At 45.9% G+C, this 282021-nt stretch overlaps 6 protein-coding genes, 1 long non-coding RNA gene and 4 pseudogenes across 11 annotated transcripts; 2 read left to right on the top strand and 9 right to left on the bottom strand.

The window, feature by feature from the left end:
* The first annotated feature begins 6421 nt into the window (after positions 1-6421).
* Positions 6422-34396, top strand: LOC133381427 (antigen peptide transporter 2-like; annotated as a pseudogene).
* A 5021-nt stretch (positions 34397-39417) lies between these two features.
* Positions 39418-46470, bottom strand: LOC133381480 (uncharacterized). Its single transcript, XR_009761678.1, has 3 exons — positions 45417-46470; positions 40960-41153; positions 39418-39658 (listed from the first exon to the last, which is right to left on the bottom strand). It is a non-coding gene; the product is annotated as an uncharacterized LOC133381480 (long non-coding RNA).
* Positions 46471-50669: 4199 nt separating this feature from the next.
* Positions 50670-89443, bottom strand: LOC133381455 (major histocompatibility complex class I-related gene protein-like). Of its 4 annotated transcripts, none has more exons than XM_061620595.1 (9): positions 89294-89443; positions 70816-71091; positions 60356-60631; positions 57422-57706; positions 56857-56940; positions 56294-56326; positions 53958-53990; positions 53425-53458; positions 50670-52452 (listed from the first exon to the last, which is right to left on the bottom strand). In XM_061620595.1, the coding sequence occupies exons 1-8, from the start codon at positions 89361-89363 to the stop codon at positions 53439-53441; spliced, it is 1077 nt and encodes a 358-aa protein (XP_061476579.1). In that variant the 5' UTR covers positions 89364-89443; the 3' UTR covers positions 50670-52452; positions 53425-53438. The 4 variants fall into 4 exon arrangements, with proteins under 4 accessions (XP_061476579.1, XP_061476582.1, XP_061476581.1 ...); XM_061620598.1 differs by having other exon boundaries at positions 50670-51462; XM_061620597.1 differs by lacking the exon at positions 89294-89443 and adding an exon at positions 77599-77831.
* A 10540-nt stretch (positions 89444-99983) lies between these two features.
* Positions 99984-109188, bottom strand: LOC133381434 (zinc finger protein 883-like). Its single transcript, XM_061620541.1, has 5 exons — positions 109108-109188; positions 107068-107150; positions 106315-106441; positions 104303-104380; positions 99984-102355 (listed from the first exon to the last, which is right to left on the bottom strand). Exons 1-5 carry the CDS (start codon positions 109160-109162, stop codon positions 100809-100811), a joined length of 1890 nt encoding a protein of 629 aa, XP_061476525.1. The 5' UTR covers positions 109163-109188; the 3' UTR covers positions 99984-100808.
* Positions 109189-115301: 6113 nt separating this feature from the next.
* Positions 115302-151083, bottom strand: LOC133378937 (zinc finger protein OZF-like). The gene is made up of 5 exons (XM_061613550.1): positions 150942-151083; positions 131029-131111; positions 130248-130374; positions 118464-118538; positions 115302-117079 (listed from the first exon to the last, which is right to left on the bottom strand). The coding sequence occupies exons 1-5, from the start codon at positions 151081-151083 to the stop codon at positions 116034-116036; spliced, it is 1473 nt and encodes a 490-aa protein (XP_061469534.1). The 3' UTR covers positions 115302-116033.
* A 293-nt stretch (positions 151084-151376) lies between these two features.
* LOC133381472 (zinc finger protein 420-like) lies at positions 151377-180563 on the bottom strand (annotated as a pseudogene).
* A 6643-nt stretch (positions 180564-187206) lies between these two features.
* LOC133381417 (oocyte zinc finger protein XlCOF6-like) lies at positions 187207-199813 on the bottom strand. 2 transcript variants are annotated; one of them, XM_061620517.1, is made up of 5 exons: positions 199573-199813; positions 196090-196172; positions 195432-195558; positions 194121-194198; positions 187207-190709 (listed from the first exon to the last, which is right to left on the bottom strand). In XM_061620517.1, exons 1-5 carry the CDS (start codon positions 199640-199642, stop codon positions 188902-188904), a joined length of 2166 nt encoding a protein of 721 aa, XP_061476501.1. In that variant the 5' UTR covers positions 199643-199813; the 3' UTR covers positions 187207-188901. The 2 variants fall into 2 exon arrangements, with proteins under 2 accessions (XP_061476501.1, XP_061476502.1); XM_061620518.1 differs by lacking the exon at positions 199573-199813 and adding an exon at positions 196731-196782.
* Positions 199814-205175: 5362 nt separating this feature from the next.
* On the bottom strand, positions 205176-222295 carry LOC133381478 (zinc finger protein 420-like; annotated as a pseudogene).
* Positions 222296-223557: 1262 nt separating this feature from the next.
* LOC133381423 (oocyte zinc finger protein XlCOF6-like) lies at positions 223558-232792 on the bottom strand. Its single transcript, XM_061620523.1, has 5 exons — positions 232735-232792; positions 231884-231966; positions 231247-231373; positions 229848-229925; positions 223558-227533 (listed from the first exon to the last, which is right to left on the bottom strand). The coding sequence occupies exons 2-5, from the start codon at positions 231956-231958 to the stop codon at positions 225735-225737; spliced, it is 2079 nt and encodes a 692-aa protein (XP_061476507.1). The 5' UTR covers positions 231959-231966; positions 232735-232792; the 3' UTR covers positions 223558-225734.
* A 7200-nt stretch (positions 232793-239992) lies between these two features.
* On the bottom strand, positions 239993-259568 carry LOC133381421 (oocyte zinc finger protein XlCOF6-like; annotated as a pseudogene).
* Positions 259569-261720: 2152 nt separating this feature from the next.
* On the top strand, positions 261721-272256 carry LOC133381446 (zinc finger protein 501-like). The gene is made up of 2 exons (XM_061620573.1): positions 261721-262364; positions 271002-272256. The coding sequence occupies exons 1-2, from the start codon at positions 262103-262105 to the stop codon at positions 272174-272176; spliced, it is 1437 nt and encodes a 478-aa protein (XP_061476557.1). The 5' UTR covers positions 261721-262102; the 3' UTR covers positions 272177-272256.
* The last annotated feature ends 9765 nt before the right edge of the window (positions 272257-282021 follow it).

Below are 282021 nucleotides of genomic sequence, written 5' to 3'. Positions count from 1 at the left end.
TCCATCTGGCCCTTTGCATCACCTGCCTGCAGCAGAAGTGGCCCCCAGCCAGCCCTAGGACTCCTCAGGCTGTTGCTGAGCTTTGCTGTGGCCTGACAATTGCCTCCTTGACAGGCCCTGGCCCTGTCACTTCACTGCTGTGGCTTTGCTACCAAACCATTTCCTTAAAGCTTCCCTATAACTTCCCCCAAAGAGTTCTGGCACCTAATTGAGTGAGGTGCTGAGAAAACTCCTTTTGGGATCCCAGAACTACGTTTCCCATGAAGCTTCGGGGAAAGGTCTGCCAGTTAAAGTGGAACACATCCAGAATAACACTGTTGTGTGGATAGGCTGTATAATCTGTGAAGGAGGCATAGTGTGACTATTATGAAGGGACCCTGCACTTCTGATTTTGCCACTCCAATGCTGCCCCCCCAACCCTGCCATTTCAGCTGCCAGCCCACCACCCCAGAGAGAGTAAGAGAGGGGCAGGACTCATCTCAGGGTAAGAGCCCTTCTGAGCTCCTCCTGAAAGTGACTGGCCTGCCTTGCAGCTTGCTAGCCTTGCACAACTCTCGAGTGAGTGGGGCAGCAGCAACAGCAGGAAACTCGTGAACTTGCCATGCAGCTTAGTCTTCACTCTGCACCTGCTCCTGGGGGTTGCCAGACTACCCCCCCCAGGGACAGGAGCAGCAGAAGGAATCTCTTGGAGCGCCCAGAGCCCCAGGAATTAAGAGAAGTGCCAGGCAAGCCAGGTCCTGGCAAGTGGTGCTCTGAAGGGCCTCTCTAACTCTGAGCCTGACCTTGCCGTCTCAGCTGCTAGCCCTACACTCCCCTTCAGAGACGGTGAGAGTGGTCCCACCAGAGCTGCTTACATAGGTGCTGCTGCATGCAGCCCAGAAATTGCTTGTTGGGTAATGTGTGCGTGTGCACATCACATGAACTGAGTGAGCTCATGGCTTTCAGCAGTTCCACAGCATGCCTGTCTGCTTGCCCACTGTTCTCTGTGCACATCCAGCCTGAGGTCTAGAAGATCAAGGAAGCACATACAGCACTGCTGTAATAGGATATTAGCAGTCATGCGCAACAGGATCTTAGTAGGCATGCACATTAAGCAGTTTCAGTGGTGGGGACCTTTTATTCCCCTTTTATCTTTGCAGCATCCCTGAGAGGTAGAGGCTAGGCTGAGAGTTGGTTCAGTCAAGGTGCACAAATTTATTTAGCTGCTCTATGTTTTTAATGTTATTTTAATGTTTACATGTTATTTGATAGTTACATGATGATGGTTTTTGATCTATGTATAACCATTGTAAAATGCCTTGTGAGGACAGAAACTCTGAAAGGCAGGTTAAACATCTGTTAAGTAAATGCACCTTCAATCAAGACTGTGGACTCTAACTGTTCATATTGGTGAGCGGTAGTTCTTGTCAATAGATTGCTGGGAGGTGAGGGCGGTTGGGAATGTATATATATACAGAGCAGCGGGCCCAGGAAATCCTCTCCCCCGTCCCCCGAGTTGCTGCCGCCATCGTTCTTCACAGACATGCCACAGACCACCATCATGAAGCTCGCTGGGTACTGGTTGTCCACAGACTACAGGTTGGAGCCCCTGTTCTAGAAGATGAAAGAACTACCAATAAGATATTTGGGTCTGTTGAGTATAGCACCATGTCTCCTGCTGCAAAATGTATACTATTTAAATACTGACATTTTATTAACGATATCTCTGCATGTCAGGATCCTTTAGTTAAAGGCTTTTGCAGAGCAGCCACTATTAAAGATAAGGTAATCCATTCTGATTTAAGTAGTTACAGGAGTAGATCTACCACTAGGGGAATCTCTAAATGCGGGAAATGTTCAAGCTGCTGCTCCACAAGCATTACAAGTAAAACAGGAGATTCATCCTAAAGGTGGAAGGAAATTCAGTTTGAACAATTTCATCAGCTGTCAATCTATTACTTGTACCAACACAATAAAAGCCCCATTAAGTATGCATTTTGTAGATTGTAAACCTACTCCGGAAAAGCGAAAACATTTAGCTATAGAAAATTTCCATATGACTTGTTACAAAGGGCAAGATCTGCATCTACCATTACGTTTGGGTTTTCAGTTTATAATTGGCTATTATTTGTATGTTTGTAGCATAATGATGCCAGATGGTTAACAGGGTATTGTAGAACTAAGAAATTACCATCTAAAAGCATCTCCGTATAGTCTTATGTCTTATTGACCGTTCAACATTGCCTGGCTCAGTGGACTAAGTAAGCAGATGGAATTAGAGTTCATTCCCTTTTATTAATTCCCGTTCACAGGGCTGTCATTGCATCAAATTGAGATTTAAGGACAGGATCATCCCTCAATACAAGGCAGGTGGTTTTTCAGGTGGTCAGAGCATCTTTTCGGACTTCATAGCAAAGCCATATGCTGGGCCTGATTCTCTTGCCTTCCCACAGAGGGCTGGTTCTTTTTCTGTTCTGAATGAACTTAATTTTCTCCCAAGTGACAAAAGTAGCTGAACTGACTTGGCCTTCAGATAGAGTCATAGGGCAGGGTCATCCCTCAATACAAGGCAGCTGGTGTTTTAAGCTTTCAGAGTAGTTTTTCAGGAAGACGGTGATCAGGCATTCGAACAACATGGCTGGTCCAGCGGAGTTGATGTTGGAGGATCATTGTTTCAACACTGGTGGTCTTTGCTTCTTCCAGTATGCTAACATTAGTCCGTCTGTCTTCCAAAGTAATTTGCAGAATTTTTCGGAGGCAGCTTTAGTGGAATCTTTCAAGAAGTTGGGAGTGGCGTTTATAGATGGTCCATGTTTCTCAGGTCGGTTAATGGGGGGGGGGTTATAATAAAGGCGGAGAAAATAGAAGTGGGCTGCCTTCAAGTCGATCCCAACTTATGGCGGCCCTATGAAGAGGGTTTTCACGGTAAGCGGCATTCAGAGGGGGTTTCATGGCTGTGTGGGGATTCGAACCCTAGTCGCTAACCACTACGCCACAGTGGTGGAGACACACTTAGAAGAAGAGCTTTGGGTTCATTTAACCCAGCAGGTATCCTTTCTGCAAAGGCGCAAGAAAAAAAATGAGGGGGCATAGAAAGGGCAAAGTATATTTCCGAAATGTGCTAGGTGGAGCAGGTCCGAGCTCCTTCTGGGAGGGGGGCGGCGCATGCTCCCCTTTGGTGCCACTCCTGCTTTCTGCCCCCTCCCTTTTCGTATCCGCTAACCTGGCTTACCATGAAACCCCTATTCATAGGGTCTCCATAAGTCAGAATGGACTTGAAGGCACTCCATTTCATTTTCAACCTAGAGAGGGAGAGGGAGATCCTATTTGTATTTATTTAGGAGCAAGTCCTGCTGTGTTCAGTACAAGGATGCTCCCAGCAGGTGGAGGTGGTGGAAATGTGAAAGCCTGGATAAAAAAAAAAAAAAAAAAGGAAAATCCAGAAGAAAAAACTTTGGTTTTTCACATAATGTTTCTGGGTTTTTTCTGCCTTTTTTCCAGAAAAAAAACTGGAAAAATAGGAATTCCCCCCCCCCATTTTTCTGTTACCCCCACCTAGGGCTTTCACATCTCTTTTGTTGTTATGTGCCTTCAAGTCGGTTTTTACTTATGGCGACCCTATGAATCAGCGACCTGCAAAAGCATCTGTTGTGAACCACCCTGTTCAGATCTTGTAAGTTCAAGTCTGTGGCTTCCTTTATGAATCTCTAGCATGTGCATAATATTGGGGCCTAGCTCTTTCCATGGATATCTTTTCCTGGCTCTGGGAAAGGCACCAATGTGGTTATAGCTTGAAATAAAAAATACTGGAAGACAGAATCAAAGCCTGCAATGACTCCAAGGTTCAGACCCTGGCCTGGCTAACGTTGTCTTGTTACAGCAGGTGTTTTAAGGTTGTATTTGGGTTTTATTATAATTTTTAATTGTTTTATTGTTTCATTTTCTGTGTGGTTTTTATGTGCACCACTTAGAAATGCTAATGATTGAGCTGGTATATATATATCTTAAGTAAGTAAATAAATCTCATGGCATGGCTGGGGAAAATCACCTGCCTGGCACCCTGGAGGGCTGCTGCAGGTCAGTGTTGACAACTCTGAGCTAGGAGGAATAACAATTATAATAATTAATAATAATACTATTTATTGCCCTCCCTTCACCAGCAGGTCCCACGCGGGTTACAAGAGTTTAACATTTATTATTAGAAATAATTAAAACAAATTACAACCACAAGAATAGGGTGGGCCCTGAAAACATACATCTCAGGTGCCAAAGGCCAAGGAAAAGAGATGCGTCTTTAGCATTCGCCAGCATTGTATCCTTCTGGACCACCTTGCTGGGATGGGACTTGGGGGCACCGTGTTACGATGGCTCCATTCCTTTCTGGAGGGACGAACTCAGAAGGCGGTGCTGGGGGACTCCTGTTCGACTCCTTGGCCGTTGACCTATGGGGTCCCTCAGGGTTCAGTTTTGTCCCCCATGTTATTCAACATCTATATGAAACCGCTGCGAGAGGTTGTCCAGGGGTTTGGGGTTCGGTGCCATCAGTATGCGGATGATACCCAACTCTATTTCTCCTTTCCACCTAAAGCCAAGGAAGCTGTCCTGGTCCTGAACCAGTGCCTGGCATCAGTGATGAACTGGATGAGGGCGAACAAATTGAAACTAAATCCAGACAAGACAGAGGTGCTCCTGGTCAGTCGAGGGGCAGATCAGGGAATAGGGATTCAACCTGTGGTGGATGGGGTTACACTCCCCCTGAAGACACAGGTTCGCAGTTTGGGTGTGCTCCTGGACTCAGCTCTGAACTTGGAGGCCCAGGTCTCAGCCGTGGCCAGGAGTACCTTTGCCCATTTAAGACTAGTGCGCCAGCTGCGCCCTTTCCTGGAAATGCCTGATTTGACTATGGTGATGCATGCCTTAGTTACATCCCGTTTAGACTACTGTAACGCGCTCTATGTGGGGCTGCCTTTGAAAACTGTTCGGAAACTTAAACTGGTACAAAGAGCTGCAGCCAGAGTGTTAACAGGGGCTGGTTACAGGGACCATACAACTCCCTTGTTACAACAGCTCCACTGGCTGCCAGTTTCTTTCCGGTCACAATTCAAAGTGCTGGTTTTGACCTTTAAAGCCCTATACGGCCCAGGTCCAGACTATTTGTCAGACCGTATCTCCCTATACGAGCCTGCCCGGGCCCTGAGATCTTCAGGAGAGGCCCTTCTCTCAGTCCCAACACCCTCGCAAGTGCGATTGGTGGGGATGTGAGATAGGGCCTTTTCTGTGGCTGCTCCTAGGTTCTGGAACTCCCTTCCTAGGGAGGCACGAATGGCCCCCTCCTTGCCATCCTTCTGTCGGCAAGTAAAGACTTTTTTATTCCAACAGGCTTTTGGGATAGAAGGTGTTTAGGATTGGGCTTTACAAGGCTTGTTTTATTGTTTTGTTTTATTATTTGTATTATTTTAAATTGTTTTTAGATTTTTAAGTGCCTTTTAAGGTTTTAAGGTTGTGCATAGTTTAATTGTATTTTAATTGTATTTAATTTAATTTTCTATGTTTTTAACTACATGTAGTTTTATTTGTAAGCCGCCCTGAGTTCCAGTTTGGAAAAAGGGAGGGGTAAAAATAAAGTTTCATTCATTCATTCATTCACTTCTATGTGTGTGGGGGAATTCCACAACTTAGCGGCTGCCACCAAGACTGCCCTCACCTAGTCCACTGTCCCCGCAAATTTGAGGATGGTGGAATTACCAAAAAGCCCCTGATCTCAACAGCGAAGAGGGTCTGTAGGGAAGGAGGCGGACTCTCAGAGATTTGGGGCCTAAGCTGTTTAGGGCCTTAAACGTTAACGTGAGTACTTTCAATTGAGCCCAGAAATGAATTGGCAACCAATGATCTGACTGCGCGTGTTCCTGTTTAAACATCTGTTCATTGAGAAGCATGAGGGCTGGAATCTATCTTTAAGGGAAGGGGACCACACATCAGTGGTATAGCGCCTTGCTTTGCATGGAAGAGATCCCAGGCTCAGTCCCCAGTGGCATCTCCAGGTAGGGCTGGGAGAGACTCCCTGCTTGAAAACCCTAGAGAGCTGCTGCCAGCCAGTGTTGTGTGGATCGTACTGAGCCAGATGGACTAAAGCTCTTTCTCAGCCCCTGCCTGAACTTACAAGATCTGAACAGGGCGGTTCACGACAGATGCTCTTGGAGGTTGCTGATTCATAGGGTTGCCATAAGTCGAAATCGGCTTGAAGGCACATAACAACAAACCTTTCAGGCCCTTAGAGATGTGGAGTTGGACTCTGTCACTGATTCACAGGGTCGCCATAAGTCATAATCGACTTGAAGGCACGCAACAACAACAACAAAACCTTTAAGGAGCTTACCAAAAAAATGATTAAAGACTAGGAACCAAATTAACCACTAATCTCTCTGCTGACCAAGCCACCATGATGCTGCCCCCTGCCTTGCTGACAGCTGCCGTGCTGATCCTGTGTGATGTCACCCTGCTCTCCTTGCTCGACTTGAAGCTCTCTGCCTTGTCCCTCCTGGGGGTCCCTGCAGCTTGGCTGGAGGGGGCTCTGCGCCTGCTGGTTCTCTGCGGGGCCCACCAGCTCCTCTCTCTGGCTTGGCCCTCCCAGGTCCCCCTTGCAGCCCTGGCGACTGTGAGCTTGCTGCCCCCGTCTATCACACCGTGGGGCACTGGTTCAGAGACCCTCCCCTCCTGCTCGCATCGGCCCCTTGGCCCTGGCTTCTGCTGGGCTATGGGGCGGCAGGCCTGGCCTACCTCATCTGGGGGGTCCTGGGGCAGAGGGAGGAGGGGGCCAAAGGAGGAGAAGACAAGGCCACCCTCTGGAAGTTGATGAAGCTCTTTCGCCCGGATGCACCCTACCTCGCTGGGGCCTTTTTCTTCCTCACTACGGCTGTGATTGGTGAGTAGGACCCCTGAGAGTATCTTGTGAACTCTGAGGCCTTTCACTGCATGCCACCTCCAAGGGACATCTGGAGGATGGTGACAAGAGAACATGGCCTTCTTGGTAGTAGCCTCCCCTTTTATGGAATGCTCTCTTCAGGGAGGCCCGCCTGAAGCCAACTTTGGTCACATCATACATTTCAAGCACATGGCTTCCCCCAATGAATCCTGGGAACTGTAGTTTAACCCTCACAGAGCTACAACTCCCAGCACCCTTAACAAAGTAGAGTTCCCAGAATTCTTGGGGGGGGGGAAGCCATGTGCTTCAAATGAATGGGGTGGATGTGTGACCCTTGTCCTCATTTTGGCGCCAGGCAAAGACGCTTCCAACCCCACGTCTCCAGTGGGCCTAAAGAGCTTTTAGGCATGTGGGCAGCCCTGATGATATTACATCTGTTTTTGTAGTTCTTATTTTATTATTCATTTAATTTAAATAATTCCTGTGCCGCTTCACATTTCTAAAGGAGTCGCTAAGCGGTTTACAACCTGTTTTAAATAATAAAATAGATTGTTAACACAGTATCAAAATGAAACAGGCCAAATTAGAATCGGAGTCAAGTGTAGTAACGATCCACACTGAAAGCGGGGTAATTAACAGGAAAGCAAAATATTCTCTTAAGCATTATGCTTAAGAGAATATTTTGCTTTCCTGTTAATTACTATATTATATATATATATTATAGATATAGATATAGATAGATATATAGATATAGATATATAAAACTTGCTTGTAAATTGCTTTGTGGCTTTTCAGTGGGAAGCAATACATAACTCTCACTTCACCTAACTTGCATGAACCAGGGCTAACAGCTCTGCTGCTGTTGAAACCAGGTATAGGGAACCTGGTGCCCTCCTACCATTGCTAGACTCCAAACCTCACCCACCCCAGTCAGCAGGGCCAATGGTCAGGGATGATGGGATTTAGATGCCCACAACATCTGTAGGGCCATAGGTTGCCCACCTCTGCTTTAAATGGTCACATTCCCTGGGATGAAAAGAGACTTGACAAAATCCTCCATTTCCACTGCTCCCTTCTTACTCCCTTCCTCATCCAGCGTAACCTCCTTTGCTTTTTCTTTGCTACTGTTTGCAACTTACCTTCCCTGTCTTTCTCCTAGAAACGTAGCATTGAAAGGGGATTTGCTGCCCCAACGGTGGTTCCTTCCCCCCCCCCCTCAATTCAAATTGTGGTATAGTGCAAGGATCTTCATTCCCCTGGAGAGAGAGAAAAGTACAGTAGGGCCCCACTCATACGGCGGGTTATGTTCCAGACCCCGCCTAAAAGCAAAACTTGCTGAAAAGTGGAACTCCGTCAATAAAATGGTGCCTGACGCCCCAAAAATGCTGTAAAAGCGGAACAAGTGCCATATGAGTGGGGCCTTACTCTAATTGAAAGCCGCTGTATTAGTGGAACACTGAAAAGCGGGGCCCTACTGTACATACATTTGAATCCAATGCAGTGAGGAGATTTACTCTTCCACGAGTTACTTCTGTTTTGTCCACCCATGATCTCGCTGCAGGTGAAACATTCATCCCCTATTACATGGGGCGCTTGATCGACATCTTGAGCAGCAAATATGACTCGGAGGCCTTCGCCGCCGCTACCTTTTTCATGTGCCTGGCGTCTCTCGGAAGGTGAGCTGCCACAACCCGTCCCAGCCACCACCCGGCAATATTGCAAGAATGGGCTGCTTGTGATAAAATCTTCTTCTTGGAATCTGGCGACTTAATTGTTCCTTCTGCGGCTTCTCCACATGACCTATTTATTCATCCTGATCTGCTTGGACAAAGCATAGGCGGTGGTTAGATTATGCCTGGTCTTCACTGAGCGTTTGTTCTCTGAGTGAATGGGCGGAAAAATGGCAAATGCAATTCAATATAAACAAGTGTAAAATTATGCATATTGGAGCAAAAAATCTGAATTTCACATATACGCTCATGGGGTCTGAACTGGCGGTGACCGACCAGGAGAGAGACCTCGGGGTTGTAGTGGACAGCACGATGAAAATGTCGACCCAGTGTGCGGCAGCTGTGAAAAAGGCAAATTCCATGCTAGCGCCAATTAGGAAAGGTATTGAAAATAAAACAGCCGATATCATAATGCCGTTGTATAAATCTATGGTGCGGCCACATTTGGAATACTGTGTACAGTTCTGGTCGCCTCATCTCAAAAAGGATATTCTAGAGTTGGAAAAGGTTCAGAAGAGGGCAACCAGAATGATCAAGGGGATGGAGCAACTCCCTTACGAGGAAAGGTTGCAGCATTTGGGGCTTTTTAGTTTAGAGAAAAGGCGGGTCAGAGGAGACATGATAGAAGTTTATAAAATTATGCATGGCATTGAGAAAGTGGATAGAGAAAAGTTCTCCCTCTCTCATAATACTAGAACTCGTGGACATTCAAAGAAGCTGAATGTTGGAAGATTCAGGACAGACAAAAGGAAGTACTTCTTTACTCAGCACATAGTTAAACTATGGAATTTGCTCCCACAAGATTTATTTATTATTTATTTATTATTTCAATTTATATACCGCCCTTAGCATAATAGCTCTCAGGGCGGTGAACAAACAAGATGCAGTAATGGCCACCAGCTTGGATGGCTTTAAAAGAAGATTAGACAAATTCATGGAGGACAGGGCTATCAATGGCTACTAGCCATGATGGCTGTGCTGTGCCACCCTAGTCAGAGGCAGCATGCTTCTGAAAACCAGTTGCCGGAAGCCTCAGGAGGGGAGAGTGTTCTTGCACTCGGGTCCTGCTTGCGGGCTTCCCCCAGGCACCTGGTTGGCCACTGTGAGAACAGGATGCTGGACTAGATGGGCCACTGGCCTGATCCAGCAGGCTCTTCTTATGTTCTTACAAGTCCTAGGGTACTTTCAGGCAGCAGTTTAATCCATTTCGCTGATGGTTCCTTTCCTCATAATGTTTGCTTTTGGAGGGGGAGGGTCTTTCACATAACGTAGAAGCCAGTTCAAGAAATCTAAAAGAATGTAGTAGAAGTTTAGTGCTTGTTTCTGTGATAAGTGATTCCAGAAATATTCCATTCGCAAGCCCTAAATCCAATAAATCATTTTCCTGCCCTTTTTTTACCTCACGAAAATTGTGCCGGTATTCCAGTGCATTACAACACAGGTGTGGGTAGCAGTTCCCAGCCTCACTCTCACACACACCCCACAAAAATGTCAGAAGCAAAAGGTTCTGGAAGTGCCCCTAGTTAGACATTGAATTGCAGAAGAACATGGGAAACGGGGCTTGTGCCAAGCACTTCACAGAAAAAAGTGGGTTTTGAGGAAGGATTTGTAGGAAGGTAGATCACCCAGACAGAACCGTGACGAGATGCACTCACGCAGTGAATTATGGGGGAACTACCGTGTGCATGTGTATGATGGGTGAGCGATGGAAACAAGCCATTGTTCGTTGCAGCATTGTGAAAGACATTTAGCACAACGTGACAATATTTCGGTCAAAAAGCCACAATTCCTGGTACTGCAGTGTGAAAGGAATATTAGAAACAAGGACAAAAGCCCTGCGGTTACAATCCGTAAAGCTAGTGCGATCAGCCCCATGTCTGAATGCAGTCTTTGGGCCCTCCCACATTGGGGGGGGATGTTTGTTTCTTTGCAAGTGTCTTCTACAACATCCCAGGATGAAAACAGAACAAAAATTAAAGGTCCCTAGCAGACAAAATATAAGCAATAACAAGACTCAAAATATTAAAAAGGTTCTATATTGAACTCAGAATATATATGTATGTATTATGTGTTATTACAATTATATCCTACCAATGAGCTCAAGGTGGCGTGCAAACATGGCTCTCCCACTCCTCATTTTATCCTCACAACAATACTGTGAGGTAGATTAGAATGAGATACAGTGAATGGCCCAAGGTCACCCAGTGAGCTACAGGGCTGAGCCGGGATTTTGAACCCTGGTCCCCCAGTTCTCTGGGAAGAGGGATTGATTGTTAAACCGCTTTGGGAATTGTAGCTCAATGAAGGGAATAGGTCTCCTAAAACTCTCAGCGTGCTTAACAAACTATACTTCCCAGGATTCAGCTGCATCCAGGAATTATCCAGGGAACTTCCTGTGCAGAATTTTGAGTCAGAGAAGAAGTAACTTGGATTGACAGTGTGGTTTGGGTGGCCTTGCATGGGATCCCTGCATGGAACAGGAAACCGTGACCTTCCTTTCGCTCAAATTTCTGCTCCAGCTCTCTGTCTGCCCAGCTGCCACGGAGGCCTCTTCACTTTCTCCATCTCCCAGACAATCATCCGGATCCGCACCCTGCTCTTCTCCTCCGTGGTGCAGCAGGACCTGGCATTCTTCCAGGAGGTGAAAACAGGTGGCCCCCCTGAAATTTAGCTCTGTCTCTGTCTCTCTCCAGGTGCCAGTTCCCTGGTACATGTGCAAAGAGCTTGCCACAGCCCTGTTTGGGCAATTCATTTTCCCATTTTATGGGTGGGAAAAGGGAGGCTCGGCTTGGAATGTCTAGGAAAGCTCACAAGTGAGGGATTTGAACTCAGGACTTTGAGATCCCGCTTCAGAGCTTGATCCCCTCCAGCGCACTGGCGTGTGTGGAGCTGTGTCTATCTTTCATTCCAGCGCTGAGTGTTTCCTTCCCTTTGCTAATCTATCCATCTGTCAGGGAGTCTGTCTGCCTGGCTGCCCATCCCCCTCTCCTCTCCAGCCATCCTCCTGATGCTACATTTGAGAGCCTGTGTGGTCCTGCAGTGATCAGATCAGCCTTTGTCAACCTGGTGCCCCCCCACACCAGATGTTTTTAGATTGCAACTCCCGCTAACCCCAGCCAGCATGTGGGATGAGGAGAAATCATCTTTCCCAAAATGCCAGCACTGAAAGAAGTTACCGCGCCACCCTCTCGTTAGTCTGCCTGTCCCATCGGTACTTGTGGCTCTGACCCGTCTCTCCGTTTGCCCCGCAGGGGACCTGACCTCCCGGCTCTCCTGAGACACCACCATGATGAGCCGTTCAGTGCCGCTCAATGCCAACGTCTTCCTGCGCAGCCTGATCAAGGTCGCCGGGCTGTACGTGTTCATGATTGGCCTGTCGTGGCGCCTGACACTGCTGACACTCATCGAGGTGCCGGTCATTCTGGCTGCCCAAAAGGTCTACGACGCCCGTCAACAGGTATGGGATGATTTGGGACTTGGTAGCTCAGGGACAGTGCAGGGTCCCTTCATGTTAGTCACAGCTGTGCCCCCCCCTTTTTTTGCTGTTTGGTGAAGAATGAGATCCGTTTTAAACTTTCTCCCACAACAACAGATATCCCTAGGAGCCAATCGACATGAAAGGGGAGTGTGTTAGCTGCTGAGAAGAGCCTTCTCAATGGCTGACTCACCTGCTTTCACTCCGATTGGCTCCAATCAGCAGGAAAGGACAAGGAAGCACGTTAGAAGACTCATCTCAGTGGCTAAAACACTCCACTTTTATGCTGATTGGCTTGTAGGATGCTGGTGACAGAGGGACCCTGCTGGGACCCTGCTCCCGAAAAAGTAAGGGTTCTAAGACCCCCTGAGACCCTGGATGACTACACCCCTTCTCAGGGATTGGAGTCATTGGGCTCAAGCCCTCCAAGCCCCTCTAGCTGGCCCTGGGCACTCTCCACAGGCCCCACCCCCTCTCACCAGACCACACCCCTCACCCTCCTCAAGTGTTTCTACCTGGCTGGAATGCGTCCATGAACTCTGAGAAGGCCTCTCGCTTGCTTGAATGGATGGTGGTCAAGAGAGAGGAGGGTGAGCATGTATAGGAACAAGCAGACGGCACCCAAATAAAATCAGCATTTGTTGCTCCACCCACTTTTGCTTCCGGACCAACCCACCACTGGGGGGTTGCCCAGAACAGAATGTGACCCTTGGGCTGAAAACAGAAACTGGGAAAGCTGCCTTAGGCTGAGTCAGACCATTCACCCATCTAGCTCAGTATTGTCTACACTGACTGGCAGCAGCTGTCGAGGATTTCAGACAGACATTTTTCTTAGCCCTCCCTGGAGATGCCAGGGATTGAACGCGGATCCTTCACCTTCTACAGGCAAAGCAGATGTTCTACCACTGAGCTGCAACCCCTTCCCTAATGAACAATCATGATGGATTATTCTGGAATAGTTTGATGGAGGGCAACACGAAGTCCTTTCTGCTTTTCTTACATTTTGGGATCTTTCCTTCCTTTGTGTAACTCACAATGCACTTTTAGCATCATCTCAACAACCCTGTAAGGTAGGCCAGCTTGCTGAAGACCACCACCAGGAGACTTCACACTTGGGGTTTCTCCCAACCAGAGCCAGTAGTCTGGCCACTGCATTACACAGGTGCTCAGTGCAGGCTCTCAAAGCCATGTGTTTGCCTTATCCTTGGTCTCTCCAGGCGCTGCTGCAGGCCATCCAGGACTCCGTCGCACGCTCCGAGGAGGTGGTGCGTGAAACGGTCTCTTCCATCGAGACGGTGCGCAGCTTCGCCACTGAGGAGGAGGAGTCTCGGCACTTGGAGGTGGCCATGGCTGAGACCCAGCAGCTCAAGGACCAGAAAGGTCTGGAGAGGGCCACCTACTTGCTTATTGAACGGGTGAGATCTCAGGGGAGAGTTTGGCAGCAAAAGGAGGATTGGAATTAGAATTATGATAGACACTGACTTGTGTGTGTGTGTGTGTCTATATATACATAATTTATTTAAATATACATTTAATAAACAATACACAGGGAACTTGTGGCCTTCCAGCAGTAGTGCAGCGGCAAATTCAGAAGTACGGGGTCCCTACATGGTCATCACAGCCACACACCCTTCCCCCTTTTTCTGCTGCTGGATTGAGAATGAGATCCTTGTTAAAACCTTCTCCCACAACAACAGACAACCCTAGGAGCCAATCAGCATGAAATGGGAGACTGTTAACTACTGAGAAGAGTCTTCTCAGTGGCTGACTCACGTCCTTTCACTCTGATTGGCTCCGATCAGCAGGAAAGGAAGCATGTTTGAAGAATCTTCTTAGTGGCTAATATGCTCCCCTTTCATGCTGATTGTGTAGGATGCTGGAGACATAGGGACCCTGCTGGAACCCTGATGCCAGAAAAGTAAGAGATCTAAGTCCCCCTGAGTCCCTGGACGACTACACCCCTGCCTTCCAGGTGTTGTTCCTCCAGCTCCCTCCAGCTCCAGCAGCCAGTGTGGTCGTGGCTGGTGGTGGCTCCATGTCAGTGGGGCAGAGGAATCCGCTCCGGGTTTTAATCCAAACTTTCATAGTTCAGAGCAGATTCTACTGTCCCACTGACATGGAGTCACCAGCCGCAACTGGCATGGTTAATAGCCAGGGATGATGGGAGATGTAGTCCAGCAACATCAGGAGAGCCACAGGTTACCCATCTCTGATTTAAAAAATTGCTTTTGTTTCGTGTTCTTCCTTCTGCAAGAGTGAGAATCCAGGCTCAACAATCACCAAGATAGCGATCTTGGGTCCCAATTTGGCCATCGAGGCCTTCCCCAAAACCACGCCCCACATCTGATGTCGAATCAGCTGATTGGGGGGGTGACTTCAAGTCCTGGTTCAATCGCCTTGGATCTTCCTTTGCAGCACAACTTGAACTTAAGCCGCCCTACAAAGGAAAAAAATGGGTCACCCTGATATGACGACATCAGAGTGATTAACCAGTGGGCAGAGCTGGGGGGGTTGGGGGCAGCCAGGATCTGCTCCACCAACTACAAAAAGTTCCCAAACTTCCGTGTAAGATGAACTGAGTGAATGTGGTGAAAATCAGGAGGAATGTTTCAAGGGAAATGACAGGCTGCTCGTTTAAACTGGGGCCATCCATGACGGTTGAGGAACTGCAGGCATTCATACTCTCTCTGTCTTTTAAAAAATATTTTATTGGAATATGTATATATAGAATGTTACAAATATTTTAAACAGACGTTATATAAACCATAAACCTTAAGTGCAGTTTATTTCAGCTATGGAGATATAGAATAATAAATTAGAAATAACAACAACAATAATAATAATAATAATAATAATAATAGCCACGCCATGCATGAGTCTATAGTGAAAAAAATTAAATTGCTGGTTATAACAGGAGAAAGCAGTGATACCATCAAGCACATTTACCTATAAAAAATGTAAGTGTACTGCCTTCAAGTCGATTCCGACTGATGGCGACCCTATGAAGAGGGTTTTCATGAGGCTGAGAGGCAGTGACTGGCCCAAAGAAACAGCAGGACCATCTGTTTCAAGTATTGTTGTCTTTTCCAATCTCCCCTGTTCATTTTCTCAGCTGTCCTTGGGAGGAATGATAACAATTCTCTCTTGAAGAATTAAGTCCTTGTTGTGCTTCTCTAGTCGATAAGAATACTTTTCTATACAGAGATGCTTTTAGATGGTGATTTCATAGCTGTAAGTACAATACACTATTAACCATCTAGCATCCTTATGCTGCAAATGTATAACTAATTACAGCACGTACCACAATTAAATATTTCGCACATATATCTCCCTTGCACTCATCTCAGGGAACAACAATATAAACTCATCTTTCCGAAAGACCAAGATATATAATAAATAAGAGAATACTTTTACGGGTGATTATCATCATTATCATCATTAATTTCAAAAAGATGTTATACTGTATATGTGTGTAAGTAAGTGCACTGCCTTCAAGTCGATTCCGACTGATGGCGACCCTATGAAGAGGGTTTTCATGAGGCTGAGAGGCAGTGACTGGCCCAAAGACACTCAGTGAGCTTCATGGCTATGTGGGGATTCGAACCCTGGGCTCCCAGGTCATAGTCCAACACTTTAACCACTATACCACACTGGCTCTCATTTAACCTATGAAAAGAGAGATGAAAAATTAACAGAGTCCTTAAATCAGTCCCATTTGTAATAATCACAATACTTACAAACATATTCTTTCCAGGAGAACAGTTTCAAAAGAGAAAAAAACCCATATATATATCAGTCACTGTAGTGCTTATTACCTGCTTGTTCATTAAAACATAGTAAACTCATCAGTCATATTTGGTACTAAATATTTTTACCATAGTCAATGAAATTCTGCCACTTTACTAGAAAGTTGTCTTGTCTCTTGTCTTCCTTCTCAGTGTCTTAGAAAATTTGTCAACTTGGCCATCACTGCAAATTCTCACATTTTATCCAACCGTTCTTTGATTTTGGGGTGTTCTTTGTGATCTCCAGTATTTTGCACAGAGAATTCCAGCCGCAACAAGAATGCAAGAGACAAGTTCTTTGTGTTTGGGCCTAACAGATTTCCCTCCACATGATTTAATAGAAAGAATACTGGATGAAATGGGACAGCATATCCTCAGATATATGTGTTTGCGTGATTTTCCTTCCTTATACTGTGAAATCTAAAAAAATTCTCAGACAAAATTATGATGATAATAATAATCATAATGTTAAAAGTATAGATTTCATGGTGTGCCCCTAATAATGAATATGGATTGGTTGAATCGTTCCAATAGAAACTCTCTTTCTTTCTCTTTTTAGCTATTTCGTTTGGGCTTGAAGCTGATCATGCTTCACTGCGGGTACCAGCAGATCCGCGCCGGCCTCATGACCCGAGGGAACTTGTTTTCCTTCATCCTCTACCAGATGGACGTCGGAGTGCATGTACTCCACAGAGGGAGGTTGTGATGGAGCCGGCCCTTCTCTTCCCAGGGGGCAGACTTGGTCGCAGTGCAAAAATTTCATTGTACTGTTGCCCTTCCTGTTTATGTAGTAACAGTGTTTTGGTGGTGGTCAGGTTTTTTTTATCTCCGTTTTAGCAAATCTTATTGAATGTTGTATTCTTACTTGCTTATTTAATATATTTATACACCCCTTAATCAAATAATTGGGTGTTAAAACAAATTAAACCAGAACTATCACTAGAAGCTAAAATGGTGAAGCTGAGGTTATCATACTTTGGACACATCATGAGAAGACCTGATTCACTAGAAAAGACAATAATGCTGGGAAAAAGAGAAGGACGAAGAAAAAGAGGAAGGCCAAACAAGAGATGGATTGATCCCATAAATGAAGCCACAGACCTGAACTTACAAGATCTGAACAGGGTGGTTCACTACAGATGCTCTTGGAGGTCGCTGATTCATAGGGTCGCCATAAGTCAAAATCGACTTGAAGGCACAACAGCAGCAACAACCCCTTAATATTTGAGACAGTCTCTAAGCAGGGTTGCAAAGGAACAAACTCAATATTTTCATTCATTGGTTTGTTGGTTTTTGGCTTTTTGGCCAAGGCCCCAAAGCGGTGAACAGAAACATACACAAGAAAATATAATAAAAGTTGCAGTCAGTACAAATTCAGTCCAATGAGTCAATAAAAATATAAAACAGCAAAAAACCAGGCACACTGTAAATCACACTTTGTACATACTTTTCATTTGTGCTCTTGCCACGGATCCAGCTGCCACCCCGAAACCAGAGCCCCACACAATATACTCACTCCTGGAAGCAGCGACAGTGGTGGCAAAGTCTTTACAGTTGCTCTCCACCAGTGGAGCTAGCTGCATCAGACGTCTGGCTCCTCAGCCGGCTGCAGTTCTCCAGGTACAGGAGCAGGTACAGTCAAGAAGGGCTGGGGAGGCTAAAGTTTGCCTCCCAGCCAGCGATCATCCTATTACTGCTTTCTCCCCTCCCCTCCTACAATATAACATGGTTCGAAATTAAACAAAACTGCAATACAATGCAGTAAAACAAACGAATTCCACAAAAGCACAGGGGCACTTGTTGAAACATCTTTAGAGTCAGGCATTCCTTCCGCCTTCAGACTCCCTTTTTTCCAGACACTTCCTCTTACCCAGCCACACTGCTATGTAAATCATAAATCATATGTTGTGTAAAAATATAATAGAGATTCCTATTATATTGTACATTTTTTTCTAATATAAACTCGGCCCACATTCACACCAGACATTTATTCCACTATGATCCCAACTTAAACAGTCATGGCTTCCCCCCAAGAATCCTGGGAAGTGTAGTTTGTGAAGGGTACTGAGAGTTGTTAGGAGACTGCAATTGCCAGAGTTCTCTGGGAAGAAGAAATGACTGTTAAACCACTCTGGTAAATTGTAGCTAACAACGCTCACTACCCTCCACAGACTACACTTCCCAGGATTCTTTGGGGGAAGCCATGACTGTTTAAAGTGGAATAACAGCAGAATAAATGTATTGTGTGAATGTGGCCCTAAACAAATATAGGGAGCTGCCTTTATAGCACACTGCACCCTTGGCCGATCTTGCTCTGCATTGCCTACACTGATTGGCAGCTGCTTTCCAGGGTTTCAGACAGGGGAGATTTTCGGCCCTACTTGGAAATGCTACTGCGGATTGAACCTGGGGCCTTCTGCATGCAAAGCAGGTGCTCTGCCGTTGAGCTGGAAGTGTGCGACAGTCCCAGTCCTTGCCCATGTTAACTTTCTGCACCTGTTGCTGTTGTCAGTACCGCCCCTACGCACTGGGAAGCGGGGCAGTTGCCTTGGGCCCCACGCTTCGGGGGGCCCCCATACATGTGGGCGAGCGAGCAGGCCGGCGAGCACGGGAATCCTGTGAGGTGGTGCGAAAGCGGCGGCCGGGGAGGTGGTGTCGCGGTGCTTGGGCATCAAATCGTGAGTGGCACTTTCTGATTCTTGTCTCTATGAGCCTGAACTTCCCGTATTCAATTGGAAGGGCCATGGTTCTCTGTGGACACTGAAACTGACATCTGCCACTCTAGCCTTTTTCGCAGCTCTGTGCTGAACGCCTGCTTTGCATTAGAAAATGAAGGAGTGGGAAAACCTCACCTATCAAACTATACACTGCTCCCCTATATTTAGTGTTTTAAAATGAGCCCTTCTCATAAAAAACCTGGTAGAACTCAACTCACAAGCCTGAAGTCTATTTTATTTTTCTTGTTCATATACGGTATACCTCCTAGGAGGTAACAGCCACATGCATCTAGAGTTGCCATTCTGTTATGCAGGGAGTTGTTGAAAGTAGTTATTATCCACTGCATGCAATACAAATTTAGTATTTTTGATTAATTGCCACTTTTATTTTGGAAGCCTATGCACTTAGCAAGCTTTTAAAGATAATCTTGGTTCTCAGAATTTCTTGCTCATCCCCACTGACTTCAGTGTTTCATGTAAATACTCATAGCATTTCAAAATACTTAGATGTTTTGAGAATCTGGTAAGCAGCATTTATCAGTAATCTGGTAAGTAGTGTATCAGTTTTTAAAGTAAATTCAATGTTTGTTATGGTTTTAGAAAACGCAAGATTTCTTCACATGAATAAATGGAGCCCTAATACAGATGAACTTGGGTGGTGGTAGTTGGCTCAGTCATACATCAATTTTAAAATTATAGTGTAGCGTGAAAATAGTGTATCTAGATGACTAGACTAGTACTGTTCGCATTGAGAAAAAAAATAGTGCCAAGACAACAGAGGCATGAATTCGATTATAAATAATTGTGCCGCTAGTTCATTTGAGTGTCGACAACTAAAATGTAAGTACCACTGCATCTCCTTTTTTCTTAATTCATTTTTTGTTTACGTTGTGATAATTTCATTTTAATTTCGTAGATCTATCTATAATTTATTATTATTTTAGATATTTATAATGAATGCAAGTCGAGATCGAGATAAAAACAGAAAATACTAAAGTGGTGCTCATGGGGGGCCCCCAGCTATGCTTTTGCCCCAGGCCCCGCACATGCTAAGGGAGGTTCTGGCTGTTGTTCCTCTTTTGGAGAGCTTGAAGCTTAGAGCGTGAACTAACTGAGAGAACTTATTCAGGATAGGGGCAGCAGAGAACAAATCTGTACCCTCCTCTATTTGACAGCCCTTCAGGTACTTAAAGAGTGCAATCACGTCACCCCTCAGCCTTCTCTTCACCAGACTGAACATGCCAAGTTCCTTCAACCTTTCCTCATAAGACTTGTTCTCCATACCGGCTATCATCCTTGTCGCCCTCTTCTGAACCCGCTCTAACTTGTCTATATCTTTCTTAAAATCCCTGTTATCTTTTTGGTGCCTACTGAAGACCTTCCTCTTTCAACAAGCCTTTTAAATAGAGACCTCATCCTAGTCTGCTTCTGTGCTGAAATTTCTTTTTAAGATGTTTTTAAAGTTGCTTTTTGAAGATGCTTTGTTTTGATGTGTTTTTAAAGATGTTTTGCTTTAATATGTTTTAAAGTCTTTTGTTTTTAAGGTGTTTTACAGTGCTTGTAGTGTTTTTGTTTGCCACCCCAGGCTCCTTCTGGGAGTAAATTTAATTAAAAATTAAAATAATAAAAATTAATTGAGGGGTGCTGGTGAGTCTAAGGCTGCGTAAGCACTAACCTGTCTGTGGCACAAAAATATAGTTCTTCTGAATCCAAAATTGTTAATGCTTTTCCTTGACATGCTGCTTTCAATCTAGATTAATTCTAGATCTTGCTGTTCTCAAGGGTGGGTGTGGTTATCTGATACGCATTTGAAACCCCTCCCCTTGATTAGATTATCCACGCCTTTTCCTACCTGCACATGCCCCAGGTGGATGAAGAAGGAAGTGGCGATTGTGATCTTGGTGTGTGTATGTCTACCCATAACATCATTGGACAAGTGTGGACACATTGCCAGGACTACCAGTATCTGTTTTCAAATGGACACACTGCAGGGTAATGCAGAATCCATCTGCAAAGAGCATTTATTTTCTGAATGAACCCAGTTTCTCAAGAGCTGTTTCTCAGGGGACAAAAATATGCAAGAGTTCTAGACCATGTGTGGACTACGTAGAAAAAACAAGTACTCGGCTTTATATTATACTGCAGTCCCACTGTAGCGATGGCCACTAACTTGCATGGCTTTAAAAGAAGATACTAGACAAATTAACTGAGGAGGGGAAGGCTATCATTGGCTACTAGCCATGATGGCTATGCTCTTAGAAACCCAAGTGGAAAGAGCGCAGTTGCACTCAGGACCTGGTTGATCGCTTTAAGAGGATGCTAAACTAGATGGACCACTAGCCTGATCCCGCTTCGGGGCTGTTCTTACGTTCTTACGAACCCACAGGCTTACAACCGAGTGTAGGTGTACAGAATTGCATTATTAAATTTCACATCTGAAATGCAAACTTGCTTTGTTCAGAGGGTGGGTAGCGAAGTAAGAGAACGTAACAAATTTCAAATATTTGAAAAAAGATTGTCACCCCTATCAGACCTGCCCCCTTCATTCTTGTTCATCCCTCGCAGACCCTGATGTACATGTACGGAGATGTGCTCAGCAGTGTGGGGGCTGCGCATAAGGTGTTTGAGTACCTTCATCGGGAGCCATCGACATGCACAGAGGGGACGCTGGCTCCAGATTTCCTCAGAGGACATGTCCTGTTCCGAAACGTTTCCTTCACCTATCCTTCTCGCCCTGATATTCAGGTCTTAAAGGTACTATATATCTGTGGCTCTCAAACATTTCCCCCCCTGGCCCACTTCAAAAATGTTGAGGGTCTTGGTGGACCGCTTAATGATTTTTCTGCTGTTTGTTTAGTAATTGTAATGTGTTGTGCTACGTGCTAAAGTATTTTTTATAAAATTAGAGTTCTTACCACACACCACCTCAGTGAAACTCACAGACCACTGGTGGCCTGTGAACCACACTTTAGGAACCATATTAAGCTGGTCACGCTTAACCACAGTGCTATTCTTTTTGTTTGCCGTCCTGGGCTCCTGCTGGGAGGAAGAGTGGAATAATAATAATAATAATAATAATATTCTAAGATATTGGAATAGAGGATCAGAGTATGCTTGGCTCGAAACAAAATATATTAAAATTCTATGACAGGTTTGCCAAGCTTTTATTTACTGGAGTTATATCCCACTTTTCCTCCAAGGAGCTCAAGATGGCATACAAACGTGGTCCTCCCGCTCCTGATTTTATCTCCACAACAACCCTGTGAGGTAGATTAGGCTGAGAGACAGACACTGGCGTGCCCGAAGTCACCCAGTGAGCTTCATGGCAAACAGGGATTTGTCGCGCTGGGCTCCTACTGGGAGGAAGGGCAGGATATAAATCAAATAAATAAACAAACACACAAGCCCTGGTCCCAGTCCAACACTCTAACCACAGCATCACACTGGCTTTATTTGTCCCACAAGTATTAAATTTGGCACGGAGAATCTGCTTGGTGAGATGTGAAAGTTGTGCCAGTTGAGGGGGCAGGGATGGGTTTACAATGGCTGAGTTAAAGAGCTTGGAAAAGTTACCTTTTTGAACTACAACTCCCATCAGCCCAATCCAGTGGCCATGTTGGCTGGGGCTGATGGCAGTTGTAGTTCAAAAAAGTAACTTTTCCAAGCTCTGGGAAAAAATGTGACTCGAAAGAGGGAGGATCATCATGTACCTTACCATTTTCTTTCTTGAAGGTGAAATGGTTTCAAGCATTCTTCTGGGGCATCACCTTTTGTTGGTTTGGTGAAAATCCACTGTTCGGCTTTAGAACATCTGACGAGCCCTGCAGTAGATCAGGCCAGTGGCCCATCTAGTCCAGCCTCCTCACAGTGGCCAACCAGAATCCCCAACGGGAAGCCCCCAAGCAGGACCTTGTGACAAGGCTTCCTACTCCAAGTTAACAGATGACATCAGCTTTGGAATATAGGAACATCCTTCACACAGAGTCCAATAGTCCATCTAGCTCAGCATTGTTTACACTGACTGGCAGCAGCTCTCCAGCATTTCAGGCAAGGGTCTTTGTCAGACCCCTACGCTGGGCTTGGTCTCATAACGGATCTCTTCCACTGGCCCCAGCACAGGTCTCTCATGATCCCACTACTAGGCACCACCACCAGACACTCTGTAACGCAATGCTGCCCTGAGACTGTGCTCTGCCACTGAGCTTTGGCCCCGTCCCCTAAGAATGAAATAAGATCCTACTCCTCATGGATCTGAACAAAGGGCTGAATTAAACAGGAAACTGCCTTATACCAAGTCAGGCCATTGGTCTTTTCCACCTGGCTCAGCATTGTCAACACTGACTGGCAGCGGCTCTCCAGCCCTTCCTGGAGATGCCACTGGGGATTGAACCAGGGACCTTCTGCATGCAAGGCAGATGCTCTACCACTGAGCTACTCCCGTTATGCAAAGGAGAGTCTCTCTTTCAGTGCAGAGCCCTTTGGGGTATCGTTTGGTGGGAAGGCAGAGGACAAATCCCACCAGTAAATAAATGATGCACCCTCCCTCAACCACCAATGGTGTATCTCTAGGGTTTCTTTCCCCACCTCCACCCCTCTGCCCGGAAGGAATTGTGCTGTTGTTATGTGCCTTCAAGTCGACTACGACTTATGGCGACCCTATGAATCAGTGACCTCCAGTAGCATCTGTCGTGAACCACCCTGTTCAGATCTTGTACGTTCAGGTCTGTGGCTTCCTTTATGGGATCAATCCATCTCTTCTTTGCCCTTCCTCTTTTTCTACTCCTGTTTTTCCCAGCATTATTGTCTTTCTAGTGAATCGGGTCTTCTCATGATGTGTCCAAAGTATAATAACCTCAGTTTTGTCATTTTAGCTTCTAGTGATAGTTCTGGTTATCCAATAATAACAGTTCACCATTGCTTTCTCCTGTCCACGTTGCTTTCGCAGAACGTCTCCTTTGAGCTCCGCCTGGGGGAGGTGACGGCGCTGGTGGGCCTGAACGGCAGTGGGAAGAGCACCTGCGCGGCCCTCCTGGAGCGCTTCTATGAGCCCCAGTCCGGGGAGATCCTGCTGGATGGGGTCCCGATCCAGGAGTACGAGCACAAGTACCTCCACAGCAAGGTGAGGTGGAGGGTCACGGAGTATAGCCGAAATTATTTTTGTGTTGTTGTTTTGTCGTTGTTATTGAATTTATATCCCCGCTTTCCTCCAAGGAACACAAGGTGGCATACACGGTTCTCCTCCCTCTTCATTTTATCCTCACAACAACCCTGTGGTGTAGGTTAGGCTGAGAGGTAGTGACTGGTCCATGGCTACTCAGTGAGCTTCATGGCCGAACAGGGATTTGAACCCTGGTGCCCCAGGTCTTAGTCTGGCATTCTAACCACTTTGCCACATTGGGTCTCAAAGAAACGACCTGTCTCCTTTTCATCTTGTCCGCTTGGAGAGAGGGCAGCAGCCCAGCAAAGGCAATTTTGTGTTTTGAGTGTAATGTCTGGCCTGTTGGAGCAAGTGACCTGAGGACTGGGGTGGAGGGGTGCATGTTTGTGAGTGGCACACTCCTCATTTGGTTAGGACTTCATGCCCACAGTTTCTAGCGGGGCTTTCCAGTGATAGTCTCTTGCAGTAAAAACAATACCTTTAAAGCACGTGGCTTCCCCCAAAGGATGCTTGGAACTGTAGCTTGTTAAGGGTGCTGGGAATTTGTAGCTCTGTGGGGGCTAAACTACTTTTCCCAGGATTGTTTTTTTGGGGAAACCATGGGCGTTCATTGTGCTTTAAATGTACGGTCTGGATGTGACCAAAAAGAGTCTTGTGACACCTTAAAAGACAAAACAAATTTCTTGTGGGATATCCTGTAACATGTGTTAATATAGCAAACGTACACGTACATCAAACTGAGGATAATACTTTGTTATTTATGTGTGTATTTGCTATACTATCATTATTATTATTATTATTAATAATAATAATAATTTGTTTATATACTGCTTATATGCTAAAATTGCTTCTAAGTCGTTTATAAGCATAAAATCAGATGTATGTGTTTATTTGCTATATTACCACATGTAGAGGAGGAGGGATATTGTCAAGGACCAACTCCCAAAACTTGGGAACCAGTTTTCAGACGATTCAGCAGGCGCCAAATGTCCAGGATCTAAAATCAGCCCTGCAATGTAGTACACTGCTATGTCCAACCAGCCTGGGCCAGGAGACTCCCAGTCTTTACCAGATGCTCCAGATTCCAAAGAAGCAAAACCTAAATACCAGACTCTCTGCCTCCTGAGGCTTAGACTAACAGAACGATGCAGCAGCGAGCAAACAAGCAGTTAGGAACTAGATTTGGTACCGAGGCTTTGCCCAATGTAACCGAGTTAGATTTTTCTACCCGTATTCTCTTCTTTCCTGCCCCCCCACCTAAAAACACACCTGAGCACCCTCAAGTAAACAAAGCGTTTCAGTCTCAAAGTGTAGCTGTGCATGCAGTGGCACCCTTAAGTGGCTTGTAGAGTTTCTTCACCTGACTTGCAGTGAGCGGAAGTGGTTTTAAATGTTCCTATTTTTGTAGCTGCGGCTGGCTTTTTGTTTTGTGTTGGCTTTTCACTTCCTGCTGCTATTATCTTCTCAGTGTTGCTTTTTCCGTCCCCTTTGAACAGTTTTTATTGTATTTTATATCTGTCTTCTCTGTAGCCTTTTGGGGCTATCGTAAGGAAAGGAGAGGCGTCAGTGTTATTTAAATAAGCCCACTGCTTAGGACCCAGGTACGTGAAGGGCCCCCTCCTCCCACATGAGCTGACCCCAGTATTAGGATCTTACTTGGAGAGGGCCGTGGCTGAGCAGGAGATCGCCTGCTTTGCATGCAGAAGGGCCCCGGGTTCAGTTCAGGTAGGATTCAATTGCGCATCTTCAGAGAGACCCTCTGTCAGAAACCCTACCAAATTGAGAGAAGGCAGTGCCTTTGTTTCTGGGACACTTCTCCAAGTTCCGCTGCCTTTTGGAATTGAGACCTTGGTTGAGGAAAAGCCTTAGCTCGGTGGCAGAGCACCTTCTCTGCGTACAGAAGGCCCATGGTTCAATCCACGCATCTCCTGGTACAGCTGGGAGAGAGACTCTCTGTCTGCAACCCTGGAGAGCCGCTACCAGTCAGTGTGGACACTGCTGAGCTAGATGAGCCATGGTTCTTACTCGGTGTTTGGCAGCTTCCTGCTTAAATCAGCCCTTTCTTGAGGACTGGGCTCTTACTATTATATTTAAGGGTGCCTACTCCAAGGGAAGCTCGGAGGGTGGCAACAAGGGAGAGGACCTTCTCAGTGGTGGCCCCCAAATTATGGAATGATCTTCCTGACGAGGTGCGTCTGGCGCCAACGCTGTTCTCTTTTTGGCGCCAGGTCAAGACTTTCCTCTTCTCCCAGGCATTTTAGCATGCGTTTTTAAACTGCTTTTTAAAAATGTGTTTTTGAATTTGTATATGTGTTTTTAATGTTTTTCATTGTTGTAAACCGCCCAGAGAGCTTCGGCTATGGGGCGGTATATAAATGCAATAAATAAATAAATAAATAAAGTAAGTGGTGGAGCATGTGTTTTGCATGCAAAAGGTTCAATCCACGGCTTCTCCAGGTAGGACTGACAGAGCCTCCTGCCTGAAACCCTGGACAGCCACTCAGACGATGGGACAGGACTCACCAGTGGGCCTTGGGCCACTTTCAGATGGACTTCAGTGGCACAACCTGCCCAGTGCCCCCTCATTTGCCTATCCCACTCCCTAGCCAAGCCATACCCAATGCCAGCACCAGCAACTCCTTCTGTGATGAATAAATGTACCTGGGAGTCAGAAAAGCTCAGGATATGGGGGAAGAAGAGAAGAGGAGGATCTCCTTTCTCTTAGAGGAAAGGGCCAGAGGAGGTGATGAAGGAAATTAAAAGGGGCAATATAAGGTTAATAGTTATTTATATTAATAAACAAAGTGGGAATGGACAGGAAGGGAATGAGAGGGGAAAGGTGTTCTAGGAGGAAGAAGTGGACATGAAGGGACCAGGAAGGAGGGATGAAAGAAATTAGGGTGGCAGTGAGGTACAAGCTGAGTGGGAAAGCAGAACGGGAGAAGAAATGACAGGAGATGAGTAAAAATAGTTTGAGAGGCAGGTATGTGGGGGTGTGGAAGGGAAAAATATTAAAGAAAAAGCCTTCCCTACTTAAGATTCCCTGGATCAGGGAAGCTGAGTCACAATACCTCCAGAGCAATTGTACATACTGACCTTGAGGAAACTACAGAACTCCTTGCTGCAAGGTAAATGCCCCAGCAAAGAATTTTGCCATTTCCAAAGATGGATTTCATATCGGTAGAAAATGAGATCAGTAATTGCCAGCTGATTACAGCAAACTCTGCCTTCATCTTGTGACTGGCTTTGCTCTTGTAACGCCATTTTGTGCTTGGTGGGCCTCAGTAATTTCCTGCCATCTCAGGTGGGTCCCTGGGGCAGAAAACAGGAGAACCCTTGAGCTAGAAAGACCAGTGGTCTAGTATGAAGAAGCCACATTTGTCCCTGTATTATGTTAGAGCTTTCGGTGGGTATATATTGCAGCAGAGTGCAGAAAATAACTGGTCTGTTAAGACTGGTAGCTGAAAGAATAAATAAAGTTTAGGTTTATTACTACAAAGAACTAAAGTTATACATGCTGAAGCAGCCTGTACTCAGGAAGCCAGTACTAACTAACTGAAAATAAAAGGGAGGAAGCGAAGGAGCAAATCCTGCAAAAGCAACAAACAATCTAGAGGAAGAACCAGCAAAGGGAAGATCGCCTTTCTGTCAATGCCCCCCTCCCAGTTCAGGTCACTTATAACATGCGCTGGTGCTTTATTCCCAACATATTATAACATTCTAGCTCTCCCAAAGGAAGCTTGCCAAGCAGCAGCTCTGCTGTCCCTCTGGGACCAGGCAAGTGCCTCCTCCCCCCAAGTCTTTTAACGTTTAATTTTAGATTTTTTAATGAAAATGTAATAAAAACATGAATAGATCTGGTTTTAATGTTGAAGTTTTCCTTATTTCATTTTGAGATTGTACTAATGCTGGTGTTTTATGTTTTTAAAGGTTTATGGTTTTAAAACTATTTTAACTTTGATGGTGTGGTGGGTTTTTTTGTCTTTTTGTTGCTTTGATTTTATGGTTGTACATCTTTATTTGTGGTGTAGTGGTTAGCGTGTCAGACTGGGACCTGAGAGACCAGGGTTCAAGTTCCCACTTGGTCCTGAAGCTCACTGGATGACCTTGGGCCAGTCGCTCTTGCTCATCCTAACCTACTTCACAGGGTGAAATCAGAAGGGGGAGAACCATGTTTGTATGCCACCTTGAGCTCCCTGGAGGAAAGTGGGATATAAATGTAGCAGTTGTAATAATAACAATAATAATTTATATTCAAACTCTTTTTTTATTACTTTTTCTTGTGAGGCCCCCAAAGAACTGTTATGGGGCATCATATTAATGCCATTAATAAATAAATGAATAATATAAGGTGCTGTGAAAGATTTTAGAGCCCCTCCGAGCAACCTGCCTCTCCAGCATTCATCCTGATTTCCTTGCTTACACAGTGGTTCGACTATCTCTGGTCTCTACTGAGCACGCATTCTGATTGGTTAACAGGGCGGCTACACAACAATGAGCATTACTTGTGATTTGCTGGCATTTGTTCACCTGCCCATTCGTCGTTTGTTTATCCTGCACTTTCCAGTGCATTTCCCACTCTCTTCCTAAACTGCAAAAAGTATTTTTATTTTTTTAAGTGGATCTGTTCGTGCTAGGGCAACACAGTTCTTTAATCAACTTGAATGGCACAGACGTAAATTTCTCCTCATGTGCTTGAAACCCTCCCCCAAGTTACTGACTACCTGGAGGGACTCCTTTTTTTCAACTGAAGAGCGTGGCAAACACATGTGCAATAATTTTTATTTATCCCTGCAGGTGGCACTTGTGAGTCAGAATCCCATCCTCTTCTCTGGGTCCATTTGGGATAATATAACCCATGGTTTGCTAGACTGCACTGAGGAAGAAGTGGCTGCAGCAGCCAAGGAAGCCAAGGCCTTGGAATTCGTTGATAATCTGAAAGGGTGGTTCATTGCAGGTGAGTGAAATGAATCGTTCCTGCCTGACTCCGAATCGACATCTGCAAACCCGGGGGGGCGGGGGTTTCTAAATCATGTGCCTGATCCCCCCAACACGATGATGAGGGTTTTCATCATCATCGCTTTATTTGTATGCCGCCTTTGCATCAAACACAAAACAAAAAAATCACGCTCAGAGAGGCTTATCACAAGGAGAACAGCACTATATCACAAAAATCAACATACAAAATTCATGGGGCTGCGATTGGGGCATCTAGTTGGCAATTGTGAGAACAGGATGCCGGACTAGATGGGGCCTCCTTTGGCCTGATCCAACAGTGCTCTTCTTATGTTCTTATCAACACCACAAAATCAGGGATACATCACAATACATTTTATTTATTAAGTAATTCATTTATTTTATTTAAATATTTAGAAAACTGAGCTTTCATATAAAATATCATAAGGCAGTATGCAACCTAAAAAGAAACACACACAGGCAATTAAAACAACTTAAAAAGTCAAACATATCAGTAAAAGCTGGTTGGCAAAGAATCTTAGATTTGAAAGGCCTGTCTGAAAAACAGTTTTTAGAAGACATCTAAAAACAAGCAGTGATGTTTTCACTTGGGGCTCAAGTTGTTAAGGTAACACACATGGCCACCAGCACTTTGGGGGAAAGACTTGAGGACACTGGCTTTTCCCTTTCTCCACCTCTTTTTCTCTCTTTCCTGCCTCCCTGCAGACGTTGGGGAGAAGGGGGGGCAGCTCTCCGTCGGGCAGAAGCAGTGCCTGGCCATCGCCCGGGCCCTGATCCGCAACCCAAAGGTCTTGCTGCTGGATGAGGCCACGAGCGCCCTGGATGTGGAGAGCAAAGCTGCTGTGAGTGCAGAAGGCGGAGGTTAGGGATGGGTGAGAATTTCGATTCAGTTCGCGTTTCAAGCAGAATTTATCAAATTCGCACTTTCCGAAAAAATATGAGAACTGAAACAACAGCCATCCTTTGAAATTCGCTTTTGTTTGAATTTGGGGATGCAGTTCGCCAACTAAACAACATTTACAAAAATGCATATATTAGAGGAAAGTGTGCATTAACATGAATACATGAGTGAAAATATCATGCAAAAAGGTGAGAAATGGCTGGCAAAAATGTGCACCTTTGTCAAAGCTACACAAATTGTGTTTATTTGATGAGATTTGCACTAAAATGGAGAATTTTTATAAGGATTTAAAAAAAAAGAAATCACAGATCACTGTGGAAATGTAAAGAACTGAATTTAACATTGGAAAAATGAAAAACGGAGAGAACGGAAACAGAACAGATCTTTCCATCCCTAGTGAAGGTGGATCATCACTGTGCAGGACCAGATAGGAGCTGTGCTGGCTGTGGCTGTTGAGAATTGTATAGCTGTACATCCCAGGAGAGGGGAACCTTTTTGCAGGTCAAAGGCTGCATGCCCCTCTGGACAGCCTTCCGGGGTCCACATCCAAGCAAACCAGCAACGTGATCTAGAGTTCAAGGATGCGCCCAATAAAAACACTCAAAAAGGGTCAGTATGGGCCCTCTCCCCCAGGCTGCATCCACTCGCTGGCCTCGCTTTGAACCCCCCTTGAGTGTTTTTTGGGCTGGGTGGAATGTGTCCTTGATCTCTGAACATGCCCCTTGTTTGCCTGGATGGTGGCTAGAGAGGAGTGTGTGAATCTGTGAAGGAACTAGCCTGCTGTACAGAGGTAAAAGGTACATTTGTTGCTGCGCCTGCTTTTCCCTCTGGCCCCGCCCACTACTGACATGTGGCCCCCAGAAGGTTGCTCAGAAGGGACTGCGGCCCTCCAGCTAGAAAAGGTCCCCCTCTGTTACGACACGTGCTCTTGGCCTAAATAGTGTGTTTGTGTGTGTGTGTGTGTGTGTGTGTGTGTGTGTGTGTAACCCCAAAAATGCAAGTCGAAACCAGACTAAAGCAAAGCTTTCATTTATTGAGAGAAAAGAAAAGAATAGCATTGCAAAATTACTGGGTGCGGGCAGCATTAATCATTAATATCCTAACCCATTCATAACTTTGAACTAAAGAGCTCAAAGGACCCTATTACTATAAGGAGTGACAGGTAGGAGAGATTACCTGTCCTAGGCCCAGGATTGGGCAGCGGAATACAGCTGAAGTGATGTGAAGGAGGCTCTGGCCAGAAAGCAGGAAGGAATCTCTTTGCCTCAAGGTTTGCACCGAGACACAGACTCGCTTCCCATTCTGCAGTCCTGCGCTGCGTTCCTTGAGAGCATAGTTACATATGTTGGAGCTCAGATCGCCATCTTAGGTCTCAAAACCTGCTCTTAAATACCATTTCCCTCTTAAAAATCAATGTGAAACGGAGGGGGTCTTTGTCTCAGGTGATCTCATGTTGGGTGTGTATTTCTTGCTGACACTCAGAAAAATTAGTTCTGCTTGCTAACACTGTCTTTGAACAATGGGGTTGTTCTGCTGGGCATGAGGGAAGCCTGGCAAGGAAGAAAATAACAGTTACTTCAGTTTTCTCCTTTTTCTTTTAGCTGCCAACAGAACAGTCTTGATTCTGTCCTCTTTCACAGTACTTCAGGAATGCACAATGAGTCAGAAAACGGGGGGTGTGGGGTGCAAATTATAGTTCAGCTGACTCCAGAGCCTTGCACCCCTTTGATTCCACATGAACCAAAATGGGGATACCCTGAGCACTTGTAACACCTTCCCTGTCTTGAGAAGCAGTGCGTCTGCATTGCAGGGGCCGGGCCTGCCCTTCCAAGAGACTCAAAGAGCCACGTGACAGTCGTGGTTAACAGAAGCATTTGCAACAGTCGCCATGACTCAGTGCAACTGAAGGATTTCACTTCCAGAATGAGACCTTCAGAGTTGTTCTACTCTAAGCGCTCCTTTGGCTGACTATTTGCACTGGGGCCTTCTAATCCTAGTATATATGTCACACACACACACACCAATCTGCTGGCCCATTTTACATAGACCATGTTTGTAAAGCACTTTTGAAGAGTGCATAGGTGTGACATAAATGATATTATTGTTTATTTGTAAATAGGGGGTTGGAGGGGAGGGGCTTTGTGTGAGAAGTACAGGGGCCTATAGGAGGGCCACATTCTCACCATACATTTATTGAGCTGTTATTCCACTTTAAACTGTCATGGCTTCCCCCCTAAAGAATCCTGGGAAGTGTAGTTTGTGAAGGGTGCTGAGAGAAGACCCCAATTCCCTTCATAAAGCTACCATTCTCAGAGTGGTTTAATAGTCAGGCCCTCTTCCCAGGGAACTTTGGGAATTGTAGGTCTTTGAGGGGAATAGGGGCCTCCTAACAACGCTCAGCACCCTTCAGAAGCTACCCTTCCCAGGATTCTCTGGGGGAAGCCAGGACGGTTGTTAAGTGGGATTGTAGTGGAATCACAGGCTACTATGTGTTTAAAGCACCATTATACCTGTCATGGCTTCCCCCCCAAAGAGAATCCTGGGAACTGTAGTTTGCTAAGGGTGCCTGCTGAGAGTTGTTAGGAGAGCCCTAGTCCCCTCGCAGAGCTACAGTTCCCAGAGTTCCCTGGGAAGAGGAACTGATTGTCAAACCACTCTGGGAATTGTAGTTCTGTGAGGGGAATAAGGGGTCTCCTAACAAGTCTTGAAAAATGCTGTGTCTTCAAGTCGATCTCAACTTATGGCAACCCTATGAATAGGATTTTCATGGTAAGCAGTATTCGTAGGGGGTTTTACCATTGCCTTCCTCTGAAGCTGAGAGGCAGTGACTGGCCCATGGTCACCCAGTGAGCTTCATGGCTGTGTGGGGATTCAAACCCTGGTCTCCCAGGTTGTAATCCAACACAATAACCACTTAGCAGCCTTTTAAAATGACAGTTCCCAGGATTCTTTGGGAGAAGCCTTAATATTTAAGGTGGTATCAGAGTGCTTTAAATGTATGGTGCCGATATGACCCTAGAATGAGAAGGGACCTCAAAAGTTCATCTAGTCCAACCCCTGGCTGATGCGGGCAATTTACTGCTGCAGATTCGCTGATAGGTTGGGCCATATGGCCTCTGCTTAAAAACCACTTGACGTAGGGGAGCCCACCAGTCTCTCAGGCAACCTGCTCCACTGTCTTGTAATTTGAGCCTGTTGGGTTCAGGCTGAAGCTGTGAATTAGCGTAACACGGTGCACTGTTTCTCCCACTAGATCCAGAGGCCAGTGCTCAGCTGCGAAGCCCGGGCGGTGCTGGTGATCACTCACCAAATGCAGATGGTGGAGAACGCCGACAAGATTGTGGTGGTCGAAGGTGGAGAGGTTGTTGAAGAGGGGACTCACATCGAGCTGACAGGCCAGAGGGGCCCCTATTACAGATTGGTGCAAAGGAGCCGGACAGAATAACCTGTAGGTGAAAGAGAGAAAGCTGTTTGCACAACTAATTGGCTGGACTTTCGGCTGCCATATAATGGAATGCAGGCTTGGGAAGATTCCATCAGGCTGCATGGCTGTTTGAGAGATATCAGCTGTCCTTCACTTTCCCTCGGCTGTCATTTGGAAGGAACCGTTCTATCAGACTACATAGCAGAGGGAGAGAAGGGAAGCAGGGGAGATATGATAGCACTGTTCAAGTCCTTGAAAGGTTGTCACATAGAGGAGGGCCGGGATCTCTTCTCGATCGTCCCAGAGTGCAGGACAAGGAATAATGGGCTCAAGTTGCAGGAAGCCAGATTTCGACTGGACATCAGGAAAAACTTCCTAATTGTTAGAGCCATACGACAATGGAACCAATTACCTAGAGAGGTCGTGGGCTCTCCGACACTGGAGGCCTTCAAGAGGCAGCTGGACAGCCATCTGTCGGGAATGCTTTGATTTGGATTCCTGCATTGAGCGGGGGTTGGACTGGATGGCCCTATAGGCCCCTTCCAACTCTGCTATTCTATGATTCTAGGGCTATTCCATCGGCTTTGCTGAGAGACCAGCTCCCTCAACTGTCACCCAGAGCATAGCCATCATGGCTAGTTTATCCTCCATGAATTTGTCTAATCCTCTTTGAAAGCCATCCAAGTTGGTGGCCATCCCTGTCTCTTATGGGAGCAAATGCCATAGTTTAGCTGCACTGTGTGAATGACTTTCTTTTATGTGTCCTAAATGCTTCAAGTATGAGAGAGGGCAAAAAACGTTTCTCTATCCACTTTCTCCATGCCCTGCATAATTTTATACAAGTCTATCACTAGCCTTTTCTCTGAACTAAGAAGCCCCAAATGCAGCATCCTTTTTTCATAGAGGAGTTACTCTCTTTAGGAGGAGAGGATTTGATTCAGTTTGCATTAAAAGTTGAATCTACCAAATTTGCACTTTTGGAAATAATATGGAAACTAAACACAGCCATCCTTCAATATTTGCACTTTTCTGAATTTTGTAATACAGTTCCCCCGCCAAGTAAAGGTTACAGAAATGTGTATACTAAAATAAAGTGCGCATAAAAGGACTGTGTTGTAAGTCATTCTCTCTTGTTCTCTCCCCCTCTGATCCTATTTTTTAAAGCAATTCAGCAGGGCTTACTTAGGTGCCACTACTGTGGTTTGGCAGGAAATTGATAGACTTTAAAAATAATCAGCAATATAACAACTGGTTTTGACTAAAGTATTACATGGCATGTCTTATTTTTACATCTGCAGTGTGTTCATATGGAGGCTTTCCAACAACCCTGTGAGGTAGGTTAGGCTGAGAGTTGGTTCAGTCAAGCTGCACATAATTAGGCAGTCTGCATGTGCATGCACTTTTTCTTTGTAATTTGCAGTAAAATATCATTAAAATATAGTGTAAGAGAAATTCACACTGAAATGGTGATGAAACTTCATGAGGGTCTTAAAAAGAAAATCTGCAAAGTGATATGGAAATGTGAAGAACTAAATTTAGGATTGGAAAATGAGAAACTGAGAGCGAAAGAAATTGACAGATTCATCCATCACAACCTCTCTTACTTACACACACACACCCGCGCATGCACATGAGAGCCAGTATGGCATAGTGGTCAGAGCGTTGGACTGGGACCTGGGAAACCAGGGTTGAAATCCCCGCTCAGCAATGAAGTTCACTGGGTGACCTTGGGCCTGTCACTCTCTCTGCCTAAGCTACCTCGCAGAGGAGTGAGGATAAAATCAGAATGGGAAAAACCATTTTTGTATGCCACCTTGAGCTCCTTGGAGGAAAAGTGGGATATAAATGTATTAATAAATAAATATAAACACACACAGAGCCCAAAGTGGGTCAGGAGAGAGGGGCAAAACTCCAGATGATAAACTGTATACTTTTGACACCCAATAAGCAAGCAGGAGCAGAAGAAAGCCATCCATCTTTTATTAGCCAGACATATTGTACTCTTAGTAGTCTTCTTAGCATGTTACAGAAATTTAAAGAAAAGCGTAAAATATATTATCCAGCTCTGCCGCTAGCAGGAGAATCTTCAGCCCTCCAGATGTTGCTGAACTACAGCTCCCATGAGCACCAGCAAACACACCCAACGGCCAAGGGTGATGATTGTTGTGGTTATGTGCCTTCAAGTCAGTTACGACTTATGGCTACCCTATGAATCAGTGACCTCCAAGAGCATCTGTCATGAACCACCCTGTTCAGATCTTGTAAGGTCAGGGCTGTGGCTTCCTTTAGGGAATCAATCCATCTCTTATTCGGTCTCCTCTTTTTCTACTCCCTTCTGTTTTCCCCAGCATTATTGTCTTTTCTAGTGAATCATGCCTTCTCATTATGTGTCCAAAGTATGATAACCTCAGTTTCATCATTTTAGCTTCTAGTGACAGTTCTAGTTTAATTTGTTCTAACACCCAACTATTGGTCTTTATGCGCAAAGCTCTCCTCCAACACCACATTTCAAAGGAGTCGATCTTTCTCTTATCCGCTTTTTTCACTGTCCAACTTTCACATCCACACATAGAGATTGGGAATACCATGGTCTGAATGATCCTGACTTTGGTGTTCAGTGATACATCTTTGCATTTGAGGACCTTTTCTACTTCTCTCATAGCTGCCCTCCCCAGTCCTAACCGCCTCCTGATTTCTTGTCTCCATTTTGTTTAATGACTGTGCCGAGGTATTGATAATCCTTGACAAGTTCAGTGTCCTCATTGTCAACTGTAAAGTTACATAAATCTTCTGTTGTCATTAGTCTTTTTGACGTTCAGCTGTAGTCAGCATTCGTTTCAAATCGTTATTGGTTTCTGCTAGTATGGTATCGTCTGCATATCTTAAATTATTGATGTTTCTCCCTCCAATTTTCACACCTCCTTCATCTTGGTCCAATCCCGCTTTCCGTATGATATGTTCTGTGTATAGATTAAACAAATAGGGTGAAATAATACACCCGTCTCACACCCTTTCCAATGGGGAACCAATCGGTTTCTCCATATTCTGTCCTTACAGTAGCCTCTTGTGCAGAGTATAGGTTGCGCATCAGGACAATCAGATGCTGTGGCACCCCCATGTCTTTTAAAGCATTCCATAGTTTTTCATGATCTACACAGTCAAAGGCTTTGCTGTAATCTATAAAGCACAGGGTGATTTTCTTCTGAAATTCCTTGGTCCGTTCCATTATCCAACGTATGTCTGTGATATGATATCTGGTGCCTCTTCCTTTTCTAAATCCAGTTTGGACGTCTGGCATTTCTCGCTCCATATATGGTAAGAGCCTTTGTTGTAGAATCTTGAGCATTACTTTACTTGCATGGGATATTAGATAAGAAGGGATATATAAGACAGTTGGCCCAGGACATTTTGAGCAGTGCTGGTCACGCCTGGTCAGAAGAACAGAAGACTCCTGCTGTAGGTCCATGCACAACACGGGTGAGGGAACTCCATTACTGATTGCATTAAAGAACTGTAATGTGATGTTGTTTGGTATACATCTGGTGTTGATCTGGAACTCTGATTCCTTGGCTGTGGCCATGCATAGCATTATATGTATGTTTTATAAGTTAATAAATAGAACATTGGAAGATCCGCTGTTGGGCTCCTAACTAATTTTCTTGAGATACCCCTATACCGAGCCATATTCCTTGGTGGGGGTCTCCAACCAGTAGTCCACCTGTCTCAGACTAACCGCTGGCAGAAACTGTGGAAGCTCAGACCACAGCATTTGCCATTTAGGTACTCTGGATAGCTCAAGGACAAAGGCAAGTACAGGGACCCCTCAATCTTGTGTATTCATGAGAAACAAGCTGTTCGTTGCAGAACCAAGATGCATCTGATGTACAAAAGGCCAATTTTTGGACTCGTGCTCCATGATCCAGTGACTATCCTGCAGGTATTTATCAATTTAGCGATAGATGGGAATTGGCACTCAGGGCTGCCTTCACATGCCACCTCACCCTGAATGGCTTTTATCCAAGTCTACACGGCTCATGGATGATTTTGGTGATTCTTTTCACAAGCCACACAATCTCAAGGCTGAGCAAAGCTGTCCTAACAGTGGCGAAGCTCGTGTTTTGCATTCAGCCCCCAGCCCCAGATGTAATCCCTTGGACTGCTTGTAGCAGTCCAAGGAAAGCCCTCCTCCCCCCACCTTGGAGAGTCCTTGCCGGGTATAGTCTGGACTGACCTAAGTGGATCAGGGCTACAACTCACAAAGCACATGTCCAAGCAAGTCCTGGATGCTCTTTAATTTTATCTCGTTTCATGGTGCTCTTTGTTGATAAGGTCATTTAGTGATTTCTTTGACATTGACATGTTTGTCCATTGGGGCTCTAATTGCAATCACCTACTTGAATTATCACAAACCTTTGAACTTTCGCTTGTCAAAGCAAGCAATCTCTTGGGGGTGGCAGCTGGGAGATCTGAGGAGAGAAGGGTGTGCATGCATAAATCCCCTCCCCCCTGTAATTCTGTCCCTTATGCAAAAATTACAAACTGGAATATATAAGATTTGTAGCAATGGAGGGCTCCTCCAGACAAGCTGTTTAGTGAGCATCTGTTCCAATTTGTTTGTGGGGAGGTTATATACAACAGCGAGCATTCATCCCAAATTACTTCTGTGGTGGTTATACATCTTCCCATTAACCATCAGTTAATCCCACACTTTTCAGTGCATTTCCTAGTCGCTTTCTCAACTGCAGAGAGTCAGTGGTTTTCATTTTTTAAAGAGGATTTGTTGCATGAGTGCCATGTTCAACCTTGGGTCCCCACATGTTGGTGGACTACAATTCCCATAATCCCTGGCCATGGGCTAAACTGGCTGGGGATGATGGAGTTGCAGTCAACAACTTCTATGGACCCAAAGTTGAAGAACACTGCGCTAGGGTGACAGAGTCCTTTAATCTAATTACGCAAAACTAAATTTCTGTTGGTTGACATATTGTCAGTCTGGAGGCAACCAGCCACTAGTCCTTGCTGCTGTGTTCAAGCCCTCCCTCACCCTCTCTTCTACCACCACCCTCAGAATAAGAAAGTCTTTACTTGCCGACAGAAGGATGGCAAGGAGGGGGCCATTCGTGCCTCCCTAGGAAGGGAGTTCCAGAACCTAGGAGCAGCCACTGAGAAGGCCCTATCTCGCGTCCCCACCAATCGCACTTGCCAGGGTGTTGGAACTGAGAGAAGGGCCTCTCCTGAAGATCTCAGGGCCCGGGCAGGCTCATATAGGGAGATACGGTCTGACAAATAGCCTGGACCTGGGCCGTATAGGGCTTTAAACGTCAAAACCAGCACTTTGAATTGTGACCGGAAACAAACTGGCAGCCAGTGGAGCTGTTGTAACAAGGGAGTTGTATGGTCCCTGTAACCAGCCCCTGTTAATACTCTGGCTGCAGCTCTTTGTACCAGTTTAAGTTTCCGAACATTCTTCAAAGGCAGCCCCACGTAGAGCGCGTTACAGTAATCTAAACGGGATGTAACTAAGGCATGCATCACCATAGTCAAATCAGGCATTTCCAGAAAAGGGCGCAGCTGGCGCACTAGTCTTAAATGGGCAAAGGCACTCCTGGCCACGGCCAAGACCTGGGCCTCCAAGGCATATATTAGCTTGTTACATCACTAAAGAGAGGGATTTGATACCTGCAGAAATGAAGCCTAACCAGCAAACAGCTTTTTCAAAACCCAAGAGCAGCTCTGCTGGATCAGGCGAAAGGCCCACCTAGTCCAGCATTTTGCTCTACTGGAATCAAACTATGAACAATATGGGAACAAAATTCTCCAACAGAATGATCAGCTGGGGCTGATGGGAGTTGTAGTTTTAAAAAATAACTTTTCCAAGCTCTGAAATTAACTGACATCTCTAGAAGCATATTTTTGAATGTTTTATGGCTACCACGGTAAACGGATTAGTCCATTTAAATTTTTTTGGTTGACAAAAAATGTGGCCTAATTAAGTCAGCATTAAATTATATATCCATATTTAATATTAACTATTTTACTAGAAGTAGTTGCAAAAAACTCCAAAACACCCCTTCAAGTATATAGTCTGTTTTCTTAAGAGCTCTCTCTCTTACACATTGCTATGCACAGTTGATCAATTAATTCATTTCAATTCACAATATCAACAGTTAAGATTTCTTTCATCGGGTGAAAAGTCCTACAATTATGTCTTCAGGTGCAAGCGTGCTCTAGGGGGAGGCAGTCTTGCTAGAAAGCAAATCCCATCAAGCCAAGCTCTCTTGCAATCAGAAATGATCCAAACTATATGTTAGTTCCAGTTAAGCTGCACAGAACAGACAGAAGAAATTCCTGAAGGTTTCAGAATATTATTATTTATTTATTAGGCTTATATCCCGCCCGACTAGCGATAGCAAAAAAGTACAATAAATACAGTAAGAAAAACAATACAGTGCAAAAATCCAATTAAGTTATAATAAGTTAAAAAGTACAGTTAAAATGCTTTGGGAAAGAGGAAGAGGATCCATTCTTACTCTCTCGCCTCTCGCACTGGGAGCCCTGCTGTCTGCGTTGTGCTGACATTGTTGGTCATACTGCAGAGAGAGAGAAACGGAGATTGTTTTGCATGAAGCCAAGATGGTGAACCTGCAAGATTCCAGTTCCCAAAAGAGGCTGGGAAGGAGGGAGGGATGGCGTGGTCTCAGTACCTGTCAGCTCAGCTCACAAAACAAAGGATGCAGCCCCAGGAGAGGGAGCCGGCAGGGAGGGAATCACTGGGGGGAGATTTGCTGCAATTCATCCAATTGTGCAGCTTTTAGCTTTGCAGGGTGGGAGAAAGTCCTTGCAATTTTGTGAGCAGAACAGGCACTCCCCACACATACACCCGACCCCAATTACATTGTCACCAGAGTTAATTTGAGTGATGCATTACAGAGCACCCCACAGAATCTCGGTCCTGCTGAAGGATCAGGGGAGGGTGAGGATTTGAAAGAGTATACAAGGAAGTGAGGGAATGATTCCAGGGCTTGAGGCATAGGATGTTCATTTGCAGGGGGACGCAGTTTCAGCTCTGTTTTGTCCCAGTCTGCATCTGTGTTGGAATTGTTTTTTAAAATGACTTTAAATATTTTTTTAAAGGAGTTTAAGATGTTTTGTTTCTAAGATATTGTATAGATGTTTTTAGTGTTTTATCACCTGTTTGCCGCCCTGGGGAGGGCGAGATATAAATTTAGTAAATAACAAAATGTACTTGTGGCTGTAGCTGACCAGCTGTAGCTTCCTGTGGCTGATCCAGCACTTCCATCACCAGGAGATCCTTGAGAGGGGAAGGGGCAACACTGCTTTGGATGCAGGACAATGTCTCTCCCAGCAGGAGGAAGGAAGGGAGGGGGGCAGCTGAACAACCGCGAAAGGGAAGCCCCCTGCAGCCACGGGCTTCCTGTCCCCACCTGCCCCCTTCCTGCCCCCACTCCCTGCCTCCTTGTCTCGCTGGGAAAGGAGAGCGTCCTGCAGCTGAGGGCCTGAGGTGGAAGCAGAGCCACCTTCTTCTGCCCCAGGAACCTTCTCCTGTAGCAGGGGATGGAGGGGGCAAGGGCAGCAATATCTGTTTGCTGATATGCTGAAGGCGCAAAGCACTGAAAGTCGCTTTCGTCTACATACATCTTCCCCACAGCACCAACACGCCCCCACCCCAATTTATTTATTTATGTATTATACTTGTATAGCGCCCCATAGCCAAAGCTCTCTGGGCAGTTCACAGCAACCAAAAACAAATACAATTTAAAATACATCTTTTAAAAAACAATTTAAAACACAATTTAAAAATTTAAAACAATATAGAACACATGCTAAAATGCCTGGGAGAAGAGGAAAGTTTTGACCTCCTCAGGCGCACCTCATCAGGGAGATCATTCCATAAGGCGGCTGCTCCTCCTTCAGTTCCCAAAGTGGTCAGCATGAGGACGGACTGAGAAGGTTTCCTCAAGTGTAATGACTGGAGGCTGGGATCTCCCTCCTGAGGCCTTGCGCTCTCCCTGCCCTTCCCTGCCAGTCACCTGCTTTGGGGCTCCTAGATGGCCAGGTTGCTCCCTGTGAGGGGGAAAGAACATGGAGTGAGCCTTGCCCTTAACTGTGCAGGTGATTAACAGTTCAGGAGAGGGCTTTGGAGATACAGTGAAGTTGGGAAGATCTCCATTCTTGAGCCTCTTCAGTGAGAGGCAGAACTCCCCCTGCCCCGTGGGATGGGATTCCCGTACACTTACCCTTGGGACAAGCCGGGCTTGTACAAAAGGGACGGGCTCCACTTGAACCAGAATGGAACCAGACTGCTGGCACTTAAAATTAAAAAGGTAGCAGAGCAGCTTTTAAACTGACTGAGGGGGGAAACCCGACAGGAGCTGAGAAAGGTCCGGTTCGGAATAAACCTCCCCCCTGGGATAAAAACCAAAGAAATGATGAAATTTTAAAAGGGGTAGGCCTAGAAGTAGGCATTGTGAGAGCAGGGGCACAAGATATAAATTCAGAAGAGCAAAATTACCATAGGCCAAACCACAAGTGCCAAAGACACTTGAAGAGAGACACTGCTTACAAGTGCCTGTACGCTTATGCTAGGAGCCTCCGAACCAAGATGGGAGAACTGGAGTGCTTGGTCTTAGAGGAGAGCATTGATATAGTGAGCATAACGGAGACCTGGTGGAATGGAGAAAACCAGTGGGATACGGTTATCCCTGGATATAAACTATATCGGAAGGACAGGGAAGGACGTATTGGTGGCGGAGTCGCTCTATACGTGAAAGAAGGCATTGAATCTGGCAAGCTCGAAACCCCAAAAGAGGCAGACTCCTCCACAGAATCGTTGTGGGTGGTGATACCATGCCCCAGGAGGGACTTAATACTGGGAACGATCTATCGTCCCCCTGATCAAAATGCTCAGGGAGACCTGGAGATGACATATGAAATTGAGGAAGCATCCAAACTAGGAAATGTGGTAGTAATGGGTGACTTCAACTACCCGGACATAGACTGGCCACATATGTGTTCCAGTCATGACAAAGAAGCAAAGTTTCTAGATATTCTAAATGACTATTCCCTAGACCAGTTGGTCATGCAACCGACCAGAGGGACGGCAACCCTGGACTTAATCCTCAGTGGGGACCGGGACCTGGTGCGAGATGTAAGTGTTGTTGATCCGATTGGGAGCAGTGACCACAGTGCTATTAAATTAAACATACATGTAAATGGCCAATTGCCAAGAAAATCCAACACAGTCACATTTGACTTCAAAAGAGGAAACTTCACAAAAATGAGGAGATTGGTAAAAAGAAAGCTGAAAAACAAAGTCCAGAGGGTCACATCACTCAAAGATGCTTGGAAGTTGTTTAAAAACACTATATTAGAAGCTCAACTGGAGTGCATACCGCAGATCAGAAAAGGTACCGCCAGGGCCAAGAAGATGCCAGCATGGTTAACGAGCAAAGTCAAGGAAGCTCTTAGAGGCAAAAAGTCTTCCTTCAGAAAATGGAAGTCTTGTCCGAATGAAGAAAATAAAAAAGAACACAAACTCTGGCAAAAGAAATGCAAGAAGACAATAAGGGATGCTAAAAAAGAATTTGAGGAGCACATTGCTAAGAACATAAAAACCAACAACAAAAAATTCTATAAATACATTCAAAGCAGGAGACCATCTAGGGAGACGATTGGACCCTTGGATGATAAGGGAGTCAAAGGTGTACTAAAGAACGATAAGGAGATTGCAGAGAAGCTAAATGAATTCTTTGCATCTGTCTTCACAGTGGAAGATATAGGGCAGATCCCTGAACCTGAACTAACATTTGCAGGAAGGGATTCTGAGGAACTGAGACAAATAGTGGTAACGAGAGAGGAAGTTCTAAGCTTAATGGACAATATAAAAACTGACAAATCACTGTGCCCAGATGGCATCCACCCGAGAGTTCTCAAAGAACTCAAAGGTGAAATTGCTGATCTGCTAACTAAAATATGTAACTTGTCCCTCGGGTCCTCCTCCGTGCCTGAGGACTGGAAAGTGGCAAATGTAACGCCAATATTCAAAAAGGGATCCAGAGGGGATCCCGGAAATTACAGGCCAGTTAGCTTAACTTCTGTCCCTGGAAAACTGGTAGAAAGTATTATTAAAGCTAGATTAACTAAGCACATAGAAGAACAAGCCTTGCTGAAGCAGAGCCAGCATGGCTTCTGCAAGGGAAAGTCCTGTCTCAGTAACCTATTAGAATTCTTTGAGAGTGTCAACAAGCATATAGATAGAGGTGATCCAGTGGACATAGTGTACTTAGACTTTCAAAAAGCGTTTGACAAGGTACCTCACCAAAGGCTTCTGAGGAAGTTTAGCAGTCATGGAATAAGAGGAGAGGTCCTCTTGTGGATAAGGAATTGGTTAAGAAGCAGAAAGCAGAGAGTAGGAATCAACAGACAGTTCTCCCAATGGAGGGCTGTAGAAAGTGGAGTCCCTCAAGGATCGGTACTGGGACCTGTACTTTTCAACTTGTTCATTAATGACCTAGAATTAGGAGTGAGCAGTGAAGCGGCCAAGTTTGCTGACGACACTAAATTGTTCAGGGTTGTTAAAACAAAAAGGGATTGCGAAGAGCTCCAAAAAGACCTCTCCAAACTGAGTGAATGGGCGGAAAAATGGCAAATGCAATTCAATATAAACAAGTGTAAAATTATGCGTATTGGAGCAAAAAATCTGAATTTCACATATACGCTCATGGGGTCTGAACTGGCGGTGACCGACCAGGAGAGAGACCTCGGGGTTGTAGTGGACAGCACGATGAAAATGTCGACCCAGTGTGCGGCAGCTGTGAAAAAGGCAAATTCCATGCTAGCGATAATTAGGAAAGGTATTGAAAATAAAACAGCCGATATCATAATGCCATTGTATAAATCTATGGTGCGGCCGCATTTGTAATACTGTGTACAGTTCTGGTCGCCTCATCTCAAAAAGGATATTATAGAGTTGGAAAAGGTTCAGAAGAGGGCAACCAGAATGATCAAGGGGATGGAGCGACTCCCTTACGAGGAAAGGTTGCAGCATTTGGGGCTTTTTAGTTTAGAGAAAAGGCGGGTCAGAGGAGACATGATAGAAGTGTATAAAATTATGCATGGCATTGAGAAAGTGGATAGAGAAAAGTTCTTCTCCCTCTCTCATAATACTAGAACTCGTGGACATTCAAAGAAGCTGAATGTTGGAAGATTCAGGACAGACAAAAGGAAGTACTTCTTTACTCAGCGCATAGTTAAACTATGGAATTTGCTCCCACAAGATGCAGTAATGGCCACCAGCTCGGATGGCTTTAAAAGAAGATTAGACAAATTCATGGAGGACAGGGCTATCAATGGCTACTAGCCATGATGGCTGTGCTCTGCCCCCCTAGTCAGAGGCAGCATGCTTCTGAAAACCAGTTGCCGGAAGCCTCAGGAGGGGAGAGTGTTCTTGCACTCGGGTCCTGCTTGCGGGCTTCCCCCAGGCACCTGGTTGGCCACTGTGAGAACAGGATGCTGGACTAGATGGGCCACTGGCCTGATCCAGCAGGCTCTTCTTATGTTCTTATGGAGGGTGCTCAAGGGCCCCATGAAGGAGGCAGCCCGGCCCCTCTCTTTTTCCCCAAGAGCCAAGAGCTCTCTGCCTTCCCTTCGCTCTTCCTACCATTATTCAAGGTGCATCTTGGGGAGTGCCAGGTGTGCAGAAAGCAGCAAATAAAGGGTGGAACCAAAGCGACCCCCCCTCCCCATCCACGAAACCTGCTTTTCTAGGCGGCGTCAAAATCCTTTTTTTGTGCGGGAGGTATTAGATCAGGAGCAGGAAAAGGTGGCTTGGACCCACTTTTGGAAGGGAAAGGGAGGAGAAGAGAGGCGCCCTTATCCGAAGGGGCAACAGAATTCAGGGAAAGGGAGACACAACTTCTTCCCCCACCCCCTTTTATATAGCCTCACCCTTCGATCCCGGGCTCACTTTTGGGGGGCGGGGCACACCCGTATGCAAGGAAGCTGGGGGGCAGACCCCCCTTTTTACAAAAAATAAATAATTATGACAGTTTTTTTCACCACCACCCCGAACTTCTAGGCTGGCTACGAGCCTGGGGTAGAGACGGGAGCGCAGGGGGAACAGCGGGACTCCAGATCAATATAGACCATCTCCAGCCGATGGGGACAGCCAAAGAGACTGGGGCGGAAGCAGACCGGAAAGGGGACTGAATGCCGCCTCCCCCCCATTTGCCCCCAAATAAATGCGCTGCAAACAGGACCTCGCAATGGGCTGACTGCAAATTCTGCCCACCCCTCAAATGGGACAGTTTAGTCCCCGGAGGTTCTCACCAGAACAGTCCCCCAGCAGGAAAGCAGCAGGCCCCAGCAGGAGCAAAACGGGCCATTGAAGCAGCCCCATCGGCTTCGGCGGAGCCCCAAAACCTCGCGTCGTTCTCGTTGCATACGAAGCCCTTACTGCGAAGCGGAGGAAAGGCGCCCCACTCTGGATTCCGGAGCAAAAGCAGTAATTGGCCGAACGAGCAACATTCCACCAATCGGAAAACTGAGTGCCGATTCCAGCAGCGGTTGCTGGGTAAATGTCGTGCTACTAGCACGGTGCTAGCAGGAAAATGGAAAGTGAGCGTTGGCGGCGCCTTGTCGGGAATCGACGCTGGCCGCCCAGAGAGCGAGATTCTCGGGGGGGGGGCGGGGGAGTCAGGCGGAGCTTGGAGGGATCGGAGGGGACCAGCTGCATCGCGAAATAGAGACGGAATGTTTTTCTGTCGGCAGGCGGAGTCTCAGCCCTGCCAGCAAAGGGACAGCTTCTGTCCTGGGTGGAGCCCCAAACCCATTCACTTTCCGGCCATCAGCCACCTCCCCACATCATTTGCCCGGGGGAGGGGAGATACATGCCTCTCATGGTCTTCACCCAGCTGATTGTAACATTCCTTTGCTACTTCCAGGTTGACGATGATCATCGGCTCATAGTTCTGAAAGTTCTGAGTCGTCCTGTCCCAGCGCTGGGGATTGTCCTTAATCCCCACCTTCTTCATCCCGGACCATACAGGCCTCTTCCCCCTCGTGTTGCTGTCATAGCGAGTGATGGGCTGGCCGTCCACGTAGCCCACCTGAACAAACGGGCAGCTCCCGGCTGGGCGCTGAAAACGCCATGTAGAAATAGTTCAGGGAGTGAAAGGAGGCGTCTGAAAGGAAAAGAGAGGGGCAGAGTTTAATGGCCCTGCAGCTGAAGGTACTCCCTGCAGTCCTGTGGTCCAGTAGTGTAGTGGCAAATTCAGAAGTGCAGGGTCTCTTCGTGATAGTCACAGCCTCACCCCCTTTCACTCATATCCCTGGCATTCTCCACTACAATGGACATCCCCAGGAGCCAATCTTCATGAAAGGGGAGGCTGTGTGTTAGCTACTGAGTCTTCTCAGTGGCTTACACTTCCTTTCACTGATTGGCTGCAGTCAGCACAAAACAACAAGAACTCCTCTCAGTGGCTTACATGCTCCCCTTTCATGTTGATTGGCTCATGCATAGGGACTTGGCTGGGACCCTGCTCTCTGCAACCCCCCATGACCCTGGACCACTATACCCCTGCTGTTGTCGTACAGCAGCCCCCAGTTTAGAGTTCCAAGGCACACTGGGATGGGGGTAGAAAAGAGTCCATGTTGTGCATGCGAGGTGCGGAAGAGAATTTACAGTCCTGTCTATAAACATGGAAAACATACCAGGGAAGGGAAATGGGGGCAAGAGCCCCCCCCCAAATTCAAAGGGATGGTAAGAGTAGGGGAGTAAGACAACAGCATGGGTGTAGTGGTCCGGGGTCATGGGGGGTTGTAGAGAGTAAGGGAGGTGGGAATGGCAAATTACAGAAAACAGAAACTCATGCAGGAGAACTAAGAGGCTACTGTAAAAACAATCAGATCCCCAGAGGTCTTAAAGGAACCGGGCATGTTTCCACTAGATGAGGAATTTAAAAACAATTGGATAGTAATTCTAAACAAATGTCCCATGGGCTTCATGGAACTAGGCCTAACTGAAACCTCCAATTTGGAAATTGAAAAGAACAAGATAGTACTTAAGAAGATTCACTAATAGGGAAAAAACCTTGTGGTTTAAGAACATACCTATAGCCCAGAGATATTTCTATCAAACTTTAAAAAGCAGGGGTATTGGACAGCTATAGTGAATGCACCAGGGGAGCAGGAGACCTGACCTGACCTCCTCTCTGAGATATTGGACTGCCCTACAAATTTGTCAAAATGCAAACACAATTTGGATTGGTCTTTCACAGTCCAATCCACTTCCTGTGTAGCTTGGAAGAATTTGGTAACGTGGCTCTGAGCAAATACCCAAATATAATAAGTCTAGCTCCTTGATTAAGTATAGTGCACTTTTTAATTTACAAAAAGTGGTGGTATTCAGTGTGAGTCCTACTCAGAGTAGACCCATTGAAATAATAGACATGACTAGCTTTGGTTCATTAATTTTAATGGGTCTGCTCTGAGTAGACTTAAATACTGACCTAATTGCGGTTATCTTCAGCCCTGCGCATGCTTAACCTGACAGTAAGGCCCACTGAACACATTCAGACTTATTTCTGAGTAAACATGCATAGGATTGTGGGGCTAATTGGTGGGAGCCCCTGTTACACCCATTTTACAGATAGGGAATTGAGAAGGGGAGAGTGACCTGGCCAAGATCATTGCAGTGAGTCTGTGGCAGAAGCAGGGATGTAGTGGTCCAGGGTTGCGGGGGGTCATAGACCTGTTACTTTTTTGGGAGCAGGGTCGCAGCCAGGTCCCCAAGTATGAGCCAATCATCATGAAAGGGAATGTGTTAGCCACAGAGAAGTCCTTGTCCTTTCATTCTGATTGGAACCAATCAGAGTGAAAGGAGCTGAGTCAGCCACTGAGAAGACTCTTCTCAGTAGCTAACTCATAGGTTCCCCTTTCATGCTGATTAGCTCCTATGGATGTCTATTGTAGTGGAGTGTAGACTTGGGAGACCATATGGAGACCAAGGGAGATGGGAAAGTGGAAAAGGGTGTGTGGCTGTGAGGGGGCTTGGTGTGACTATCATGAAGGGACCCTGCACTTCTGAATTTGCCACTACTGGAGCTTGGCAATCACTCACGACCAAGTAAGATTGTCTTCCAAAATAAAGTCTTTCCATGGGACTTTTGTTATGGAAGATGCCTGTGCATGATTTTGTTTTACGTGGGGAGATCGGCACACCATGATCAACACACAATCTTGACAGAAAAAGGCTTTGATCCAATGGCATGGGTACCACGACGATGGGAAGTCCTTTATCTGCTGGAGCCATCCACCTTCACAGCCATTGTAACATACACATTGCTATCCTCCGCCTGTTCTGCCACTGAGGACATTCTTGGATCGTTCTTTGTCTGGTTCCTCTCCCTTGAGCTTACCGCCATGGGTGACCCTGCTGGGAGTACATGACTCCCGACAGCATCGCTCATAGGGTTCATTGGAACACGCAAGCCCACTCACCACTGCAAGGTGATGATCCAGCGAGGGGTTGCCACTACACTACCTTTCCATGCACAGAGAGCCAGTGTGGTGTAGTGGTTAAGGTGTTGGACCAGGATTTGAATCCCCACACAGCCACGAAGCTCACTGGGCCAGTCACTGCCTCTCAGCCTGAGGAAGGCAATGGTAAACCCCCTCTGAATACCACTTACCATGAAATACCCTATTCATAGGGTCGCCATAAGTTGGGATCGACTTGAAGGCAGTCCATTTCCATTTTTTCCATGCACTATTTCACCTTGGCTCTTGAGAATGTGCCCTTTCAGTCGGCATTGGGGGTGACTTGGAGGTCACTTGGTGCCTAGGGATCGCTTTAAGACATTCCTTATTTCTCTCTCGCGTGCCCCCCTTTACACCTGCTGCTTCTGCTTCATACAATAAGATAGGCAAGGGTGGCACAGCCAAGTTATTTATTGGCCCAGGGCAGCAAAATAAGTTGAGATCTGTTATCTTGGAGGTGCAGTGAATGTTGCCAGGACCAAATCACTGTGTTCCAACTGCTTGAAAGCATCTGTCACACACACAGACTCTCTCTCTAAATAAAGCCCAAGAGCCAAACGAGCTCACATTTATCTTGACCAAAGATGATCACATGGATCCAGGCCTACCATGGAAGCAGCACTTACTCACTGTGGCTTTTCTCAGAAGCTGCCCAAGAGCCCTATTCTGCCCCCAACACCAGCCCAGTCCTAATAGTCATGCCTCATTCTTCCTGTAGGGGGCTCTAGTGGGTCAGCAGCCCATCCTCTTCTCTGGGTCCGTTTGGGACATCGCCTACTACGGGATGCAGGATTGCAGCAAGAAAGAGGTGGTCGCTGTGGCAAGAGAAGCCAATGCCTTAAAGTTCATCAAGGAGCTGGAAAGAGGGTTTGCCGCAGGTGGGTGACATCTCTTTGGCACCCCCATCCTGCTCCATCTTGGCAAAACTCCACTCTCCTTCCCTCCCAAAAACAGCTGTCCTGATTCTCCACGCGTGTCCTCTGCCACCCCACATGCCATGAATGGCTGCAATCCATTGAATTCCTCCATCCAGGGAAGTTGTGGTGGGGAGACACAAAGTCTTATGCTCAGGATAGTACTAGCACTGTTCTGAAAGGTTGCCACACAGAGGAGGGCCAGGATCTCTTCTCAATCATCCCAGAGGGCAGGACATGGAATAATGGGCTCAAGTTGCAGGAAACCAGATTTCGGCTTAACATCAGGAAAAACTTAGCAATACAACAATGGAACTAATCACCTAGGGAGGTGGTGGACTCTCCAACACTGGGGCATTCAAGAGGTAGCTGGACAGGCACCTGTTGGGTATGCTTTAAGTTGGATTCCTGCCTTGAGCAGGGGGTTGGACTCAATGGCCTTCTAGGCCCCTTCCAACCCTATGATTCTATATAGAAGAGAATAAGGAACTAGAGCTGTGAACACAAAAACAAGCTTTGTGAGCCTCAAGGCAATGTAAGGGTAGTGGTTAGAGGTCCGGACTAGGACCTGGAAAACCAGGGTTCAAATCTCCACTCAGCCATGAAAACTCACTGGATGACCTCAGGCCTGTCACCATCTCTCAGCCTAACCTACCTCACAGGGTTGTTGTGGGGATGAAATGGGGAGGGGGAGGAAGGGGGCAAAAATGTGATTCAGTTGGGATTTAAAGTTGAATCTATCAAGTTTACCCTGTCCAAAATGAGAACCAAAACAAATGCACACTTCAAAGGATTTTGTAGCACAGTTGTCCAGCCAAGTAGTGTATAAAGATGCATACACTGGGGCAAAGGGTACATAGAAATAAATATGTATGTGAAAATAGCATACAAAATGCATTATATCAGGTGAAATTCATGAGGATTTTTTTTTTAAACACCCTCATACTGATGTGGAGAATGAGAAACTGAGAGATACCAAAACTGACAGGTTCACCAATTCTGAGGAGGAAGGAGACCCGTCCACACCACCTTGAGTTCCTTGGAGGAAAAAATGAAATGGACGGGATATAAATCTATTTTAAAATAAATGTTTTTTTCTAAAAAAAAAAATGCATATTCACACCTGATGTTATGATAAAACTGTATTTTATTCTTTGCTATTATTAAAATACGCCCAATTTTAAAAGACTTTGACATGGTTCATAGTTGGTGCAGAAGGATCATCAGTGGCCATTTTGGAAAATGGCTTCCACAGACTTAGGCCAACCTGACCATGATTTGAGCAAAACAGAATCCCCCCCCCCCCAATTTCAACATGGAAATTGCTGTTAGTAATGACTTTCCTCAGGAAGTCTGTGACAAGGACAGGACCACTAGGGGAACCTGTGGCCTGACCCACACAGGGTTTTTCTTGTTGCTCACAGGAGCTCTGTTTCCCTGACATTATTTACTCATAGTTGACATATATGCTTTCTTTCGGGGTGAAATTTTCCCAGGGCAACTCATATCAAAACCATAGTACGTCAGTTATTAATGAAACCATGACCTAAACCAAAAATATGATGACATTAGAACAGCTGCAGTTAAAACAATACAGAGCACTTGAAGCAGTTCTTTTTCTTTTAATGTCAGGGTCCATTTAAAAGCCAGTAGAGGAGGGAGCTGCATGTATCTCCCTAGAAATGGAATTCCTCAAGCATGGGGCCACTACTGAAAAGGTCTCATCATCTCTAGTGCTCTGGCAACAAGGCTGTAGGATGGTGGTTTTTCCTTCTCTCCACCTCTTTTTCTCTTTCCTGCCTCCCTGCAGACTTGGGGAGAAGAGGGGGGAGCTCTCCATCCGGCAGAAGCAGCGCCTGGCCATTGCCCGGGCCCTGATCCGCGACGCAAAGGTCTTGGTGCTGGATGAGGCCACGAGCGCCCTGGATGTGGAGAGCAAAGCTGCTGTGAGTGCGGGATGGGATGGGGTGGGTGGGCAGGTAGGAAAAGATCTCTTGTGCCCACCAGTGAGACTGATCTTGCAGGCATCTGAGGCTGATCTCAAGGTCCAGGTAGGTTTGTGATAATGGAGAAACCAGGCACAAAAGAGAGCAGGGTTTGAAATGCATCCTCCAGGGCTTCTGGCTGCTCTGCTTGTGACTCTTCCCCAGGAAGAGTCACAACTCTTCCCCAGGAGTCCTACTTTCAACTATTTTTCAACTCTTTTATGGCTACCACGGTAAACTGATTTGTCCATTTAAATTCTTTTAGTTGACAAAAATGTGGCCTGGCAACCAAGAGGTCTTTTGTATCTTTAAAAGTTGTGCAGGGGGAAGGGAGAATTCCACCTTGTGGTTTTTCCCATTACAGTGTTGCAAGAACACCTGCACTTGGCTGACTTTCTCTTCTCCTAAAGTTACAGGATCAGTCTCAGGCCATGAACCTGGCAACCCTACCGGGGGGAGACTTGCTATAATTCATCCAATTGTGCAGTTTTCAGCTTCGCAGGGTGGGAGAATGTCCTTGCAATTTTGCTAGAAGAACAGGCACCCTCCACACATACACCTGGCCCCAGTGTCGTCGTCACCAGAGTTAATTTGAGTGATGCATTACAGAGCACCCCACAGATTCTAGGTCCTGCTGAAGGATCAGGGGAGGGCAAGGATTTGAAACAGTATACAAGGAAGTGAGGGAATGATTCCAGGGCTTGAGGCGTAGGATGTTCATTTGCAGGGGGACGCAGTTTCAGCTCTGTTTTGTCCCAGTCTGCATCTGCGTTGGAATTGTTTTTTTTAATGGTTTTAAAGATTTTTTAAAAGGTGTTTTGTTTTTATGATATTGTGTAGAAGTGTATAGTGCTTTATCAACTCATTTGTCATTTATCAACTCATTTGAAATGTGGTGCTACAAGAGAGCTTTGAGCATATCATGGACTGCAAAAAAGACAAATAATTGGGTGTTAGAACAAATTAAACCAGAACTGTCACTAGAAGCTAAAAGGATGAAACTGAGGTTATCATACTTTGGACACATAATGAGAAGACATGATTCACTAGAAAAGACAATCATGCTGGGGAAAACAGAAGGGAGTAGAAAAAGAGGATAGATTGATTCCATAAAAGAAACCACAGACCTCAAGTTACAAGATCTGAACAGGGTGGTTCACAACAGATGCTCTTGGAGGTCGCTGATTCATAGGGTCGCCATAAGTCGTAATCGACTTGAAGGCACATAACAAAAACATCACCTGTTTGCCGCCCTGGGCCCTTTTTGGGAGGAAGGGCAAGACAGAAATTTAGTAAATAGGAAAATGTATTTGGGGCTGAACCAGCAAATCAAACCCTGGTAGAAGCTGCCGCTGCTGCCTGGCTGATCCAGCACTGCCAGCACCAGGAGATCCTTGAGAGGAGAAGGGGCAACACTGCTTTGGATGCGGGGCAATGTCTCTCCCAGCAGGAGGAGGGAGGGGGGGGCGGCTGAGCAACCGCGAAAGGGAAGCCACCTGCAGCCAAGGGCTTCCTGCCCCCCACCTGCCTCCTTCCTGCCCCCACTCCTGCCTCCTCGTCTCGCTGGGAAAGGGGAGCGACCTGCAGCTGAGGGCCTGAGGTGGAAGCAGAGCCCCCTCCTGCCCAGGCACCATCTCCCGTAGCAGGGGATGGACGGAGCAAGAACAGAGAAAACTATTTGCAAATATACTGAAGGCACAGAGCGCTGGAAGTCTCTCTTTTGTGTACATCCATCTTCCCCACAGCACCAACACTGTCCCACCCCACGGCTGCTCTTCCTTCAGTTCCCGAAGTGGTCAGCATGAGGAGGGGCTGAGGTTTCCTCAAGTGTAATGACTGGAGGCCAAGATCTCCCTCCTGAGGCCTTGCAGTCTCCCCCTCCCCTTCCCTGCCACTCACCTGCTTTGGGGCTCCTAGACGGCCGGGTTGCTCCCTGTGAGGGAGAGAAAGGACATGGAGTGAACCTTGCCCAAAACTGTACAGGTGATTAACAATTCAGGAGACAGGTTTTATTTTGAGGAGGCTAGACCTCACTGAGGCTTCAGGACTCCCTAGGAGAAGGCCAAGCACTGCAAGTAGAAATGCCTCCACCGGTTGGCTTCATGGGATCTGCAGATGACTGCAATGGATTCAGTGCTTCTGAACACAGAGCCCAGGTGCTCTTTAGCTAATGTGTGCCTGATGGGAGCAGACGGTGCTCTGCTGCTTTGAAAGTTGGCTCCTCGCAAGTGGGGTTGGGGGATTCAAACAAGGGTCAGGGAGTAGGACCTGCCTTTCTCCACTGGAACTCTGAACTGGGCAGGCACAGAATGTCTGAAGGGCATTAGAGAAGACTCTCTATAGGGCTTTGGAGATACAGTGAAATTGAGAAGATCTCCATTATTGAGAAGCAGAACTCCCCCTGCCCTGTGGGATGGGATTCCCGCACTTACCCTTGCTGGAGTTGTCGGACCCTCGGTCACTTGCTGGAAAGGGGGAAAGAAGAAGGAGGTCAGCAGAAGGGAGGGGGGTATACTGACTACCTCTTCTCTCACTCTCAGACACACCAGGCCCTTTGAGCACAACTGCTTTAGCTACAGCCTAAACACACCACAAAAACTTACATAGGCAAGAATGATAAATATTCAAATCAACACAGAGAAAGGGGCCAGGGGTCCCGGGGGCTGCTCCCTCTTTCCAGGACGACAGAGACAGATTCCCCTTCCAGCTGCCATGTAGTTCCACTGCCCACCTGCCCCAGGGATACAGGTGGCTCAAAAGCAGCTCTCTCTCTCTCTCCCCCCCCGAATGGTTTAACATGTGTTCAGGACATCAAAAAGTGTCTTGCTTGCAGCTTCTGTTGCTTGTATTGTTGACTGATTGACACGGCACCTTCACTGTACCTGGCACTTCACAGAGTTCGATGGGACAGGATTCTGCTCCACAGAGGACAGAAATAAGCCCCATCGAGTAATGGGAATTGCTCCCAGGTACGAGTGGGCAACAGAGGGGGGCAACCTGTGGCCCTCTAGATGTGGTTGGGCCCCATTTCCCACCAGTCTCAGTCAGCAAAGTCAAGAGTCTGGGATGATGGGAACTGGAGTCCAACAACACTTGGAGGGCCACAGGTTCCCCCCCCCCAGTAAACAGGGAAATACACTTGTAAGTCTTTCAGGCACTCCTGCTCAGGCTTAGCTACAGGGAATGGCACAGCAGAGCAGGAAATGGGGTGTGTGGCTTTTCCAGAGCAGGAGTGATGATGTCTCCTACCAGATAACAGACCTTATGCAGGGTCAGGCCATTGGTCCATCCAGCCCACTAGTGTCTATGGCAGGGTGGCCAACCTGCGGCCCTCCGGATGTTGCTGAACTACAAGGACCACCCCTCATTCCTGAGCACAGAACACACTGGCTTCTGGGGTGATGGGGGTTGGGAGTCCAGCCTCACTCTGAGGGCCACAGATGCCCCCAGCCCTGGAATATGGCAAGGGCTCTGCAGAGTCTCAGGCGGGCCTCTTTCCTCCCCCTGTGATGGACATGCTGGGGCTTGCTCTGACCACTTGAGACTTTCAAGTTTTACTATTGTGTTTGTGACAGATTAGCATAGAGGAAGTCGAGAATCAGGAAAATTGCCAAGCAGAGGCTAGGTCCTGCTTTCCTTTTCTCTGATGGGGGTCCTCCTTTATGCCAGCAGTTTCAATGGTAACATTTCTGTGCAAAGTTGTTTGCATTTCTAATTAAAAAGCTAAAGCTTGGAAAACAGCTGGCTGGGGATCTTTTCTTAAAGAGATGGGTGTGTTTTACAAGTTGAACCTCGTACAGTCAGAATTAAGCACCGTTCAGTTCAGTGCAGCTTATTCTCAGATAACCTATACAGAGGATTGCAGTCATATAATTAAAATGCAATACAAATACAAGTAAACCATCAACAGTCAATAAAAACAGATTAATTTCCCCACCCCTGGAAAACAAAAGGCTAATCTACAATTGGTTCCAGGCTGAGTTATAGCAGGGCAGCCTTCCCCACCCTGCTGCCCTCCAGATGTCTGAAGAGGCGGTTCCAGGCAAGTTGGGCAGCTGGAGTTCTGCTGTCATTGCTTCCAGTGAAGGACAGCTGCAGGATTCCTGTTAATTGCTTTTTAAATGACCTCTCCCTTAATTGCCGCTTAATGTCAGACACTGTTTCCCTGGATCATGGGAGGGTTTAAGTAATAAATAATAATAATAATAAAATAATAAAATTTAATTTGTGTGTCGCCTATCTGGCCAATGGCCACTCTAGGTGACGTACATATAGTAAATACAGCGAAATACAATACACTATAACAATATAAATTATAAATTATAATAACAACAGAATACAGAGTAGGAGGCATTTCAAACATAAGAACATTAGGCCTCCCCAAAAGTCCCAAAAGCCTGTTGAAAAAGCCAGGTCTTTATGGCCTTGCGGAACATATTCAGGGAAGAGACGTGCCTAAGATCTTGTGGGAGGGAGTTCCAGAGGGTGGGGGCCGCCACTGAAAAGGCCCTCTCTCTAGTTCCCACCAACTTAGCTGATTTGGTTGGCGGGACTGAGAGAAGGCCTTGCGTGGCCGATCTTGTTGGTACTCTCCTCCCTTTTAGATATCTATTTTTCTTTCCACTTTTATAGCAACAGAGTGTTTTTTCATCTCTGGCTTGGACACAGACACCACCCTCAATAAACTAATCCTCTTTTTTCCTTAGTTTCCACTCCAGACCTGCCCACACTGGGAGAAATAACATGCAGAGAAAAAGATCTCACTCACTTGGCACTTCTTTGAATCCTGACTGCCATTTTCCTAAAGACACAGAATCAGAGAGTTAGAACTGAAAGGGATACCACAGAGATCATCCAGACTTACCCGCTGTGGTCAGGAAGGACCCCTGGCAGATGCTTCTGTCCAGTTCCTAACAGCCTCCAGGGAAGGAAGCCCAACAGCCCTCCAGGAAACTGGCAGTCATGGAGGATAGGAAGGCTTTCCAAGGATCACCCCACCACCTGATTCCCTCCACTGTAATCCCTATTGCCTCTGATTCCTTCTTTTGGAATAGCGCTGGAATAGAACTCAGGTCAGCACCAGGAGAAGCATTCTGGGTGGGTCGGGGTGGCTTTATCTTTATTTTTAGATTTCAACGTACTTTGAAGGAATAGAACAGGATGCTACTCGCCAGCTAGAGAGGAGTCAGGCTGACTTTGGATGTAATTACATACTCATGATGAGGGCTGGCAGAAGGGGAACACCGGAGCAGTACAGCCCAGAAGGAAGAGCCCTTCCAACAGCCAAATGATCTCCATCCCCCCCCCCAAATCCACTCACAGTTCACTTACTGTACAACATGATCCCAGCAATTGCAGCTGCTCCCAGCAGGATGGCCCCCAGAACACACCCAATAATGGGTGCTATGTTGGAGGCTAAAGTTGAATTGGGAAAAAAGGAAAACAATTTAAGGAAAAACCAAAGCAGTATTTCCCCATTATGGGTCCACAGTGACAAAAGGACTTCAGAACTCATGAAATTCACATCACACTGTGCTGACACATTACACTTTGAGTAAGTAAAAGGTTTACGAACATTCCATGACAGTGCATCTATCCAGGCTTACAGGGGAAAAGATGGCAGCCAGTTTCTGCCCGTGACATATAATTTCAGTTTACTGCCTGCAAGAAGCAGGTATTTCACAAAAAAAGGCTGCACCTGTTAAACATGAGGAAATCAAAATCATTTGCTTTCCACCCAATCACACACACAAGAGAATCCACTGGGTTTGTCGATATAAGTGATGATGCTCGTGGGGGCGGGGGTGTGTGTCTCTGGTTTTGACCCTCCTTCTAGCCTCAGGGAAGGTTCACCTCCCAGCATCCATACTTTTCCCTTCCCCCCACTGTCTCTCACCAGGCTCCTCCCAGGCCACATCCAGAGGCTCCTTTAGGCCGTCATGCTCCACATGACACTGATAAAGGTCCCTGTCCTTTGGGTTGATCTGGATGCCAACCAAGGCATGGTAAGTCCCGTCTGAGTTGGGGGCGACGAGGCCACGGAAGGTGCCCTCCTCCCAGACCTCCCCGTCCTTCCTCCAGTTAGCATCGATCTCCTTGGGGTAGAAGCCGTGGGCTCGGCAGACGAGGGTCTCCATGCCATCTGAGTGCGCCTGGCGCGTCACCTTCACCACTGGTGGCTCTGCCACAAAAAAGCAATATTGAAGTTAACACAGAGACGTCCCCAGAGGCAGGCAAGGTGGATACTGTGCTTTGAAGAGCAGAAAAAATACCCCAGGTAGCCATCTAGGCCTTCCCAGTGATTCAACATCCTACACCTGCAGCATCCCTCAGAGATCTCTTGAAGAAAGCTCCAGTGAACGAGATTCCTCAGCCTCCCTTTCGATGGTTGACTAAGACTACGACTATGACAACTTGCAGTTCTAAGACTTTCCCAGACAGCTGCCTCTGGGCTGAGGGGCAAATGTTGGCAGGCCCCATGGCTGAACTTGTTGAGATCCCTCTAAGGGCTCCTCCATGTTGGAAGTGGGGCAAGAGCAACTCCTGTTCTGTTCTTTTGTTTATGCTCCAGAGGGAAGATAGAGCTAGAGTCCTCCAGATGGACAGGCTGGTTTACATTTTACCTGTGATGCTCTGAATGACTTCCTTCTGTCGCTAGACTGCGACGTCTTTAGGGAAGCTTACCTGCCCCTCCTCCTTCCACCCTTTCCCACTCCCTTTGTCCTCTGGCTGTCCGGGACAGAGGAGACATCCCTTTGTCTCTGCTCTCTCTCCAAGCATGGGGCTGACTCCTGCACCTGGGCGTTATGTCTCCAACTTAGCTTGTTAGTTAGAACTAGGTATGCCCTTTCTATCTACTATGTATTTCTCTAAATAATGTAGCTTTTCTTATTTTACCAAGTCTCCAGTCTCAGTGATGCTGATGCGGGGTAAAAGCCTGCTTTCTTAGGCAAACGCATGCACACACTGCCACACTCGCATTTCAACATCTGCTGTTACTCTCTGCTGCTGTGGTGCTGCTTTAAACGAAATTAAGCAACACAAATACACACAGCGCAACACTCCACACAGCTCTTTTTTTTATTGCAGGTGTCTTCTGCAACATATTCTTGACACAGCAATAGAGCATTAGGAGTAGATTTATACTGTTGTAGTTTGTTCTGCAATGCTTCCCCAATGCTACATTATTGCTGTCCACAGGGGCCAGCCTTGTAGTCCGGGTGGGGCAAATGGGTGCACCGCCCCCTAGAGCTGTGCTTTGCCCACTCCCCCAGATTTTTTTGGGGGGGGGGTAGGACTGTCTTTTTAATTTGTGACGTGACAGGACAATGACAGCCTCCATTTAAAGAATGACAGCTTGTTTTAAGAATGGGAGCAATGTAAGGATAGGATCCTCTGCGTTCAGGCAGGGTGAGGTGAGAGCACAACAAAACCTCATTTGGAAGAGGCCCCAAAATTCTGCTCACTCAAGACTTTCCCTGACTGAGAGGGGAGTTTTCATGATCACAATCGCCCTACAGTTCCTTAAGTGATACTAAAAAAAACACCCTGTGTAGTAACTGTCAAGAATAGCAAAGGTTGGGCCCAGGATGACCAAAGTAGAATGGCTCAGCCAAAGGGAATTATGGGGGTTTTGTTGCAAAGATCTTTGGGACACTCTGTGCTGGGAATGTTCAGGCATCTTAGTGCCGGCCAGCTGCAGACAGTTATTCCTAGGGGGAGGCAGCTGAGTCTTATCTGCTTCCTGATATCAGAAATGGAAATGGGCTGCCTTCAAGTCGATCCCAACTTACGGTGACTCTACAAATAGGGTTTTCATGGTAAGCGGTATTCAGAGGGGGTTTACCATTGCCTTCCTCTGAGGATGAGAGGCAGTGACTGGCCCAAGGTCACCCAGGGAGCTTCATGGCTATGTGGGGATTTGAACCCTGGTCTCCCAGGTCATAGTCCAACACTCTAACCACTGCACCTCAGAGTCATAAGGAAATCAGAGACTGCCCGGTCTGAACTTTCTCACTTGTGTTACCTTCAAAGAAGGTGTCTGGAGTAAATTGTTGAAGGGGTGCCTGAATTGGCTAATTGGCCCCCTCCCTGACGCCAGGGGAAACCCATAAGAAGAGGGGTAATTCTTCAGCTAGTTGTTCAGGTTCAGACTTCTCTTCCTGCTCTGCTCATCTTGACTTACCTAAGGAACCAGGATTTGATCCTTAGAGTGAGCATCAGCGAGGATAGTCAGCCTTTGTTATGTCATCTGTCTGTTTGAATCTCCCACTGTGTTCTGGGAATGTGTCTATGCCTAACCCTGCCTGGGGTGTGTGGCTTTGAAGTAATTTGCATGCTGTTTCTTTTTATATGCACTCCTATATCTTCTTAAATAAGCTACCTGATGTTAATTGGTGTGCATTGCATACCAATGTTAATTGGTGTGCAGGAATGGACTGAACCACTTCAGCCTGCGAGTTGAGGGGGAACCCTGTTTTTAAATACTCCTCAACACTTAAAAAAAACCCAGGCACCTTCAAGTAGAAAATGTGTAGGTAAGGATCTCTGTTGCTACTATCCTTGGCTTTTATTTTTTAATTTTCTAAAGAAAGCTGAGTGAGAATTCCAAAGAGAATCCTCCCCCCCCCCACACCTCCAAAGGTGTCCCATGAAGGGCCTGTCCCAGGCTCCCGTCAACTTCCCAGAGCCTGGACTAGCCGCTCAGTCTGGAGGCCAAGAGATGGTCTTTGCGTGTGAATGTGTGAGCCCGTGCAGGGTTGCAATGTGGGGGGTGGACAAGGCCCTCCCCTCTGCCCCCCAACAACCCCTCCCTCCCCCTCCCCCTCACCTGTCCTCTGCAGAACCTCCTTCCCGTAGTGCAGGTAACCCTCCAGCCACTCAATGCATTCCTCCTCCAGGGAGGCCTTCCAGTGCTGGGTAAAAGCCCTGTCTCTATCCCACGACCTCTTGGTCACTTGGGCCTCCGGCTGGGCCGCCGTCCAGGTGAGGGTCTCCTTGTCGAGGCTGAGGAAGTCCCTCCCGTTGTAGCTGTGCTGGATATACCCTCCTCTGCGCCCCTCTGGGCCCACCTCACAGCCGTACATGGTCTGCCAGGTGTGAATCCCTGAAGAAGAAACAAGAGAGAGAGACCAAAGGGGTCAATGGGGGCCTGGGGAGGGAGGATTGGAGCAAGTGGAGGCCACAGCTCCATCCAGCCCCCCAAATGAGGTCGGGGCAAAGACCTTTATTTACCTCAGGCTCAGGGAAGAGACAGTCGCAGAGCCCAAGAACATGGCAGTCATGGAAAGATTGAAGCAACATGACAGCATTGCTTGTTAAGAAAGAGCTAAAGACTCTGAAAACATGTTCAGCAATGACCAAACACCCAAATCCTGAGCCCCCAAAGCCCCTCTTTATGTGCCCCCCTTTTCTCTCTGCCCCCTTGATCTGGCTGACACCCCCTACCCCTCACTCACCCTGTTCACTGGTCTCTCCCCCCCATGAATAAATCCCAATGGACTCTCCCAACTGCTTGGGGGGGGAGGCTCCTGTCAATCAAAAGCAGCCCCTCCCAAAAGCTCTGAGAGGTGCCCCCCCATCCCTTCTTTGCCATATCAAATCTCCCCCACCCTCTTCTCTTGAAAATGAAATAGACTGTCTTCAAGTCGATTCCAACTTATGGCAACCCAATGAATAGGGTTTTCATGGCAAGCGGTATTCAGAGGGGGTTCACCACTGCCTTCCCGTTACCATTGCCCTCCAGGGAAGGAGCTTCTGCCTTCCTCTTCCTCCTCCTCCATCCATCCACCATCAAGGATCTGTTCCCTGGAAGGAGGAAAAGCACAGCAGGTTGCCCAGGAGGAAGAAGAGGGCAGCCACAAGTGGGATATGCCCCATTTCAAAATGGCCCCTGTGCTTTCATCAGCATTCAGGTTGCCCTCACCTAAGATGGCTCCCTGCCGCTCCCAGCACCTCCCTCACCTGAGGGTACAACCACCCAAAATCATATAACAGGCTCCCTCCCTCTTTCTCACAGCATCACTAGCATTGTTAACTGTGCAACCATCCAAATCATGTCACAGGCAAAAAAATCTTATTTTTGACAGTATATTTTGAGCATCACATAGAAGACAATTAAGGCTGCAGTCCTTTGCCTATTTACTTAAGAGTAAGCTCCAGCTAACTCAGTTGGACTTGCTTCTGAGTAAAGATGCAGAAGATCAGAGAGTCAAGTTGGTTAAAACTCTGTTCCTGATCTCAGTTTCTGGTCTGCAGCACCAACAGAAAACCATACCAGAAAAAAAGGGCCTTATCACAGGAAACAATCCATAATCCCTTCCCTCTGAATTTGCCTATCCCTTTCCTCAGGACTAGAGGCCTCTTCAGTGCCTTGCCTGACATTCTGTGGCAATCAGTTCCACTGGTTTACAGGGCATTATGTGAAGAATGTTTCATTTTCCATGAAGCCTGTCATCATTCAGCCTCAGCTGTACTACTTCCCATCTACTTCTAACTCATTCTGTTTCTGTCTCATTCTTTCAGCTTAAAGGAAAGCCAAAGCTGAGCTTGGAGCATGCATGCTGGAGGAAGCAGCCTCTCCCTCCCTCGGTGGACTCTGCTGTCCTTGGGAATGTGCATGGGGGGTTGATCTGCCCCCCCCCAAAAATGTGGCTTTAGTTCCATCTGGAAAGTCAAGACTTCCTCAAGGTGGCCCTCCTGTTGCAAGGATGGCACATTTTCCCAACCACTTAAACAATCATGCAGGAAAAATAATTTCCTGACTGATCCCAAATGTATATTCTGCCTCCTAAAAAAGGCATGGTATAGAACTCTAACAACATTCAGTAGGAAAAAAGAGTAATTTGTTGCTCTTCTGCTGTGTCAGTGGCCATCAGGGGCAGATGTGTGCATTTTTGCTGACATGAACATGACCGGCCTGATTCTCTCCTTCCTGCCCACAGCATTTTGAACCTTTTTATTTTTGAATGTAACTGTTTTCGAGCCCTTCTCTGGTTTCATTGTAAACATTTATTTTTTAAAGAAATGGAAGAGAAGATAGGCACTTGGCCATTTCTCTCTTCATCTCCAGTATGATCGGAGATTGCATTATTGACACCAAAACAGGAATTTGTGGGAGTGTCATCAAAAGATGCCTGTGTGGACTCTCCAGCTGATAATGTAGGAAGTTCCTCAGATACTCTTGTGGGGGATTAATAATCTGTTATGTTTAATGGCTAAATACAGTATAGTTCCTGTCTTGATTATCCTCACAGCAGCCCTGCAAGGCAGGTCATAATTGCTACCTTTCTACAGACTGAGGCAACCCAGATTCAAATCGATACAGGAATCTGAAGCCAGCCTCAGGAAGGCTGACTAAAATTCTTCAGGTAAGTGTGCTCAGTGAATGAAGGATGTCTAAATATACATAAACATATTAAATATGTGCCTAAATTTACTTTGAATGGTGAAAATTAAATGCTGACGTAAAGCCAACTTAGCTTTTGAAATGACTCTTCTTTTGTGCTATATGCAGCTAAGCTTTTTGTCACGTGATTTGCTCTTGGAAGGTCAAGCATGTTGTGCCAAGTGGATTGCTCTGAACCACATGCTAAGAAACACTCCTGGGAGATCCTAATTGTTTTGTAACAATCCTCTACAGTCAGGATGTGCAGAAACAGCGAAACAGGGCCAAGGTGGGCTGCAGATGCTCCTGCCTGCCTGGCTGCACCTGGCAGGTCAGTTGGGTCTGGGTGCTTGATGGGTAGTTAGACTCCCCTTGTGCTGACGCTATTTGGGGGTGCATCCTACAGTACATTTCAGAGCTGTTAAAAGTACCAGCGCATGGCTCTATACAAACGTTAGGGGTTTTCTTTTAATGTACTGTACTGAAACATGTTTCGGTGTGATGGCCCAAAGGCCCATTTACACTCCTACACTCCAGGAAGGGGGAGAGAACGTGGGCTGACTTTACGCTCTGGGTAACTTGTAAGAGGGATCTTGGCAGAGGTAAGCCAGTTCCTTACCCATGGGAAAGGCTAAGGGAATGGGTGGCTGCTTCACTATTTAATTGCGTAGTTTGAGCTCCAGCCTCCCCATCTGTCTGGGAGCTATAGAGACAAAGGAGAGTGGTGCCAGCAGTTAGCGGATAATTTGAGAAGCACAGCAGGCATACCTTAAAAGGTAGTCATGCAAGGAAGGGAGTAGTAAGGAGGCTATCTTGAGTCTCTCCTTCTGTCACATTCATCACTGGAAATGTCCTTGGAGTTAAATTAACTGAAGCCATTAAAGAACATAGGAATGAATGAATGAATGAATGAATGAATGAATGAATTTATTATTACAGTCAACAGACCATTCAAGACAACATACAAAATCGTTTGAAAGTACTAATACACTCGTAATTCATCGCCGTACAATAAAATAATTAAAATCAATTAAAATCATAAAACAATTTGTTTAACAGATGGTTGATTCATTATAATTTTCCTGTGTTGGATGGCCGCCATACTGGATTTGGCAACTGCAAAGGTCACCTCAGGTAAGTAGTCGCCTAATAAGTAATCTAAATAAAAGACTTGGTCCCTACCTGGAAGGGATCGTAGAATAGGTGAAATTAATTTGGTTCTTAGATCCTGATAGTATGTACAGCAAAAGAGAACATGTTCGTTGGATTCTGGTTCTTTCACGGCGCATGTACATAATCTCTCTGAGTAAGGAATTTTATTGTATCTGCCAAGAAGGATCGCAGATGGTAGGATATTTAAACGCATTAGAGTGAAGGCTCTACGATAATTAGGGAGCTCTAGGGTCGTCAAATATGTCATTAATGTGCAAAATTTGGGATTGTGTCTTTGCTTCTTGCAGCATTTGGGGCTTTTTAGTTTAGAGAAAAGGCGGGTCAGAGGAGACATGATAGAAGTGTATAAAATTATGCATGGCACTGAGAAAGTGGATAGAGAAAAGTTCTTCTCCCTCTCTCATAATACTAGAACTCGTGGACATTCAAAGAAGCTGAATGTTGGAAGATTCAGGACAGACAAAAGGAAGTACTTCTTTACTCAGCACATAGTTAAACTATGGAATTTGCTCCCACCAGACGCAGTAATGGCCACCAGCTTGGATAGCTTTAAAAGAAGATTAGACAAATTCATGGAGAACAGGGCTGTCAATGGCTACTAGCCATGATGGCTGTGCTCTGCCACCCTAGTCAGAGGCAGCGTGCTTCTGAAAACCAGTTGCCAGAAGCCTCAGGAGGGGAGAGTGTTCTTGCACTTGGGTCCTGCTTGCGGGCTTCCTCCAGGCACCTGGTTGGCCACTGTGAGAACAGGATGCTGGACTAGATGGGCCACTGGCCTGATCCAGCAGGCTCTTCTTATGTTCTTAATAAGAAGTAGGTGATTCTGGAAGTCAATGTCTTTGAGCCGTTGCTTAACTAGCTCTCGAGCAGCTTCAAAGCTCAATTGTAGTATATAAGACGGAGAGAGACCTAAAGTTGATAGTTTATCATGGATCATTGTCTCCCAGGAAGAATGGTGATTATCTAAAAGAACATGAGGGGCCAACCCTAGAGGGTTAAAGATCAGTTTTAACCAAAATAATATTCTCAGCTTCCAGACGGTTGCCTCTATAGATTGCAGACCACATTCTAGTCTCAGAATGTGGTTAGGTACACAGGTGGGAACTCCTAATATAGCTCTTAAAAAGGAGTTTTGAATAGTTTCCATCTTTGTAAAATTCGTAACTGTACTAATCTGGGCTCCATAAATAAGTTGAAGGATTATTTTAGCAACAAAAACCTTTCTAACTGGGGGGATAAGTCGACCTCTTTTAGTATGAAAAAAAGATATTAGAGACTTTGTCGTACATCTGGCATTCAGCAGACTAGAGGTAATATGCTGCTGTTGGGAACCTGATGATTGGAAAATGATTCCAAGATGTCTAATGTTTTTTACCTGTTCTATAAGCCAGTTATCTATCCTCCAAACATGTTTGATCTTTTTTTTAGTAAATACTACAACTTTAGTTTTATGGTGGTTAATTATTAGGTCTTCTTCGAGGCAAAAAGATGATAGAGTCGCCATTAATCTTTTAAGACCAGCTGGAGTTTGCGATAACAGAACTATGTCATCTGCATATAATAGACAGGGTCTGGGAATGTAGGCCAACATCGGGGGATGTGATGGAATAGGGGCGACGGTGGATACTAAAGCATTTATATATATGTTGAATAATAAGGGAGCAAGAATGCATCCCTGCTTCACGCCCTTAGAGGTAGGAATTTGTTTCGTTAGATGGCCTTTGTTATTACAGCGAATTTGAAAGGAAGTGTTTCGATACAAACCTTGTATCAAACCTAATAGGCGCCTGTCAATTCCCAAATTTTGTAATTTCAGCCAGAGTCTTGTTCTGGATATAGAATGAAAGGCCGCTTTTAGATCCACAAAGGCAGTGTATAAGGCTTTGCCCTTAGTATTACTATACTTGGAGATTATATGCTGCAAGACCAGGGCATGGTCGTAGGAAGAACGGCCAGCACAAAACCCTGCTTGCTCTGGTGCCAAGACGTCCATTTGATTAACCCAGTCTAAAAGTTTTCTATAAAGGTAAGTGGCATATAGCTTAGATATTATGTTAAGAAGACTTATAGGTCTATAGTTTGCTGGATCTGAATGGGAACCTTTTTTAAAGATGGGAACTATTATTGCAGCTCCCCAGCCCTCAGGGATAGTCATAGAGGAATTAATATTGGTAAACAGGGCAGCCAAAAAGGGCGCCCACCAGTTAGCATTCAATTAAAAAACCTCCGGGGGTATGTTGTCGGGCCCTGGAGCCTTGTTTGATTTAAGGGAGGTTATAAGATCCGAGGTTTCTGCTGTGGTAACAGCTGGCCATATGGGAATTTCTAAGGATGAACCCAGCGGGTCCTCTGATTCAGGCGTATTACTTTGAAACAAGGTAGCGTAGTACTTTCCCCACACAGATGGAGCAATGGCACAGTCCAATTTAAAATTGGATTTAGGCCATTGTTGGGCTATTATATGCCAAAATAGCGTAGAATTCTTTAGTTTGGAGGCCTGAATAAGGCTTTGCCAAGTTTGTCTCAAAGCAGAATTCTTTTTTGTTTTTATTAAATGCTTGAAGCTTTTCCTGGATTCTCTAAATTTTTCTAAATAGACATGAGTTCCATGCAATTTATATGCTTGATGAATGGATTTAAGTTGTTTCTTATTTTCGAAGCATTCACGATCAAACCAAATTTTATTTCTATATCTATCTCTGGATGGAACTGCATTTGAGAATGTCCTAAGTGTGTCTTGGATATTAGTTATCAATTGATAGAGAAGGTGGTAAGATGGAATTTCTCAAGGAGTTAAAAGGAATTGATTTTTAATGGTCTCCAATTCTAAGGAATTTAATCTATTGGAAATCTCCATCTGGAGTTTGGGGATCCACTTTATCCGAGCTGGACGTATTTCTACTTCCAAAACATCAAAGGTCTGTTGGACCAAAAATGGAGAGTCATTGATACCATGGATTGAGAGGACCATCGGGAAATGGTCGCTTTCGAGTCGAGGTATAACTCTACAGGAATCTATTAGACTAAAAATTTCCTGAGATACAAAGATCATATCTATGGCAGAGGCTCCATTAGCCATTAAATAGGTTAGCTCTCCCTCTAGATCCCCGTTTGTACGACCGTTTAGGAGTATCAAGTTTAGCTTCGTTGTCAGATGCATTAAATATATTCCAGCATGATTTATGCCCTTGTCCTTGGATTGTCTCATAGGAATATTTAATGGGCCATCCAGCTCGGGGGGTTCTAAAAGAAATTTAGAATACAGAGCCTTGTCTGAGGTGCCCATTCTAGCATTGAAATCCTCTGCTAAAATTATCATGGCTTCTGGAAAGGAGTCTGTCAGATTTAGCAGGTAGGTCTCCAAGTTCACAAGTTGTTTTCCGGTCAATTTTTTATCTTTGCTAGGTGGAATGTAGACATTTACAATTAGGTAAGTAAGTCGGGGTAATTTTAGTAATATTGCAGCTGCTAAGCCCAAAAGAGGATTCAGGGCAACCGCTTCTGCTTCTAACCTGGTGGTAACTAAGATACCTGCTCCACCTTTAGCCCTTCCTCCCTTATTACTTGGCAAGGCTTCCAGTGAAAAGGCTGTGAACCCATCTAGATAGATTTCAGTTAATGCCCAGGATTCCTGAATTAGTATGACATCATATTTTGATAGGAAATCCTTAACTGTTGGTAATTCAGATTTATTAAACCAACCCGCAATATTCCACGACACCAGTTTCAATTTCCAATTTGAGATGGGTATTCTTGGTCAATTTACAGAAGAGGAGTGCTGACTGAGATTAGATGAAAGTCTTGGAAATGATATATCAGCTGGATTGCTCTTTTGGGGATGGGTATTTGCATTATTTAAAATATCCGATCCCTCTTTGATTTGATTGGGTTGGTCTAAATGGATAGAGCCGTTGTTTATATTCCTATGAGATTTACTTGGAAATTGGGATTTTAAAGTCAATAGCAAGAATTCGAGTTTTGTAATTATCTCATTTTTCGAATCTTCTGACAAAGATGTATAAGAGTCAATTAATAATAGCTCTTCTGGGGTAAAATTGTCAGTGATAGAATTAGGTACCTCTCGTGGTTCGCCGAAAGTTGTTAGAGCCAAATAGGTTCGGTCCAAAGGCAGTGCAAGATTATTTTTATGTTGAACCTCGTGGGATTCACTGATGTCAGATTTGTTCATCGGAGGAAAACCAGATCTGATAGAACTAATCAGCAACAAAGGTTGAGGAGGAGCAGTATTTATAAAAACTCTAGAAATTACTACATTATGTTCTAGTAAGGTCTGTCTTTTACTATACAGTCGCTTCGTTATGATGTCATCACGAAATGTTATCATAGCTCTGGCAGATATATAATTATAGAAAAGATATTCTATAGAGGAAATCTGATTTAGATTTAAGATACCAGGAATTATGATTTCTAAAGTGTCACATAAATGTTGTTTTTGATTTTGTTGATTTAGCCAGCCCGAAGGTTTTAAGTAATTTGTTATGGCTAACATATTTCTTTTCAGGACTAAGTTCCATCTGTTGTGATTTAAAATCTGTGGAGCCTCGGGATTTTTAGAGATTTGGGACTTCGGAAGTTAGTCATGCTCGATCCCAGAGAGGTGAGATACCTTTGAAGGGAGAATGTTTGTATTGTCAGAATAAATAAGTTTTGTTGGACTTTTTTGAAGTGACGATAAAGTTTCTAAAGATGTTTTCTTAGATTTTTTAATTTTCTTCTTCTTCCTCTTTTGTTTCTTAGTTTTAGATTTCGGTGGGTCTAAAATTTTGTAAAGTTTGTTAAAGTTCAAAGTCCTAGTACGGTGTAATTTTGATATCTTTTGATTTTTTGGTTTCTTCGTTTGTTCATGTTTATAGGATTTTTTAGATCGTCTGGAATTTCCACTTAAAGTCGCTAGGTGGGGGTGTTGTACCACTATTGTTTGCATTGATTTAGAGGCTGTAATCAGAGTTGGTTCAGCGTTGTTTATTGTGTTTGTTGTGGCAGGATTTTTCCAAAGTAAATCTGTTAAGGTGGAAAGTAATAAATTCGATTCAGCCACAAAGTCCGCAATCTGAATTAGCATTTGGGTGGTTGTATGATACCAGTTATCATTTAATGGAGAGGAGTTCACAAGTGGAAGCTGAGAGTTTCTTGAGCCTTGATAGAAAGTAGACTCCGCTGCGTAAGATAAATTAAATGAGTCATCACGATGAGAGGATTCAAGGGAAGGCATAGAAAACGAATCATTGGAAACGGTGTCCTCCAGGGTGTTTCTTGGGCCCATAGATTTATCCTGAGAGGCAAACCCTGTGGCTTGAGCAAGTTCTTGTGCTAAACTCACGGAACCCTCTTTAGTATCCTCCATCAGCGGCAGACACGAAGAGTTGGAAATTGTCCAATCATGTTCATGGAGAGAGGTTTTCCGCTCAAGCCTTGTTAGCGTGGGAGGGCATGATTCTATCTTTGGACTGCAGAAGTTGGTTATTTTCGTCTGCCTTGTCCTCCGTCCTAAAGGTAAGGTTGAATTGACGTCGGTAACTGTAGTGAGTCCTAATTCTCTATAACTTTTCCTCGTAAGGACCATATTTAAGCTGTCTTTATATAGCTCCTAATTAAGTAGGCCTAATCAGTTCTTTATCATTCTAATGTACTAAGGAGCTAATTAAAGATTAGATACGACGGCAAATTAAGGAGCAAACTTACTGGAGTCAGCTTGCAGCGGCCATCTTTTCTGCCAACTCTAGCATATTCCCGAACATAGGAAGAGTTGGGCAACTGCATCAGGCCAAAGGCCCATCTAATCCAGTATCCTGTTTTCACGGTGGCCAACCAGATGCCTCTTCTGGGAAGCCCACAAGCAGGATCAAAGGTTCTGCCAAACTTTCTATAAACTCTTATTTATATAAATAACAGAGAACATGCCAGTATGGAAGCAAAGGATTCTGGGTATCTAAATATTCTTGGTTCTGTTTGTGAATGTGTATAAAAGGTCAGAATGTCTGTATCTAGGAACAAAGTAATAAACTGCAAACTAGGGAAAACAAGCAAAACAGCAATTAACTGTATGAGCATGTCCTTACCCCTAGAAGTACCAAGAGGTGCAAGCTCTGTCATCTAAGACCAACTTCTTAACAGTTGCCATAGTAACTTACTAATAAGAGAGTGAGGTTCAAAGCAATCCCTTTGTTCTTGCTAAAGCAGGAGGAACAGGTTGCTCCAGGACAAAACGCACTTTGAAAAAAGTTTGCTTGCCTGTCCAAAGAAGGGTGTAGACCCACAGCAGGATCACCTCTCAAGGCTTGCTTGTCATTTGCCTCAGGGCCTCCCCCCCCCCGTCCACTTTTCCTTCCAAAAAGAAAAGGAATTAGAAGACTGAGAAGACCTGAGACCAGCCTGGCATAGAGAGAATGATCTGCAATGGATACATTTCCTTGGCAGAGTTTGCATGCACAGAGTGTGGTCCTGGGTGGCTTCCCCCACCCTTGTCACATTCTCTCCCTTCTCCTAGACCCTTTTAGGATTCTGCTTTGGTAAGAAAGGGAGGTGTATCCAACCCACACTGCTCCTCTCACTGTATAATACTGGCTGGAGTGGTGGAGGAAGGAGCTTCTCTCCTAGGTGAATCCCCCTACCCCCTTTTCCTTTCCTCCCACAGCCCCCTCTCTCCATCTCCTGAACAGGGGAGGATGAATGTTGGGGGGATATCTGGGCCTGTCCCATCCTCCACTCACCTCTAGTCTGGTTGAAGCGATTCTGCAGAATTACCAAGTTCGCTCTGAACTCTGGCTCTTCATTTTGCAAGATCTGGGTCTGTCGCTTCCCATAATCGGCTCTCTCCTTCTCCATCTCCTTCATCCAAGAGACTGATGGCAGCACTTTCTTTGTGTAACTCTCATAGCGACCAATGGGCTGGTCATCCACATACCCCACAGCAGTGAACTGAGGAAGTCCCTGGCCAGGCTCTGATACAGTCGTTAAGAATACAAGAAAGGAGTGGGAGGAAGTGCCTGGAAAGGAAGAGAGAGAAAGCGGCAGAGTTAGGAAGGTCTGTAGCTGAAGGCAGTCAGCCTGACTTTGATCCCTGGAAAAATTCTGGAGCAGATTATAAAGCGGTCAATTTTGAAGCACCTTGAAAACAATGCAGTGATTACTAGAATCTAACATGGATTTGTCAAGAAAAAATCCTGCCAGTCTAATCTGCTTTTTTGATCAGGTAACCTCCCTGGTAGACTGTGGGAATGCTGTGGACATAATATATCTCAACTTCAGCAAAGCTTTTGACAAAGTGCCCCATGATATTCTGATTAGCAAGATAGCTAAATGTGGGCTGGATGGAACAACTACCAGGTGGATCCACAGTTGGCTACAGAATCATACTCAAAGAGTACTTATCAACAGTTCCTTCTCAAGCTGGGGGGAGGAAATGAGCAGAGTACTGCAGGGCTCAATCCTGGACCCAATGCTCTTCCACTTTTATTAATGACTTGGATGAGGAGGTGCAAGGAGAGCTTATCACTTCCCAGTCTCTCAAAAATACACAGTGATCCATCTGCAGGCTCCCTACGTCCCACTTCATGGGCAGATTAGGATAACACAAGACAGGATCCTCATTCCCACCAAGAACCACAGGCGCCTTCAACCTCCATTATCACAGCCCCACAGGAATAAGACAAATACTTGGGGAGAGATTCTGGGGAAGGGAGGGGGGCTTAGCAACTACTCTTTGTTTTGCATTGAACATCTTTAGGCTCCAGCCCCAAAAAGTTCAGGCCCTCAACAGCAGCTTTGAAAAGCCACAATAAGACTCATTCTGAAAGTACTAAAAAGCCAAGCTAAAAACGGTTGGAGTGGGAAGTCTTCAAACCCACGGGACAGCCTGCTTTGAACAGCACACACCTCCAAGTGAATAGTTCTCTCAGGAAGCCACAATTTCTCCCTCCAGCTTGGCTTCCTTTCAGTCAACATCAAAAAAGGGCAAGAGGGGGCTGAAAGCCACTCCCAAGACTCCAGCCCAGACCCTCCTAGAGGCTTCCTCCAGTTCAAAACATAAGAGCTCAAAGCCAAACTGCCCCTGGTTTTACCTGGGATAGAAACACAGAAGGCTCCTCTCCATAAGCCTGGGCCCAAAGACCCACAAAACAGGGACCCCTAAAGTGAAGGACCCGAGGCCAGTTTTCCTTGCCACTCTTTGTCCTCTGGAACCAAAATATCCAATTTACTTATTTTTTTAAAAAAAAATCCATGCTGCTTTCCATAAAATCATATGTCCAAACCATTTATTAATAAAAACAACAGAAAATTAAAGAGAGGAAACAGCCCAAAATGCAACTAGACAATATTCTCCCCATATCTCCATTCCCCCCTTCTTCTGTTGCTCCCCCATGTCTGTTTTAGATTGGAAGCCCCTTGGGACGAGGGACTGTCACACCTTTTCTTTGTAAATCATCAGGTACATAGATGGTGCTATAATAATAATTATTGTCTTCATCTAATTATCATCTAATTAAAACCAGCTGAATGCAAAGTGCATTCAGTCTCCTTCACCCGACAGAAAGGGAAAGGGGTTGCCAACCTCAGTGATGCTTCATGCCCCCCATACTTCAATCTAGCCCTGCTTGTGCCCCCAAATCCCAACCAAAAACGACACGGAGGGTGTCCTACAAACTGTAACAACACCCAGCAACACTTGTCAGTGGCCATCACCAGAGGCCGCGCAACTAAGAATGACTTCGCACCGTTCTTTGTGCCTTAAGTCCTTGTACATCATGGGGGGAAACCAGAGGGCGCTGCTGATTTTCTGCCCTATTTCAACCCTTAATGCTCTTCCAGCCAGATCTGGGGAAGTTTTCGGGGTAGAGATGCTTCTTTCTCTAAGGATAATGGATGCCCGGCAGCCCCACAAGCCCAGCCCAGAGTCCAATCCACTGATGAGGGGGATACAGGAAGAGAGCGAGGCAAGGGGGTGGAGGGGTGAGGTTCAAGGGGAATTGGGGGCACAGTGTGTGCCGAGGATATATCTCCAGGGGGTGGAGGGATCCTTGTAGTGGATGATTCGATCATTAGGAACATAGACAGTGGGGTGTGTGATGGGCGTGTAGACCGCAAGGTGTTTTGCCTGCCTGGTGCGAAGGTTGCGGATATCGCCCATCGTTTAGATAGTTTGGTAGACAGTGCTGGGGAGGAGTCAGTGGTCGTGGTGCATGTTGGCACCAACGACATGGGGAAATGCAGCCGTGAGGTCCTGGAAGCAAAATTTAGGTTGCTAGGTAGGATGCTGAAAGCCAGGACCTCCAAGGTGGCTTTCTCTGAAATGCTACCGGTTCCATGCGCAGAACCAGCCAGACAGGCACAGCTTCGCAGCCTCAATGCATGGATGAGACGATGGTGTCGGGTGGAAGGGTTTGGATTTGTTAGGCACTGGGGAACATTTTGGGACAAGCTGGGCTTGTACAAAAGGGACGGGCTCCACTTGAACCAGAATGGAACCAGACTGCTGGCACTTAAAATTAAAAAGGTAGCAGAGCAGCTTTTAAACTGACTGAGGGGGGAAACCCGACAGGAGCTGAGAAAGGTCCGGTTTGGAATAAACCTCCCCCTGGGATAAAAACCAAAGAAATGATGAAATTTTAAAAGGGGTAGGCCTAGAAGTAGGCATTGTGAGAGCAGGGGCACAAGATATAAATTCAGAAGAGCAAAATTACCATAGGCCAAACCACAAGTGCCAAAGACACTTGAAGAGAGACACTGCTTACAAGTGCCTGTACGCTAATGCTAGGAGCCTCCGAACCAAGATGGGAGAACTGGAGTGCTTGGTGTTAGAGGACAGCATTGATATAGTGAGCATAACCGAGACCTGGTGGAATGGAGAAAAACAGTGGGATACGGTTATCCCTGGATATAAACTATATCGGAAGGACAGGGAAGGACGTATTGGTGGCGGAGTCGCTCTATACGTGAAAGACGGCATTGAATCCAGCAAGCTCGAAACCCCAAAAGAGGCAGACTCCTCCACAGAATCGTTGTGGGTGGTGATACCATGCCCCAGGAGGGACTTAATACTGGGAACGATCTATCGTCCCCCTGATCAAAATGCTCAGGGAGACCTGGAGATGACATATGAAATTGAGGAAGCATCCAAACTAGGGAATGTGGTAGTAATGGGTGACTTCAACTACCCGGACATAGACTGGCTGCATATGTGTTCCAGTCATGACAAAGAAGCAAAGTTTCTAGATATTCTAAATGACTATTCCCTAGACCAGTTGGTCATGGAACCGACCAGAGGGACGGCAACCCTGGACTTAATCCTCAGTGGGGACCGGGACCTGGTGCGAGATGTAAGTGTTGTTGAACCGATTGGGAGCAGTGACCACAGTGCTATTAAATTAAACATACATGTAACTGGCCAATTGCCAAGAAAATCCAACACGGTCACATTTGACTTCAAAAGAGGAAACTTCACAAAAATGAGGGGATTGGTAAAAAGAAAGCTGAAAAACAAAGTCCAGAGGGTCACATCACTCGAAGATGCTTGGAAGTTGTTTAAAAACACTCTATTAGAAGCTCAACTGGAGTGCATACCGCAGATCAGAAAAGGTACCGCCAGGGCCAAGAAGATGCCAGCACGGTTAACGAGCGAAGTCAAGGAAGCTCTTAGAGGCAAAAAGTCTTCCTTCAGAAAATGGAAGTCTTGTCTGAATGAAGAAAATAAAAAAGAACACAAACTCTGGCAAAAGAAATGCAAGAAGACAATAAGGAATGCTAAAAAAGAATTTGAGGAGCACATTGCTAAGAACATAAAAACCAACAACAAAAAATTCTATAAATACATTCAAAGCAGGAGACCATCTAGGGAGACAATTGGACCCTTGGATGATAAGGGAGTCAAAGGTGTACTAAAGAACGATAAGGAGATTGCAGAGAAGCTAAATGAATTCTTTGCATCTGTCTTCACAGTGGAAGATATAGGGCAGATCCCTGAACCTGAACTAACATTTGCAGGAAGGGATTCTGAGGAACTGAGACAAATAGTGGTAACGAGAGAGGAAGTTCTAAGCTTAATGGACAATATAAAAACTGACAAATCACTGGGCCCGGATGGCATCCACCCGAGAGTTCTCAAAGAACTCAAAGGTGAAATTGCTGATCTGCTAACTAAAATATGTAACTTGTCCCTCGGGTCCTCCTCCGTGCCTGAGGACTGGAAAGTGGCAAATGTAACGCCAATCTTCAAAAAGGGATCCAGAGGGGATCCCGGAAATTACAGGCCAGTTAGCTTAACTTCTGTCCCTGGAAAACTGGTAGAAAGTATTATTAAAGCTAGATTAACTAAGCACATAGAAGAACAAGCCTTGCTGAAGCAGAGCCAGCATGGCTTCTGCAAGGGAAACTCCTGTCTCAGTAACCTATTAGAATTCTTTGAGAGTGTCAACAAGCATATAGATAGAGGTGATCCAGTGGACATAGTGTACTTAGACTTTCAAAAAGTGTTTGACAAGGTACCTCACCAAAGGCTTCTGAGGAAGCTTAGCAGTCATGGAATAAGAGGAGAGGTCCTCTTGTGGATAAGGAATTGGTTAAGAAGCAGAAAGCAGAGAGTAGGAATCAACAGACAGTTCTCCCAATGGAGGGCTGTAGAAAGTGGAGTCCCTCAAGGATCGGTATTGGGACCTGTACTTTTCAACTTGTTCATTAATGACCTAGAATTAGGAGTGAGCAGTGAAGCGGCCAAGTTTGCTGACGACACTAAATTGTTCAGGGTTGTTAAAACAAAAAGGGATTGCGAAGAGCTCCAAAAAGACCTCTCCAAACTGAGTGAATGGGCGGAAAAATGGCAAATGCAATTCAATATAAACAAGTGTAAAATTATGCATATTGGAGCAAAAAATCTGAATTTCACATATACGCTCATGGGGTCTGAACTGGCGGTGACCGACCAGGAGAGAGACCTCGGGGTTGTAGTGGACAGCACGATGAAAATGTCGACCCAGTGTGCGGCAGCTGTGAAAAAGGCAAATTCCATGCTAGCGATAATTAGGAAAGGTATTGAAAATAAAACAGCCGATATCATAATGCCATTGTATAAATCTATGGTGCGGCCGCATTTGGAATACTGTGTACAGTTCTGGTCGCCTCATCTCAAAAAGAGTATTATAGAGTTGGAAAAGGTTCAGAAGAGGGCAACCAGAATGATCAAGGGGATGGAGCGACTCCCTTACGAGGAAAGGTTGCAGCATTTGGGGCTTTTTAGTTTAGAGAAAAGGCGGGTCAGAGGAGACATGATAGAAGTGTATAAAATTATGCATGGCATTGAGAAAGTGGATAGAGAAAAGCTTCTCCCTCTCTCATAATACTAGAACTCGTGGACATTCAAAGAAGCTGAATGTTGGAAGATTCAGGACAGACAAAAGGAAGTACTTCTTTACTCAGCGCATAGTTAAACTATGGAATTTGCTCCCACAAGATGCAGTAATGGCCACCAGCTCGGATGGCTTTAAAAGAAGATTAGACAAATTCATGGAGGACAGGGCTATCAATGGCTACTAGCCATGATGGCTGTGCTCTGCCCCCCTAGTCAGAGGCAGCATGCTTCTGAAAACCAGTTGCCGGAAGCCTCAGGAGGGGAGAGTGTTCTTGCACTCGGGTCCTGCTTGCGGGCTTCCCCCAGGCACCTGGTTGGCCACTGTGAGAACAGGATGCTGGACTAGATGGGCCACTGGCCTGATCCAGCAGGCTCTTCTTATGTTCTTATGGAGGGTGCTCAAGGGCCCCATGAAGGAGGCAGCCCGGCCCCTCTCTTTTTCCCCAAGAGCCAAGAGCTCTCTGCCTTCCCTTCGCTCTTCCTACCATTATTCAAGGTGCATCTTGGGGAGTGCCAGGTGTGCAGAAAGCAGCAAATAAAGGGTGGAACCAAAGCGACCCCCCCTCCCCATCCACGAAACCTGCTTTTCTAGGCGGCGTCAAAATCCTTTTTTTGTGCGGGAGGTATTAGATCAGGAGCAGGAAAAGGTGGCTTGGACCCACTTTTGGAAGGGAAAGGGAGGAGAAGAGAGGCGCCCTTATCCGAAGGGGCAACAGAATTCAGGGAAAGGGAGACACAACTTCTTCCCCCACCCCCTTTTATATAGCCTCACCCTTCGATCCCGGGCTCACTTTTGGGGGGCGGGGCACACCCGTATGCAAGGAAGCTGGGGGGCAGCCCCCCCTTTTTACAAAAAATAAATAATTATTACAGTTTTTTTCACCACCACCCCGAACTTCTAGGCTGGCTACGAGCCTGGGGTAGAGACGGGAGCGCAGGGGGAACAGCGGGACTCCAGATCAATATAGACCATCTCCAGCCGATGGGGACAGCCAAAGAGACTGGGGCGGAAGCAGACCGGAAAGGGGACTGAATGCCGCCTCCCCCCCATTTGCCCCCAAATAAATGCGCTGCAAACAGGACCTCGCAATGGGCTGACTGCAAATTCTGCCCACCCCTCAAATGGGACAGTTTAGTCCCCGGAGGTTCTCACCAGAACAGTCCCCCAGCAGAAAAGCAGCAGGCCCCAGCAGGAGCAAAACGGGCCATTGAAGCAGCCCCATCGGCTTCGGCGGAGCCCCAAAACCTCGCGTCGTTCTCGTTGCATACGAAGCCCTTACTGCGAAGCGGAGGAAAGGCGCCCCACTCTGGATTCCGGAGCAAAAGTAGTAATTGGCCGAATGAGCAACATTCCACCAATCGGAAAACTGAGTGCCGATTCCAGCAGCGGTTGCTGGGTAAATGTCGTGCTACTAGCACGGTGCTAGCAGGAAAATGGAAAGTGAGCGTTGGCGGCGCCTTGTCGGGAATCGACGCTGGCCGCCCAGAGAGCGAGATTCTCGGGGGGGGGGCGGGGGAGTCAGGCGGAGCTTGGAGGGATCGGAGGGGACCAGCTGCATCGCGAAATAGAGACGGAATGTTTTTCTGTCGGCAGGCGGAGTCTCAGCCCTGCCAGCAAAGGGACAGCTTCTGTCCTGGGTGGAGCCCCAAACCCATTCACTTTCCGGCCATCAGCCACCTCCCCACATTATTTGCCCGGGGGAGGGGGGAGGGGAGATACATGCCTCTCATGGTCTTCACCCAGCTGGTTGTAACATTCCTTTGCTACTTCCAGGTTGACGATGATCGGCTCATAGTTCTGCAAGTTCTGAGTCGTCCTGTCCCAGCACTGGGGATTGTCCTTAATCCCCACCTTCTTCATCCCGGACCAACTTGTTAGTTGGGGCTAACAAGGGAGAAGACAACTGCTTGAGGGTGAGGAAGAGAGCTCTTATAAGAGCCACCTCTAGACAAGGGTCTCCCCCCCCATCAGTTTTCTTTTAACATGTGCCAGGGTAGGAGTAGTCGGGGTCCTGCCATTGAGGTAATATTGAGCAGGGGACGTAATAGCGGTGGGAGGCAGACTGGCCGTTACAGGGGAAGGGATATAAGACATCTTTGAGCTTGCATCCCTTCTGGTCTCCCTTCCAACCCTCGGGACACTGGTAGCTATGCTGGGAACGCCCTGGATCTTACTGCCCTGCTGATGAATGCAAGGTCAGTGACTAATAAAACCACTTTCATTCAGGACTTAATCGACTTCCCAGGAGGAATCGCTCTGCCTGTGCTGCCTCTGGGACGAGCTCCCGTCTCAGAGGAAGCTTTTTCAGTTTTAAAACCAGTCAGATTTTTTGACTGGGAAAAATGTTCTCCCAGGCAAGGGAGAAACGTAGAGATCATCCACAGAAGCTTCGTTGTGTTTGTTGGGGATTGGAATTCATTAGGATTGCCTATGAAAGAAGGAAGCCAGCAGCGTCGGACGGAGCCAGGGATTACAAACAAGCTCTAACTGATTAAGCGAGCCGTTTTTTTTCCTCCAAAGAAAAACGGAAATTAACAGGCAAGCATCCTCCTGTCTACTTCTTATCAGTTTATCGTTAAAGCAAAAAGAGATTTGTCAAAGAATTAGCAACAAAGAAATCCTGGGTGAGTTATAACTTTCTCTTTCATATACGGAATTAAGGAGGAAGAAAATCGAAATAGCCTATCTTTGTTTTTGATTGCAAAAAGCTGGCATAGAATTGGCATTATAAAAATATAAACGGATGAGAGGCATCTAATCTAAAGAGAAAAAATTTGATTTATTTGATATTTGAATATTATATGTTTGGGACTATTTTTTCTGGTCTACTTTTTTTTTTTGCGAATCTGCTTATTCTTCATGCCACTAATCATTTGGACGCTGTGAACTAAATTTGTTTTGGACATATAAGAGATAAGGCAGTTCGTGCTGTCTAGAGGGTGATGTCATCTGGCTTGGAAGATTAACTCATTTGTGACTGGAAAAAGAAATAAACTGTTCTTTGCTTGAGAATAGTGACTATATTGGAATTGAAGGGGTTTTGTTCTTTTGGTTTTAAGAATGACAATCAAGAAGGTGGCTGAGACCCTGGATGTTCAGGAAGGGGTTCTCTCTCTAAATATGTTTCAGAAAATAATGAATGAGATTAAGCTAACGAAACAAGAGCTGGGACAGAACAGACAAGAGATGAAAATTGGATTTGGCAAAATGAGACAGGAGCTGAAAGAAATTCAGGATTCTATAACTGGACAAGAAAAAGAAGATGAAAGAAAGATCAAAGGGAAGGTTCAAGCCCTGGAGATTGGAATAGATTTATCAAATATGGACCTGGAAAAAGATTTGGATTTTATGGTTGTGATGGATCCTAAAGACAAATATTACTGTTTGGAATTCAGCGCTGTCCCTGAAGGAATTGGTGAAGGGATTAGAGATAAAGATATCAACGGCTCGAAAAAATTCCTGGATTGGAAGGATTTGATGGAACTTGAAATAGAGAAAGTTTATAGAATTAATTCCAGATATGTGACAATGGAAAAACTCTCAAGAGATGTGCTAGTGCATTCTGTAAAAAAGAGGAACAGAGATACAACTTTACAACAACATTTCAGTAATACATTCAGAATTGATGGCAAGGAAATATTTGTGATGAAAGAAATTCCTATCAGACTCTTATTATATGACTATGGCAGCAAGATTATTGGGTGTGCAAAGATAGAAGATGGAATCAACACTGATAATGGGAGAATGGGAGAATGGAAGAAGAGCTATTGAAATTACTGGACCTAGTTGACCTGAAGAGATGGATTAATTGACATGTCTATTTGGAGAAAAATTGATGGATATATATCTCAAGGATTAGAAACTTCTCTTTGACTTTTTGTGGAAAGAATAAAATGATGTTAATGAGATTTGATACCAATTAAGATAACCACTGGAGGAAGGTGATTGTATAATTTTATTAAGAGACAGGTTTGTTATATATCATAGACCTATAGCTGATCTACGACAAATCGGACGTCAATAGTTTTTATTGTAATAGTTATTAATTTGTTCTTTTTGTTTTGTTTTTGAAAATTTGAATAAAAATTAATGGGGAAAAAAAAGGACTTAATCCTGGATGAATGCGCTGACCTTGCCTGTATTACCCAAACCTGGCTAAATGACCAAGGCAGAGTAGGTCTCTCCCAGCTCTGCCCACCAGGTTTTGTGGCACTCCAGCAGCCTAGATCCAGGGGACGGGGAGGTGGGGTCACAATTGTCTGCATGAAATCTATCTCCCCTGCTAGGTACCCTGTCCCCAACACCTCCAGCTTTGAGTGTGTGTGCCTGGCATTGGGTCAGGGAGAGAGAGCAGGGATTCTGTTGGTGTACCGTCCACCCTGCTGCCCAGCAGTCTCCCTCCCTGAGCTGGTGGAGCTGGTCTCGGCGTTGGTGTTGCAGTTCCCCAGGCTGATGGTCCTGGGTGACTTCAACATACATGCCGAGGTTAGACTCACTGGTCCAGCTCAGGACTTCATGGCTGCCATGACAACCGTGGGGCTGTCTCTAATATCATCTGGACCAACACATGTGGCAGGACGCACACTTGATCTTGTGTTCTGTTTGGGACAGGAAGAAGGTGATCTGAGGGTGGAGGGGTTCTTAGTGACTCCGTTGTCATGGACAGATCACCACCTGACAAAGTTTAGACTTTGTGCCCCCGGTAACCTGAAGGGCCGATTAGGATGGTCCGCCCCTGGAGACTCATGGATCCAGATGGTTTCCTGAATGCTCTGGAGGATATTCCCAGCATGGCTGGCGATACTGCCGAAGCCCTGGTCAATCTCTAGAATACGGAGGTGACCCGGGGGGTAGACACTATTGCTCCAAAGCGCCCTCTCCCACCAGGGAAGGCCCAGAATACACCTTGGTTTACTCAAACCTTGGGCCTGATGAAGCAGCAGGGACGACAGCTAGAGCGATGATGGAGAAAAACTCAGTCCGCTTCCGATCGAACACAGGCTAGAGCTCATTTTCAAGCCTATCATGTGGCAGTGATGGCAGTGAAGAAAGGGCACTTCTCTGCCACCATTGCATCTGCTCAGTGTTATCCGGTGATGCTTTTCTGGGTGGTCCAGGGTCTTTTAGGCTCTGACCCTATATTAGACTCTGAGCCCTCAGTCACTCACTGTGACATGTTTGTGAGGTAAAATTGCAGATAAAATTGCTTGCATTCGGACTGACTTGGACTCCTCCTTAACTACAGTTGTGCCAGATGTCCCCTAAGCTTCCTCTGGTCATTTTTCTATGGATACCTTTCAGCTTGTGAAGCCTGAGGATGTGGACAGGATTCTGGGAGAATCGAGGGCCACTACATGTTCCCTTGACCTTTGCCCATCCTGGTTAATCAAATCTGCCAGAGGGGGAGTGGCTGACTGGTTGGCATATTTAATTAACACCCCCCTAAGGGAAGGTTCTATGCCAACATTGCTGAAGGAGGCTGTGATTAAAAAAAAAGCCTTCGTTAGACCCTGCAGATCTTAACAACTTCTGCCCAGTCTCCAATCTCCCCTTTCTAGGCAAGGTGATTGAGAGGGTAGCGGCTGCTCAGCTCCAAGTTTTCCTGGATGAATCGGACTATCTAGACCCTTTTCAATCAGGCTTCAGGCAGAGACTGCCCTGGTCACCCTGCTTGATGACCTACGCCGGGCATCAGACGGGGGAATGCATCCCTGTTGGTGCTACTGGACCTCTCGGCGGCCTTCGATACGATCGACCATGGTATACTTCTGGGCCGTCTAGCTGGGATGGGATTGGTAGGCACTGTTTTACAGTGACTCTGGTCCTACCTGACAGACAGGACCCAGAAAGCGGTGCTGGGAGACTACTGCTCGACTCCTGGCCGTTGGCCTGTGGGGTACTGCAAGGTTCATTCTGTCTCCCATGCTCTTTAACATTTATATGAAACTGCTGGGAGAGGTCATCCGGAGATTTGGAGTACAATGTCATCAATATGCTGATGACACTCAGCTCTATCTCTCCCTACCACCTGACTGCAGGGAGGGAGTGCTCATCCTAAACTGGTGCCTGGAGGCTGTGAAGGGCTGGATGTGGGCCAACAAACTGAAACTTAATCCAGACAAGACGGAAGTACTGCTGGTCAAGGGAAAACTGCACCAGGGACGGGGTTGCAACCTGTTCTGGATGGGGTTGCACTCCCCTTGAAGGAGCAGGTCCGCAGTTTGGGAGTCCTCCTGGATCCTGCCCTGCTGCTTGAATATCAGGTGGCTGCGGTAGCCAGGAGTGCTTTTGGCCAACTCAAACTGGTCTACCAGCTGCATCCGTTGCTGGAGGCAGTTGACTTGGCCACAGTGACACATGCATTGGTGACATCGAGGCTTGATTACTGTAACACAGTGGTTCCCAACCTGGGGGCCGGGACCCCCAGGGGCGCGCGCGAAGTAATCCAGAGGGGGCCGTGAACAGTAAAGAAACGAATTATTTATTAATTTTTTAAAAAAGTCTTCACTCCCTCGACACTGTCTGCTTTCCACTGCCGCTGCAGATGACACCTCCCCCTTGCTCCAAACAAGAGGGGAGGCCTTTTCTGAAGCTCCAGAGCGTCTTTCAGGAGCACAAAGGGCAAGCATCTGCCTATAAAATACATGGCAGATGCCAAAGGAGGCTGAGGGTGGGCTACCAGGAAGAAGAGGGAATTGCTATCACTGATTCCTGTCTCCTTGCACTGCCGCTACTGGCAACGCCCTTACTTAGAATGAGAGGAGAGGGCTTTTTGTGAAGCAAAAGGAACAAGCCTGCAAAGAAAGGCTGCTTTCCCCCTTCCTTCCTGGCAGCCAACCTGCCTCCCTGGGGGGAGGGGGTCACAATTTTTTTCCAGCTTATAAAGGGGGTCCCGTGCTCATAAAGGTTGGGAACCACTGCTGTAACGCACTCTATGTGGGGCTCACTTTGAAAACGGTTTGGAAATTGCAGTTGGTTCAAATTGCAGCAGCCAGAATGCTAACTGGAGCACGGCACAGGGAGTATATCACCCTGTACTTTATCGACTCCACTGGCTCCCAATTTGTTTCCAGACCCAATTCAAAGTGCTGGTTCTGACCTTTAAAGCCCTAAACGGCCTTGGACCAATATACCTGAGGGACCGCTTATGCCTGTATGTACCTGCCCGGGATTTAAGATCATCTGTCTCGGGTCTCCTCTGCGTGCCTGGAATGAAAGACGTTAGACTGACAGGCACACGGGAGAGAGCTTTTTCAGCTGTGGCCCCCAAGCTTTGGAACACCCTACCCCAAGAAGTTTGCTCTGCTCTCTCCCTGATGGTTTTCGGAAGACTTCTGAAGACGATCTTGTTCCGGAGAGCCTTTGGGAGGGACTGACACTGATTTTATGCCTTCTACGTTAAATTTTACCTTTGTAGTCCCTTTAGTACCAATCCCTATATATATGTATATGTGTGTGTGTGTGTGTGTGTATATAATTTTATGTATTTTAATTGTATTTTATATATTTTAATTTTGTTTGTGATTTTTACTGCTTACAATTTTATTAGGTACATGTTTGATTTTATTTTTGTAAGCTGCCCTGAGTGCCCTATTACAGGGTAGAAGGGTGGGATAGAAATATTTTAAAGAAATAGATAAATAAAATAGTTCATGACAGAAGCTCTTGGAGGTCCCTGATTCATAGGGTCGCCATAAGTCGTAATCGACTTGAAGGCGCGTAACAACAAATAGTGGAATAACTCTATAGTGTGAATGCAGTCCACTGGCCCATCAAGCCCCCCCATTTGGCCCGCCAGGCTGTTTTCTGGAAACCCCACCCACATGCCCCACACCTGATGTCATATGGAACGTCAGGTGTGGAGTAGGAAGAGAAGTGGCTGCAGAAAGCAGGATTGAACCCCCTCTTCATCAGCTGCTGAGCAGGGAATTCAATCCCCACCCACCCTGGCAGGCCAACCTGGCAGGGAGGGAGATAAAGATCTGCCCTGCCTGGCCAAAAAAGGTTCCTCACCCTGGGTTGGAGTGTTAAACCAGAACTAGATGCTGAGGGGAAATCTTAGTTAGAGGGGATAGAACAGAGGACATTTGTAAGTCAAATCACAACGATATCCAAATGATCACTGTCAGTGATAAAAACTACAGTCTCGCTGCCATTAAACTCTCCCCTTATACATTTCTTCTTTTGTGTACCTGCCCCAACTAAGATTTCACTTTGTGCGTCTGACAAAGTGCCTTTGAGACCACAAAAGCTGATGGCACAATAAACTGCCTCTCAGCCTCAGAGGGAGGCAATGGGAAACCCCCTCTGAATACCGCTTACCATGAAAACCCTCTTCATAGGGTCACCCATTAAGTCGGAATCGACTTGAAGGCAGTCCATTTTCAAGGTGACACAAAGCTCTTAGATGGTCCCTGCTCCAAGAGACTAATATGGCTACACCTCTGGAAACTATTGTGAGTGTCACGTGACCTCACGGGAACATAGGACACTGACTGGCAACAGCATTCAGTGCATATGTTTTTAAATTGCTTTTTTTAAAAATGTGTTTTTAAATTTGTCTATTTGTTTTTAATGTTTTTAATTGCTGTCAACTGCCCAGAGAGCTTTGGCTATGGGGCGGTATACAACTGCAATAAAATAAATAAATAAATAAATAAATAAATAAATAAATTTCACGGTTTCAGACCAAGAGCCTCTGACCTTCTGCAGGCAAAGATTATGCTCTCCTCACTGAGCCACCACAACCCTGAGCTCGTAGGGGAAAGCGTGAGAAATCCATGTAATAACAAACATTTATTTATTTATTTATTTATTTATTTGATTTGTATCCCACCCTTCCTCCCAGCAGGAGCCCAGGGCGGCAAACAAAGCGCTAAAAACACTTTAAAACATCATAAAACAGGTCTTAAAATACATTAAAACACAACAGCATTAAAAACATTAAAAAAATAAACAACTTTTAAAAAGGGTTAAAAACATTATTTAAAAAAGTATTAAGCAATTCTAACACAGACACAGACTGGGATAGGTCTCAACCTAAAAGGCCTGTTGAAAGAGGAGTCTTCAAAAGGCGCCAAAAAGATAGCAGAGATGGTGCCTGCCTAATATTTAAGGGGAGGGAATTCCACAGGGTAGGTGCCGCCGCACTAAAGGTCCATTTCCTATATTGTGCAGAACGGACCTCCTGATAAGATGGTATCTGCAGGAGGCCCTCACCTGCAGAGCACAGTGATCGACTGGGTATATAAGGGGTACGACGGACTTTCAGGTATCCTGGTCCCAAGCTGTATAGGGCTTTGTACACCAAAACTAGAACCTTGAACTTGGCACGGTAATAATCCAGACACATGGGTCCACCAAGGAAAGCCAACAGCTCCCCAATTCCATGCTGCATTTTTCAGGGGGCCAGTGAAAGACACAGGATTGTCAGCTGATAAGAAGAGCAGGCGAGGTTAGAGGGACTGAGCTTGCATCAGGAGGGAAACATTGCAAAACTCCATCAAAACATTTCACCCATATTTTGTAATCCAAGTTTAGGGAACTACAACAACATCACGGGGAACTCTACCATTTCACTTTCATCACCCTAAAGCCTGCTACTCTCAATCCTTTAATTTGCAAACTACTTAGAGGGTTTTTTTATTTTTATATATATGAAGCAGTCTATAGATTGATTAAATAAGTAAAATAAATGAATCACCGTGGAAAGCAGGTCAGTATTATTAACCTCTCTGGTAGTGCAGAGGAAGAGAGCAGCTTACCTAAGGAGTTCACGACAGAGGAGAGATTCCAAGAGGGGATTTCTTTATTATTCATTCAAAAGATTGTTAACTCGCCTTGCAGAGCCCACTGCCCAGACAACTCGGCTTACAAGACTCTAAAGCACATGAACATACTATTATAAAACCAAACTAAACGGCGACTCCTAAAGATTTTTTATCCCCAAGTACAACACAGTTCAGCCAAATGCAATGTGTCTTCAAAGTTTTCTGTATAAAGACAAACAGTGATAAATTATTTATTTATTTATTTATTTAATTCAGTTTCTATACCGCCCATAGCAAGCTCTCTGGGCGGTGCACATCAAGCACATCAAGCCATCCATATCTATCTCCTTGGGGCAGGAAGTTCCAAAGGTGTGTGGCCACCACCAAGAAAGCCCTTCTAGTCTCCACCAGCCTAACCGGTCTCAGTGGTGTACTAGAATGCAGGACCTCAGACACTGGTGTCAATGCTTGAGCAGGCCTATACCCAGGGTAAGTGATCCTATATCCAGTCATAGGAAGCCCATTGGTCTATCTGCCTCAGTATTGTCCAGGATTTCAGACAGGGTCTGTCCCAGCCCTCCCTGGAGGTGCCAGGGATCAAACCTGGGACCTTCTGCATGCAAGGCAGGTGCTCTACCACTGAGCTACAGCCCTGTCCCTTCTACCAGCAGGTTTACAAGAGAGATCTGGTTAGGTTTATTATTATTATTATTATTATTATTATTATTAGACTTGTTTGATGACATGGTTAGAGTTTACGACGTGGGAGACCAGGGTTCGAATCCCCACCCAGCCATGAAGCTCACTGGGTGACCTTGGGCCACTCACTGCCTCTCAGCCTCAGAGGAAGGCAACGGTAAACCCCCTCTGAATACGGCTTACCATGAAAACCCTATTCGTAGGGTCGCCATAAGTCGGGATAGACTTGAAGGCAGTCCATTATTATTATTATTATTATTATTATTATTATTATTATTATTATTATTATTATTATTATTATTTGTTGCTTGTTATCCAAGGGTCCCCAAGTAACTTTCAACAGAATTAGAAACATAAGAAGAGCCCTGTGGCTGGATCAGGCCAGTGGCCCATCTAGTCCAGCATCCTGTTATCATGGTAGCCAACCAGATCTCGCAATGGGAAGCCCAAAAGCGGGACCCGAGCACAAGAGCATCTCTCCCCTCCTGCAGTTTCCAGCATTCGGTATTCAGAGGCATTTACCGATTTTGACAGTGGAGGCAGAACATAGCCACTGTGGCTAGTAGCCATTGATAACTTTGTTTTTGTAATATGCCTTCAAGTCGATTAGGACTTATGGCGACCCTACGAATCAGCAACCTTGTTGTCCATGAAAAAAGATAAATATATTAAAAGCCATACACCATAGCAACATAACATACAAGCCAAGCATGGCAATCCCCTCATGCAGCCACAGGAAGCTTCAGCAGCACAGTAACAACAGACAACATCATCTCAGCCTATCAAATGCCTGGGGGAAAAGGGTAAGCCTTTAGCAGGCACCAAAAAGACGTCAGCAAAGGTGCCAGGCAGACCTTGCTGGGGGAGCGCATTCCACAGAACAGGGAGCCACAATGGAAGAGGCCCTTGTCACCACCCTCCGAGAAGGGCTTCAGAAGAAGATCTCAGGGTCCAGCTAGGTTCATATTGGGAGAGGTGTTTCAGATTTTGGGGGTCCTGAGCCATAAAGAGCTTTATTGGTCAAAACCAGCACACTGAACTGGGCTCGGAAACATACAGGCAGTCACTGTAGTTGTAACAGAATCAGTGTCGCGTGACCTGTTTGCCTTGAACCTGACAACTATCAGGCAGCTGCATTCGCCACTAATTGAAGCTTCCTAACCGTCTTCAAAGGCAGCCCCACATAAAGCGCACTGCAGCAGTCCAGCATTGAGGTAACCACAGCATAGATCACTGTAGCCAACTTATCTCTATCCAGATAGGGTGGCAGTCGGGCCACCAGTGTCACTTCTCACTTTAAAAAAAGTCCCAAAGCAATTTGCAACCGAAGTAAAAAAAATACAGCGGAAACCACATAAACATTATTTGAAAACTGATTTAACAGTACAGTCATATTATTGGTGCTGCCCAAATGCCTAGGAGAAAGAAAGTGTTGTTGCCTGATGCAAAACAATGGCAAGGCTGGCACCAGATGGACCTTACTGAGAAGATCACTCCATAAATGGGGGGCTACTTCAGACAAGGCCCATTCTTTTGTTGCCACCCTCCAAGTCTCCCTTGGAGGCTGCATGTTGAGAAGGGCCTCAGATGAGGATTTTAGGGTCCAAGCAGGTTCATATGGGGAAAGGCAGTCCTTGGGGTATAGATGTTCCCAGCCCTATGAGACTTTCAAGATATTTATTTATTTATTGTATTTATATACCATAACTAAAAACATTAAAACAAATATATAGAAATTTAAAACACATCTTTTAAAAACAATTTAAAACACAATTCAGAAATTTAAAACAATTTAAAAAACACATGCTAAAATGCCTGGGGTCAGAAACAAGCTGCTAGCCAGTGCAGTCAGGCCAGAATTGATGTTATCAGTCCACACCTTCTTGTCTGCATTGACAGTTGGGCTGCTATATTCTGCCCTAGCTGTAGTTTCCAAACCGTCTTCAAAGGCAGCCCCATGCACAATGCATTGCAGCAGTCTAATCTGGAGGTTACCCGAGCACTCGTAGACAAGTAAACCCTGACTATCCCTGTAGATTCGCGAGGGTTTCTGACTCCTATACGTTCAACAGTGACAACAACGAAATGGCTCTCCTCTGACTCCTGCCCGAAACTCCTTCCCAACAAGGAAACGACTCTCCTCCCGAACTAAATCCAATCCTGAAGGAAACCAGGAGTGGGTTCCCATGCACAGCAGAAGCTCTACCAGCTTACCGTCCAGCCGTGGCCAGCCGCAGGAGAGTAGCTTTAGTCCAAAATATCTGGAGGGCACTAGGATGGCGAAAGCTGCTGTGTACACACCCCACGCGGTTAATCCGGATTCAAAAGCCGCCCCTGCTGCCAACATACGAGGCAGCCTAGCCCCCAAAGGTACTCACCTGACCAGCTTCCCACCAGAGAGACGAGGGCAACCCACGGAACCAAGAAGTGCCACCAAAATAGCCCCATCTGAGCCCGGACAGCGCTTGGGCGCGCTTATTTCCTCCGACCTGTTTCGAGCACTGCTGTAATGGGAATCGAAAGCTTACTGGAAGGCATAAATTGTTAGAGCTGTAATTGGCCGAGGGGAACACACTCAGCCAATAGGAAAAATCAGCAAGTAGTTGCTTGGCGGACGTCGCCGTCAGAGCGAGTTCTGACTGTGCGGGGAAACTCCTATCATTATGAACCAAGTTCTATTATAAACTGCGTAGAAGCCAAACGGTTTGATCTTGATTAAGAAATGATTGTTAACAGCAGCCCAGATGACTCTGTGCCACTCATGGAAAAAATGAGATCCACCAAACATGGAAAATTGACTAAGAAAGATTTGGGATGTGGCTCAGAGGATCAAACACGCAAATATTAAAAAGTGTTAGAGAAGGTCACAACACCAAGACGACAGAGTCATAGAAAAACGGAGCCTGTTCATAACATATTAGAACAAAGAATGCAGAAGGCAATAAATCCATATCAATTATTTGGGTAGATGTGGATTTAAACATATTTGAAGTCCAGCTGTATAAGAAATATTTTTATATGCTGCATATTATGATTTTTGTATGAATTAAAAGGATTGATCGGGTGATCTTATATTGAATAATGTGGAATGTTTTTGTACAGCATGTATTTAACATTTATCTAGCGTCTGTATATTGTTGTTGTTATGTGTCTTCAAGTCGATTATGACTTAGGCGACCCTATGAATCAGTGACCTCCAATAGCAATGGAGGTAATAATAAAATTGTTTATGAAAAGAAAAACAGGAGAGGTGTGTTCTGCCTCTTCCTCCTTCACCCCTGAGGCGGGATGATGTAGCCTTGTGAAGATTTATCTGCTAAGCAGAAAATGCGCTCAACATCCTTCTATCAGCCCTGCTGGATCCTGACCAGGGAGTTCTGCACAAGAAAGCGATGGAGGTGATTTGTGGGACTCTGGTCTGTCTTGGTAAGGTTCACTGTTGGATTGTAATACCGATTTTGAAATGCACTATGCCTTTGTGTAATGAACCCAAATATTCTGAGTACTACTTCACCTGGGATTCTTACCCCCTTCAGTTACCTTGAATGGACAGTTATTGACTGTTTTCTCTCTGAACGTGCATCCTGCAGTTATGCCCTTGGATAACAATGGTCCAACTGGTTTAAACTGGCCAAATCATTTGGGAGGTATATTTCAGAATTGTTAGGAATGTGGAGCTACTGACCGATGTGAGAGATGGAGCCAATTTTATTAATGGGTCATCTCTTGTTTCGAGTGCGGAGTGGAAGCATGTCCATCATAGGCTGCCACAAGAGAGATTTTTTGTTGGAAGAGATGACTCTGAGGTGATGTTGCATTGGTCACACTGCTGCAGGAGTCAGCTATGATGCTTCTGCAGATGAGCATTTGGGGAAGGATTTGGGGGCAGTTGTGAATGACGTAAGAACCCCAGAACAGACATACTATCCCTTGTGATCATAAATTGAGATTTGGATATGAGATATCCTTATTACAAGAGTGTATTAGTGTTATAGGTTTTTAAAAAGCTCTTGGTCATGTTCACGAAATCGCATATTCATATTTCTGTTTATTTTTTTGTGAACTGCTGTAGGTACTTATTGTAGAAGAGAGGCTATAAAAATAAAATAGCAAAATAGCAATATTATTCTGGCATGTAAGCAGTGTATTAATTAAATAATAAGAGGAGAAAAAAACTTCTCTATATCCATTTTCTCCCCACCATGAAATAATTTCATACACCTCTATCATGTCGTTCCACACACACACACACACACACACACACACACACACACACACACACACACACACACACACACACACACACACACACACACTTTTCTCGACCTTTTCTCTCTAAACTAAAATATCCCCAAACATTGCAACCTTTTCCTCACAGGGGAGTTTCTTTGACCCCTTGATTATTTTGGACCCCTTTCCAATATGCAGCCCTGTATGCCACTCTGCAAAGATAATAATGCTTGGAAAAACAGAAGGGAGTAGAAAAAGAGGAAGGCCAAACAAGAGATGGATTAAGAACATAAGAACATAAGAAGAGCCTGCTGGATCAGGCCAGTGGCCCATCTAGTCCAGCATCCTGTTCTCACAGTGGCCAACCAGGTGCCTGGTTGATTGATTCCATAAAGGAAGCCACAGACCTGAACTTACAAGATCTGAACAGGGTGGTTCATGACAGATGCTATTGGAGGTCACTGATTCATAGGGTCGCCATAAGTCGTAGTCGACTTGGAGGCACATAACAACAACAACAACAACAATGCCACTCTGAATTTTGCCACAACCATAGCTCTGCTTATCTTCATAACTAATGACGGTCCTGCAGCGCCCTCTTGTGTCCATGTTCCAAAGCTGAAAGAGGTTCTTTATTCTCAGCTGATTTCCCAGAAATGGTCCGTGCATAACTGACTCATAGACTTACAATACGGACTCATACATCTATTGTCTGAGGAAAGGACTTCCTGGTTACCTCTGAAACCTTTCTCCCCTCCCCTCTCTTGACAGCCGTGCATTGGATATATCCTGAAGAAATTGAGGACTTTGGTAAACTTATGATTATTTATTTATTTATTAGATTTATGTCCCACCCTTCCTCCCAGTAGGAGCCCAGGGCGGCAAACAAAAGCACTAAAAACACTCTAAGACATCATAAAAACAGACATTAAAATATCATTAAAACAAAACATAGTAAAACAAAGCATATTTTAAAACATTTTTTTTAAAAAGCTTTAAAAACACATTAAAAAGCAATTCCAACACAGATGCAGACTGGGATAAGGTCTCTACTTAAAAGGCTTCTTGAAAGAGGAAGGTCTTCAGTAGGCGCTGAAAAGATAACAGAGATGGCACCTGTCTAATATTTGAGGGGAGGGAATTCCAAAGGGTAGGTGCCACATCACTAAAGGTCTCTTCCCAGGTTGTGCGGAACAGACCACCAGATAAGATGGTATCTGCAGGAGACTCTCACCTGCAGAGTGCAGTGATTGACTGGGTATATAAGGGACTTTGGTAAACTTATGATTAGGCAGGAACCCTCTCATGCTCTTTCAATTCAGGTCTTACTTTCTGTGGACAAGCTGATGTTCAAATTTTTTGTCTGAAGTTCTGCTGTAAATAAAATCTCCTTTTATTATTCCATTATTTCAGGTTGTCAAGCTGTGGCTGAGAGAGAATGATTTACGACAGCCCTGCAAAGTAGTCTAGTGTTTGTTGTTGTTGTTATGTGCCTCTAAGTTGAACACGACTTATGGCGACCCTGTGAATCAGTCCATTTTGCAAGGGGTGGTATACAGAGACAGTAGCTGTTTGACAACCTTTGCAGTGTAATCCAGTGTTAATAGTCTCTGTGCTGGCGGGGCGCAAAATAAATTGCTGCAGCAGCGCTGGGAGGGAGTGATGAACATCTTGCCTACAGGTCATTTTTGTGATCAACAATGTGGTGTAGTGGTTAGGGTGTTGGACTAGGACCTTGGAAGACCAAGGTTCGAATCCCCACTCAGACATGAAGCTCACTGGGTGACCTTGGGGTAGTCACTGCCTCACTCAGCCTAACCTACCTCACAGGGTTGTTGTGGGGATTAAAGGAGGTGGGAGAGAACTATGTATGCCACCTTGAGCTCCTTGGAGAAAACGGTGGAATATAAATGCAATAAATAATAAATAACCCCTCCCTTTGCTTTCTCACAAGTGTGTGTGTGGGGGGGGAAATAGCAGGATTCCCATTAATGGGATTTGGGATGGATTTTTATCATCAAAATGTCCCACAACAATCAATTTTATGCTGTGTTCTCCATTTCTCTAAACACACAGAGAGGAAAGGCTGTAGCCGAGTGGCTGAGCATCTGTTTTGAAGGTCCCAGGTTCAATCCCTGGCAGTGGTGCAGCGACAAATTCAGACAGTCACCCCACACCCCCTCACAGCCATGCCCCCTTTCCCACTTTCCATCATCTCCCTTTCATCTCACGAGTCCACTACAAAAGATATCCCTTGGAGCCAATGAAAGGGGAGGCTGTGTGTTAGCTAGTGAGAAGAGTCTTCTCATTGGCTGACTCACCTTCTTTCACTCTGATTCGCAACAATCGGCAGGAAAGGACTTTTTTCAGTGGCTAACATGCTCCCTTTTCATGCCGATTGGCTCACACATAGGGACCTGGCTGGGACCTTGCTCCCAAAAAAGTCTATGACCCTCCATGACCCCGGACAGCTACACCCCTGGCATCTCCAGGTAGGCTGGGAGAGACCCCTGTTTGATATCCTAGACAGCCGCTGCCCATCAGTGTAGACAAACAGTACAGACCAATGGTCTGCCTCGTATACGTTCCTACAACCAAATGAACAGAGAATAGTTTGACCTCCCCTTGCCCATCCGGTCGCTTTCTGCCAGAGGCAGATATCTAGCCCCAAATCCCCCATACAAAACATTCTTCAAGTTGCAACCATCCGTTTGATGGGGAAAGTGCCCCCTCCCATCCCAAAAGCACCCCGTGTCTGCCACTTGCAAGCCAACGGGGCACAACGTTTTTGTAACCCCTCCTTTGTAACCCTTCCTTTTGTAAACCTCTTCTTTGCTTACGAAAACAACCTTGTGCCCTGTTGGCATGCAAGCAGAAGACACAGGGTGCTTTTGTCCGAAAACAAAGCCCCAAATGCAGTCCTGACCCCGTTCACCAGAGTGCGTAAACCCCACTGAGTTCAATAAGACCTCTTCCTGGGTAGACGTGATTAAGATAGCCCTGTATGGACTCAACCCAGAAGTTGCCGTGCGTGAGTCTATTTTAATACATTTACACGCACGGGCTTTAATAAACAACATGCCATTTGTCAGTTGGACCGTCCTGGCTCCTTTCCAGTCCTCTGCCGAGGAAAAATGGAAAGTTTCTCATAGGAAAACAGAACAAAACAGAGAAATGCTAAGTGCTATTCAGAGCAGAGATCCACCAAATTTAATAAACCAAACCTTGTCATGTCTATTAATTTAAGTGGGTTTCCTCTGAGTAGGACAACTATTCTATACAACCTGCAGGATCTCAGTGTAGCTATGTTTGGGCAACAGTGAACACACACACACTTTGCCCCCCCCCCTAAGATACAAGGAAAGGCTGGTCTTTTTCACTTTGTTTACAACAGCCCTGCAATGTATCCCAGAATAGTCAATCATTATTATCCTCACATTACAGGGTGGGCAGAGAGCCATGGCTGAGTTGCTTACAACAGCCCTGCAATGTAGTCCGTGGTAGTCTATAGTTATTAGCCTCACATTGCAGGTGGGTGGGCAGAGATGCTTACAGAAGCCCTGCAACGGGGTCCAGTGTAATTATCCTCACACTACACGTTAGAGGGGGCAGAGCTTGGCAAAGTTACTTTTTTGAACTACAACTCCCATCAGCCCAACCCAGTGGCCATGCTGGCTGGGGCTGATGGGAGTTGTAGTTCAAAAAAGTAACTTTTCCAAGCTCTGAAGGGGGGTTGGGAAGGTGGCAGGGGGAAGAGCTAAGAGAGTGTGTGTGTGGCTTCTGACAACTCTGTAATGCAGCCGCCCAGGGAGAGTAGTAACTCAGGAAGCTGCCTTATGGCAGCTTGGACACTTCATACCAGACTAGCCCAGTAGTGTTAGCTCTGACTGGCAGCACCCCTCTGCCAGGGTTCCCCAGGTAGGGAAAGGTCTTTTCCCATCAACTGCTACCTGGCCTTTTTCTAAGTGGGGGTTGAAAGTGGCACCTTCCGCATGCAAAGCAGGTGCTCCCCCACTGAGCTGTGGGCCCTTCCCCACAGTCATCGAAAGACAGCTCTGCCGTGCCACCAGGCTGCCTCATTGGGAGAAGCAGGAAGCAGGACTGATTCCGTCTGCTCTGCTGGAAGACCAGCTCCATCAGGCACCTCCTGCCCCTGAACTATTTCTAGGATGGCTAGTCATTACAACTACTGTTGAAGAATTGGTGCCTGGGTTTGCTTCTTTCCTCTTCCCTCCCTGCCCCCTTTCCCTTGTGTGCTGTGATTTTTAGACTGAGCCTGAGGGTAGGGGCGGTCTTGTATTGATTAATTGTATGTAAGTTATTCTGGGAGGGGGGTTAGCTAAAGAGTGGGGTGCAAATATAATAAATAAACGTATTACAGTGAATTGCACTGGCTGCCAATTAGCTACTGGTCTAGGTTCAAGATGCTGGTTTTGGTATGTAAAGCCCTCTACAGCTTGGGACCAGGATACCTGAAAGATCGTCTCACCCCTTATACACCCAACAGATCACTGTGCTCTGTGCATGCCATCTTCTCAGGAGGTCCGTCCTGTAAGATATAGGAACGGGCAGAGCTTGGAAAAGTTACTTTTTTGAACTACAACTCCCATCAGCCCAATCCAGTGGCCATGCTGGCTGGGGCTGATGGGAGTTGTAGTTCAAAAAAGTAACTTTTCCAAGCTCTGGGAACGGGGCCTTTAACGTTGTGGCAGCTTCCCTTTTGCTGCTGTCTCAGTCGTCTTTTCGGTCCCTATTGAAGACCTTTATTTTCCAACAAGCCATTTAAGTGAAGATCTTTATCCCAGTCTGTGTATGCATTGGATTTGAAATATATTTTATATAAGGAATTGTTTTTAACTGTTTGTACATGTGGAATTATTTTAATGTGTGGAATTGTTTTAATTGATGTCGATGTTTTTACTGTGAGATTTTACTGTTGAGATGTTTTATGGGAAGCAGTTCATAAATGGAATAAAATATATAAAAATAAGCTTTTGTTGACTCATGCTCTGTTTTTATTGTTGTTGTTTTACTGTGAAATCGCTTCAAGGTAATTTACGAGAAGCGATTAATAAATGGACTCAAATAAATAAGCAAATAATGTATTCCTCACTCTGTAATCCTCCTATTGCAGGTGTGGTCACAACCACCACAATGTACCATCATCTCTACAGGTAGCGGCAGAGACCAATAGGCTGCAATCCTATATAGGTGCTGATTTAACTTAGTGGTGCTTACTTCTGAGTAGACATGCATAGGATTGCTCTGGTAGCAACTTATAACTATGCAGGTTGTGGAAGGAGGATCTTTGTTGGAACACAGACAGGAAACAGCATTGCTCCACAGTCTTGAGTCACCAATTGTGTGCAATATAACCACTGCACAAGGCTGGTGCTCTTGGGATCAGGGCCTCTGTGTTTCAGACAGAAATATGTCTCTCTCCCCAGAATACTACTACTAATTTATTATAATTATTATATTAACAACAACAACAATAATCTTCCACCTTTCGTGCAAGGCGTTCAATACACATGGTTCTCACTCTCCCTGCAAGGTAGATTAGGCTCAGAGTGAGCTTGAAAAGGCATTGTGGAAGAAGGATACAACCTTTCCTTCCTTCCTCCCAACGTCACAAGAGCCTGGCTGCTGGGTCAGGCAAAAGACCCATCTAGTTGAGCATTCTTTTCTCACAATGGGCAACCAAATGCCCCAAGAGGAAGCCCACAGCAGGCCCTGACCGAAATAAGGCTTTGTTTCAGGGGGCAGAGAGAGTCTGCCCGTATATCACAGCTTTTTTTCCTTTTTTAAAAAAGCCACCTCCTTCTGCAACAGTTTCCAGTCATAGTGACAAGTGACGTTTCTTATTTCAACAGAACCTCCATTTAAAACATGCCGACATCAATACAAAATCCATGATGGGAAACCCTCAGGACTCAAACCAATTGGTTTTTTTACATAAATTGATGTCAGGGTGTGGAGTCCACAACCCCCACCCCAAGTAACCAAACAAATCTAACCCCATGCTAAGCCATGCTTTTCAATCAATGGTCTTTGAAGAAGCCTGCAAGGAGGACGTAAATGCAACAGCAACATCCTCCCTGCTTGTGATTCCCAGCATACTGCCTCAGACAGTGGAGGGACAACATAGCCATTGTGGCTAGTAGCCATGCTAGTCTTGTCTTCCATGAATGGGGAATAGTTGCTCAGGTCCTGCTTGTGGACTTCCATTTGGGACATCTGCTTGGCTACTGTTAAGAACATTGCTTTATCTCTGTGTCTCTTTTCACTCTTGGGTGCCAATCTGTGGAGTGCATCCAGGCCTTAGCTCAAAAATATCCCTAGAATTGAGTGTCCCGACTGTATGTGAATTGCAGGCCTGCATGCAAACTACACACTTCCTAACAGATTGGTGGAGAGATACGTGCAGACATAGTTGAAATAACCAATACATTGCCTAAGAGATGTGTGCAGACCCAGTTTGGTTCTGGTATTAAACTGTCAAGCCTGAATAGCTTGTAGAACATGCTTTGGACACATCATGAGAAGACATGATTCACTAGGAAAGACAATAATGCTGGGGAAAACAGAAGGGAGTAGAAAAAGAGGAAGGCCAAACAAGAGATGGATTGATTCCATAAAGGAAGCCACAGACCTGAACTTACAAGCTCTAAACAGGGTGGTTCATGACAGATGCTCTTGGAGGTCACTGATTCACAGGGTCGCCATAAGGTATAATTAACTTGAAGGCACATAACAACAAAACCCATCCTTAATTCCCTTGGCTTCTCTTTTCTCTTGCATGTTTCATGCGTGCGTACTTGATATTGGCCCTCGAGTCATGTCGGTCGTATTCTGTTCAGATAATGTTGTGAAAGGGCCAGGAAACTATGGAATGTTTGAAGTGACATCTTTTTAAAAAAACAAAAGTGATGCTGTTGCTCTTTGAATTGCATTTCTGTGTTAAGAAAGCTCCTAGTCTGCTTGCTACTTTGGAATCCTTTGCTTTTGAAAAAAACTGTGTGCCAGAGCATTGTTAATTGTTTTTTGCCAATTTGAAGGAATTGTACAGGCTGGAATCCCTAAAAGTATTCTGCCTTCCTCCCCACTTGTTACTCTGAATTCAGACGCATGCTGCCTCTGACAGAGACACTAGAAGGAAGCATCAGTAACAATCTCACAATACGGATTAGTTACTCCTAAAAATTCTGCATGTCTGAAGTTGCCTTCTAGTGAATCAGACCATTGACATATCTGGTCCAGAATAGTTTATTTCGACAAGCGGTTCTCACTCCCTTCCTGCTATAACAGGTGAAACTGAGGTCCTTTATTTGCCCCCTGGGCAAGTGGGCTGTGACCAAATCCAGCAGAAAGAGCGACATCGACTTAGAAAATGTACTTAATATACATCAGAAGTCCAAACAATGCATTTCAGTTTATGAAAAAAGTTCACGTCTGAAACAATGCACCTGGTTTGACCTGACTCTCTCTGGTTTATCTCAGTGGAGCAGAGCTAGTTTTGCTCACTGCAATGAATCCTGGGAAACCAACCTCTGACCCACATTGCTTGTGACCCTAGGAATCCCCCTTAAAAGCAGACTCCCTGGCTCCAGCTGACATACAAGTGATATTTAATCTGCCCCTTTGAGGTTGTACTATCTCCTTCAAACAAGCAGAGGTGCTAATTTAATTAAAATATGCTCCAAAATATGATAGGCTCCAAAAGAAAATGGAGAAAGTGCCTGTCTGATATGTAAAGTGAGGGAATTCCAAAGGGTAAGGTGCCACCACGTTAAAGACCGTGTTCCTATAACACACAGAAAGGACCTCCTGATGAGATGGTATATGCAAGAGGCCCTCTCCTGTAGAGTCCAGTGACTGGTGGTCCCAATGTGTATAGGGCTTTAATCTTTGAACCCCACAAGATTAAAATTAACTACAAACCTAACATTGCTAAATTCCACACTGGTCCACCTGAATTCCTCTAGTCCTCTAGTGTAACAGTTTAAAGTAAGGCTCACACTGAAGTTCTTTCCATATTCCTTTGAATGGAGTTCAGTGATTTCTAGTAAGGCCACTGCTCATACTAAGGGCACAATCCTAGAGGTATGTAATGTATGCTGGGCTGAAGGGAGTTAGGATACAGCAGATCTCCAGCTGAGCTGGCCAGGTTATGCTGGTATAAATTCCTAATCCCGGCTCAGCCATAGGCTCAACAGAGATAGTTGTAAATTAAGCTGATGTTAAGTCCCCCCAAAGGGGTGTTCCGGGGCTGGAATGAGGAGGGAACTTGCACTGTGTCCCACACATGTTCAGCTCACTCCTGCAGAACCCAATCCCAGTGTAATGAAACCAGGAAAAAAGGGTCATTATGTAAAAACACAAAACAGCTGTGTACTTTGCTCGTTTCCATTGGGCTCTTCCAGCTGAGCCGGCATTCTCTCCTCCAGAGGGCTCCTGAATGGAGTTAGGATCTGGCGTACTTTTAAGCTGGCATCACATCAGCCTAACTTCTCCTCAGCGTAGGACTGCTCTGCTCAGCTCTTTCCACACTCAATGCATTTAAATCGTTCTTCCACTGTATGGCTTCTTTGATGTAGAGTATGGCTACTGCTCTGGCTGAAGTGCTTTCCATGCACCATGCATTTAAATGGTTTATTTCCTGTGCACATACTGTGATATACAGTAAGGTGACTATTCTGACAGAAGCTTTTCCCACAAGTTATGCATTTAAATGGTTTCTCCCCTGAGCATTTGCTGATTTATAGTAAAGATTATTTTATTTATTTGTTTATTAGATTTATATCCTGCCCTTCCTCCCAGTAAGAGCCCAGGGCAGCAAACAAAAGCACTAAAACCACTCTAAAACATCATTAAAACAGATTTTAAAACATATTACAACAAAACATATTTTAAAACATTTTTCAAAAAAAGATTTAAAAACATCTTAGAAGCAATTCCAACACAGAGTATTTAAAAGGCTTTTTGAGGGGAGGGAATCTCCAAAGGGTAGGTGCCACTACATTCAAGGTCCACTTCCTATGTTGTGCGGAATGGATCTCCTGCTAAGACGGTATCTGCAGGAGGCCCTCATCTGCAGAGCGTACTGATTGACTGGGTATATAAAGGGTGAGACGATCTTTCAGTTATCCTGGTCCCCAGCTGTATAGGGCTTTGTACACCAAAACCAGAACCTTGAACTTAGCCTAGCAGCTAATAGGCAGGCAGTTCAATTCTGTCAGCAGCGGGGTGACAAGTTGGCGATACCCTCCCCAGTGAGCAGTCATGCCGCCACGTATTGCACCAGCTGCAGCTTCCAGACCAACCTCAAGGGCAGCCCCACATACAGCGCAATGATGCTCTCTCCACACTCAATGGATTTAAATTATTCCTCCATTGTATGGGTTCTTTGATGTAAAGTAAGACTACTGCTCTGGCTGAAGCTCTTTCCATACTCCAGGCATTTAAATGCTTTCTCCTATATGTGTTTGTTGATGTCTAGTAAGGGTTCCCCTATCTCTGAAGTGCTTTCCACACTCCATGCATTTACATGGTTTCTTCCTATGTGGATTCTTTTATGCTTAGTAAAGTTTTCCCCCTATATGGGTTTGCTGATGAAAAGTAAGGTCATCATTCCGACTGAAGCTCTTTCCACACTCCATACATTTAAATGCTTTCTCCTGTATGTGTTTGTTGATGTCTAGTAAGGGTTCCCCTATCTCTGAAGCTCTTTCCACACTCCATGCATTCAAATGGTTTCTCCCCTGTGTGGCTTCTTTGATGTACAGTAAGTTTACTGCTCTGGCTGAAGCTCTTTCCACACTCCATACATTTAAATGGTTTCTCCCCTGTGTGAGTTCGTTGATGTACAGTAAGGTGACTACGCACTCTAAAGCTCTTTCCACACTCCATACAGTTAAATGGTTTTTCCCCTGTGTGGGTTCTTCGATGTACAGTAAGTGAACCGCTCTGCCTGAAGTTCTTTCCACATTCCATACATTTAAATGTCTTCTCCCCTGTGTGCGTTTGTTGATGTTTAGTAAGAGTTCCCCTGTCTCTGAAGCTCTTTCCACATTCCATGCATTTAAATGGTTTCTCCCCTGTGTGTGTTCGTTGATGTACAGTAAGCTCACTACTCACACTGAAGCTCTTTTCACACTCCATACATTTAAATGGCTTCTCCCCTGTGTGTGTTTGCTGATGTACAGTAAGCCTATTGCTCTGGCTGAAGCTCTTTCCACACTCCATGCATTTAAATGGTTTCTCCCCTGTGTGGGTTCTTTGATGTACAGTAAGTTTACTGCTCTGGCTGAAGCTCTTTCCACACTCCATGCATTTAAATGGTTTCTCCCCTGTGTGGGTTCTTTGATGTACAGTAAGTGAACCACTCTGCCTGAAGCACTTTCCACACTCCATGCATTCAAATGATTTCTCCCCCGTGTGAATTCTTTGATGCATACTAAGTGAACTGCTTTCCCTGAAGCTCTTTCCACAAGCTGTGCATTTAAATGGTTTCTCCCCCGTGTGGATTCTTTGATGTATAATAAGATGACTACTCCCACTGAAGCTCTTTCCACACTCCATGCAGTTAAATGGCTTCTCCCCTGTGTGGGTTTGTTGATGTACAATAAGCTGACTACTCACAATGAAGCTCTTCCCACACTCCATGCACTTAAATGGTTTCTCTCCTGTGTGTGTTTGTTGATGTTTAGTAAGGGTTCCCGCATCTCTGAATCGCTTTCCACATTCCATGCATTTAAATGGCTTCTCTCCTGTGTGGCTTCCTTGATGTTTAGTAAGGTTACTACTACAGCTGAACCTCTTTCCACATTCCATGCACTTAAATGGTTTCTCCCCTGTGTGGGTTCGTTGATGTACAGTAAGGTGACTACTCACACTGAAGCTCTTTCTACACACCATACATTTAAATGGTTTCTCCCCTGTGTGGGTTCTTTGATGTACAGTAAATGTACTGCTGTGGCTGAAGCTCTTTCCACACTCTGTGCATTTAAATGGTTTCTCCCCTACGTGGTTTCTTCGATGCAATATCTGAGAAGTAGTGGATATCTTCCTCCTATTCTTTGATTGGTTTCTTGCAGACTTTTTTGGTCCCCCATGATTTCCAAGCACCTCTTTTTGTGCTTCACGCATGGCTGTTACCAATGACATCATATCTGGTTCCCTATGATTCTCATTCTTCTGCCCATCAACTCCTGGGGGGGGGGGAGGGAGGAAAAAAAATGTTGGAATTGCAAGGCAAAAACAAAGGATCTCATCACAGATCAAGCCCAATTGGCTGCTTCTCAGATTTTTACATCTCTACAATTCTCCCCATTTCTCCCTGTATGCCCAGCTGAACCGAAGGTTCCCTGAATATTCTACCGTCTCACCCAACAGCGTGAATTCCTTTCTGGTCCATATGCCACTTGATTTCACTAAAGCCAGATGTGTCTGGTTTTTCCTCCTCCTGTGCTACAACTGCAGCAGGTGTGTTTTCGCAATGGGATGCCTCAGGACACAGTCCCCTTACTTTTTTCCTCCTGGCCCCCTCCTAGAATCGCTCTGTCTCTACAGCCAATCAGGTTGTGAGCTGAGCAGTCACTATAGCCAATAAGCAGTCAGATTGGCTTCTACTGTTTGTTGTTGTGTGGAAGAAACAGTCAGGAGGATCTGGGAGATAGACGTTTACATAGAGAGGAGCCCAGGTACTTGCTTTCCTATGATCACCGCAAGGTCAGACCGCCAGCCAGCAGCAAGGTTTGGCAGAGTGATTGGGGCTTGCTTTAAAAAAAAAAGTTGTGAAGGGAAGTATGGAGCAGTGGATGGATCCCTGCATGCTGAAGATGCTGTTGTCTGCCAACAGGTGCTTCCTTTCTTTTAACCCATGGAGGATTTTTCTGAAGGGGGCTGTTCAAGCAGACAGAGAGAGAGAGAGAGAGTGCTTTTGTTCAAGGTGGCTTTACTCCTAAGTAAATGTGCCTTCGCGGGCAGCCTTACAGGCCATTCCTATGCATGCTTACTCAAAAGTAAGTCCCACTGCGTTCAGTGGGACTTACTACCAGGTTAGTGTGTATCTTAATAACAACTGTAGGAAAGTCATCAGAAAACTCAGACAATGCAAATGTAATACCATGCGAGTGATCTTTTTTGGGGGAGGGGGAAGCTCCACTCTAAAGTGGTAGCTAGAAACCTTCTCAGATTGGTGCCTTACTCTTTTGAAGCAGAGAAAGTCTGTTGCTAACTCCCTCTCTCTCTCTTTATTTTTTTAAGGAAAAAAAATCAAGAAAAGGGGGGGATATGTGATTTTGTTCCAGCCCAAAGCCAGGAGTTAGGGCGGGAAAGAGAGAGAAAAATAAGTTGGGGGATATATATTTGTGTGTGTGTGTGTGTGTGTGCAATAGGGTTGCCAGGTTCAATCCCTGAGACTGATGTTCTTGCAACACTGTAATGGGAAAAACCACAAGGTGGAATTCTCCCTTTCCCCTGCACAACTTTTAAAGATACAAACCTTTATCTTTAAAGGTTGTGTAGGGGGGAGAATTCCACCTTGTGGGTTTTCCCATTACAGTGTTGAAAGAACACCTGCATTTGGCTGACTTTCTCTTCACCTAAAGATACAGGATCAGTCTCAGGCCATGAACCTGGCAACCCTACTGGAAAATGACCAATGTACGACCAATTTTTAAAAAGGGATCCAGAGGGAATCGTGCACTTGGACTTTAAAAAAGCTTTTGACAGTCCCTCACCAAAGACTCCAGAGTAAGCTTAGCAGTCATGGAATAAGAGAAGTCCTCTTGTGGATCAGCAAAAGCGGTCTTTGAAGCAACCTCCCCCCACAGCTCTTTTGAAGGAGGGGGGACTCTGCTTCAAAGAGGGTTTTGCACCTTTAAAACAGTCAGCATGCTCTCAATGGGGCAACTATTGCCTTCAGGTCCTGCTTGCGCACTTCTGATAGGCATCTGCTTGGCCACTGTGAGGCCTGATGCTCAGCTTGATGGGCCACTGGCCTGATCCAGCAGGCTCTTCTTACATTCTTACAGGCACCTATGATGTCCTCAGGAGAACTCTCATCCTGATGGGTTAATCTGCCATCAATGATATCACACAGGAACTGAAAAATCTCAGACCAAAAGGGCCCCACAACACAGCTAAGCATCTACCTGCTGATGTCTCCTCTTCTTTGAGATCCTGGATCACCGGATCTTCTCCTTCTTCCCAACAAGAATAGATGTATGCCCCTGTCAAGGAAATGGATGAGACTAGTTACTTTTGACCCAAAATATTCAGCCATTCCAAACAGAGCTATTTAAAGGTAAGAAGAGGTATAATTTTGATTGTATAACTCTTGCACCCCATGAATAGGACAGGACCCTGTGGACCCAGCTGGATAAGTCTGGCACTTGTGAACATGCACTCACTGGGCATAAAACTCAGCTTGAAAGGCCTGTTGGGGATGACACTGCAGAACTTCCCAAAGCCAGCTGTTTTGTTTTGGCAAATCTTCTTTTATGGCGATTCACATCAAAGCCACTTTAATATGTTCCCATCAACACCATTAGCTTTTTGGTGTCTTGGTGTGAAAAATAAATCAGTCACAGCACTAGAAATATGTATATACATTATGTTTGTGGTGTGTGTGTATGAGAGAGAGAGAGAGAGACAGAGAGAGAGAGAGAGAGAAAGGAGACACAGGTGAAGCAAACTTTGTCCCACGTCAGATTTCTGAAAGAGAAAAGAATTACACATTTCACATGAATGCTCCCTTCTCAAACAGTGGAGCACTGTCAGAGGCAGCAGTAGCAGCAAAAGCAGCAGGAACAGAGAAGGGATCTTTGCAACATCTGCTCCCCCTACTCTCAGCAACAACAACAACGGATGCCAGTTCACAGCCACCTGAACAGTGATTGCTGCGAGGTGTGGCAGTGTCACCTCAAGAGCAGCAAGGATATGCCACCTTTCTGAGAATGGCCGATAGGTTGAAGACGGAGGGTTCCCTGAATAGGAGTCAGGGATGAGATGTGTTGTACGGGGAAAGCTGGGGTGAAGATTCCCAGGTGGGAGCTAAGAGAGTCAGCCAGGGCAGGGGAGGAAGTGCAGTGGGGAAAATCACAGGCACTGAAGATCACAGGCACCAGAAACAACTGTGGAAATGGTGGTAGTTTAACTCTTTTATCCTGCACACATACCTTTTTACATATTACACACACACTCTCTTTCTCTCTCTTTGACCTATATCTGGCAACACACGCACACACATATATTGCTGCCGCTCCTCAGGGGGGAAAGAGAGAAGAGTAACGATATTGTGTATTGTTTCTTATTACTGGTTTGTCATTTTGTTGTATTTTTTTCAGCTCCGCTATTAAGCTGATTTTTATTTATTTATTTTTATTTATTTAGATGATTTATTCTACACCACCTTTTGGACAGTCTGCAGGGCAGTTTACAATGAAAATAAGTGGAAATACAACATACAAAAAAAAAATAATAACAGTGGAGGTATTGTGCCTTTTGATGGACTATGTAGTGGCAAATTCCGACGTGCAGGGTCCCTTCATGACAGTCACCGCTACGCCCCCTTCTAAGATTATAGAACAATCTGGCCTGGCTTGAATACTGCTCTCTGCTTCTCTATCACTGTCCTTTCTCAGTGTCAGGGATTCTGCTTGAACTACTGAATTCAGTGTCTACATGTTTCTCTCCTGCTGCTTCCAAACTGCTTGATGATGCAGATGGGATGCTCTCATCAGGATTCACTGTCTCTTCCTCTGCAATTACAGAATTCTCACTGAATGACAATTTCTAACAGCAGGAAGCAGAAGTCAGGTCACACGGAATGATCAAAAAGCCTCAGGAATGTAGGAAGCTGCATTATACCAGGTCAAAGTCTTTCTCCATCTAGTCCAGCCTTGTCTACTGCAACTAGCCGGGGATCTCCAGGATCTCAGGCACACCGAGATCTTTCTCACCACCCTCCCTGCTCATCCCCTTCCCCCGCTGGAGATGCCAGCTATTGAACCAAGATTCTTCTGCATGCAAAGCAGGTGCTCTCCCACTCAGCTCCCGACACCTATTTCCATCACAACATCCCTGCAGTGCAGGGTTCAATGGCACAAATACTAAATTCACACCTTCCACATTTATCAGGCAAGAAACCAAAGAGTGCCCTTACCTAGAGAGGCCACCGTCTTGTAATTCTCTTCCATGACTTCCCTATGCAGAGCTCTCTGCTCAGGATCCAGCAGAGCCCACTCCTCCTCGGAGAAATACACAGCCACCTCCTCAAAGGTCAAGGGAGCCTGGAAGAGGAAGAAGAGGAAAATGCAATCTCTCCAACATGCACTCTTCTAGTCTGAAAGGGGATGTGGTCACAGGGTAGTTGCATGAGGGCTTTTGTTGACATATTTGTTGTTGTTGTTATGTGCCTTCAAGTCAATTACGACTTATGGCGACCCTATGAATCAGTGACCTCCAATAGCATCTGTCATGAACCACCCTGTTCAGATCTTGTAAGTTCAGGTCTGTGGCTTTCTATAATTAGGTCACTTTGAGATCTTGCAGTGACAGCCTCCAACTTGAATGGCTTTAAAATATTACACAAATTCATGGAGGATGAGGCTATCAAGGGCTACTAGCCATGACGGCTATGTTCTACCTCTGAATACCATTAGCTGGGAATCACAAGAGGGGAGAGTGCTGTTGCTCTTGGGTACTGCTTGCCTAAGGGCTTCCTGTAGGCACCTGGTTGGCCACTGTGAGAACAGGATGCTGGACTAGGTGGGCCTTTGGCTGGTCCAGCTTCTTGGCTCTTCTTAGGCAGCGTTAAAAGTAGAGGCAAAAAGGAAGATTCTCTCCCTGCCACCCAACCCAGAGAGAGGCACCTGGGCTGTCCTCTCTGTCTCTCACCCAGTGATCTTTCACTTACCTGAGGTGGCTGCCCAGCACCTCTTCCCACTCTTCTCCAAGGAAGAGACAATCCGGACGGTCCCTCTGAGGCCATTGTGCTGCCTGTGGGGAAGATGGAGGAGGAGGAGTCAATTAGGCCACCTTTGGGACTCTCACAGATTTTGCCACAATGTGGAATAGCTCTCAAGAGCCTGCAGGGGAGCAACAGGGGATGGGAGGAATTTCCTAACATATACAAATGTGGATGTGAGTGTTGTAAATATTATGAGTGGCCCAAAGTTTGTGTGGGGTAGAGGCTCTAAACTATTTCAGCACATCACTTTCCTCTGCTGTTTTGCTTCTGGATGCCTGACCTACAAAAGGCCTTAAATTTCTCTCAGAGCCCTCCTCTGTTTCTTCCAGACTGTCCTCCATGCTAGGGGGCAGGACATCTTGCCTCCTTTGCTACCTCCAATCAACCCACCCACGTTGGTCCCCCCACCCATCTCATCTCCAGTCCGGCTTCTGCAAAGCCTCTCCTTCCTACCCACCACAGAGTCTCTCCTTCAACTTGTCTCCCATTTCAGGCTGTGTTATTGGGGTCTCTTCATCATGTCTCATGCATATTTTTGTGCACATCTCAATCTCTGAGCAACGAGAGACCTCCAGAGGCTCCACTGTTTATCCAGGGTTTGGTATCTCTGGAATGAAAGTCAGCAGAGACTGTGGTTGTCTTTAGGATATGTGCTTTTATTTACACGTGTACACAATGAGCATAAGATGGAGGGGATCTCGGCATTAACAGTCCAACAGATTTTGGTTCCCCATCAGGTTTCTAGACGAGCCCTCAAAGCCGTAGATTTGGGATGGAGCACAGAGAGCAGGCCTCCCTGTGTGTCTTTCCAGCTTTACCTCAGACTAACTCTGAAATAAAGTTTCAGTTTCAATTTCAACTCTACCACAGACCACTTCTTAGTTCTAGGATAAGGGAGCTTTCAGTTGGGGGAGAAGGGCCTCTCTTCTGAAAGCGTTCCTATGGCAACAATTGCTTTCCTGGCCAAATCTTTACACATGCTGATTTCCCCCCCCCCCCGAGCTGTCACATTTCTACCCCATCCTCCAGTCTAAGTGTATTACTCTGCACCCTCCTAAAGTGTTCTCTGTTTGTGTGTGTATACTTTCTGACTTCAGCTAAAATATAGTCTACTATAAGCATCACATTCTTCGCTCCACCCTCTTTTGTGAAGGAATATAGCCCTCAGACTGGAGAAAGCTCTCCCTCACCAGCACTAACCATGGCCTTACACCCAGTTGTTCATCTAGGCCCACCTCACAGGGTTGTTGTGAGCATTGCCTACTAGGCATTATATGCTGGACCTTCTGTAGCACCCGGAAGCCCTCCCGCCAAGGTGGGTGATCCAAAGGCAAGGGGTGAAGCTGGGCAGAAGGGATGCGGCCAGCACCAGCAGATAAAGACCCTCAGCCCCCTCCACTGGACCAATCCTGCCAGAGGAGCTGAGATCCACCACAGGGGGCATTGACCTTCCCCTCTCCAACACACTCCCAAGGGGAGGTCTGGAGAAGGCTCTTAACCCCCAGTGCAGCTGAGGGGGGGCATTTATTTTCTCCATCCTCTGCCTTGAGACACTTTAGAAGAGCCTGCTCAGTTTCAATGCCCCCCTTTGGGGTCTTTCCTCCAGATCTGGGGCCGAAAGGCATCACAACAAATCCCCCTTTTCTCCCCCAAAGTGCCCCCCGGAAGGCTATTTCCTTTCTGCCAAGGCAGCCCAATCCGATCAGCCCCTTATCTATAGATTGCAAGAAGGGAACTGAGAAGAGGGGACTCTTTTCTCCCCCCCCAACACATTCTTGACCCCCTAACTTTTCTCAGGGAGAAACGTCACGTAGTCGCATCCGCTCCCCATAAAGTGTTTCCCCCAAAAGACTGCTTCTTCTGTACCAAGGGGCCCATTCGCCCTCTCCCCGGGGCTGCAGATCCCCTGAAGCGGGGAGGGGTTTGGCTGGGCTGAAAAGAAGGACCCTGCAGTGGCGACCCTGCAGCCCTTTACAGCGGGGCTACCTGGATCAGCCCCCCGCCCGCCAGCCTTATGCGGAGTCGGAGCATTGGGACCCATCTAGCTCAGTGCGGTCGGCACTGGCAGGCAGCGGCTCTCCGGGGTTCCAGCAGGGAGTTTCTCCCAGCATGCCCGGAGACGGATGCCGCGGGTGGGACCTTCTGTAGGCAAAGCGGGCGCCCCGACCCTGAGCTCCAGCTCCCTTCCCCCCGTTTCTCCCCAAGCCCCCTCCCCCCGTTTCTCCCTTCCCCGGGCACTGTCTGCGGATTCAGGAGGGGAAAAGCAAATTTCTTCTGTCCCCCCCGCCCCCGTTTCACCTCTCTGTCCTCGGCGCGCTCCAGGCTCCGCCCCCTCCTGCCTCTTAATGGCGAATGGAGGCCAGGGAAAGGCCCCACTATCGCCACCTGCCGGCAGAAACCTCGCAGCACACCTTCCCAGCCTTGCCCTAACAAAGCGGCAGAGAAACCTCCCAGCCCCAAAGATGCTTATTTGGACGGGGCGATCCCGGATCAGACCCCTCCTTCCCTTCCGTATTCTCCTTCCCTCCTCTAAAAGGTCCTGCCTCACTAGGAGTTAGAGCTCGGTTCTTTGACCCACTGAATGACTAAATAGCCGGACCTCTCCCCACCTCTCTTGCAAGCCACTGCCCTCTCCCCCTGCACAGCCTTAACGGGCCTTTCTGCCTCGGGCGTTTGCAGACGGCTTCAAAAGCCCTTTGAAAAGTTGCAGCAGCAATTAGCGGGGGAGAGGCGAGTGAGCGTTTGCAGCAGAAACAACAAAAACAATTATCCCCCCCTTCTTTCCAGCTCTCTGATCTCCCTGGTTTTGATGCAAATCAGGGCAGAGAGCTCCTGCCTGTGATCTAACACGTCAGGATCGGGACTTGGGTGACGGTGAACGCTGCCTTCGCTTCCTTGGATTCAGCGCAGTTGATAATTGTGTAACGTTTTGCATCAACAGGAGACATTCAGTGCCTCAGCTGTGCAGCTAGCTGCCAGCCTTATTCATTCATTCTCCCAACTAATGCTGCAAATTGGTGACCTCGTTTTGTATTTTCTGTTTAGGCGCCTAGGAAGCCACCTTGTTACTTGGAGATGCGAGGGTGTGCGTGTGTGGGGGTAGCAGACTGAACCTGGAACCTTCTGCATGCAAAAGGGATGCTCTACCACTCAGCTACAGCTGTTGCTGGTCCATTTTCACTCTTTTGGGTCTATGACATGTTGTTAAATTGTCTGATATGTGCATTAAAATGTTAATGATGGTTTAAGCTGCCTTGTGTATCTAAATGCCTAGTCTTACTATATAATGAAAGGTAAGCTGTTATGCCATCATGATGTCATGCAGCATGACGTAGGAGGCAGGGCGTGACGGCAAAGACAAATTACCAGGGGAACAGGCAGGCTATGCCATCGCTGGACAGGCCCGGGAAGGCTGGGCGCGAGAGGTGGGTGTTAGCGGGGGGGGGAGAGGCCTGGCATGAATCTCCCAAACACAGCCCCTCCAAGAAATTCCTGACTTGTGTTGGAGTTAACTTTCTCGTACAGTAAGAGGAAGAAGCAACCAGAGGATCAGCTATCCTAACCAATAGAGATTATTTGGTGGATGAAGTGGCAGTTACGGGAACTCTGGGGGAAAGTGACCACACCATACTTGAATTCTTGATTTTAACAGAAGCAAAAGCTGAGAGTAGCCGTATGCTCACCTTGGACTTCAGGAAAGCTGATTTTAATAAACTCAGAACAATGGTAAGTACGGTTGCATGGCAAGTGAGAAACGATGGATGGGAGTTTCTGAAAAAGGAAATTCTAAAGGCACAATAGCAAACAATTCCATCGAGGAAAAAAGGGGGAAAACAGCAGAAGAAGCCAATGTGGCTTCATAGAAAGCTTAGAGATGACCTGAAAACAAAAAAGGACACATAAAGGAAGTGGAAGGAAGGCCAGGCCACGAAGGAAGAGTACAGGCAGGTATCACGGAATTGCAAGCATGGCGTCAGGAAGGCTAAAGCTGAGAATGAGCTGAGGTTAGCGAGGGATGCCAAAAGCAACAAAAAAGCTTTCTTCAGGTACATCCATAGTAAAAGCGAGAGAAAAGAAATGGTGGCACAGCTACTCAGTGAGGATGGCAAAATGATAACAGATGACAACAGAAAAGGGCAGAAGTACTCATTTTAGCACTTCGTCTTTGTCTTCTCCCAAAAGAGGGTCTATGACTCTCCTGGGAAATGTGAGGTTGAAGGGGCAGGATTGCAACTTGAGATTGATAGACAAATGGTCAAGGAATACCTAATCGCTTTGAACGAGTTCTAATTTCCAGGGCCCGATGAACTGCATCCCAGAGTATTGAAAGAACTCACTGAAGAACTCTCGGAACCGCTGTCTATTATCTTTGCAAAATCATGGAAAATGGGTAAAGTGCTGGATGAATGAAGGCTATTGTTATATCTATCTTCAAAAGGGGCAAAAAGGAGGAAGCTAGGAACTACAAACCAGTCAGCCTGACATGGATCTCTGGGAACATCAGGAAAAACTTCCAAACTGTTAGAGCGGTATGACAATGGAACCAATGACCTAGAGAGGTGGTGGGCTCTCCAACACTGGAGGCCTTCAAGAGGCAGCTGGGCAGCCCCATGTAGAGTATGCTTTAATTTGGATTCCTGCGTTGAGCAGGAGGTTGGACTCAATGGCCTTATAGGCCCCTTCCAACTGTATGATTCTATGATTATTCCACAGGAAGGGCTTACCCTTTGCAAGGCAAAACTCTATGCCCTGACCTGACAATGCCTTCCAGCTACAAGAAAGATACTAGCCCTCCTTTTCCCTCTCTCTCTCTCTCTCTCTCTCTCTCACCCGCCTTCCCTAGCACAAATCTGTGTATTGGTTTTGGGTAGACAGGGACTCTTTATTCTCTCTAAGATTAGGTGGGTAAAATTACAAATTGCTGCCTGCAGATCAGACATTTTTGACTCTATGGGATGTAGCTCTATGCTCTCTGTTTCATTTTCTGTGTAATAAAATCATCCTTTTGGTACAGAGTTTTGGTCTGAATTCTTTAATTGGGGTGTATGAGGGCAGAAGAGGACACTCATTAGGGCTGACGTACATTTATCTCCAGCACAAAATCTATTTCCTCTCACATAAGCATGTTGGGGTCGTAATTGTGGGGTGGACACACACTTAGACCCAGACATACCACATAATACATAATCCACACACAAATAATAAAGGAAAACCAAAAATCAAATTATATATAAAAACTGTTGCAATACCATGATTAAATGGGAAAATAAAGTGAAGAAAACTATTTTAGATACGTATTTAACAAAATTTGTATACTGCTGAACTGTAAATAATGAACAGCCATCTGTCAGGAATGCTTTGATTTGGATTCCTGCATTGAGCAGGGGGTTGGACTTGATGGCCTTATAGGCCCCTTCCAACTCTACTATTCTATGATGAAACTATTTGTAACGGTTTTTTTACAAAGCATATAAAATATTCATTACAAATCAATTAAAAAATCAACATGTAAAAACAAGTTTAAAAAAGAAAAGTGAATAAAATCAACAGTTAAAAGTGGCCACTACATACAAGGATCAGCTAAAAAGGTTTGCTCAGAAAGGAAGGTCTTCAATAGGCCCCAAAAGAAAGTGGAGAAAGTGCCTGTCTGATATGTAAAGTGAGGGAATTCCAAAGGGTAAGGTGCCACCACGTTAAAGACCGCGTTCCTATCACACACAGAAAGGACCTCCTAATGAGATGGTATGTGCAAGAGGCCCTCTCCTGTAGAGTCCAGTGACTGGTTGGGTATATAAGAAGTAGATGATCTTTTAGGTATCCTGGTCCCAATGTATATAGGGCTTTAATCTTTGAACCCCACAAGATTAAAATTAACTACAAACCTAACTTTGCTAAATCCTGCACTGGTCCACCTGACTTCTTCCAGTCCTCTAGTTTAAATATTTAAAGGCTCACACTGAAGTTCTTTCCACATTGCATGCATTTGAAGGGAATTCTGTGATTTCTAGCAAGGCTACCGCTCACACTAAGGGCACAATCCTATAGGTATTTATGCTGGGGTGAGGGGAGTTAAGATACGGCAGAACTCCGGCTGAGCTGACTGTGTCCTGGCTCAGCCAGGCTATGCTTGTGCAAGTCCCTCATCCTGGCTCACCCAGCCCAACCCAGCTCAGCAAGGGCTCAGCTGCCTCAACTTTGTAAATTAAGCTGGTGTACGTCCCTCAGAAAGAGGTGTTCCGGGATATGTCGGGCTGGAACAAGGAGAGGGGACTTACGCTGTGTTCTACACATGTTCAGCATGCTCCTGCAGGTCCCAATCCCAGCATAAGTTAAACCAGGAAAAGGGGTCATTATGTAAAAACATAGAATAGCTCTGTACTTCTTTACTTTTCTTTCCATTGGGCTCTGCCGGCTGAGCTGGCATTCTCCCCTCCAAAGGGCTCCTGACTGCAGTTAGGATGTGGCGTACTTTAAGCTGGAGTAACTTCAGCCTAGCTTATCCTCGATGTAGGATTGCTCTGCCCTGCTCTTTCCACACTGTGTTACACTAAAGGCAAAATCCTATAGGCATGTATGCCAGACTGAGGGAAGTTAGGATACGGCTTATCTCCAACAGAGCTGGCTGGGTCCTGACTCAGCCAGGCTATGATGGTACAAGTCCCTCATCCTGGCTCAGCCACAGCTAAACTGGCCCAACCAAGCTCAGCGAGTGCTAAGGTGGCTCAACTGAGACAACTGTAAGTTTCAGTTTAAACTTAAACCAGTTTAAGTCCCCCAGAAAGGGGCATTCTGGGGTGTGCATGTTGGGAACTAGACCGAGGGGACAGGACTTCACACTGTATCCTACACACATTCAGCTCATTCCTGCAAGTCCCAATCCCAGCATGTTAAAACAGGAAAAAAAGTTCATTTAAGTAAAAACACATGATAACTCTGTAATTTGCTCCTTTAATTGTCTTTCCCTTGGGCTCTGCTGGCTGAGCCAACATTCTCCCCTCCAAAGGGCTCCTGAATGGAGTTTAAACCAGCATAACTTCAGTATCTTACAGTTAACTACGACAAGTCCAAGGTCGTAGTATTTACCCGTAAAAGACTTAAACATTGTTGGAGACTGAATAGTCACCTGATTGAACAAGTCCCCTTTTTTAGATACTTGGGGATCACCTTTCACTCCTTGGGTTCTTGGAATTTCCATCTAAGAAACGCTGCTGCAAGTGCGTAGAGAAGCATGAGGGCGCTTCTCACTTTTTTCTTTTCTAAGGGGGGTCAATATATCCCTGCGGCAATGCTGGTCTTTAATTCTAAAATAGTACCTCAACTCCTATACGGCTCACAACTATGCACCCAGGGTAACTATGCCCCCCTGGAATGCGCACAACCCAAATTTATCAGGAACATTCTAGGTCTACCTTGTTGTGTGCCAAATGTTGCATTACGTTGGGTACCTTGCTGGTTGAGACTAGGGCTTGGGTATACAGGATAAATATGTGGTTAAAGTTAACTTTCTCCCCTCTGGGACTTGCCCCATTAACTCTCACAGATCCATATCAATCGGGTTGGAAACGTGCGATGAACTCCAAGTTGCTGTCTATGAGGCCAGATATACTACGACTGGGATACTGTAAAGCTAAAGAGCTTATTTCTTTACGTATTAGGGACATTGAGCTCCAGCACAATATGAGCCAATGGTCAGCGTTCAACAATATAGGGCCCAGTGTAAGAGCACCTGTACCCGCGCCTCATTTAATTTCCTTAAGCATCCCCAAGTATAGGAGGCCGTTCTCTCTGGCCAGATTTAACGTTCTCCCCTCTGCTGTATTGGAGGGGAGATATAAGAAAGTACCGCTAAAGGAACGGGTCTGTATTTGTGGTTCTGGAGCGATAGAAGGGATAGAGCATGTCATATTACATTGCTCCTTTTATACAGACCTTCGCACTTTGTTTATATCTCCTTGCCTTTTAAAAAGATTCAGACCTTTTGAAGATATCCAGGTGCATGTTTTACTTGACAACCGTGATCCATTCATTACGGATATGGTGGCGAGATTTTGTGTGGCGGCCATGGCACGCAGAAAGAGCTTCGCCCAAGCATTTTAACACTTCTTGTAACTATTTTGTACCTGATCTGGTCATTGTTTACAATCTTATTGTTTTAAATTTGCTGGTCTTGTACCGAAATAAACAAATAAATAAATAATAAACCAGCATAACTTCAGCCTAGCTTAATCCTGGATGTGGGCTTGCTTTGCCCACCTCTTTCCAAATTGAATGCATTTAAATCATTCCTCCATTCTACAGGTTCTTTGATGTAAAGTAAGGCTACTGCTATGGTTGAAGCTCTTTCCACACCTCATGTTTCTCTCCTGTGAGCATTCTGTGATGTACAGTAAGGTGGATAGAGGTTCTTTCCACAAGGGGTGCATTTAAATGGTTTCTTCCCTGAGTGTGTTCATTGGTGTATATTAAAGCTCATTACTCACAAAGAAGCTCTTTCCACACTGAATGCATTTAAGTCACTCCTCCATTGTATGGGTTCTTTGATGTAAAGTAAGGCCTCATCTCTGGCTGAAGTGCTTTCCATACTCCAGACATTTAAGTGGCAATTTCATGGTGTGTTCTTCGCTGTGGCTATGCTTCATGAAGCTCTTTCCATATTCCATGCATTTACATGGTTTCTTCCTGTGTGGATTTTTTTCATGCTTAATAAAGTTACTGCTGCAAATGAAGCTCTTTCCAATTGCATACATACAAATGGTTTTCCCCCATGTGGGCTCATGGATGCAAAGTAAGGCCGTCATTCTGACTGAAGCTCTTTCCAAAATCTGTACATTTAAATGGCTTCTCCCCTGTAGGTTTTTCATTGTTTCATAAGAGTTCCCCTATCTCTGAAGCGCTTTCCATACTCCATGCATTTAAATAGCTTCTCCCCTGTGTTTTTGCTGATGTTTAGTAAGGGTTCTCCTATCTCTGAAGCATTTCCCACACTCCATACATTTAAATGGTTTCTCCCCTGTGTGCCTTCTTTGATGTTTAGTAAGGTTACTGCTCACACTGAAGCTCTTTCCACATTCCATGCACTTAAATGGTTTCTCCCCTGAGTGTGTTCGTTGATGTACAGTAAGCTCAGAACTTGAACTGAAGCTTTTTCCACATTCCACACATTTAAATGGTTTCTCCCCTGTGTGGGTTCTTCGATGTATAGTAAGTTTACCTCTCTGGCTGAAGCTCTTTCCACACTCCATGCATTTAAATGGTTTCTCCCCTGTGTGTGTTTGTTGATGTACAGTAAGTGTACTGCTGTGGCTGAAGCACTTTCCACACTCCATGCACTTAAATGGTTTCTCCCCTGTATGTGTTCGTTGATGTACAATAAGCTGACTACTACTCACAATGAAGCTCTTTCCACACTCTATGCACTTAAATGGTTTCTCCCCTATGTGTATTTGTTGATGTTTAGTAAAGTATCCCCCATCACTGAAGCTCTTTCCACACTCCAAGCATTTAAATGGTTTCTCCCCTGTGTGGCTTCTTTGATGTTTAATAAGGCTACTGCTCACACTGAAGGTCTTTCCACATTCCATGCACTTAAATGGTTTCTCCCCTGTGTGTGTTCGTTGATGTACAGTAAGGTGACTACTCACACTGAAGCTCTTTGCACATTCTATACATTTAAATGGTTTCTCCCCTGTGTGGGTTCTTTCATGTATAGTAAGTTTACCTCTCTGGCTGAAGCTCTTTCCACACTCCATGCATTCAAATGGTTTCTCCGCTGTGTGAGTTCTTTGATGCAAAATTTGAGAAGTAGTGGATTTCTTCCTCCCATTCTTTGACTGGTTTCTTTCAGACAGTTTTGGTCCCCCATGATTTAAAAACATCTCTTCTTGTGCTCCACACATGGCTGTTACCGATGACATCATTTGTGGTTCCGTATAATTCTCATTCTTCTGGCCATCATCTGCTGAGGGGGAGGGGAAAATAAAATATGTTGGCCTTTCAAGACAAAAACAAAGGATCTCATCACAGATCAAGCCCAATTGGCTGCTTCTCAGATTTTTACATCTCCCAAATTCTCCCCATTTCTCCCTGTCTGCCCAGCTGAAATGAAGGTTCCCTGAATATACTACAGTCTCACACAACAGCATGAATTCCTTTCGGTCCATATACCACTTGATGTCACTAAGCCTAGATGTGTCTGGTTTTTCCTCCTAGTGCATGCAACTGCAGTATAGATTTCTAAAATAATATGCAACAAGAAGTGGGGTGAGGGGGAAGAGAAGGGCTGCGGAAGAGGCAAACTGGGCGGCGCTCCCTGTTCATTGGTACCTACGCATTTGATGGCAGTCAAAAGTGGTGGTCAGACAGAAATATAGGAACACAGGAAGTTGCTTGATACTGAATCGGACCATTGGACCTTCTAGCTTAGCGATGTCTACACTGGCTGGCAGCTGCTCTACAGGGTTTCAGAAGAGGGCAGATCCATGTGCCTGAACAATGTTTGCAGGAAGTGAGTCTGAGGAACTGAGGCAAATAACAGTGATGAGACATGACGTTCCAAGCCTTATTGACAAATCATCAGGTCCTCAAGAGTTCTTAGAGAACTAAAATTTAAAATTGCTGATCTTCTAACAAAAATAAGTAACTTCTCCTTAAGGTTAGCCTACATGCCAGAGGACAGGAAAATGACTGATGTAGCAAGAGTTTTTAAAAAGGGATTATGGAAATAGCAGGCTGGTTAGCTTAACATCTGTCCTGGGAAAACTGGTGGAAAGTAATTGTTAAAGATAAAATGCCAAGCGTGGAGAAGAACAAGGCTTGCTATAGTTTCAGCATAGCTTCTGCAAAGGAAAAGTCCTGCCTCACTTCTTTGAGAGTGTCAACAAACATATAATCAGAGATGATCCAGTAGATGTAGTGGATGTGGACTTTAAAAAAGCTTTTGACAAAGTCCCTCGCCAAAGACTCCTGAATACCTTAGAAGTCATGAAATAAGAGGAGAGGTCCTCTTCTGGATCAGCAAAAGCGGCCTTTGAAGCAGCCTACCCGTCTCCTTTAAACACGGCTCTGCACCTTTAAGACAGTCACCATGCTCTCAGTGGGGCAGCTGTTGCATTCAGGTCCCACTTGCGCATTTCTCATAGGCATCTGCTCGGCCACTGTGAGGACTGGATGCTTGACTTGATGGGCCACTGGCCTGATCCCATAGGCTCTTCGTATGTGCTTACAGCCATCAACAATGTCCTCAGAACTCTCATCCTGATGGTTTAATCTGCCATCCACGATATCACACAGGAACTGAAAGATCCCACACCAGAAAGGGCCCCACAACACAGCTAAGCATCTACCTGCTGGAGTCTCCTCTTCTTTGGGATCCTTGATCACTGGATATTCTCCTTCCCAACAGGAATAGAGGTACGACCCTTTCAAGGAAACGGAGAAAACTAGTTACTTTTGACCCTGAAATATTCAGCCATTCCAAACAGAGTCATTTAAAGGTAAGAAGACATATAAATTTGATTGTAACTTCTGCACCCATGAAGTGGATAGGACCCTGTGGACCCAGCCGGATCAGTCTGTCGCTTGTAAACAGGCACTCCCTGGGCATAAAACATAGCTTGAAACGCCTGTTGTGGATGATACTGCAGTACTTCCCAAAGCCAGCTGTTTTGTTTTGGGCTGTTTTATTTCATCACACCAAAAGCCAAAATCACCCTGGGAGCTCCTCCTCCCGCAATCAGCAAGCCAGGGGTGCCCTTCAAATGGGCAATTCTAGGAAAGTCTTATTTCATGGTGGATAGGATCAAAGCCACTGCAACATATTTACGCAGCCAGAAACGATCCCATTAACATCATCAGGTTTTTTGGTGTCTTGGTATGAAAAAGAAAATCAGTCGCAGCACCAGAAATATGTATATATTATTATGTGGGTGGTGTGGGTGTGCGCAAACTGCGTAAGGGGAAACGTTGCCCCACATGTTAGATTAACGAAAGAGATGAAATGGGTCATTTACATAAATGCTCCTGTCTTAAACAGTGAAGCAGAGTCAGAGGCGACAGCAGCAGCCCAGGCAGCAAGAGCAGGGAAGGCATCATATGCTCCCCCTACCCCCAGCAATAACAACAATGGATTCCAATTCACATGCACCTGAACAGTGACTAGTGCGAGGAGAGAAAGAACCCAAGGCGTCGGTAACTAGCGCCCAGAATAGCTTCGAGTTGTTATTTAAGGAGGCATTAATTAAAGTCTTCCATCCTTCTTGAATAGCTTGTCTATTTTTATAGACAATTAGCTGTTTGTATTTCTTTTTGACTGAATAATATTCAGGTGGAAGAAGGCTTGCTTTAGCATTCCTATAATTAATATAGAGACTTCTCAACTTTTGCCTGACCTCCCAGCATTCCTTGTCAAACCAACTGGAAAGGGAGTGTTTAGTTGGGCGGCAGGAGTGACGTGACATAGTAGATTTAACAACATTTTCCAAAGCTGAAGTCAGAGTAGAGTAATCAAGTAAAGCAACAGATATTTCATTAGCATTTGCTATACGGGATCTTAGGTTTAAACCCTGGAAAGAGTCTAAGAAACTGGTCATCTTTAAAGAGATCCTTTCGTTCCAATGGAGTCTTTTATAGCGAAGATCGGGTGTAGTATCTTCGCGGAAAGGAATAGTGGCCAGATGTGTTGACCACTCATGCAAGGTTTGATGTGTTTGATTCCACAAAGACAGTGAAGAACCAGCTGTTATGGGGTTAAACCAGCAACGGAGAAGTGCCAAGGCTGAAGGAGCAGATGTTGCTGGCAAGGGCACAGTTTGTGTATAAAATGCTGGGGAAACTGAAAGCAAAGTGTGGGGGTTGTGACAGAAGTCAGAAGGAGCTGGAAATACGTGTGTGGTGTACAGGCTAGTGTCAATAAAGACTCTTAAAACTTTCTACGGTCTGGCTTGTCTTGTATCTGGCAACCTAGGCTAGTAATGGTTACCTTGGGCATTGGGCAACGCAACATTTCGCAGCACGACAGGGGTTATGGGCCCACCCTAAGGCCCATACTAACGAACGTTTCTAGCCAAAGGCAAGCAAGACAGACGCTTGGAGACGTGGCCGTGTGTTGGAGAGGTGAGCAGGAGTGTACTGCTGAGAATGGCTGTTACGTTGTCAGCCGGGATGCCTCTGGAACGGCTCACGGAGAAGAATTATGCCAGCTGGAGACTTCGAATGCAAGCATTCTTGACGAAAGAAGACCTCTGGGAGGTGATTGATGCAGCCCCCCCAGCGGCTCCGCAGCTAGTGTGGACATGAAGAGACGAAAAGGCAAGAGCATATATTATATTGGCGTTATCTGACTCTCAGTTGTTGTATGTTCAAAATGAGCCAACAGCGAAGCGCATGTGGACAGTTTTGAACGGGATTCATGTGAGACAAACAGCGGGGAGTAAAATATTTCTGGCAAGAAAACTATATCAGATGAGACTGGCTGAGGGAAGCACAATGTCTGAACATCTGATGGAATTTAGATGGCTGTTTGCAGAATTACAGGAGAGACAAGTTGAACACTCTCAGCTACAAAGGGTATATATCATCCTGTCTTCCCTGGATGACACTTGGAATGCTCTCGTTACGTCAATGGAGGCGATGCCTGATGCTGGATTAAACGAGGAATATATTACTGGCAAACTTCTCCAGGAATGGGAAAGGAGAAAAGAAGCCGAAATGACGGAGCCAAAGAGAAGTAAGGAGACGTACTTCAAAGACAAAGCTAATGGACTGAAAGCATGCTATTCCTGTGGTGCGAAAACACATTTGCAGAGGGACTGTGCAGCCAAGCGGAGAGGACGAGGCTGGCAGTCATCAAGCGTGAAATTAGTGAGTGCTGAGACTCATAAATCTGAATGTACAGATTGGGTGTTAGATTCCGGAGCAACTCATTGTCTAGCAAAAGACTGGAACTTGTTTAACACTTTGAAACCTGTGACAGAAACAGTAGTGTTAGCGGATGGATCAAAACGGGACGTTTTGGGACGTGGAACTGTGAAATTATGTAAGCTGAAAACAATAATAACTGATGTATTATATGTGCCACAGTTAGAATGTAATATTTTGTCAGTTAAGAAGTTGAATGACATGGGTTACACTGTTACATTTGAAAAAGGGAAGTGTAACATACAAAAGGGTAATGAGATCTGTATGCAGGGGTGCCTGAAAGATGGTCTATATGTCATTCAAAGCAAACACGCAGGGTGTGCTAAACTGAGTGCAAACAGAGAGCCACATGAATGCTGCGTACATAAATGGCATAGAAGTCTAGGACATGCTAATTATGAAACTATTATGAAAACTCCAAAACATAGTGAGGATATGAAGCTGAAGGAATGTGGGCAGTTTATTGATTGTGATGCATGCAACATAGCCAAAGCCACGGTAGCACCTATAAACAAAGAAGCAGAATGCACTACAGACGCACCATATCAGTTAATACACATTGACTTGTCAGGGCCATTGCAAAGTTCGAAAGGAGGTGCAAAGTACTTCATGGTTATAGTGGATGATTACACGAGATTTTGCACTGTTTATTTGCTTAAGGGAAAAGATGAGGCAGAGAGGAAACTGCGAGCGTTCATAAAGAAAGTAGAAGTACAGCATGGTGTTACAAGAAAGCGAATACGTTCTGATCAGTGGTGTGAATTCACAAGCAAAGCATTGAAAGAATACTTAGAGAGTAAAGGCATAGAGCAAAACTTTACTGCCCCGTTTTTGCCGTTTCAGAACGGGACCGCTGAGAGAAAAAATAGGTCCCTTCAGGAGGCTACAAGAGCCATGCTGCATGACACAGAACTAACAAATGCATTTTGGAGAGAATGCATCATGTATGCTACATATATACAAAATAGGCTATTGCATAGAGCCATCGGTATGTCACCTTATGAAAAACTGACAGGAAAGAAGCCAAGGTTGACTCACATTGCAAGGTTTGGGGCAAGGTGCTGGATACACGTTCCTAAAGGAAAAAGGCAAGGGAAACTGGCCCCAAGGGCACAGAAAGGATTTGTGCTGGTTATCAAAACACGTATTATAGAGTGTGGGTTTCTGATCAAAAGCAAGTGGTGCTTAGCAGAAGCATAAAGGTGTCAGAACAGGAATGGGAACAAAACAAAAGTGCTGAGTTAAATGGATCACAAAATGCACACACAAAACAGGAGGTAAAAGAAGAAGAAGAAATGCCTGGTACTAGTTTAGATGTGAGAGGCACAGGGGAAACTGAACCCCAAATACAGTTAAGACGCTCTGAAAGAGCTAACATAGGGAAGCCTCCAGATTGGTATAGAGTGGGCACAGTCAAAAGCCACGACTCATACGCTAACAAAGAAACAGATGGTGTTGATACTCTGTTCATGACATGTATGGAACCTGTTGTGTGTAAATAAAGGAAAACTGAAAATGTAGCATCTAAAAAAAAATAAAAAATGCTGAAATGTGAAATGCACTGTAAGTGAAATATATGAAATGTGACTGTCTTTATGGAAGGTGGGAGCTGTTGACCACTCATGCAAAGTTTGATGTGTTTGATTCCACAAAGACAGTGAAGAACCAGCTGTTATGGGGTTAAACCAGCAACAGAGAAGTGCCAAGGCCGAAGGAGCAGATGTTGCTGGCAACGGCACGGTTTGTGTATAAAATGCTGGGGAAACCGAAAGCAAAGTGTGGGGGTTGTGACAGAAGTCAGAAGGAGCTGGAAATACATGTGGTGTACAGGCTAGTGTCAATAAAGACTCTTAAAACTTTCTATGGTCTGGCTTGTCTTGTATCTGGCAACCTAGGCTAGTAATGGTTACCTTGGGCATTGGGCAATGCAACATTTCGCAGCACGACAAGATGTCCCCCTCCTATTGCTGTCAAAGTACAGATCAAGGGGAGATGGTCACTTTCCAGCCTGTCACCTACTAGAAAGTTGGCGATCTGATTGAGCAAAGGGGGGGAGGTCAACACATAATCCACTACACTACTTCCACGTCCCAAAATGTAAGTATACTCTGCTAAGGCATCTGCCTTCATGTGTCCGTTTATAATTGTCAAATTCAAGCGGGCCGCCAGTTGGATCAAGCGTATTCCCGCATAGTTTACCTTCTGGTCTTTTGAGCGTCGACCATACTCTGGGATAACTTTTTCAACCTCCATCGCCCCCCATAATGGAGATTCAGCCAGGGCATTGTTATTTGGACCAATCCTAGCGTTCAGGTCTCCCATTACTATTAATTGTGCCTTAGGATATTGCATTTCTAAGTCAACTATATAATTTTCCAGCTGATCCCAGGATAGTGCTATTTCCCGTTTGTGGGGGTAAGGCGGGATGTATACATTTATTAATAAAAGAATGGTTGCTCTAAGTTCTATTAGACCCGCAATAGCTAGGTTGCCACAAGGGGAAAGTTTCTTAACGCTCGTACTTAAAGAGGTAGAAGTCATAATTGCTAGACCGGCCTTGGGTCTACCTCTTCTATTTGTGGGCTTTGCGGGTAGCTCCAAGGCTGAAAAGCCATCCAAGAAAATACTTTTTGTAGACCAGGTTTCCTGCATACAAATTACATCATGTGATCTTAAAAATTCCTTAAACCCAGGGCATTGTAGTTTGGAAAACCAGCCCGCAACATTCCATGGTAAGATTCTAATCTGGTCTAATTTCGGTCCCAATCCTCCTCATTTACGAGGTTGTCGAGTTCGATACTGTAAAGATCTGGTGGGATTATCTTGAACCAAGGGAGACTGTCAGTCTTGCTCTATGATCCGATCAAGCACATCACCCTTATCCAGAAATACAGCTCCAGATTTAACAGGGGGATGAGGCAATGACTTTGTATTAGAGGGAATTTTTAAAGGCCCAACAGGGGCATGGCCTAGCTCCTCTGGATCAAGATACCTAAAGCATAGCCAGTCATCTTCCTTTGGTATCACATGCTTGGGCTTTGATGGGGGTATTTTAGGATGAGTCACCAGCTCTTCAGAATTGTTGGGCAAGGAATGAACATAGCCCCTTTAAGATGAGGGGGTAGAATCCTTAGATGGTTGGGACATCTGGACCAGGTGGTCGAGTGAATTTTGTTGATAAGTTTCCATTATAGATCCTGGTTTGGTTTGAGCAGATTCTGTAATTCCGAGGGGGTCAAGTGTCTTATCTAGATCTAAAACGTGGACAAGGGTATTTCTTAAAAGTGTTAGTCTGTCAATAATCTCTTTCTGAGATCTTGTAGGCAAGGCATAGAACGATTTTATAAGATCTTTTTCTTCCAAGGTTGGATCAAAAGTAGGAAGAAAGGAAATTTTCTTATGTTGTTCTCTGGCTCGCAGTTCTGGAGTTTGCTGAATAAATGCACCAGTTTCTGGTTCACAAATAGCCTACTAATACATATGCCTATATGCCAAAACTGATTTTTAACCTTGTAAAGACGCATCAGAGATGGCCAACTTCCAAAGGTCACTACTGCTCTAGCGTTTTTATAATCATAAAAAAGATATTCGATCTCTGTGATATCGTCAATCAAGCCGCAATCTGGAGCAATCTTGGTTATCAATTGTTGTATATGCACTTTGCGCTGCCAAGGAGTCAGCATGCCCCTCGGTTTGGGATAGTTAGAGAAAACTAACTTGCAGTGACTTAGTTCCAGTTCCCATTTTTGCTGAGTTAATGGAAGAGGCTTATGAAGCATCCTACCATACGGTGGCTTATTGGTGTTCGTTCAATGCATGCTGCCACGGGTCTTGTATTTCCTTGCTAAAAACCCCACTGTCCATTTCCGTAATCAAGCATGCTACTTGAAGTGGAGCCACAACTTCTGGAACTGAAAGAGGTAAGAGCGGATCAGAGATGGGGCTTAAGTCAGTTACTGTAGATTGTATCTTGCCAGTCTGCGAACTTGATTTTTGTGTCTTTGCCAGCTTAACGGAGGGCTGTTGCGTTTCTTCCATAATCTTGAAATGTTTCTTAAAGTTTAATCCTTTCTGCTGCTTTAAGGATAGATTTGTTTTCCCCTTAGGGTTAGGTGTTAAGTTTTTTGTCTTGCCCAGTGTGACGCCCTTCCCTGGCTCTCCCTGTCAGGTTCCTACCTGCTTGTGGTTACTGCCTGTCACTAGGCACCACCAAGGACTCTACCAGTCCAGACTGTCCTTTTTTATGGTTTCTCTCCCCGCTCTAGCATAGACCTCACCAGATCCCCCTGCTAGGCAGCACCACCAGTCCCGTCCTATAACCAGTATTCCCAGAGACTCTGCCTGAGTCTCTCTATCAGGTTACCTCTGTGACTGCGTGCTTAAGCTGTCCCACTCCCTTTGTATCAATGCAGATTATTCTGGTTTGCTCTGAATACTTGTGTTATATTATCCCCTTCACCGCTGCCACCATTTATTACCCTTCAGCCTTGGTATTTACCTTGCCCTCCCTGCTGGTCTGTGAAACCCCAGCCAAGGATCAGGCCTTTGGTAAACCAAATATATTTATTAAATAACAAAGATAACAAAGATAACAAGATTACTTTATAAAGGCACTTAAGCATATGGTTTCATCTATTCCTGAGGTACTGGTTTTAGTATTAATCCGAAATCCACACTCTCCTCACATCCACCAACTCTCCACACAATCTCCTCTCAAAAACCCACCAAAACAACCCATCAACATCCACTCCAACGTTCACCACCCAGATTCAACTGTCATCCTTCCATTTATACTCTCCAGCCATTCAAACACTCAGCCAATCATCCAGCATTCTACTGCCCATTCACTCCCGCCTCCTCTTTCATTCCACTTACCATGTATCTCCTATACAAACTACACTTACCATATATACACTAATACAGGAACATCACACCCCGCTTGGTGCATTTAGTACTAAACGTTTTGGTAGTCTTGTGCTTATTTCCTTTCTTTTTATAGCTAGAGGTGACAACTCTGGTATTAGAGTCAAGGCCAATTTTTACAGCTTTGTCATTTCCTTGGGAATCAGAGCAATGGGCACAGGTATGGAACTTGTGAAATTCAGCTATCACCACTAGCAGAGCATAGCTTTCAGTCAGGAAATTTTTAATTCGTTCAAGTTCATCATTCAGCAGTCGCAGATGGAATTTCCATTCAGATGGATGGGTACTCTCTACCTGCTTGCTTTCTATTTGCCTCAATAAAGAAGAGATTTTTAAAGGGCTAAAAGCTTTGCCAGTCATTGTTGAGGCAGCAGGTGTTAAACGTTCATCAATGCTCAGATTCCAATCATAGGCTGTAACTTCCTTATCCTCCATATGAGGGGGTTCCTTTAACTCGCCATCCGTTTCTGGAACTTGTAATATCGAATTTGAGTTGCAACCTAATCCTAGATTTTTTTCAAGTGATTTTCCTGGGAAAGTATCCATTAAGGCAATTTCTGCTGCAAGGTCTGTTCCCAGGGGAGGCTTATCATATAAATATAAATCACATTTATTGTGGACTACAGTCCAATCATGGATAGATTGCGGTTGGGCTGGGTCCGTATGCTCAAATTCAACGCCGTGTTGAGGAGAGGAACTTCTAGCTCCATTAATCCTACTATCTTCTTTCTTTGAAAAGTAAGAGCTTATGTCGGCTTGTCTCGTTCTTTTCCTCTTTGGGGAGGTTGAGCCAGTTAAAATAGTTGCTCCCAGCAACCTGGATGCCTGCCTGGTAAGAACCATAGCCCCTGAATTCCGGGCTGAAGCTGCTGAGTGATGCTCCACTTAGATAAGAGATAAGTTGTAATTTTCTGCAGTATAATAATAATGTGGTTGTAGAATAGTCAGTTTTCCTCCCCCTCTCATACTAATTAACCATCATTCATCCCGGATCCCTAGTTCAGAGTAAGAAGAGAGATGATGGGGGGGGGTCTTCATCCTTATCTTTCCAGCGTTTTTCCTGTTCCTGTGTCCAAACAATCATTAATCACTCTCTCATTTGACTCCCAAGAAGCTACACACTTCAGGAGTTAATTTGCTGTTGTTTTAGCCAGCTTTATCGAGATCAAAGCTTACCAGACAAGAAAAAGCACAAGACTGTATCCGGAGGTTATTACAAACCCAGCTAGCACCGCCGCCATCTTAACCGAGTCCCCAAAATATATTATGTCCAGAGCATTCCCACAGTCTACCATAGAATAGTAGAGTTGGAAGGGGCCTATAAGGCCATCAAGTCCAACCCCCTGCTCAATGCAGGAATCCAAATCAAAGCATTCCCGACAGATGGCTGTCCAGCTGCCTCTTGAATTCCTCCAGTGCTGGACAGCCCACTACCTCTCTAGGTAATTGGTTCCACTGTTGTATGGCTCTAACAGGTAACGTTCAGTCGAAATCTGGCTTCCTGCAACTTGAGCACATTATTCCGTGTCCTGCACTCTGGGACGATCGAGAAGAGATCCCGGCTGTCCTCTGTGTGACAACCTTTCATGTATTTGAAGAGTGTTATCATATCTCCCCTCAGTCTTCTCTTCTCCAGGCTAAACATGCCCAGTTCTTTCAGTCTCTTCTCATAGGGCTTGGTTTCCAATCCTCTGATCATCCTTGTTGCCCTCCTCTGAACCTGTTCCAGTTTGTTTGCATCCAGTACTCAAGATGAGGCCTAACCAGCGCTGAATAGAGGGGAACCAATACTTCACACGATTTAGAAACTATACTTCTGTTAATGCAGCCTAATATAGCATTTGCCTTTTCTGCAACCACATCGCCCTGTTGGCTCTTCTCCTTCAACATGCTGATGTTCTTCCACATCCTGTACTTCTCTTTGCTGCTGTTGTTCCAGCATTCTGTCTAATAGCTCTTCATCTTCTCTTATACTCTTCAGTGTGGCCACCCGCTGTTCCAGGCCCCTCACTTTTTCTTCCAACAGCGCCACCAGCTTGCACTTGTTGCATTTGTATGTCCCAGTCTGCGTCTGTGTTAGAATTGCTTTTAATATGTCTTCTAATGTATTTTTAGCCCTTTTTTAAAAAGTTGTTTTTAGAGTTTTTTAAAAAAATGTTTTTAACGTTGTTTTGTTTTAATGTATTTTAAGGTCTTTTTGTGACATTTTAAGGTGTTTTTAGTGTTTCTGTTTGCTGCCCTGGGCTCCTGCTGGAGGGAAGGGCAGGGTATAAATAAAATAATAAATAAATAAATAATAAAAATGTTGTTCTCTGGCAAGAAAACAAACATCTCACACACCCTGCAAGTCATCACCACTGGATTGTCCTTTTTGTCCATAGACTCTACTGCCTTTTCTTTCTTTTTCCTTCTAGTTATATTAGAATGGCCTGTCCTCCGTAGCTCCAAAAAGTTAAGGTGTGAGCATGAAGAATAATATGTATTTTTTTAATACAAACAAATATGTTGACAAATCAAGACAATCATAAAAGTGCATACACAATAGGGCACATAACAATACAAAAAGACCAAAGAACAGATTTCTATATAGTCCATGTAAAATAGAGGATAAAACAATCAAAACAGTGTCATTCTGTTAATGTGAGTAAGGATAATACTGGGAAAAGGCTAGTTTTGAATGGCAGTCAAAGCTTCCTCCGCAGCTGTGCCCTCTTTGTAGACTAACTTATTTGGGATGATCCAAGTGACCATACATTTATAATCTACAAACATTTTGAGGGTCATCTGTGTTGATGTTAAAAAGTTTTCAAATGGGATTAGAGAAGGACTGTGGAACGGAAATAGTAAGCACTATAACAATCCATTTTTATGGAAGTTTTCGTTTTTGCATTGGATAATAACTCTATCCCTAATTATTTTGGTGCAGAACCAATTGAATCCATAGACCATTCAACCATCAGTCCATATCCCAGGGTATAAATATAAGTAAGTGCCTTTTCTTTCTTTCCTTCTTTTTCTTCTTTTCTTCTCTTTTCCCTCCTCTTTCTTCTTCTTTTTTTCTATTTTCTCCTCTGACACCAGTTACATTTCTCAGCATTACTGGAGGTACTCACCGTATATGGCTAATATTGTCTATTATTATATTCTTTACCCTGTACAGTCAACATCTATCTGCAAGGCCATTGAAAAAGACTTTCAAGTCGAAACGCGTCTGGCCAACGTATGTACTTTGAACCTTCTGAGTATTGAGTTCTTACCAATAGGCCATTGTTCAGCAGTCAATATAGGATTACAGATTGACACTGTTTTGATTGTTTTACCCTCTATTTCACATGGACATGAGGCCTATATAGAAATCTGTTCTTTGGTCTTTTTTGTATTGTTATGTGCCCTATTGTGTATGCACTTTTATGATTGTCTTGATTAGTCAACATATTTGTTTGTTTTTAAAAATGTTTACATATTATTCTTCATGCTCACATCTTAACTTTTTGGAGCTAGTGTATATATGTTAAGGTAGATTTTAACTCTATTGTTCTTGTCCTGTCCTCCTTCAGGGTAAATATGTGGTGTGCTGTACAAGGGAAAAACATTTTTGGACCCACCCACCCCCACCTCCTCTCCGAAACTCCTATTAGCACGTTCTGTTCACTCGCTCCCTGAGAGGTGGCTCACTTTTATCTCCTCTGGAACAGCTGACACAGCTTCCCCTGCTCTGCTCAGTTAGGAATCAAGAAACAGAATTACTGAATTCAGTTACTGAACTACTGGATTCAATTACTGAGCTCAGTGTCTACGTGTTTCTCTCCTGCTGCTTCCAATCTGCTTGATGATGCAGATGGGGTGCTCTCAGGATTCACTGTCTCTTCTTCTTCTGCAATTACAGAATTCTCACTGAATGACAGTTACTAATAGGAAGAATCACAAGTCAGGTCGCACATAATGATCAACTCACCTACCCACCCCGGAATTTAGGAAGCTGAGTTATACCAGGTCAGTCTTTCTCCATCTAGTCCAGCCTTGTCTACTGCAACTAATATGGGATCTCCAAGATCTCAGGAAGACAGAGATCTTTGTCACCACCTGCTATCTCTTCATTCCCCCACACACCCCGCTGAAGATGCCAGCTATTGAACAAAGAATCTTCTGCATGCAAAAGTGGTGCTCTCCCACTCAGCTCTAGACACACATTTCCAAAACAGCATTCCTGAAGTGCAGGATTCAATAGTATGAATACTAAATTCACACCTTCCGCGTTTATCAGGCAAGAAACCAAAGAGTGCCCTTACCTAGAGAGGCCACCGTCTTGTAATTCTCCTCCATGACTTCCCTGTGCAGAGCTCTCTGCTCAGGATCCAGCAGAGCCCACTCCTCCTCGGAGAAATACACAGCCACCTCCTCAAAGGTCAAGGGAGCCTGGAAGAAGAAAACGTAATTTCTCCAACATGTACCATTCTCCCAGACTGAAAGGGGTAGTTGCATGAGGGCTTTTGTTGATGTATCAGCGTCTGTAACTAGGTCATTTTGAGATCTTGCAGTGACTGCCTCCAACCTGAATGGCTTTAAAATATTACAAAAAATTATTTATTTATTTAGTGGATTTATTAGACACCCATCTGGCAGGTTGTCCCACCACTCTGGGCGATGTACAGTAAAAATATATAATGCACTCAATATAAATACATATAATTTTAACTAAACCTCTTTCCCCAAACCAGCTGGGTCTTCCAGCTCTGAAAAACATACTCCGTGCACCCAGCAGCCTTCATTTCATGGAGGATGAGGCTATCAAGGGCTACTAACCATGACGGCTATGTTCTACCTCTGAATATCAGTAGCTGGGAATCATGAGGGGAGAGCGCTGATGTACTCAGGTCCTGCTTGCTCATGGGCTTCCCGTAGGCATCTGGTCGGCCACTGTGAGAACAGGATGCTGGACTAGGTGGGCCTTTGGCCTGGTCCAGCTTCAGGCCTCTTTTTAGGTAGGATTAAAAGTAGAGGCAAAAAGGCAGATTCTCTCCCTGCCACCCAACCCAGAGGGAGGCACCTGGGCTATCCTCTCTGTCTTACCTGAGGTGAATGTCCAGCACCTCTTCCCACTCTGCCCCAAGAAACAGGCAATCCGGACGGTGCCTCTGAGGCCATTGCGCTGCCTGTGGGGGAAATGGAGGAGGAGGCATAAACTAGGCCCCCTCTGGGACTCTCATAGATTTTGCCCAAATGGGAACAGCTCTCAAGAGCCTGCAGGGGAGAGACAGGGGAGGAATGTTCTCCTTGATACAAATGTGGAGATGAGGAGTATAAATATTATAAGCGGCCCGACACTTGTGGGGAGAGGTAAAGGCTCTAAACAAATAAATGGCACGTCTCTTTCCTCGGCTGTTTCCTTTCACGCTCAGTTTGCTTCTGGATGCCTAACCTACAAAAGGCTTTAACGTTTAGGTGGTAGGTCTCCCTCAGTTTCTTTTGTCTTCCATGGCTGGGGTGGGTGGGGGATCTCACCTCCTCTGCCACGTCCAGTCAACCCCCCCATTTTGCCCCCCCAATATCTCATCTCCACTCTGGAGCTTTTCCTTCCTGCCCACCAGAGTCTCTCCTCCAGCTTGTCAGTCATTTCAGGCCGTGTTATTTATTGGCTCCTCTTCATCATGTCTCATTCATGGTTTCTGCACATCTCAATCTTCCAGAGGCTCCACCGCTTTCCCAGGATTTGGTTTCCCTGGAATGAAGGTCAGCGGAGACTGTGGTGTATTTAGGATATTTATTTACACATACCTACAACCTGAGCATAAGATGGAGCGGTTCTCAGCATTAACAAACCAACAGATCTTGGTTCCCCATCAGGTTTCTAGAGTACCCCAAAGCCATAGCTTTGGGATTGAGCACACAGAGCAGATATCTTTGTATCTTTCCAGCTTCACCTCATACTAACTCTACCACTTCTTAGCTCCAGTCTAGGATGAGGGGGCCTCCACCCAGGGGAGGGGGGGGGATGAGGATCTCTCTACTGAAAGTGTTCCTATGGCAACACATTGCTTTCCTGGCCAAATCTTTACACATGCTAATGGAGTCTACTGGACAAACTTGGCTGGACTCATCAGCTTATGAAAGGAACTAGTTTAACTAGTGGAGGAAGTTTCTTTGTTATAACTCCCCCTGGAAAGATTCCAAATCAGAGGCTGGAAAGAGGACCCCAAGACATCATCCATCCCAACCCCACAATCCTATAACACTGTCGTTAAAAACTTAACCCTTGTTCATATCAATCAAATATCAGGTCCCTGACAGTTTGCAGTCAGTATGCTTTGTATATATTGCAAGTCAGGAGTGGATGAGGTCAATGGCTCCATCTTGGAGCTCCCTGGGATGGGGAAGGCCTGACCCCTTCCATCGGAAATATGAGAGGAATACTGAGCGGCGTTCAGTCTGGTCCAGCCCACTGGGCAATATAAAGCATTTGACCTACTTGCAACACATCTACTTTAAAAACAGCAGCACAAACGCTGGTATCATCTATTTGTATAATCTGAGTTAACCTTTGAATCAAGCGTGGGGAAACTCTTACTGACTGGCAACTCTCATCAGCCCAGCAAACATGGCCAATGGCCAGAGATCATGGGAGCTGTAGTTCAGCATCATCTGGAGGGCCAAAGTTTCCTCAAGCCCCTTTAGATGTTGTGGACTACAACTCCCATCATCCCTGGCCATTAGTCATGCAGGCTGGTGCTGATGGGAGCTGCAGCTGAGCAACAACTAGAGGGCACCAGGTTCCAGAACGTGGTTCACAGTTGAACAAGGAATGTACGTGGTGCAAAGCTTAACAGCATTCTTGCCTACCTTACAGGGTTGTCATTTGGCTGATTAAGATAAGAGGTGTATTTACGTATATCTTCAGCACCATTTTTAATTATGTTTTAACATTTTCCCCAGGCCTTCCTCTAAGGAGCAAACAATGGGAAACATAATTTGACACACACAGACCTTTTTCTTCACAACAACACTGTCACTGGGCCAAGGACACCAACTAAATTTCACTCCCGAGCAGGGATTTGAACCTGGGTCCCTCAGGACACCGTTCGGTATAAAATGGTAAGTAATTCTAATAATAAGACACACACACACAGAGAAAATTTCAGTCCTGAGTGGGGATTTCAACTTGGAAAGTAATTCTAATAATAACACACAGACACACACACTTGCAGAGACATCCACTATGTCCAGAATTTAGAGTGGGAGATAAAGTTATCCACCTTTAACTTCACAACAACCCAGAGAGGTAGGCTGGGCTTAGAAATAGTGACCCAGGGAGCTGTGCAGCCAAGTACAGAGGTTTGATTCTGAGTCTCCCTGGGAGAGATGGGAATACCTGGAAAAAAACCCAGGGGAAAACACTATTTTTCTGATTTTTTTTTCTCCCAGAGCTTTCACATGTCTACTCCTGGTTCAAGTGCAGTACTCCGCACGGTCCTCCAGGGCTCTTTGTGTATATATGTGCGTTTGTGTACAGACAAAACTTCTGACTTTTCAATGGCTACAATGTAGCTAACTGTAAGCGTTGCATCCTTCGCTCCACCCACTTTTGCCCCTCACCCCGCCCACCACCAGAAAGTGGCCCCTGGAAGGCTCCTCCTGAAGGAAAGTGGCCCCCAGGCTGGAATGTGGCCCTCAGGTTTCCCACACCTGCCCTACCCATGACATTACACCCAGGAGTTCATCCAGGCCCCCCTCACAGGGCTGTTGTGAGCACTGCCCACTAGGCATTACACTTCAGTGGCTGTAGCACCCAGAGGCCCTTCCATCAATGTGGGTATCCCCAGGCAAGGGGCAAAGCCGGATAGGAGGGAGTGGGCAGCGCTAGCAGAGGCAGACTCTCAGCACCCTCCGCTGGGTCAATACTGCCAGGAAAGCTCAGATCCACCAGGGGGGGGGCAGGGCGGGGGCTTTGACCTTCCCCTCCAACAAACTCCCAAGGGGAGGTCTAGAGAAGGCCCTTACCCCCCCCAGGTCCAGCTGACGGGGGGCGGTAGATTTATTTATTTATTTTCTCCATCCTCTGCCTTGAGACTTTTTAGAAGGCCAGTTAGAGCCGGGTCCGTTTCAATGCCCCCCCCGTTGCCCTCTTTCCTCCAAGTCCGGGGCCCCAAAGCATCAGAATAACCCCCCTTTCTCCCCCAAAGTGCCCCATAAGGCTCTTTCCTTTCCTCCAAGGCAGCCGCACGTGATCAGCCCATTATCTGTGGATTGCAAGTGGGGAACTGAGAAGGGGGAAAAGTCTTTCCCCCAAAACACATCCTGGGCTCCCCAACCTTCCCCCAAGCTCTCCCCTTTGCCAAGGAATCTCACAAGGCCTAGGCTCCTTCCCAATCTCTCTCTATTCCTACTCCTCAATTTAGTTTCTCCTTCCTTTCTCGGAATCCAGGGGTGCGTCGCCCCCAGATCGAGGGGGGGGCACAAACGTCACACAGCCGCATCCTTCCCCTAGGATGCCCCCATAAGACTGCTTTCTCTGCACCAAGGGGCACTTCCCCCCCGGGGCTGCAGATCCCTTGAAAGGGGGGCTGGTTGGGCTGATCTCTGCAAATGAAGGACCCTGCAGTGGAGTCCCTGCAGCCCTTGGGGCCCTTTACAGCAGGAATCACCCCTCCGCTCGCCTATGGAAGGGGGCAGGGAACCTGGGAAGCCCCTTCTGCAGAAGCGGACCATTGGGGTCCATGTAGCTCAGTGCTGTCGATATCGACAGGCAGCGGCTGTCCAGGGATCCGGCAGGGACCGTCTCTTAACACGCGAAGCAGCTCCGTCCCCTTCCCTCCTATTCCCCCAATGCTCCCCCTTGTCCTTCCCCCTTTTCTCCCTTCCCCGCTGCATTGCCTGCGGATTCGGGGGGGGCGAATCCTTTCTCGCCCCCCCTTGTGCACCTGTCTGTCCTCGGTGCGCTCCAGGCTCCGCCCCCTCCTTGTCTTAATAGCAAATGAAGACCAGGGAAAGGCCCCACTATCGCCACTTGCTGGCAGAAAGCTCGCAGCACACCTTCCCAGCCTTGCCCACAGCTTGGCAGCCGTAACAAAGCGGCAAATCAGCATCCCGCAGCAGCAAAGAGGCTTATCTGGACGGGCCGATCCAGAGTATCAGGGCCCCTCTTCGAAATCTTTCCTCCAGGTCTGGCGCCCGAAGGCATCGGAATAACCCCGCTTTCTCCCCCAAAGTGTCCCCATAAGGCTCTTTCCTCCAAGGCAATCAGCTCCTTATCTGTGGATTGCAAGAGGGGAACTGAGAAGGCGAAAAACTCTTTCCCCCAATACTGTACCCCCCAATCACCCCCATTGCCCCCCCCATCACCCCCCATTGCCAAGGAATCTCACAAGGATGAGGCCCCCTCCCAATCTCTCCCTATTCCTCCTCCCCAATTTAGTTTCTCCTTCCTTTCTCGGAATCCAAAGGTGCGTCGCCCCCAGATCGAGGGGGGCACAAACGTCACACAGCAACATCCTTCTCCCCCAGGACGCCCCCATAAAACTGCTTCCTCTGCACCAAGAGGCTGCAGATCCCCCCGAGCGAGGGGAGGTCTACCAAAAAAGGACCCTGCAGTGGAGACCCTGCAGCAGTCTGGGCCCTTTAAAGCGGCGATGCATGGATGAGCCCTTCCCCCCCCCCATGGAAGGGGGCAGGGAAGACCCTTCTGCGGAGGCGGACCACTGAGGTCCATGTAGCTCAGTGCTGTCGACACTGACAGGCAGCGGCTCTGCAGGGATCCGGCAGGGAATGTCTCCTACCACGCGAAGCAGCTCCGGCCCCTTCCCTTCCCTTCTATTCTCCCAACGCTTCCCCTCCTTGTCCTTCCCCCTTTTCTCCCTTCCCCGCTGCACTGTCTGTGGATTCGGGGGGGGGGGAGCAACTCCTTTCTCTCGCCCCCCCCTTGCCGTACTTCTGTCCCCTGCGCGCTCCAAGTTCCGCCCCCTCCTTCCTCTTAATGGTGAATGGAGGCCAAGGAGAGGCCCCACTATCGCCACCTGTCGGCAGAAAGCTCACAGCACATCCTCCCAGCCTTGCCCAGAGCTTGGCAGCCGTAATAAAGCGGGAAATCTCCCCCCCCCCCGTCCGAAAGACGCGTATCTGGACTGGCCGATCCCACAAGCGAGTCTACCGCCCCCTTCTCTTCCGTGTTTGGAATGAAAAGCCCCCCCTCCTCCCCTTCAATATGCTCTCCCCCCTTTCCTCTGAAACATCCTGCCTCTCTAGGAGCCAGACCTCGGTTCCTTGACCCGTTGGAGGTCTGAATGTCCATTCACTCCCTACTCCCTCCCAGCAAGGCCCTGCCCCTCTCCCCGTGCACAGCCTCAGGGGCCTTAAGAACATAAGAACATAAGAAGAGCCTGCTGGATCAGGCCAGTGGCCCATCTAGTCCAGCATCCTGTTCTCACAGTGGCCAACCAGGTGCCTGGGGGAAGCCCGCAAGCAGGACCCGAGTGCAAGAACACTCTCCCCTCCTGAGGCTTCCGGCAACTGGTTTTCAGAAGCATGCTGCCTCTGACTAGGGGGGCAGAGCACAGCCATCATGGCTAGTAGCCATTGATAGCCCTGTCCTCCATGAATTTGTCTAATCTTCTTTTAAAGCCATCCGAGCTGGTGGCCATTACTGCATCTTGTGGGAGCAAATTCCATAGTTTAACTATGCGCTGAGTAAAGAAGTACTTCCTTTTGTCTGTCCTGAATCTTCCAACATTCAGCTTCTTTGAATGTCCACGAGTTCTAGTATTATGAGAGAGGGAGAAGAACTTTTCTCTATCCACTTTCTCAATGCCATGCATAATTTTATACACTTCTATCATGTCTCCTCTGACCCGCCTTTTCTCTAAACTAAAAAGCCCCAAATGCTGCAACCTTTCCTCGTAAGGGAGTCGCTCCATCCCCTTGATCATTTTGGTTGCCCTCTTCTGAACCTTTTCCAACTCTATAATATCCTTTTTGAGATGAGGCGACCAGAACTGTACACAGTATTCCAAATGCGGCTGCACCATAGATTTATACAATGGCATTATGATATCGGCTGTTTTATTTTCAATACCTTTCCTAATTATCGCTAGCATGGAATTTGCCTTTTTCACAGCTGCCGCACACTGGGTCGACATTTTCATCGTGCTGTCCACTACAACCCCGAGGTCTCTCTCCTGGTCGGTCACCGCCAGTTCAGACCCCATGAGCGTATATGTGAAATTCAGATTTTTTGCTCCAATATGCATAATTTTACACTTGTTTATATTGAATTGCATTTGCCATTTTTCTGCCCATTCACTCAGTTTGGAGAGGTCTTTTTGGAGCTCTTCGCAATCCCTTTTTGTTTTAACAACCCTGAACAATTTAGTGTCGTCAGCAAACTTGGCCACTTCACTGCTCACTCCTAATTCTAGGTCATTAATGAACAAGTTGAAAAGTACAGGTCCCAATACCGATCCTTGAGGGACTCCACTTTCTACAGCCCTCCATTGGGAGAACTGTCCGTTTATTCCTACTCTCTGCTTTCTGCTTCTTAACCAATTTCTTATCCACAAGAGGACCACTCCTCTTATTCCATGACTGCTAAGCTTCCTCAGAAGCCTTTGGTGAGGTACCTTGTCAAACGCTTTTTGAAAGTCTTAAGTACACTATGTCCACTGGATCACCTCTATCTATATGCTGGTTGACACTCTCAAAGAATTCTAATAGGTTACTGAGACAGGACTTTCCCTTGCAGAAGCCATGCTGGAGGAGGACCCGAGGGACAAGTTACATATTTTAGTTAGCAGATCAGCAATTTCACCTTTGAGTTCTTTGAGAACTCTTGGGTGGATGCCATCCGGGCCTGGTGATTTGTCAGTTTTTATATTGTCCATTAAGCTTAGAACTTCCTCTCTCGTTACCACTATTTGTCTCAGTTCCTCAGAATCCCTTCCTGCAAATGTTAGTTCAGGTTCAGGGATCTGCCCTATATCTTCCACTGTGAAGACAGATGCAAAGAATTCATTTAGCTTCTCTGCAATCTCCTTATCGTTCTTTAGTACACCTTTGACTCCCTTATCATCCAAGGGTCCAATTGTCTCCCTAGATGGTCTCCTGCTTTGAATGTATTTATAGAATTTTTTGTTGTTGGTTTTTATGTTCTTAGCAATGTGCTCCTCAAATTCTTTTTTAGCATCCCTTATTGTCTTCTTGCATTTCTTTTGCCAGAGTTTGTGTTCTTTTTTATTTTCTTCATTTGGACAAGACTTCCATTTTTTGAAGGAAGACTTTTTGCCTCTAAGAGCTTCCTTGACTTTGCTCGCTAACCATGCTGGCATCTTCTTGGCCCTGGCGGTACCTTTTCTGGTCTGCGGTATGCACTCCAGTTGAGCTTCTAATATAGTGTTTTTAAACAACTTCCAAGCATTTTCGAGTGATGTGACCCTCTGGACTTTGTTTTTCAGCTTTCTTTTTACCAATCCCCTCATTTTTGTGAAGTTTCCTCTTTTGAAGTCAAATGTGACCGTGTTGGATTTTCTTGGCAATTGGCCAGTTACATGTATGTTTAATTTAATAGCACTGTGGTCACTGCTCCCAATCGGTTCAACAACACTTACATCTCGCACCAGGTCCCGGTCCCCACTGAGGATTAAGTCCAGGGTTGCCGTCCCTCTGGTCGGTTCCATGACCAACTGGTCTAGGGAATAGTCATTTAGAATATCTAGAAACTTTGCTTCTTTGTCATGACTGGAACACATATGCAGCCAGTCTATGTCCGGGTAGTTGAAGTCACCCATTACTACCACATTTCCTAGTTTGGATGCTTCCTCAATTTCATATCTCATCTCCAGGTCTCCCTGAGCATTTTGATCAGGGGGACGATAGATCGTTCCCAGTATTAAGTCCCTCCTGGGGCATGGTATCACCACCCACAACGATTCTGTGGAGGAGTCTGCCTCTTTGGGGGTTTCGAGCTTGCTGGATTCAATGCCTTCTTTCACGTATAGAGCGACTCCGCCACCAATACGTCCTTCCCTGTCCTTCCGATATAGTTTATATCCAGGGATAACCGTATCCCACTGGTTTTCTCCATTCCACCAGGTCTCCGTTATGCTCACTATATCAATGCTCTCCTCTAAGACCAAGCACTCCAGTTCTCCCATCTTGGTTCGCAGGCTCCTAGCATTAGCGTACAGGCACTTGTAAGCAGTGTCTCTCTTCAAGTGTCTTTGGCACTTGTGGTTAGGCCTGTGGTAATTTTTCTCTTCTGAATTTATATCCTGTGCCCCTGCTCTCACAATGCCTACTTCTAGGCCTACCCCTTTTAAAATTTCATCATTTCTTTGGTTTTTATCCCAGGGGGGAGTTTTATTCCGAACCGGACCTTTCTCAGCTCCTGTCGGGTTTCCCCCCTCAGTCAGTTTAAAAGCTGCTCTGCCACCTTTTTAATTTTAAGTGCCAGCAGTCTGGTTCCATTCTGGTTCAAGTGGAGCCCGTCCCTTTTGTACAGACCCGGCTTGTCCCAAAATGTTCCCCAGTGCCTAACAAATCCAAACCCTTCCACCCAACACCATCGTCTCATCCACGCATTGAGACTGCGAAGCTGGGCCTGTCTGGCTGGTCCTGCGCGTGGAACCGGTAGGATTTCAGAGAAAGCCACCTTGGAGGTCCTGGCTTTCAGCATCCTACCTAGCAACCTAAATTTTGCTTCCAGGACCTCACGGCTGCATTTCCCCATGTCGTTGGTGCCAACGTGCACCACGACCACTGACTCCTTCCCAGCACTGTCTACCAAACTATCTAAACGACAGGCGATATCCGCAACCTTCGCACCAGGCAGGCAAAACACCTTGCGGTCTACACGCCCATCACACACCGCACTGTCTATGTTCCTAATGATCAAATCACCCACTACAAGGATCCCTCCAGCCCCTGGAGATATATCCTCGGCACGAGAGGATAGCTGCTCATCCCCCAAGGAATGGGTCCCTTCTAAGGGATCGTTTCCCTCTTCCTCAGCTGGATGCTCTCCTTCCCCGAGACCATCGTTCTCCATGATAGCAGGAGAGCTATCATCGTTGGAGTGGGACACAGCTATAACGTCCCTGAAGGCCTCCTCCACACACCTCTCTGCCTCTCTCAGCTTTTCCAGGTCCGCCACCTTGGCCTCAAGGAAATGAAGTCGTTCCCGGAGAGCCAGGAGCTCATTGCACCGAGAGCACACCCACGACTTCTGTCCAACAGGCAGATAGTCGTACATGCTGCAGGCGGTGCAAAACACTGGAAAGCCCCCACACCCCTGCTGGCTTCTTACCTGCATAGTTTTGTTTAAGGTTTATTACGTCAATGGGTTGGAGACTGCGGTTTAGTTGAGGTCAGGGAACAGACGGGCAGAGTGGGGGGCCCTGGCCTCCTCGCCCTGCTGCCGAACTCCCTCTGCTGCTTAACTCGCCTTGACGCTTTGTCAGCTGGGGCCTTGACGCTTCGTCAGCTGGGGCTCCCTCTAGCTCGTGAAGCCCTTTCTGCCTGGGGCCTTTGCTGAGGGCTTCCAAAGCACTGAGCCCCACTGAAGTTTTCAGCACTGATTTGCGGGGGGGGGAGGTAGGTGAGCTTTGCAGCAACATCAACAAAATGCCTTTTGACTGATTGCATCCCCTCCCATACTCCAAGCACTGTTTTGCACACTTGCATATCTTTGTCACCGGCAAGGCCTGCCTCCAACAATTTCTTCTAAGCTTGTTCATTAATGGCGCAGGCCATAGAGCCACTATCAAGCAGTCTGAGGAATTCCAGTTGCCCACCAACTTTTACAGGAATATAAAACGAACACCCTCATTTTAGCTAAAGTTTCTATCTTAATTTCCAATCAGATAATTTTTGTTGTTTCAGTGGTATGCTCCAAGGCCAAGTGACTGTGGTCGATGCTTAACATATCATGCTTAATGACATCACTAAGGTCCCACCCCCTGACATCACTAGGGCCCCACCCATAAAATCTCAGGGTTTGGGATGCTTCTGACCTGGCAACCCTAGCGCAGTTTGGTTCTGATAACTGTAAGCCTGGATATAACCTCTAGAACTTGGCACGCTTCCTTACCCCCCTTGGCTTCTCTTCCTCTGCATGTTTTGTGTGCATGTTTGATATTAGGCCCTGATTGCTGTCAGACGTGTTCTGTTGAAATAATTTGTGAAAGGGCCGGGGAACCTATGGAATGTTTGAAGTAACATATTTTAAAAAAACAAAACAAATGTGACGCTGTTACTCTTTGAATTGCATTTCGGTGTAAAGAAAGCTCCTAGTGTGATTGCTACTTTGGAATCTTTTGCTTTTGAAATTGCCACAGAATAGTTAATAGCTTTTTGCCAATTGAAAGGAACTGTGTAGGTCTGAATTCCTAAAAGTATTCTGCCTTCCTCCCTGCTTGTTATTCTGAATTCAGAGGCATTCTGCCTTTGAGAGAGACACTAGCAGGATAACAACCTCACAACTCGGATTACTCACTCCTCTCCTGAAAATTGTGCATGTCTGAATTTGCCTTCCAGTGAATCACACCACTGATATATCTGGTCCACCAAAATGAAGGATGTGTGAAAATTGGAGGGAGAAATATCAATAATTTAAGATATGCAGACGATACCATACTACTAGTAGAAACCAGTAATGATTTGAAACAAATGGTGATGAAAGTTAGAGGAAATCACAAAAGCAGGACCACAGCTGAACGTCAAGAAGACTAAAGTAATGACAACAGAAGATTTATCTAACTTTAAAGTTGACAATGAGGACATTGAACTTGTCAAGGATTATCAATACCTCGGCACAGTCATTAACCAAAATGGAGACAATAGTCAAGAAATCAGAAGGCTAGGACTGGGAAGGGCAGCTCTGAGAAAACTAGAAAAGGTCCTCAAATGCAAATATGTTATCACTGAACACCAAAGTCAGGATCATTCAGACCATGGTATTCCCGATCTCAGAGCTTGGAAGTAACTCGTTATTTTTAACGAGTTACTTGTAATTCGTTACAATTTTAAATACCGAGTGGGTAATTCCATTACATTTGGCAAGTAACGGAACGACTAGTAATTTCCCTACTTTTCAGCTGCAACTTTAACGTTTCCACGTTAGGTTGCACGTTACTTAGGGGCGGGAACAAGGGGAAGACAGCTCCTGGCTGTGATTGGTTAACACAAGACATGTGCCTCACACTGATTGGACCTCTGCGCAGACTCTCTCTTCCCTCGTGATCTGTGTTAGGATGCACGAGGGAAGAGGTGAATAGGCAGGGCCTGCTAGCATCTGAGAGGACAAAATGGACGCCGGAGGAAAAAGCCAGGGCAAGGACAACGGAGAAGGCAGCAGCAGAATGGCGAAGAGCTGTGGAGGTGAGTGACGATGATTTATGTGTGTGTGCCCCCCCGTGGCACCATTCTGCCCCCCCCACTGCCTCTCCTTGCCTCTGCCACCCCCTCCATCAATCACAAGGCACTTCCGAAACTTCAAACTACTTCTCTTCCTTCCCCCCCTTTTTGAACTCTCCCCCTTGTTCCCATGTATACCTGTGTGCTGTATTTATCCAGACAGAGCACTCCTGCCTTTTAAAATGCCGGCTAGCTTTTTATTGTATATTTATTTGAACTCCATCTTTCTTTTTATTTGTATTTTTGTCCTGTTTAATCACAAGACTGAATTGTATGTGGGACAAAAACTGTCTCAGTAATAATAATAATAATAAAAATAAAAAATCATTAGGCGTATAATAAATGGCTTAAGGCTGATTTTTTTGTTCTTGGCAGAGATGAGGTGAGAAGTAGGGTCCTTGCAGCTCCTCCTCTCAGTCCCCCAGCTCTCAAACTCATGTTCTGTGAGAAAGAGAGAGATTCCCAGTCCCAGAGAGAGATAGACTGTTGACAATCTCTGCTAATATCTATACAAATGTACATAACATGCATCACCTGAACTCACATGATCTAGAGTTACCTTAGATCTTGCAAGATTTGCAAATGAGAAGCAATAGGGTTTTATATTAGTTCTGATTGTCTATTGGGCTATCATAGGTTATATATTTTTTTCATTTTCTATGGCAAAAACTCCAACTTCAGTGGAATTTATGTGATGTGTTCTAATCATTTGAATTTGGCTAATGAATGCTTTATTCTTTCATCAGAACTTTAGCAGTAGTACTAAAATATTAATAAAAAAGAAAAGGGAAAGAAAAAATACTTTACATACATCATTCAGCTGTATTGCTAATTATAGATATAGATATAAAAGATAAACGGCATTTTGTCAAAAGTATTTTTGTCTACATTTTATACCTCATCCTTGGTTTTCCAAGCTTGGCATGGAATGCTTCTCATACAGAATTAATTTGAAATGCTGCATATTTATTATCATAATCATCATATTCAAAATAAAAAATATATGTACCGCCTTCAAGTTGATTCCAACTTATGGTGGCCCTATGAATAGGGTTTTCATGAGGCTGAGAGGTAGTGACTGGCCCAAGGTCACCCAGTGAGCTTCATGGCTATGTGGGGATTTGAACCCTAGTCTCATTTTGTTCTCACAACAACCCTGTGAGATAGTAGGTTAGACTGGCCCAGGCAGGGTTATTCAGTGAGCAAAAATGATGCAAATAGGATCTCTTTTAATTGTGCTATTGACCTGCTTACTTCCACTCTGACTGGGGGATCTTGCAGCATGGGGAAGAGATGGGGGCACATCACAGCTGAAGTTCACCCATATAGGAGCATTATCTCTTGTTTATTACAGAGACGCCTGTTGCAGGTTTTGCTGCTGAGAGCAGCAGCCAGTTAGTGCGGCCACTTGAGTCACAGCTTGTTGATCCTGAGGAGGCAAAACTAGAAAGTGAAGTTCAGAAGGGAGGCGGAGGGCATGAAGCAGTGCCAGTTGCCCACAGCCACATCTGCAGAACATCAAGTACCATGGTTTGGGTTTGAGAAAGCTTGTGCATTTGTGAGCCAGAGTGGGAAAAATGTTGTTGTACGATGCAATTACTGCCTTCCAAGGATCAAAAATCTGAGATCAGCTGTTTCCTCCTCATCCAATGTGAAGAAACATTTTGAGGTAAGCCTTTGTCATGCTGGTCCTCAAAGAGTGTCCATTGTCTATTTATGTTTAAATTGTGAAGTTCCTCTTCCATTTTTTCTTGGATTCATGCGTTCTTCTTCTTCCTCAGAGGGCACACCCTGAGAAGCTGAGAGCAATTGAAGAAGCAATAAAGGCAAGGAGACGTGGCCTTCCTGAACCAATGCATGACACCCCTCCTCCCAAAATGCTGAAGCAGCAGCAGACAACCCTTGAGAGGTGGGGATCTGGCAGGGAGCCTTTCACCCAGAGCAATCTCGACAGGAGAATCATTGATTTCATTGTAGAGGAGACATTACCACTTCAGACTGTGGACAAACCATCATTCATTAATCTGGTTCGCATTGGACTCCCCAAAGATCTCACCATCATATGTGCCAAGACTCTGAGAGACAGAATTGAGAAGAGAGCATGCCACATGAGAGAAACTCTTGCAAACCGAATGGGTGCTGTGGCATATATAGCAACCACTGCAGATTGTTGGACCAATGGCAAGAAGAGTTACTTTGGGGTAACAGCCCACTGGATCAACCCAACTACCCTGAAACGTGAGGTCGGGGCCTTGGCTTGTAAGCGTCTGAAGGGGCGCCATACATACGATGTCCTTTCAAAAGCACTGCATGATGTACATGTGCAGTACAGGATCCACAACAAAGTTATGTGCACTACTACAGACAATGGCTCCAACTTTGTGAAAGCGTTCAGAGTTTTCATGGCCAAAGAACCAGTGGAAGCTGCAGGCACCAGTGACGATGATGGTGATAACCAGGAGGAGGAGGCGGCTGAGGTGGAGTTTGTGCCTATCTGTGAGATCCTGGACACAGGACCTGAGGCAGAGGAAGAAGCTGCAGACTCAGGAGAGGATTTTGTTTTACCACCACACCAGTGATGTGCTAGCCACACCCTCAACCTTGTGGCAACACAAGACATAGAGGCCATGCTTTCTGATTCCTCCAAAATGCGGCGGCCAGATTGCTGACAAGGACCAAGCGGTCCGAGCATATAACACCTGTTCTGGCCAGCTTGCACTGGTTGCCAATATGTTTCCAGGCTAGATTCAAAGTGTTGGTATTAACCTATAAAGCCTTATACGGTGCGGGACCATGATACCTTGCGGAATGCCTCTTCCGATATGAACCGGCCCGTGCACTACGTTCTGCTACGAAGGCCCTCCTCCGGGTTCCAACTCACAGGGAGGCCCGGAGGGTGATGACAAGATCTAGGGCCTTCTCAGTGGTGGCCCCCGAACTATGGAACAGTCTCCCCGAGGATGTATGCCTGGCGCCGACTCTGCTCTCCTTCCGGCACCAGGTCAAAACCTTCCTATTCTCTGAAGCATTTTAAGTTACACTGATTTACTTTTTAAAATGTTTATAGTATTGGATTGATGATTGTATTTTAGTATTATTTTGTTATTCATTGTATTTTTATGCTATTTTATGTTCACCGCCCAGAGAGCTATTGCTAGTCGGGCGGTATATAAATTTAATAAATAAATAAATAAATTCTTGGTCCTTTCAAGAAACAGTTTCGTTCCTTGATGGGAAAGTGCAGCAAGTTGTGGTCCAAGCAGAACCAGTCAGCACAGATTGCTGAGTATATCCATGTGCAATATGGTGTGTATCTGAAGGTACCGAATAAGACCAGGTGGAATTCCACCTTTGATGCGTTGAAGCAACTACATGAGCTCCTGTCAACTGTGCCACTAAAAATGCATGCCATAATGGACCGCTGCTCCTTGTCCAGGATCACAGCTGCTGAGATTGAAGTGGTACAGGAATACACAGAGATTATGGAGCCACTAGCCCAGTCCCTAGATATCCTGCAACGGGAGAACGGCATGTTCATGGGGTATTTGCTACCAACGCTCTGCAATCTGGACCGCAAGTTAGAAGGACTGGAAAACAAACCTGAGAGGTACACATACTGTTTTCAGCTGCTGAGAGGTGTGCGCGAAGCCCTAAGAAAGCGGTTTGCAGCTATCTGGGAGGACAAGAGGCTTCTTCTGGCAGCCTGCCTACACCCTCGCTTCAAACTAGATTGGCTGGAATCGTGTCAGGCCGCCACCCATACCAACAAGTAAGAACATTAGGGAAGCCCTTTGGGTGGATTACTCCAAGGGAAATGTTGTCTCAAGGGAGGCATCAGAGGGCTTAAGGTGGTAGGCAGGGGCTGGGCCTTTTCTTCCTGGGGCTCCTCATCACAACCTTGGGTTGCTGCAGGTAATCCTTAAGGGTCTGCTGTGCTGCCCCATGAGTGTGGTGACTTGGTCACCTTCCTACCTTCCATGTCATCATCCACAGGCTCAGGCTGGACCCTGAACCAGGGGACATGACAAGCATCAGGAAATGAAGAGCAGATGATGGTTTCCTAACATATATGTGTTAACATATCCTCTCTCTTTCTTAGATACACAATGGAAGCCTTGTTGAAAGCTGAAATAAAGATGGGTGTACTTAATGAGGACAGTGATCAGTCTTCAGATAAAGACCAGGAAGATGACTTCTTTAACTTTCTGCCCCAGGGCAAGAAGTCAGCAGTGGACACTGCTGAGGAACTGGTGAGGTACCTGAGGTCTCCCAGGAGGGAAGTGTCATCACTCCATGGCTTTCCACGTGTGCTGCGGTGTTTTTTGCAGCACAACACAGGCATGCCTTCAAGCGCCGCAGTAGAACGCCTGTTCAGTACTGGTGGCAACGTAATGACTGTAAAAAGACATTCCTTGTCTGACATGCTCTTTGAGCATCTTGTTCTTTTGAGACATAACAGAAACATATTATAAAAGCATTTCAAGTGTAAAATTTGATTTCAAGAGTTGGGGTATCTTCATTGTTTGGGGGGATGTGAGATTCTGTTATGCCATTATGTTAATCTTATGGATATATTTTTTTATTCTACTACCCCCTGTGTGTGTGTGTGTTTATTTTTAATATTGTTTTAGGCTTCTTAGATGTGCAGCAGCCAAGGCCAGCACCTTGTAGGAGTTTCTTTAAAAAAGTAACTGAAATGTAATTGTAGTGATTACTTTTGAGAAAAAGTAATCAGTTACTTTCAGAGCAATTGTAATGGTAATTACTACTTTTTTGGGCCAAGCAATTGTAACTGTAATTTATTACTTTTTAAAAGTAATCTTCCAAGCTCTGCCCGATCTCTATGTATGGATGTGAAAGTTGGGCAGTGAAAAAAGCGGGTAAGAGAAAAATCAACTCCTTTGAAATGTGGTGTTGGAGGAGAGCTTTGCGCATACCATGGACTGCGAAAAAGACAAATAATTGGGTGTTAGGACAAATTAAACCAGAACTGTCACTAGAAGCTAAAATGATGAAACTGAGGTTATCATACTTTGGACACATCATGAGAAGACATGATTCACTAGAAAAGCCAATAATGCTGGGAAAAATAAAAGGGAGTAGAAAAAGAGGAAGGCCAAATAAGAGATGGCTTGATTCCGTAAAGGAAGCCACAGACCTGAACTTACAAGATCTGAACAGGGTGGTTCATGACAGATTATCTTGGAGGTCACTGATTCAAAGGGTTGCCATAAGTCGTAATCGACTTGAAGGTACCTAACAACAACAACAAGAAGAAATATTTACCCTGACAAGCGGTTCTTACTCCCTTCCTGCAAAGAGTACCAGATGAAGGTCAGGTCCTCCATATGCCCACTGGGCAAGAGGGCTGTGACCAGATCGACCAGACAGCAACATCAGCTTGGAAAATGTACTTATAATACATCAGCAGAAGATCAGTGAATACATTTCAGTTTATGAAAGAAATTCATGTCTCCAACAATGCACTTGGCTTAACCTGACTTTCTCTGGTTCATCTCAGTGGAGCAGACCTAGTCTTGCTTACCGTGATGCATCCTGGGAAACAAACCTGACCCGCATCGCTTGTGACCCTGGGAATCCCCCCTAAAAGCTGACTTCCTGGCTCCAACAGTGGTTATTTATTATTACTTATTTATTAGATGTATATCCTGATTCATACTGGATCCAATGGGATCTCAAATCCATTTAGGCAAAGCTATGAATAGGTTCAGGTGCAATATTTGCTCCAAGAATCTCTTCCACTCTTCGCTCTCAAGCTTCCTCCACTGGACCCAGCATCGACAACGGGAATGAGAGTCCTATTGTCTGATTATTCCATGGGTTAACCCTTGCAAAGGAACACTGTCTGCCCTGACTTGGAGATTCCTCTCTCTCCCCTTCCCTAGCGCAAACCTGTGTAATTGTTTTGCCAACTTATGGTGACCCTGTGAATAGGGTGTTCATGGTGAGCGGTATTCAGAGGGGGTTTCCCATTGCCTCCCTCTGAGGCTAGTCCTCCCCAGCTGGCTAGGGCCTGCTCAGCTTGCCACAGCTGCACAAGCCAGCCCCTCCCTTGTCCGCAACTGCCAGCTGGGGGGCAACTGGGCTCCTTGGGACTCTGCAGCTTGCCCACGGCTGCACAGGTGGCAGGGCACGTAACCCCTGAGCCACTCCCTGTGGGGGTGATCGTTAGCTGGCCCTTGACAGCCAGGAGACATGAGCGGGGATTTGAACTCGCAGACTCTGGCCTCCCAGGCAGGCTCTCCTCCCCACTGTGCTATACCATGGAAGAGTCTTTGTTTTTACTGCTTTGTTCTGTTTTTATTTTTTTGCTACCTGTTACATTATGGTGCAGGAATCACCTTATTTTATAGTTAGTTACTGTAAATGTTATTTGTTATTTAATTTTGAGAATTGTTATTTAATCTTGAGAACTGTATTATTTTATTGATGTATTATGTTTTATTGATGTATTATGTTCGCGTTTTTTATAAGCCGCCTTGAGGGCCTTTTGGCCATGAGGCGGGGTATAAATTTAATAAATAAATAAATACCAGATGTTCTCTAAGTTTAGATGTGTAAAAATAGAAATTGCTGCCTGAAGATCACACATTTTTGACTCTATGGGATGTAGCTCTATGCTCTCTTGTTTCATTTTCTGTGTAACAAAAGGACCCTTTGGGTTTCATTTTCTGGTGTGAATTCTTTTATTGAGGTGTAGGAGGGCGAAAGAGGACACTCACTAGGGTTGGTGCAAATTCATCTCCAGCACAAGATTTAATTCCTCTCACATGTATACTTGGGTTGTAATTCTGGGGTGAACCCATATTTAGACCCAGTCATATCGTGTAACACATAATCCAGGCACACAAAAAAGGAAGAAATAACGTTATATGTGGAAAACAATGACCACATGCAAGCAAAAATGGGGGAAAAAGTATTTATTGTAGTTATGTATTTAGCAAAATGTATACAGAATTATAAATAAAACCTCTTTGTAAAGTGGTTACGAAGAATATATAATATGCATTAAAATGATCAATAAAAATCCACATTTACAAAACAATTTTAAAAGGAAAATGAATAAAAACAACTGTTAAATGTATACAGAAGAAACTACTGTATATAAAAGCACCTCCTAAAGTGGCAATTACATACAAGCACTAGCAATATTTTTTATTTCCATTTATTAATCACTTCCCATAAAATTCCTGAAAACGCCAACAATGAAAAAAAAACCCAATTCATACATCAAATCAACTAAAAACATTTTAAAAACCAGTGCAAAAACAGACTGGGATAAAGATCTCCATTTAAAAGGTCTTTCAATAGCCTCCCTGCGAAAATAAAGACACTGCCTCTCTGAAATGTATCATGAGGGAATTCCAAAGGGTAGGTGCCATCACATTAAAGACCACATTTCTATACTATACAGAATGGTCTAGTCTATGAGATGAGATATGCAAGAGGACCTGTTCTGTAGAGTCCAGGGATTGGTTGGATATATAAGATGTGAGATGATCTTTTATGTATCCTGGCCGAAGATGATGTTGTTGTTGTTATGTGCCTCCAAGTCGACTACGACTTATGGAGACCCTATGAATCAGTGACCTCCAAGAGCATCTGTCATGAACCACCCTGTTCAGATCTTGTAAGTTCAGGTCTGTGGCTTCCTTTATGGAATCAACCCATCTCTTGTCTGGCCTTCCTCTTTTTCTACTCCCTGCTCCATTTTGGTTAATGATTGTGCCAAGGTACTGATAATCCTTGACAACTTCAATGTCCTCATTGTCAACTTTAAAGTTGCATAAATCTTCTGTTGTCATTACTTTAGTCTTTTTGACGTTCAGCTGTAGTCCTGCTTTTGTGCTTTCCTCTTTAACTTTCATCAGCATTTGTTTCAAATCATTACTGGTTTCGGCTAGTAGTATGGTATCGTCTGCATATCTTAAATTATTGATGTTTCTCCCTCTGATTTTCGCACCTCCTTCATCTTGGTCCAATCCCGCTTTCGGTATGTAATGTTCTGCATACAGGTTAAACAAATAGGTGATAAAACACACCCGTCTCACATGCTTTCCGATGGGAAACCAATCGGTTTCTCCATATTCTGTCCTTCCAGCAGCCAGGCTATGCGGAAACGGGATCATTGTCTGGGAGCAGAGACGGTCTGAAGATGGCCTGGAGAGCATTAACAGGAAGTTGTTCCCAGTTTTTCAAGCTAGACGTTCATGCCTATTTCTAGATTTTTGAGCAAGCCTGTGAAAACCAACGGTTGCCCAGGTGCCACTGGATGCGTGTGCTGAGAACGCAAGCTACTGGGGAGCTGTGAGATTTGATGACCTCACTGGCTGGGGAACAGGCCGATTATGATTTCTTCCATGAGCTGGTCTGTGAATATATTGCTTTGTCTGCAGAGGCACGATGCCATAAATTTGAGACTTTGCAGAGAATTAATAAGCAAAGACAAGGAGTGCACCTTTGGCTCTTATCTGTTGGAATCCTTGGCAGGTCTATTTCTGGCACTTTGGGTTTCCCCTTGGCCCAGAGCGAGTGACCAGGTTAAGGGGTGGTGGCAATCTACCTACCTTGAAGGGTTGATGTTTCTGCCTTGCCAGGATCAATTGCCCCGGGTTTGGGAGTTGAGTCCTGGGACTGAAATGCGATTGGTTCATGACACTTTCCACATTCCATGCACTTAAATGGTTTCCCCCGTGTGTGTTCGTTCATGTACAGTAACCTTACTGCTTACACTGAACCTCTTTCCACAAGCTATGCATTTAAATAGTTTCTCCCCTCTGCGTTCTTTGATGTACAGTAAGTTTACCTCTCTGGCTGAAGCTCTTTCCACATTCCATGCATTTAAATGGTTTTTCCCGTGTAGGGTTTTTTATGTACAGTCAGTGAACTCCTCAGAGTGAAGCTCTTTCCACAATCCACACACTGAAATGGTTTCTCCCCCATGTGTTCACTGATGTACAGTAAGCTCAGTACTTGAACTGAAACTCTATCCACACTCCATACATTTAAATGGTTTCTCCTTTATGGTTTCTTTGATGTATATTAAGTGTATATCTCCCACTGAAGTGCTTTCCACACTCCAAGCATTTAAATGGTTTCTCCCGTGTGCCTTCTCTGATGTTGACTAAGCTTATAGCTCACACTGAAGCTCTTTCCACATTCCATGCATTTAAATGGTTTCTCCCCTCTGTGTGTTTGTTGATGTACAGTAAGTGTGCTCCTCTGGCTGAAGCTCTTTTCACACTCCATGCATTTAAATGGTTTCTCTCCTGTGTGTGTTCGTTGATGTACGGTAAGTGTACTCCTCTGGCTGAAGTTCTTTTCACACTCCATGCATTTAAATGGTTTCTCCCCTGTGTGCCTTCTGTGATGATTAATAAGGCTACCGCTCCTGCTGAAGCTCTTTCCACATTCCATGCATTTAAATGGTTTCTCCCCTGTGTGGGTTCTTTGATGTTTAGTAAGGTTACTGCTTCCACTGAAGCTCTTTCCACACTCCATGCATTCAAATGGTTTCTCCCCTCTGTGGGTTCGCTGATGTATAGTAAGGTTACCTCTCCGGCTGAAGCTCTTTCCACACTCCATGCATTCAAATGGTTTCTTCCCTGTGTGGGTTCTATGATGTATAGTAAGTTTACCTCTCTGGCTGAAGCTCTTTCCACACTCCATGCGTTCAAATGGTTTCTCCCCTGTGTGGGTTCGCTGATGTATAGTAAGGTTATCTCTCCGGCTGAAGCTCTTTCCACACTCCATGCATTCAAATGGTTTCTCCCCTGTGTGGGTTCGCTGATGTATAGTAAGTTTACCTCTCCGGCTGAAGCTCTTTCCACACTCCATGCATTCAAATGGTTTCTCCCCTGTGTGGGTTCTATGATGTATAGTAAGTTTACTTTTCTGGCTGAAGCTCTTTCCACACTCCATGCATTCAAATGGTTTCTCCCCTGTGTGGGTTCGCTTATGGACAGTAAGCTCACTACTGGAAATGAAGCTCTTTCCACACTCCATGCATTCAAATGGTTTCTCTCCTGTGTGCCTTCTTTGATGTCTAGTACGGTTACGGGTGCAGCTGAAGCTCTTTCCACACTCCATGCATTCAAATGGCTTCTCCCCTATGTGGGTTCTCTGATGTATAGTACGGTTACGGGTGCAGCTGAAGCTCTTTCCACACTCCATGCATTCAAATGGCTTCTCCCCTGTGTGGGTTCTCTGATGTCTATTACGGTTACGGGTGCAGCTGAAGCTCTTTCCACACTCCATACATTCAATTGGTTTCTCCCCTCTGTAGGTTCTTCGATGAGAAGTAGTGGATTTCTTCCTCTCATTCTTTGATTGGTGTGTTCCAGACTTTCTTGGTTCCCCTTGATTTCCAAACATCTCTGTTTGTGCTCTACACTCGCCTGTTACCAATGACATCATCTGTGGTTCTGTATAATTCTCATTCTTCTGTCTGTCATCTGCTGAGGAGGAACAAGGAGAAAAGACATATATGTTGGAATTTCAAGTCAAAAATAAAGGATCTCATCACAGATCAGCCCCAATTAGCCGCTTCTCAAATCTTTACATCTCCACGATTCTCCCTGCATGCTCAGCTGAACTGAAGGTTCCCTAAATATTCTACACTCACACAACAGCATGAATTCCTTTCTGCTCCACATACCACTTGATGTCACTAGGCCTAGATGTGTCTGGGTTTTCTTCCTACTGCAATTCAACTCCATTATACATTTCTAAAATAATATGCCACAAGCAACGGGGTGAGGGGGAAGAGAAGGGCAGCAAGGCTGTGGAAGAGGCAAACTTGGCGGTGCTCACTGCTCATTTGTTCCTATGAATTTGATGGCAGTCAAAAGTGGTGGTCAGATACATATATAGGAACACAGTGAGAAGCCTGATGCTTAACAGGAGGACTGGACCCTCTAGCTCCATACTGTCTACACTGGCGGGCAGCTGCCCTACAGGGTTCCAAATGAGGACAGATCCCTGTGCCTGAACAACATTTGCAGGAAGCGAGTTCAGGAACTGAGGCACATAATGGTAATAAGAGATGACATTCCAAGCCTTATTGACAAAACAACAATGCACAAATCTCCAGGTCAAGATAGTTTTCCCCCAACAGTTCTCAAAGAACTCATATGTGAAATTGCTGATGTGCTAACAAAAAGTAACTTCTTAAGGTCAGACTACATCCCAGAGGACTGGAAAATAACTGATGTACTACAAATTTTTTAAAAGGGATCCAGAGGGAATCGTAGAAATAGCTGGCCGGTTAACTTAATGTCTGTCGTAGGAAAACTTGTGGAAAGTATTTGTTAAAGATAAAATTACTAAGAGTAGAGAGGAACAAGGCTTGTTGTAGTTTCAACATAGTTTCTGCAAGGGGAAATCCTGTCTCACTTCCTAGAGAGTGTAAATAAGCATATAGATAGAGGTGATCCAGTGGATGTAGTTTACTTGAACTGTAAAAAAAGCTTTTGACAAAGTCCCTCACCAAAACCCCCTGAATATCTTACAAGTCATGGAATAAGAGGTCCTCTTGTGGATCAGCAAAAGCGGCCTTTGAAGCAGCCTTTGACACCGCTCTTTTAAAGGAGGGAGGAGGCTGGTTCAAAGAGGACTCTGCGCCTTTAAGACCATCACTATCCTCTCAGTGGGGCAACTCTTGCATTCAGGTCCTGATTGTGCACTTCTCATAGGAATCTGCTTGGCCACTGTGAGCACTGGATGCTCGACCTGATAGGCAACTGCCCTGATCCTGCAAGCTATTCTTAATGTTCTTACAAACATCTAAGATGTCCTCCAGTAGAACTGCCATCCTGATGGGTTAATCCACCATCATTGCTTTCACACAGGAACTGAAAAATCCTTCAGTTCCCAGACCCAAAAGGGCCCCACAACACAGCTAAGCATCTACCTGCTGTTGTCTCTTCTTTGGGATTCTGGATCACTGGATCTTCTCCTTCTTCACAACAGGAACAGAGGTACGATCCTTTCAAGGAAATGGAAATGACTAGTTACTTTTGACCCCCAAATATTCAGCCACTCCAAACAGAGCCACTGAAAGGTAAAAAGAGGTATAATTCTGATTGCGTATCTCCTGCACCCCATGAATAGGACAGGACCCTGTGGACCCAGCCGGATCAGTCTGCCACTTGCAAACATGCATTCACTGGACATAAAACGTAGCTTGAAAAGCCTGCTGGGGATGACACTGCAGAACTTCCCCAAAGCAGCTGATTTGTTTAGGGCCGTTTTATTTTATCACACCAGGAGCAGTCCCTCCTCCCCCATTTAGCAAGCCAGGGGTGCCCTTCAAATGGACAATTCTGGGGAAATCTTCTTTCCTGGCAATTAAGATAGAAACCACAGCAACATAGTTATGCAGCCAGAAATGATCCCATCAACACCATCAGCTTTTTAGTGTCTGGCATGAAAAAAAAAATTGTGTGTGTGTGTGAGAGAGAGAGATGCTGGACGGTTCCCTGAGTGGTAGTCAGGGAAGGAAGGTGCTGCAGAGTGGGAGACTGGGATGGCAGACTGAGAGTCACCTAGTGCGGGGGAGGAGTGCAGTATGGAAGATCGTGGATACAGGCACAGTGGCTTACAGAACTGGGCGTGTTTACCCTTAAGAAGGGAAGACTGAAGGCAACTTCAGAAATATAGGGTCCCTTCACAGCCACACCCCCTTCTAAGATGATGCAACCTTCTAAGATTATAGAATAATCTGGCCAGGCTTGAATACTGCCCTCTGCTTTTCCATCAGAATTTAATAATGCTGTCTCACTGTCAGAGATTCTGCTTGAATTATGAATTCAGTGTCTACGTTTTTAACTGCTGCAGCTACCAAACTGCTTGATGATGCAGATGGGATGCTATCATCAGGATTCACTGTCTCTTCTTCTGCAATTACAGAATTCTCTGAATGACAATTTCCAATAGCAGGAAGCATAGATCGGGTCGCATGGAATGACCAGAAAACCCCAGGAATGTAGGAAACTGCATTATAGCAGGTCAGAGTGTTTCTCCATCTAGTCCAGCCTTCCCTACTGCAACTATCAGCAGATCTCCAGGAACTAAGGCATGCAAAGACTTTGCTCACCACCTGTTGCCTGTTCGTGCCCCCCCCCACTGTCAACTATTGAACCAAGATTCTTCAGCATGCAAAAGTGGTGCTCTCCCACTCAGCTCTAAACACACATTTCCAAAACAGCATCCCTGCAGTGCAGGGTTCAATGGCACAAATACTAAATTCAAACTCCCCGCATTTATCAGGCAAGAAACCAAAGAGTGCCCTTACCTAGAGAGGCCACCGTCTGGTAATTGTCCTCCATGACTTCCCTATGCAGAGCTCTCTGGTCAGGATCCAGCAGAGCCCACTCCTCCTCACTGAAATACACAGCCACCTCCTCAAAGGTCAAGGGAGACTGGAAGAGGAAGAAGGCGCAATTTCTCCAACGTGCTCCATTCTCCCAGTCTGAAAGGGGACGGGGCCACAGGGTAGTTGCATGAGGGCTTTTCTTAGATGTATCAGCCGCTGTAACTAGGTCATTTTGAGATCTTGCAGTGACAGCCTCCAACTTGAATGGCTTTAAAATATTACACAAATTTATGGAGGATATGGCTATCAATGGCTACTAGCCACAATGGCTGTGTTCTACCTCTGAATACCAGTTGCTGGGAATCACAAGTGGGGACAGCGCTGTTGCAGTCGGGTCCTGCTTTCTCAGGGGCTTCCCGTAGGCACCTGGTCAACCACTGTGAAAACAAGATGCTGGATGGGATGGGCCTCTGGCCTGGTCCAGCTTCAGGCCTCTTCCTAAGTAGTGTTAAAAGTAAAGACGAAAAGACAGATTCTCTCCCTGCCACCCAACCCAGAGAGAGGCACCTGGGCTGTCCTCTCTGTCTCTCCCCCAGAGATCTTTCCCTCACCTGAGATGGACGCCCAGCACCTCTTTCCACTCTTCTCCAAGGAAGAGACGATCCAGACGGTGCCTCTGAGGCCATTGCGCTGCCTGTGGGGGAGATGGAGGAGGAGGAGTCAACTAGGTCACCTCTGGGACTGTCATAGATTTTGCCACAATGGAGAACAGCTCTCAAGAGCCTACGGGGAGCAACAGGGGATGGGAGGAATGTTCTCCTTTATGCAAATGTGGAGGTGAGAGGTGTAAATATTATAGCAGCTCAAAGCTTGTGTGGGGAGGTAAAGGCTCTAAACAAATAAAAGGCACATCATTTTCCTCACCTCTTTCCCTTCACGCTCAGTTTGCTTCTAGATGTCTGACCTAAAAGGGGCCTTAACATTTAGCCTGTAAGTCTCCTTCAGACCCCTCCGCACTTTCTTCCAGACTGTTATCCATGCTGGGGGGCGGGATGGTCCTCCTTTGCTACCCCCCATCTCATCACTGCTCCAGCATCTGCAAAGGCTCTCCTTCCTGCCCACCACAGAGTCTCTCCTTCAACTTGGCAACCATTTCAGGCTGTGTTATTGGGCCCTCCTCATTGTGTCCCATGCATATTTTTGTGTGCATCTCAATCTCTGAGGTGAGATGAGACCTCCAAAGGCTTCCCTGCTTAGCCAGGGTTTGGTTTCCCTGGAATGAAGGTCAGCGGAGACTGTGGTGTCTTTAGGATATATGGTTTTATTTATACATATATACAAAATGGGCGTAAGATGGAGGGGTTCTCGGAGTTAATAATCCAACAGATCTTGGTTCCCCATCAGGTTTCTAGAGGAGTCCCCCAAAGGCCATACCTTTGGGATTATCCACAGAGAGCAGGCCTCTCTCTATGTGTTTTTCAGCTTCACCTCAGACTAACTCTGGCATAAACCACTTCTTAGTTCTAGGATGAAGGGACCTCCAGCCGGGGGAGGGGGGGAAGGAGGGCCTCTCTCCTGAAAGAGTTCCTATGGCAACACATTGCTCTCCTGGCCAAGTCTTTACACATGCTAATGGGGGCCATTTGACAAACTTGCTGGACCCATTAACCTATGAAAGGAACTAGTTTGACTAGTGGAGCAAGTTTCTTTGCTACAATCCCACCTGTACAGATTCCAAGTCAGAGGCTGGAAAGAGGACCCAAAGTTGTCATCATCCATGCTAACCCTACAATCTTATAACACTTTCATTAAAAATGTAACACGTGTGCATATCAATCAAATATCATATCCCTGACAGTTGGCAGTCAGTAAGCTTTGTATGTATTGCAAGGTAGGAGGGGATAAGGTCAATGGTTCCATCTTGGAGCTCTCTGAAGATGGGAAGGCCTCCACCCCTTCTATCGTAAGAATGGGGAGAGGAATACTGAGCTGCATTCAACCCGGTCCAGCCCACTGGGCAATCAAAAGCGTTTGAACTACTTGCAACACATCTACTTTAGAAACAGCAGGGCAAATGGCTGGTATTATTTATTTTGATACTGTAATCTGAGTTAGCTTTTGGATCAAGTGCGGGGAAGCTTTTCCATAATTAAAGCACCCATCAGCCCCAGCAAACATGGCCAATGGCCAGGGATCATGGGTGTTGTAGTTAAGCAACATCTGGAGGGCCAAAGCTTCCTAACACCTGCTTTAGATGTTGTGGACTACAACTCCCATCATCCTTGGCCATTGGCAATGCTTTATGGTGTTTTAAGGGGTTTTTTTTTTTACCCAGGCCTTCCTCTAAAGAGCTAACACTGGGAAATATAATTTGATCCCCTTTCCCTTTGTTTTCAGAACAATGTCACTGAGCCGAGGTCAACAAATATACAATGTATAGGATACAAAGCCCTATATAGCTCTGGACTGAAAGACTGTCGTACCCCTTATATACCCAGTTGATCACTGCGCTCTGCAGGTGGGGGCCTCCTGCAGATACCATCTTATCAGGAGGTCCATTCTGCGCAACATAGGAAACGGACCTTTAGTGTAGTGGCACCTACCCTGTGGAACTCCCTCCCCTTAAATGTTATACAGGCTCTGTTATCTTTTTAGCACCTTTTGAAGACTTTTCTCTTTCAACAAGCCTTTTAAGTTGAGACCTATCCCTGTCCATGTCTGTGTTGGAATTGCTTTTTAATACTTTTTTTTAAAAAACTTTTTTAAAAAAACAATATGTTTTTAACCCTTTTTAAAAGATGTTTTTAAAGCTTTAAAAATGTTTTAAACGTTGTGTTGTTTTAATGTATTTTAAGGTCTGTTTTTATGTTTTAAAGTGTTTTTAGTGCTTTTGTTTGCCGCCATGGGCTCCTGCTGAAAGGGTGGGATATAAACAGTGGCGTCACTAGGGTTGGTGTCACCCGGTGCGGTAACTCATGGTGTCACCCCCATGGACCTCCTCCCGTACCAGACCATACAGAATCCTTAGTAATGTTTTTTGTATTAATGTTACTCGTAAATTGTAATTCCCGTATATCACTGAATGTAATAGCACACACACACAGAGCCAGCTGTGGGATCGTCACACAAACAACTTAGAACACTTTTTCCCTTTCACAAGGACATGCAAAAGATTGAACCCAGGACCTTCTGCATGCAAAGCACATGATCAGCCTACCACTGAGATATAGGGTAGAAAAGCACTCACTGTTCTGCTGGCCTGGGGATAATTCTGAGGGCCAGTGGGAACCACAGATGTGATGGGAGGCAGGGAGAAGTGAGTGGGCAAAGAGTGCAGGTGCAATGCCAAGGTGCCATCTCAGCAAAACTGACGCCAGTCCTAGTGGGTAAACCCCATTCAACAGGGTGGGATTTACTTCTGAGTAAACATGCACAGGAGTGCAAGGTGGGGGGGGAGCAGCAAATCCCCCCTCCCTCAACCCCAGCTTAGCCCTTCCCTACTTTAAAGTTGACAATGAGGACACTGAACTTGTCAACGATTATCAATACCTTGGCACAGTCATTAACCAAAAGGGAGACAATAGTCAAGAAATTAGGCTAGGACTGGGGAGGGCAGCTATTGGAGAACTCACATGCAAATATGTATCACTGAACACTAAAGTCAGGATCATTCAGACCATGGTATTCCCCATCTCTATGTATGGATGTGAAAGTTGAACAGTGAAAAAAGCGGATAAGAGAAAAATCAACGCATTTGAAATGTGGTGTTGGAGAAGAGCTTTGCGCATACCATGGACTGCGAAAAAGACAAATAATTGGGTGTTAGAACAAATTAAACCAGAACTGTCACTAGAAGCTAAAATGATGAAACTGAGGTTATCATACTTTGGACACATAATGAGAAGACCTGATTCTCTAGAAAAGACAATAATGCTGGGAAAAGCAGAAGGGAGTAGAAAAAGAGGAAGGCCAAACAAGAGATGGATTGATTCCGTAAAGGAAGCCACAGACCTGAACTTACAAGGTCTGAACAGGGTGGTTCATGACAGATGCTCTTGGAGGTCACTGATTCATAGGGTCGCCATAAGTCGTAGTCGACTTGGAGGCACATAACAACAGCAGCAAAATACTGTGAAATACAATCAAATGAGAGCAGAAGAGTCCCCAGCCCCTTCAAAGGGGGGAAAATGCCATTCTAAATCCCCAAGAGCAACATGTGGCACCCAGGCAGCAAGATACACTGCCCCTGCTGTGGGAAGCTCTCCTAGGCCGTGACGAACCTCGACACCCTTCCTGGGCCTGCCGTGGAGAAGGTTAAGGAAGGGGAGGCAGCATCCCTCTTTCTTTTCTTCCCCCAGGCAGGCAGCCAGGCAGGCCTCGGATGCCCTCCACCAGCTCTGCCGCCCAGAGCCCCGTGTTCCCACTCCTCCTCACCTGTCTCTTCCTTGGCTCAGCAGCGGCGGCATCCCTGCCTGGGGGGCCCTGTCACGGCCGCTCCCGCCCAGCGGTGCCCACAGCATGAGGGGTGAAGCGGGGCGTCCTTTCCGGAGCAGTGGAACCAGCTCTGGGGCTAAGGAGGAGCCGGCCCGGCCCGGCCTCCACCGCCACCGCCTCTTTGCGGCTCATGCTGAGGCTGCCAGGCCACTTGGGTGGAGGCCAGGCCAGGCTGGGCGGGCTCCTCCTTAGCCCCGGACTCCCCCCGGGCCCCCGGAGCTGGAGCGCCGACGAGTTAAGTGGCTGGGTTGAGGAGGAATCGGCCGCTCGTCTGACCCGCTTCCCGGTGCCTAGGGGCGGTGCGGCTCTGGGTGAACCCCTCTCTTGGTGTCACCCGGGTGCGGGCCGCACCGCCACAGTGACGCCCCTGGATATAAATCTAATAATAATAATAACAATTAATAATAATAATAAATGGATTTCACTCCTGAGCGGGGATTTAAATCTGGGCCCCTTGGGACATAGTTCAGTATTAAATGGTAAGTAATTATAATAATAAGACATGCACACACACTTGCACAGATGTGAAAGGTCACACATAGTGTATGTCCAGAATTTACAGCAGGACATAAAGTTATCCACGTTTAACTTCACAACAATGCAGTGAGGTAGTTTGGGCCAAGGTGACCCAGGGAGCTGTGCAGCTGAGGACAGAGGTTTGATTCTGAGTCTCCTTGCTAGGGATGTGAATGCCTGGAAAAAATACCAGGGGAATGGAACCTGATTTCCCCCCTCTGAGCCTCCCGGGTCCAAGTGCAGCACTCTGCATGCTCCTCCAGGGCTCTTTGTGTATATATGTGCATGTGTGTACAGACAAAACGTCTGACTTTTGCATGGCTATAATGTAGCTCCTCCCACGTTTGCCCCTGGCTCTGCCCACCACTGGGAAGTGGCCCCTGGAAGGCTGCTCATGAAGGAATGTGGCCCTCAGGCTGGAGAAAGCTCTCCCACCCCTGCACTTACCATGGCCTTACACCCAGTCGTTCATCTAGGCCCACCTCACAGGGTTGTTGCGAGCACTGCTGGTAGGCATTGTACTTTCAACCTTCTGTAGCACCCAGAGGCCCTCCTGCCAACCTAAGTGATCCCAAGGCAAGCGGCAAAGCCGGTCAGGAGGGCAGTGTCCGCAGAGGAAGACCCTCAGCACCCTCCACTGGGTCAATCCTGCAACAGAAGCTGAGATCCACTAGGGGGAGTCTTTGATCTTCCCCTCCAACACACTCTGAAGGGGAGGCCTGGAGAAGGCCCTTAACCCCAGTGCAGCTGAGGAGAAGCATTTATTTCCTCCATCCTCTGACTTGAGACTTTTTAGAAGGCCAGGAAGAGCCTGGTCAATTGCAATGCCCCCCTTGCACTCTTTCTTGGAATATAAAGGTGCGTCTCCCCCAGCGCAGCCCCCCCAAAGGTCACAGAGCAGCATCCTCCCCCCAGGAAGTGTCCCCCCCCACTCTGCACCGAGGGTCCCTTTCCTCCTCTCCCCCGGGATGCATCTCTTCCCAGGGGAGGGGAGAGCTTCAAACGCAGGACTCCGCAGTGGAGTCCCTGCAGCACTTGGGGCCCTTTACAACAGGGATGCAGGGATCACCCCGCGCCCGCTCGCCAATGGAAAGGGGCAGGGAACCTGGGAAGCCCCTTCTGCGGAGTCGAAACATTGGGGTCCATCTAGCTGAGCGCTGTCGACACTGACAGGCAGCGGCTGTCCCGGCCCGGCGTTGAATGCTGGGGTGGGACCTTCGCAGAGCTTGGAAGTTACTTTTTTTGAACTACAATTCCCATCAGCCCAATCCAGTGGCCATGCTGGCAGGGGCTGATGGGAGTTGTAGTTCAAAAAAAAGTAACTTTTCCAAGCTCTGGACCTTCCGCATGCGAAGCAGGTGCCCTGTCCCGAGCTCCGGGTGGGGGGGTCCCTTCCCACCTTTGTCCCCAACGCCCCCTCCTTTTCCTTACCCCTTTTGTCCCGTCCCCGCTGCATTATCTGTGGATTCAGGAGGGAAAAACTATAACCCTCTCTCTCCCACCTCGTTGCACCTCTCTGTCCTCGGCGTGCTCCAGGCTCCGCCCCCTCCTTCCTCTCAATAGCGAATGGGGGCCAGGGAAAGGCCGCACCATCGCCACCTGCCGGCAGAAAGCTCGCAGCACACCCTCCCAGCCTTGCGTAGAGCTTGGCAGCCTCAACGAACGGGCAGAGAAATCTCCCAGCCACAAAGACGCTTATCTGGGAGGGTCGTCATCCTCTTCTCTTCCTGGGTTAGGAATAAAGAGCCCCCCCTTCTTTCCCTTCAATATGCTCTTCCCCCCCTCCTCCAAAATTCCCTGCCTCTCTAGGAGCTAGAGCGCGGTTCCTTGACCCGATGGAGGACTGACTGGCAGGACTTCCCCCTCCCTCCTCCTTCCCTGCAAGCCCCTGCTCCTCTCCCCCTGCACAGCCTCACGGGCCTTTGCCGAGCGCTTCAAAAGCTCTGAACCCCTTCGGAGGTGCACCAGCGATTTGCAGGGGGGGGCAGGTGAGCCGTTGCAGCACCAAGAACAAAATCGCCCCCTCCCTTTTCAGCTTCCGGCTCTCCCTGCAAATCTGGTCTAAGTTCCTTCTGTCCTGCCTGTGACGATCAGGACTGGGAACTTAGCTCAGGGGGCTGCCTTCGCTTTCTGGTTTTCAGTGCAGTTGATAACTGTGTAACATATGTATCAACGCTAGCTATTCGAACCCTGAGTTGTGCAGGTAGCTAACCCTTTTTATTTATGTATGTATTTATTCATTATTCCAACTCTCGCTGCAATTTGGTGAAGTCAATTTGTATTGTCTGCCTAGGAGTCCACGAAGCTGCCTTGTGCCCAGTTAGACAATTGGTCTATCGAGGTCAATATTTCCTACACTGACTGGCAGCAACTCTCCAGAATTTCACAGAAGGTTCTCTCCCAGCCATACCTGGAGATGCGGGAGTGGGGGGTTTGAACCTGGAACCATGTAGATGAGATTCTCAACCATGGAGCTACAGTTGTTGCCAGTCCATTTTCAGTTTTTTCAGTCTATGAAATAGTTAAATTTTCTGATATGTGCATTAAAGTGTTAAGGATGGTTTTAGCTGCCTTGTTACCTAAATGCCTAGTCTTACTATATAATAAAAAGGTAAGGTGTTGTGCCGTCATGACATCGTACAGCATGACGTAGGGGGCAGGGCAGGCCGGCAAAGACAACTTACTTGGGGAGCGGACAAGCTATGTGATGGCAGGAGAGGCCTGGCAAGGAGAGGGGGAGGGCCCTGACAACCCAGGAAAGGGAAGTGTCAGGCTTAGGCGGCACTAGGAGGGGTTGGCGAGCAAAGCAAGCAGGGGCAGCAGCCCCTAGTTATTTCTAAATTTTCATATCTAAGCATATAAATTAGCATATGGAGTTCTAGAACCTTCCAGACAAACCGGAACAGGTTCAGGGGAGAGCCACAAGGATGATCTGGGGACTGGAAACAAAGCCCTATGAGGAGAGACTGAAAGAACTGGGCATGTTTAGCTTGAGAAGAGAAGAATGAGGGGAGATATGATAGCACTCTTCAAGTACTTGAATGGTTGTCACACAGAGGAAGGCCGGGATCTCTTCTCGATCGTCCCAGAGTGCAGGACACGGAATAATGGGCTCAAGTTGCAGGAAGCCAGATTTCGACTGGACATCAGGAAAAACATCCTAACTGTTAGAGCCATACGACAATGGAACCAATTACCTAGAGAGGTAGTGGACTCTCCAATGCTGGAGGCATTCAGGAGGCAGCTGGACAGCCATCTGTTAGGGATGCTTTCACTCAGATTCCTGCATTGAGCAGGGGGTTGAACTTGATGGCCCTCTGGGCCCCTTCCAACTCCACGATTCTATGATTCTATGACTGCCGCTTAGTGTAGAGACAGTCCTGAGCTAAGTGGGCCGATAGTCCGACTCTGCATAAGGCAGATTTCTTTACGGGGAAGGGCTCATATGGAATGTCCGAGGTTCAATCCCCAGCATGTCCAGATAAAGCTGGAAAGGATTCCCTGCCTGAAATGCTGGAGAGTTGCTGCCAGTCAGTGTAGACAATACTGAGCTGGATGGACCAGTGGTCTGACTCAGGATAAGGCAGCTTCCTGTGTTCCTACAAGCAAGCGGACTATGAATAGTTTGAGCCTTGATGCTTTAAACTCCTGCAGCAGAAGGCCTCAATTCCCCTCCCCTTTTCCCCATCTGGTCACTTTTTGCTCGAGACTGTCTAGCCCCAAATCCTCCATAGAAAACATCCTTCAGGTTGCAGCAAAAATCAACCATCAGGTAGACAAAAAGGTTGGTGGCCCTTCCAAACCCAAATCCATTGCTTACAGAATCTTTGTGCTCCACTGACCTGCATGAAGGCGTATTGCACTCCCCCCCTGCAAAAAAAGCAAAGCACCCAATGCAATCCTCACCCCATTTACCAGAGGGTAAGTCCCATTCAGTTCAATCAGATGTACCTTCTGAGTAGACATGGTTAGGATAGCCCTGTAAGTCAACCCAGAAGTTGGCGAGTGTGTGTGTCAGTTGGTTTTATCAGTCTATGGACACTGACTTCAAACATTGTTTAAAGGCAAGAACATCCTGCTTCCTTTCCCTTCACCCCCCACCCCTCCCCATTTGCAAAGTAAAAACTACAGCTTCATATAGAGGAAGAAATATGAAGAAATGTAGGGTTGCATCTAACGTCTACTCAGAGCAGACCCACTGAAGTTGATGGAGTTGGGTAACTTCTGTTCATTCATTTCAGTGGATCTTCTGCTCTGAGCAGGACTAGCACTGAATACAACCCAGAACTTAGTTGTGTCCATTCATTGCAATGGGTCTTCTGCTCTGAGCAGGACTGGCGTTGGATGTTAGTGTAGCTATGTTTGGGCAGGAGAGATGCCCCCCCTTTGTCCCCCAAAGACACAAAGAAATCCTGATCTGTCTCACTTGAGTCTTTGTTCATGGATGCCTGAAAGATAGTCTCACCTCTTATATTCCCAAGATCACCGTGCTCTGCAGGAGGGGGCCTCTTGCAGATTTCCTCAGCAGGTCCATTCCTTAAGGCACAGGAATCGGGCCTTTAGTAGTGTGCGCCTCATCTAGTCCTCTGGAATCCCAAGACAAGCTCCGCCTCTCTTGTCTTTTGGGGACCTATTGAAACCTTTCTTTTCCAACAATACTTTTAAGTGGAGATCTCAGCCTGTGTTTGTATTGAATTTGACATTTGTTTTTATATAAGGAATTGTTTTTAATTGTTTGTGTATGTGGAATGGGTTTTATGTGTGGAATAGTTTTAATTGATATTGATGTTTTTACTGAGAAATCACTTTGAGATCTTTTCTGGGAAAAGGCAGAAATTTGAACCGTGATCTCCCAACGTCTCTCTTAACCAGTAGACCACACTGCCTCTTTTCCCCAGCTCCCCCTGGGAAGGCAAAAGGAGTGGAAGGGTTGAGTGAGCTATGGCTAGTAGCCATGATAGCCTTGCCTTCCATGAATGGGGAATTGTTGCTGTTGAATTTGGGTCCTGCTTGTGGGCTTCCCTTTGTCGCATCTGCTTGGCCACTGTTAAGAACAACATTGCTTTATCTCTATGTCTCACTCTTGGGGCGCCAAGCTGTGGGGTGCATCCAGGCCTCAGCGTGAAAATATGTCTAGAATTGATTCTCACGGATTGCATGTGAGAATTGTAGGTTTCCATGCAAACTGCCCACTTCATAACAGATTGGAGGACAGATATGTGCAGTCATTTAAATTAACCGACAGATTGGTTAAGAGATGTGTGCAGAGCAGACCTAGTTTGGTTCTGGTACTAAACTGTTAAGCCTGGATAACCTCTAGAACTTGGTGATTGCGAAGAGCTCCAAAAAGACCTCTCCAAACTGAGTGAATGGGCGGAAAAATGGCAAATGCAATTCAATATAAACAAGTGTAAAATTATGCATATTGGAGCAAAAAATCTTAATTTCACATATACGCTCATGGGGTCTGAACTGGCGGTGACCGACCAGGAGAGGGACCTCGGGGTTGTGGTGGACAACACGATGAAAATGTCGACCCAGTGTGCGGCAGCTGTGAAAAAGGCAATTTCCATGCTAGGGATAATTAGGAAAGGTATTGAAAATAAAACAGCCAATATCATAATGCCGTTGTATAAATCTATGGTGCGGCCGCATTTGGAATACTGTGTACAGTTCTGGTCGCCTCATCTCAAAAAGGATATTATAGAGTTGGAAAAGGTTCAGAAGAGGGCAACCAGAATGATCAAGGGGATGGAGCGACTCCCTTATGAGGAAAGGTTGCAGCATTTGGGGCTTTTTAGTTTAGAGAAAAGGCAGGTCAGAGGAGACATGATACAAGTGTATAAAATTATGCATGGCATTGAGAAAGTGGATAGAGAAAAGTTCTTCTCTCATAATACTAGAACTCGTGGACATTCAAAGAAGCTGAATGTTGGAAGATTCAGGACAGACAAAAGGAAGTACTTCTTTACTCAGCGCATAGTCAAACAATGGAATTTGCTCCCACAAGATGCAGTAATGGCCACCACCTTGGATGGCTTTAAAAGAAGATTAGACAAATTCATGGAGGACAGGGCTATCAATGGCTACTAGCCGTGATGGCTGTGCTGTGCCACCCTAGTCAGAGGCAGCATGCTTCTGAAAACCAGTTGCCGGAAGCCTCAGGAGGGGAGAGTGTTCTTGCACTCGGGTCCTGCTTGCGGGCTTCCCCCAGGCACCTGGTTGGCCACTGTGAGAACAGGATGCTGGACTAGATGGGCCACTGGCCTGATCCAGCAGGCTCTTCTTATGTTCTCTTCCTTAACTCCCTTGGCTTCTCTCCCTCTGCATGTTTCATGTGTGCATATTAGATATTACGCCCTGATTCATGTCGGATGCTGTTCAGATAATGTTGTGAAAGGGCCAGGAAACTATGGAATGTTTGAGGTGACATCTTTTTTAAAAATCAAAAGTGATGCTGTTGCTCTTTGAATTGCATTTCTGTGTTAAGAAACCTCCTAGTCTGTTTGCTACTTTGGAACCCTTTGCTTTTGAAAAAATCATGTGCCAGAGAATTGTTAATAACTTTTTGCTAATTTGAAGGAACTGTGTAGGCCTGAATCCCTAAAAGTATTCTGCCTTCCTCTCCGCTTGTTACTCTGAATTCAGAGTCATTCTGCCTTTGAGAGAGACACTAGAGGGATGTATTGTTAACAACTTCACAACTCAGGTTACTCACTCCTCTCCTGAAAATTGTGCATGTCTGAAGTTGCCTTCTAGTGAATCAGACCACTGATATATCTAGTCCATAAATGTTTACCCCGACAAGCAGTCCTCACTCCTTTCCTGCTATGAGTACCAGATGAAAGTGAGGACCTTAATGTCCCCGGCTGTGACCAGATCGACCAGAGAGTGACATTGGCTTGGAAAATGTCCTTAAGATATACCAGCAGAAGACCAGTGACTACATTTCAGTTTATGAAAGAAATTCATGTCTGCAACAATGCACCTGGCTTGACCCAACTTTCTCTGGTTCATCTCAGTGGAGCAGAGCTAGTCTTGCTCACCGCAATGCAACCTGGGAAACAGACCTCTGACCTGCATCACTTATGGCACTGGGAAACCCCCCCTAAAATCAGACTCTGTGGCTCCAGCAGTGGTTTATTATTTATTAGATTTATATGCCGCCTTTCCTCCTAGTAGGAGACTAAGGCAGTTGATGGCTGATAGGTGACATATAAGTGATGTTATTTGCATGTATCTCGTTCAAACAAGCAGAGGTGTTAATTTAATTAAAATATGCACAGTAAAAGTCTGCCTGATTTTTCTCAGAGGAAGGAAAGATATTTCTGGATCTGACAAAACTCTTTAAATGGTTAAAGAGAGAATGAAAGCAAAAGGAGATAGAAACACGGTTAGAACCCTAAATACAATAATACAGCGACTAGTACGCAGGGACAAAGAGATAGTTATTGTATAGAAACAGAAGAGAACAACAAAAAGGGAAGAACAAGAAACCTATTCCAAAAGATTAGAGAAATGAAAGGGAAATTTAAACCACGAGTAGGGATGTTGAATAATCAACAAGGGAACACACTGACTGACCGAGATGAAATAAAAGGAAGATGGAAGCAATACACTGAAGAACTCTATAAAAGAGATGCCAGGATTGCCAGATTCATTCATGGAGGAACCATATGATGAAGAAGCAGAAATTTTAGAATGCGAGCTAAAAGCTGCTCTTAAAATAGTTGGAAGAAACAAATCACCAGGAACAGATGACATACCAATAGACTTGCTATAAGCTACTGAGATTGAATCTGTCCAAATTTTGACAAAATATTGTCAACAAATATGGAAAATAAAACAATGGTCCACAGATTGGAAGCGTTCAATATACATCCCAATTACAAAGAAAGGGGATCCCAGGGAATGCAGTAATTATCAAACTATTGCCTTAATATCCCATGCAAGTAAAGTAATGCTCAAGATTGTGCAACAAAGGCTCTTACCATATATGGAGCAAGAAATGACAGACATCGAACCTGGATTTAGAAAGGGAAGAGGCACCAGAGATCATATCACAAACATACATTGGACAACGGAACGGAGCAAGGAATTTCAGAAAAACATCACCCTGTGCTTTATAGATTACAGCAAAGCCTTTGATTGCGTAGATCATGAAAAATTATGGAATGCTTCAAAAGAAATGGGAATGCCACAGCATCTGATTGTTCTGATGCGCAATCTATATTATGGACAAGAGCGTAGTATAAGGACAGAATATGGAGAAACTGACTGGTTCCACATCCGAAAGGGTGTGAGACAGGTGTATTTTATCACCCTATTTGTTTAATCTGTATGCAGAACATATCATATGGAAAGCGGGACTGAACCAAGATGAAGGAGGTATGAAAACTGGAGGGAGAAATGTCAATAATTTAAGATATGCAGATGATACCATATTACTAGCAGAGACCAGTAATGATTTCAAACAAATGCTGATGCAAGTTAAAGAGGAAAGCACAAAAGCAGAACTACAGCTGAACATCAAAAAGGCTAAAGTAATGACAACAGAAGATTTATGTAACTGAGGACACTGAACTTGTCAAGGATTATCAATACCTTGGCACAGTCATTAATAAAAATGCAGACAATAGTCAAGAAATCAGAAGGCTAGGACTGGGGAGAGTAGCTATGAGAGAACTAGAAAAGGTCCTCAAATGCAAAGATGTATCACTGAACACCAAAGTCAGGATCATTCAGACCATGGTATTCCCCATCTCTATGTATGGATGTGAAAGTTGGACAGTGAAAAATGCGGATAAGAGAAAAATCAACTCATTTGAAATGTGGTGTTGGAGGAGAGCTTTGTGGATACCATGGACTGCAAAAAGGACAAATAATTGGGTGTTAGAACAAATTAAACCAGAACTATCACTAGAAGCTAAAATGATGAAACTGAGGTTATTTTATTTATTTATTACATTTATATCCCACCCGTCCTCCCAGCAGGAAACCAAGGCGGCAAAAGTATGATAAAAGGTTATCATACTTTGGACACATAATGAAAAGACATAATTCACTAGAAAAGACGATAATGCTGGGAAAAACAGAAGGGAGTAGAAGAAGAGGAGACCAAACAAGAGATGGATTGATTCCATAAAGGAAGGCACAGACCTGAATTTACAAGATCTGAACAGGGTGGTTTATGACAGATGCTACTGGAGGTTGCTGATTCATAGAGTTGCTGTAAGTCGTAATTGACATGAAGGCACATAACACACACACAATCCATCCTTCCATTCAAGACAGCAGATCCTAAAGGAATCCTGTCAAGTCATATTCATACCTCCCCTCCCCCTCCCCCCCATCCCGATTCACACTGGTTCCAATGGGATCTCAAATCCATTTAAGGCAAAGCTAGGAAAAGGTTTGGTAGCAAGATTTGCTCCAAAGAATCTCTTTCGCCCTTCGCTCTCAAGCTTCCTCCACTGGACCCAGCATCCACAAGGGGATGAGAGTCCTATTGCCTGATTATTCCATGGGATGGGCTTAACCCTTGCAAGGCAAAACTCTCTGCTCTGACTTGGCGATTCCTTCTAGTCCCAAGAAAGATACTAGCCTTCTTTTTTGTGCTCTTCCTCTCTCTTCCCCTTTCCCTAATGCAAATATGTGTAATTGTTTTGGGTAGACAGGAACTCTTTATTCTAAGATTAGGTGTATAAAAATACAAATTGCTGCCTGCAGATCACACATTTTTGACTCTATGGGATGTAGCTCTATGCTCTCTGTTTCATTTTCTGTGTAATAAAACCATCCTTTGGGTTCAATTTTCTGGTGTGAATTCTTTTACTGAACTGTATGAGGGCGGAAGAGGACACTCATTAGGGATGGCACATGTTTATCTCCAGCACAAGAACTAATTCCTCTCACATAAGTATATTGGGGTAGTAATGGTGGGGTGGACACACATTTAGACCCAGGCATATCACGTAACACATAATCCACACAAAAAAGAAAGGAAAATCAAAATCAGGTTATTCAAAAAAAAAGTTAGGATACCATGATTACATGTGGGAAAAACTGAAAGAAAAACACAATTTATTTTAGTTATGTCTTTAACAAAATGTGTATACTGCTGAATTATAAATAAAATCTCATTGTGAAGTGGTTTATGAAGAATATGTAATATGCATTAAAATGATCAATAAAAATCAACATTTACAAAACAATTTTAAAAAGGAAAATGAATAAATTCAACTGTTAAATGTTCTCTAAAGTAAACCATAAGAAAGCACCTACTGAAGTGGCCACTGCATCCAAGGATTAGCATCGTTTATGTTTCGTTTCCATTTATTAATCACTACCCATAAAATTCCTGAAAACACCAACAATGAAAACAAACACTACTTCATACATCAAAAAAATTAAAACATGTTAAAAGCCAATGCAAAAACAGACTGGGATAAAGATCTCCTTAAAAGGTTTGTTTAAAAAGGACTTCAGTAGGCCCCCTAGGAAAACAGAGACACCGCCTGTCTGAAAAGTATCATGAGGGAATTCCAAAGGGTAGGTGCCACCACATAAAAGACTGCGTTCTTCTATCTTTTCGGTGCCAGGTTAAACCCTTTTTATTCTCCCAGGCATTTTAATGTTTAATGTTTATTGTTAAGTTAATTCTATACCAAGTTGTTAAATGCTCAAGCTGTATGTTTTTAGTGATTTTACCTGATTTTTATTTTACTGTATTGTATTTTATTCCTTGCTGTGAACCGCCCAGAGAGCCATAGGCTAAGGGCGGTATAGAAATGGAAATAAATAAATACATAAATAATACAGAATGGACTTGTTGATGAGATGGAATATGCAAGAGGCCCTCCCCTATAGAGATCAGTGACTGGTTAGGTATGTAACAGGTAAGATGATCTTTTAGGTATCCTGGTCCTAAGGTGTATAGGGCTTTAATCTTTGTAGTCTGCAAGATTAAAATTAACTACAAACCTAACTGCTAAATTCTACACTGGCTCACCTGAATTCCTCTAGTTTAAAGATTTAAAGTAAGGCTCACACTGACGTTCTTTCCACATTCCACGCATCTGAAGAGAGTTCCCTGATTTCTAGTAAGGCTACTGCTTACACTAAGGGCAAAATCCTATAGGCAGGGCCGGTTCTAAGGGGTGGCCAGGTTGGGCACTGGCCCAAGGGCCCTGCAGCTACAGGAGCCCCTGAGGGGCCCTCCACTCCCCTTCTGTGATCTGCGGCACGAGCCATGCCACAGATCGCAAGACAAAACCTTCCAAGCCACCCGCCATCCCTACCTTTCTCTGCTATTCTTTGCGGCTGCGTGCACTGCGCGCGCAGGGTTGCCATCAATGAAGATGGCGGCTGAGCTTTCTGTAAGGGACTGAAGCCTCTGCCACCATCTTGGTTGATGGCAGCAATGCGCGCGCTGAATGCCATCAACCAAGATGGCAGCAGAGGCTTCAATCCCTTAAGGAAACCTCGGCCACCATCTTGATTGATGGCAACCCTGTGTGCGCAGTGCGTGTAGCCGCAATGAACAGCAGAGAAAAGTAGGTGAAGTGGGGGGGATGGCAGGGGGTGGCGGGTGACTTGGAAGGTCTTATCTCGCGATCTGCGGGATCACGGAAGGGGAGCGGAGGGACCCGGGGCAGGCTAATGCCCAAGGGCCCCCACATTCCTGTAGCTGGCCCTGCCTATAGGTATTTATGCTGGGCTGAGGAGAGTTAGGATATGGCAGATATCTGGTTGATCTAGATGGGTCCTGGCTCAGCCAGGCTATGCAGGTATAAGCTCATCATCCTGGCTCAGCCATGACTCAGTCAGCCCAACCCAGCTCAGCCAGGGTTCAGCTTGATCAACCTAGACCAGCATAAGTTAAGCTGCGTACATCCCAACAAAGGGGGCATTTTGGGGATATTTTGGGTTTGGAATGAGAAGAGGGGATTTACACTGCTTGGGTGAAGCTCTTCCAACATTGCAGACATTTAAATGGTCTCTCATCTGTGCACGTTCTGTGATGTACAGTAAGATGCCATTCTGACTGAAGCTCTTTCTATAAACTATTTAAATAGTTTCTCCAATGAGTGTTCATTGATGGATGGCAAGCTCACTAATACACTGAAGCTCGTTCCACACTCCATACATTTAAAAGGTTTCTCCCCTATGTGTGAGTTATTTTATGCTTAGTAAAGTTTCTACTGCAACTGAAGGTCTTTCTACATTCCATGCACTTAAATGGGTTTCTCCCCTATGTGTATTCATTGATGTACAGCAAGATCACTACTCACACTGAAGCTCTTTTCACACTCCATGTGCTTAAATGGTTTCTCCCGTGTGTGTTCGTTGATGTGCAGTACGTTTGCTGCTCTGACTGAAGCTCTTTCCACACTCCATGCACTTAAATGGCTTCTCCCCTGTGTGGGTTCTTTGATGTGAAGTAAGTGAACTGCTGTGCCTGAATCTGTTTCCACACACCATACATTTAAATGGTTTCTCCCCTGTGTGGGTTCTTTTATGTACAATAAGTGAACTGCTCTGCCTGAAGCTCTTACCACACTCCATGCATTTAAATGGTTTCTCCCCTGTGTGTGCTTGCTGATGTGTAGTAAGCGTTCCCCTATCTCTGAAGCACTTTCCACATTCCATGCATTTAAATGGTTTCTCTCCTGTGTGTGTTCGTTGATGTACAGTCAGTTTACTGCTCTGACTGAAACTTTTTCCACACTCTATGCAGTTAAATGGTTTCTCCCCTGTGTGTGTTCGATGATGTACAGTCAGTTTACTGCTCTGACTGAAACTTTTTCCACACTCCATACATTTAAATGGCTTCTCCCCTGTGTGCCTTCTGTGATGTTTAGTAAGGTTACTACTCACACTGAAGCTCTTTCCACATTCCATGCACTTAAATGGTTTCTCCCCTGTGTGTGTTCGTTGATGTACAGTAAGCTCAGTACTTGAACTGAAGCTCTTTCCACACTCCATACACTTAAATGGTTTCTCCCCTGTGTGGGTTCTTTGATGTATAGTAAGGTTACCTTTCCGGCTGAAGCTCTTTCCGCACTCCATGCATTCAAATGCTTTCTCTCCTGTGTGTGTTTGTTGATGTAAAGTAAGTGTACTGCTGCGGCTGAAGCTCCTTCCACACAGCATGCATTTAAATGGTTTCTCCCCTGTGTGTGTTCGTTGATGTACGGTAAGGTCACTACTCATCTTGAAGCTCTTTCCACACTCCATGCATTTAAATGGTTTCTCCCCTGTGTGTGTTCGTTGATGTACGGTAAGGTCACTACTCACCTTGAAGCTCTTTCCACACTCCATGCATGTGAATGGTTTTTCTCCTGTATGTATTCGTTGATGTATAGTAAGGTATCCCCTATCACTGAAGCGCTTTCCACACTCCATGCACGTAAATGGTTTCTCACCTGTGTGTCTTCTTTGATGTTTAGTAAGGTTACTGCTCACACTGAAGCTCTTTCCACATTCCATGCACTTAAATGGTTTCTCCCCTGTGTGGGTTCTTTGATGTACAGTAAGGTAATTTCTCACAATGAAGCTCTTTCCACACACCATACATTTAAATGGTTTCTCTCCTGTGTGGGTTCTTTGATGTACAGTAAGTTTACCTCTATGCCTGAAGCTCTTTCCACACTCCATACATTTAAATGGTTTCTCTCCTGTGTACGTTCTCCGATGCAAAATCTGGGAAATAGAGGATTTCTTCCTCTTGTTCCTTGACTGATTTCTGTCAGACTTTTTTGGTTCCCCATCATCTACAAATTCCTCTTTTTGTGCTCCACACTTGGCTATTACCGATGACATCATCTCTGGTTCCGTATAGTTCTCATTATTCTGCCCATCATCCACTGAGGGGGAGGAAAAAAATAGGTTGGACTTTCAAGGAAAAAACAAAGAATTTCATCACAGATCAATCCCAATTAGCTGCTTCTCAGACTTTTACATCTCCACAATCCTCCCCATTTCTCCCTGTCTGCCCAGCTGAAATGAAGGTTCCCTGATTATTCTACAGTCTCACACAACAACATGAATTCCTTTCTGGTCCACATACCACTTGATGTCACTAAGCCGACATGTGTCTGGTTTTTCCTCCTACTGTAACGCAACTGTGATACAGATTTCTAAAATAATATGCAACAAGAAGCGGGGTGAGGGGGAAGAGAAGGGCAGCAAGCCAGCGGAAGAGGCAAACTGGGTAACGCTCATTGCCCATTGGTTCCTATGAATTTGATGGCAGTTAAAAGTGATGGTCAGACAGAAATACAGAAACACAGGGAGTTGCTTAATACTGAATCGGACCACTGGATCCTCTGGCTGAGTAGTGTCTACACTGGCTGGCAGCTGTTCTGCAGGGTTTCAGATGATGCCAGATCCCTGTGCCTGAACAAGTAACGGTGATGCGAGATGACGTTCCAAGCCTTATTGACAAAATAGCAACTGACAAATCGGCAGGTCCAGATGGCGTCCCCTCAAGAGTTCCCGAAGATCTCAAATGTGAAACTACTGATTTGCTAACAAAAATAAATAACTTCTCCTTAAGGCCAGCTTACATGCCTGAGGACTGGAAAATGACTGATGTAACATGAATTTTAAAAAAGGGATCCAGAGGAAATCGTGGAAACAGCAGGCCAGTTAGGTTAATATCTGTCCCAGGAAAACTGGTGGAATGTAATTGTTAAAGATAAAATGCCAAGTGTAGAGAAGAACAAGGCTTGCTGTAGTTTCAGCATAGCTTCTGCAAGGGAAAGTCCTGTCTCACTAACCATTTAGAGTTCTTTGAGAGTGTCAACAACCATATAGATAGAGGTTATCCAGTGGACATAGTGTACTCGGACTACAAAAAGGCTTTTGGCAAAGTACCTCACCAAAGACTCCTGAATATCGTAGAAGTCATGGAATAAGGGGAGCGGTCCTCTTCTGGATCAGCAAAAGGGGCCTTTGAAGCAGCCTACCCCACTCCCTTAAAAACCGATTTTTAGAGGGAGGAGGCTGCTACAAAGAGGACTCTGCCTCTTTAAGACAGTCACTGTGCTCCCAGTGGGGCAACTGTTGCATTCAGGTCCTGATTGCGCACTTCTCATAGGCATCTGGTTGGCTACTGTGAGGACTGGATGCTTGACTTGACAGGCCAGTGGCCTGATCCAGCAGGCTCTTCTTACATTGTTACAGGCACCTATGATGTCCTCAGGAGAACTCTCATCCTGATGGTTTAATCCACCATCAATGATATCACACAGGAACTGAAAAATCCCAGACCCAGAAGGGCCCCACAAAACAGCGAAGCATCTACCTGCTGATGTCTCCTCTTCTTTGGGTTCGTGGATCACCGGAACTTCTCCTTCCCAACAAGAATAGAGGTACGATCCTTTCAAGGAAATGGACAAGACTAGTTACTTTTGACCCCAAAATATTCAGCCATTCCAAACGGAGCAGTTTAAAACGAAGAAGAGGTATAATTTTGATTGCATAAGGCCTGCTGTTGGGTTCTCCAACACGGGGGGCATTCAAGAGGCAGCTGGACAGTCGCCTGTCGGGTATGCTTTAAGTTGGATCCCTGCACTGAGTAGGGGGTTGGACTCAATGGCCTTATAGGCCCCTTCCAACTCTGTGATTCTACAAAAGCAAATGTACAAATAGGGGTAGTTTAGGTCTTTTATCCTGCACACATCATGTTTTAGATAGAATACACACACACATATGCATCCACATTATGCAACACACACACAAGCACCTATATTACTGCAGCTAATAAGGGAGGAAACAGAACAGAGTAATAATATAGTGTATTGTTGGTTTCCATTATTAGTTGATTATTTTGTTTTATTTTTTCAGCTTGGCTATTAGCTGGTTCTTTTTCTTTATTTTCATTCATTTTGATAATTTATTGTATATCACCTTTTTTCCACAATCCGCAGGGCAGTTTACAATAGAAACAGGTAGATAAGAATCATCTGGCCTGGCTTCAATCCTGCTCTCTGCTTTTCCATCACCATTTAACAGTCCTTTCTCGCTGCTTGAATTACTGAATTCAGCATCTATGCATTTATCTCCTGCTGCTACAAAAATGCTTGATGATGCAGATGGGATGCTATCATCAGGATTCACTGTCTTTTATTCCGCAATTACAGAATTCTCACTGAATGATGATTTTTAATAGCAGGAAGCACAGATTGGGTCGCACGGAATGATCACCTCCCCCCAGGAATTTAGGAAGCGGTGTTATACCAGGTCAGAATCTTTCTCCATCTAGTCCAGCCTTGTTTACTGCAACTAACACGGGATCTCCAGGAGTTCAGGCAAAGACCTTTCTCACCATCTGCTATTGGCTCATTCCCCTCCCCCTGCTGGAGATGCCAGTTACTGAACCAAGATTCTTCTGCATGCAAAGCAGGTGCTCTCCCACTCAGCTCCCGACACCTATTTCCATCACAACATCCCTGCAGTGCAGGGTTCAATGGCACAAATACTAAATTCACACCTTCCACATTTATCAGGCAAGAAACCAAAAGGTGCCCTTACCTAGAGAGGCCACCATCAGGTAATTCTCCTCCATGACTTCCCTATGCAGAGCTCTCTGGTCAGGATCCAGCAGAGCCCACTCCTCCTCGGAGAAATACACAGCCACCTCCTCAAAGGTCAAGAGAGCCTGGAAGAAGAAGAGGAGGAAAATGTAATTTCTTCAACATGCTCCATTCTCCCAATCTGAAAGGGGACGGGGTCACAGGGTAGTTGCATGAGGCCTTTTGTTGATGTATCAGCCCCTATAACTAGGCCACTTTGAGATCTTGCAGTGATGGCCTCCAACTTGAATGGCTTTAAAATATTACACAAATTTATGGAGAATGAGACTATCAAGGACTACTAGCCACAATGGCTGTGTTCTACCTCTGAATACCAGCAGCTGGGAATCACAAGAGGGGAGAGTGCTCTTGCTCTCGGGTCCTGCTTGCTCAGGGGCTTCCCGTAGGCATCTGGTTGGCCACTGTGAGAACAAGATACTGGACTAGGTGGGCCTTTGGCCTGGTCCAGCTTCGGGGCTCTTCTTAAGTACCATTAAAAGCCAAAAAGGCAGATTCTCTCCCTGCCACCCAGCCCAGAGAGAGGCATCCAGGCTGTCCTCTCTGCCTCTCCCCCACAGATCTTTCCCTTACCTGAGGCGGCCGCCCAGCACCTCTTTCCACTCTGCTCCGAAGAGGAGACCATCCGGATGGTGCCTCTGAGGCCATTGTGCTGCCTGTGGGCGAGATGGAGAAATCAACTAGGCCACATCTGGGACTCTCATAGACTTTGCTAAAATGGAAACAGCTCTCAAGAGCCTGCAGGGGAGAGACGGGGTTGGAGGAATGTTCTCCTTTATACAAATGTGGAGGTGAGGGATGTAAATATTATAAGCAGTCCAAAGGTTGTGCGGAGTGGTAAAGGCTCTAAACAAATAAACGGAACGTCTCTTTCCTTGGCTGTTTCCTTTCATGCTCAGTTTGCTTCTGGATTCCTGACCTGCAAAAGGCCTTAAATCTCTCTCAGACCCCTCCTCTATTTCTTCCAGACTGTCTTCCATGCCAGAGAGTGGGAGGTCTCGCCTCCTTTGCTGCCTCCAATTAACCCAGCCACCTCGGTCCCCCTCCCATCTCTCCTCCAATCCGGCTTCTGCAAAGCCTCTCCTTCCTGCCCACCACGGAGTCTCTCCTTCAACTTGTCTCCCATTTCAGGCTGTGTTATTGAGCCCTTTTCATCATGTCTCATGCATATTTTTGTGTGCATCTCAATCTCTGAGCGATGAGAGACTTCCAGATGCTCCATCGCTTACCCAGGGTTTGGTTTCCCTGGAATGCAGGACAGCGGAGACTGTGGTGTCTTTAGGATATATGGTTTTATTTACACATTTGACAACCTGAGCGTAAGATGAATTGCTGATCTGCTAACTAAAATATGTAACTTGTCCCTTGGGTCCTCCTCCGTGCCTGAGGACTGGAAAGTGGCAAATGTAACGCCAATCTTCAAAAAGGGATCCAGAGGGGATCCCGGAAATTACAGGCCAGTTAGTCCCTGGAAAACTGGTAGAAAGTATAATTAAAGCTAGATTAACTAAGCACATAGAAGAACAACCCTTGCTGAAGCAGAGCCAGCATGGCTTCTGCAAGGGAAAGTCCTGTCTCAGTAACCTATTAGAATTCTTTGAGAGTGTCAACAAGCATATAGATAGGGGTGATCCAGTGGACACAGTGTACTTAGACTTTCAAAAAGCGTTTGACAAGGTACCTCACCAAAGTCTTCTGAGGAAGCTTAGCAGTCATGGAATAAGAGGAGAGGTCCTCTTGTGGATAAGGAATTGGTTAAGAAGCAGAAAGCAGAGAGTAGGAATCAACGGACAGTTCTCCCAATGGAGGGCTGTAGAAAGTGGAGTCCCTCAAGGATCGGTATTGGGACCTGTACTTTTCAACTTGTTCATTAATGACCTAGAATTAGGAGTGAGCAGTGAAGTGGCCAAGTTTGCTGACGACACTAAATTGTTCAGGGTTGTTAAAACAAAAAGGGATTGCGAAGAGCTCCAAAAAGACCTCTCCAAACTGAGTGAATGGGCGGAAAAATGGCAAATGCAATTCAATATGAACAAGTGTAAAATTATGCATATTGGAGCAAAAAATCTGAATTTCACATATATGCTCATGGGGTCTGAACTGGCAGTGACTGACCAGGAGAGAGACCTCGGGGTTGTAGTGGACAGCACGATGAAAATGTCAACCCAGTGTGCGGCAGCTGTGAAAAAGGCAAATTCCATGCTAGCGATAATTAGGAAAGGTATTGAAAATAAAACAGCCAATATCATAATGCCATTGTATAAATCTATGGTGCGGCCGCATTTGGAATACTGTGTACAGTTCTGGTCGCCTCATCTCAAAAAGGATATTATAGAGTTGGAAAAGGTTCAGAAGAGGGCAACCAGAATGATCAAGGGGATGGAGCGACTCGCTTACAAGGAAAGGTTGCAGCATTTGGGGCTTTTTAGTTTAGAGAAAAGGCGGGTCAGAGGAGACATGATAGAAGTGTATAAAATTATGCATGGCATTGAGAAAGTGGATAGAGAAAAGTTCTTCTCTCTCTCTCATAATACTAGAACTCGTGGACATTCAAAGAAGCTGAATGTTGGAAGATTCAGGACAGACAAAAGGAAGTACTTCTTTACTCAGCGCATAGTTAAACTATGGAATTTGCTCCCACAAGATGCAGTAATGGCCACCAGCTTGGACGGCTTTAAAAGAAGATTAGACAAATTCATGGAGGACAGGGCTATCAATGGCTACTAGCCATGATGGCTGTGCTCTGCCACCCTAGTCAGAGGCAGCATGCTTCTGAAAACCAGTTGCCGGAAGCCTCAGGAGGGGAGAGTGTTCTTGCACTCGGGTCCTGCTTGCGGGCTTCCCCCAGGCACCTGGTTGGCCACTGTGAGAACAGGATGCTGGACTAGATGGGCCACTGGCCTGATCCAGCAGGCTCTTCTTATGTTCTTATGAAGAGGATCTCGGCATTAACAGTCCAACAGATTTTGGTGCCCCATCAGGTTTCTAGACGAGTGTCCCCAAGCCATACCTTCCGGATAGAGCAGGCCTCCCTTTGTATCTTTCCAGCTTCACCTCTAACTCTACCACCCTGCCCGGAGACGGATGGCGCGGGTGGGACCTTCTCTATGCAAAGCGGGCTCCCCGCCCCTGAGCTCCGGCCAATTCCCCAAGTGAGGGGGGCCTTCCCTGCTTTTCCTCCAAGCCCCCCTCCTTTCCCCGCTGCACTGTCTGTGCATTCAGGAGGGGGGGAAACAAACCCCTTCTGGCCCCCCTCGTTGCACCTCTCTGCACACACCTCTCGGCGCGCTCCAGGCTCCGCCCCCTCTTTGCTCTTAATAGCGAATGGAGGACAAGGAGAGGCCCCTCTATCTCCCCCTGCCGGCAGAAACCTCGCAGCACACCCTCCCAGCCTTGCCTAGAGTTTGGCAGCCTTAACGAAGCGGCAGAGAAATCTCCCAGCCCCAAAGAGGCTTATCCAGAAGGGCCGATCCCACAGACGAGTCTGTCGTTCCCTTTTCTTCCTGGGTCAGGAGTGAAGAGTCCCCCTCCTCCCCTTCAATGTGCTCTTCCTTCCCTCCTCTAAACCGTCCTGCCTCTCTAGGAGCCAGAGCTCCGTTCCTTGACCCGTTGGAGGACTGAATGGCAGGAGCTCCTCCTCCCTCTTCCCTCTCTGCAAGCCCCTTCCCCTTCAAAAGCACGGAGCCCCACTGAAGTTTGCAGTATCGATTTACGGGGGGGGGGAGGCAGCAAAAACTCGACCCTGCCCCCCCCACCCGCTTCCAGCTCTCTGCCCTCCTTGCTAAGTTCCTCCTGCCTGGGATGATTGGACACGTCAGGACTGGGATTGGGTCAGGCTGGGTTTAGCACAGGGGGCCGCCTTCGCTGCCTGGGCTTCAGTGCAGTTGGCGGTGGTGTAACATTTTGCATCCACACCAGCCGTCCCATCTCCGAACTGTGCATCCAGCTGCCAGGCGTGTTCATTCACTGGCCCAACTCGGGTTGCAATTCGGTGAAGTCGTTTTGTATTTTCTACCTACGAGCCCAGGATACTGAGTCAGACTATCTGTCTATCTAGGTCAACATTCCCGACACTGACTGGCAGCGACTCTCCACATTTCAGAGAAGCTTCTCTCCCAGCCCTACCTGGAGATGCAGGGAGGGAGGATTGAACCCGGGACCTTATGCACGCAAAGCAGATGCACTACTACTGAGCTACGGCCGTTCCCAATCTCTTTTCAGTGTTTTGTGTCTGTCAGATACTGTTCAATGTTCTGATCAGAGCATTAAATTTTCAAGGGTGGTTTTAGCTGCCTTGTGTATCTAAATGGGCTCCTGCTAGGAGGAAGGGCGGGATATAAATCAAAGGCTTGTGAAAGAACTGGGCATGTTTAGCCTTGAGAGGAGAAGATTGAAGGGAGATAGTATGATAGTACTCTTGAAGTACTGAGAGCCAGTGTGGTGTAGTGGTTAAGGTGTTGGCCTATGACCTGGGGGACCAGGATTTGAATCCCCACACAGCCATGAAGCTCACTGGGTGACCTTGGGCCAGTCACTGCCTCTCAGCCTGAGAGGGAGGCAAGGGTGAACCCCCTCTGAATACCGCTTACCATGAAAACCCTGTTCGTAGGGTCGCCATAAGTTGGAATCGACTTGAAGGCAGTACATTTACATTGCAGTACTTCAAGTACTTGAAAGGTTGTCACACAGAGGAGGGCCAAGATCTCTTCTCGATCCCAGAGTGCAGGACATGGAATAATGGTCTCAAGTTGCAGGAAGGCAGATTTTGGCTGAACTTCAGGAAACACTTCCTAACTGTTAGAGTGGTATGACAATGGAACCGATGACCTAGGGAGGTGGTGGGCTCTCCAACACTGGACTGGAGGCATTCTAGAGGCAGCTGGGCAGCCACCTGTCAGGTATGCTTTAAACTGGATTCCTGCACTGACTTGATGGCCTTACTGGCCCCTTCTGACCAATGGTCTGACTCAGCATAAGACAGCTTTCTTTGTGGGGAAGGGCTGATACCAAATGTTCTAGGTTCGATCTCCCGGTAGGACTGGGAAGGATTCCCTGTCTGAAACACTGGAGAGCTGCTGCCAGTCAGTGTAGACAGCACTGAGCTAGATGGACCAATGGCCGGACTCGGTACACGGCAGCTGCCTAGGTTCCTCCAACCAAAGGGACTATGAACAGTTTGAGCCTTGATGCTTTAAACTCCCACAGTGGAAGACTTCAGTTCCCTCCCTTTCCCTCTCTGGTTGCTTTTGGTTGGAGGCTGGTTTTGCTGTCTAGGCCCAAATCCCCCATACAAAACGTCCTCCAGGTTGCAGCCAAAATCAACCATCAGCTCGACAGAAGGGTCGGCAGCCCTTCCCTCCCTAAACCCATTGCATTCAGAAACGTTGTGCTTCATTGATCTGCATGAAGACACACTGCGCTCCCCCCTACAAAAAAAAGCAAAGCATCCAGTGTAATCCTCACCCCATTCACCTGAGAGTAAGCACCATTCAATTCAATCAGACTTATGTTCTGAGTAGACATGGTTAGGATAGCCCTGTAAGTCAACCCAGAAGTTGGCAAGTGTGTGTGTCAGTCTATTTTAATCAGTCTATGGACACTGACTTAAAAGACAGCAACATTAGATTTGGCAGCCCCATTGAGGCCATCCTGGTTCCTTTCCAGGACTCTCCACCCCCCTCCCCTTTTGCCAAGTCAAAACTACAGCTTCTTATGGGGGGGGGCAAGGGAAGAATAGATAGGGTTGTATCCAACTAATTTCTACTCAGAGTAGACCCACTGAAGTTGATGAACATGACTAACTTCAGTTCATTCATTTCAATGGGTCTTCTCCTTAGAGAAGGACTGGCATTGGATGTTAACATAGCCATGTTTGCGCAGAGGGGATGCCCCCCCTTTGTCCCCCAAGATACAAAGCCTGATCTGTCTCCCTCCAGTCTCCCTTCGCTTGTGACCCTGGGATCCACCCCAGAAACCAGATTCCCTGGTTCCAGCAGTGGTAAATGGATGTTTGGTGACATACAAGTTATTTGCCCTTTGAGGACGTATCTCCTTGAAACAAGCAGAGGTGTTAATGTAATGAAAATATGCACAGTAAAAGACTGCCTGTTTTTTCTCAGAGGAAGGAAAGGTATTTCCATATTCACAAAGGAGGAGAATCCATCCTTCCATCCAAGAGAGCAGATCCCAAAAGAATTTTGTCAAGTCACCTTCACACCTCCACTCCACCCACTCCCATCTCTTGGTTCACACTGGATCCAATGGGATCTCAAACCCATTTAAAGCAAAGTTATGATCAGGTTCAGTAGCAAGATTTGCTCCAAGGAACCTCTTTCAATCTTCACACCCGAGCTCCCTCTGCTGGTCGCAGCATCAACAGGGGGATGAGGGTCCTATTGCCTGATTGTTCCAAGGGGATGGCTTACCCCTTGCAAGGCAAAACTTGCTGTCCTGACTTGGCAATGTCTCCCGGCTACGAAAAAGTTACCAGGCCCCCCTTTTCCTCTCTCTCTCCCTCTCCCCATTCCGTATCACGAATCTGTGTAGTTGTTCTGGGTAGATGTGTTTGTGTGTTATGTGTCTTCAAGTCGATTACGACTTACGGTGACCCTATGAATAAGTTCCAGTAGCATTTATTATAAATCACCCTGTTTAGAGCTTGTAAGTTCAGGTCTGTGGCTTCCTTTATGGAATCAATCCATCTCGTTTGGTCTTCCTCTTTTTCTACTCCCTTCTCTTTTTCCCAGCATTATTGTCTTTTCTAGTGAATCCTGTCTTCTCATGATGTGTCCAAAGTATGATAGCCTCAGTTTCATCATTTTGGTTTCTAGTGATAGTTCTGGTTCAGTGTGATCTAACACCCAATTATTTGTCTTTTTCGCGGTCCATGGTACCTCCTCCAAACCACATTTCAAATGAGTTTATTTTTCTCATCCACTTTTTTCACGGTCCAACTTTCACATCCCCCTCTAGGATGCACACCTTAACGTGGTGAGGGGGTTTGAGAGTGTCAAAGAAGCTGAGAGCAATGCCGTCAGGAGTCTAGACCAAGAGGCTAGACTCCTAGCAGGGGCACCCATGGCGGAATGGTCAAAGCTGAGACACCACACTAAGATGCCTCCAAACTCAGAGGAAGGCAATGGCAAACCACCTCTGAATACCTCTTACCATGAAAACCCTATGAACAAAGTGCAACACGAGATAGTGCTGGAAGATGAGACCCCCCAGGTCAGAAGGCACTCACCGAGCTACTGGGGAAGAACAAAGGACAAGTACGAGTAGCGCTGTGACTAATCACGCAGCTGGGTCAAAGCCAAAAGGAAGCCCAGAGGCTGATGCGCACAGATGCGAAAGGAGAGTCCGGAGTTGTACGACATACACATGGAATGTGAGAAGCATGAACCAGGGAAAGAAAATGAATTCCCCTGTTTATTATTCAACATCCCTACTCACGGTTTAAGATTAGGTGTCTAAATATACAAATAAATTGCTGCCTGCAGATCACCCCTTTTTTTCTCTGAGGGATGTAGCTCCATGTTCTCTGTTTCATGTTCCATGTAAAAAAATGACACTTTTAGTGCAATTTTCTGGATGAAATTCTTTCATTAGGGTGTAGGAGAGTGAAAGAGGACGCTCATTAGGGCTGGGGCTCATTTATATCCAGCAAGATCTAATTTCTCTTACATATGTATGTTGGGGTCGTACCTGTGGGGTGAACACACATTTAGATACAGGCATATCATTTATTTATTCATTTATTCCATTAATATACTGCCCCATAGCCGAAGCACTCATTGCTGTTTACAATTAAAAACATTAAAAACAAATACACAAAATTAAAAACACATTTTTAAAAAGCCATTTAAAAACACATGCTAAAATGCCTGGGAGAAGAGGAAAGTCTTGACCTGGCGCCAAAAAGATAACAGTGATGGCGCCAGGTGCACCTCGTCAGGAAAATCATTCCACAATTTGGGGGCCACCACTGAGAAGGCCCTCTCCCTTCTTGCCAGCCTCCCAGCTTCCCTCAGAGTAGGCACCCGGAGGAGGGCCTTTGATCTTGAATGTAGTATATGGGTGGGTTCGTATCGGGAGAGGCGTTCCATCAGGTATTGTGGTCTCAAGTCATGTAAGGCTTTATAGGTCAAAACCAGCACCTTGAATCGAGCTTGGAAACATACAGGCAGCCAGTGCAAGTGGGCCAGAATCGGTTTTAAATGTTTAGACCGTCTGGTCCCTGTTACCAATCTGGCCGCTGCATTTTGCACAAGCTGCAGTTTCCAAACCATCTTCAAAGGCAGCCCCATGTAGAGTGCACTGCAGTAATCTAACTTGGAGGTTACCAGAGCATGGACAACTGAAGCAAGGTTAGGGGCGTAGCTGGGCCACCAACCGAAGTTGATAGAAGGCACTCCATGCCACCGAGGCTACCTGAGTCTCAAGTGACAGAGATGGTTCTAGGAGAACCCCCAAGCTACGAACCTGCTCCTTCAGGGGGAGTGCAACCCCATCTAGGACAGGTTGGACATCCACCATCCGGTCAGAAGAACCACCCACTAGCAGCATCTCAGTCTTGTCTGGATTGAAACACAGTTTATTAGTCCTCATCCAGTCCATTGTCGCAGCCAGGCACCGGTTCAGCACATTGACAGCCTCACCTGAAGAAGAGGAAAAGGAGAAATAGAGCTGCGTGTCATCAGCATACTGACAGCAACGCACTCCAAAACTCCGGATGACCGCACCCAATGGTTCCATGTAGATGTTGAACAGCATGGGGGACAGAACTGACCCCTGTGGAACCCCATAGTGGAGAGTCCAGGGTGCCGAGCAATGTTCCCCAAGCACCACCTTCTGGAGCCGACCCGCCAAGTAGGAGTGGAACCACCGCCATGCAGTCCCTCCCACTCCCAAATCAGCTAGTCTTCCCAGAAGGATACCATGGTCGATGAGAGATCAAGGAGAATCAACAGAGTCACACTCCCCCTGTCTCTCTCCCGACAGAGGTCATCATAGAGGGTGACCAAGGCTGTTTCTGTGCCAAAACCAGGCCTGAAACCCGACTGAAATGGATCCAGATAATCTGTCTCATCCAAGAGTGTCTGGAGCTGGCCTTCCACCACTTGTTCAAGGACCTTGTACAGGAATGGAACATTTGCCACCAGCCTATAATTATTAAGATTTTCTGGGTCCAGGGAGGGTCTCTTCAGGAGTGGTCTCACTACCGCCTCTTTCAGGCAGCCAGGGACCACCCCCTCTCGCAGAGAGGCATTAATCACCTCCCTGGCCCAGCCGGCTGTTCCATCCCTGCTAGCTTTTATTAGCCAAGAAGGGCAAGGATCCAGCACAGAAGTGGTTGCATGAACCTGTCCAAGCACCTTGTCAACGTCCTCAAGCTGTACCAACTGAAACTCATCCAAGAAATCGGGACAAGGTTGTGCTCTGGATACCTCGCTTGATTCACCTGCTATAACACTGGAGTCTAAGTCCTGGCAGATGCTAAAGATTTTATCCTGGAAGTGCCTAGCAAATTCATTACAGCAGACCTCTGATGGTTCTACCATGTCTCTGGGGCCAGTGTCTAATAACACATAATCCACAAAAAAATCAAAGGAAAATCAAAATCACATTATACATAAAATCCGTTAGGATACCATGATTACATGGGGAAATAGTGAAGAAAACTATATATTTTAGATAGGTATTTAACAAAATTTGTATACTGCTGAACTGTAAATAAATCCTATTTGTAAAGTGGTTTACAGAGAATATAAAATATACATTACAACTGTCAATAAAAATCAACATGTAAAAAGAAGTTTAAAATGAATAAAATCAGCAGTCAAAAGTTTACTAAATAAACTATATGAAAGCACCTACTAAAGTGGCCATTATTTTTTTAATTTCCATTTATTAATCACTTCCCATAAAATATCTCAAAACACTTAACAATGAAAACAAAAACCATTACATGCATCAAAACAATTAAAAACATTTTAAAAACCGATGCGAATACAGACTGGGATAAAGGTCTCCACTAAAAAGGTTTGTTGAAAAAGCTCGGTCTTCAATAGGCCACAAAAGAAAGTGGAGAAAGTGCCTGCCTGATAGATAAACTGAGGGAATTCCAAAGGGTAGGTGCCACCACGTTAAAGACCACGTTCCTATGCCATACAGAATGGACCTCCTCCTGAGATAGTACATGGAAGAGTCCATTATTGGTTGGGTATAGAAGAGGTGAGATGATCTTTTCGGAATCTTGCTCCTAAGGTGTATAGGGCTTTAATCTTTGTAAACCGCAAGATTAAATTAACTACAAACCCAACATTGCTAAATTCTACACTGGCCCACCTGAATTCATCCAGTCCTCTAGTTTAAAGATTTAAAGTAAGGCTCACACTGAAGGTCTTTTCACATTCCATGCATTTGAATGGAGTTCTGTGATTTCTAGTAAAGCTACTGCTTACACTAAGGGCACAAGCCTACAAGGATTCACACCAGGCTGAGGGGTATTAGGATATGGCAGATCTCCAGCTGATCTGGCTGGATCCCAGCTCAGCCAGGCTATGACGGTATGAGTCCCTCATCCTGGCTCAGCCATGGCTAACCTGTCCAAAACCAGATCAACCGGGGCACAGCTGGTTCGACTGAGACAGCTGTAAATTAAGCCAGCCCAAGTCCCTCAAAAAGGGGCATTCCTGCGGTGTGTTGGATCTGGACTAAGGGGGAGGATACTTATGCTTTATCCTACACACATTCAGCTCGCTCCTGTGAGCCTCAATCCCAGCATAAGTTAAGCTGGGAAAAAGTCATCTAAGTAAAAACACACAATATTTTGCTCCTTTTCTTTCCATTGGGTTCTTCCAGCTGAGCAGGCATTCTCTCCTCCAAAGGGCTCCTGAATGGAGTTAGGATCTGGCGTACTTGAAGCCAGTGTAACTTCAGCCTAGCTTATCCTCGATGTAGGATTGTTCTGCCTAGCTCTTTCAACACTTAGTGCATTTAAATTGTTCCCCAGTTGTATGGATTCTTTGTTGTAAATGAAGGCTACTGCTCTGGCTTAGGCTCCTACCACGCTCCATGCATTTAAATGTTTTCTCTCCAGGGCACATTCCGTGACGCACAGTAAGATGATCATTCTGATGGAAGCTTTTTATTGTAAAATAAGGCTATTGCTCTGGCTGAAGCTCTTTCCGCACACGATGCATTTAAATGGTTTCTACCCTGTGCGTGTTTGTTGATGTAGAATAAAGCTCACTGCTCACACTGAAACTCTTTCCTCACTTAATGCATTTAAAATGGATCCTCTCCATGTGGGATGATGTACGGCAAGATGACATCTCCGGCTGAAGCTCTTTCAACACTCGCTACATTCAAATGGTTTCTCCCGTGTGCGTGTTCATTGATGTAGATTAAAGCTCACTGCTTACACTGAAGCTCTCTCCACACTCTGTGCATTTAAATGGTTTTTCCCCTGTGTGGGTTCTTTGATGTACAGCAAGTTGACCTGTCCAGCTGAAGCTCTTTCCACATTCCATGCACTTGAATGGTTTCTCCCATCCATGTTCACTGATGTACAGTAAGGTGACTACTCACGCTCAAGCTCTTTCAGCACTCCATACAATGAAATGGTTTCTCCCCTGGGTGGGTTCTTAGATATACAGTAAGTTTACAGCTCTGGCTGACACTCTTTTCATACTCCATAAAGGTAAAGGGTTTCTCCCCTGGGTGTGTCTGTTGATGTTTAGTAATGGTTTCCCTATCTCTGAAGTGTTTTCCACACTCCATGGGTTTCTCCCCAATGTGGCTTCTTTGATGTTTAGCAAGGCTACTGCTGCAACGGAACCTCATTCCACACTCCATGCATTTAAATGGTTTCTCCCCCGTGTGGGTTCTTTTATGTACAGTAAGTTTATAGCTCTGCCTGAACCTCTTTCCACATGTTATACATTTAAATGGCTTCTCCCCTGTGTGGGTTCGTTGATGTACAGTAAGTTTACCACCATGCCTGAAGCTCTTTCCACACTCCATGCATGTAAATGGTTTCTCCCCTGTGTGGGTTCTTTGATGTACAGTAAGATGACCTGTCCGGCTGAAGCTCTTTCCACATTCCATGCACTTGAATGGTTTCTCTCCTGTGTGGGTTCTTTGGTGTACAGTAAGATGACCTCTCTGGCTGAAGCTCTTTTCACACTTGCTACATTTAAATGGTTTCTCCCCTGTGTGGATTCGTTGATGTACAGTAAGTTTACTGCTCTCCCTGAAGCTCTTTCCACAAACTATGCATTTAAATGGTTTCTCCCCTGTGTGGGTCCGTTGATGTACAATAAGTATAGTGCTCTGGGTGAAGCTCTTTCCACATTCCATGCACTTAAATGGTTTCTCACCTGTGTGGGTTCTTTGATGTACAGTAAGTATACTGCTCTGGCTGAAACTCTTTCCACACTCCATGCACTTAAATGGGTTCTCCCCTGTGTGTGTTTGTTGATGTACAATAAGCTCTGTACTCACAATGAAGCTCTTTCCACACTCCATGCACTTAAATGGTTTCTCTCCTGTGTGGGTTCTTTGATGTACAGTAAGGTTACCAGTCTGCCTGAAGCTCTTTCCACATTCCATACATTTAAATGGTTTCTCACCTGTGTGGGTTCGTTGATGTATAGTAAGTGCACTGCTTTTCCTGAACCTTTTTCCACACTCAAGGCATTTAAATGGCTTCTCCCCTGTGTGTATTTGTTGATGTGTAGTAAGGTTTCCCCTATGTCTGAAGCGCTTTCCACACTCCATACATTTAAGTGGTTTCTCCCGTGTGTGGCTTCTTTGATGGTTAGTAAGATTACTGCTACAACTGAAGGTTTTTCCACACTCCATACAGTTAAATGGTTTTTCCCCTGTATGTGTTCGTTGATGTATAATAAGCTGACTACTCACGCTGAAGCTCTTTCCACACTCCATACACTTAAATGATTTCTCCCCAATGTGTGTTTGCTGATGTACAAGAAGCTGACTGCTCACAATGAAGCTCTTTCCACACTCCATGCAAGCAAATGGTTTCTCTCCTTTGTGGCTTCTTTGATGTTTAGTAAGGTTACTGGTGCAACTGAAGGTCTTTCCACATTCCATGCACTTAAATGCTTTCTCCCTGATGTGTGTTTGTTGATGTACAATAAGCTTCGTACTCACAATGAACTTCTTTCCACAATCCATGCACTTAAATGGTTTCTCCCTTGTGTGGGTTCTTCGATGCAGAATCTGGGAAGTAGTGGATTTCTTCCTCCCATTCTTTGATTGGCTTGTTTGAGACTTTTTTGGTCCCCCATGAATTCCAAACTCCTCTTTTTGTGCTTCACACTTGCCTATTACCAATGACATCATCTGTGGTTCTGTATAATTCTCATTCTTCTGCCCATCATCTCCTGAGGGGGAGGAGGGAGGGAAAAAACAAAGGATCTCATCAGAGATCAACCCCAATTAGCTGCTTCTCAGATTTTTACATCTCCATAACTCTCCCTCTTTCTCCTTGTATGCACAGCTGAAATGAAGGTTCCCTGAATATCCTACAGTCTCATAGAACAGCATTAATTCCTTCCTGCTCCGCATACCACTTGATGTCACTAGGCATCAGATGTGTCTAGTTTTTTCTCCTACTGCAATGCAACTGCGGTATACATTTCTACAACAATATGCCATAAGCAACGGGGTGAGGGGGAAGAGAAGGGCAGCAAGACTGCAGAAGAGGCAAACTCGGCGGTGCTCACTGCTCATTTGTTCCTATGAATTTGATGGCAGGCAAAAGTGGTGGTCATATAGAAATATAGAAACACAGTGAGAAGCCTGATGCTTAATTGGACCACTGGACCCTCTCTAGCTCAGTACTGTCTACACTGGCTGGCAGCTGCTCTGCAGGGTTTCAGATAAGGACCCTTCGAAGATCCACCTGAAAAATCCAGGGATCAAATGTAGGAACCTCTTAATGGAACTCCTGTCCTCTATCACTGAGCGAAGGCAAGGATGACCCAAGACCAATGTTGCATGTGGGGTGTGTATTCCACTGGCAACTTTTGAATTTAGTGACAGGTATTGCATCATCATTTTGTTCCCAGTACAATCTTTCCCAAGTTATTTTTATAATCCACACTTGCTGATCTCTCCGCTATATCAGGGCCCCTTGGAACTGGAGCTTGTCCTTCCAGCCAAGAGATGAAATCCAGTTCTGAAATTTCTTTCCAAGAAACAGACAAACCGGTGAGTTCTGAACCCAAATACCCAGGCATTTCATGTTCACCCATTGCTATGGCCCCCTCCCAAAAGCAAAGGAAGGCAAGTTCTTAGATCTCCTGATGATAAATAGGACAAGGTATGTGGATCCAATTGGCACTTGTGAACAGGCAACTACTCGTACAGCTCCATTTAGTGGCACTAAAGAATCCAATCCAGCTACTGTAATTAGGGGATGTTCTCAGGAGATGGAAACTTCAAACTGGAGCCCACCTCTCCTCTTTATAAGAACAGCCCTGCTGGATCAGATCAAAAGCCCATCTAGTCCAGCATCCTCACAGTGCCTGAGTAGAAGCACTCCCTTGGACGGGAGGACATAAAGGCACCAGCCCTCTCCAGCTGCTCGTCCTGACTCCAGAGGTAGCAAATAGCCAAAAGGTGTTTGCAATAAAGAAATCAAGGAAGCATCCAACAGAGAAAATGCTGTAGTAATGGGTGACTTCAACTACCCTCACCTAGACAAGGTATGTCTGTGTCTTCCACTCACAACAATGAAGTAAAATCTCTAGAGACCCTAAATGACTGAGTCCTAGAACGGTTGGTCCTGGAACCAACCAGAGGGATGGTGACTCTGGACTTAATCTGAAGTGATGCCCAGGAGATGTAAATGTTGTCAAAACAATTGGAAGCAGTGACCATAGTGCTACTACATTAAACATTCCTGTAAATGGCTTATTGCCTAGAAAATCCAACAGGGCCACATTTGACTTCAAAAGAGGGAACTTCCCAAAAATGAGGGGACTGGTAAAAAGGAAGTTGAAAGGCAAAGTCAAGAGGATTAAGTAACTCCAAAATGTTTGGGGGTTATTTAAAATCATAATATCAAAAGTTCAACTGGAGTGTGTACTGCAGATCAGGAAAGGTACCACCAGGGCAAAGAGGATGCCAGCGTGGCTAACAAGCAGAGTCAAAGAAGCTATTAGAGGCAAGAAGGCATCCTTCAAAAAGTGGAACTCTTGTCCGAATGAGGAGAATAAAAAGGAACACAAACCCTGGCAAAAGAAATGCTAGCAGACAATATGAGATGATTAAGAAGAATATGAGGAAGATATTGCTAAAAACATAAAGACCAACAAGAAAAATCTGTCTAGGGAGGCTTTGGACCTTTGGATGACAAGAAGTAAAAGATATGTGAAAGGAGGATAACAAGACAGTAGAAATGCTGAAGGAATTATTTCCCAATGTCTTCACAGCAGAAGATATAGGGCAGGTCCCTGTGCCTTAACCACTTTCGTAGGAAGGAAGTCTCAGGAACTGAGGCAAAAAATGGTTACGAGACATGATATTCCAGGTTTTATTGACAAAATAACAATGGAGAAATTGCCAGATCCAGATGGCATCCCCCCAGAAATTTTCAAAGAACTCAAATGTGAAATTGCTGATCTGTTAACAAAAACCAGTAACTTCTCCTTAAGATTAGCCTACATGCCTGAGGACTGGAAAATAACCAATGTGACACCAATGTTTAAAAAGGGATCCAGAGGGAACTGTGGAAATAGCAGGCCGGTTAGCTTAACATCTTTCCTGGGAAAACTGGTGGAAAGTAATTTTTTAAAGATAAAATTACCAAGCGTAGAGAAGAACAAGGCTTGTTGTACTTTCTGCAAGGGAAAATCCTGCCTCACGTCTTTGAAACAAGCATGTGGATCTAGTGGACATAGCGTACTTCAACTGTAAAAGAGCTTTTGACAAAGTCCCTCAATAAAGACTCCTGAATATCTTAGAAGTCATGAAATAAAAGGAATGGTCCTCTTGTAGATCAGCAAAAGCAGCCTTTGAAGCAGCCTCCCCGCCCCCTTTAAACACTGCTCTTTCAAAGGAGGGGCTGCTTCAAAGAGGACTCTGCACCTTTAAGATACCGTATATTCCGGCGTATAAGACGACTGGGCGTATAAGACGACCCCCAACTTTTCCAGTTAAAATATAGAGTTTGCCCAAGTTCTCCCCAGGAGCCTTTTGTGGCTTCTCCCTCCTGTATCTGGCCGTTTCGAGTCAATTTCATCTCAGGCTCTGCTGAGGCTTCCCTCCTCACAGCAGTAACTCCGTTTGGAGTCAATTTCATCTCAGGCTCTGCCATAACTTCTTGAGCCTCGCTGCGTTGCCTTCCTCGCAGCGACGGTCTCTCTGGACGGCGGCTGCGACTGCTTCCACTCCCGCTGCAGCTTTTTTTTTTACTTAACTTTCCCGCTCTTTTTCAGCACCCGGCGTATAAAACGACCCCCGACTTTTGAAAAGATTTTCCTGGGTTAAAAAGTCATCTTATACGCCGGAATATACGGTAGTCACTGTGCTCCCAATGGGGCAACTCTTGCATTCAGGCCCTGATTGTGCACTTCTCATAGGCATCTGCTTGGCCACTGTGAGGACTGGATGCTCCACTTGAGGGGACACTGGCCTGATCCCACAGGTTTTTCTTACATTCTTGCAGGCACCTATGATGTCCTCAGGAGAACTCTCATCCTGACGGTTTAATCCACCATCATTGCTTTCACACAGGAACTGAAAAATCCCAGACCCAAAAGGGCCCCACAAGACAGCTAAGCATCTACCTGCTGATGTCTCCTCTTCTTTGGGATCCTGGATCACTGGATCTTCTCCTTCTTCCCAACAAGAATAGAGGTATGACCCTTTCAAGGAAATGGATGAGACTAGTTACTTTTGACCCCCAAATATTCGGCCACTCCAAGCAGAGCTATTTAAAGGTAAAAAGAGGTATAATTTTGATTGTGTATCTCCTGCACCCCATGAATAGGACAGGACCCTGTGGACCCAGCCGGATCAGTCTGCCACTTGCAAACATGCATTCACTGGACATAAAACATAGCTTGAAAAGCCTGTTGGGGATGACACTGCAGAACTTCCCAAAGGCAGCTGTTTTGTTTAGGGCTGTTTCATTTTATCCCACCGAAAGCCAAAATCACCCTGGGAGCTGTCCCTCTTCCTGCCCCAATTAACTAGCCAGGGGTGCCCTTCAAATGGGCAATTCTGGGGAAATCTTTTCCTGGCAATTAAGACAGAAGCCACTGCAAAATATTTACGCAGGCAGAAATGATCCCATCAACACCATCAGTTTTTTGGTGTCTTGGCATAAAAAATATATATAGGGTCCCTTCACAGCCACATCCCTTTCTCAGATACAACCATCACAGAATCATAGAATAGTAGAGTTGGAAGGGGCCTATAAGGCCATCAAGTCCAACCCTCAGCTCAATGCAGGAATCCAATTCAAAGCATTCCCGACAGATGGCCATCCAGCTGTAATCTTCTAAGATTATAAAATAATCTGGCCAGGCTTGAATGCTTTTCTCTGCTTTTCCATCACCATTTAAAGGTGCTGTCTCACCGTCAAGAGATTCTGCTTGAATTTCTGAATTCATTGTGTACATATTTATCTCCTGCTGGTACCAAACTGCTTGATGATGCAGATGGGATGTTGTCATCAGGATTCACTGTCTCTTCTTTTGCAACTACAGAATTCTCACTGAATGACAATTTCCAATAGTAGGAAGCACAGATTGGGTTGCACGGAATGATAAAAAAAGCCCCTGGAATGTAGGAAACTGCATTATAGCAGGTCAGAGTCTTTCCCCATCTAGTCCAGCCTTGTCTACTGCAACTAATACAGGATCTCCAGGATCTCAGGCAGACAAAGATCTTTCTCACCACCTTTTACCTCTTCTTTCCCCCACTCCCCACTGGAGATGCCAGCTATTGAACCAAGAATCTTCTGCATGCAAAAAAGGTGCTCTTCCACTCACCAATTTCCAAAACACCATCCCTGCATTGCAGGATTCAATGGCAGTAATACTAAATGCATACCTTCCACACTGATCAGGCAAAAAACCAAAGAGTGCCCTTACCCAGTGAGGCCACCATCTTGTAATTCTCCTCCATGACTTCCCTATGCAGGGCTCTCTGGTCAGGATCCAGCAGAGCCCACTCCTCCTCGGAGAAATACACAGCCACCTCCTCAAAGGTCAAGGGAGCCTGGAAAGAGAAGAAGAGGAAAATGTAATCTCTCCAACATGCACCGTTCTCCCAGTCTGAAAGGGGACAGGGTCACAGGGTAGTTGCATGAGGGCTTTTGTTGACTTATCAGCCCGTAGAACTAGATCACTTTGAGATCTTGCAGTGAAGGCTGCCAGCTTGGAGGGCTTTAAAAGATTAGGCAACTTCATGGAGGATGAGACTATCAAGGGCTACTAGCCACGATGGCTATGTTCTGCCTCCATGAGGTATGCCTATGAATACCAGTTGCTGGGAATCACAAGCGGGGACAGCGCTGTTGTACTCTGGTCCTGCTTGCTCATGGCCTTCCCGTACGCATCTGGTCGGCCACTGTGAGAACAGGATGCTGGACGAGATGGGTCTCTGGCCTGGTTCAGCTTCCGGGCTCTTCTTAGGTAGCGTTAAAGGTAGTGACAAAAAGGCAGATTCTTCCAGAGCTCCTTCCCACTCAACAAAGAAAGAGACACCGGGGTCTCCTCTCTCTCTTTACCCCAGAGATCCTTCCCTTACCTGAAGTGGCTGCCCAGCACCTCTTTCCACACTGCCCCAAGGAAGACACGATCCGGACGGTGCGTCGGAAGCCATTGCGCTGCCTGTAGGGAAAATGGAGGAGAAGGAGGAATAAACTAGGCCACCTCTGGGACTCTCACAGATTTTGCCACAATGGGGAACAGCTCTCAAGAGCCTGCAGGGGAGTGACAGGGGGTGGGAGGAATGTTCTCCTTGATACAAATGTGGAGATGAGGGGTGTAAATATTATAAGAGGCCCAACGCTTGTGGGGAGAGGTAAAGGCTCTAAACAAATAAACGGCACGTCTCTTTCCTCGGCTGTTTCCTTTCATGCTCAGTTTGCTTCTGGATGCCTGACCTACAAAAGGCCTTAATATTTAGGTGGTAGGTCTCCCTTAGTTTCTTTTATCTTCCATGGCTGGGGTGGATAGGGGATCTCGCCTCCTCTGCCACCTCCAGTCAACCCACCCATCTTGCCCCCCCCCAAAAAATATCTCATCTCCACTCTGGAGCTTTTCCTTCCTGCCCACCAGAGTCTGTCCTTCAACTTGTCTCCCATTTCAGGCTGTTATTGGGCCCTTTTCATCATGTCTCATGCATATTTTTGTGCACATCTGTCTTACAGGTGCGCCTTTGCTTACCCAGGATTTGGTTTCCGTGGAATCCAAGTCACCGGAGACCTGCTTGCCCCAGTGGCGGCACTAGGGTTGGTGTCACCTGGTGCGGTAACTCCTTGGCGAGCCCCCAAATGTGCTGATGTGTGCGCACGCGTGCACATGCACTCGCACAAGGCCAGCCACCCATGCCCCTGGGAGGGCGCACACCGGAGGAGCACCCAGCCGGAGAAGCAGGCCTGGGAATGCCGGCACACCTCCCTCGCCCCGCCGATGCTGCTCCCGGTCTCGCCCGCCCGCCTGCCTGCCTCTGAGGCTGCGGGTGTCACCCCCCTCATGGTGTCACCCGGGTGCGGTCCACACTCCCCGCACCCCGCTAGTGACACCACTGGCTTGCCCATCAGGTTTCTAGAGGAGTCCCTCAAAGCCATAGCTTTGGGATTGAGCAGACAGCAGGCCTCTCTTTGTATCTTTCCAGCTTCACCTCATACTAACTCTACCACTTCTTAGCTCTAGGATGAGGGGGCCTCCACCCAGGGGAGGGGGGGACAAGGATCTCTCTGCTGAAAGTGTTCCTATGGCAACAAATCAGAGGCTGGAAAGAGTACCCCAAGACATTATCCATCCCAACCCGACAATCCTATAACAGTAATTAAAAACTTAACTCTTGTGCATATCCCTGACAGTTTTGCTTTGTACGTATTGCAAGGTAGGAGTGGATGAGGTCAATGGCTCCATCTTGGAGCTCCTTGGAGATGGGGAAGGCCTGACCCTTTCTGTCGGAAATATGAGGAGAGGAATACTGAGCAACATTCAGTCTGCTCCAGCATTTGACTACTTTGAACACATCTACTTTAAAAACAGCAGCGCAAACGGCTTGTATCATCTATTTGTATAATCTGAGTTAACCTTTGGATCAAGTGTGGGGAAACTCTTACTGAATGGCAACTCTCAGCAGCCCAGCAAACATGGCCAATAGCCAGAGATCATGGGAGCTGTAGTTCAGCATCATCTGGAGGGCTAGTTTCCTTAAGCCTCTTTAGATGTTGTGGTCTACAACTCCCATCATCCCTGGCCATTGGCCATGCTGGCTGGTGCTGATGGGAGTTGCAGTCCAGCAACAACTGGAGGGCACCAAGTTCCAGAATGGGGTTCAGAGTTGAGCAGGGAATGTACGTGGTGCAAAGTTTAACAGCATTCTTGCCTACCTTATAGGGTTGTCATTTGGCTGATTAAGATAAGAGGTGTATTTACGTATATCTTTAGCACCATTTTTAATTATGTTTTAACATTTTCCCCAGGCCTTCCTCTAAGGAGCTAACAGTGGGAAACACAATTTGACACACACACCCCTTTGTCTTCACAACAACACTGCCACTGGGCCGAGGTCATCTGGTATAAAATGGTAAGTAATTCTAATAAAACGAGACACACACACACTTGCAGAGACGTCCACTATGTCCAGAATTTAGAGTGGGAGATAAAGTTATCCACCTTTAACTTCACAACAATCCAGTGAGGCAAGTTGCGCTTAAAAATAGTCACTAGCCCAAGGTGACCCAGGGAGCTCTGCAGCTGAGTACAGAGGTTTGATTCTGGGTCTCCCTGGTAGAGATGGGAATACCTGGAAAAAATACCAGGGAAAAACACTATTTTTCTAATTTTTTTCTCCCGGAGCTTTCACATGTCTACTCCTGGTTCAAGTGCAGTACTGTACTCGGCACTCTCCTCCAGGGCTCTTTGTGTATATATGTGCATTTGTGTACAGACAAAACTTCTGACTTTTAAATGGCTACAATGTAGCCCACTGTAAGCGTTGCATCCTTCGCTCCACCCACTTTTGCCCCTGGCCCCACACACCACCAGAAAGTGGCCCCTGGAAGGCTCCTCCTGAAGGAAAGTGGTCCTCAGGCTGGAATGTGACCCTCAGGTTTCCCACACCTGCACTACTCACAACATTACACCCAGGAGTTCATCCAGGCCCCCCTCACAGGGTTGTTGTGAGCACTGTCCACTAGGCACTACACTTTGCACTCTGTAGCACCCGGAGGCCCTCCCGCCAATGTGGGTGTCCCCAGGCAAGGGGCAAAGCCGGATAGGAGGGAGGCGGGCAGAGGAAGACCCTCAGCACCCTCTGCTGGGTCAATCCTGCCAGGGAAGCTCAGATCCACGGGGTGGGGGTGGGGCTTTGACCTTCCCCTCCAACAGACTCCCATGGGGAGGTCTGGAGAAGGCCCTTAACCCCCCCCCCAGGTCTAGCTGAGTGTGTGTGTGTAGATTTATTTATTTATTTTCTCCATCCTCTGCCTTGAGACTTTTTAGAAGGCCAGGAAGAGCCGGGTCCGTTTCAGTGCCCCCTCCCCGTTGTCCTCTTTCCTTCAAGTCCAAGGCCCAAAAGCATCAGAATAACCCCCCTTTCTCCCCAAAGTGCCCCCCATAAGGCTCTTTCCTCTCCTTCAAGGCAGCCGCACGTGATCAGCCCATTATCTGTGGATTGCAAGAGAGGAACTGAGAAGGAGGGAAATCCATTCCCCCGAAACACATTCTGGGGCCCCAAACCTTCCCCCAAGCTCTCCCCTTTGCCAAGAATCTCACAAGGCCTAGGCTCCTTCCCAATCTCTCCCTGCTCCTACTCCTCAATTTAGTTTCTCCTTCCTTTCTCGGAATCCAAAACGTCACATAGCCGCATCCTTCCCCCAGGACGCCCCCATACAACTGCTTTCTCTGCACCAGGGGGCCCTTCGCCCGCCCCCCCGGGGCTGCAGAACCCTTGAAATGGGGGCTGGCTAGCCTGATCTCTTCAAAAGAAGGACCCTGCAGTGGAGTCCCTGGAGCCCTTGGAGCCCTTTACAGCAGGGATCACCCTCACCCGCTCGCCTATGGAAGGAGGGAGGGAACCTGGGAAGCCCCTTCTGCGGAAGCGGACCATTGGGGTCCATGTAGCTCAGTGCTGTCGACACTGACAGGCAGCGGCTCTCCAGGGATCCGGCAGGGAGCGTCTCCTAGCACGCGAAGCAGCTCCGTCCCCTTCCCCAAGTGGGGGGTCCCTTCCCTCCTATTTCCCCAACGCTCCCTTGTCCTTCCCCGTTTTCTCCTTTCCTCCCTGCATTGTCTGCGGATTCCGGGGGGGGGAGAAAGCACATCCCTTCTCGCCCCCCCTTGTTGCACCTCTCTGTCCTCGGCGCACTCCAGGCTCCGCCCCCTCCTTCCTCTTAATGGCGAATGGAGGCCAAGGAGAGGCCCCACTATCGCCACCTGCCGGCAGAAAGCTTTAGCACATCCTCGCAGCCTTGCCTATAGCTTGGCAGCCGGAACAAAGCGAGAAATCTCCACCCCCAGCCCCAAAGACGCCGTATCCGGACTGGCCAATCCCACAGGCGAGGCTGTCACCCCGTTCTCTTCCTGAATGAAGAGCCCCCCCCTCCTCTTCCATGTGCTCTCCCACCTTTCCTCTGAAACATCCTGCCCCTCTAGGAGGCAGAACTCGGTTCCTTGACCGGTTGGAGGTCTGACTGCCCATTCACTCCCTACTCCCTCCCGCCAAGGCCCTGCCCGTCTCCCCCTGCACAGCCTCAAGGGCCTTTCTGGGGCCTTTGCCGAGGGCTTCAAAAGCACTGAGCCCCACTGAAGTTTTCAGCACCGATTTGCGGGGGGGGGGTAGAGGCAGGTGAGCTTTTGCAGCAACACTAACAAAATGCCTTTTGGCTGTGACTGCTCCCCCCTCCCAGCCTAGCAGCACTATTTTCCATACTTGCATATCTTTGTCCCTGCCAAGGCCTGCCTCCAACAATTTCTTTTCAGCTTGTTCATTAATGGCGCAGGCCATAGAGCCACTGTCAAACAGCCCGAGGAATGCCAGCTCCCCAGCAACTTTTACAGGAATATAAAACGAACACCCTCATTTAGCTAAAGTTTCTGTCTTAATTTCCAATCAGAGAATGTTTGTTGTTTCAGTGGTATGCTCCAAGCGACTGTGGTCTATGCTTAACATATGCTTAATGACATCACCAGGACCCTGCCCATGTGACATCACTATGGCCCCATCCCCTGACATCACTAGGGCCTTGCCCCTGAAATCTCAGGGTTTGGGATGCTTCTGACCTGGAAAACCTAGCGCAGGCTGTTTGGTTATGATACTAAACTGTAAGCCTGGATAGCCTGTAGAACTGTTTTTTTTAAAAAATTTAATGTGTTTTTAAATTTGTATATTTGTTTTTAATGTTGTAAACCACCCAGAGAGCTTTGGCTATGGGGCGGTATACAAATGTAATAAATAAATAAATAGAACTTTGCACCCTCCCTTGGCTTCTCTTCCTCTGCATGTTTGATATTGGGCCCTGATTCCTGTCGGACATGTTCTGTTCAAATAATTTTGTGAAAGGGCCGGGAAACCTATGAAATGTTTGAAGTGACATCTTTTTAAAAAACCAAAATAAATGTGATGCTGTTACTCTTTGCGTTGCAGTTCGGTGTAAAGAAAGCTCCTAGTGTGATTGCTACTCTGAAATCCTTTGCTTTTGAAAAAATGGCCACAGAATTGTTAATCGCTTTTTGCTAATTGAAAGGAACTGCGTAGTCCTGAATCCCTAAAAGTATTCTGCCTTCCTCCCCACTTGTAACTGTATTTAGAGGCATTCTGCCTCTGACAGACACTAGAAGGATGCACTGTTAACAACCTCACAACTCAGATTACTCACTCCTCTCCTGAAAATTGTGCATGTCTGAAGTTGCCTTCTAGTGAATCAGATCACGGATATATCTAGTCCAGAAATATTTACCCTGACAAGCGGTTCTTACTCCCTTCCTGCTATGAGTACCAGATGAAAGTGAGGACCATAATTTCACCGTTGGGCAAGGCTGTGACCAGATCGACCAGACAGTAACATCAGCATGGAAAATGTACTTATAATACACTAGCAGATCAGTGAATACATTTCAGTTTATGAAAGAAATTCATGTCTCCAACAATGCACTTGGCTTAACCTGAGTTTCTCTGGTTCATCTCAGTGGAGCAGACCTAGTCTTGCTTGCCGTGATGCATCCTGGGAAACAAACCTGACCCACGTCGCTTGTGACCCTGGGAATCCCCCCTAAAACCTGATATCCTGGCTCCAACAGTGGTTATTTATTATTACTTACTTATTAGATGTATATCCTGATTCATACTGGATCCAATGGGATCTCAAATCCATTTAGGCAAAGCTATGAATAGGTTCAGGTGCAACATTTGCTGCAAGAATCTCTTTCACTCTTAAGAACAAGAAGAGCCTGCTGGATCAGGCCAGTGGCCCATCTAGTCCAGCATCCTGTTCTCACAGTGGCCAACCAGGTGCCTGGGGGAAGCCCGCAAGCAGGACCCAAGTGCAAGAACACTCTCCCCTCCTGAGGCTTCCGGCAACTGGTTTTCAGAAGCATGCTGCCTCTGACTAGGGTGGCACAGCACAGCCATCACGGCTAGTAGCCATTGATAGCCCTGTCCTCCATGAATTTGTCTAATCTTCTTTTAAAGCCGTCCAAGCTGGTGGCCATTACTGCATCTTGTGGGAGCAAATTCCATAGTTTAACTATGCGCTGAGTAAAGAAGTACTTCCTTTTGTCTGTCCTGAATCTTCCAACATTCAGCTTCTTTGAATGTCCACGAGTTCTAGTATTATGAGAGAGGGAGAAGAACTTTTCTCTATCCACTTTCTCAATGCCATGCATAATTTTATACACTTCTATCATGTCTCCTCTGACCCGCCTTTTCACTAAACTAAAAAGCCCCAAATGCTGCAACCTTTCCTCGTAAGGGAGTCGCTCCATCCCCTTGATCATTCTGGTTGCCCTCTTCTGAACCTTTTCCAACTCTATAATATCCTTTTTGAGATGAGGCGACCAGAACTGTACACAGTATTCCAAATGCGGCCGCACCATAGATTTATACAACGGCATGATGATATCGGCTGTTTTATTTTCAATACCTTTCCTAATTATCGCTAGCATGGAATTTGCTTTTCACAGCTGCCGCACACTGGGTCGACATTTTCATCGTGCTGTCCACTACAACCCCGAGGTCTCTCTCCTGGTCGGTCACCGCCAGTTCAGACCCCATGAGCGTATATGTGAAATTCAGATTTTTTGCTCCAATATGCATAATTTTACACTTGTTTATATTGAATTGCATTTGCCATTTTTCCGCCCATTCACTCAGTTTGGAGAGATCTTTTTGGAGCTCTTCACAATCCCTTTTTGTTTTAACAACCCTGAACAATTTAGTGTCGTCAGCAAACTTGGCCACTTCACTGCTCACTCCTAATTCTAGGTCATTAATGAACAAGTTGAAAAGTACAGGTCCCAATACCGATCCTTGAGGGACTCCACTTTCTACAGCCCTCCATTGGGAGAACTGTCCATTGATTCCTACTCTCTGCTTTCTGCTTCTTAACGAATTCCTTATCCACAAGAGGACCTCTCCTCTTATTCCATGACTGCTAAGCTTCCTCAGAAGTCTTTGGTGAGGTACCTTGTCAAACGCTTTTTGAAAGTCTAAGTACACTATGTCCACTGGATCACCTCTATCTATATGCTTGTTGACACTCTCAAAGAATTCTAATAGGTTACTGAGACAGGACTTTCCCTTGCAGAAGCCATGCTGGCTCTGCTTCAGCAAGGCTTGTTCTTCTATGTGCTTAGTTAATCTAGCTTTAATCATACTTTCTACCAGTTTTCCAGGGACAGAAGTTAAGCTAACTGGCCTGTAATTTCCGGGATCCCCTCTGGATCCCTTTTTGAAGGTTGGTGTTACATTTGCCACTTTCCAGTCCTCAGGCACGGAGGAGGACCCGAGGGACAAGTTACATATTTTAGTTAGCAGATCAGCAATTTCACATTTGAGTTCTTTGAGAACTCTCGGGTGGATGCCATCCGGGCCCGGTGATTTGTCAGTTTTTATATTGTCCATTAAGCCTAGAACTTCCTCTCTTGTTACCACTATTTGTCTCAGTTCCTCAGAATCCCTTCCTGCAAATGTTAGTTCAGGTTCAGGGATCTGCCCTATATCTTCCACTGTGAAGACAGATGCAAAGAATTCATTTAGCTTCTCTGCAATCTCCTTATCGTTCTTTAGTACACCCTTGACTCCCTTATCATCCAAGGGTCCAATCGCCTCCCTAGATGGTCTCCTGCTTTGAATGTATTTATAGAATTTTTTGTTGTTGGTTTTTATGTTCTTAGCAATGTGCTCCTCAAATTCTTTTTTAGCATCCCTTATTGTCTTCTTGCATTTCTTTTGCCAGAGTTTGTGTTCTTTTTTATTTTCTTCATTCGGACAAGACTTCCATTTTCTGAAGGAAGACTTTTTGCCTCTAAGAGCTTCCTTGACTTTGCTCGTTAACCATTGACTTTGCTCGTTAACCATGCTCTTTGCTCTCAAGCTTCCTCCACTGGACCCAGCATCAACAAGGAGGTGAGAGTCCTATTGCCTGATTATTCCATGGGAAGGGCTTAACCCTTGCAAGGCAACACTGTTTGCCCTGACTTGGAGATGCCTCTCTCTTCCCTTCCCTAGTGCAAATCTTTGTAATTGTTTTGCCAACTTATGGTGACCCTATGAATAGGGTTTTCATGGTAAGCGGCATTCAGAGGGGGTTTACCATTGCCTCCCTCTGGGACTAGTCCTCCCCAGCTGGCTGGGCCTGCTCAGCTTGCCACAGCTGCACAAGCCAGCCCCTTCCTTGTCCGCACCTGCCAGCTGGGGGGCAACTGGTCCCCTTGGGAATATGCAGCTTGCCCACGGCTGCACAGGTGGCAGGGCACATAACCCCTGAGCTACTCACGGTGGAGGTGATCTTTAGCTGGCGCTTGACACCCCAGGAGACATGAGTGGGGATTTCAACTCACAGACTCTGGACTCCCAGCTAGGCTCTCCTCCCCACTGTGCTATACCAGCTGTTCTCTAAGTTTAGATGTGTAAAAATAGAAATTGCTGCCTGAGGATCACACCTTTTTTTACTCTAAGATGTAGCTCTATGCTCTCTGTTTCATTTTCTGTGTAACAAAAGGATCCTTTGGGTTTAATTTTCTGGTGCGAATTCTTTTATTGAGGTGTAGGAGGGTGGAAGAGGACACTCATTAGGGTTGACACAAGTTCATCTCCAGCACAAGATCTAATTCCTCTCACATACTGGGATAGTAATTCTGGGGTGTACCCATATCGTGTAACACATAATCCAGGCACACAAAAAAGGAAGAAATAAAGTTATATGTGAAAAACAATGACCACATGCAAGCAAAAAGTGGAGAAAATATTTATTGTAGTTATGTATTTAGCAAAATGTGTACAGAATTATAAATAAAACCTCTTTGTAAAGTGGTTTATGAAGAATATATAATATGCATTAAAATGATCAATAAAAATCCATATTTACAAAACAATTTTAAAAGGAAAATGAATAAAAACAACTGTTAAATGTATACAAAGGAAACTACTGTATATAAAAGCACCTCCTAAAGTGGCAATTACATACAAGCACTAGCAATATTTTTTTATTTCCATTTATTAATCACTTCCCATAAAATTCCTGAAAACGCTAACAATGAAAAAAAAAACCCAATTCATACATCAAATCAACTAAAAACATTTTAAAAGCCAGTGCAAAAACAGACTGGGATAAAGATCTCCATTTAAAAGGTCTTTCAATAGCCTCCCTGCGAAAATAAAGACACTGCCTCTCTGAAATGTATCATGAGGGAATTCCAAAGGGTAGGTGCCATCACATTAAAGACCACATTTCTATACTATACAGAATGGTCTAGTCTATGAGATGAGATATGCAAGAGGACCTGTTCTGTAGAGTCCAGGGATTGGTTGGATATATAAGAGATGAAATGATCTTTTATGTATCCTGGCCCAAGGGCTTTAATATTTATAGTCCACAAGATTAAAATTAACTACAAATCTAACTTTGCTAAATTGTACACTGGCTCTCCTGAATTCATCCAGACCTCTAGTTGAAAGATTTAAAGTAAGGCTACACTGAAGTTCTTTCCACATTCCATGCATTTGAAGGGAATTCTGTGATTTCTAGCAAGGATACCGCTCACACTAAGGGCAAAATGTATTGGTACTTACGCTGGGTATTTATGCTGGAATGAGGGGAGTTAGGATACGGCAGATATCCAGCTGAGCTAGATGGGTCCCAGCTCAGCCACACTATGCTGCTATAAGGCCATCATCTTGGCTCAGCCACAACTCAGCTGGCCCAACCCAGCTCAGCCAAGGTCCAGCTGGCTCATAAATTAAGCTGGCATATATCCCCCCAAAAGGGGCATTTTGGGGATGTTGGAGTCTGGAATGAGGGGAGGGGGACTTACATTGCTTGGCTGAAGCTCTTTCCACATTGCATACATTGAAATGGTCTCTCACCTGTGCACGTTCAGTGATGTACAGTAAGGTGACCATTCTGAAGGAAGCTCTTTCCATAAGCAAGAGGTTTGTCACAGAGGCTTGTTATTTTGGATATCAAGGATGTTTAATACTAGGTCCAAAACAGCAGCTGGAGAAGCTGAGGCTGCTTCGAGCAGTGACAGCCTTCCACTTCTGGAGCCAGGGTTCGGCTTGGAAAGAGAGAGGAGTGGAGCTTCGCAGCGTGAACCAGTACAGCATCCGGAGTCACCACCTCGAGAGGAGATGCAGGCGGGAGAACCTTTGCAGTTTCAGGCCTCGGGAGGTGGAGATGCCGACAGCCGAGGCAGTCGATCAACGTTGGGAGACGCCTCAAATAACTGGCCAGCTGGAATGCAGGACTTTATCATGAAACAAATGGAGCTCATGAATCTGCAAATTAGGGCTATGCAGGAAAGGGATCAGTTTGTCTGGGATCAGTTTGTCTGGGAGCACAGACGGTCTGAAGATGGCCTGGAGAGCATTAACAGGAAGTTGTTCCCAGTTTTTCAAGCTAGACGTTCATGCCTATTTCTAGATTTTTGAGCAAGCCTGTGAAAACCAACGGTTGCCCAGGTGCCACTGGATGCGTGTGCTGAGAACGCAAGCTACTGGGGAGCTGTGAGATTTGATGACCTCACTGGCTGGGGAACAGGCCGATTATGATTTTTTCCATGAGCTGGTCAGTGAATATATTGCTTTGTCTGCAGAGGCACGCTGCCATAAATTTGAGACTTTGCAGAGAATTAATAAGCAAAGACAAGGAGTGCACCTTTGGCTCTTGTCTGTTGGAATCCTTGGCAGGTCTATTTCTGGCACTTTGGGTTTCCCCTTGGCCCAGAGTGGGAGACCAGGTTAAGGGGTGGTGGCAACTACGGTGTTTGCGCCTTGCCAGGATCAATTGGCCTGGGTTTGCTAGTTGAGTCCTAGGACTGAAATGGGATCGGTTCATGACACTTTCCACATTCCATGCACTTAAATGGTTTCCCCCCGTGTGTGTTCATTCATGTACAGTAACCTTACTGCTTACGCTGAAGCTTTTTCCACAAGCTGTGCATTTAAATAATTTCCCCCGTGTGGGTTCTTTGATGTACAGTAAGTTTATCTCTCTGGTTGAAGCTCTTTCCACATTCCATGCACTTAAACGGTTTCCCCCGTGTGTGCTTCCTGATGTGTAGTAAACGTTCCCCTGTCTCTGAAGATTTCTGTGCATTGAAATGGTATCTCTCCTATCTGCTTTCTTTGATGTACAGTAAGGCTAGTGCTCATAGTGAAGCTCTTTCCACATTTCATGCACTTAAACAGTTTCCCCCGTGTGTTCGTTGGTGTACAGTAAGCTTGAAGCTCTTTCCACACTCCATATATTTAAATGGTTTCTCCCTTATGGTTTCTTTGAAGTAAAAGTTTACTACTCACACTGAAGCTATTTCTACATTCCATACATTTAAATGGTTTCTCCCATGTGCCTTCTCTGATGTCTAGTAAGGTTACTGCTCTGGTTGAAGCTCTTTCCACATTCCATGCATTTAAATGGTTTCTCCCCTGTGTGGGTTCTTTGATGCACAGTAAGTTTCCTGCTGTGGCTGAAGCTCTTTCCACACTCCAAGTAGTTAAATGGTCTCTCCCGTGTTCATTTAAGTAAAAACACATGATAACTTTGTAATTTGCTCCTTTACTTGTCTTTCCCTTGGGCTCTGCTGGCTGAGCCAACATTCTCCCCTCCTGAATGGCGTTTAAACCAGCATAACTTCAGCCTAGCTTAATCCTGGATGTGGGTTTGCTTTGCCCACTTCTTTCCAAATTGAATGCATTCAAATCATTCCTCCATACTACAGGTTCTTTGATGTAAAGTAAGGCTACTGCTATGGCTGAAGCTCTTTCCACACTTCATGTTTCTCTCCTGTGAGCATTCTGTGATGTACAGTAAGGTGGATAGAGGTTCTTTCCACAAGGGGTGCATTTAAATGGTTTCTCCCCTGAGTGTGTTCATTGGTGTATATTAAAGCTCATTACTCACAATGAAGCTCTTTCCACACTGAATGAATTTAAGTCGCTCCTCCATTGTATGGGTTCTTTGATGTAAAGTAAGGTCTCGTCTCTGGCTGAAGCGCTTTCCATACTCCAGGCATTTAAGTGGCAATTTCATGGTGTGTTCTTTGCTGTGGCTATGCTTCATGAAGCTCTTTCCATATTCCATGCATTTACATGGTTTCTTCCTGTGTGGATTTTTTCACGCTTAATAAAGTTACTGCTGCAAATGAAGCTGTTTCCAATTCCATACATACAAATGGTTTTCCCCCATGTGGGTTCATGGATGCAAAGTAAGACCATCATTCCGACTGAAGCTCTTTCTAAAATCTGTACATGTAAATGGCTTCTCCCCTGTAGGTTTTTCATTGTTTCGTAAGAGTTCCCCTATCTCTGAAGCGCTTTCCATACTCCATGCATTTAAATGGCTTCTCCCCTGTGTTTTTGCTGATGTTTAGTAAGGGTTCTCCTATCTCTGAAGCATTTCCCACACTCCATACATTTAAATGGCTTCTCCCCTGTGTGCCTTCTTTGATGTTTAGTAAGGTTACTGCTCACACTGAAGCTCTTTCCACATTCCATGCACTTAAATGGCTTCTCCCCTGTGTTTTTGCTGATGTTTAGTAAGGGTTCTCCTATCTCTGAAGCATTTCCCACACTCCATACATTTAAATGGCTTCTCCCCTGTGTGCCTTCTTTGATGTTTAGTAAGGTTACTGCTCACACTGAAGCTCTTTCCACATTCCATGCACTTAAATGGTTTTTCCCCTGTGTGCCTTCTTTGATGTTTAGTAAGGTTACTGCTCTGGCTGAAACTCTTTCCACACTTCATGCACGTAAATGGTTTCTCTCCTGTGTGGGTTCGTTTATGTTCAGTAAGGTTAGCCCTCACACTGAAGCTCCTTCCACATTCCATGCATTTAAATGGTTTCTCCCCTGTGTGGGTTCGTTGATGTATAATAAGTACACTGCTCTGGCTGAAGCTCTTTCCACATTCCATGCATGTAAATCGTTTCTCCCGTGTGTGTTCGTTGATGTACAGTAAGTACACTGCTCTGGCTGAAGCTCTTTCCACATTCCATGCATTTAAAATGTTTCTCCACTGTGTGGGTTCTGTGATGATTAATAAGGCTACTGCTCACACTGAAGCTCTTCCCACATTCCATGCATTCATATGGTTTCTCCCCTGTGTGGGTTCTTTGATGGGTATTAAGTGTATGTCTCACATTGAAGCTCTTTCCACACTCCATGCATTCATATGGTTTCTCCCCTGTGTGGGTTCTTTGATGCAAAGTAAGGTTACCTGTCTGCCTGAAGCTCTTTCCACACTCCATGCATTCATATGGTTTCTCCCCTGTGTGGGTTCTTTGATGTATAGTAAGTTTACCTCTCTGCCTGAAGCTCTTTCCACACTCCATGCACTCATATGGTTTCTCCCCTGTGTGGGTTCTTTGATGTATAGTAAGTTTACCTCCCTGCCTGAAGCTCTTTCCACACTCCATGCATTTAAATGGTTTCTCCTCTGTGTGGGTTCGTTGATGTACAGTAAGGTAACTGCTCTGGCTGAAGCTCTTTCCACACTCCATGCATTTAAATGGTTTCTCCTCTGTGTGGGTTCGTTGATGTACAGTAAGGTAACTGCTCTGGCTGAAGCTCTTTCCACACTCCATGCATTTAAATGGTTTCTCCTCTGTGTGGGTTCGTTGATGTACAGTAAGGTAACTGCTCTGGCTGAAGCTCTTTCCACACTTCATGCATTCAAATGGTTTCTCCCCTGTGTGGGTTCTATGATGCATAGTAAGTTTACTTCTCTGGCTGAAGCTCTTTCCACACTCCATGCATTTAAATGGTTTCTCCTCTGTGTGGCTTCTTTGATGTAGAAGCTGAGAAGTAGAGGATTTCTTTCTCCCATTCTTTGATTGGTTTGTTCCAGACTTTCTTGGTTCCCCTTGATTTCCAAACATCTCTTTTTGTGCTTCACACTCGCCTGTTACCAATGACATCATCTGTCGGTCCATATAATTCTCATTCTTCTGCTGAGGAGGAACAAGGAGAAAAGACATATATGTTGTAATGTTGTAATTTCAAGTCAAAAACAAAGGGTCTCATCACAAATCAACCCCAATTAGCTGCCTCTCAGATCTTTACATCTCCCAAATTCTCCCCATTTCTCCCTGTATGCCCAGCTGAACCGAAGGTTCCCTGAATATTCTACCATCTCACCCAACAGCTTGAATTCCTTTCTGGTCCATATACCACTTGATTTCACTAAAGCCAGATGTGTCTGGTTTTTCCTCCTCCTGTGCTACAACTGCAGCAGGTGTGTTTTCGCAATGGGATGCCTCAGGACACAGTCCCCTTACTTTTTTCCTCCTGGGACCCTGGGTTTTCCTCCTACTGCAATTCAACTCCATTATACATTTCTAAAATGATATGCCACAAGCAACAGGGTGAGCAGGAAGAGAAGGGCAGCAAGGCTGCAAAAGAGGCAAACTTGGCAGTACTCACTGCTCATTTGTTTCTATGAATTTGATGGCAATCAAAAGTGGTGGTCAGATAGATATATAGGAACACAGTGAGAAGCCTGATGCTTAATCGGACCATTGGACCCTCTAGCTCAGTACTGTCTACACTGGCTGGCAGGTGCTCTGCAGGGTTTCAAATAGAACTGATCCCTGTGCCTGAACAACGTTTGCAGGAAGCGAGTCTGAGGAACTGAGGCATATAATGGTAATAAGAGATGACAATCCAAGCCTTATTGACAAAACAACTGACAAATCTCCAGGTCCAGATAGTGTCCCCCCAACAGTTCTCAAAGAACTCGCATGTGAAATTGCTGATGTGCTACGAAAATCAAATAATTTCTTCTTAAGGTCAGACTACATCCCAGAGGACTGGAAAATGACTGAAGTACTAAAATTTTTTTAAAAGGGATCCAGAGGGAATTGTAGAAACAGCAGGCCGGTTAACTTAACATCTATCCTGGGAAAACTGGTGGAAAGTATTTGTTAAAGATAAAATCAGCAAGAGTAGAGAGGAACAAGGCTTGCTGTAGTTTCAGCATAGTTTCTGCAAGGGAAAATCCTGTCTCAAGTTTCTTGAGAGTGTAAACAAGCATATAGTTAGAGGCGATCCAGTGGATGTAGTGTAAGTGGACTGTAAAAAAGCTTTTCACAAAATACCTCACCAAAGACTCCTGAATATCTTACAAGTCATGGAGTAAGAGGTCCTCTTCTGGATCAGCAAAAGCAGCCGTTGAAGCAGCCTAACCCCTCCCTTAAACACCGCTCTTTTAAAGGAGGGAGGAGGCTGCTACAAAGAGGACTCTGCCCATTCAAAACAGTCACTGTGCTCTCAGTGGGGCAATGGTTGTATTCAGGTCCTGATTGCGCACTTCTCATAGGCATCTGCTTGGACACTGTGAGGACTAGATGCTCAACCTGATAGGTCATAGAATCATAGAATAGTAGAGTTGGAAGGGGCCTATAAGGCCATCGAGTCCAACCCCCTGCTCAATGCAGGAATCCAAATCCAAGCATTCCCGAAAGATAGCTGTCCAGCTGCCTCTTGAATGCCTCCAGTGTCGGAGAGCCCACTACCTCGCTAGGTCATTGGTTCCATTGTCGTATGGCTCTAACGGTTAGGAAGTTTTTCCTTATGTCCAGTCAAAATCTGGCTTTCTGCAACTTGAGCCCATTATTCCTTGTCCTGCACTCTGGGACGATCGAGAAGAGATCCTGGCCCTCCTCTGTGTGACAACCTTTCATATACTTGAAGAATGCTACCATATCGCCCCTCAGTCTTCTTTTCCAGGCTAAACATGCCCAATTCTTTCAGTCTCTCCTCATGGGGCTTTGTTTCTAGTCCCATGATCACCCTTGCTGCCCTCCTCTGAACCTGTTTCAGTTTGTCTGCATCCTTCTTGAAGTGCGGAGACCAGAACTGGACGCAGTACTCAAGATGAGGCCTAACCAGTGCTGAATAGAGGGGAACAAGTACTTCATGCGATTTGGAAACTATACTTCTGTTAATGCAGCCTAATATAGCATTTGCCTTTTTTGCAACCACATCTCATTGTTGGCCTTATATTCAGCTTGTGATCAATGACAATTCCAAGATCCCTCTCAGATGTCGTACTGCTGAGACAAGTATCACCATCTTAAAACTCTGCATTTGGTTTCTTTTTTCTAAGTTTAGAACTCTGCATTTATCCCTGTTGAATTTCATTGTGTTGTTTTCAGCCCAATTCTCCAGCCTATCAAGGTCCCTTTGAATTTTGTTTCTGTCTTCCACGGTATTAGCTATGCCCCCCAATTTTGTATCATCTGCAAATTTGATAAGCATGCTTTGTACCAGGGCTGTGGAGTTGGAGTCGGAGTCGTGGAGTCGGAAGCAATTTTGGGTGGAGTCAGTAGAAATGTACCGACTCCGACTTCAAAATAAATTTTGACTGACAAATTTTTTAAAATATAAATTCAAAATGTCAAAGAAGCTTCCCATGAAGTCAGCTGTATTTGAGCATTTCACCGTAACTCCAGATGGAAAACATTTTGTGTCAGTGTATGACACAGGACCCAGATGAAGACAAATGCTGTGATGCCAAGATCAGTGCATATTCAGGCAGCGATAAAAATGCTCCTACGAGAGCTTCCAATTTAAAAAGACATTTACAGCGCTTTCCAGGGCTGTGCAGTCGGAAGCAATTTGGGGTGGAGTCGGAGTCAAAGGTTTGGCGTACCGACTCCACAGCCCTGCTTTGTACCTTCTCATCCAAGTCGTTAATAAAAATGTTGAAGAGCACTGGGCCCAGGACCGAGCCCTGTGGTACCCCACTTGTTACTTTTGCGCACTTTGGGAAGGAACCATTGATAAGCACTCTTTGAGTACAATTCTGGAGCCAACTGTGGATCCCTCTAATAGTTGTTCCATTCAGCCCACATTTAGCTATCTTGCTAATCAGAGTATCATGGGGCACTTTGTCAAAAGCTTTGCTGAAGTCGAGATATATTATGTCCACAGCATTCCCACAGTATACAAGGGAGGTTACCCAATCAAAAAATGAGATGAGATTAGTTTGGCAGGATTTGTGCTTCATAAATCCATGTTGGCTCCTAGTAATCAATGCATTGCTTTCAAGGTGCTTACAGATTGACTGCTTTATAATCTGCTCCAGAATTTTTCCAGGGATTGATGTTAGGCTGACTGGTCTGTAGTTCCCCGGTTCCTCCTTTTTGCCCTTTTTGAAGATAGGGACAACATTAGCTCTCCTCCAGTCATCCGGCACTTCACCGGTGCTCCATGATTTCGCAAAGATAATAGATAGCGGTTCTGAGAGTTCTTCAGCCAGTTCCTTCAATACTCTAGCATGCAGTTTATCAGGCCCTGCTGATTTGAACTCATTCAAAGTGATTAGGTATTCCTTGACCATTTGCCTATCAATCTCAAGGTCCAATCCTGACTTCATGCTTCCCGGGAGGGTCGCAGTTCCTTTTTTGGGAGAAGACTGAGCCAAAGTAGGAATTGAGCACTTCTGCCTTTTCTTTGTCATCTGTTATCATTTTGCCATCATTGAGTAGCTGTGACACCATTTCTTTTCTCTGTCTTTTACTAGGGACATACCTGAAGAAAGCTTGTTTGTTGCTTTTAGCATCCCTCACTAGCCTCAGCTCATTCTCAGCTTTAGCCTTTCTGACAACATGCCGGCAATTCTGTGATACCTGCCTGTACTCTTCCTTTGTGGCCTGGCCTTCTTTCCACTTCTTGAATGTGTCCTTTTTTGTTTTCAGGTCATCTCTAAGATTTTGTGAAGCCACATTGGCTTCTTCTGCTGTTCCCCCCTTTTTTCCTTGTTGGAATTGCTTGCCATTACACTTTTAGAATTTCCTTTTTTAGAAACTCCCACCCATCTTAGACTCCTTTTCTCATTAGGGTGGCTTGCCATGGAACCGTACTTACAATTGTTTTGAGTTTATTAAAATCAGCTTTCCTGAAGTCCAGGGTGCACGTATGGCTACTCTCAGCTTTTGCTTCTGTTAAAATCAAGAATTCAAGTATGGTGTAATCACTTTCCCCAAGAGTTCCCGTAACTGCCATTTCATCCACCAAATCATCTCTATTGGTTAGAAGCAAGGCCAGGATAGCTGATCCTCTGGTTGCTTCCTCCACTTTCTGTAGGAGAAAGTTATCTCCAACACAAGCCAGAAATTTCTTGGAGGGGCAGTGTTTGGCGGAATTGGTCTCCCAACGGATATCAGGATAATTGAAGTCCCCCATTACTACTACATCATGCCTCCTCGAAACACTGGCAATTTGCTTTTCAAAAGTTACATTCTCATCTTCTCCTTGACTGGGTGGTCAGTAGTAGACTCCAAGCACCACATTCCTTTCAGGTGACTGGCCTGATCCAGCAACCTCTTCTTAATGTTGTTACAAACATCTAAGATGTCCTCCAGTAGAACTGCCATCCTGATGGGTCAATCCACCATCATTGCTTTCATACAGGAACTGAAAAATCCTTCTGTTCCCAGTCCCAAATGAGCCCCATAACACAGCTAAGCATCTACCTGCTGGAGTGTCCTCAAAGGTGACAGGGTAGTTGCATGACGGCTTTTGTTGACATATAAGCCCCTAGAAGTAGATCACTTTGTGATCCTGCAGTAAAGGCACCAACTTGGACACCTTTAAAAGATTACCCAAATTCATGGAGGATGAGGCTATGATAGCTATGTTCTACCTCTATTGGTGGATGTAGTATGCCTCTGAATACCATTACACAAGAGGGGAGAGTGCTGTTGCTCTCGGGTCCTGCTTGGGCTTCCCATAGGTACCTGGTCAACCACTGTGAGAACAGGATTGTGGACAGGATGGGCCTTTGGCCTAGTGCAGGCCTCTTCTTCAGTAGTGTTAAAAGTAGAGACAGAAAGGCAGATTCTTTCCCTGCCACCCAACCCAGAGAGAGGCACCCGGGCTGTCCTCTCTGTCTCTCCACCAGAGATCTTTCCCTCACCTGAGGTGGACGCCCAGCACCTCTTTCCACTTTGCCCCAAGGAAGAGACGATCCAGACGGTGCCTCTGAGGCCACTGCACTGCCTGTGGGGAAGGAGGAGTCAACTAGGCCACCTCTGGGACTCTCACAGATTTTGCCACAATGAGGAAAAACTCTAAAGAGCTTGCAGGGGAGAGACAGGATGGGAGCAATTTCCTATTATATACAGATGTGGAGGTGAGGGGTGTAAATTTTATAAGAGGCTCAAAGGTTGTGCAGAGTGGTAAAGGCTCTAAACAAATAAACGGAACGTCACTTTCCTTGGCTGTTTCCTTTCATGCTCAGTTTGCTTCTGGATGCCTGACCTAAAAGGGGCTTTAACCTTTAGCCCATAAGTCTCTTGCAGACCCCTCCCCACTTTCTTCCAGACTGTCCTCCAGGCTAGAGGACAGGGCATCTTGCCTCCTTTGCTACCTCCAGTCAACCCAGCCACCTCGGTCCCACTCCCATCTCTTCTCATCTCGGGCGTCTGCAAAGCCTCTCCTTCCCGCCCACCACAGAGTCTCTCCTCCAACTTGTCACCCATTTCAGGCTGTTTTACTGGGCCCTTTTCATCATGTTTCATGCATGTTTTTGTACACATCTCAATCTTCCAGAGGCTCCACTGCTTTCCCAGGGTTTGGTTTCCCTGGAATGCAGGTCAGCGGAGACTGTGGTGTCTTTAGGATAGATGGTTTCATGCACACATATATACAACCTGAGCGTACGATGGAGGGCTTCTCGGCATTAACAGGCCAACAGATCTTGCTTGCCCATCAGATTTCTAGAGGAGTCCCCCAAAGCCATAAGTATGGGATGGAGCACAGAGAGCAGGTGTCTCCCTGTGTCTTTCCAATGTCACTTTGGACTAACTCTACCAAAGACCACTTCTCAGCTCTAGGATGAGGAGCATCCAGCCAGGGGAGGAGTGCCTCTATCCTGCAAGAGTTCCTATGACAATGCATTGCTCCACTGCCAAATCTTTATACATGCTAATGGAAACCACTTGACAAATTTGGCTGGACCCATTAGCTTATGAAAGGAACTAGTCTGATTAGTGGAGCAGGTTTCTTGCCTACAACTCCCCCTAGAAAGATTCCACATCAGAGGCCGGAAAGGACACCAAAAGACATAATCCATCCCAACCCCACAGTCCTATAAGCTTGTCATTAATACCATAACATGTGTGCATTTCAATCAAATATCAGGTCCCTGACAGTAGGCAGTCAGTACACTTTGTACATATACTGCAAGGCAGGCGTGTATGAGGTCAATGGCTCCATCTTGGAGCTCCCTGGGGATGAGAAAGACCTCCACTCCTTCCATCGGAAATAACGGAAGGGGAATACTGAGGTGCATTCAACCTGGTCCAGCTCACTGGGCAATGAAAAGTGTTTGAACTACTTGCAGGACATCTACATTAGAAACAGCTGGGCATATGACTGGTATTATTTATTTTGATAATCTTTTAGATCCAGTGTGGGGAAGCTTTTACAGAATTAAATTCGTGCCCTCCAGATGCTGCTGAACTCCAACTCCCATCAGCCCCAGCAAACATGCCCAATGGTCAGGACCGATGGCAGTTGTAGTTCAGCATCATCTGGAGGGCCAAAGCTTCCTCACACCTGCTTTATGTTGTGGACTACAACTCCCATCATCCCTGGCCATTGGCCATCCTGGATGGGGCTGATGGGAGTTACAGTTCAGCAGCATCTGGAGGGCACCAAGTTCCAGAACATGGTCCAGAGTTGAGCAGGGGGTGTCCGTGGTGCAAAGCTTAACAGCATTCTTGCCTAGCTTATAAGGTTGTAGTCTGGGTGACTGAGATAAGAGATTTATTTACATATTTATTTTATATATATATTATTACATATATTATCAGACTCATATTTTATGGTGTTTCAAAGGTTTTTTTTTACCCAGGCCTTCCTCTAAAGAGCTAACAGTGGGAACTATAGGTTGATCCCCTGTCCCTTTGTCTTCACAACAACACTTGTCACTGGGACGAAGCCAACAAATGGATTTCACTCCTGAGCAGGAATTTAAATCTGGGCCTCTTGAGACATAGTTCAGTATTAAATGGGAAGTAATTCTAATAATAAGACACACACAAACACTTGCACAGATGTGAAAGGTCACACATAGTGTATGTCCAGAATTTAGAGTGGGACATAAAGTTATCCACCTTTAACTTCACAACAATCCAGTGAGGTAGGCAGAAATAATCACTGGCCCAAGGTGACCCAGGCAGCTGTGTCCCTGGTGGGGGGGTTAATTCTAGGTGTCCCTGGTAGAGATGTGAATGCCTGGAAAAAATACCAGGGGGAAAACAACTTTTTTTCTGATTTTCCCTCTTGATCCTTTGCATCTCTACTCTCTAGTGTAAGTGCAGTACTCTGCAGTCTCTCAAGGCTCCTACAAGACTCCACAGTGTTTGTGTACAGATAAAACTTCTGACTTTTCAATGGCTAAGATGTGGCTGCCTGTAAGCTCACTTTCTTCGCTCCACCCCCTTTTGCCTCTGGCCCCGCCCACCACTAAAAGGGCCCCCTGGAAGGCTGATCATGAAGGAATGTGGCCCTCAGGCTGGAGAAAGCTCTCCTCCACCTGCACTAATCACAGCCTTACACCCAGTCGTTCATCTAGGCCCACCTCACAGGGTTGTTGCACGCATTGCCCACTAGGCATTGTACTGTGGACCTTCTGTAGCACCCGGAGGCCCTCCCACCAAGCTGGGTGGTCCCAAGACAATGGCTGAAGCCAGGCAGGAGGGAGGCGGGCAACGCCAGCAGAGGAACACCCTCAGCCACTCCACTGGGCCAAGCTTGCCAGAGAAGCTCAGATCCACCGGGGGGGGAGAGTTGATCTTTCCCCCATTTATTTTCTCCAGATCTGGGGCCCAAAGGCATCACAACAAACCCCCTTTTGTCCCCCAAAGTTCCCACCCCACCTGACCAGCCCCTTATCATGCCCCCCCGGAATTCCCCCCTATAAAACTGCTTCCTCCACCTGGGTCCCTTTTCCCCTCCCCGCAGGAGGGCCCTTTACAGCGGAAGGGGTCAGGGTCCATCTAGCTCCACGCTGTCGACACTGACAGGCAGCGGCTCTCCCGGCCGGAGACGGATGCCGCGGGTGGGACTTTCTGGATGCAGAACAGGCGCCCTGCCCTTGAGTTCCTTTGCCCCCAACGCCCCCCACTTTCCCCTCCCCATTTTCTCCCTTCCCCGCTGCATTGTCTGCGGATTCAAGAGGGAAAAAAGGGGGAAAAGCAAATTACACCCCCCCACCCCCCGTTTGCACCTCTCTGTCCTCCGCGCGCTCCAGGCTCCGCCGCCTCCTTCCTCTTAATGGCGAATCGAGGGCAGGAAAAGGCCCCACCATCGCCACCTGCTGGCAGAAAGCTTTGGCACATCCAGCCTTGCCAGAGTTTGGCAGCCGTAACAAAGCGGCAGAGAAATCTCCCAGCCCCCAAGAGGCTTATCTAAAAAGGCCGATCCCACAAGTGAGTCTATCGTCCCCTCCTCTTCCTGGGTTAGGAATGAAGAGCCCCCCCATCGCCCTTTCTGTATGCTCTTGGAAGTTACTTTTTTTGAACTACAACTCCCATCAGCCCCAGCCAGCATGGCCACTGGAATGGACTGACGGGAGTTGTAGTTCAAAAAAAGTAACTTTTCCAAGCTCTGGCTCTCCCCCCCTTTCCTCTGAAACATCCTGCCTCTCTAGGAGCCAGAGCTCGGTTCTTTGACCCGTCGGAGGACTGAATGGCAGGAGCTCCCCCTCCCTCTCTGCAAGCCTATGCCCCTGCCCCGGCACAGCCCCTCGGGACTGGCTTCGAAAGCACGAAGCCCCACTGAAGTTTGTAGCAGAGGGGAGGAGGCAACAGAAAACCCGACTCTGCAGCTCCTGTCAGCTGTCTGCTCTCCCTGCTAGGTTCCTCCTGCCTGGGATGATCGAACACGTCAGGACTGGGACTTGGGTCAGGCTGAACTGAGCACAGGGGGCCGCCTTCGCTCCCTGGGCTTCAGTGCAGCAGGCGGTGTCCGATCCCCCAATTGTGCATCCAGCTGTCAGCCGTGTTCATTCACTGTCCCAACTCGGGTTGCAATTTGGTGAAGTCGTTTCGTATTTTCTACCTACGAGCCCGGGAAGCCTCCTAATACTGAGTCAGACTATCGATCTATCTAGGTCAACATTCCCTACACTGACTGGCAGCGACTCTCCCAATTTCAGAGAAGGTTCTCTCCCAGCCTTACCTGGAGATGCAGGGAGAGGATTGGAGCTGCGGCCTTCGGCATCCAAAGCAGATGCACTAGCACTGAGCTAGACGGCTGTTCCCAATCTCTTTTCAGTGTTTTGTGTTTCAGATACTGTTAAATTTTCTGATCAGGGCATTAACATTTCAAGGGTGGTTTTAGCTGCCTTCTGTATCTAAATGCCTGTTTCTAAATTTTCATATCTAGAAGCCCATAAATTAGCACAGGCACTTTTTATGCAAATGTATGTCTTGTTTCATTTTGTGGTCTTGCATCACTGGCACCCCCGATTTGTCTGAGGAGGGCCTCTGGGAGGATCGGGACAGGAAGCCGAGCCCTGTGAGGAGAGACTGGCAGCAACTCGACTGTGCTGTGATGCTCTGACTGCAGCTTAGTGCGGAGCCAAGCAAAGTGGAGTAAAGGTCTGACATGGTATGAGGGAACTTTCTCTCGAGGGAAGGGCCCACACAGAATGTCCCAGGTTCAGTCTCCATTAGATTTTTAGATTTATTAGATTTGATTAGACGCCTATCTGACAGAGGTTAGTCTGCCACTCTGGGCGACATACAGCAAAACACAAATACAGTTCATATAAAAACATAAACAGAGAGCATTAAACATTAAAGGACTGTTATTGTTTCTGCCCTGTATGGATTCTTTGATGGTCAGTGAGATGTCCCTTTCTGCTGAAGTTCTTTCCACATTCTAAGCATTGATACAGTTTCTCCCCTGTATGAGTTCTTTGATGGGAAGTGAGATATCTCTTGCAGCTGAAACTTTTTCCACATTCCAAGCATTTACATGGTTTCTCCCCAGTGTGAATTATTTGATGGGAAGTGAGTTTCCTTCCAGTTGAAGCTCTTGCCACATTCTAAGCACTGATACAGTTTCTCCCGTATGAATTCTTTGATGGGAAGTAAGGTTTATCTTACAGCTGAAGTTCTTTCCACATTCCAAGCACTGATATGGTTTCTCCCATGTATGAATTCTTTGATGGGAACTGAGATATTTATTGAGCCTTGCCACATTCCAAGCACTGATATGGTTTCTCTCCTGTATGAATTCTTTGATGGGAAGTGAGAGTTGCCCTGGAGGTAAAGCTCTTTCCACATTCCAAGCATTGATATGGTTTCTCTCCACTGTGACTTCTTTGATGAAGATGGAAATCGGTGCTTCTCTTAAATCTCTTACCGCATTCCAAGCAGTGATATGGTTTCTCTCCTGTATGAATTATTTGATGAGAAGTGAGGCAGCCACGGTGTCTGAAGCTCTTTCCACATTCCAAGCACTGATATGGTTTCTCTCCACTGTGACTTCTTTGATGAAGACGGAAATTGGTGCTTCTCTTAAATCTCTTACCGCATTCCAAGCAGTGATATGGTTTCTCTCCTGTATGAATTATTTGATGGGAAGTGAGGTGGCCACGGTGTCTGAAGCTCTTTCCACATTCCAAGCACTGATATGGTTTCTCTCCACTGTGACTTCTTTGATGAAGACGGAAATCGGTGCTTCTCTTAAATCTCTTACCGCATTCCAAGCAGTGATATGGTTTCTCTCCTGTATGAATTATTTGATGGGAAGTGAGGCGGCCACGGTGTCTGAAGCTCTTTCCACATTCCAAGCACTGATATGGTTTCTCTCCACTGTGACTTCTTTGATGAAGACGGAAATCGGTGCTTCTCTTAAATCTCTTACCGCATTCCAAGCAGTGATATGGTTTCTCTCCTGTATGAATTATTTGATGGGAAGTGAGGTGGCCACTGTGTCTGAAGCTCTTTCCACATTCTATGCATTGATATGGTTTCTCCCCTGTATGAATTCTTTGATGGGAAGTGAAATGCTCCTTCCTGGTGAAGCTCTTTCCACATTCTAAGCAGTGATACTGTTTCTCCCCTGTATGAATTTTTTGATGGGTAGTGAGATGGGCGCTCTGACTAAAGCTCTTTCCACATTCTATGCATTTATATGGTTTCATCCCTGTCAATTCTTTGACAGGATCTCTGAATGGAGCATACTCTAAATATTCATATGACTTCTCCACTCTGTGGATTTTGTTATTGTCTCCCATGTTCCCGGTTTCCAATTCGCCACTTTCAAGAGATGTGACAATCCAACAATTCTCCTCCATGACTTCCTGATGCAGAGCTCTCTGGTCAGGATCCAACAGGGCCCACTCCTCTTCTGTGAAATGCACAGCCACATCCTCAGAGGACACTGGGCCCTGATCCGCTTCCACAGCAGCTGCCTCCCCTCTACCAGAAAGAAGAGACAGCTGAGGAGATCTCACCGGAGTCCTTCCATCACCCAGCAGCCTCTGTCTGGTGTCCGATGGAGTCTTCTTGGCTTCAGGGATATCGGAGCTGGTTTCTGCAAAGAGGTCCTCTTCCTGCTGCTGTTCCTGCTTCTTTGCCTGGCTCAGGAGGAAACCTTCAGCCAGGGCCACTGCCTGGGAATTGGTCTCTGCTCCACATTCCCTCACCCAGCTTTCCATCTCGGGTGGAAGGACCCTCAAGAACTGCTCCAGGATCACCAGGTCCAGCATCTGAGACTTTGTGTGTCGCTCTGGCTTCAGCCACTGCCAGCAGAGATGGTGGAGTCGGCTGCAAACCTCTCGGGGCCCTTCAGCCTCCTGGTAGCCAAAATGCCTGAACTGCTGGCGCTGCACATCTGAGCTGAGGGTGTCCTCCTCACCCAGGGCCTTCTGCACAGTTCTTTCCCAGAATCCCACACTGCTCCCAGTCTCGATGACATCAGGGCCTCTTCCTGCTTCAGGGCCAGATGAGTCTTCCCCCTCCATCTTACAAAAGCCTGCAACATGGTTGAAGGAACTCCTTTCGTCTTGTGCCAATTTCTGCCTCAAGGCTAAGACTGTCCTAATCAGAGGGGCTACCAGGTCCTTTTCCTCTCGGCTCCCTCCATCTCCTCACCGAGGAATCTCCCCCAGCCGAGGGAGAGCTGGGAAGAATTCCCTGCCTGAAAGACTGGAGGGCTGCTGCCAGTCAGTGTAGACAGCACTGAGCTAGATGGACCAATGGTCGGACTCAGTACACGGCAGCTGCCTAGGTTCCTGCAACCAATTGGACTATTAACAGTTCAAGCCTTGATGCTTTAAACTCCCACAGTGGAAGACCTCAATTCCCCCCCTTTTCCCCACGTGGGTGCTTTTTGTTGGAGGCTGGTTTTGCTGTCTAGGCCCAAATTCAGAGGTGGTTTACCATTGCCTTCCTCTGAGTTTGGATGCATCTTAGTCTGGTGTCTCAGCTTTGACCATTCCACCTTGGGTGCCCCTGCTAGGAGTCTAGCCTCTTGTCTAGACTCCTGACGGCATTGCTCTCAGCTTCTTCAACACTTTCAAACCCCCTCACCTTTTCATGTACAGTAAGAGCTCTTTCCACATTAAACTGTTTTATACTTGTTTTATAGATTTTAAATGGATTTATTTCCTGTTGTAAACTGCCTTGCTTTCCAATCCTACCTGACAGGGTTGTTGGAAATATTCCATATAAACACATACTGGAGACGCAAAAATACATACACCTTATATAATTATTGTCAAAACCAGTGGGTCACTGCAGAACATTTTTTTTAATCGCTATTAGTTACCTACCAAATAAAAGCATTGACCTTTGGGTGAAGGGCGGGTAATAAATTCTAATTTTAATAATAATTCTAAGTAAGCCCTGTATAGTTGTTTTTTTAAAAAAAGGATTGGAGGGGGAGAGAAAGATTTACAACACAATCCTTTGCTATGTTCACTCAAAAGTCCCATTGATTTACAGCACAATCCTAATTATGTCTACTCAAAAGTAAGCCCTACTGAATTCAATGGGGTTTACGTTGGAGTTAGCATTGCAGCTTTACTCACAAAAAGGTGGGTAAGGGATTATCAATCAATCAATTTATTGTACGGTCACAGACCCAATAAAGGGTAATGGATTAAAATTGCATATTGGGAAGATTTTCAAAACACGTTATGGATCAGACAAATAAACTGCCCTCTTCAACAGCCGAGTAAAATTTAAACTTGTTTGACTCGTTATAATTAGAAAAGTACAACATTATATAACTCACTCAACTTCTGATATGCAGTCCAAGGTGTATACGTCTTTAATGTTTATAGCCCACAAAATTAAAATTAACTACAAACGTAACGTTGCTAAATTCAGCACTAGCTCACCTGAATTCCTTCAGTCCTCTAGTTGATTTAAAGTAAGGCTAACACTGAAGTTCTTTCCACATACCATGCATTTGAACGGAATTCTGTGGTTTCTAGTAAGGCTACTGCTTACACTAAGGGCAAAATGTATAGGTATTTATGCCGGGCTGAGGGGAGTTAGGATATGGCAGATATCCAGCTGAGCTAGATGGGTCCCAGGTCAGCCAGGCTATGCTGCTATAAGGCCATCATCCTGGCTCAGCCACAACTCAGCCGGCCCAACGCAGCTCGGCCAGAGTTCAGCTGGCTGGTAAATTAAGCCGGCATATATCCCCCCAAAGGGGAATTTCAGGATGTCGTAGTCTGGAATGAGGGGAGGGGGACTTACACTGATTGGCTGAAACTCTTTCCACATTAAATGTAAATGTACTGCCTTCAAGTCGATTCCGACTTATGGAGACCCTATGAATAGGGTTTTCATGGTAAGCAGTATTCAGAGGGGGTTTATCATTGCCTTCCTCTGAGGCTGTGAGGCAACGACTGGCCCAAGGTCACCCAGTGAGCTTCATGGCTATGTGGGGATTCAAACCCTGGTCTCCCAGGTCGTAGTCCAACACCTTAACCACTACACCACACTGGCTCTCACATTACAGAATTTAAATGGTCTCTCTCACATGTGCATGTTCTGTCATGTACAGTAAGGTAACCATTCTGACAGAAGCTCTTTCCATAAGCAATGCATTACAATGGTTTCTTTCATGTGTGTTCGTTGATGGATGGTAAGCTCACTAATACACTGAAGCTCTTTCCACACTCCGTACATCTGAAAGATTTCTCCCATGTGTGGGTTCCTTTACGCTTAGTAAAGTTGCTGCTGCAACTGAAGCTCTCTCTACATTCCATGCACTTAAATGGTTTCTCCCGTGTTTGTTCACTGGTTTACAGTAAGATCACTACTTACACTGAAGCTCTTTTCACACTACATGCAGTTAAATGGTTTGTCCCATGTGGGTTCTATGATGTTCAATAAGTGAACTGCTCTGTCTAAAGCTCCTTCCACACTCCATGCACTTAAATGTTTTCTCTCCTGTGGATGTTCATTGATGTACACTAAGCTCATAATTTACTCTAAAGCTCTCTCTACACTCCATACATTTAAATGGTTTCTCCCCTGCGTGGGTTCTTTCATGTGAAATCCGGAAGCCCCTAGTCATGGACCCGCACATGGGTGGTGGATACAGACTCAGTCGTCCTGGCTCAAGGACCGAGGCAGCTGAGTAGTTCGGCAGCTATAGCCATGACTGAGCAGTCCTATTCAGTATCCACTCTGCTCACCCCGTATGGGGAGGGGGCTAGAAAAGGTGCCCTAATCATAGTCTGCCTCATCTCACTCTTGATGTTTGTGTCTTGCCAGGATCAATTGCCTTGGGTTTGCAAACTGAGTCCTGGGACTGAACCGGTATCAGTTCATGATACTTACCATGCATTTAAATAGCTTCCCCCCGTGTTTATTTGTTCATGTTCAGTAACCTTACTGCTTACAATGAAGCTTTTCCCACAAGCTGTGCATTTAAATCGTTTCTCCTGTGTGGGTTCTTTGATGTGAAGTAAGTGAACTGCTCTTCCTGAAGCTCTATCCACACACCAAGCATTTCAATGGGTTTTCCATGTGTGGGTTCTTTGATGTACAGTCAGTGAACTGCTCAGTCTGAAGCTCTTTCCACACTCCATGCATTTAAATGGTTTTCCCCATGTTTGCTTGCTGATGTGTAGTAAATGTTGCCCTATCTCTGAAGCACTTTCCACATTCGGTGCATTGAAATGGTATCTCTCCTGTGTGCTTTCTCTGATGTACAGTAAGGCTACTGCTCATAATGAAGATCTTTCCATATTTCATGCACTTAAACGGTTTCTCCCGTGTGTGTTCTTTGATATACAGTAAGCTCACTACTTGAACTGAAGCTCTTTCAACACTCGATCCATTTAAATGGTTTCTCCCATATGGTTTCTTTGATGTACAGTGAGTTTACTGCTCACACTGAAGCGCTTTCCACATTCCATGCATTTAAATGGTTTCTTCCCTGTGTGGGTTCGTTCATGTACAATAAGTGTACTCCTCTAGCTGAAGCTCTTTCTACACACCATGCATTTAAATGGTTTCTCCCGTGTGCCTTCTCTGATGTTCAGTAAGGTTACCGCTCACAGTGAAGCTCTTTCCACATTCCATGCATTTAAATGGTTTCTCCCCTGTGTGGGTTCTTTGATGTTTATTAAGTGTACTGCTGTGGCTGAAGCTCTTTCCACACTCCATGCATTTAAAGGGTTTCTCCCCTGTGTGGGTTCTTTTATGTACAATAAGTGAACTGCTCTGCCTGAAGCTCTTTCCACACTCAATGCATTTACATGGCTTCTCCCCTGTGTGGGTTCTTTGATGTTTAGTAAGTGTACTGCTGTGGCTGAAGCTCTTTCCACACTTCATGCATTTAAAGGGTTTCTCCCCTGTGTGGGTTCTGTGATGTGAAGTAAGTGAACTGCTCCCCTTGAAACTCTTTCCACACTCCATGCATTTAAATGGTTTCTCCCCTGTGTGGGTTCTTCGATGTACAGTAAGTTGATCTCTCTTGCTGAATCTCTTTCCACACTCCATGCATTGAAATGGTTTCTCCCCTGTGTGGGTTCTTCGATGTACAGTAAGTTGACCTCTCTGGGTGAAGCTCTTTCCACATTCTATGCATTTAAATGGTTTCTCACCTGTGTGGATTCTTTGATGTACAGTAAGCTCACTACTTGAACTGAAGCGCTTGCCACACTCCATGCAATTAAATGGTTTCTCCCCTGTGTGGGTTCTTTGATGCAAAGTAAGGTGACCTCTCTGCCTGAAGCTCTTTCCACATTCCACGCATTTAAATGGTTTCTCCCCTGTGTGGGTTCTCTTATGTACAGTAAGCTCAGTACTTGAACTGTAGCGCTTGCCACACTCCATGCATTTAAATGGTTTCTCCCCTGTGTGTGTTTGTTGATGTAAAGTAAGTGTACTGCTCTGGCTGAAGCTTTTTCCACACACCATGCATTCAAATGGTTTCTCCCCTGTGTGCCTTCTGTGATGTTGTGTAAGTTTACTACTCACACTGAAGCTCTTTCCACACACCATGCATTTAAATGGTTTTTCCCCTGTGTGGGTTCTTTGATGTATATTAAGTGTATGTCTCATACTGAAGCTTTTTCCACACTCCACACAATTAAATGGTTTCTCCATTGTGTGGGTTCTTTGATGCAAAGTAAGGTTACCTCTCTGGCTGAAGCTCTTTCCACACTCCATGCATTTAAATGGTTTCTCCCCTGTGTGGGTTCTCTTATGTACAGTAAGCTCACTACTTGAACTGTAGCACTTGCCACACTCCATGTATTTAAATGGTTTCTCCCCTGTGTGTGTTTGTTGATGTACAGTAAGTGTACTGCTCTGGCTGAAGCTCTTTCCACACACCATGCATTTAAATGGTTTCTCTCCTGTGTGCCTTCTGTGATGTTTAAAACGACTACTGCTGCAGCTGAAGCTCTTTCCACATTCCATGCACTTAAATGGTTTCTCCCCTGTGTGGGTTCGTTGATGTACAGTAAGGTGACTACTCACACTAAAGCTTTTTCCGCACTCCATACATTCAAATGGTTTCTCTCCTGTGTGGGTTCTCTGATGTCTAATAAGGTTACTGCTCACACTGAAGCTCTTTCCACATTCCATGCATTTAAATGGTTTCCCTCCTGTGTGGGTTCTTTCATGCAAAAGCTGAGAAGTAGAGGATTTCTTCCTCCCATTCTTTGATTCGTTTGTTCCAGACTTTCTTGGTTCCCCTTGATTTCCAAACACCTCTTTTTGTGCTTCACACTTTCCTGTTACCAATGACATCATCTGTGGTTCTGTGTAATTCTTATTTTTCTGCCCATCATCTGCTGAGGAGGAACAAGGAGAAAAGACATATATGTTGGAATTCCAAGTCAAAAACAAAGGATCTCATCGCAGTTCAATCCCAATTAGCTGCATCTTAGATCTTTATATCTCCACAATTCTCCCCATTTCTTCCTGTAGGCCCAGCTGAATCCAAGGTCCCCTGAATATTCTACCGCCTCACCCAACAGCGTGAATTCCTTTCTGCTCCGCATATCACTTGATGTCATTAGGCCCAGATGTGCCTGGTTTTTCCTCCTACTGCAATACAGATTTCTAAAATGATACGCCACAAGCAACGGGGTGAGCGGGAAGAGAAGGGCAGCAAGGCTGCAGAAGAAGCAATCCTGGCAGTGCTCACTGCTCATTTTTTTCTATGAATTTGATGGCAGTCAAAAGTGGTGGTCAGATAGAAATACAGGAACACAGTGAGAAGCCTGATGCTTAATCGGACCATTGGACCCTCTAGCTCAGTACTGTCTACACTGGCAGGCAGCTGCTCTGCAGGGTTTCAGATGAGGACAGATCCCTGTGCCTGACAAAGGTTTGCAGGTAGTGAGTCTGAGGAACTGAGGCACATAATGGTAATGAGATATGACATTCCAGGCCCTATTAACAAAACAAGAGTAGAGAGGAACAAGGCTTGCTGTAGTTTCAGCAAGGGAAAATCCTGTCTCACTTCTTTGAGAGTGTCAACAAGCATATACATATACCTGTATGTTTCTGAGCCCGATTCAAGGTGCTTGTTTTAACATATAAAGCCTTACACGGCTTGGGACCACAATACCTGATGGAAAGCCTCTCCCAACATGAACCCACCCGTACACTACGTTCAACATTCAAGGCCCTCCTCCGGGTGCCTACTCCAACGGATGCTCAGAGGATGGCAACAAGGGGAGGGCCTTCTCAGTGGCAGCCCCCAAATTACGGAATGATCCTCTTATCCCAGGTGTTTTAGCATGTGTTTTTAAATTGCTTTTTTAAAATGTTTTTTAAATTTGTATATTTCTATTTTAATGTTTTTAATTGTTGTAAACCACCCAGGGAGCTTTAGCTATGGGGCGATGATAGATAGATCCTTCTGTTTTCCCCCTTTTTTTCCTTGTTGGAATTGCTTGCCATTGAGCTTTCAGAATTTCCTTTTTTAGAAATTCCCACCCATCTTAGACTCCTTTTCTCATTAGGGTCGCTTGCCATGGAACGGTACTTACACTCATTCTGAGTTTATTAAAATCAGCTTTCTTGAAGTCCAGGGTGCGCGTATGGCTACTCTCAGCTTTTGCTTCTATTAAAATCAAGAATTCAAGTATAACATGGTCACTTTCCCCCAGATTTCCTGTAACTGCCACTTCATCCACCAAATCATCTCTATTGGTTAGAATCAAGTCCAGGATAGCTAATCCTCTGGTTGCTTCCTCCACTTTCTATAGGAGAACGTTATCTCTAACACAAGTCAGAAATTTATTGGAGGGGCCGTGTTTGGCCGAATTTGTCTCCCAACAGATATCAGGATGACTGAAGTTCCCCATTATTACTACATCATGCCTCCTCGAAACATTGGCAATTTGCTTTTCAAAAGTTACATTCTCGTCTTCTCCTTGATTGGGTGGTAGGTAGTAGACTCCAAGCACCACATTCCTTTTATTACTTGCCCCATTAATTTTAATCCAGATACTATCAGTGGAGGTATCAAGCTCATCTTCCTGTATTTCTGTGCAGGGATATATATTTTTAATATATAGCGCGACTCCACCTCCCTTTTTATTCTGTCTTTCTGAACAAGTTATATCCTTCAATTGCTGTATTCCAGTCATGGGAGTCATCCCACCAAGTTTCAGTTATACCTATCAAGTCGTAATTGCCCTCCTGTATTAAGAGTTCAAGTTCGTCCTGCTTGTTTCCCATGCTCTGTGCATTAGTATACAGACATCGAAGACCATGTGATTTATGGCTTGGCTTCCTTACTACGTTTTTCTGAGGACTGTTTCTTCTAAAGGAGGAAGGAAGTTGGTTCAAAGAGGACTCTGCCACTTTAAGACCGTCACTATGCTCTCAGTGGGGCAACTCTTGCATTCAGGTCCTGATTGCGCACTTCTCATAGGAATCTGCTTGGCCACTGTGAGTACTGGAAACTCAACGTGATAGGTGACTGGCCTGATCCCACAAGCTCTTCTTAATGTTCTTACAAACATCTAAGATGTCCTCCAGTAGAACTGCCATCCTGATGGGTTAATCCACCATCATTGCTTTCACACAGGAACTGAAAAATCCTTCAATTCCCAGAACCAAAAGGGCCCCACAACACAGCTAAGTATCTACCTGCCGGAGTCTCCTCTTCTTTGGGTTCCTGGATCACTGGATCTTCTCCTCCTTCCCAACAAGAGTAGAGGTACGATCCTTTCAAGGAAATGGACAAGGCTAGTTACTTTTGACCCCCAAATATTCGGCTACTCCAAACAGAGCCATTTAAAGGTAAGAAGAGGTCTAGTTTTGATTGTGTAACTCCTGAACCCCATGAATAGGACAGGACCCTGTGGACCCAGCTGGATGAGTCTGCGACTTGCAAACATACATTCACTGGACATAAAATGTAGCTTGAAAAGCCTGTTGGGGATGATACTGCAGAACTTTCCAAAGGCAGCTGTTTTGTTTAGGGCCGTGTCATTGTATCACACCAGGAGCTGTCCCTCCTCCCCCATTTAGCAAGCCAGGGGTGCCCTTCAAATGGTCAATTCTGGGGAAATCTTCTTTCCTGGCAATTAGAATAGAAGCCACTGAAACATACACAGCCAGAAATGATCTTATCAACACCATCAGCTTTTTGCTGTCTTTGCATGGAAAAAAAATCAGGTGCGTGTGTGAGAGAGACAGAGAGAAAGAGATGAGGCACCCTTATGAGAATGGCTGAGAGGTCTAAGTTGGATGGTTCCCTGAGTGGGAGTCAGGGAAGGAAGGTGCTGCAGGGTGGCAGACTGAGAGTCACCCAGCGTGGGGGAGGAGTGCAGCGGGTAAGATTGTAGATACAGTCATAGAGGAGGGGCTGACAGACCTTGGCGTGTTTACCCTTAAGAAGGGAAGACTGAGGGCAACTTCAGAAATATAGGGTCCCTTCACAGCCACGCCCTCTTCTAAGGTGATACAATCTTCTAAGACTATAGAATAATCTGGCGAGGCTTGAAAACTGCCCTCTGCTTTTCCATCACCATTTAAAAGTGCTGTCTCACTGTCAGAGATTCTGCTTCAATTATGAATTCAGTGTCTACGCATTTATCTGCTGCTGCTACCAAATCGCTTGATGATGCAGATGGGATGCTATCCTCAGGATTCACTGTCTCTTATTCTGCAATTACAGAATTCTCTGAATGACAATTTTTAATAGCAGGAAGCACAGATCAGGTCGCATGGAATGACCAGAAAACCCCAGGAATATAGGAAACTGCATTATATCAGGTCAGAGTCTTTCTCCATCTAGTCCAGCCTTGTCTATTGCAACTAGCAGCGGATCTCCAGGATCTGAGGCATGCAAAGACTTTGCTCACCACCTGTTCATGCCCCCCCCCACTGCCAGCATGCAAAGCAGGTCCTCTCCCACTCAGCTGCAGTCTCTCCCAGACACCCATTTCCATCACAGCATCCCTGCAGTGCAGGATTCAATGGCAGAAATATCAAATTCACACCTTCCACATTTATCAGGCAAGAAACCAAAGAGTGCCCTTACCTAGAGAGGCCACCGTCTGGTAATTCTCCTCCATGACTTCCCTATGCAGAGCTCTCTGCTCAGGATCCAGCAGAGCCCACTCCTCCTCGGAGAAATACACAGCCACCTCCTCAAAGGTCAAGGGAGCCTGTAAGAGGAAGAAGAGGAAAATGTAATTTCTCCAACATGCTCCATTCTCCCAGTCTGAAAGGGGACGGGGTCACAGGGTAGTTGCATGAGGGCTTTTGTTAGATGTATCAGCCCCTAGAACTAGGCCACTTTGAGATCTTGCAGTGATGGCCTCCAACTTGGATGGCTTTAAAAGATTACCCAAATTCATGGAGGATGAGGCTATCAAGGGCTACTAGCATTGACGGCTATGTTCTACCTCTGAATACCAGTTGCTGGGAATCACAAGAGGGGAAAGCGCTGTTGCTCTCGGGTCCTGCTTGCTCAAGGGCTTCCTGTAGGCACCTGGTCGGCCACTGTGAGAACAAGATGCTGGACTAGGTGGGCCTTTGGCTGGTCCAGCTTCAGGGCTCTTCTTCGGTAGCGTTAAAAGTAGAGGCAAAAAGGCAGATTCTCTCCATGCCACCCAACCCAAAGACAGGCACCTGGGCTGTCCTCTCTGTCTTTACCCCAGAGATCTTTCACTTACCTGAGGTGGCCGCCCTGCACCTCTTCCCACTCTTCTCCAAGGAAGAGACAATCCAGACGGTGCCTCTGAGGCCATTGCGCTGCCTGTGGGGAAGAAAGGGGAGTCACCTGGGCTGTCCTCTCTGTCAACTAGGCCACCTCTGGGACTCTCACAGATTTTGCCACAATGGGGAACCGCTTTCAAAAGCCTGCGGGGAGCAATAGGGGATGGGAGGAATGTTCTCCTTCATACAAATGTGGAGATGAGGGGTGTAAATATTATAAGCGGCCCAAAGGCTGTGCGGAAAGATAAAGGCCATAATCAAATATGAGGCACGTCACTTTCCTTGGATGTTTCCTTCATGCTCAGTTTGCTTCTGGATGCCCGACCTAAACAGGGCCTTAATCTTTGGTCTGCAACTGTCTTGCAGACCCCTCCGCACTTTCTTCCAGACTGTCCTCTATGCCAGGGAGTGGGGTTTTTTGCCTCCTTTGCTACCTCAAATCAACCCAGCCACCTCGGTCCCACTCCCATCTCTCCTCCAATCTGGCTTCTGCAAAGCCTCTCCTTCCTGCCCACCACAGAGTCTCCCCTTCAACTTGTCACCCATTTCAGGCTGTGTTACTGGGCCCCCTTCATCATGTCTCATGCATATTTTTGTGCACATCTCAATCTTCCAGATGCTCCATCACTTACCCAGGGTTTGGTTTCCCTGGAATGCAGGTCAGCAGAGACTGTGGTGTCTTTAGGATAGATGGTTTCATTTACAAATATATACAACCTGAGCGTAAGATGGAGGGCTTCTTGGCATTAACAGGCCAACAGATCTTGGTTCCCCATCAGGTTTCTAGAGGAGTCCCCCAAAGCCATACCTTTGGGATGGAGCACAGAGAGCAAGTGTCTCTCTGTGTCTTTCCAATGTCGCTTCAGACTAACTCTACCACAGACCACTTCTCAGCTCTAGGATGAGGGAGCATCCAGCCAGGGGAGGAGTGCCTCTATCCTGCAAGAGTTCCAATGACAACACATTGCTCCACTGCCAAATCTTTACACATGCTAATGGGTACCACTTGACAAATCTGGCTGGACCCATTAGCTTATGAAAGGAACTAGTCTGACTAGTGAAGCAGGTTTTTTGCCTACAACTTACCCTAGAAAGATTCCAAATCAGAGGCTGGAAAGGGGACTCAAAGACATCATCCATCCCAACTCCACAATCCTATAAGCCTGTCATTAAAAACATGTGTGCATTTCAATCAAATATCAGGTCCCTGACAGTTGGCAGTCACTACACTTTGTACATATACTTCAAGGCAGCAGTGTATGAGGTCAATGGCTCCATCTTGCAGCTCCCTGGGGATGAGGAAGACCTCCACCCCTTCCATCGGAAATAACAGAAGAGGAATACTGAGGTGCATTCAACCCAGTCCAGCTCACTGGGCAATGAAAAGTGTTTGAACTACTTGCAACACATCTACATTAGAAACAGCTGGGCATATGACTGGTATTATTTTGATAATCTTTTAGATCCAGTGTGGGGAAGCTTTTACAGAATTAAATTCTGGGACTCGGTGCCCTCCAGATGCTGCTGAACTCCAACTCCCATCAGCCCCAGCAAACATGCCCAATGGTCAGGACCGATGGCAGTTGTAGTTCAGCATCATCTGGAGGGCCAAAGCTTCCTCATACCTGCTTTATGTTGTGGACTACAACTCCCATCATCCCTGGCCATTGGCCATCCTGGATGGGGCTGATGGGAGTTGCAGTTTAGCAGCATCTGGAGGGCACCAAGTTCCAGAATGTGGTTCAGAGTTGAGCAGGGGATGTACGTGGTTCAAAGCTTAACAGCATTCTTGCCTACCTTGTAGGGTTGTAGCCTGGGTGACTGAGATAAGAGATTTTACATATTTATGTTATATGTATATTATTACATATATTTTCAGCCTCATATTTTATGGTGTTTCAAGGTTTCTTTACGCAGGCCTTCCTCTAAAGAGGTAACAGTGGGAAATATAGGTTGATCCCCTGTCCCTTTGTCTTCACAACAACACTGTCACTGGGCTGTGGTCAACTAATGGATTTCACTCCTGAGTGGGGATTTGAACCTGGGCCCTTTGGCACATAGTTCAGTATTAAATGGGAAGTAATTCTAATAATAAGACACACACAAACACTTGCACAGATGTGAAAGGTCACACATAGCAGATTTCCAGAATTTGGAGCGGGACATAAAGTTAGCCACCTTTAAATTCACAACAATCCAGTGAGGTAGGCAGAAATAATCACTGGCCCACGGCGACCCAGGAAGCTGTGGCCCCGGGACAGGGACCTAGTAGGGGGGTTAATTCTGGGTCTCCCTGTTAAGAGATGTGAATGCCCGGAAAAAATACCAGGGGGAATTTTTCCCCCCTGATTTTCTCTCTTGAGCCTTTGCATCTCTACTCTCTAGTGCAAGTGCAGTACTCTGCAGTCTCCTTCAAGGCACCAGTGCCTTTGTGTACAGATAAAACTTCTGACTTTTCAATGGCTAAAATATAGCTGACTGTAAGAGTTGCATCCTCTGCTCCAGCCAGTTTTGCCTCTGGCCCTGCCCAGCACTGCAAAGTGGCCCCTGGAAAGGACGTGGCCCTCAGGTTGGAATGTGGCCCTCAAGCACTAACATCTGCATTATACCCAGACATTCATCTGGGCCCACCTCACAGGGTTGTTGCGAGCATTGCCCACTAGACATTGTACTGTAGACCCTCTGTAGCACCCAGAGGCCCTCCTGCCAAGGTGGGTGTTCCCAAGGCAAGGGGTGAAGGCGGGCAGAAGGCAGGCGGGCAGTGCCAGCAGAGGCAGACCCTCAGCCCCCTCTGCCGGGCCAAACCTGCCGCAGAAGCTGAGATCCATGGGGGCTTTGATCTTCCCCTCCAACACACTCCAAAAGGGAGGTCTGGAGAAGGCCATTAACCCCATTTATTTTCTCCAGATCTGGGGCCCAAAGGCATCACACCAAACCCCCCTTTCTCCCCCAAAGTGCCCCCCTGGAAAGCTGTTTCCTCTCCAGCCCCATCCGACCAGCCCCTTACCATGCCCCCAGGAAGTGCCCCCCACTAAAACTGCTTCCTCTCCTTCTGGGGTCCCCTTTCCCTTCCCCCCAGGAGGGCTTCAAAAGATGGACCCTGCAGCCCTTGGGGCCCTTTACAGTGCAAGGGGGTAGGGAACCTCGGAAGCCTCTTCTGCTGAAGCGGACCACTGGGGTCCATCTAGCTCCGTACTGCCGACAGTGACAGGCAGCGGCTTGCCAGGCCCGGCAACGAATGCCGTGGGCGTGACCTTCTGCAGGCAAACGGGGCGCCCAGGCCTGAGCTCCGCCCCTTCCCCAAGGGGGGCGTCTCTTTTTCTCCCTTCCTCCCTGCATTGTCTGCGGATTCAGAAGGGGAAAATCAAATCTTCTCTCGCTCCCCCCCCCCTTGTGCACCTGTCTGTCCTCGGCGCGCTCCAGGCCCCGCCCCCTCCTTGCTCTTAATAGCGAATGGAGGCCAAGGAAAGGCCCCACTATCGCCACCTGCTGGCAGAAAGCTCGCAGCACACCCTCCCGGCCTTGCCCAGAGCTTGGCAGCTGTGACAAAGGAGCAGAGAAATCTCCCAGCCCCAAAGAGGCTTATTATCTGGAAGGGCCGATCCCACAGATGGGTCTGTCATCCTCTTCTCTTCCTGGGTTAGGAATGAAGAGCCTCCCATCTCCGCTTCTGTCTTTCCCCTCTCCTCTAAACCGTCCTGCCACTCTAGGAGTGAGAGCTCTGTTTCTTGACCCGCTGGAGGACTGAATGGCGGGAGCTCTCTCCCGCCTCTCTGGCAAGCCCCAGTGTGAGCCTTCATGCTTTAAACTTCCGCAGTGGAAAACCTCAATCCCCCCCCCCTTTTCCCCCTCTGGTTGCTTTTTGTTGAAGGCTGGCTTTGCTATCTAGCCCCAAATCCTCCATACAAAAACATTCTTCAGGTTGCCGCAAAAGTCAACCATCAGCTTGACAAGAAAGGTCGGTGGCCCTTCCCATCCTAAACCCATGACCTGCATGAAACCACATTGCACTCCCCCCCTGCAATAAAAGCAAAGCATCCAATGCAATCCTCACCCCGTTCACCTGAGAGTAAGCCCCATTCAGTTCGATCTGACTTTCAGTCTGAGTGGTTAGGATAGCCCTGTAAGTCAACCCAAAAGGTGGTGAGTGTCAGCGGCGTCACTAGGGTTGGTGTCACCCGGTGCGGTAACTCATGGTGTCACCCCATGGACCTCCTCCCATACCAGACCTAGGGTGCCTAGGGGCAGGGCAGCTCTGGGTTAGGGTTGCCATATTCCAGTTCCGCAAATCCGGCAGGCTAATTTGCATATTATGCAAATTATTTGCATATTAATATTTGGATTGTCCAGTTGTTTTGTGTTTGTGCCTAGGAATTAGAACCAAAAACTGCGGAAAGATGTGAGAAATCTTTTTTTTAAAAAAAACTTAACATTTTCAGCCTTAAATGCCTAGACTCTAGTTCCCAACACTATGGAATGTTGATTGATTGATTAAGAGGATTTATATCCTGCCCTTCTGCTGTTTAAAAACAGAGCTCAGCATAGCTTACATACATAATAAAAACAATAAAAATGCACAATCAATATAAAAACATAATAAAAACACAAAATAGCAGCAAACATAAAGTAAGTCACGGCAGCAGTACGGTTAACCATTACATATATGATATATTTCAGAGATGTGGTGGGTGGAGAAAAACAAGAAGCCAAAATGTTAGGAAAAGGAGTGTTTCAGGCCACATGCTCACTTCTAAATACTGTTGCAGCAAGTTTTACAAGTTCCTCCCGTATTCCACTGGTGCAGGCACTCAGACATTCAAAGTATCTGTGCGTTTCTTAGGTTTTATAAAAGCAGAGCTTTGACCAGCTGGATCTTCAATTTCCAGAAAGCTGCACCTTTGACATCGACAAGCTCACCTATTTTACAGGGAATTCTGGAAACCACTAAGCCTAGACAAATAGATTTCTGGTTCCTGTACGACAAAGAGGCTGAACGCAAGAAGCAGAAATCCATAGTTGTGAGTCTTCTGGACTCTAACAAAAAGTTGAAAGCACAATTGGAGAAAAAGGAAAAAGAAGTTAAGCAAAAGAGAAACACACATGCCAACGCTCCTTGCAGCCTTTGTATCCTTGCTTGACACCCACCGCCCCCCTGCTGCCCTATGATGAAGAAGCGGAAGACATCTTGGATACATGGGCCCCAACGGTCGAGCAGGTTCAGCCTCCTCAAGCTCAGGCGGCAGCCATTCTACATTCAGAACAGGCATCGCCTTTCCAAGCTCAAGCGGGCGCCATTTTACCCTCTGAAAAACCTAAACGCTCTATAGTCAAGCTGGCGGCAATATTAGAAATGCACCCCCCGAACCAACCAAAGAATTATGGCCATTGTCTCCCAAAGAATTAAAGTATAAGGAACAGTTTCCCCAATTGTTGATGTAAGAGTTACAAAAAGGGCTTGTGCCAGAATTAAGAGCAAAGTTTGAAATCGCAGCTACTTCCACAGATAGCTGCACCTGCCCCATTTGCCAGATAAGATTGAAAAAAGGTGGCGATGGAGGACTTACCTCTATCCCTCTATTGGGGCGGGTTAGGTTTTATTATTCTGGTTTGAGATTTTAAATGTTTAAATGTATTTGGAATGTTTTATGTTGTACATCGCCCAGAGTGGCTGGATAACCAGCCAGATGGGCGACTAATAAACAAATTAATTAAATAAATAATAACTAAATAAATAAATAACCACTTTAATCGAGAAAATTTCCCTGGGTGTTTTTCCCAAATTCAGCTGGCCGGCTTGTATCCACTTCGCCAATATCCCCCATTGATTGCTGGTGGGCAAACTACTTTTGTACATGTTCCTTGGACTACCGTGGACTTAATGAACTCGTCCAATACCTTTCCAAAACTCAGGGAGGCTCCCAATAAATTTAAAGAAAAACTTGAACAAATCATTAACGTTTATAATCCAACGTGGGCTGATATGAATCAGCTGCTCTCCGTACTCCTGTCCCCAGAACAGAAGTCAGCCCTAGTAGCCCAAGCAGGAGTAGGAGAGGGCAATGAGGCGCTTGCATGGCTGTCTGAGGACCCCAGACATTCTACCCAAGCTGAGAGAACGTGCTTAGCCAACCTGCGCACCTGGCTAGTTAAGGGGTGCTTGGAGGTGCAGCAGACGAAATTAGATTGGACCCAAGTAGAGCTGTGCAACCCCCTCCAGCGGAAACACTAGAAGGAAGCATCATTAACAATCTCGCAGCACGTATTAGTCACTCCTGAAAATTGTGCATGTCTGAAGTTGCCTTCCAGTGAATCAGATCACTGATATATCTAGTCCAGAAATATTTACCCTGACAAGTGGTTCTTACTCCCTTCCTGCTAAGAGTACCAGATGAAGGTGAGGTCCTCCATTTGCCCCGCTGGGCAAGAGGGCTGTGACCTGATTGACCAGACAGCGACATCAGCTTGGAAAATGTACTTATAATACACCAGCAGAAGACCAGTGAATACATTTCAGCTTATGACATTCATGTCTACAACAATGCACCTGGCTTAACCTGACTTTCTCTGGTTCACCTCACTGGAGTAGACCTACTCTTGATCGTTGTGATGCATCCTGGGAAACTAGCCACTGACCCACGTCTCTTGTGACCCTGGCTGCAGCAGTGGTTATTTATTATCATTTATTTATTAGGTTTATACCACACCCTTCCTCCCAGTAAGAGCCCAGGGCGGTTAATGGCAGATAGGTGACATACAAGTGATGTTATTTGCCCCTTTCAGGATATAGCTGCTTCAAAAAAGCAGAGGTGTTAATTTAATTAAAATATGCACAGTAAAAGACTGCCTGTTTTTTTCTCAGAGGAAGGAAAGATATTTCTGGATCCCAAAGGAATCCTTTCAAGTCATCTTCACACCTCCACTCCCCCTGCCTCCTGGTTCATACTGGATCCAATGGGATCTCAAATCCATTTAAGGTTCAGGTGCAACATTTGCTCCAAGAATCTCTTTCGCCCTTCGCTCTCAAGCTTCCTCCACTGGACCCAGCATCGACAATGGGAATGACAGTCCTATTGCCTGATTATTCCACAGGAAGGGCTTAACCCTTGCAAAGCAAAACTCTCTGCTCTGACTTGGTGATGCCTTCTAGTCCCAAGAAAGATACTAGCCTTCTTTTTTGTGCTCTCTCTCTCTCTTCCCCTTTCCCTAATGCAAATCTGTGTAATTGTTTTGGGTAGACAGGAACTCTTTATTCTAAGATTAGGTGTATAAAAATACAAATTGCTGCCTGCAGATCACACATTTTTGATTCTATGGGATGTAGCTCTATGCTCTGTGTTTCATTTTCGGTGTAATAGAAGGATCCTTTGAGTTTAATTTTCTGGTGTGAATTCTTTTACTGAGGTGTTCAAATCCCCGCTGGTGTCTCCTGGGTGTCAAGGGCCAGCTAAAGATCACCCCACAGTGAGTGGCTCAGGGGTTACGTGCCCTGCCACCTGTGCAGCCATGGGCAAGCTGCAGAGTCCCAAGGAGCCCAGTTGCCCCCCAGCTGGCAGTTGTAGACAAGGAAGGGGCTGGCTTGTGCAGCTGTGGCAAGCTGAGCAGGCCGTAGCCAGCTGGGGAAGACTAGCCTCAGAGGGAGGCAATGGTAACCCCCCTCTGAATACCGCTTACCATGAAAACCCTATTCATAGGGTAGCCATAAGTCAGGACTGACTTAAAGGCAGTCCATTTCCATGAGGACGGAAGAGGACACTCATTAGGGTTGGGATGCATTTATCTCCAGCACAAGATCTAATTCCTCTCACATAAGTAAATTGGGGTAGCAATTCTGGGGTGGACACATATTTAGACCCAGTCATATTGTGTAACACATAATCCACCCACACACAAAAGGAAAATCAAAATAACGTTATACATAAAAACCATTAGGGTACCATGACTACATACAAACAAAACGTGGGAAAATTATTTATTTTACTTAGCTATTTAGCAAAATGTGTATACTGATGAATTATAAATAAAAGTTCCTTGTCAAGTGGTTTACAAAGAATGTGTCATATGCAGTAAAATGATCAATAAAAATCTACCTTTACAAAACCATTTAAAAAGGAAAATGAATAAATCTGATGTATACAAAGGAAACTACTGTATATGGAAGCACCTACGAAAGTGGTAATTACATACAAGGATTAGCAATATTTTTTTTATTTCTGTTTATTAATCACTTCCCATACAATTCCTGAAAACACCAACAGCCTCCCTGCGAAAATAGGGACACTGCCTGTCTGAAATGTATTGAGAGGGAATTCCAAAGGGTAGACCACATTCCTATACTATACAGAATGGACCTCCTGATGACAAAGTACACTGAATAAGCCCTGCCCTGTAGAGTCCAGGGATTGGTTGGATATATAAGAGATGAGATGATCTTTTAGGTATCTTGGCCCAAGGTGTATAGGGTTTTAATGTTTATAGTCCACAAGATTAAAATTAGATGCAAACCTAACATTGCTAAATTCTGCACTGGCTTACCACTGGGTGACCTTGGGCCAGTCACTGCCTCTCAGCTTCAGAGGAAGGCAAGGGCAAACCACCTCTGAATACCGCTTACCATGAAAACCCTATTCAAAGGTTGCCATAAGCCGGAATTGACTTGGAGGCAGTCCATTTCCATTTCCAAGGAGAGTTAGGATACAGCACATATCCAGCTGAGCTAGATGGGTCCCAACTCAGCCAGACTATGCTGCCATAAGGCCATCATCCTAGCTCAGCCACAACTCAGCCGGCCCAACCCAGCTCAGCCAGGGTCCAGCTGGCTCATTAGGCCAGTATGTATCCCCCCAAAAGGGGGCATTTTGGTGATGGAGTCTGGAATGAGGGGAGGGGGACTTACACTGCTTGGCTGAAGCTCTTTCCACATTACACACTTTTAAATGGTCTCTCACCTGCGCACGTTCTGTGATGTACAGTAAAGGTGACCATTCTGATGGAAGCTCTTTCCATAAGCAATGCATTTCAATGGTTTCTCCCATGTGTGTTCGTTAATGGATGGTAAGCTCACTAATACGCTGAAGCTCTTTCCATACTCCATACATCTGAAAGGTTTCTCCCATGTGTTACTCTTAGTAAATATGCTGCTGCAGCTGAAACCCTCTCTATGTTAAATGCACTTAAATGGGTTTCTCCCGTTGATGTTCACTGATGTGCAGTAAGTTCACAACTTACTCTGAAGCTCTGTCAGCACTCCATACATTTAAATGGTTTCTCCCGTGGTTCTTTGGTGTACAGTAAGATTACCTCTATGGCTCAAGCTCTTTCCACACTCCATGCATTTCACACTTAAGCTCTTTCCACACTTAAATGGTTTCTCCCGTGTGAGTTGTTTGCTATTTAATAAGATTACTGCTCTAACTGAGTAAGGAGGATCTTACATCAGTAGTACACGCTCTGGTAACCTCACGTTTGGATTACTGTAATGCGCTCTACGTAGGGCTACCTCTGAAGACGGTTCGGAAGCTACAGCTGGTGCAAAATGCAGCGGCCAGACTGCTAACAAGAACGAAGCGGTCTGACCATATAACACCTGTTTTGGCCCGCTTGCACTGGCTTCCAATACGCTTCCGGGCCAAATTCAAAGTGTTGGTATTAACCTATAAAGCCTTATACGGCGCGGGACCGCAATATCTGTCGGAACGCCTCTCCCACTATGAACCGGCTCGTACACTACGGTCTGCTACGAAGGCCCTCCTCCGGGTCCCGACTCATAGGGAGGCCCGGAGGGCAGTGGCAAGATCAAGGGCCTTCTCAGTGGTGGCCCCCGAACTATGGAATAGTCTCCCCGAGGAGGTTCGCCTGGCGCCGACACTATCATCCTTTCGGCGCCAGGTTAAAACCTTTCTCTACTCCGAGGCATTTTAATTTTTTGTTAATGATTGTAATGTTTGTAATTTGATTTTAGCCTTTGCTGTTTTTAGACTGTGAAATTTGATTTTAGACTGATGTTTTGTATTATATTGTATTTTATTGTATCTATGTTCACCGCCCAGAGAGCTATTGCTAGTCAGGCGGTATATAAGTTTTAAAAATAAACAAATAAATAAATAAATAAAAAACTAAAGCTATTTCTGTCAACAGGGGGAGAGGGAAGGGGAGATGGGGGGGAGAGGGAGAGGGAGGAGTCACCCCTCCGAGCACGTCTCTTCCCTCCCCGCCTGCTCCTGGCTGCTGCCTCCCATCCGTCGGAGCGTACTGCGATGGAAGATGCTGGTCAAGAACTGTTCCAGCTGCTCTTTGCTCTCCGTGTCCAAAGTGGAGCTGACCGCAGCTCCGTCACTCTCGGGTGAACTGTGCTTGTCGTCGTCACTAACTGATGGGCTCTCCTTCCTGCGCTTCCTCTTCTTCTGCGCACCTTCGCTGCTGCCCCTTGCGTGACTGGGCCCTGGCGCTTCGCCAGTGCCTTCCACCGGCTCTTGCACTGGGAGTGCTGGCTCTGGCTGGCCCCCTGGCAGGGGGTTGACCTGAGTGGTTGCCAGCCACGCAGCTTCGGCTTGGCCTCCCCTACTGAGCGGGACGGCCCCCTCCTGCCCACTCTCCCTCGAGACTCCTGGCTGTAGCGGAGGTGCCGCTGCGGGTTCCCCCACGGAGCGGCTGCTTGAGCTTGGCCAAGGGGCCCGCGGCTCCGATGGTGGCTGCTTGCCAGCGCTCTCTCTCTCGGCTGATAAGGGAGAGTGGGTATTGCAGATCAGGACCCCTGGGTGGGACTGTCTAGCCCCCCTTATCTTCAAAGGAGGTGATCACAAAAGGGGCACCTAGGATTGCTAATTGGATTCCTCCGTTGCCTGCTAAACCCCATAAAAATGAAGGGTTCTTGTTCCCGTTCCCTATTCCTTGACCTGCCTGACTTGCAGTTATGCTGTTGGGAACCAAGCATTTACTGAAGTGAGTATAGATAGGTTTAGGTCTGTTATTTTCTATTGTCTGTTTGAATCTGTCACTATTGTTATGCCAATGCATCTCCTGTTAACCCGGTTGAGGGCAATTAGCTATTAAGGAAACAGACACTGCTCTCTTTTTGCATGTAGCTTTCTCTTCTTTTAAATAAACTACCCTTTAATTAATGGTGTGTATTGCTTGGGGCTCATGACTCTAAATTCAAACCTTGATCACTGGACACTACTGACTACCATTGGTTAATGTGGGTTAATGCTCTACAGCAGAAGGAGTAACAATAGCTCTGCTCTAGGATCTCAGTTAGCGCTCTGAGGTCCCCTTCAGAGTAGGCAGCGAAAAAAAGGAGGGGTGGCAATTCTACTGTAAAACTAATCCTGGAAGAGGGAGAGTTTGCCTGGAAAGCAGTGGCCCAAGGGAATTGGGACTGTTCTCAGAAGCAAAGAACCCCCTTGGGATGCTGAGGTCAAGGGACCCCAGGGGGGCAATCGACACTCCCCTGTGTGGGTTCTTTGATGTAAAGTAAGTTTATCTGTCTGGCTGAAGCTCTTTCCACATTCCATGCAATTAAATGGTTTCTCCCATGTACGTTCTTTGATGTGAAGTAAGTGAACCACTCTCCCTGAAGCTCTTTCCACACACTATGCATTTAAATGGTTTTTCCCTGGTGTGTGCTTGTTGGTGTGTAGTAAGTGTTCCCCTATATCTGAAGCTCTCTCTACATTCCATGCATTCAAATGGTTTCTCCCGTGTGCCTTCTGTGATGTTTACTGCTCACAATGAAGCTCTTTCCACATAACATGCATGTATATGGTTTTTCTCCTGTGTGTGTTCGTTGATGTACAGTAAGCTCAGTTCTTGAACTGAATCTCTTTCCACACTTCATGCCTTTAAATTGTTTCTCCTGTGTGGGTTCTTTGATGTATAGTAAGTTTACCTCTCTGGCGGAAGCTCTTTCCATACTCGATGCATTCAAATGGTTTGTTCCCTATGTGCCTTCTGTGATGTTTAGTAAGTGAGCTGCTGTGGCTGAAGCTCTTTCCACACTCCATGCATTTAAATGGTTTGCTGAAAGCAAAAAGTAAGGTAATTACAACCTCTGTCATAGAACTTCAATATGCCGATGATAATGTAGTCTCCACACATTCAGAGGAAGATCTTCAAACTATCCGATATGTCTTTGCAGAAGCATATAAAAAGCTAGCCTCTCGCTTAACATCAACAAAACCAAAGTGCTGCATCAGCAAGTGCGAACCAATCCCTCTGTAGCACCATCAACCCAGCTTAATGGTGTGATGCTGGAGAATGTTGATCACTTTTCTTATCTTGGCAGCCATCTCTCTGAAAAAGCTGCCATCGATGCTGAAGCTCAGCATCGTCTGAGCTCTGCGAGTGCCGCATTCTCCAGAATGAAGCGTAGAGTGTTCAAGGAACGGGATATTCGCAGGGAGACCAAAATGCTTATTTACAAAGCCATTGTACTACCGACCTTACTGTACACCTGAGAAACATGGACCATCTATAAACGCCACTCCCAACTTCTTGAAAGATTCCACCAACGCTGCCTCTGGAAAATTCTGCAAATTACGTGGGAAGACAGGCGGACTAATGTTAGCGTATTGGAAGAAGCAAAGACCACCAGTGTGGAAACAATGATCCTCCAGCATCAACTTCGCTGGACCGGCCATGTTGTTCAAATCCCTGATCACCGTCTTCCAAAGCAGCTACTTTACTCCCAACTTAAAGATGGAAAATGGAATATTGGTGGACAGCAAAAGAGGTTTAAAGATGTTCTCAAAGCTAATCTAAAAACATGTAACATAACCACCAAGAACTGGGAATCCTTGGCCCATGAGCGTCCCAATTGGAGGTCGGCCATTATCAAAGGTGCTATGGACTTTGAAGAAGCACGAGTACAGAGCGAAAGGGACAAACGAGCTAAGAGAGAGGCACATCAAGCAAATCGTCATCGCACCCGTCTTCCATCTGGAAACCGATGTCCTCACTGTGGGAGGCTGTGTGGATCCAGAATTGGCCTCCACAGTCACTTACGGACCCACCGTTAAAGACCCTACCCTGGAAGACAATCTTACTCAGCCACGAGTGATCGCCAATGAATGAATGAATTCCTTAGTCTCAGCCAACACAGCTCATGGTCAGGGATGATGGGAGCTGTAGTCCAGCAGCATCTGGAGAGCCACGGAGTAGCCACCCCTGATGTAAGGTAAGGCCACTGCTCACAGGTAAGCTCTTTCCACATTCCATCCACTTAAATGGTTTTTCTCCTGTGGGTTCACTGATGTACAGTAAGCTCAGTTCTTGAACTGAATCTCTTTCCACACTCCATGCATTCATATGGTTTCTCCCCTGTACACCTTCGGTGATGTTCCGTAAGTGTACTGCTCTTGCTAAAGTCCTTTCCACATTCCATGCACTGAAATGGTTTCTCCCTTGTGTATTCGTTGATGTACAGTAAGTGCACTGCTGTGGCTGAAGCTCTTTCCACACTCCATGCATTTAAATGGTTTCTCCCCTGTGTGGGTTCTTTCATGTTCAGTAAGTATAGTGCTCTGGCTGAAGCTCTTTCCATACTCCATGCACTCAAATGGTTTCTTCCCTATGTGCCTTCTGTGATGCTTAGTAAGTGTACTGCTGCAGCTAAAGCTCTTTCCACATTCCATGCACTTAAACGGTTTCTCCCCTGTGTGTGTTCGTTGATGTAAACTAAGTGCACTGCTGTGGCTGAAGCTCTTTCCACATTCCATGCATTCAAATGGTTTGTTCCCGGTGTGCCTTCTGTGATGTTCAGCAAGATTACTCCTCTGGCTGAAGCTCTTGCCACATTCCATGCATTCAAATGGTTTCTCCTGTGTGTGGGTTCTCTGATGCTTATTAAGTGTATCTCTCACACTAAAGCTCTTTCCACACTCCATGCATTGAAATGGTTTCTCCCCTGTGTGGGTTCGTTGATGGCTATTAAGTGTACCTCTCGCACTGAAGCTCTTTCCACACTCCATGCATTGAAATGGTTTCTCCCCTGTGTGCGTTCTATGATGGTTAGTAAGACTACTGCTCATACTGAAGCTCTTTCCACACTCCATGCATTTAAATGGTTTCTCCCCTGTGTGGGTTCTTTCATGTTCAGTAAGTGTACTGCTCTGGCTGAAGCTTTTTCCACATTCCATGCACTGAAATGGTTTCTCCCCTGTGTGAGTTCTCTGATGTCCAGTAAGTGCACTGCTCTGGTTGAAGCTCTTTCCACACTCCATGCATTTAAATGGTTTCTCTCCTGTGTGGGTTCTTTGATGAAGAGTAAGTTCACCTCTCTGGCTAAAGCTCTTTCCACACTCCATGCATTTAAATGATTTCTCTCCTATGTGCCTTCTGTGATGTTCCGTAAGTGTACCGCTCTGGCTGAAGCTCTTTCCACATTCCATGCACTGAAATGGTTTCTCCCCTGTGTGTGTCCGTTGATGTACAGTAAGTGCACTGCTGTGCCTGAAGCTCTTTCCACATTCCATGCACTGAAATGGTTTCTCCCCTGTGTGGGTTCTTTGATGTATATTAAGTGTCTTTCTCTCGCTGAAGCTCTTTCCACACTGCATGCAGTTAAACGGTTTCTCCCCTGTGTGTGTTCGTTGATGAATGGTAAGGCCACTTCTCACACAGAAGCACTTTCCACATTCCATGCATTTAAATGGTTTCTCCCCTGTGTGTTTTCGTTGATGTACAGTAAGTGCACTGCTGTACCTGAAGCTCTTTCCACACTCCATGCATTTAAACAGTTTCTCTCCTGTGTGTCTTCCGTGACGTTTAGTAATGCTGCTGCTCATACTGAACCTCTTTCCACTCTCCCCACATTTTAATGGATTTACCCCTGTGTGGGTTCTTTCATGTACAGTAAGGTGCCTACTCACATTAAAGCTCTTTCCACACTTCATACATTCAAATGGTTTCTCCCCTATGTGAGTTCTTCGATGCAAAAGTTGAGAAGTAGAGGATTTCTTCATTCCATTCTTTGATTGGTTTGTTTCAAACTTTCTTGGTTCCTCATGATTTCCAAACACCTCTTTTTGTGCTTCACACTTGCCTATTATCAATGACATCATCTGTGGGTCCGTATAATTCTCATTCTTCCACCGATTATCTGCTATGGGGGAGGAAGGAGAAAAGAAATATATGTTGGATTTTCAAGTCAAAAACAAAGGATCTCATCACAAATCAACCCCAATTAGCTGCCTCTCGGATGTTTACATCTCCACAATTCTCCCCATTTCTCCCTGTATGCCCAGCTGAACCAAAGTTTCCCTGAATATCCTACAGTGTCATCCAACAGCATGAATTCCTTTCTGCTCAGCATACCACTTGATGTCACTAGGCCCAGATGTGTCTGGGTTTTCTTCTTACTGCAACACAACTCCATTATACATTTCTAAAATGATATGCCAAAAGCAACGGGGTGAGCGGGAAGAGAAGGGCAGCAAGGCTGCAGAAGAAGCAATCCTGGCAGTGCTCACTGCTCATTTTTTTCTATGAATTTGATGGCAGTCAAAAGTGGTGGTCAGATAGAAATACAGGAACACAGTGAGAAGCCTGATGCTTAATCGGACCATTGGACCCTCTAGCTCCGTACTGTCTACACTGGCTGGCAGCTGCTCTGCCAGATTTCCAATGAGGACAGATCCCTGTGCCTGAACAACATTTGCAGGAAGCAAGTCTGAGGAACTGAGGCACATAATGGTAAAGAGAGATGACATTCCAAGGCTTATTGACCAAACAACAATTGACAAATCGCCAGGTCCAGATAGTTTCCCCACAACAGTCCTGAAAGAACTCGTATGTGAAATTGCTGACGTGCTAACAAAAAGTAACTTCTTCTTAAGGTCAGACTGCATGCCTGAGGACTGGAAAATGACAGATGTACTACAAATTATTCAAAAGGGATCCAGAGGGAATCGTAGAAATAGCAGGCCGGTTAACTTAACGTCTGTCCTGGGAAAACTGGAGGAAAGTATTTGTTAAAGATAAAATTACCAAGAGTAGAGAGGAACAAGGCTTGGTGTAGTTTCTGCAAGGGAAAGTCCTGTCCCTTGAGAGTATAAATAAGCATATAGATAGAGGTGAGTCAGTGGATGTGGTTTACTTGGGCTGTAAAAAAGCTTTTGACAAAGTACCTCACCAAAGACCCCTGAATATCTTACAAGTCATGGAATAAGGGGAGAGGTCCTCTTGAGGATCAGCAAAAGTGGCCTTTGAAGCAGCCTCCCCCCTCCTTTAAACACACCTCTTTTAAAGGACGGAGGAGGCTGGTTCAAAGAGGACTCTGCACCTTTAAGACAGTCACCGTGCTCTCAGTGGGGAATGTGATGTTCCTCTATTAGTGTATATATGGTAAGTGCTGTTTGTATAGGAGATACATGGTAAGTGGAATGAAAGAGGAGGGGGGAGTGAATGGGCAGTAGAATGCTAGATGATTGGCTGAATGTTTAAAATGGCTGACAGTATAAATGGAAGGAGGACAAGTAAATCTGGGTGGATGTGAGGTGGAAGGTGGATGTTAGTGGGTTGTTTTGGTGGGTTTATGAGAGGAGAGTGTGGAGTTTGGATTAATACTAAGACCAGTACCTCAGGAATAGATGTAACCATATGCTTAAGTGCCTTTTAAAGTAATCTTGTTATCTTTGTTAGTTAATAAATACTTTTGGTTTACCAAAGGCCTGATCCTTGGCTGGGGTTTCACAGACCAGAAGGGAGGGTAAGGTAAATACCAAGGCTGAAGAGTGACAAATGGTGGCAGTGGGGAAGGGAAGAATAACACCACAAGTATTCAGAGCAAACCAGAAATATATGTATCTGCATTGATACAAAGGGAGTGGGACAGCTTAAGCACGCAGTCACAGAGGTAACCTGATTGAGAGAGACTCAGGCAGAGTCTCTGGGGATACTGGTTATAGAACGTGACTGGTGGTGCTGCCTAGCAGGGGGATCTGGTGAGGTCTATGCTTGAGCGGAGAGAGAAACCATAAAAAAGGATGGTCTGGACTGGTGGAGTCCCTGGTGGTGCCTAGTGACAGGCAGTAGCCACGAGCAGGTAGTAACCTGACAGGGAGAGCCAGGGAAGGACCGCCACAGGTGGTGGCAGCAGTGGGATACGAACAAAGGAGACTACGTCACAGGTGGTGGCAGTAGCGGTGGGATACGAACAAAGGAGACTATGTCACAGGTGTTGGCTGTAGCGGTGGTACGAATACTAGAGAATCCCTAACAGTGGTGTGGCAAACAGAAATAACAAAACAAGATTACTTGTGAGAGTGACTGGCAAAGAGTGTGTGGCAAAGAGTGAGTGACCATGGCTGAATATATAAAAATGAAAAGAGAGGAGCTGGTGGAGAAGTGCATAACATTCAATTTACCTCACGAGGGTAAAGGGGTAGATGAATTGAGGGTAGCACTTATAGGATTTGCAACTGCCCAGCAAAAACAACCTGTCAGGGAAGAGACCCCAGAAGGATACTTAAGCAATCCCGCTTGTATAGAGTATTTGAGAGAGAAGTTGAGGATGGAGGCTGAGGAAAAAGACAAGCAGAGGGAGTTGGAAATTGAGAGAATGAGAATGGGGTTTGAGGAGAGGGAGAAGCAACGAGCATTGGATGCTGAATTACAGGTGGAAAAGTTAAAGTTTGAAAGGGAGAAGTTTCATTCTGATGAAACAAGAAAGGACAGAAATGAAACAAAAATAAAAGTTACACCAAAAGACTTTGCAGTGTTTGAGCCTGGACAAGATCCACAGATTTACCTCAGCACTTTTGAAAAGGCAGCTCAATTGTGGGGGCTACCAGAGGATAAATATATGCAATATTTATCAAACCTGATTAAAGGGGAATTGGCTGAGGTATACCAATATTTCCCCTCAGACAAGCCCGTCACCTATGCTGAGTTTAAAGAGGCAGTATACAAAAGGTTCAGACTGGGACCTGACTATTTTAGAAAGTGGTTCCGAAACTGTCAGATCCAAGCAGGGAGGTCTTTTGTTGAACTGGGAGCTAAGTTGATGGATATATTTGGAAAGTGGATGAGTAGTGCCAAAGCTCAGTCAGTGGAAGAGGTGAAAAGCCTCATGATACTGGATCAATTATTCCATCAGTTACCACCAGAAATAAGGCTCCTGGTCAAAGACCGTTCCCCTACATCTGTGCAGGAGGCCGCAGAGATGGCGGATCACTTCGCCTCCAATAGAACTGGCTGGGTGGGGAAAACATCAAGAGAGTTTAAACCCAGACCATATAATGCTGGCAGAAGGGATGTGGTACCACAGCGAGTGAGTCCTCCAGTAAAATCTGAAGGGCACAGGACACCCCAGAGTGGATCTGTGTACCCTAAAAGTGAGGAGAAATTATGCTACAAATGTGGTAGACCGGGTCACCTACGTTTTCAATGTGAGGTTGCCAACCCCATTAGTAATCCTGCTCAGGCAAGGGCAGTAAAAATAGAACCAAAAGATTTAACCACAAAAAAGGTTCAGTTCTGCCAGATAAACTGGAAAGAAGTAACAGACCTTGATTCAAGTCTGAGAGAGGAAGTGAGTGTACAAGGGGCAAATTATTGGGCATTGCTTGACACTGGTGCCGCTCAGACATTACTGAGGCCAGATTTAATAAAATCTGAAGAAATATTACCTCAGGAAACAGTGAATATCCAAGGAGTGAGGGGTCAACCAGAAAGCTTGCCTGTGGCCCTGGTGAAAATGGCGTGGAGAGGCCGAGAGGGCAGATATAAAGTAGGCATTAATGCCCAACAACAAGAACCAGTGATACTGGGAAGAGATGTTATGGGGGCACAAGGGAAAATATATGTGGTGACCAGACAGCAACTTGGCAGAGAAACAGAAGCCATGTTAAGGGGGGCTGAAGGAAACAGGGTGGAATCTGTTTACGAGCCTCAGGTCCCCATAGCAACCCTTGGCAGGCCTGCTGAAGGAGACAAACTGTATCAACTGGTCTCTGGGGAAGAGACAGAGCATTTCAGAGAAGAACTGAATAAGGATACCAGTTTGAGTCAAATAAAGGAACAAGCCCTGACCCAACAGATTCCTTTCACTGACAAACTGAGGAATCAAGTTGTGTGTGAGAATGGGATTTTATATAGACTGTGGATGCCTGCTGAGAGAAAGGATGAATGTGAACCAGTGAAGCAATTGATAGTACCTAGCAAATACAGAACCAGATTGCTAGAGGTAGCCCACGATGTCCCATGTGCAGGACATCTGGGAATAAAAAAGACCAAGAGGAGATTGGCAGCACACTATTATTGGCCAAACATCTCCAAAGATGTAAAACAACATTGTCTATCTTGTGGTATATGCCAAAAGGTGGGAAAAAGTGGAGTAAAGACTAAGGTATCCTTAAAGCCCCTTCCTATAATTGGACAACCCTTTTATAGAGTGGGAATAGATTTGGTAGGCCCTTTTTCTAAACCCACAAGGCATGGCAAGAAATATCTATTGGTGGTGGTGGATTTTGCCACCAGGTACCCAGACGCAGAAGCACTAAGATCTGTAGAAGCCCCTGTGGTGGCAGAGGCTTTATTAAAAATCTTTATGAGGCTGGGTTTCCCTCATGAAGTACTGACAGATCAAGGCAGTGTATTCATGGGAGAAGTGATGCAATGTATGTGGAAATGTTGTGGTCTAAAACATCTAAAGACCACTACTTACCATCCCGCCACTAATGGGCTAACTGAGAGATTCAATGGGGTTTTGAAGGGCATGATAAGAAGCTATGTTCAAGATCACCCACAAGACTGGGATGAACGGTTGGGATGCTTCTTATTTGCATACAGAGAAGTCCCTCAGGAGTCAACAGGCTTCTCACCCTTTGAACTGATGTTCACTAGAAAAGTGAGGGGACCTTTGGAACTCTTAAAAAATTCATGGGAAGGAACCCTGGGAGAGTACAAAACATCTGTAGTAGATTTTGTATTGGAATTCCGCAATAAATTAACATCAATGATGGAAGTTGTGAAAGAGAATCTCAGTCAAGCTCAGCAGAAGTAAAGTTTCTGGTATGACAGAACAGCCAGGGAACGTGTGTATGATGTGGGAGATATGGTTATGGCATTCATACCCAGGAAACATGACAAATTATAGGCTAACTGGGAAGGACCATATACCATAAGAGAAAAGCTTGACACAGTGACGTATGTAATGACAACAGTATTAGAGGCATTAAGAAAGGCAGGCCTCACAATAAAAGCGAAGAAATGCCAGTTTGGGTTGAAGGAGGCGGTCTATTTAGGACATAAGGTGGGGAGTGGGAAAATCACCCCCTTATGGAGCAAGGTGGAGGCAATACAATCGTGGCATATCCCCTTAACCAAAAAACAAGTTAGGGCATTTCTAGGTGTGGCTGGTTTTTATAGGAAGTTTGTGAAAAAGTTTGGGGAAATAGCAACCCCCTTGCATGAATTGACAAAGAAGAAGTGTTCTGAGCGTGTGGTATGGACGGATGAATGTCAGAAGGCTTTTGATCTGCTGAAGCAAGCCTTGTGCCAAGGACCCATATTAATAGCACCAGACTATGAGCAACCATTCATCGTGGCTACAGATGCGTCAGACCTCGCGCTGAGAGTCGTCTTGCTGCAGGAGAGAGAAGGCACCAGACATCCAGTGGCGTATCTGAGTCGCAAGCTGATGCCGAGGGAGAAAAACTATTCGTCGGTCCAAAAGGAGTGCCTAGTGGTCGTGTGGGGACTGAACAAGTTGCGCCCATACGTGTGGGGACGAAGATTCACAGTAACAACGGATCATCGGGCCTTGTTATGGTTGCAGACTATGAAAAACCATAACACTATGCTGCAGAGGTGGTCCTGGGCCCTACAAGACTATCAAGTGGACTTCCAGTTCATAAAAGGCAAGGACAATGTACTGGCCGATGGACTTTCCAGGCAAGTGGCTGGAACTGCAGTGACGTGACCAGACGGAGGAACAAAGAAAGACATTTTCCCCATAGAGACTTGTTATATTGTTAACGCGACATATAAATCCTGGAACAGGAATAATACTCTGCCGTTGTTTTAAGGGGGGGGAAATGTGATGTTCCTCTATTAGTGTATATATGGTAAGTGCTGTTCGTATAGGAGATACATGGTAAGTGGAATGAAAGAGGAGGGGGGAGTGAATGGGCAGTAGAATGCTAGATGATTGGCTGAATGTTTAAAATGGCTGACAGTATAAATGGAAGGAGGACAAGTAAATCTGGGTGGATGTGAGGTGGAAGGTGGATGTTAGTGGGTTGTTTTGGTGGGTTTATGAGAGGAGAGTGTGGAGTTCGGATTAATACTAAGACCAGTACCTCAGGAATAGATGTAACCATATGCTTAAGTGCCTTTTAAAGTAATCTTGTTATCTTTGTTAGTTAATAAATACTTTTGGTTTACCAAAGGCCTGATCCTTGGCTGGGGTTTCACAGACCAGAAAGGAGGGTAAGGTAAATACCAAGGCTGAAGAGTGACAAATGGTGGCAGTGGGGAAGGGAAGAATAACACCACAAGTATTCAGAGCAAACCAGAAATATATGTATCTGCATTGATACAAAGGGAGTGGGACAGCTTGAGCACGCAGTCACAGAGGTAACCTGATTGAGAGAGACTCAGGCAGAGTCTCTGGGGATACTGGTTACAGAACGTGACTGGTGGTGCTGCCTAGCAGGGGGATCTGGTGAGGTCTATGCTAGAGCGGAGAGAGAAACCATAAAAAAAGGTTTACTGGTGGAGTCCCTGGTGGTGCCTATTGACAGGCAGTAGCCACGAGCAGGTAGTAACCTGACAGGGAGAGCCAGGGAAGGACCGCCACAGGGAACTCTTGCGTTCAGGTCCTGCTTGCGCATTTCTCATCGGCATCTGCTTGGCCACTGTGAAGACTGGAAGCTCAACTTGATAGGCGACTGACCTGATCCACCAGGCTCTTCTTATGTGCTTACAGGCATCTAAGATGTCCTCAGGAGAACTCTCATCCTAATGAGTTAATCCACCATCATTACTTTCACACAGTAACTGAAAAATCCTTCAATTCCCAGACCCAAAAGGGTTCCACAACACAGCTAAGCATCTACCTGCTGGAGTCTCCTCTTCTTTGGGATCCTGGATCACTGGATCTTCTCCTCCTTCCCAACAAGAGTAGAGGTACGATCCTTTCAAGGAAATGGACAAGACTAGTTACTTTTGACCCCCAAATATTCGGCCACTCCAAACAGAGCCATTTAAAGGTAAGAAGAGGTCTAGTTTTGATTGTGTAACTCCTGCACCCCATGAATGGGACAGGACCCTGTGGACCCAGCTGGATGAGTCTGCGACTTGCAAACATACATTCACTGGACATAAAATGTAGCTTGAAAAGCCTGTTGGGGATGACACTGCAGAACTTCCCAAAGGCAGCTGTTTTGTTTAGGGCCGTGTCATGTTATCACACCGAAAGCCAAAATCACCCTGGGAGCTGTCCCTCCTCCTGTCCCAGTTAGCATGCCAGGGGTGCCCTTCAAATGGTGTGTGTGTGTATGTGTCTGTGTGAAAGTGAGAGAGAGAGATGCGGCACCCTCATGAGAATGGCTGGACGGTTCCCTGAGTGGGAGTCAGGGAAGGAAGGTGCTGCAGGGTGGGAGACTGGGGTGGGAGACTGAGAGTCACCCAGCGTGCGGGAGGAGTGCAGCGGGGAAGATCGTAGATACAGTCATAGAGGAGAGGCTGACAGACCTTGGCGTATTTACCCTTAAGAAGGGAAGACTGAGGGCAACTTCAGAAATATAGGGTCCCTTCACAGCCACGGCCCCTTCTAAGATGATACAATCTTCTAAGACTATAGAATAATCTGGCCAGGTTTGAATTCTGCCCTCTGCTTTTCCATCACCGTTTAAAAGTGCTGTCTCACTGTCAGAGATTCTGTTTCAATTATGAATTCAGTGTCTACGCGTTTATCTGCTGCTGCTTCCAAACTGCTTGATGATGCAGATGGGATGCTCTCATCAGGATTCACTGTCTCTTTTGCAATTACCGAGTTCTCACTAAATGACAATTTCCAATAGTAGGAAGCACAGATTGGATTGCATGGAATGGTCCAAAAGTCCCAGGAAGGTAGGAAACTGCGTTATAGCAGGTCAGAGTCTTTCTCCATCTAGTCTAGCCTTGTCTACTGCAAGTAATACGGGATCTCCAGGATCTCAGGCTGACACAGAACCTTCTCACCACCTTTTACCTCATCATTCCTCCACTCCCCGCTGGAGATGCCAGCTATTGAACCAAGAATCTTCTGCATGCAAAGCTGGTGCTCTCTCACTCACTTCTAGACACACATTTCCAAAACAGCATCCCTGAAGTGCAGGATTCAATAGTATGAATACTAAATTCACACTTCCTGCATTTATCAGGCAAGAAACCAAAGAGTGCCCTTACCTAGAGAGGCCACCGTCTTGTAATTCTCCTCCATGACTTCCCTATGCAGAGCTCTCTGCTCAGGATCCAGCAGAGCCCACTCCTCTGTGGTGAAATACACAGCCACCTCCTCAAAGGTCAAGAGAACCTGGAAGAAGAAGAGGAAAATGCAGTATCTCCAACATGCTCCATTCTCCCAGTCTGAAAGGGGACGGGGCCACAGGGCAGTTGCAGGAGGGCTTTTGTTAATGTATCAGCCCCTATAACTAGGTCACTTTGTGATCTTGCAGTGATGGCCTCCAACTTGGACAGCTTTAAAAGATTACCCAAATTCATGGAGGAGGAGGCTGTGAAGAGCTACTAGCCATGACGGCTATGTTCTACCTCTGAATACCAGTTGATGGGAATCACAAGAGGGGAGATTGCTGTAGCTCTCGGGTCCTGCATGCTCAAGGGCTTCCTGTAGGCATCTGGTCAGCCACTGTGAGAACAGGATGCTGGACTACATTGGCCTTTGGCTGGTCCAGCTTCGGGGCTCTTCTTAGGCAGCATTAAAAGTAGAGGGAAAAAAGGCAGATTCTCTCCCTGCCACCCAACCCAGAAAGAGGCACCTGTCCTCTCTGTCAACTAGGCCACCTCTTGGACTCTCACAGATTTTGCCACAATGGGAAACAGCTCTCAAGAGCCTGTAGGGGAGGGACAGAGGATGGGAGGAATGTTCTCCTTCATACAAATGTGGAGGTGAGGGGTGTAAATATTATAAGCGGCCCAAAGGTCATGTGGAGAGATAAAGGCCATAATCAAATATAAGCACATGGGTTTCCTTGGATGGTTTCCTTGGATGTTTCCCTTCATGCTCAATTTGCTTCTGGATGCCCGACCTAAACAGGGCCTTAACCTTTGGTCTGTAAGTGTCTTGCAGACCCCTTCACACTTTCTTCCAGACTGTCCTTTATGCCAGGGGGTGGGGATCTCACCTCCTTTGTCACCACCAGTCAACCCAGCCACCTTGGGCCCCCTCCCATCTCATCTCCAGTTTCTGCAAAGCCTCTCCTTCCTGCCCGCCAGTCTCTCCTCCAAATTGTCCCCCATTTCAGGCTGTTATTGGGCCCCCTTCATCATGTCTCGTGCATATTTTTGTATGCATCTCTATCTCTGAGGTGAGATGAGACATCTCCAGAGGCTCCATCGCTTACCCAGGGTTTGGTTCCCCGGAATGCAGGTCAGCAGAGACTCTGGTGTCTTTAGGATATATAGTTTCATTTACACATTTATACAACCTGAGCGTAAGATGGAGGGCTTCTCGGCATTAACAGGCCAACAGATCTTGGTTCCCCATCAGGTTTCTAGAGGAGTCCCCCAAAGCCATAGTTTTGGGATTGAGCACAGACAGCAGGTGTCTGTGTCTTTCAATGTTGCTTCAGACTAACTCTACCACAGACCACTTCTCAGCTCTAGGATGAGGGAGCCTCCAGCCAGGGGAGGAGCGCCTCTATCCTGCAAGAGTTCCTATGACAACACATTGCTCCACTGCCAAATCTTTACACATGCTAATGGGTACCACTTGACAAATCTGGCTGGACCCATTAGCTTATGAAAGGAACTAGTCTGACTAGTGAAGCAGGTTTTTTTGCCTACAACTTACCCTAGAAAGATTCCAAATCAGAGGCTGGAAAGGGGACTCAAAGACACCATCCATCCCAACTCCACAATCCTATAAGCCTGTCATTAAAAACATGTTTGCATATCAATCAAATATCAGGTCCCTGACAGTTGGCAGTCAGTACACTTTGTACATATACTGCAAGGCAGGAGTGGATGAGGTCAGTGGCTCTATCTTGCAGCTCCCTGGGGATGTGGAAAGCCTCTAACTTTCCCATCGGAAATAGCGGAAGAGGAATACTGAGCTGCATTCAACCCGGTCCAGCCCACTGGGCAATGAAAAGCATTTGAACTACTTGCAACACATCTACTTTAGAAAGAGCTGGACAAATGGCTGGTATTATTTATTTTGATAATCTGAGTTAGCTTTTAGATCCAGTGTGGACAACCTTTTACAGAATTAAAGCTCCCATCAGCCCCAGCAAACATGGGCAATGGGAGTTGTAGTTCACCCCCTCTGAATATCGCTTATCATGAAAACCCTATTCATAGGGTCGCCATAAGTTGAATTGACTTGAAGGCAGTCCATAGGCCTGTAGGTAACTGTAATTGTGCAGGCTACAAAGATTAAAGCCTTATACAGTCAGTGTCTCTTTTTCTTTTGCGGGTCTGTTTAAGACCTTTCTTTTTTAACAAACTTTTTAAGTGGAGACTTTTATCCCAGTCTGTATCTGTATTGGCGTTGAAAATATTTGTAATCGTTTTGATATATGAAATGATTTTTGTTTCCATTGGTGGTGTTTCAACAGTCTTTATGGGAAGTGATTAATAAATGGAAATAAAAATAAATAATGCTAATCCTTGTATGTAACAGCCACTTTTGCTTTTCTAAAGGTGTTTTTAAATATTGATTTTTCTCTTATTTTTTCAGTTTCACGCTACACTGCAGTTCACCTGGCCACAGACAGGTGGTGCTGTGAACTTATTATAGAGTAAGTGTCATCATCATCATCCTGTAAAGAGCTAACAATGGGAAACATAGTTTGATGCCTTGTTTCTTTGTCTTCACAACAACACTTGTCACTGGGCTGAGGTCAACAAATGGATTTCACTTCTGAGCGGGGATTTACATCTGGGCCTCTTGGGACATAGTTCAGTATTAAATTGTAAGTAATTCTAATAATAAGTCACACACAAACACTTGCACAGATGTGAAAGATCACGCATAGTGGATGTCCAGAATTTAGAGCAGCCTCTTGGGACATAGTTCAGTATTAAATTGTAAGTAATTCTAATAATAAGTCACACACAAACACTTGCACAGATGTGAAAGATCACGCATAGTGGATGTCCAAAATTTAGAGCGGAGGTAGGCCAAAATAATCACTGGCCCAAGGTGAGCCAGGGAACTGTGTCGCCGGGACAGGGATTCAGTAGGGGGCTTAATTCTGGGTCTCCCTGGTAGAGATGTGAATGCTCGGAAAAAATATCAGGGAAAAAAAAACCTTTTTTCTGATTTTCCCTCTTGAGCCTTCGCATCCCTACTAGTGCAAGTGCAGTACTCTGCAGTCTCCTCCAAGACTCCAGTGCCTTTGTGTACAGATAAAACTTCTGACTTCTCAATGGCTAAAATGTGGCTGACTGTAAGCGTCACATCCTTTGTTCCACCCCATTTTGACCCTGTCCCTGCCCACCACTGGAAAGTGGCCCCTGGAAAGCCGGTCCTGAAAGAACGTGGCCCTCAGGCTGGAATGCGGCCCTCAAGTTTCCCCCACCTGCGCTAACCACTGCATTACACCCAGCCATTCATCTAGGCCCACCTCACAGGGTTGTTGCAAGCATTGTGGACCAGGCATTGTACGGTGGACCCTCTGTAGCACCTTGAGGCCCTCCCGCCAACATGGGTATTCCCAAGGTAAGGGGTGAAGGTGGGCAGGAGGGAGGCGGGCAGTGTCAGCAGAGGAAGACCCTCAGCCCCCTCCGCTGGGCCAAGACTGCCAGAGAAGCTGTGATCCACCGGGGGGGGGGCTTTGACATCCCCCTTCAACACACTCCCAAGGGGAGGTCTGGAGAAGGCCCTTAACCCCATTTATTTCCTCCAGATCTGGGGCCCAAAGGCATCACAATAAACCCTCTTTTCTGCCCCAAAGTGCCCCTCCCAGGAAGGCTGTTTCCTTCCCAGCCCCACGCGAGCAGCTCCACATCATGCCCCCCAGGAAGTGCCCCCCCAATAAAACTGCCGCCTCTCCACCCGGGGTCCCTTCAAAAGACGCCCCCCCCTCCGTTTCTCCCTTCCCCCTTCCATTGTCTGCGGATTCAGGAGAAAAAAAGCAAATCCTCCCCCCCCTGCACCTCTCTGTCCTCGGCGCGCTCCAGGCTCCGCCCCCTCTTTGCTCTTAATAACGAATGGAGGCCAGGGAAAGGCAGCACTATCGCCACCTGCCGGCAGAAAGCTCGCAGCACGCCCTCCCAGCCTTGCCTAGAGCGTAGCAGCCTTAACAAAGCGGCAGAGAAATCTCCGCTCCGCAGCCCCAAAGAGGCTTATCTGGAAGGGCCAATCCCACAGGCGAGCCTGTCGCCCCCTTCTCTTCCTTGCTTACGAGTGAAGAGTTCCCCATCTCCGTTTCAGTATGCTCTCCCCCTTTTCCTCTAAACCGTCCTGCCTCTCTAGGAGCCAGACCTCTGTCCTTTGACCCGTTGGAGGACTGAATGGCAGGACCTCCCCCTCCCTCCTCTGCAAGGTCCTTCCCCTCCCCCTGCACAACCTCTCGGGTCTTTGCCTCCGCCTTCAAAAGCACAGACCCCACTGAAGGTTGTAGCTCCAATTTGCGGAGGGGGGGGAGGCAGTAAAAAACCCGACTCTGCCGCACACACCCCGCCCCCTGGGCTTCAGTGCAGCTAGCGGTGGCGTAACATTTTGCATCCTCACGAGCCATCCGATCCCCCAGTTGTGCATCCAGCTGCCAGCCGTGTTCATTCATTACCCAACTCAGGTTGCAATTTGGTGCAGTCCTTTCCTATTTTCTGCCTAGGAGCCTCCTAATGAGTCAGACCATCGGTCTATCTAGGGCAACATTCCCTACACTGACTAGCAGCGACTCTCCCAATTTCAGAGAAGCTTCTCTCCCAGCCCTTCCATATTTGTCTAAACCAACCGGATGAAGGGATGTTCTGGATGCAGACAAAGTGGAACAGGTTCAGAGGAGGGCAACAAGGAAGATCGGGACTGGAAACAAAGCCCTATGAGGAGAGACTGAAAGAACTGGGCATGTTCAGCCTGGAGAAGGGAAGAATGAGGGGAGAAGGGACAACACTCTAAAAATTTCAAGGATGGTTTTAGCTGCCTTGTGTATCTGAATGCCTATTTCTAAATCTTCATATGTATAAGCATGCAAACTTACAAGATCTGAACAGGGTGGTTCATGACAGATGCTCTTGGAGGTCACTGATTCATAGGGTCGCCATAAGTCATAGTCGACTTGGAGGCACATAACAACATAAGCATGTAAATTAGCCTATGCACATTTTATGTAAGTTTATGTCTTCTCTTGTTTTATTTTGTGGGGTCTTTGCTTCTGAGAACAGTCCCACCCCTCTGGGCCGCTGCTTCCCAGGCAAACTCTCCCTCTTTCAGGAGTAATTACTTCCATAGTAACTGCCACCATCCTTCCTGCCGGTTCCTTTCTCTGAGGGAAGGGACCTCAGAGCCCAATGCGAATTCCAAGGGATTAACCCTCATTAACTAACAGTAACAGTAGCGTTCAGCAGTCAAAGGACTAGATTTAGAATCCTCAATTCCAAGCCAACACACAACACTTATAAAAGAGAATTTATTTAAACGGAAATGAGTTGATATTTACAAAAGAGAGCAGCGGCTTGTTTCCTTAAAGATAATCCCCCACAGATGGATTACATGAGGCACATTGGCATGAGAAAAGGGGAGAGGTTCAATTCAGACAAAAGAATACAACAAAAGTCTTTCTAAGCTAAGATCCTATCTTTTCATAGATCAGCTGCTATTCCTCCAGTAGAACAGCCGGGTTCCCAAATGGCTTTCTCTGTCGCATTTCAAGCAGGTCCAGTAGATGGAAATTAGGGAACTAACTTTGGAAGTTTATCCTTCCTTTTTTATGGAGTTTAATGGTCATCAAAGAGGGGGGAAAGCAAACAGTCATCTCCCACCTCTGCAGGGGTCTACTCCTTTGAAGCCTTTGGAGATAAGGAAACCATCTGGTCTCACCCAGGGGTTCTGATCTACACACGCCTTCTTCCTGACTTCTAATCCCAGGAAGCTGATAAGGAATAATAGCTGGGGATCAGTTACATCCCCCTGCCCAGGTTGCAAAATGCTTGTCTAACCCTGAGCTGTGGATCTCCCCCCCCCCGCCCCAGTAGGGAGTCCTAGGTAATCATGGGCTCCCAGAATCCTTTTTGGTGGCCCATTTCAGCTTGACCAAAGTTGGCTATTCTTGACACTTTTGAGCCCTAACTTTTAGGGAAGAAAACAGTTTAAAGAGTGAGGGAGGTTGAAAAATATTTTTATTGGTACAACTCAGAAGAAATCATGTCAAGGCTGTGAAATCTGCTGCTAGATTGAAGTAGCAGGGCAGAGGATGGTTAGTGGTTGCCATAAAACAGCTGGATATTTACAGAGCAATTAACAAATTACCAGGTGTTGGGCGGGGAGGAGGTCTGTCTCTGGAAATTGGGCTCAGCCTCAGGGTCTGCGGGGAGGAATGCAGAGTCCTTCCCCCACAATAATCTAGAAAGTGGGAGCTACAGACTTGCAGCATTTTTCCAGGAGTGGATGGCCAGACATTGACTGTGGATCCGAAGGGGAGGGAGGTGGCAAGGCTGAAAGACACAAGCGTCTCCTGGCCCTCCTCAGACTGAAGAGCCCCCCCCCAAAACTCACCGCTTGGCAGCCAACCTGGGGCTGAAACACATTCAGAGGGGTGGGGTGTCTAAAGGAGGAGGTTCATAAGAAGGAAAAGTGCTTTCAATGGTTTTGGCCAACTACCCTTTCGATGAGTAGGAAGAGCACAGGTCTCATTTGCAACAGAGAAAACTGAATGTTTATTTTGTCCAGGAAGGGGCTTTCATGATGACCAGCCTTCTGGTCCCTGCACAGAGAAATCTAACAGATAAAGGAAACAGGGTTTAGGCTAACCTAAGCTGTTCCCTCGAACCCTTTTTTAAAAACATCCATGGCATTTTTATTTTTAATATGGGGAAGGGTCACAGCCAGAAAGGGGCTTCCCGCCTCCCCTCTCTCTCCGTGCGAAGAGCTACTGTGCTCTTTAAGGGTTAACAGACGACAACAGAGTCAAAGGAAAGAGAGCAAACGAGGGACGTCCCCTTCCTGCCCCGCCTCTCTGCAAGAAATGCAGGGTGGAAGCGCTTGGAGCCCCTCTTCGGGCGCAGCGATGTTGGAGGGCGGGGTTGCACGGGGTGAGCCTCGAAACAAAGGTATGCAATTGGGGGCGGAGGGGAGGTTGGGAGGGAGCGAGGACCCCCATTAAGCGCCCCCTCCCTGCAGACCCTCCAGATCTGAGGATGCAGCACTGCCCGGTCCCTTCTGCCTCCGCCCCTGAGCTGAGCTGGCTGTGTTGGGGCCGGATCGGATCGAAGCATCCCTCGGGCACATCACGATGCTTGGCTGAAAGTTCAAAACACTAAAAAGAAGAAAATTGACAGCTACAGCAACTTTAAGCCAAACTTAACATGTCTCTGAACCCAAAAATATATGTTGGGGTATCCTGTATGATATATCGCTGTGATCGGGGGACTCTCCCTGTCAAGAATAACAATACATTTATGCAGTCAAAATCATCAGGCTTCTGATATTATCATAAATGCATAATGATGTCATAAATTCATAAAAAATAAGTAACTGGTCGTGCCCACCCCAAAATCTGCTCTGGGCCAGGACAAATCATATACTCCAGGAAAGGGGAGGGTGTCCTCCACAAGATGCCAGTGCATCCCATCCAGCCCAGAGCATCCGCTGGGTGCCGTGCATACATGAGGGGATCTTTGTAAAACCAAAATAGAGAAAAACACACTGAAAAAAATAAGTAACTGGGCGTGCCCACCCCAAAGTCTGCTCTGGGCCAGGCCAAATCATACATCCCAGGAAAGGGGAGGGTGTCCTCACTAACATACCAGTGTGTATAAAAAAATAAGTAACTGGGGGTCCACAAGTAAACCGTTCAAGGCAGGATGCAGCGGCATCTCGCAGAGGACACTATCCACTTTGCTCAAGTGAATGATTTTTTATAGCCCACAGCAGATTTAAGAGTGGTCACCACAAATTACATATTTTTCACTATTTACTCTTCATTATTTTAGCTGGGAAAGACTGGCATCTCATAGAATACACCCTCCCTTTTCCTGGGGTGTATGATTTGTCCTGGCCAAGAGCAGATTTTTGGGTGGGTACCCCCAGTTATTTTTTTTCCTGTGTGCTTTTTGTCCATTTAAGTTTTGCGTAGATGCCCTTATTCGTGCCCTGCGCCTCACAGAAGCTCTGGGCCAGGCAGGACACACTGGCATCTCGTAGACGGCACCCTCTTCTTTCCTGGGGTGTATGATTTCTCCTGGCCCAGAGCAGATTGTTGGGTGGGCATCCCGTTACTTATTTTTTTCCTGCCTCTTTTTGTCCATTTTGGTTGTGCATAGATGCCATTATTCATACCCTGTGTCCAACAGAAGCTCTGGGCTAGGCGGGACACATTGGTATGTTATAGAGGACACCCTCCCCTTTCCTGGGGTGTATGATTTGTCCTAGCCCAAAGCAGATTTTCGAGTGGGCACTACCAGGGGTGAGTGTTCTTGCACTCGGGTCCTGCTTGCGGGCTTCCCCCAGGCATCTGGTTGGCCACTGTGAGAACAGGATGCTGGACTAGATGGGCCACTGGCCTGATCCAGCAGGCTCTTCTTATGTTCTTATACAGTGCACCCTCCCCTATCCTGGGGTGTATGATTTGTCCTGGCCCTGAGCAGATTGCTGGGTGGGCACCGCCAGTTACTTATTTTTTCCTGTGTGTTTGTCTAGTTTGGTTTTCCATAGATGCCATTATTCGTGCCCTGCACCCAGGAGAAACTCTGGGCCAGGGGGGATGCACTGGCATCTTGTGGAGGACACCCTATCCTTTCTTGGGGTGTATGATTTGTCCTGGCCCTGAGCAGAGTTTGGGGTAGACACCCCCAGTTACTAATTTTTGACATCATTATGCATTTATGATAATATCTGAAGATTGATTATTTTGGTTGCATAAATTTACTGTTATTCTTGACAGGGAGAGTCTTCCGATCACAGTGATATATCACACAGGGTACCCCAACATATATTTTGGGGTTCAGAGACATGTTAAGTTTGGCTTGAAGTTGCTGTAACTGTCAACTTTTCTTCTTTTTATTGTTTTGAACTTTCAAGCAAATAAAGAACAGGAAACTAGGAACCAACTTCAGCATCATGGGAACATCTGTGGTCTTGATGATGAATTTCATGGCCTTAAGCTTTGGATATATAGGCGCTTCATAGTTAGAACAGAGCTAAGTAGACAATTGTGAGTTAAATGGACTGATTCGTTACGAAGCAGTTTCTTCATGTGTCCTCATTTGTCCTTTGGTTCAGCTGTGGTAGTTTAATAGTGAGGCTATTCTTTCAATACCTTCTTTCTGCTAGCCCTACCCAGTTTCCTATTCTGTTAGAATTAAGGTCACAGTTTAATTTTGGAAAGTAGAAACGTGGCCCTGCCCTCCTTGTTTTAGGGTAGCCCGGCAGACAAACTGTTTAGCGAGTGACATTTTTCCTGAAAAGGGTGCAAATTGGTGGGAGCTACTTCCCACTCCCTCTTCCTACACCAGGTGTAAGTTCCCTACTAAATCAGTGGGCATTATCCAGTTTCTCCACACCATGCCCCTTTATGGCACATCCACAGCATACATTGAAAGCATATGGCTTCCTCCAAAGAGTCTGGGAGTTGTAGTTGGGGGAAGCGATGTGCTTTACATTTGTGTTCAATGTGCTTTAAATGTCTGGTGTGATCATACACTTCTATCGTGTCTCCTCTAAGCTTTTTGTCTACAGCAAAAATCCCCAAATGTTGCGACCCTTGAGCATTTTGGTTGCCCATTTCTCTACCTCTTCCACCTCTAGAATGCTATTTTTGCGGTCAGGCAACCAGAACTGAAGACAGCATTCCAAGTAGGATCACGTCTTAGATGTGTATAATGGCGTTATGATATTGGCAGTTTTGTTTTCAATCTGTGTCTTAATGATGCTTCACAGGGAATTCACCAATTTCATAGCTACAACATCAGTATCTTAGTTGAGGCATCCGCTATGACCTCAAGGTCTCTCTCTTGTCTTTCACCACAGGTTCAGTTCGGATTTTTCACTTTTGTGCATCACTTTATGCTTGCTTACATTTAATTGCATTTGTCTTTAATACCCAAGCCTGCTTGGAGAGCTCCTTTTGGGGTTCCTCACAATCCCTCTTTATTTTAATCACCCTGAACTTGATATCAACAGTAAACATGGTTACCTCACTTCTCACCCCAAATCCATGTCATTTAGAAACAAGTTTAAAAGCACAGATCCTAATTCTGATGATTGGAGGGTTTTTTTCCCCTTGACCAGCAGTACTTCCTTCTTGTCTGGATTAAGTTTCAGTTTGTTAGCACACATCCAGCCCTTCACAGCCTCCAGGCACTGGTTTAAGATGAGCACTCCCTCCCTGCAATCAGGTGGTAGAGAGAGACAGAGCTGAGTGTCATCTGCATATTGATGACATTGTACTCCAAATCTCCAGATGACCTCTCCCAGCAGTTTCATATAAATGTTAAAGAGCATGGGAGACAGAATGGAACCTTGCAGAACCCCACAGGCCAACAGGTTGAGTAGTAGTCTCGCAGCACCACTTTCTGGGTTCTGTCTGTCAGATAGGAGCAGAGCCACTGTAAAACAGTGCCTCCCAATCCCATCCCAGCTAGACAGCCCAGAAGGATACCATGGTTGAATGTATCGAAGGCCGCCGAGAGGTCCAGCAGCACCAACAGGGATGCACTCCCCCTGTCTGATGCCTGGCGTAGGTCATCAAGCAGAGTGACCAGGGCAGTCTCTGTCCCATGACCAGGCCTGAAGCCTGATTGAAAAGGGTCTAGATCAGCCTTTCCCAACTAGTGGGCCACCAGATGTTGTTGGACCACAATTCCCATCTTTCCTGACCATTGGCAATGCTGGCTGAGGCTGATGACATCTGGTGGCCCACTAGTTGGGAAAGGCTGGTCTAGATAGTCCAATTCATTCAGGAAAACTTGGAGCTGAGCTGCCGCTACCCTCTCAATCACCTTGTCCAGAAAGGGGAGATTGGAGACTGGGCAGAAGTTGTTAAGATCCGCAGGGTCTAACGAAGGCTTTTTTACAAAGGTCTTATCACAGCCTCCTTCAGCAATGTTGGCATAGAACCTTCCCTTAGGGGGGTGTTAATTAAATATGCCAACCAGTCAGCCACTCCCCCTCTGGCAGATTTGATTAACCAGGATGGTCAAAGGAACAAGTAGTGGCCCTCGATTCTCCCAGAATCCTGTCCACATCCTCAGGCTTCACAAGCTGAAAGGTATCCATAGAAAAATGACCAGAGGAAGCTTAGGGGACATCTGGCACAACTGTAGTTAATGAGGAGTCCAAGTCAGTCCGAATGCAAGCAATTTTATCTGCAATTTTACCTCGCAAACTTGTCACAGTGAGCGACTGAGGGCTCAGAGTCTAATGTAGGGCCAGAGCCCAAAAGACCCCGGACCACCCGGAAAAGCATCACCGGACAACACTGAGCAGATGCAATGGTGGCAGAGAAGTGCCCTTTCTTTGCTGCCATCACCACCACATGATAGCCTCAAAAATGAGCTCTAGCCTGTGTTCGATCGGAAGCGGACTGAGTTTTTCTCCATCATCGCTCTAGCTGTCGTCCCTGCTGCTTCATCAGGCCCAAGGTTTGAGTAAACCAAGGTGTATTCTGGGCCTTTCCTGGTGGGAGAGGGTGCTTTGGAGCAATAGTGTCCACCGCCTGGGTCACCTCCGTATTCCAGAGATTGACCAGGGCTTCGGCAGTATCGCCAGCCATGCTGGGAATATCCCCCAGAGCATTCAGGAAACCATCTGGATCCATGAGTCTCCAGGGCCGGACCATCCTAATCGGCCCTTCAGGTTACCGGGGGCACAAAGTCTAAACTTTGTCAGGTGGTGATCTGTCCATGACAACGGAGTCACTAAGAACCCCTCCACCCTCAGATCACCTTCTTCCTGTCCCAAACAGAACACAAGATTAAGTGTGCGTCCTGCCACATGTGTTGGTCCAGATGATATTAGAGACAGCCTCACGGTTGTCATGGCAGCCATGAAGTCCTCAGCTGGACCGGTGAGTCTAACCTCGGCATGTATGTTGAAGTCACCCAGGACCATCAGCCTGGGGAACTGCAACACCAACGCCGAGACCAGCTCCACCAGCTCAGGGAGGGAGACTGCTGGGCAGCAGGGTGGACGGTACACCAACAGAATCCCCGCTCTGTCTCCTGACCCAATGCCAGGCACACACACTCAAAGCTGGAGGTGTTGGGGACAGGGTACCTGACAGGGGAGATAGATTCCCTGCAGACAATTGCGACCCCACCTCCCCGTCCCCTGGATCTAGGCTGCTGGAGTGCCACAAAACCTGGTGGGCAGAGCTGGGAGAGACCTACTCCGCCTTGGTCATTTAGCCAGGTTTCAGTAATACAAGCAAGGCCAGCGCATTCATCCAGGATTAAGTCCTGAATGAAAGTGGTTTTATTAGTCACTGACCTTGCATTCATCAGCAGGGCAGTGAGATCCAGGGCGTTCCCAGCATAGCTACCAGTGTCCCGAGGGTTGGAAGGGGGACCAGAAGGGATGCAAGCACGAAGATGTCTTATCTCCCTTCCCCTGTAACGGCCAGTCTGCCTCCCACCGCTATTCCGTCCCCTGCCCAGTATTACCTCAACGGCAGGACCCCGACTACTCCTACCCGGCACACGTTAAAAGAAGCCTGATACGGGGGGAGAGCCTTGGCTAGAGGTGGCCCTTAGGAAAGGGAGCTCGCTTCCCCCCCATGAAGGGAAGCTTGCTTCCCCCCCCGGCACTTGCCTTCTCCCTTGTTAGCCCCAGCTGGCTTCAGCCGGCACCCAGGCCTTGCAGGGAGTAGCAGTTGACACCCAAGGAAGCCTGCAGGTGGAGTTTAGCAGGAGGCCACAGCAGCAAGGTGTAGGTCCTGCTGGATTTCTCTCACCTTCTCTCAATTTGTGGCAACCCTATGAATCAGGGACCTCCAAGAGCATCTGTCATGAACCACCCCGTTCAGATCTTGTAAGTTCAGGTCTGTGGCTTCCTTTAGGAATCAATCCATCTCTTCTTTGGCCTTCCTCTTGTCTTTTTGAGTGAGTCATGTCTTCTCATTATGTGTCCAAAGTGTCATGAAAACCTGAATTCAAGATGGTTGTGTAGCAAAGAATTGTGGGGTTTAATTTGTTAATGTGGGATCTTAACAGGTTAACATTTGGCTTCTGTATTAGAACTATGAATTGGCAGTTTTATTTCCCACCTGCGGATAATCGGGGGCCCACCCTAACCACCGCCTTCTCAGTAGAAGCCAGCTCCATCAAGGTCATAAAGTCCTTGAAGTTTTAGGGAGGATGTTCCATTGGCCTGGTGATGATGGGCCCTTATTCCATGTAGAAATTTCCTGATTGGTTAATTGGATCCAGCCTGTTGCTGGGGTGTTTGCCATAAGTATGGGGCTCAAATCTTAAATTGCATTCCTCTCCTGGGTCCCATCATGCCTACTTGATGTTGCCTGCTGAGGTTCCATTTAGCATCAACTCTCCTGCCTGTTCCTCTCTCTGAGGAGAGGGGGGTGTGCAACTGTCTACCTGTGTGTAAGTATAGACTGGGCTAGATAGCTTTCTTGTTTTCTGTTGAGGCTGAACTCCCTCTGTTTTACCTTGCCCCTTTTGGGTGTTGATATTAAGGAACTCTTTTGCTGCTGAACTGCGCACCTCTTTTATTCTTTAATAAAGTTATTTCTATTTACCAGTTGTGTGTTCTTTCAGGAGAGGGTTGGCCACTGACCACGACTACTGTGTGAATTGGGTATTTTGCCTAAAGGCTTCAGAGCAAGGAGTGTCTGTTTGGCTCTTGCTGTCTGTAATCCTTGGCAAGTTTTCTGGGGTCAGAGTTTCCCCTTGGCTCAGGGTGGTTAACCAGTCTAAAGAGTGGTGGCAGTCTACTACTCTGCAGGGCTGTTGTGAGCCAGCACAGCATTGGCAGAGAAGGATCTTTTGCCTGAGTAAATTGCCCTGGGTGGGGAATTGGCTTCTGGGATGGTGGAGGGTGTCCTGGGATGGCTCCCCTCCATCACACAAAGTATGATAACCTCAGTTTCATCATTTTAGCTTCTAGTGACAGTTCTGGTTTAATTTGTTCTAACACCCAATTATTTGTCTTTTTCGCAGTCCATGGTATGCGCAAAGCTCTTCTCCAACACCACATTTCAAATGAGTTGATTTTTCTCTTATCCGCCTTTTACACTGTCCAACTTTCACATCCATACATAGAGATCAGGAATACCATGGTCTGAATAATTCTGACTTTAGTGTTCAGTGATACATCTTTGCATTTGAGGACCTTTTCTAGTTCTCTCACAGCTGCCCTCCCCAGTCCTAGCCTTCTTCTGATTTCTTGACTATTGTCTCCATTTTGGTTAATGACTGTGCCAAGGTATAATCCTTGACAAGTTCAATGTCCTCATTGTCAACTGTAAAGTTACATAAATCTTCTGTTGTCATTACTTTAGTCTTCTTGACATTCAGCTGTAGTCCTGCTTTTGTGCTTTCCTCTTTAACTTTCATCAGCATTCGTTTCAAATCATTACTGGTTTCTGCTAGTAGTATGATATCGTCTGCATATCTTAATAATTATTGATGTTTCTCCCTCCAATTTTCACACCTTCATCTTGGTCCAATCCCGCTTTCCGTATGATATGTTCTGCGTACAGATTAAACAAATAGGGTGATAAAATACAACCCTGTCTCACACCCTTTCCGATGGGGAACTAATCGGTTTCTCCATATTCTGTCCTTACAGTAGCCTCTTGTGCAGTGTATAGGTGCATCAGGACAATCAGATGCTGTGGCACCCCCATTTTTTAAAAAAGTATTCCATAGTTTTTCATGATCTACACAGTCAAAGGCTTTGCTGTAGTCTATAAAGCACAGGGTGAGTTTCTTCTGAAATTCCTTGCTCCGTTCCATTATCCAACGTATGTTTGCGATATGATCTCTGTTGCCTCTTCCCTTTCTAAATCCAGCTTGGACGTCTAGCATTTCTCTCTCCATATATGGTAAGAGCCTTTGTTGTAGAATCTTGAGCATTTCTTTACTTGCATGGGATATTAAGGCAATAGTTCGGTAATTACTGAATTCTCTGGCTCTTGTTCTTCCCATTTTGTTGTCTTTTTCTATTTCTCTACAATAACTATTGTAATAGTTTTCTTTGTCCCTATGTACTACAGAGATGGCGCCTGCCTAATATTTAAGGGGAATTTCACAGGGTAGGTGCCACCACACTAAAGGTCCATTTCCTATATTGTACAGAACAAACCTCCTGATAAAATGGTATCTGCAGGAGGCCCTCACCTGCAAAGCGCAGTGATCAACTGGGTATATAAGGGGTAAGATGGTCTTTCAGGTATCCTGGTCCGGAGCTGTATAGGGCTTTGTACACCAAAACTAGAACCTTGAATTTGTTCCGGTAGCAAATGGGCAGCCAGTGCAATTCTTTCAGCAGCGGGGTGACATGTTGCCGATGCCCTGCCCCAGTGAGCAATCTTGCCGACACATTTTGCACCAGCTGCAGCTTCTGGACCAACCTCAAGGGCAGCCCACATAAAGCGCATTACAGTAATCCAGCCTGGAGGTTACCAGTGATATCAACAGAGCTCCAAGAAACATGTTTTCAAAGTACAAATCATAATATATTCACAGGATTTCTCCACAGCATTTTATCCACTTTCCTTTTCATTCCATCAGGATACATCTGGGGGGTCAAGGCTGAGGGAGAACCATCTGAAGTATCACTGGAAAAAGCTGAGGAGCACGTGCAGGAGCAGAAACTGAGGAGTCAAGATGGAGCAAAGAGACAAGAGGAGAGACAGACTCACACAGGGGACAAATCTTATAAATGCTTGAGGTGTGGAAAGAGCTTCAATCAGAGTAGCCACCTTACTGCACATCAAAGATGTCACACAGGAGACAAACCTTATAAATGCTTCGAGTGTGGAAAGAGCTTTAGTCAGAGTGGTACCCTTAGTATACATGAAAGAACTCACACAGGGGACAAACCCTATAAATGCTTGGAGTGTGGAAAGAGCTTCAGTCGGAGTAGCTACCTTACTTTGCATCAAAGAACTCACACAGGAGACAAACCTTATAAATGCTTAGAGTGTGGAAAGAGTTTCAGTCAGAGCGGCCACCTTACTTGGCATCAAAGAATTCACACAGGGGACAAACCCTATAAATGCTTGGAGTGTGGAAAGAGCTTCAGTCAGAGTGGCACCCTTAGTATACATGAAAGGACTCACACAGGGGACAAACCTTATAAATGCTTGGAGTGTGGAAAGACCTTCAGTCAGAGTGGCACCCTTAGTATACATGGAAGAACTCACACAGGAGACAAACCTTATAAATGCTTTGAGTGTGGAAAAAGCTTCAGTGAGAGATGCACCCTTACGGTGCATCAAAGAACTCACACAGGGGACAAACCTCATAAATGCTTGGAGTGTGGAAAGAGCTTCAGTCGGAGTAGCACCCTTACTTTGCATCACAGAACTCATACAAGGGACAAATCTTATACATGCTTGGAATGTGGAAAGAGCTTCAGGTGGAGTAGCGCCTTTACACAACATCAAAGAACTCACAGAGGAGACAAACCTTATAAATGCCTGGAATGTGGAAAGAGCTTCAGTCAGAGTGGCACCCTTACTTCACATCAAAGAACTCACACAGGGGACAAACCTTATAAATGCCTGGAATGTGGAAAAAGCTTCAGTCAGAGCGGCCACCTTACTTGGCATCAAAGAACTCACACAGGGGACAAACCTTATAATTGCTTGGAGTGTGGAAAGAGCTTCAGTCGGAGTAGCTACCTTACTTCGCATCAAAGAACTCACACAGGAAACAAACCTCATAAATGCTTCGAGTGTTGAAGAGCTTCAGTCACAGTAGCAACCTTACTTTGCATCACAAAACTCATACCGGGGACAAACCTTATAAATGGCTTGAGTGTGGAAAAAGCTTCAGTGAGAGATGCGCCATCACGGTGCATCACAGAACTCACACAGGGGACAGACCTTATCAATGCTTGGAGTGTGGAAAGAGCTTCAGTCGGAGTAGCACCCTTACTTTGCATCACAGAACTCATACAAGGGACAAATCTTATACATGCTTGGAATGTGGAAAGAGCTTCAGGTGGAGTAGCGCCTTTACACAACATCAAAGAACTCACAGAGGAGACAAACCTTATAAATGCCTGGAATGTGGAAAGAGCTTCAGTCAGAGTGGCACCCTTACTTCACATCAAAGAACTCACACAGGAAACAAACCTCATAAATGCTTCGAGTGTTGAAGAGCTTCAGTCACAGTAGCAACCTTACTTTGCATCACAAAACTCATACAGGGGACAAACCTTATAAATGGCTTGAGTGTGGAAAAAGCTTCAGTGAGAGATGCGCCATCACGGTGCATCACAGAACTCACACAGGGGACAGACCTTATCAATGCTTGGAGTGTGGAAAGAGCTTCAGTCGGAGTAGCACCCTTACTTACTGTGTACAGTTCTGGTCGCCTCATCTCAAAAAGGATATTATAGAGTTGGAAAAGGTTCAGAAGAGGGCAACCAGAATGATCAAGGGGATGGAGCGACTCCCTTACGAGGAAAGGTTGCAGCATTTGGGGCTTTTTAGTTTAGAGAAAAGGCGGGTCAGGGGAGACATGATAGAAGTGTATAAAATTATGCATGGCATTGAGAAAGTGGATAGAGAAAAGTTCTTCTCCCTCTCTCATAATATTAGAACTCGTGGACATTCAAAGAAGCTGAATGTTGGAAGATTCAGGACAGACAAAAGGAAGTACTTCTTTACTCAGCGCATAGTTAAACTATGGAATTTGCTCCCACAAGATGCAGTAATGGCCACCAGCTTGGACGGCTTTAAAAGAAAATTAGACAAATTCATGGAGGACAGGGCTATCAATGGCTACTAGCCGTGATGGCTGTGCTCTGCCACCCTAGTCAGAGGCAGCATGCTTCTGAAAACCAGTTGCCGGAAGCCTCAGGAGGGGAGAGTGTTCTTGCACTCGGGTCCTGCTTGCGGGCTTCCCCCAGGCACCTGGTCGGCCACTGTGAGAACAGGATGCTGGACTAGATGGGCCACTGGCCTGATCCAGCAGGCTCTTCTTATGTTCTTATGTTCTTAACATTGTGGGTGTTGGAACTAATTGAACCAGAACTGTCACTAGAAGCTAAAATGATGAAACTGAGGTTATCATACTTTGGACACAAAAGACAAGACATGATTCACTACAAAAGACAATAATGCTGGGGGGGGGAAAGAAGGGAATAGAAAAAGAGGAAGGCCAAACAAGAGACAGATTGATTCCATAAAGGAAGCCACAGACCTGAACTTACAAGATCTGAACAGGGTGGTTCCGGACAGATGCTATTGGAGGTCGCTGATTCATAGGGTCGCCATAAGTCGTAATAGACTTGAAGGCACATAACAACAACAACAATTCTCTTCTTGAATTATTATATTATATACAGCCCTGTGTTCTTCTGACAAAGGGTAGTGCTGTATATAAATGCGTAAATATTAACAGGAGGGGAGAGCACTTAGGTTCTGCTTTATGCAGGAAATGAGAAATTAAGAAGAAATGGGGTTGCTTTAATAGTGAGCAGTGATGTAGCAAGAACTTTCGAATTTCACCACGGTCCCTTATGCAAAGCTTTGTACTTTTGTCCCAGTCCCTGGGGATGGGAGGGAGGGTGTAAGAAAGCCACAGACCTGACCTTACAAGATCTGAACAGGGTGGTTCATGACAGATGCTCTTGGAGGTCACTGATTCATAGGGTCGCCATAAGTCATAGTCGACATGAAGGCACATAACACACACATGTAGTAGATTGTAATCATACTGTAGTGACTCTCAGCCTGCAGCAGGTGCTTTTGCTTCCGTCTCCTCCTGGCTCTCATTGAGAGTCTGTTCTGTTGGTAGGTGGCAGGAGAGGGCAAGGAAAGAGGCTGATGTGGTTGGGGGTGGAACGGGGGGGGGGGAGGTTTCTTTTCTGAACAGAAGAGAGGAGCGGCTTCCGAAATGGGGTTGGGAAGATGATAAAGGGACTTAGTAGTTGCGTGGGGTGAAGATCTAGGGGGTTACCATGGGGGAACTGGGGGTGGGTGAAACCCCCTGGACAGGCTCTTTCCTATGAATGCACAGGATCAAGGGTCCTCACGGTGACGTGCTCACCTAAGCTTGCATGGGTACTGACAGCAGTCATCTGAATTAGGCAGGCTCTCGATATCCCAGGAAAGGGGAGGGTGTCCTCTACGAGATGCCACTGCGTCCCGCCTGGCCCAGAGCTTCAGCTGCTCTGGGCCAGGACAAATCATATACCCCAGGAAAGGGGAAGGTGTCTTCTACGAGATGCCACAGCATCCTGCCTGGCCCAGAGCTTCTGCTGGGCGCAGGGCATGGAGGAGGGCATCTATGCAAAATCAAAGCAGACAGAAACATACAGGAAAAAATAAGTAACTGGGGGTGCCCACTCCAAAATGTGCTCTGGGCCAGGACAAATCATATACCCCAGGAAAGTGGAGGGTGTCTTCTACAAGATGCCACTGCATCCCGTCTGGCCCAGAGCTTCTGCTGGGCACAGGGCACCCAGTGGAGCATCTATGCAACAATATAGTCAAAAACACACAGAAAAAAATAGATAGGGTTGTATCTAACTAACCTCAGAGTAGATCCATTGAAGTTGATGGACATGTCTAAGTCAGGTTCATTCATTTCAATGGAACTTCTGCTCTGAGCAGGACTAGCACTGAATACAAACCAGAACTTAGTTGTGCCCATTAACTGCGCTGGGTCTTCTACTCTGAGCAGGACTGGTGTGACTGGTTTACTGCTGCCGGTTTTCTCAAAAGAGCTTTATTAACAAGAAAAAGGCCTAAGCCGCAACCGCATGACCTTCTAGCCTCCCAACCCACACCTTTCCCCTTACACCCCCCCTCCCATCCCCAGGGACTGGGACAAAAGTACAAAGCTTTGCAGAAGGGACCGTGGTGAAATTCAAAACTTTTTTGGGAAAGGGCAACCATAACCTAAAGTTTTTACCATTACATTGGCACTGAATGTGAGTGTAGCCATGTTTGGGCAGGCAGTGGCGTCACTAGGGTTGGTGTCACCCCCATGGACCTCCTCCCGTACCAGACCATACAGAATCCTTAGTAATGTTTTTTGTACTAATGTTACTCGTAAATCGTAATTCCCGTATATCACTGAATGTAATAGCAATAGCAGTGACATAAACAAATAGCAAAATTAAAATTACACCTTTTAATTACAATATCATACTCACAGCCTAAATGTATTTACATTTATACATAGTTTCATGTGGTTAAAGTGAACATTCACCGCTGAGATTAGGGAGCAGAAGGAATATGGCAAGCAGGGCCGCCCCTAGACTGGTTGTAAGTAAGGAGGTCGCAGAGCTTGAAAAAGTTATTTTTTTGAACTACAACTCCCATCAGCCCCAGCCAGCATGGCCACTGGATTGGGCTGATGGGAGTTGTAGTTCAAAAAAAGTAACTTTTCCAAGCTCTGGAGGTAGGCAGGCCAGACTGGCAGATGGGGGTTGGCTGAGGGCAGACTTAGCTTGGTGGGGTGGTGCCCTACTCGCCCTAATTAATGGATCAGCCTCCAGTGGAACTTCAGTGTCATCCCCTCAGTTATTTTGGGAGTTAATGGCATTCCATATGAGAATCATGGTTACACACACACACCCTGCAGTAGTGCAGATTTAGGAACTTTTACTGTTGTGTAATTTTTATAGAGGTGAAAGAGCCGGGCTTATTTTGTCCCTTAATTGCTCCCTTCCTAGGAAGACTTTAGAAAGGTTTAGAGCTTTCCTGGACACTGATAACGCAACCTGAACCTTGTGTAACCAGTAGGGCTGGGAAGGACTCCGGTCTGAAACCATGGAGAGCCGCTGCCAGTCAGTGTAGACAATCCTGAGCTAGATGGACCAGATGACATAAGGCAGCCTTCTATGGGTGGTATTCAACTCAGTCCTACTCAGAGGAGGCCCACTGAAATTAATGGACCTAAGTTACAGTGCAATCCAATATATGTCTACTCAGAAGTAAGCTCCGTTAGGTTCAATGGGACTTACTCCTATGTAAGTGTGGATAAGAGAAAAATCAACTCATTTGAAATGTGGTACTGGAGGAGAGCTTTGCACATACCATGGACTGCAAAAAAGACAAATAATTGGGTGTTAGAACAAATTAAACCAGAACTGTCACTAGAAGCTAAAATGATGAAACTGAGGTTATCATACTTTGGACGCATAATGAGAAGACATGATTCACTGGAAAAGACAATAATGCTGGGAAAAAGAGAAGGGAGTAGAAAAAGAGGAAGGCCAAGCAAGAGATGGATTGATTCCATAAAGGAAGCCACAGACCTGAACTTACAAGATCTGAACAGGGTGGTTCATGACAGATGCTCTTGGAGGTCACTGATTCATAGGGTCGCCATAAGTCGTAATCAACTTGAAGGCACATAACAACAACAACAAGTGTGTACTGGATTGCAGCCTTAGTCATGTCCATTAACTTCAAAGGGTCTGCACTGAGTAAAGACTAGCACTGAATACCACCCAATACAATTAAAAACAAAATAAAACATTTAGAACAATTGAAACAACTAAAAGCATGTTTAGAATCTTGTTTGGAAGAAGGATTTGGCTAAAATGGGGGGGGGGAGGGCTTTGAGATTCCATTATGGCACTCCCCCTCCAAAATTTCCAGCACTGCTCCCACATAAGTGTACCTAGGTTTGCAGCCTGAGCAATAGACCCACTGAAAATATTATTTTTGTATTTATTTGTGTTTTGGTCAATGACCGCAATAAAGATTGACTGACTGACCATTGAAAACATGGGGCATGACTTGATCCATTCAGTTCAATGGCCCTACTTTGAGTAGAAGTGAATTGGCTAAATAAAACACAACCCAGTGCTTTATTGCTGATGCGCTTGCCGCCCTGGGCTCTTTTCAAACCATTTATTTCAATGCCTCTACTCTGAGTAGGGCTGCTACGCAACCCCTCCACTAAGAGTAAGCCCCCACGGAGCTCAACAGGGCGCCCCACCAGGGAAAGTGAGACTAGGCAAGCAGCAGCCTTGGGGAATCATGACTTACCCGAGCTGGCCGGCTGCTTGCTCAGGGCTGTCCCTAACCGGTAGTGCCCAAGGCCAGTGTATCCTTCTCACGCTTCCTGCCCCCCCCTTCCTTCCAGCGGGGCCAGGCAGGGCCACCCGGGCCGACAATTGCGCCAGGGAAGGAGAGAACTGCGTCACTCCCTCCTCTCTACTGCCCAGCCCCACGTGGGCGGCTGAACGCTGGCTGGCTTGTTGGCTGGCCCCCCAAGAGGCCGGCAGCAACAGCAGCCGCCGCACACAGCCTACAGCCAGGAGGGATTTTCTGGGTTGCTTGGCGGCATGCCTGGCCTCAGGCTGCTGGAACTGAGGAGAGGGAGAGAGATCGCTCCATTCTGCCAGTCTGTGAGGCGGCAGGGCAGGTGCTGAGTGAAGAGGGCAGTCGCCACGCTCGCTCCTCCCTCTCTCTCTCTCGCCTCCTTGGCCATGCCTGCCGCTTCCCGGTGGCGGTGCCTAGGGCGCGGGGCGGCGCGGGGCGGCTCGTGGTGTCACCCCCATCTCGTGGTGACACCCGGTGTGGCCTGCACCCGCCGCACCACCATAGTGACGCCCCTGTGGGGCGCCCAGAGCACAAAGAGGTGCAACATGGGGGTGGGGTAGAGGGAGAAAAGGGATTTTTGGAGGGATTGAAGTGTGAAGCTTTTTTCGAAACCTGACCTCCTCTCTGAGATATTGGACTGCCCTACAAATTTGTCAGAATGCAAACACAATTTGGGTTGGTCTTTCATAGTCCAATCCACTTGTTTTGTAGCTTGCACGAATTTGGTAACATGTGCCTCTGAGCATATGGTGAGTGGTGGCAACACCTGCAATCAGCCCAAATAATAGAAAGAAGACATGTGCTGTACTGATCTTGTTTTAGCAGGGAGGAAGCAACATTATTAAGATAGTTGATATAGTTCAGATGGTCACTTTAAATATGTCTGATTTACTTTGCAATTTTAGTGAAGTTTCCTATAGGAGATCATTTTCTTTTGTTTCTATTTCTATGAATATGTGAAGTAGAGCAAAATTTACACTTAAAAAACTCCAAACATAATTGTGGAATAATGGCACTGACTTCTGCAGAATAGTCTCCAGTGGACCTCAGGAGTGTCTCAGTTTGCCCAAGATAAAACAGTGGGATGTGGAATATATTCTAGCAAAATTCTAGGTGTGCTCTATGTTTTTAATTGACTGTGCCCACCTTGCCTTAAATGAAGTGATTTAAACATAGCAGGCTGAAAACATGCATCCTCTTTTTTCCCACAGCTAAGAGTAATTGCTGGAGTAGCAACATATTGTAATCAGTCTGATTTTACATCAAACTGCAGTTTCAAATTCAACTGTTAATGCACCCAAAATAGAAACAGAACATAACCTCCAATTTGAAACACAAAAGGCTGTCTTCACCATCATATGACATTGACCAATAAAAAGGCTTTTAAATTAATAAAATAAATTTGACACAGATTTCTGGATGAATAATGAGGGAAATAAATTTTTCTAGTTTCGATTCTCTGTAGAAACATTAGTAACACAGGAAAGAAGCAAAGTAAGAAGAACACCAACAAACATACACAAATATAATTCTCATCTTTGGAGATGGCAGGTGTTGCCACCACTCACCATATGCTCAGAGGCACATGTTAACAAATTCTTGCAAGCTACACAGCAAGTGGATTGGACTGTTAAAGACCAACCCAAATTGTGTTTGCATTCTGACAAATTTGTAGGGCAGTCCAATATCTCAGAGAGGAGGTCAGGTCTCCTGCTCCCCTGATGTATTCACTATAGCTGCCCAATTTCCCTGCTTTTTAAAGTTTGGTAGAAATATCTATGGGCTATAGGTATGCTCTTAAACCACAAGGTTTTTTGCCTATTGGTGAATTCTACTAGAATTCCAGAACTAGCTTGTATGTCATATGAAAGATCAAATACAACGTGCAAATTACCATGTTAGAAATAGTCAGAATAACAAAGTGGAGTGTGAAAGCAGCCCGAGATATTTTTTTAGAAACTCTTCAAAAATGGACTCAAACAGATAAACAAAAAATGTATTCCTCACTTTATAAACCTCACATTGCAGCTGTGGTCACAACCACAATGTACCATGATCTCTACAAGTGGCAGCAGAGACCAATAGGTTGCAATCCGATACACCCTGACCTAGGAGAAAGACCAATTTAACTCAGTGGCGCTTACTTCTGAGTAGACAGGCACAGGATTGCTCTGGTAGCCACTTAGGAAAATACTCATGCAGGTTGTGGAGGGAGGATGTGTGTTGATATGCAGATAGGGGCACTGCTTCAGAGTCATGAGTCACTAAATGTAAATGTACTGCCTTCAAGTCGATTCCGACTTATGGCAACCCTATGAAGAGGGTTTTCATGAGGCTGAGAGGCAAGTGACTGGCCCAAAGTCACCTAGTGAGCTTCATGGCTATATGGGGATTCGAACCCTGGTCTCCCAAGTCGCCTTCACCACTACACCACACTGGCTGTCACCTTGAGTCACTAATTGTGTGCAATACAACCACTGCAGAAGGCTGGCTCTCTTGAGATCGGGACCTCAGTGTTTCAGAGAAATATTTCTCTCTCCCCAGAATTATTGTTGTTATTACATTTATCTCCCACCTTTTCTGCAAGGAGCTCAAGGTGGTGAACATGGTTCTCCCCCTCCCCATGTGACCTTTATGGCTGAACTGAAATCTGAAGCCTGGTCTCCCAAGGCCCAACACTCTAACCACCACACCGCCTCTCTTCCCCAGCAATCCCAGGGATGGCAAAAGGAAAGCAGATAACAACCCTGCAAGGTAGATTAGGCTGAGAGACAGCGACTGATCAAAGGTGGTCCAGTGAGCTTTATTGCTGAGCTGAAATTTGAACCCTGGTCTCCCAAGGTCCGACATTCTAACCACCACACCACACTGCCTTTCTTCCCCAACAATCCCTGGGATGGCAAAAGGAGTGGAAGAGCTGAGCAAGCCTGAAAAGGCATGGTGGGAGAAGAATACAACCTCTCCTTGCTTGCTTGTTTCCTTCCTTCCAACATCAGAAGAGCCGGGCTGCTGGATCAGGCCAAAGACCCAACTAGTCGAGCATTCTTTTCTCACAATGGGCAACCAAATGCCCCAAGGGGAAGCCTACAAGCAGCCCCTGAGCATAATAATGCTTCGGGGGGGGGGAGAGAAAGATTGAGAGAAAGATCCTGGCTCCTTCTGGGAAGAAGGGTGGGATATAGATTTAATAAATCAATCAATAAAAACAGCCCCTCCTTCTGCAACAGTTTCCGGCTATGGTGACAAGTGATGTTTGTGTTAGCCTATGACCACAAGATTTCCTCTTTGAAGACAGCATTTGCAAATGCATATCAATAAAAAACCAAAAAGGGCGGTGGGTGGGTGGCGGGAGAGAAGTGTATCTCACAGACGTGGGGAAGGATGAATGCTGATTGCTAAGTTAGCCTGACATACTTTGGCTCAAATGAGCCGTCTTCAGGGGCATATTGGGAGGAAATAGAAAAAACGTGCTAATCCCCAGGTTTTAAAAATGTAGTTTTTAAAAATACTATACAAGAGTTCATTATTTCAACAGAACGTCCATTTCTCGCATGCTCACATCAACATGAAATCCACGATGGGAAACCCTCAGGACTAAAATCAAAATCCCATTATACAGGGAAAATGTTATGATACCATGATTACATGGGGAAATAAAGGGAACAAAACTATTTATTTGTTTTACTTATGTATTTAACAAAATTTATATACTGCTGAACTATAAATTAAACCTCTTTGAAAAGTGGTTTACAAAGAATATAAAATATATACAAAAATTATCAATTAAAATCAACATTTAAAAACAATTTTTAAAAAATGAATAAAATCAACAGATAAAAGTATGCTAAAATGACCTGTATGAAAGCATGTAATAAAGTGGCCATTACATCAAGGATCAGCATTATTTATTTCCATTTATTAATTGCTTCCCATAAAATATCTCAAAACACCAACAATGAAAACAAAAAACATTTCATACATCAAAACTATTAAAACATTTTAAAAACCAATAAAGATACAGATTGGGATTAAGAGCTCCACTTAAAAGGTTTCTTCAAAAAGGAAGGTCTTCAGTAAGACCTTAAAAGAAAGTAGAGACAGTGCTTTTCTAATATGTAAAGTGACGGAATTCCAAAGGATAGGTGCCACCACTTTAAAGACCGTTCCTATACCACACAGAATGTACTTCCTGATGGAGATGCAACAGATCCTCTCCTGTAGAGTCCAATGATTGGTTGGGTATATAAGTGAAATTATCTTTTAGGTATCCTGGTCCCAATGTGTATAGGGCTTTAATCTTTGAACCCCACAAGTTTAAAATGAACTACAAACCTAACATTGCTAAATTCTACACTGGCCCACCTGAATTCCTCCAGTCCACTAGTTTAAAGATTTGAAGCAAGGCTCACACTGACGTTCTTTCCACATTCCATGCATTTGAATGGAGTTCAGTTATTTCTAGTAAGGCTACTGCTCACACTTAAGGGCACAATCCTACAGGTATTTCGGCCGGG

This window comes from Rhineura floridana, chromosome 3, assembly GCF_030035675.1.
Source record: "Rhineura floridana isolate rRhiFlo1 chromosome 3, rRhiFlo1.hap2, whole genome shotgun sequence".
Taxonomy (NCBI): Eukaryota; Metazoa; Chordata; class Lepidosauria; order Squamata; family Rhineuridae; genus Rhineura; species Rhineura floridana.
The sequence above is the reverse complement of the archived record's forward strand: the minus strand, read 5'-3'. Positions and strand labels throughout refer to the sequence as shown.

Coding starts and splice junctions, on each gene's coding strand:
- LOC133381455 (XM_061620595.1), bottom strand. CDS start 89,363: ATGGGGCTATTTTGGTGGCACTTCTTGGTTCCGTGGGTTGCCCTCGTC. Junction 60,632..70,815: donor TCGCTTCAACCAGACTAGAG/GTGAGTGGAGGA, acceptor TTTCTTCTTCAG/GGATTCACACCTGGCAGACC. Junction 53,459..53,957: donor GTCCGACAACTCCAGCAAGG/GTAAGTGCGGGA, acceptor TCTCCCTCACAG/GGAGCAACCCGGCCGTCTAG.
- LOC133381423 (XM_061620523.1), bottom strand. CDS start 231,958: ATGGCCTCAGAGGCACCGTCTGGATTGTCTCTTCCTTGGAGAAGAGTG. Junction 231,374..231,883: donor GTGCAGGGCGGCCACCTCAG/GTAAGTGAAAGA, acceptor TTCCTCTTACAG/GCTCCCTTGACCTTTGAGGA. Junction 229,926..231,246: donor CCAGACGGTGGCCTCTCTAG/GTAAGGGCACTC, acceptor TTTCCTTGAAAG/GATCGTACCTCTACTCTTGT.
- LOC133381446 (XM_061620573.1), top strand. CDS start 262,103: ATGGCATTTTTATTTTTAATATGGGGAAGGGTCACAGCCAGAAAGGGG. Junction 262,365..271,001: donor GGGTGAGCCTCGAAACAAAG/GTATGCAATTGG, acceptor TCATTCCATCAG/GATACATCTGGGGGGTCAAG.
- LOC133381417 (XM_061620517.1), bottom strand. CDS start 199,642: ATGGACCCCAATGGTCCGCTTCCGCAGAAGGGGCTTCCCAGGTTCCCT. Junction 195,559..196,089: donor GTGCTGGGCAGCCACTTCAG/GTAAGGGAAGGA, acceptor TTCTCTTTCCAG/GCTCCCTTGACCTTTGAGGA. Junction 194,199..195,431: donor CAAGATGGTGGCCTCACTGG/GTAAGGGCACTC, acceptor TTTCCTTGAAAG/GGTCATACCTCTATTCTTGT.
- LOC133381434 (XM_061620541.1), bottom strand. CDS start 109,162: ATGGGTCCCAATGCTCCGACTCCGCATAAGGCTGGCGGGCGGGGGGCT. Junction 107,151..109,107: donor CGGGCGGGGGGCTGATCCAG/GTAGCCCCGCTG, acceptor TCTTCCCCACAG/GCAGCACAATGGCCTCAGAG. Junction 102,356..104,302: donor AGAAGAGGAGACATCAGCAG/GTAGATGCTTAG, acceptor CCCCCCCCCCAG/GAGTTGATGGGCAGAAGAAT.
- LOC133378937 (XM_061613550.1), bottom strand. CDS start 151,083: ATGAACGAACACACACGGGGGAAACCATTTAAGTGCATGGAATGTGGA. Junction 130,375..131,028: donor GTGCTGGACATTCACCTCAG/GTAAGACAGAGA, acceptor TTCTTCTTCCAG/GCTCCCTTGACCTTTGAGGA. Junction 117,080..118,463: donor AGAAGAGGAGACTCCAGCAG/GTAGATGCTTAG, acceptor CCTCCCCCTCAG/CAGATGATGGCCAGAAGAAT.